The 288358-nt window shown below is 40.0% G+C and overlaps 6 protein-coding genes across 20 annotated transcripts; 3 read left to right on the plus strand and 3 right to left on the minus strand.

Annotated features, from left to right (window-relative positions):
- Positions 1-14383: 14383 nt before the first annotated feature.
- On the plus strand, positions 14384-70825 carry KIAA0319 (KIAA0319 ortholog). 7 transcript variants are annotated; one of them, XM_051799491.1, is made up of 21 exons: positions 14384-14604; positions 26792-26949; positions 35375-36147; positions 44082-44265; positions 46426-46530; positions 47197-47294; positions 47691-47778; positions 48326-48418; positions 49010-49142; positions 50934-51162; positions 53460-53583; positions 56193-56325; positions 57188-57336; positions 59271-59422; positions 60546-60684; positions 61850-62009; positions 63307-63449; positions 64044-64166; positions 65563-65653; positions 67154-67245; positions 68102-70825. In XM_051799491.1, exons 2-21 carry the CDS (start codon positions 26865-26867, stop codon positions 68278-68280), a joined length of 3273 nt encoding a protein of 1090 aa, XP_051655451.1. In that variant the 5' UTR covers positions 14384-14604; positions 26792-26864; the 3' UTR covers positions 68281-70825. The 7 variants fall into 7 exon arrangements, 4 of the variants coding, with proteins under 4 accessions (XP_051655451.1, XP_051655452.1, XP_051655454.1 ...); XM_051799492.1 differs by having other exon boundaries at positions 67157-67245; XR_007906648.1 differs by lacking the exon at positions 65563-65653 and having other exon boundaries at positions 68102-68219.
- Positions 70826-73462: 2637 nt separating this feature from the next.
- On the minus strand, positions 73463-83704 carry ALDH5A1 (aldehyde dehydrogenase 5 family member A1). Its single transcript, XM_051799503.1, has 10 exons — positions 83387-83704; positions 83168-83251; positions 82055-82225; positions 81668-81784; positions 81093-81236; positions 80093-80236; positions 78691-78849; positions 77202-77371; positions 76395-76453; positions 73463-76239 (listed from the first exon to the last, which is right to left on the minus strand). The coding sequence occupies exons 1-10, from the start codon at positions 83684-83686 to the stop codon at positions 76034-76036; spliced, it is 1554 nt and encodes a 517-aa protein (XP_051655463.1). The 5' UTR covers positions 83687-83704; the 3' UTR covers positions 73463-76033.
- A 196-nt stretch (positions 83705-83900) lies between these two features.
- Positions 83901-105685, plus strand: GPLD1 (glycosylphosphatidylinositol specific phospholipase D1). Of its 7 annotated transcripts, none has more exons than XM_051799497.1 (25): positions 84582-85038; positions 87883-87938; positions 88434-88512; positions 89640-89737; positions 90545-90655; positions 90921-90969; positions 91470-91524; positions 92467-92574; positions 93296-93323; positions 93411-93550; positions 94488-94553; positions 94796-94919; positions 95447-95586; positions 96605-96791; positions 97787-97897; positions 98856-98930; positions 99368-99524; positions 101204-101345; positions 101928-102027; positions 102113-102206; positions 102791-102967; positions 103281-103441; positions 103685-103711; positions 103810-103860; positions 105049-105685. In XM_051799497.1, the coding sequence occupies exons 1-25, from the start codon at positions 84942-84944 to the stop codon at positions 105124-105126; spliced, it is 2511 nt and encodes an 836-aa protein (XP_051655457.1). In that variant the 5' UTR covers positions 84582-84941; the 3' UTR covers positions 105127-105685. The 7 variants fall into 7 exon arrangements, 6 of the variants coding, with proteins under 6 accessions (XP_051655458.1, XP_051655461.1, XP_051655457.1 ...); XM_051799496.1 differs by having other exon boundaries at positions 84927-85038; positions 94799-94919; XM_051799498.1 differs by lacking the exons at positions 103685-103711; positions 103810-103860 and having other exon boundaries at positions 83902-85038.
- A 49-nt stretch (positions 105686-105734) lies between these two features.
- MRS2 (magnesium transporter MRS2) lies at positions 105735-118968 on the minus strand. Of its 3 annotated transcripts, none has more exons than XM_051799505.1 (11): positions 118545-118968; positions 118230-118303; positions 117090-117126; positions 116359-116471; positions 115758-115931; positions 114958-115088; positions 114146-114262; positions 111327-111479; positions 110173-110290; positions 109329-109442; positions 105735-108309 (listed from the first exon to the last, which is right to left on the minus strand). In XM_051799505.1, the coding sequence occupies exons 1-11, from the start codon at positions 118951-118953 to the stop codon at positions 108202-108204; spliced, it is 1548 nt and encodes a 515-aa protein (XP_051655465.1). In that variant the 5' UTR covers positions 118954-118968; the 3' UTR covers positions 105735-108201. The 3 variants fall into 3 exon arrangements, 2 of the variants coding, with proteins under 2 accessions (XP_051655465.1, XP_051655466.1); XR_007906652.1 differs by lacking the exon at positions 105735-108309 and adding an exon at positions 109965-110083 and having other exon boundaries at positions 109330-109442; XM_051799506.1 differs by lacking the exon at positions 105735-108309 and having other exon boundaries at positions 109329-109445.
- Positions 118969-123084: 4116 nt separating this feature from the next.
- DCDC2 (doublecortin domain containing 2) lies at positions 123085-185226 on the plus strand. The gene is made up of 10 exons (XM_051799502.1): positions 123085-123595; positions 128144-128195; positions 143386-143462; positions 143579-143710; positions 151080-151226; positions 152268-152322; positions 155047-155242; positions 169612-169712; positions 180468-180809; positions 182063-185226. The coding sequence occupies exons 1-10, from the start codon at positions 123171-123173 to the stop codon at positions 182168-182170; spliced, it is 1635 nt and encodes a 544-aa protein (XP_051655462.1). The 5' UTR covers positions 123085-123170; the 3' UTR covers positions 182171-185226.
- Positions 185227-196459: 11233 nt separating this feature from the next.
- Positions 196460-205913, minus strand: NRSN1 (neurensin 1). Its single transcript, XM_051799507.1, has 3 exons — positions 205699-205913; positions 199047-199244; positions 196460-198048 (listed from the first exon to the last, which is right to left on the minus strand). Exons 2-3 carry the CDS (start codon positions 199233-199235, stop codon positions 197650-197652), a joined length of 588 nt encoding a protein of 195 aa, XP_051655467.1. The 5' UTR covers positions 199236-199244; positions 205699-205913; the 3' UTR covers positions 196460-197649.
- Positions 205914-288358: the final 82445 nt, after the last annotated feature.

Below are 288358 nucleotides of genomic sequence, written 5' to 3' on the forward strand. Positions count from 1 at the left end.
GCTAGGAGGGTTTCAGAGATGTCCTAGAGGAGCTAGGATGATGGTGGTGTTTTGATCACTCAGGGAGGCCTTTTCTCCTTTCTGAACAGCTCTAGGAAACCAAGTTCCTCATCCAGGCCTGGGCTGTCCTTTAGCTTGTTTTAATTCAGCATAAACAATACCAAAGTCTAATATATAAAGTTCCACTACCTCATTTCATTGCAGGGTATAATGTGCCCTAAGAGGTATGATTAGTAGCAAACAGGTTTTAAACCAAAAAAAAAGCATCTTTTTGTTTAAAAACAAAGAGCAGCCATTTACAATTGCACTTTTCCAAAAATAGTTTGGTTATCTGCTATACTCTTACTTACATTATCTTCAGTAAATATCTCCTCATTGACTTAGCAGCTCAGTTTTCAATCTTTTATTGAATTAGTAATTCCATTAGTTATCCATCCTAGCACTATTTTCTCAGTTCCTTCTGCTGACATGAATTGTTTCTCCAGCTAGCAAATCTCATTTTCAAGAGCCATCCTTTCGTATGGCTGTGCTTTGGGAGCTTTCAAATGTCATTGTAAGTTCCTAGTAAGAAAGAGTAGCCAAAAAACAAACCCCTCACCTTTGTCCCAGGAATAATTAAACTATTATTTCTCTGCTGTTAGACAAACTAACCAGATTTCTCTGTGGTGGTGCATCACCCACCACCAACCCTCAGGCTACTCTACTGTCTCAGGAATGGTTGTTAGGCCCGAGCCTTGATTAATGCCTCCTGCGAAGTTAAGCTCCCCTTGAGCTAATTGGAAACACTATCTGCTCCCAGGAACTTCTGTATTCTAATGAGCTCCTGTTTTCTAACAAATAGCCTTAAAACCTTCTTTTCGTCTGAATAGCTTGAGTAGAATAATATTATTGCTATTGGGATTTTTGAGGAAAATTCCTGTAAATACAGGCCCAGATTGTGGCCAGGATGGAAATTTACTGATAACTAAAGTCAATCATCTTGTGGTCCTAAGTGAGACCCTTTGAGCTCTTCTGGTCTGCAGCAGGCTACAGCCAGCATCTCCCTCCATGAGGGACAGCTCTCAGAGCTTTCAAATATCTGAGGACTGCCACCAATAGCTGGTAATGGGGCCTGGGCTAATATCCTTACTCCTCAAGGCTCAACCCTTTGCCCAATGAGAAATGCAAAGGCATCTCATGTGAGTATTCCAGTGAACTCGAGGGGAATCTTTCCCTGTTACTTTCGTACGTACTTCTTTGTGTCCATGCACGTGTGAATTGATTTAAATAACCTACAGCAAATGTACTGTGAATGTTGGCATCTGATATTCATAATTAAGTTAGATTCATAATTGAGTTCCTGTTGTGCTTATAGCAAATCCTATTGAATCATTTTGTAAATGTTAGATTAGTCAATGATTAAATGATGTTAAACTCCTTAGACCCAAACCATTGATCAAGTCTGAGGCAAAGTTTGGCAAGGGGATCCACTAAACAGGACTAAACAGGTCACCCTTACCCCTTTTGCACTCTTACCCCTTTTGCATCCCTACTGTTCACGTAAATGATTCTAGATTGATTCTAATCTGATTTTGCTTTGTATGCTTTATGTATATAGTAAGTAATAGAATTAACCTTGACATCAAACTTTATTGTGCTCTTGTAAATTTATATAGAACCTGCTTTTGTTGATACCTTTGTCAGTGTTTCTTTAAGGGACCTAAACAACTCATTCACAATACTCTCACTTTTTAGACATTTCTTTCAATTAGCTAATGACCTTCACTGCTGCTTTCCCATTGTCACCTATTTCATTAAAACTCTTTTTTAGCAGTTAATTTGACTTTGGATATCTCAGTATCTGACTTTGTGTTGTAAAAGTCCCTGTCTGTAATTACCTTTCTATCCTCTGACTTAAAGCAGTTTTGTACCCTAAATCAGGGCTGGTGACTTTTCCTGCAATAAGCTTGATGACATCATGTATAATTGTCATTTATTCCAAGACCTTCTCCTCTCCTTGCAATCACTTTCCAAGGTTCTCCCACTGAATATCTTCCATCTGCATTCTTTCTTTTTCCCTGATTTAATAAATTGTCAGATATCCTCTCTGGGCTGCTTCACAACACCCCGAGGTGAGCCCGGGGCAGTAAGCTGGCATGGGTACACCTCTTATTGCCCTTATACTTCCTTTTTGGATGCAATAGGTGGCCACCGTGAGCCAAAGGCAGTTTCATGTATATAAAACTTACCAGCTGTAAGTCTAATTATCTCACTTCAGTACCCTTGGTGCCCTCTGCTTTGACCCTGCCATGCCTCCTACCAGGCTCAGCAGTAAGGACTCCAGACCCATACAAAAGATGTAGCATGAGAATTCAAGAGGAAGAAAGAAAGGATCAAGCCTCCTGCACCGAGCCTTAGATCTCCACTCCTCCATACCAGTTTCTTCTCAAAGAATGTTGTCCCCGGATAAAAGTACACTGTAGAAACAAGGTAAATGGCTTACTGACTTGCTTCCCACAGCAGTTCCCTGAGAACAGCTGAAGCCAGTTGCAGTTTTCTACTGCAGCTCTAGAGGGCAGTCGAGGCCAGACAGAGGAGAGGATTTTCACAATCCTTTCAAACTGTCTTTCCCCATTTCTCAGGCAAAAGTCCTCATCTGAGCATCTTACTCTAAACAGCAACGTATACTATTTTTCATCATGCAAGTACTTCACACAATTTGGCTACTCTTACTCCTTTAGAAACTTATTTCTTGAATGACATGGGAGAATAAATGGTTTATTTTGAAGACAAATGAAGGCTAGATCAGAATTCAGCAATTCCTTGAATGACATCTGTAGCAGAAAATGACTAAATAATATCCTCACAATGCAAGGATATTTTATTCCTTCAGATATATACTCCTGGGGAACATTTGCTATGGTATTTGTATGATGCTAATCTGTGTGGGAGCTATAGGAATGTACATGTTTGGTGCAGTGAAATGGTAATGTCAGCTATTGCACAGGAACACACTGATGCTCTGCTATTAGTGGATATGGATACAGAACAACACAACTTGGGTACTTGATCTAAGTGTGATCAGAAAGGAAAAGGCTACAGAGAGATCTCATTTTTCTTTACCATGTGTTTTGTATGTAGCTTTTTCCTTCATGTTTTATAGTCACAGAATCATAGAATGGCTTGGGTAAGAGGCACCTTACCGATCATCTAGTTCCAACCCCCAGTGATAATGACTATGGTGATAAGACATAAAATGATAATAATTATAATTATTTTATAATGATAAGACATAACTGATTCCAAATGATTAATTTCAAGCTAGTGTCTCCAGGTATTAAATATCAATTATTTCATATTTCGTGTAGGTTGGTTAGATTAGCCAATTACCCGTAAACATTGTTTTGGTTTCCGTGGTTACTCAGGTGATTCTGGCACTTTTCTTCCTCACCATTGGTTGCCAAGGATACAAGTTGTTATAAAATACAGCAGCTACAAGTCAAGATTGCAGGGGTATAGTCCTTCTCTGTGGTGCAGTTATATGTAATGAATTTTGTTTACCACAGCATTTGAATCCTGAAGACATAATCAGTGGAGTTCTTTGAGTTAACCAATAACTAAAATGTATTACTAATACATTAGTTATAAAAGGAGAGGGTGCTCACCAAAGCTATGAAATGTAAAATGGATATGGCATAACTACATTGCCTGAAATAAAGCAGTTGAGTACCTTCTGGCAAATGATAGGAATATCCTTATCTTAACCATATTGTAGAATTCCAACCCAGACCATGGGTTCCAGAGATGGAAAGAGAATCAGAGTAGAGTGCTTTCTGCAGTCAAGGTCAATATTACCTTACCAACAGGGAAAATCTCCTGCACTGTACAATAGCTACTTGTTAAAAAGAATCAAAAGTACTTGCAAATCTCTGCTGCGATATGTAAGCTGAGAAAATGAGACAAAACTGCCTAGAAATGTAAAAAGGGACAGAATAGGAAGTGCACTTAGCTAGGTTTAATTTCTCTGCCCACAAAATTGTGAAGAGAGCTTTATGTCGACATTCATATGTTTAAATATCTGAACTGCATGGAAAATACACAGTTGAAAAAATTAAACTGTATTCAGAAACTGAACTCTTAATGATCTACATCAGATTGTATGTAAAAAATAGATGCTATTTGTAATTTTGAAGTTCATATATATTAAAAATTCCCTGTATTTTCATTACAACACAATTCTCTAAGATCTTAGCTTTTAAGTTCTTTCAAACTGAAAAAAATAAAAATACCTACTCTTCAGACATCACAATCTGCTGCAAATTAATCATTTTTTATCTTGTAAAAACTCAAAAATTGCTACAGTGAGATAAAGCACATTATATCATTCTAGTCACAATAATATTTATTTTTTAAAAGACAAAGGAAACCCCTTCTGAGTATGGTTGCTGTCTGAAATGACAGATCACATTCCTCAAGCAGAATGGGACTGAAAAAAACCCACCTTTCCTCCCACGAAAGAGAAAACTTTAATTTTTTTGTGGATGTTCATCTTCTGCTGTAAATTCTAGAAATCCTGAGAATGAAGTATCTAAATAAAATCTTGAATTGTTTCTGTTCTGTCTTGAAAACTGTTCTTGTAAAGGGACATATCTTTATTTCCTTTTCTATGACACTTTGTTTCAATCACAGATACTTTTTTCATATCCATACAGGATATTTTTAGTAATTTCTAGCTATTATTAAGCACATATTCTTGATAATAACTTTTTAAATGTACAAAATGTATGCAATAAATAGAAATGGCTTTCATTTCTGAAACATACACTATCCTTCTAAAGGGGGATAAAGTTAATGGATAGTCTTACCATCTGCTTAGGAATATAATAAATTCCAGAGACCCAGAGTTTGCTGTTCAAAATATTATATTGCAATTTTAAATGGTTGACCATTCTTATAGTAGGATATTACAAAATCTATGAGGGGAGTCTGATTAGCTGCAGAAGAAGTAAGCTTGTTTGGGTTTTTTAGTACAATTAGGTATTTCTTTTGTCAAATTTCCTTCTTTTTTCTTCTTTAAACAGATTTTACCAACTTACCTCAAAGTCTGAGTTTTGAGTTTGTTAGCTGATTAAAAATGCTAGTAGCAGGTGAGTAAACATATCCATGAAGAGATTTGCAAATTTATAATCATCATACATTATTTAGGACCTGATTAAATAATATTAACTGTAGTTGAGGAATGACTTCTTAAGCTACCAGTGTTATAAACCTACGGCATTAAAATTACATCTGGAATTTATTAGAATGTTGCAAGTTTTATGTGAAAGCTAGTCCCCAAAACACTCTGAATCAAGCAGAAAACATTCCAGTAACACTGTCAAAAGTGTTGATAGAAAGCATAGAGCTAAAGCTTTAGGCTTGACCTGAACACAAAAATAAATTCTGGATGTTTAGCTCTAACATTAGGGAGTTTTTGAGTCCAGGATTTTCATGTGACTTTCAAGAGCTGGCTGAAACCACCTTTCTAGAAGAGTTACACTCTAGTCTGTGGAACATGCTTCTGTGCATTGGGAAACACCTGCATAGAATATCTATGCAGAATTTCAGCAATACTGAAGAAAAGCAAGAATATGCTGCACAGTGCCTGCCTGTTCAGGATATCAAATGTTTCCGATACCTCTTCTGAGTCACTGCTTTGAAAATTCAACCTCCCTATGCTTTCTTTGTGTTTGTTTGAGGCTACCAAGTTGTGGGGGTTTGAAGCCTTAGAGCTTTGTAACTTTTTCTCAACAGATGACATGGAAACTAAGAGCAAACACAGGTTCAAAGGGAACTTGGGTACTCATAGACTAGAAATACACAGAAATATCACAATCAGCTTACAAACAGTGAGACAAAACCAGCTAGATGCTGGGCAAACGTATAAGCTACGTTGTATACTTTCCCTAGTTGCCTGCTTTTGGCAAGAAAAAGGGACAGAGTACTACACTAGGTGAATCTTTGGTTTGACTGTGCTTATGTAAGAAATATTTGACATATAATTTTAACAGTCAGCTCACTCACATAAAGGAGAGTAAGAATGAGTGTTACATGAAAGATTCTGCTCAAGATAAAATTATACTGTGAGATACAAAAATACTGGAACTTCAGTGTGACTAACTGGAAATAACTTGGATTTTCTATTCTGAGCCCCACATCACTCCCTGTAATTATAAACAGTACAGTGATAGGGTTATAAAAATGGACCGTGATGACACCATTTCTTTTTTCAAAAACCTCTATCTGCTTTAATATCTCTATTCCAGTCAGCTATTTTTTTAGGAAAAGTGGTCTTGCAGGACAATTTCTGGTTGAGTACCTTTGCCAACATGGGCCAGAGGTCATGGAGCCAGCTGACAAACCAGAAATGCAGTAGGGACAGTCATTTTATTATAATGAAATGTGCAGAAACCATGACTGTGTTTAATTCCTCTGTTTCCACAGCTGACTTGCTCAAAAGGACTGATTAATACCACCAACTGCTGCAAGCGACAGTGACAAACTTTCAAAACATGAGGGAAAGACTTCAGGGATCAGAAAGGCAAGAGCCCCTGTCTCACCTTCTGTCGGTACCACATACCCTTCCACCCCTCCTGCCACCTTGGGGCCTGAATGCCTGTCCTGGGCTTTTTGGGCAGTGCACTGTGCCCTTGGGGTACAGTCAGCTAGGGCACGGGGATTATCACAGAATCACAGAATATTCTGAGTTGGAAGGGACACATCAAGATCATTGAGTCCAACTCCTGGCCCTATGCAGGACACCCCAAGAATCACACCATGTGCCTGAGAGTGTTGTCCAAATTCTTCTTGAAGTCAGACAGGCTTGGTACTGTGACCACTTCCCCAGAGAGCCTGTTCCAGTGCCCAACCACTCTCTGGGTGAAAAACCATTTCGTCATATCTAACCTAAACCTCCTTTTAGTCAGCTTCATGACATTTCCTGGAATTCTGTCACTGGTCACAAGAGTGAAGAGATTGGTACTTGCCCCTCTGCTTTCCCTTGTGAGGATGTTGAAGACCACAACAAGGTCTCCCCTCAGTCTCCTCTTCTCCAGGCTGAAGAAACCAAGTGATCTCAGCTGCTGCTCAAAAGGTTTCTCCTCCAGATCCTTCATCATCCTTATGGTCCTCCTTTGGACGTTCTCTAATACCTATATGTCTTTTTTTCTATTGCAGTGCCCAAAACTGCACACAATATTCAAGGTGAGGCCGCACCAGTGCAGATGAGAGTGGGACAATCCCCTCCCTTGACTGGCAGGTGATGCTTTGCCTGATGCCCCCCAAGACATGGTTGGCCCTCCTGGCAGCCAGGGCACTGCTGACTCATATTCAGCTTGCCATTGACCAGGACCCCCAGTGCTTTCCACAGCACTTCTCTCCAGCCTCTCATTCCCTAATCTATACACACAACCTGGATTGCCCCATCACAGGTGCAGAATCTGGCACTTGCCCTTGTTAAACTTCATATTGTTGGTGATTGCCCATCTCTCTCATTTGTCAAGGTCTCTCTGAAGAGTCTCTCTGCCTTCAAGGGAGTCAACAACTCCTTCCAATTTAGTGTCATCAGCAAATTTACTTAGTATTCCTTTGAGTCTTGTGTCCAAGTCATTAATGGAGGTGTTGAAGAGAACTGGAATGAGGACAGAGCTCTGTGGAACCCCACTAGTGACTCATGCAATAGGTTGCTCATGCCCTACAGCCATGGGCCTCTCTGCTGCAGTAAGTCATGGCATGTAAGTACAAATGTAAGATCACAGGGACATTTGGATTGAGGATAGGGTTACTCAGTCTGAAATAACCCTTCCTCTTAGATCAGGAGCCCTGGTCACCTCCTGGCCTCAACGAGCTGCCCAGGTGTAAAGAAAAGTCACATCTAGACACAGCTCTTCATAATTTTTGGCTTTTTGAAGGGCAACTATGATATGACAATTGAAATAACATTTTAAAGGAACTATTCTTAACATATACAAAAAGCTTCTCAGCACTAACAGTCAGCTTAGAAACATCATTGTAAAGTCTCATGACAGCTAAGACAGAAAATTCAGTATTTGATTTATTCACTTATGTTCCCAAAAACTAAAAGCTCATAAAATCCTAAGATATATACTGCTTTTTATGGAACAGCTCTCAAACATACCAGCAATAGAGAGGACTTGAGGTCCTCTTTTTTTTTCCTTTCATTTTGAAAAGATTTTTGTTTGCTTAGACTTTCAAGGAAGTTATGATAGAGAATAGTGGGATTTAACCTTGGTTGTGGTTTCCCACATTGCCAAACTGTGTCTTTTATACTTGTCTTTCCTACCCTTTTGTCCTATGTGATTTTTTTTACAAGGAACGAGTCTGATGTTAAATTAAATTTCTTCCTCCAGTGTAAGTGACTGGGGACATTTCAGTGCTGAGATGTGGGACTGTGATTTAAATTATACCAGTGGTATGAAATTTGGAAATGTAATCATTAGTGCCATATGATGCAAAAAACCCAGTCTAGTTAAGACTCACAATGTCAGTTCATATGTACTGGCATTTTTAAGGAGTTACTTCTGTACTAGTTACCTCTCTGTATCAGTAACTTTGCTGGAGCAAGTGTTCCCTGTTCTCCTACAGCTGGTTGTGAGTGACAATGCCGGCACAAGTGCTCACACCTTTTGATTTGGTATATGTTCTCTTCTTCCCTGCTAAGAGGAAAGAAAAGCCATGAGGTTTGTTTTCATTGCTTACAGCTCCCATGCCTCCCTGGTAGTTGCAGACAAAGGATTCATGGGGAAGGTGAAGATGGGCTGGAAATTTAACACCCAAGGATCCCAGAGAAAGGGAAAGCACAATAAACTCATCCTTTGTCTAAGAAACACCAGTTTACATGGACTCCTACATTATGGCTACTTTTGTTTATCTGTGTACCTTCTGGGCTATTTTGAAAGAAAGGGAAAATGCTAATAATGGCTGGTGTTGTAGGACAGGTTTTTAATTTGGAGAAGAAAGAAAAGAAAAAAGAGGGTTCAGACCTGTGTGTGACTTGACATAATGCTTAAACTTCAGATCCATTTCTAGCATTGACTAACTGATCCCTCCTTTGATTGGCAGTGTTTCTTAACCTTTGAAATAGTTAGTGGGGGTGTAATATTTTTATTAGTTACGAGCAAAGTCATAACACTTTGTAAGAGACAATTCATTTTTCTAATTACAAAGACAGGCAAGAAGAAGATTATATTTGGTGTAATTAGAGGTTAGTCACTCTTCCAGAATGAGGAAATCATGTATACAGCTTTTAGAACTCTACTTGAACTACAATAAAAGCAATTATATTAAAAAAAAATTAGGAGGGCATAAAAGCTAAATGTTTTATTGACTATTGAATACTAAGCAAGCATTACATCTTTAATTAAATACACTTTAAACCACTTAATAAGTACTCAAATTGCTGACAGTCAAGTGTCAGAGACCTTATATCAATTTGCCTCTTACACTGGTATATAGCTGCTAAATACGGCAACTAAAACTGGTAAAACCCCACCATAAAAATTTAAAGAGATAAAACCAGAAAAGTAAAACCAAACAAAGTATTTATTAGGCTACAACTTGGAATTTGAATTCCTTTCCCGATTCAGTGATACATTATGGAAACTATACATCCCAAAGCACTTACACAAACACAGGAATATAAGAAAATGTGGCAATCCTCTCCTATTGATAATCAATGACAACAATGGACCTTGAAAAAAATCCTGTACTATCAGAAGCATTATTTTATTAAGGATCCAGGCAAAGTTTTAAACACTTGTACATCAAAATAGCTTGAAATTACTGAAACAGAACAGATATAACAAAATAAGGAAATGTTAAACATCTGTGGAAGTAAATAATAATGAGATTGATTTAAGAAAAAGAAGCAAACCACAGTAAAAAAAGAAAATCATGTTATCATGATTAAAAGTATACATCTAAAGAACATTTATGTCCTTAAGTATAGAAAAAGTTCTGAATTTGTTTTACAACGAGGAAGCACATGGACAATTTAAACTATAAATCTCACACATCTTATAAAGGCTTGAATGTCAATTGTATACAAGTACAAAGAAGACATATCCAAAATTTCTGGATCTAAATACAGACACAATTGCCTGTATAGATCTTAACTGAGCAGTTAAAACAATGTAATAAGTGGAAATCATCAACAAGAAGAGAAAAAAGATGGGAATAATTACACAGAAACATATGGGTGGGTTTTGATCAGTAATTGGCATGATTTTCTGTATCAGCTCAATGTGATTTGAAAATCTTGATAAGGTTCCTGATATCACGTTTGTGTTTTGGTGTGTTTTTACCCAGCAGGAGGCAATCCAATACTGAAGACATGGTGAATGCAAATGCTACCATAAAATGCCCAGTGCAGGTAAACCCCAAGCAGGGGTTACAGAGTGACTCTGCCTAACTTCACTAAGAGTACAAACAAAGACTAACTAATAAAGTTTCAAAAATAGTAGGTTTTTATTTCTCAGAAATCTGGCTTGTTGTGGAACATCAGCCCAGTGAAAACCAAACCCCAGAGACAGAGAAGCTGTCGGTGTAACGCTGTCATTTCAGTAAGGCTGAGAAATCAGGACATTTAAACAGAAGATGCAGTGGGCAGGAATGTCGCCACATTATAGCTGAAATGAAAATAATATCGTATCTGCAACAACTCAAGGTAAAATCACTACTGTATCATTATTTATGGATATATGCTAACATGACAAGAAATGGACCTACTAACATACAGAAATGTTGTAGAACTACAGTTTAGATTAAGAAAAAGGGTAAAAGTACGTCTGCCTCAATGAAAGATAACATACTTCAACAACAGAAAAGAAGAAAGGATTACACCATGTCACTCTAACCTTTTGCACTCTTACTACATTTCCTGATACTGTCCCTGATGAGACAAATAGATAATAAAAACCTACTTAGACATCATTTGTCAAGGCAGAAGCTTTACCTGGGCTGGCAGTAGAAAAAACATGTGATTTTTTTTCTGACAAAAAACCTGACATGCTGGAGAGTTGTGGCCAAGAAGGAGAACTCACCTAATTCTAGCTTTCAAAAATTCTTAAAATTATTGAGGAATCAAAAAAAAAAATCTGTCTCAGATGCCTTGAAGGTGAATACTACTCTCTTTTTCAGTGTTGGCAGACACTCCTTTGAACAGAAACAGATCAAGTTGTTTTACCTGTTTAAGATGGAAGGTAGGAAAAGGGTATTTTCAGAAAAGCACAATACAATCTAATAAGGATTAAGTAATGTCACCAAAGTAGCATATGTCCCAGTAGCATATTCTTTTGAAATAGATGTTACATGGAGAACTTCATAGCAGCTGCTTTAGCAAACAAGGCAAGAGAGGGAAGGAGAACAGGGTGCAAGGGGATTGGGAGGGCCGTGCCAGCCACCTGCTACAGGATAAACCTCCCTGTATGCCACAGTAATGTTATGTTGTGCCTCAGGCCAGGGCTTCCCTGTCACAGCAAGAAACTGCTCATATGGTCCACTTGGCCGTGGTGGGGGATACGTGTCAGAGGCAGTCTCCAAAATGACCCTGGATATCTGGCAGTGAGTTAGTTGTCCAGGGTGATGACAGCTTCACGAGGCTTTTGTCTGATCAAATGAATGCACTTAGTGTGGGAAGGCAGCTGGAGGTAACCAGATCAACATTTACCTAGAAGGCTACATTTTGAACTTTTAATGATTTTCAGATACCATTACAGCACGCTGAGCCTATTACTTTGTGAGGGTTAAGCGTATTAATCTATCAATGATATGAAAGGCAAGAACTGGCTCAGCAAGAAAATACCATCTTATCGTCAGCCATCTGCAGCGAACCCGCCTTCACGGTCTGTTTCACCATTCCATAGCATTTCTGAAGTTTGCAGACTGTGAACAGGCACCAGGTGCTGCTGCTGGTTTATTAAATGGGAGCTGTTTGCTCTGATGCCTTTGCCCTTGTGTAGGACTAGCTGCATCCTGTGCATTCAACAGAGAAGACAATCTGGAAAGTCAAGGGACTGGATCAGCTACTCCTGTGCAGAGAAAGCAGAGGGACAGTTACTGCTTTCATCCTTTTCACCCTGTTTTCATTAAGGTGGTGGTAGATATCTCCTAAGGGGACATGCAGAGGAGTTGTGTCTATGCTGTGCTAAGAAGTCTTTTGCATACCTGCACAGATCTTTCAAAAAGCACTAACATTGAGCGTACAAGTGAAAAATATTTCCTGCAGAAAAAATAATTACAAAAAAATTGTGCCACTATATCTGGTGCTTCTACAGTCAGTGAAATTAGGATCATACAACCACATGAAGCATTGGAGGACAATCCTCTTCCCCCACCAGGTGAGTAAATCAACCCCCAGTGCTCACAGGAAGGCTGCAAGACATGAGAAATGGGACTGCCACAAAGGAAAGATAGGCAGGCTTCCTCTCTCCACATACATGTCCTCTTCCGAGTCAAGTAGCAGTGGTCAACAATGGCAAAAATATAGCAGTCTTCTCATTGATACTTTTGTGTCATTATTAGAATAATTTTTAGGAATTCTCACAATCCTTTTTCACTTGAAATGAGCAGACTTCAGTCTCTATAAGCTGGCCAAAACAGCCAACACACGGAAATCACAGAAACTGAGGAATCAAAATTGGCATAACAATATAGCAAAAAATATATTTAAAACAATGTCAACACACAGTTCCTTTATGCTTTTCCATATATATTCAAAAGCAATCCACTATTACAGTTCAGAGATTTCATTCCTTGCTTTATAGAGCAAAAACCTGAGTTATGAGCTCCCTACACTGAGGAAGATTTAAGTAGGCTCAGGAAATGTCATATAGACCATTGTTAAAAACAGATAGTAAAGTGGGAATCAGATGAGGCAGTAAAAGCTGTTGTATGCCCAAGAGATAACATTTTTACCTCTTTAGAACAATTTGTTTTCATCATCCGGTACTACCTGCAAAATACTATTTACCCCGAGTTGAGCATTGGCAATTCATTAAAGACTAAACAGAACTGGCAATACGGTACCATCGCTAACAGGTTGAACAGAGGATATGGGACCTTGACAGGCTGGTGCAAATCAGCATGAAACCTTTGCATGTAAAGTTTGAAATTCACTGCTCTTTGCATCTTATTTCACTTAGAAATGAAATTGCTTGTTCTAAAACGTTGCTGAGATGGACAAAATCCATTTCTCAATGGCACATGGACTTTAGTGTTAAGTAGAAAAATGCCTCTTTCCAAATGTAAATTGGTCTATTATTTTGGAGTGGAGCTGTAAAAATCAAAGAAACAATCAACAAACCATTTCTGCATGTTCTGATCACAACATGGTTCTCAGCAGAAAATGTGAATGAGGCAAGAACTAGGATAGAGAAAAATCAAAGACATAGAAATGCTGACTATTTTATTAAAAAGCTGTGCTGAATAAGCTATGGGTGCTCTTATAGAGGCTTCAAACTGAGATATTTGTCATTAGGATGTAGGACTTTGCCAGATGAGCAGCACTGGATCCCAGGCCCAATGTTTTTCAGAAATCTGGAAAGGTAAGGAGCAGAAGGACGGTAGAATGAGGATGCGTGGACTAGGGGCTTGCCCCAGCACAACTCATACCAGACAGCTGCGAGCCTCCTGCAGCCAGTGCCCGTGCACCCAGTCACTGTGGAAAATCCCTACCAGGAGTGACGGCGTCGCCAAAACACTGCACGTGGAAACAGAGCAGCCAAAAGCCGTGCAGGTGGCAAAGGTATGGGGACCTGCACGAAACACAACAGTACAGACGCTGTGGGATCCCACTTTCGAGGCCCCTTGGCAGACCAACCGGACACCACGGTACACAGAGTGGAGTGGCGCAGAGGGCTCGGCTGCCTTCCCGCTACACCTTGTTGGCTCGACACCTTCAGACCCTGTGCTTAAAGTCTTCAGACCTGGGAGACGTCCTGCTTGCTCATCTCCAGCAGCAGCACCGAGGTCAGGTCTGTGGAGAGTAAAACCTCTCGGTGTAGCACTGTGGGCGGTAACACGGCCCCACAGCAGCCGGGTCGCGGGTGGATCGGGACACCCGCGCCGCGGCCGCCGAGGGGGCTGCGCCTCTCGCTCTGCCCCGCGCCCCCTCCTCAAGATGGAGGCGCGGCACCTCCTCGCCTTACTGCCGGCAGGAAAACACCCCCCAGTCCCTCTTGGGATGGAGCTGGACCAACCCTTCGGTGGCAGGGGAGCCGCCTCCCACCCCTCCTCTGCCATTCCCGGGGGTGCTGCTACTGCTGCCCACAGGTGTGGCTCCCTCCCGGGGCGGGGACTCGGAGCCGGGGCAGCGGCGGCGGGCGGTGCGTGCTCGGGGGGTGTCTGTGGGCAGTGATCCTGCGCGGAACGCGGCGGCCGTCCCCCGGGAGCGGTGTGGAGGGACGGCGCCTGCTCCTGAGTCAGCAGCGGGAGGAGGCGGGCGGCACTTCGCCGCCCTGCCCGGCCCCGCCGAGCGCCCCCGCCCCGGCCCCGCTCCCAGCTGCCGGCGCCGAGCGCCCGCGGGAGGAAGGGGGCTCCGTGCCGGCTCCTGCCCTCCTTCGCCTCCAGGTAGGATCGCTGCCGCGGCCTGGGCGGAGGTGGGGAAGGGGCGGAAAACGGAGCCGGTGCTCCCCGAGCTGGGCGCTTGGGCAGCCGCTCCCGGCGATGCGCAGACTGGGCTCCGGGGGAAAGAGAGCCCTGCCACGGCTGTGAGCGCCGGGATGGAATGCTACGGGACAGCGGTAGCGATGAGCCATCCGGTCTTCCAGGGAGCTCTCCCTCCCTGCCTCCTGCACTCCACCGTCTGCGTGTGGCAAAGTGTGTATCCTGTGCGACCTGTTAGGCCGGGAGCGTGGGGAGATACAACAGTCGGCTGCATTGGGGGAAAGTGTGTGTGTGTTTTGGTGTTTAATTTGCAGATATATTTATGTATGTATAGAAAAATAAGTGTTTTAGTATGAAGGATCAGTTTCGATAGGATGGTTCCTAATACGTGTGCATTTAGCTGTGTCTGATCTGAGCTCAGAAATCATAGCTTTATGTTGTTCTCCACGTCTCTCTCTCTCTCTCTCTCTCTCTACATATCTTCAAGGAATGTAAGAATATTACTCTTGCTAAGCTGCTCTCCAGTCTTCTGTCAAAGTGTGTGTTTGTTACAGCCCAGATGGGTCTGCTGAGCATGGTGCTTACGTGTAGTATGTGAAATGCTTTGTCAGGTTGCATTCTGAACAGTAGAGCAGAGCTTAAGCAGAAGAAAGTACTAAGTGTGATTTTTGTATATCGCTACAGTTTGGGGTGTTACCTGCATTGATGTTGCTATACAAAACCAGGAGACAGTTCCATCCTCCTGACCTGCTTCAGGAGCCTATTGCAGAAAGCCTATGAGTAGTCAGACAGCTGAGGGAACAATATGAAGCCCAAACTCTTTTGCCCTCTGTTCCTCCCTATCTGTTTATACTGTAGGAACACTCTCATGTTCCTCACATTGGCTGCATGACAAATTAGTGGAGTTGATATATTAAACTCTTTGGGGTAGGTTCTGTATCTGTCTTTGCCTTTGCAATATCTTGTAGTAGAAGACTGGTTCTCAACCACACAACTCTAATAGATATTTGTTTTGTTTAATTATCCATTCCTTGTGTGGCAAGATTGACTGTTTTGGTTGATGTTTCCCAATTAGGCATTGTACTGAGTTAAATTTAAATCTTTAAAAACCTGGCATAATACAGAGTTAATAAGTGATACTGTCCATACTCATTTTAGTGGCTTAGATGATGGGAGGTAAGCTGCTCAAAATGTTGTACATCAGACTGTGTGTCTGAGTGGTGCAAGTAAGGTTAGAGTGTACATGTACAAGCTTTGTAGGCTGATGCTTTTCCCTTAAGCACAAGGCAGTGGAGAATGCAGTATAACCTGGTTTTTACCTTATTTCAGATAATAGAGTTATGGTCGTGGTCTGTGGTTTCTTGCCCAGTTTAGTCTTTTGCCCACTATTTCCTCTGCGGAGTACTGTGATGCAGGGCTGGAGGAGCACTTCTGTAACACTTCTGAAAACTTTAAGTTCCACAGAAAACACATTCAAATGTGAATCTGTTTCATCTTCATTAGTTCCATATCAACTAGTTGCAATTCTGTCAATTCTAATGAGCTGCATGAAGTCAAGAAGTTTTGGTGACCTGGAGATGCCGTAGTTTAATTCAGCTTTGTGTACAGATGATCTCTCAGCGTGTTGGTTTGGATGCTCTCTGAGCGGGCTGCTGATTTCAACAGTGTGGAGAGGGAGGAGTTACCATGGACAGGTTTCTGAACCTGTTTGTGAAGTCTCCATCAGAATTGCTTTAAAAACAGTTGATTCCTTCTGGTCCCCATGTGCACAGACACGGGATCTGTTTCAGGTGGAGCCCTTCAGACTCCTTCCAGCTCTACCTTCTGTGATGTTAAAGAAGGTTTACTATGGGCTTCTGGACATACCAGTTGTATGGACTTTGCTTAAAAATCTTTCCTTTAAGAAAGCATGTGGGAAAGGTTTATGCATGCTAGTTTTGATAGGGGTACTAAAATGTATATCCTTCAAGGGAAATTGGTGATTAAAGGTGGAGTTGTGATCAAGTGTTGTATATCCAGCAGTCTCCAATTTCAACACTGTAGAGAAAGCAGAGAACCATTGTAATGGATATTGTACCCATGGGGAGAAATCCTTCCTACTGTCAGGCAGTTAGCTTTCAATTTCTGTCACAGAGTGTCTTTCTGTACAAATTTATAATCTAATTTAATAGCAGATATAGTTACTTTTCCATTTCAGCACCTAATCTCTTCCTGAATGGTGCCACAGTATGATCTTTGAGTATTTTTCAGGATGATGTGACTTTATACTGAGCAGATTGGAATTGAGTCAGTCCAGTTGGAGAAAATATGAATGTGGTTAATGTAATGCCAGTTTTCAGCTAGTTAGCCTTGGTGAAGGGGCAGTTTAGAGGTTGTTTCCTGCCCTACTGCATTTTCTTTGATAAATCTGTCCTCTATACAGTTTGTTAACTGTTCTGCATGTTTCAAGGAGTTCCCCTGGTTAAATATAGATGGGTTTTAGAGAAATAAAATGTGCTCAGTTATCTGAGATTGGGCTCCAGAAGTTTACATTTTAGGGGAGTGTGTTTACACACTTGTACTTTAGCTGTTTATAACAAACAGGTAGGCTTCTGAACAGCAGATAAGGAAGATTTCTATGAATTTATATCTTGAGGTCAAATGAGGATTTTTCCATTGTCTTTCCATGTGCCTCTACATTTTTGCCACATAGTCCCCTCTTTCCACAGATTGCACTGATGGCATGACACATGGGCTACCATTTTCAATTACGGAAACTGGATGGCACGTTTTTTGAGGGTGGGCCTGTAGACATTCAAAATGCAGTTTTGTCTTCTCTGGCTTGGCTTATTTTACAGAAGTCATGAGAACTCAATTACCTGCTGGTAATCTGTTCTTCTCTGGTTGAAATCAGTCAGTGAATGGCTTAAAGAGTAGGTAAGTGGAAAAAAAAAAAAAGGAAAATCTCTCAAGTAAGCTTTATGGGAGAGCAGGCTAACAATGAACATAAAAGTTGACATGGTCATGTGGGTGAAAGGACTTACCCCTTCATCCCCCACTTTCTTAGCGAAGAAAATGTGCTAATTTTTCTACTCTTACGTCAACACACAAGATTTAGATCTAGAAATGGATGTACAGCATCCAACTGCATTAAAAATCTTTTCCAGAAGGTGATAAAATACCAAGACACAAATAGAGATAGTGTTTATGTACTTGACTTGGAAGATTTGGGCTTTTCTGGCTATCTGCTGTTGTACCCACGCCCTTTATGCAAGCTCTTTTTCCTGCAGTGTGTGCGATTGTATCTCAGGCAGTCACTGGGTATTCAATACTCTAATCTCAGAAATGGTCAATTAGCTTTGTTGACATTAGTACTTACATTGCTTGATCCAGTCTCTGCCAGTCAATCTGTGAACAGCCCTTGAAAGCTATCATAAATTAGATGTATTTCTAAGTCCGGGTTTATAACACCATAGCGTAATACAAAAATATTATCTAAAATCCTAGAACGTCCATTTGAGTTCAACTGTCAGACTATTGCTGCTTCTACATGAGTGAACCTTGCTTTTCATGTAAGGGGAGTGAGTTCAGAGAACTTCTACAGTAAAACTTAAATTTTAATGTAGTAGTTTTTAATTGTCTTCCTCCACAATGTTTGCATCATGAGTACTATTACTGCTATAACGCCAAAGTAAAATCTAGTAGTTAATTAAATACAAGAATTCAAATTGCACTGGACAATAACATAAAAGCTTTTACAACCCTTTCTGTAGATGGTATTGCTTTGACTGAAGTTATAAACTTGTTTTTTTCAAGACAACTTCATGTTTTATGTGACAGCTGGCCCCTACATTTCGGTAGCAAGTGCCTGCAATTTCCTTTGAACTGTGATCATTTCTCTGTTTGGCGCTTCTGAGACCACTGTCCAGGGTTCCTACATAGTGTGTTTGCAAACTTGGATCTCCAGTCTGCAAATGTTAGCTTTGATGCTTAGATAGAGATCACTCGAAAAGAGTAAATTTTAATTTATTTTATTTTAAGCATTAGATATTAAGTAGCAGTATTAACAATTGCAACAGTTCAATTATCCTAGATGAAATCTTTTAAATCCTAACAGTGACTTAAATGGGGTCAAGAGTTTGTCAGTATTTGAAGTCTTGACCAATCTATGAAAAACTGTGGATCTTGTGGTTTTAAATGGTGTGGCTTTCCCTGCAGTAGAGAGAGATTTATTTTTTTTCTACTGAAAATTGATACTTTTTCAATAATTACTGTAGTTCAGGGAATGGCACTTAAGGAAAAATTGTCAGAATCACAAGAACTGCAGTTCAAAATGATGGTTTGAATCAATTAATACTTCCTTTTAATTTGAGGACTTATATTCTAAGTGGAAAAAAATGCTGTTAGTTTCAGCCCAGCATTACAGTCAAGTGGGTTTTTTGTGTAGTTTTAGTATAGTCATTTTTGACCTTGAACAAGTGCAAAATAAATACATTTTTCTGTCCTGTGCACTTATATGATCCAGATTAAACTATGTGATTAACTTTCTTCCAGCTCTCCTTATAATTTACTCAAGTTTCTCCAGAAGCATCAACCTACACCTGCAAATTGTACCTCTGCTGCATAAGGATGCCTCGGTAGTATCTAGTTGGAGCTCACTGTGAGGTGCAGCGTGCTGTGTGTAATAGCATTCTGTCATAATGGCACTTGAACTAGGCAGTCGGTTGAGACCACAAGACTTTGTCACAGGCCTTCAGTCAGCTGTTGGGCAGTAGAAACTTTGAGTTCTGCAAGCTGACAAAAATTTCAACCACCTTTTATGCATTTTCTTCTGTGATCTGTATTCCTGTTGAAAAAAAACTAATTATATAGCGGAAGAAGCTAGATAGAGAAATTCTGAAATACCCTTCATAGGAGGCTTAGGACAGGCTAAATAAAAATCCAGAGGATGATGTAAGGATGCTTTGTCTTTCCTCTGTGGTGTGGAAGGGTCAAGATACCATCTTGTTCCTTCAATCTCTTCCTTTCCAGGTCTCACTTAATTTTCATTGCGGAGTACATACTCGATATTGCCTCACTTATCAGTTCTCTCTGCTATGTCCTTGTGAAAATAGAAAACATGGGGACGAAAGTATGATGGTTTGGAGAAATTGCTCAGTAGTTTGACTGCCTTCTGAAGGGACATATTTTGATTAGTGGGGAGTGCGGGGCTCTCAAGTATCTGACAATCTCATTCTGTGCTACTGACTTTTCCTGAGAGTTAGCTTTTGGTTAGTTCCCCTTTCTTGCTGGGCTGGCTGACCTCAGGGTTATACAAATGTTTGTATTGCAAATTAAGTAATAACAATCCTGAAATATTCTGACCTTTTACACTTAATATGTATGCCATAATACGATGTAAATCCGGAGTCTGATAATAGTATTTTTATTTCTCAGCAGAGTAGTTCCACCATTCATTGGTGGGTTTAAAATATTCTGTCCTTCCTTGTAAATAGCTCTCGACACCATATACCCCTGCTAACTCTCTCACCTTTAGGATTTCCACTACTGTTTGCTCTTTCCACAGCAATTGTAATAAAAGCTACTTAAATCTTGTAGAATAAAATTGCTCTTTCTGTGAAACACTGCAGCTCTGTCTTTATTTGTCCAGTTGGTGTCACTTAGCAGTTTACAGAGCTGTGAATACCAGTGGAGCTAGTGGAGCAGGTAGCCTATCCGGCTTAACATGGCAGGGTATTTTCAGCTATTCAGTTTGGGTTTTTATCATGGTTAACTTGTTGTTCGTGTGCTGGACTTGACCAAGGAAATTGATGTAGAGTTGGGATGTAATGCCAGTCTAATGTAAACCTTCACCAAGGGCTCCCTGTGAAGCCCCTCTGAATAAAGCAGAGAGACATTTGCAATTATTGCTGTATCCTGAGGCTGCAATAACTTTCCATCAGTAGTCATGGTGGTTTTTTTCAAGTATGGGTACCTATTGTTAGAAAATAGTGTGAGAGGAAGGTGACTTTGCACAGGTCACAAGCATTGATGACTCTGCAATATCTTCCACATCTGCTGAAGGGCTTGAAAATTATCTCCTTTATTTAGATACCTAACCTGTGGCTGTTTTGATAATGTGTGTTCATACAGTGTGTGTTATTGTTAGAACTCCTAGTGTCTGCACATGTCCTGAATTATTCTCTGTATTATTAGGGAAAAATGCTACTGGCCTGAAGTTTTATTTTTCTTTCTTCTGCAGTGTTTATACAATGTTAATGCTCAGCTCTTAAGTAACTGTCTTGGGTGTTAGTGCAGGTACAATAACTGATGAAATAACTGATGAAACTTAAATTCTTCGTGAGAGGTGGGTTTCCCAAAGGATTGTCTTGTATTATGTTTAATAGAAATGCTGGCATATATGCATGTGTGTATACATATATATATATATATGTATAGAGACACTTTCATTAAGTGAACATTACCATGTGTTCATTTACTCAGCCAGCCTGCTTTATATAAGAGATACTGTCAGTTCAAATATGTGGGGCTTGTTTTACCTCTGGGTTGAGTTTTTGGATGCTGTTTCAGTATTTATTTTGGCATGTTGCCTGGCTGTGCTAATGACCAGAAGGACAAGAAGGCAAGAAGCCCCTGCCTGCCTTTACCCCCAGTGACAGTGTGGCTGGGCCCAGCGTTCAGGTCCCTCGCTCTCCTCGAGGTTTCTGCTGCCCGGCATTGCTCTCTGACTGCCTTCATGACACCACTTGTTCTTGTCTCTGATTTTGTAAGAGTGCAGGCATTCTGCTACACCTTTTGTAGGGCACCAGCATACTGCCTTATGCTCTATTTGCCATTTCAGAGCTGCAGGATACAAATGTATTCCCAGACACAGGTAATTCAGTCCATACAAATTCTTATGGTTATAGCCCTGGCCTAATTAGGTGTAGGAAGTGGCAATATAGTTCTGCTTGGCTGACTCCTTTCTGTCTCTAAGGGAGAAAGTTACTTCATTCTGCATTAAAGCTAAGATGAAGCAACATGTAGAGTGAGATTTAGGGTGGAGAAGGGGGGGGAAATAATGGCAGTTCCTTTTCCTTGGAAAGCTGTTGTTCTTCATTGTGTTATATACGAGAAGATGTTGTGGTCCTGATCAGGAACTGCATATGTTTAAAAGATGGTGAAGTTAAAATGTTTGTATAGAGGGATCAGTTCAGAATTCCCTCTTATTCTCTTGGCTAGAGCACTACCAAAACCTGCCAGCTGGACCAGAAAAACATAGCTTTCAGAGTAAGGCAACATATGGATAATACGTGTCTATTTTTACCATACCTGCTTCTCAAAGCTGCCATCCCTCTTCTAGCTAAGAGTTCAAGTCAGACTTGAACTCCTAAGAGCCAAGAAATGCCAAAGTAATTACCAGCAATGCTGGCTGCTTGTGTTGTTATAAAAATCACAGGCTTTGTGATATCAGTGAAGGATAGAGATTCAGCTAGCAAATTAATCTTGCAGCCTGAGTTATTTTTAACTACTGGAATCTCATGGCTTGCTACCTTCTTTAAAATTTAATGTCTTTTGTGTTTGTGTGATGAAACTTGCAGTTTTGGGGAACAGAACAGTGTCATGAGGATGATAAGGGCAGCATTGGATGCATACACTGCAGCAGTGTTTATTGTTTTAACAGTTCAAGAAGGCATGCTGTGTCTGGTGGCTTTGTTCTCATCTGTGGGTCAGAAGCTGTGCACTGAATTGTGACTTTGTGTACTTTGTGTCTGAGCTTGATCCTAATATTAGGAAACACAAGCTAGTCTTGCAGTGAATGCAAACTCTTTTATTATGTGGAAATTAAACATCAATTGATGTGGAGCCACAAAGAAGCGCGGGAGGACACAGTGCTGCTTTTGTGCATTCACTGTATCCTCATGTGTGTGTCCCGTAAGGATTCAGCGGAGATTCTACATGCGGTCCAAAATCTGGCATTTTGTAGCTTTGGCAGGTTGTATTTTCTTAATGTAAATTAAATTAAAAAAAAAAAGAAACTAAACCCACAACCATCTGCTACAAGAACTTGTGTTTCTGAACTCTGGACAAGTAATGCTGAAAAAATCTGGATCACTTGCACAACTTCTCAATGTTTTTCTTAGTGTTGCTAGAAGTAATCATGTGGACTCCTCAGTCAACTGTTCACTAGGAAATAGAAGCTGCTATTAGTCTCATCTTAGTGAGATAGTTAAGTTGCCCTTGCAGAGGAAAAAGGCCTATAAATAAACAAATTATTTTTCTTCCTCTGATCTGGGCTAATTCTGACCTCGTGATGTTCTGATACTGAGCCTGATGCATTTTTCCTTAGGCTAAAGGATTAAAAGTCTCTCTTAGGCATCTGATCCATTTGGCTGCTTCTGGGAATGAGTGAAGGTTGCAGCAAATGCACAATATCTCAGAAACCTTAAGCTGCAGTGATAAGCTCTTCTGCAGATCACAGGTTTTGGTGGCTAGCAACTTTTCCAAGTCTAGACAGATTTCCATAGAAACAGGAAAAAATCTGTATGTGAAATTCTGATCTTACCGTAATAATAATTTTTCTACCCTTCATATATGAAGTATTTGGGGTTTGTGGTAATAAGTTGGAAATACTTATTAGGAACATAGCTTATCTCAGCTCCTCTGTTCTCTCTCTCAAAAGCAACAGGAACATTTCAAAAACTGTTGAAAGGTGGAGTTTATAAAAATCGTACACTCTGTACATCTCTCTAATTTAGTTTGAATGTTCTGAAATAAAACACTAAATAAAAGCAATAACTTTGAGTAATGTGTTAGAATAAATGTACATGGGCAAGTGTAAGCTGATGGCTTCAGCTGGAAAGGCTTAAGAAATCATCTCTTTTCAGCTGGAGATCGCTGCCTGCCTAACCGAGAGCCAGGATAGATTCATCAAGGCAAAATCATGCTTGACCAACCTCTTAGTGATGTCATTGTAGCAGTCTGACTTGGTAGATAAGGGGAAAACAGTGGATATTGCCTGTTTTGACCTCAGTAAGGCTTTTGACGTTGTCTCCTGTAATATCCTTGTAGAGAATCTATTAACTAGGGGCTGGATAAGTAGAGCTTGAGGTGGATTGAAAACTGGCTGAATGGCTCCACCCAGAGTGAGGTGGTCAGTGGCACAAAGCCCAGTTGGAGGCCAGTAACTGGAGATGTAACCCAAGGGGCAGTACTGGGTCCAGTCCTGTTTAACATCTTCATTACTTATCTGGATGGTAGTCCAGAGTATATCCTCAGCAAGTTTGCTGATGACACAAAAGTTGGAGGAGTGCCTGATAGGCCAGATGGTCACAGTGCTGTCCAGAGGGACATGGACAGGCTGGAAAAATGGGCTGACAGGAACCTCATAAAGTTTAGCAAGTGGAAGTGCACATGAGGAAGAACAACTCCATGGGGACATCCCAGCTGTAAAATACATTTGTAGAAAGGGACCTAGGGGTCCTGATGGACACCAGGTTGACTATAAGCCAGCACTGTGCCCTTGCTGCAAAGAAGGCAATTCTTGGAGATACTGGCTCTGTCTGGACATGGTCTTTTGGGAGCCAGGTCCAGGTTGCCCCATTTGAGCTGGGGGTAGACAAGGTGACAAGGTAGACGAAGTCCCTTCCAACCTCAGCCATTCTGTAGATTGATTGTCCATTGTGCATTTCAGTGCGAAATTAAACAATTTCATTTGTATCACCTTTACAGTGAAATCAAAAGGTGAGGTCCCATGTTGTGGGGCCTTCAGGACTGACTCTTCCCCTCCTGTACATAAATGCTCATTTCTGTTCAGTTGCCGATGATACTATTCCTGGACACTGCCAAGGGCTCAGCCATTTCAATGGCCACATTCAGAATGGGATATTTAGAATGTCTTGACTTAAAAAAAAAAGAAAAAAACTTGTGGTCTTTTTTTTTCTGTTACAGAAACAGATAACTTTATAGTTGGTGGAAGGACAGAATAACAATTGGGGAATATAAGAGAGCAAAATATGTCCCCACTGCTGAAGATTTTGTATCATAGAAGTAGTACCTGGAAGTGTCCAGACAACCTTTTGCTCTTTCTAAGGTGAAGCCTTACTAAATTAGTTCAAATCGCTACAGAGAAGCACAGCTATGGGTATTCTATCAGGAACTGCTTCCTGAGGGAGCATCTAATTGCATATATTAAAATACTGTCATACAAGGAACAGTATAGTGTTATGTATTTCTTTTGTTTTTCTTTTGGTGACAGTTATTTTTTGTGATCAGAAATAATTTTTCTCATTGTGCAGCATAGGAATAAACTGGCAGACCAACATACTCTGCAGTAAGGCATCTGCCTTGGGAAGGGGACTTTTGATGATGTTCGATAGAACAAAGGTCCCAGAAATCAAGTTATATTTTAAATCAAGAAAAGTTAGGCTTTTGAAAAGTTAGTAATAGTCTCTCCTGGTTTTGCAGGGAGCTTGCCCAAAGCCTTATCTTTTTGTACTTGGGATTTATTTTTAAATCTAATTTTTTTTTTCATGGTTTTAGTGATGTTCTGTACTCATTTTGCTTGACTTGAGCAGAGTTAGTGTTTGTACCACAAGCTTGAGAAAAAGCTGTCAGAGTCCAGTATGCTCTGACCAGTTCCTTTTAGATATTCCATGTGTAGAGGGTGAAATGTTTAATATCATATTTACTGATTTGGAGATACTTGTTGTGACACAGGATTTCTGATTTTGTGGAGCAGCACAAAGCATATGGAAATCACAATGCAAATGTACTTTATGCTTGGCAAAACACAGCAATGGCAGTATACAGTTCTATCATAATACTAATGTGATTCCCATTACTAGTCTCTATATTAAGCTCACCATTGCAACACTGGGAAGGAACATGTGGGTTGAAGCTAGCTCAAGCCCATTACTCTCTTCAGAATTCTTTTGCTAGTTGTTCAGTTTTTATGCTCTGTATTGGGTTGAGCCACCTATTCGCTGTGTGCATGCTGGTCTGGCTAGCTCTGGGAGACGTTCACACTCTTTAATGAATAAGTGGGAGAAACATTTACACATCAGTGGATCCACTCAGCTGTTGATAGAACAACACCTATCATTCTAAAACACTGCCAACCTCTGGTCCCCTTTGTATTGAGATAAATACAGGGCTTGCTTTGGAAAAGCTGCGGTCAGTCACAGAAGTTGCAAACCAAGGTCCAGATGCTCATGTGCTTTACAGACATGCCATCTAGAAAAGATCCCTTCTCAAAGAGCAAAAGTCCAAATGCTGAGCTGCTAGGGTTTCTAGTCTAGTTCAGTCAGCCTTAGCACATCTAAGTAACTTCTTTTGCAAGGGAAAAAGAACAAGATGATCTTTCATCGTATAAAATTATGTGTGGTAAGGAACCTTCCAAGAGCATCCAGTTAGCAGCATTTCCATCGTATGTAGATACAGGCAGTTGAAAGATGAAAGTCACATAATGAACATCAAAGGGAGTTGACTGAGATACTCTGCCTTGAGAAGGGCTGTTCACTGAAAAAATCACTACCTGTGTTTTCATTTACAGAAATATTTTTTGGTCAAGCATCCATCTAAGATCCTTGGGGCAGCAGGGGCGGGAGTGGTGAGTTTGGCTAAACTAGCTTTTTTTCTTGCATGAATAATGTTGCTTTGAGCTATTCATTCCTTACCTCTATTTGTTGCTTAGTCTACCTTGTTTGTAGAATTTAGTGTCATGGCAAGGAATGTCTCCCTAGAAATTCTGGAGAAGTGTCTGTTTTCATTTACCTTGGTAGCTGAGGGAGAACAGCTTGAGGGTTGCCTCAAGAGCTACCTTAACACTGCATGGATTTTAGCACAAACAATACTGTCTATGATTCCTCATTTAAGGGTACATGCTAGTTTCTGTTTCAAGTCAGAGGAAAACCAGGGACTGGATAGATAACTGCAAACAGAATTTGTGTGAGTTTTGAGGTAGAGTAGCCCAAGCACGCAAATCTTTCTGGGACGTTTCTGCATCTTCTGAAAAGAGAAAGAGATTTCCAGGTAGGTAATTTGTTCTGTGTCTTCAGCTTGCCTGATCTACTGTGTCATCCATCCAGAAGTCAGGAAGTAATGATAAAGCCTGCATGTCAACTGTCTGTTACTGTGACATTCTAATTAATGCTCACATCTGACCTATTTTTTCCTGGGCTGTCTGTTGCAGTGCTTGATGGACACAGGAGGGAACTAAACAGTGTAAGAGGAAACCGACGTTAAGACCCAGAATTTCGACACACATGAAAAAGCGGTTGTCACTGCCTTCGTGGTGCAGTATGGCATTCGGACCTGGTGTTCTCTGCCTGCTCCTATGGGCAATAACAGGTAGGAGTTTACTTCTTGTGTGTCTGAGTCACCCAGAGAGGAGAAGCATATGCTCCTGGAGTGTGCATACAGCTGTGAAGGAAATACAAATAAGGCAAGAACTGGAGAATCTTGTGACTTCTCAATCCAAAAATCTTTGAGAAGGTACAGCTTCATAACTGGCAGTTGACTGCAATGGAAGAAGGCAATTGCGAGTAGCTGTGTGGAGCCAGTTTCAGCAGGCTGTTTCATGGGAGATGCATGGTACAAGAAAGGGTAGTGGGAAAGTTTAAAGCATTTTCCTTTTATTTCTCTTCAGGACAGCAATTTAAGAATGATGTATTGATTGTATTCTAAGCTACTTCTTTGTTCCAAAGTGTCATAGGATGGTTGATACATGAGAAGCATAAATGCGTTTGTTCACATCTGTCACCTCATCATCCTCCCTACAAACATATATTTCCTTCCAAGGACCACAGGGTAGTCCTGTAAATTTCTACTTCAGCCACAGGAATAGGTAAATTATTTCCACAATCAGACAGATGCAGAATGATAGTAGTTCTTAATACTGCCACTGTATCATAGAGAGATTTAATCTGGGGCAGGCAGTTGTGATATGGCAAGTGCAGAAAAGTATTTGCAGAAGTGGGGTTTATTTTCTTTAAAGATAGTGTTTGAATTCTGGCTTTGGAGATACTGGCAGCATCCATATTAGCAGGAATTGAGAAAATAACAGTTATCTGACTTTCTTCTCTTAGATGGGCTGTTTCATGAGGGAGAGCCTTGCTTAATGTGCTAAGGCTTAAACTGACTACTGAATTTGGAAAAGTTGGGTGAAGGGGGGTAGGTATTAACCTACAGCTGAGGAGAGATAGGCATTAACTATAGCTGTGCTCACATCTGGTTCAAAGTAGACATCAAGATCACCCTGAGGATCTTATAGTGCCAATTTCTTTGAGAAGAACATGGAGCTGAAGTGTTTGTTGCTGTAGTAAACAAGTATGCCTTTTAGAAATAAAATGCTCTCCTATGAGATACTGAGTACCTGCTGTAGGGTCCATACTAGTGTCTTTGGAAAAAAATTCACAGCAACTTCAACAGAAGACAGTAATGTGCAGTAAATACTGGATTTTGCCTGTAGAGAATGTCACAGTTTCATGCTTTTAATAATACTGTTAATTGTTAGCAGACTAGAATATCTTCCACATGCATATAGAAAGTTATCAGTCTTTAGCTCCAAATTTGCTATGCTTTCTTGGTTTATCTGAGAATAAGACCATTGCTCTCAGACTGTTGGCTGTATTTCAAGCCTCTCCTTGTATCTTAGGTACCAGCGCACGGTGTTCAGAGGATAATATAATCTAATATCTCATATTATTTTAATAAAAATGTAAGAATTTATTTCCATCTTGATAATTTGCAGTATTTTTTAATCCAATTAATATTTACTGTAATTAAACTGGAAGGTTCTTGCTGATTTCCAGGATATGTTTGCTGAAATACATCAGTAGATGCTCAGCTTTTTTAAGTCAAAAGGACTTCTTTTTAGTGCAGGCTTTAAGGTGAATTTACTCAGGCTCAGGAATTTGCTGGATGTTCATTCTGCAATTTTTTTCTGCACACGAACTTGTGCTTTTAAGCACCACTTTTTCTTAAAAAAACCCAAGTCATCTTATGTTTTAATTTAAGATAATGAGAAGACTGACTTTATACAGGAAAGGAAGGCTTGACATTTCATTGCTGAGAGAATGGAGAAACAGACTCACTGGTGAATATTGTTGGAAAGATATTGAAGAATATGCTCTGGTCAAAAGAAATATAGATGGGCTACTCTGTCCTGTTTAGGTGACATTTATTTGGTTTTATTCTGTGCATGGTGGCTTTTGACTAAGTGTTTGACTGCTTTTCATGAATGTGGTAGGTTGATCTTTGCTGGCTGTCAGGTGCTCAGCAAATCACTTTATCATTTCCCCTTCTCAGCAAGATGGGAGAGAAAAATATGACTAAAAACTCATGGATGGAGATCAGGACAGAGAGGTCCTGTACTAATTACAGTCAATAGCAAACAAGACGACATAGGGAAGTAGTTTAATTTATTGTTGATTAATCAGAGTAGGATAATGAGAAATAAGAATATCATAGGTTTACTTGTTCTAAAAATCCAAGCAGAAATTTTCCTTTCCTTTCCCCTGTCCCACTGTAAGAGAAGGAGGTTGAATGAGGAGGGGGAAGGGGTAATTGACTGTACAAAAGAACTAGCTGGCAGACCTGCATTCCAGGTTGATGGCCCTTCCAAAACTGCAGGGAGGGGGGAGGAGTTTTTCTCCTCCTCTCCTTGCAAATGGGGGACACTTCATGTTTTGCCTTAACGGGGGCAAGGTGTGTGCTGGAAAAGCTCTGAGGCCATTTTTGCTCTCGACCTGGTCATCTGTCTGTTCTCCGGCCTCTTGCCTGCGGTCTGCTCTGTCGCCAGCTGGGCCTGCTCAGAGTTTATCAGAGAGTTTGTGCTCGGCAAGGAAAGGGGGGAGTCCTGACCACAGCCAGCTGCAGACATCGTGAGTTTTGTGGGAGAGAACCTGCCCTCCTTTTCCCCTTTTTTCCCCTTCACCTCCTCAGTGGGGGGGGGAAGTCTCCATTGCCGGCTTCTCCCATGCACCGGGGCCTGAAGTGGTGACTGCCAGAGCCCAGCAGTGCCCTCTGCTGACCAACACTGAGCACTGCAGGCTCTGCTCCTCCAGTGGTCCAACAGCCCCCAGTGCCCACCGTGATGAGTCAAGCTAGAGGACAGAGAAGTATCAAACTGTTTCCTTTCTGAAGGGGACTTTTGGGTACAGGATTATTGTTTAGTTGTTTTTGTGTTCTTTTGCTGTTTTTGCCAATATACATATATTCTTTAATAAAGGGTTGTTATTTCTTCCTTTTTCCATACTTCTTCAATTGGAGCCTCTTAATTTCGGATTTACAATTGCTGAGAGAGAGGAGTTTGGTCTACCTCATAACTCATCCTCCTTAACAAAAAACTTCAGTCTCCTTAAACTGAGACAAAGAACTAATGTAAAGGCACCTTCCCCTCACCTCTTCCTTCTTCCTAGACTCAACTTCACTTTCAGTTCTTCTGTCTTCTTCCCCTTAGAGGCTCAGGGCATGAGGAATGAGGGTTGCAGTCTGTTCATAGTGCTTCATCTCTTTTGCTCCTTTCTCCTCATGCTCTTTCCCTGCTCCAGCATACAGCCTTTCCCATGGGCTCAAATTCTTGAAGAAGTGCTCAACATGGGTCCTTTCCACAGGAAAATCCTTCGGGAACAGGTTGCTCCAGTGTGGATCCCCTTTTGGGCCACAGATCCTGCTGGAAAATGTGTTTCTGTGTGGGGTCCTCTTCATGGGGTTGCATTTCAGGCCAGGATCCTATTCCAGTCTGGATTCTCTGTGGGTTCACAAGTTCCTTCAGAGCTTATCCAGCTGCTCTGAGGTTGAGTCCTTCACAGGCTGAAGGGTAGATACCTGCTTCATTGTGGATGTCCATGGACTGCGGGAGGACAACGTGCTTGGTCTTCACCGCAGGCTGCAGGGGAATCCCTGCACTGGTACCTGGAGCACCTCCTCCCCCTTCTTCACTGACCTTTGTGTATACAGGATGTTTTTTCTCATGTTTTCTTACTCTTCTCTCCTGCCTGCTGCTGTTGTGCCAGGTGTTTTGTCCCTTACTAAATACATTATCACAGAGAAGCTGTCGCCATCCCTAAATGAGTCAGCCTTGGCCAGTTGTGGGTCTGTTTTGTAACTGGCTCTGTCCTGACATGGGGCAGCTTCTGGTGTCTTCTCGCAGAAGCCATCCCTGCAGTCTGTTTCCCCCCCCCAACTCCCAAAACCTTGCACATAAAACAATGAAAAACAAAGCTAGAACAGTAGTCAGATCACCTAATGGATGCAGATATCTATCACTGACTAATGTTTGTGCCTCTCGGGATGCTTGAGCTGGATGTGGCGATAGGTATTAGTGTGTATCATGCCTCTGTCACTTACCATCTTATGCATTTTGAAAGATTTGCTTCCAAAACCTGTGGATGCAGCTCCTAATTTAGCCATATAGACATTCTTCATAATGCTTATAATCTCATTTCACTGTCTTGTATCCATTCATTTGTGAAATCAGCTTATATTGAAATACATTTAAATTATTCTGGCCATTAATTATTATTTTTATGCTAATGTATAAAAGAAAATAACTTTTTTTCCTTATGAGAGATAGAAGACATTGCTATAGAAGACGTTGCTTTCCAGCACAGAACCAACAGTTTACTTTGCAACTGGGAATCCAATACCTCAGAATCAATTCAGTCTAGCTCTCATCTTGAGCAGGCATGTTCTAATTTGGTATTTGAGGCAGACCTTGCAAATACTGCTATTGAAATGCATTTCTGCAAATATAAGAGTTCTTATGTCTCACTCTCAGTTTTCTTATGTGCTCACTTTATGTGTGCACATTGTGTGCTTTGTTCTGAGATTATCTACTCCAACAAAAATTCGAAGAGGGATTGGCAGGTAATTTCACTCGCAGGTGTTGTGCAGTTTAGTCTCCTGCTTCTAACTCCATGCAGTCCAGCTGTAAGATGTATGACCTCCCTCTCAGTGCTGTGCTGCCAGCAAGAAGGTAATGGGAAGTGATTCTGATCAGATGTCACTTTTCTTGGTGCAAAGTCTGAATCTGAGCTCTTCTCTATTGCACGTTCCCTCTTGCCCCTTCTTTCTGCTTCTTGTTGGACTGCTTGCTGCTGGGGAAAACAAATAGAGCAGTTCTGTCTTTGCAGGGTTTCAATACTGGGGTGATTAGCCGTGATGAACCTGGTGTTAGTACAGTGTCACAATTTGCTACTTACTGACTAAAGAATATTTGCTGCCAAATCATTCAAGTGCTCATGGTTGTGTGAGCATGGGGGAGAGCATCTGTTAGGTTTGGCAGTTAGTTTCCATGCCCACTTGAGGAAAGGTCTCCAGCCAGCTGTGACAGAGGAACAGCGGTGTTCCTGTTGGACTCTTGACATCAACAGACTCATATACACCAAGGTGTGAAGGAGTGGTAGCATGCAGCTCAAAGGGTGTGGACGTTCCCTCATTAAAGGAAGGAATCTCTGTAGAGTGAAACTATATTCTACCATGTGGCTGTTTAACAGGGTTTTAGTGGAGGGTATGGGTTGGCTTTTTAAGGGTAATTGACTTGCCTGACTAGGTCTTTGGGTATGTCAGCGTTGTCCTACTGCAGACATAACGGTACAGCTAAAAGGAAGGAGAACACTTTCAGAACTTCTGGGCTTTTGGCTCATGCTCCAGAGGGTTTTCAGGGCTTGTAATAAAGGGAAACAGTCTTTCTATTGGTAACTTGAGTGAGTACTTCAGAAGCAAACAGTATTGCATGATGCTAGTTTTTTTGCTCTTACTGGTCAGAGTAGAACAGTGTTTTAATGTCTTGAGTTCAGTTAACAAGGAAAATAGCTGTTCTATGACCTCTCACAGCAGGTAATAGTGTAGCAGACACAAATTTTACTATGTGACCTTTCACATGGCACACTTTCAGTAATTTTTATGTAAAAATAGACTTCCCTACCCCTATTTGAGCCCATTGCAGACTGGAGATTGGATGGGATGAAGGGGAATATGAAATTAGAGATCAGATTAAGTTCACTCTAAGTAGATATATTTTCCATGTGAAGACAACTAATGTACACACACCTAGTGTGAGGTTGAAATAGCCTGCTAAATTCATCCTTTCTTGAGTACCTGTTGCTACATTCCAACTCAGGTATAAGACTAGCTGAAGCAAGAGATGAAACTTTCATTACTTTGAGATTTGGATTGCACTGTTAGATTTAATTTAGAGTTGTCAGGGAAATAATTTTCTCACTGTACAGAAATTCAGAAGTTTAATGTTTTTTCCATTCTTTATTGGGATGAAACCAAGGCCTTCTGAATTTGAAAAAGCAGGTAGCTAAGACCTGTGATTAGGTTGCTTGCTTGTGAGATTTAGGTTCCAAGTGTTTAATTATTTTAGGAATGTACTGGCCTTGTTTCTCACAATGGCTAATGGAGCACCATTAATTTTGAGGAGGTCCACTCTGCAGTGTGGTAACTAATGTATCAAACTGAAAGTGGCAGAGAGATTTGAACCTCATTGAGGACTTGAAGTGTGTCCTGAGGTTAGAGCTGTGGAGTATCCCACTTGCATAAGCCTGTCTCTAAGACAAGAATTGTTGGTCATTCTTTTCTGAACAAATAAATAATGAACTTTCAAATTTGTTTGAACAGGTTGGTCACTTTCTCCTTCAGGGTTGAAGTAGAGAAGGGGAGGGGATGAAAACAGTCCTCAAAGGAGTTTTTCTAGCCCATATTAATAGTCCTGTTCCTGAAGTATTAATTGTTACTGATTTAATATTGCACATTTGCACGGAATTACGTTCCTGTTTTACCCTTTTAAAGGCCTGTTTCTCATCCCTCCACTGACTTACAGGATTAACTAAATTGATATGGTTGCAAAAGGACAGAATGGTTGAATGGGCTGCCTGACTCCTATACTCCATTTTAATCCAGAGCTCTTCTGGCTCCCCTGTTGTGCAGGCAACTTAAAGGAAAGACTTGTGATGACAATTCATATTCTCTGCCAGGGTCTTACATTGTTGGAGGTAAGAGGGAATGTAGAGAAAAAGTTTATATGCAATGTGAAAGAAAAAACTGCACAAATCTTGGGCAGCACCCGGGTACACATAAAGGTACTACATATCTAGGCTGTTAGAGCAGGATAGGTTTCAAGTGCATGTTGCCCTGGATAGATTTTTTCACTGGAAGTGTAAAGTGGAAGAGGAGACAGCATCCCAGTTCTGTGTGAAGGAGCAACTAGAGTCAAAAAATGGTACTTGAAACTCTTTATCCTTTTTGTCATCTTCCTATTCGACTATATCTATTTGCAAGTCATCAAGCTTTTTTAAAATTTGGTTTTGTTTCATGTTTTTCCTCACTCTCCACAGCCAGCTCTGCAAACCAACATAACGTTTTGTCCACTCTATCCCTCTGTATGCAATACAATTTTTTTGATTGTTGGTTTTTTTGGTTTTGTTATTTTTTTGTGCTGAACTTAACTTACTTTGCAAGCTTCCATTCATCCCAGGCAACATGATACCGCACAGGTATTTCAGTAGCTGTGTTAATGACTTGTGAAGGATGGTGCTCCAGTTTAGCCCAGAAGATGTGGTGGGAACTGTAGTGTGGTGCTGGACACAGCACATGTGTAGGAGAATCCCTGCATCTCCAAGGCTCATGGAGACCTAGCCCCTATGGCCAACCTACTCCTACTCCTTGATTTCATTTTCCTGCCCCTCAACTCATTAGTCAAGCTGCCTTTTTCTTTTTCTACTGCCCTATAGTATTGTGAATAATGAGGTTGCTGCTGCCAGAACTCAATTGTCAATGACATTAACAGAAATGCAAAGCAGACAGAGTCAACTTTGTCTTTCGTTACTGTTAGCTCCACAGTGGTGACATGTTTGTTTTAATTTGTTGAGTTAGCAAGTCTAGTTGAAAACCAGAAGAAGAATGTCCTGGTTTTACTCAGCTATTTCTTGAAGTATGATCAGGTTTTTCAAGTTGCATTTTAGAGAGAGAATTTCTGAAGAGCAATTATAACCAGGGGAAAAAATCCACCTAGAAAAGATGTTAAAAAATTGACTGAGATATACAGGATGTCGGTTCATACTTGTTTTGAACACTTCACACTCAGTCTGTGATGTGCTATGAAATTAATTCTGATGTCATTCTAAAAGATTTCAACTTCACTACGAATGAAGGAAAGATGCTCCATACTGAAGCAAGCTGTTGGGATTTCACATGAACTGTTGGATAAAGCAGCAAAAGTTTGAGAATTTATCCAGATTTTGTATGAAGCCCAGCAATTATGTTGGAGTGAGGAACTCTTCATGAAGTTCAGATGAGATGACAAATCTTTCTCCTTTGTAGATTTTTGCTACCTTCTACCTCAAATGAAACAATGACATTCTACAGCATCTTATTTAAGTTTTTTTTTTAAATGTATTTTGCTTACTATGCTGTAGGGGTAATGAAGGTACCCCGTGATTTATATTTTTTCTGTGTGTTCCCTGCTTTGTTCTTGTTTTTAAGTGTTGGCAACTCATTTTCCTCTCTATGTATTTGTATTTGTGACACAGGAGTAAAAGGTACGTTTGCAAAACATATCAAGATCCTATGCTGAAAAATCCTCCAAAGTACAAAGGGATATGATGAAAAAAAGGGAGCGGTGATGTTAGTGAAAGAAAATGAGCTTTTTTAACCAGGGTACCACCTGTCTTTATCTTGTTTTCTGTGATAAGCCATTTATAGTCACAGTAAACTATATTGTGGCTTGGTTGTAGTGCTGTGCCTTATGTTCGTGGTGTTGTTTCAGGTTCCAGTTGTGAGCAGTGCAGAGAAGGAGCCGCGTACTCAGGTGCAGTAATATCTCCCAACTTAGAAACCACTAAAATTATGCGAGTTCCTCATGCCATGTCAGTGTCCGACTGCATCGCAGCTTGTTGTGACCTCTCTGGTTGTGACTTGTCCTGGATGTTTGAACAACGTTGTTACATCGTGAACTGCCAACACGAAGAGAATTGTAAACCTAAAAAAATTGAAACTGTAAAGTCCTATCTTACTTTTGTGCTGAGGCCTTCTCAGAGGCGAGCCTCGCTGCTAGGACTTGGGCAAGTGATCCCAAGCATGGTCCACTCTCTGGGACACCAGAATGAGCCATCTGAGGAAGTGAGTAGCCTGAAGAAGCTGTCTCTGCTTGGCAAAGATCCCAACCTTGAGGAGATACCTGAATACATTGATGATTATAAAGAGTTGGAGGAGGACCCATTTCAGATGGGCATCAAACATGAGCAGAAGGAGAGCACAGATTATGCTGACTGGGGCCTGATGATGGCAGGTGAAAATGGCTTCAATGCTTCCACAAGTGATGACGGAGATAACCAGGAAGACTTTGCTGAAAAGAAAGGGGAGGCTGTGAAGGTGGAAAGCCTTTCAAATAAAAACGTCTCTGAATTGAACTCTGTCGCTGAACACTCCATAGACAAGTTGTCATCCCTCCTGGAGATTACACCATTCCCTGGGAAGACATTTGAAAGGGAAGCAGCTGTTCAACTTCTTGCACAACCTGATGATGCTTTGCAAAAAGAGGTATGTTTGCCCCTCAGCAGGCAGAGTATAGTGAGGCTACTTGGCAACTGTTTTGTTTTTCAAATCTTTGAAAATCTGAGATAATTGCTTTGTAATATTACAACACTCAAATGACTTAACAGTCCTGTTACAGTGTAGAAAAGGCTGAAGGGAAGAGGATTGTCTTAATAGGCAGATAAATCACCAAAGGATTTTTTTTTAAATCAGATGGTAAGGAGCAGAGCTCCTTTTGGGGCACTGCGGGGTTTCCTTGGAAGTGTACAAATGAGTGAGCTTGGAACCTGGTGTAATAGTGTTACAGTCGTCTTCACTTCTGACCCATGGTGACTCATTGGAAGTTAGCAGAGCAATACTAGTGGATCCTCTAGTATTCAAAGGCCAAGACCAGTAAACATAAGTTCAATAAGAACTTATATGTGACAATAAGAAAAGTAAATTACACACTTAAAATCTAGTATATATATACTTAAGTAAGATGGACCTGTTCTCTATTTATACCAACCAGTTTGATCAGTTGAGTCTAAAGGGGCCCTGGTTTCTTAAGATTAGTTGAAAAGTTGAAACAGGCTACAAATTCAACATTCCCTGGGTTTGACACTCTTGCCAGAAAGAGGAAATTAAGCAGTATTAGCTGACTTGCTCTAAATTCCACCAGATTTTGTAACCAGCACCTACTTGTCACTTGCTGTAAAAATTGTAATTTATTGACATTACTGTAGGGAAGAAAAATACAAGTTAATAAGAAAGTTGCATGAAATCTGTGGCAACTGAGATTCTTGGATGGAATGACTGAAATGGCAAAAGTATGTGAGGAGAACAGCAAGTCTATATGTACTGTCTAACTTGGATACCATTGCAGCCTAAGGGTGCGGCAGTTTCTGGGTTCTGCTTTGAGATCTTATAGATGTTTTAAGAACTGGTTTTGAGGGTTATCTGGGAGTGTTATGAGGAAAATGGGTGGTTGTTGTAGCTGGGAGGGGAAAGCTAGCAGAGGCTGGAGCCTCTAGCAGCTTCTCACAAGCTCTGTCCGCTGTTCTCAATCAAAGGGTGCCTTGGGTTTTTGCCCTAGTCTGCTCACGATCACAGAGGGGTGATGCACCCCTCCAGCATGTGCTCGGGAGAGGACCTCTCTCCAAGACCTCTGCCTAGAGGTGGCAATGAACTAGTCAGGAGTTTATATGGGTCAGGGCTGGCAGGCCAACTGCTGTGGGCAACATGAGGGTGCATGTCTGCCCCAGACCGCCTGGTCAGGAAGAAGAAAATAAAGACTTAAGGCAACTGGGAGGAGCCTCATATTAACAGCCCTGGTCCTCAGGGAAGATTTAAGCCATCCAAATGCCTACTGGGAGGGCAAGAGAGCAGGGCACAAGCAATGAAGGAGGTTTCTGGAGGATGTTGATGATAACTTCAAGAAGTTATCAGAGGTCATTGAGGAACTGAGGAGAGAGACTCTGCTGGACCTCACCCTTGCAGGCAAGGAGGGATTTGTTAGGGATATGACTGTGAGGTGGAGGCTCTTAAGAGGAGCAGGAATAAGTTAGAAAGCAGGGTCACAACCATGGGCTTTAGTAGAGCAGTCTTTGACCTGTTGTGGGATCTGCTTGGAAGACTCCCAAGGGAGATTGTCCATGAGAGCAGGTTGCTTTTTGAGGATCACTTCCTCTAGGCTCAAGATAGCCTGTGACTTTTATGATTGTCTAAGTTGGTCTGAAGTGTATTGGCATGAGTGAAAAGAGATTAGAACTCATCTTCATTTGTATGGAAGAACATTTGATAGCAGATCAAGTGCTATCGCAAGCAGAGTTGATGATGGGAGATTTGTTTTAAAAAGTTTCTACCACACATGCCTTGAAATGAGCATAATTAACATGGGGGTTTAGAAGAGAGGGCTGGATCCTAATAGTTTTTTCTTAGCATGCATATGTGTATATATGAAGAGTGTAATACCAAAGTATGCTGTCCCTACTGATAAAGTTTGGAGTGACATTCTGTCATGCACTAGTGTTGCAGTTAGTTCTAACAAAGGGCGATAGCTGAACTGCTTTTACAAAGTTAAAATTTAGGACATCCCACCACTACTGTACTGTAGTTTACAAGCATTTTTCAGTTATTGCCTGTGCTATGTGCTGGAAATTAAGCCACAGCAAGAACCTGTGGTAGCTCCGTGCACCACCATGTTTGTGCACTTTGGGCATGCAGTAACACTTGAAACTTGCCTCCATTGCATTTTGCTGTCAAATGGAAGACCATGAGCACTGTGCTAATCTTTAGACACTTGTCAGGATCTATACTGACTGTGCCTTCTGCCTTACGGAAGCCATGAAACTTTGAGTTCATCTAAACTATGTGGCAGAGCTGAGCAAGTTTGTTCCCTGTCTCTAAGGGATCATGTGATTACCATTTTATGAAAGTTGAGATTTCACATCCTGCAGCAGTAATAATATATATGGTCAAGCCTACTTTGTAAATCTCTACTTTGATTTTGCTACCCCAGCCAGAATAGAAAGATTTTTCTTTCTCTTTGTGCACTGACTATGTAGATGGATGTTTATTGTAAAGTGAAATTGAAAAAACCCTATTTCTTATTGGGACACAAAGAAGTCATTCTTGTGTGATCTTTATATTAAGCTAACGTTATGCTAGTACAGCCACTGAAATTCCAGTAGAAAGGCTGAGGAATGAGCTTACTTCTTTCAGTGCAGAAGGGATAAAACTCCAAACCTAGGTCAGTCTTTATCCCCAGCTGGTAGTGATGCTGAGGAGCCGGTAAGACAACTGTAGTTAGATGATCAGGAAGTGCTCTGTGAGCAGAGCTGCAGAAGATGGTTGATGGGATAGCACTGAAAACTGGTCATGACATGTATGGAGAAATTACTCTAAAGATGCTCTATTAATGTAAAGAAAGAATCTGGAGAAGCAGAAGGTGCAAAGGTGCAGCCTTTGTTTCCCAAGTGGGAATCGTTTGAATTTAGACATTTGTAGAGAAAAGATGATGAGCAGGCCTTTCCCTGGCCTTCTCCAGAATCAACTTCAGGCATGTTTTCTTCCCTTCCTAGTCTCCACTCCCCTTCTTTTCACTGTAGTTTATATTCAGTCCCTTTGGTGAGATGACAGGTGGCATGGGAGAGTGGAGTCAGAGCATGGCAGTTTCCTTTTTGCCACTTGTTGCTTATTTCTCTTTTCTGTTGCTGTTCCTTCCTTCTTACTTGTTTCATCTGTCTGGTATGGGCTTCTCTGTGTGCCTCAGTTCTCTGGGAGGTGCCATGAAGTGCCTGTTTCCAAGAGGGTGTCTCAAGCCCTATGCTCAATAGTGTTCATTTCCAGATGTTCCCTCTCATGTCTCCTGTTGTGCATCTTCCCACCTTCTCCTCTATCCCCTGCCCCCAGTGACCCTTTTTTAACTATGTTTGAGTGGCTGCAGTGTTGATGCATGGTGGTTTGCTTCCATCCGTTTCCAAACTGTCTGGAACCACAGGGGTGACCCGTGCAGCCAGTCCTCTGCCATCCAAACCCTGCCAGTATGGCTAACACAAATTTCCAGGTTTTGACTTCAGGTTTTTCTGGTTTGGGAACTTTACTTGTGACCCTGGTGAAAAAGGCCTGTGACAAATTCTGGTGATAGAATTTCCCTCTTACGTGTCTCTTTCTCCAGCAAGCAGACATTTTTATCAAATCTCATATGGATTGTTCAGCACATTTTTGTGTTTCCTTCTGACGAACTTTTTTTGGAAACCAAATTTTGTTATTAAGGAAATCTTAAATTTTTACACTGGATTAAAAATGCTGAGATGTCCCCAAATAGTTTTATCATTGGCATATAATCCAAACAACCTCTCAACCTGTGGTCTTTTTGTATGCACTATGAAAACGTGAAGGTCTTAAAATCATATTTGCTAATAACTTTAATGAATTGCCCTGTTTATTACATGTTATACAATGTATTCCTATGATCCTCTTAATTCTGCCACTGCAATTCTTTATCTCCTAGATCTGTGCTGACACACTCCCTTCTGCAGCTTCCAGACAAAGCTGTTTTGACAAGTCAGACAGAGCAGGGTGGCAAAAATGCAATTCCCTCCCTCCACAGTAGTCAGCAGGATGCAGTGTCCTCAGGTGCTGTGTTCTTTGAGCGAGGACCTGGAGACAGATTTTAAACTGAGAGACCAACAAGCACAGACCTCCAGAGTCTGTGCCCTTGGAGCATCCTTGCCATAAATGCAGTCAGGTGCAAAGGATTTCTGTATGTGACTTGGATAGAGAATTTTTGTCATTTAACTGAATAACCTGACTGTTGGGTTTACGTCGGACTTCAGAGTGATCTTATGGACTGTTACCGTCTAGCAGCTCAATAACATGAATACATTTAGAAATCTGTACAGAGTATATGCTGCCAAGCTGCCCAGAACAGAAACCTGCAGTGCTGCCCATCCCTGAAGTGTAAAGTATTAATTGTCTTTTTAAAATTACCAGTTAGCTGCTGATCTGCTAAGGTCTGTAAGATTTTTCAGGTCTTCATTTCTAGCAGCTGCTGTGTTGATGCTGCAGTGTTTCAAATGTTCAGTAGGTTAGGCCTGACTTGCTTCTTGAGCTTATTGTATTTGCAGGAATAATGGTGCAGTCAAAATGCATAAAGCTCTACCTAAGAAACCTTAAGATGACTGACAGACTTTATATGATGGTGAGCCTTTTAATGTCTAATTGGCTTGCCTTCAGAATTGATATTTAAGACCTAGAACGAAGTTGAATATCAGAGATGTTCATATATTATTTTGGTTCTGTTTGGTTAAAAATGCATTGATTTGATCTCTAGGATATGTATAAAACCTCTGAAAGATGTTTAAATATTTAGATTTACCTGCCAAAAAGGTAAATTTCTTTCTCGAAATCTGCACTTCCTGTCATACTTTATGGTGGTTTGCTCTTTTTGCAGCGCCCCAACTACACAATTAGTAGGGATCTTACTTGCTTGAAATCATTAGACACGTGACTGAATGCAGAGAGCAGGGACAAGCAGACCAGCAAAGTTTCACTGCTGACAGAGCTACTTTCCACAAAGTTTTGCAGATAAATGAGGAAGAGGAAATGGTACTGCAGTTAAGTAGTAGTCTTATGTGCAGAGGGACATGGAGGAATCACTGCTGGGGAAGCAGTCATATGAAGTGCAACACTAGCAGCCCTTGACTCTCCAGAGTCCTGATCACTTGTCTTTAGGAGTACTTGAGGAAGATGTTTCCTTGAGGGGGAATGTTGGGTTGCCTCCAGGATCAGGATGGAGTAAGGAAACATGGTAGGGTTTATCTTTCACATTCATGGGGTGGGGGAGGGGAGGGGGAAAGACTACCCAATCTATGGGGTCAGCCAGGGACCAGAAGTGGGAAGGGATCCCTCTTGGCATGATACTGTTGCCTGCAGTGCAACTTTGAACTTCCCCAGGAAACTGCATGGCATTTTTCCCATTTTGGATTATGGGGGCGTTCTCAACTTCTGTTGGAATTCTCAAGAGATGGGCACTCAAGTCAAACCTGAGAACTGAAGGATGTGGGCCCTCACCGTTGGTGTGTTTGTTGCAAGCAGTAGTGGCTGTACAAATGGGTAAAAGCAAACAACCCACAAAGCCCATATCAACAGAACTATCTACCCTGCTCACTCCCAGAAAGAATCCTTCTTTTCTTTCTTTCACTTCCCAAGCTGGAATTTAGGTTAATCTTGCCTTCTGCATCTGCTCCAGCAAATTTCTCAGTAATAGGTTCTGCCTGAGAACTCAGTTTCTGATATTGTCCCTGCCCCAGTTGTCTGCTGCCTGCTAATGTTTTTAGTTTAAGCCGTCTTTTTGGCTGTGACGCAGCTTCAGATGTGACGGTGCCACAGGGCACCTTTTCTGACTGCAGCATCTTGCCTAGGTTTGCTGACTGAAGTGATGTTTGGTGCCACTGCAGAATAGAGTGTCCCTGGAAAAGTTTGACTTTGTCTCCATCTGTCCTATAAAGCCAAGATGGCTGCTTTTCAGCTGATGGATTGCCAAAGGTTCAGGAGAGGAAAAAAGCCAGAGGAAGCTCAGAAAAGTAGATTTCCCTTAAATTTGAAAGGCAAGGAAACACTTTGGTTTGCTCAGGTGGGGTAAAGATCTTTCTGGAAGATGTGGAATGAAGTGATTATGTAAAGGAGAGCTGTCTGGAGGGAAGACCTTTTGTCAAGATAGGAGGCAGGATGTGCTTGAGGCTCTCACTGTGCATGATAATGTTGTCAAGGGTGAGATTCCTGATGAGGGTCTGGGGTTGGTCTGCTGAAGGCACTACTTCAGGGGAGCTACAGTCCCTGATGCTGCTGTCAGTGTCCCACCTGCTCAGAGAGATCTTACTGTCTGCATATCGAGCAGGGCTGAAGGTGTGACCAGAGAGGTGCTTCCTTTGTCTGCATTATGGATTCACCTGAAGGTGCAACTCTTGATGTGGTCCTCAGCATCCTCACACGGTAGTCAGCCACAATTGCTGACACTGCTCTCACTCTCCCTGCTGGGATCTTTTCTCTCTGTCCATTGTTCAAGGCAGAGATGGAGTTGCAGATGATTTCCATGTTCTCTATTTCCTCACAGGTTGGGAAACAACAGTCCCTGGCATTGTTTTCACATTCCTAGCTGAACAGGGAGCTTTTCCTCCTGTCCACAAGGCTGAACTGCTCTTATTTCCTGGGGAGGCAAACTGCAGAGTGAAAGTAGAACACCTGAAATACAAAGAGAAATGGAGTCCTGGGACTGTTCAACCTTGAACTGAGATGGTTCAGGGGCACCTTACAAATGTGTATAAATAACTATGACAGGTGTGAAGCAGATGGAGCTAGGCTCTTCTCAGCACTGTCCAGTGGAGACAATGGACACAAATTGAAATACAAAGGAATTACGTTTAAACATTAAAACCCATCTTTTTTCCTGTGAGGATGGTCAAACACAGGAACAGATTTTTCAAAGAGGTTGTGTATTCTCTGTGCTTGGAGATACTCATAACCTAACTGGACTTGGTCCTGAGCAGCCTGCTGTAGCTAACCCTGCTTTAAGGAAGGGGGTTAAACTAGGCTATCTAGAGGTCCCTTTCCACCTCAGCTATTTGTGATACAAGTGTACATTTTACCAACCTTCACAATCCTATTCTTCGGTAAATAGATTATGTGCAAATAATAGCACTATGTTATGTCTTCATGTGCCCCACACAGCCATAATTGGAAAAATGCTTTTCCCTAGTTGTGAGATCAGAAATAAGTCTCGAGTATATTAAGGAAAAACTGTTACCCCATTGAGGCTTATGTGTCATTGGGAGGCAAGGCTCACACAGTGCTGAGTTATTTGTGCCAAACTTGCTGTGTAATTTGCTGCAGTTCTGATTTCCTAACAAGGTGGAGCAGTGAGAACAGCACTACTGCTTGGTGACTGAAGGAGAGAGGTGTAGGGTGTTTTATTACTGGTGAGGAGATAAAAAGGCTGAGCAAGTTTGTTCTGAGCAGATGTAGTAAGAGGCAAGGATTCTGTTATGTTTGTGTGTGTGCAGCATGAAGACAATAATACCACTTGGACTTTCTGTCATTGACTTTTAAAGGTTTATGACTGTATTTAGACATGTCCTACTATTTTTTTTTTATTTCATTTTGAGAACTAATAGCCTTAGTTGTATTTCAGGTTACCTCATTACTATAGCCTACACCGTTCAGCATTTGAAACTTGGAAAATTATTAGCATTTCTTAAAAGATCGATTGGAAAAAACAAACAAACAAACAAAAAACCAGTCCTCATTCAAGAAATATTTTGTACAGGAATAAAATGTCCTAGTAATATAAATCACTAGGGTTATCCTATATGCTATTGAAAAACAGCATACTTCTAAATCTAGAAATGTGAAAAATGTCTCACTTATGACAACTCTTTCCTTATAATTCATTTTTTCAGGCTGCTACACCTTCCTCTTCTTCAGATAAATTGGATTTCTTCCCAGGCGTGTCAGAGAAAACCCAGACTCCCACAGTGTCCCCAGAGAACGTCACTGAAGGTGGGATCATGTTACTTCCCACTAATACCGTGCCATCTGAGCCCATGCAGCAGTTCACGCCACCTGCTACTGCTGCTAAAGCAGGTAATGTTTTGGCATAGCTGGAGATCTGAGGGGTACCTGCAGGTTGGACTGCGAGTGGGAGTGGCTTTACTGCTGTTAGGTTTCCACCCCGTTGTTAGTATGAGCTTGTTCTTTATCCAAATGGTACATAATCCCAATTTAAGCCTGTAGACCTGTGGTAACACTGCAAACCCCAGATCTTTAGCCAGTTACTTCTGTGGCAAAACTCTAACCAAGTCCATCATTAATGGGAAATTACAACTCAAGCAAATAAAGCAAAGTAAAAAGCAGAGATTAAGACCCTCGTTTTAATGGGTTAATTTGTATAGTTGGTGAGCAATACCTGAGACTTTCTGAAGTTTCAGAATAGTCTCTTCTAGCCATACAGTTATTTTTGTGTGACTTCAGAACATTGATCCCTCTCAGAAGCTCTCCAGTAGGCTTCCCACTATCTATAGTTGTCAGATAACATGCAGCAGCATAGGTGGGACCTGAGGAAGCTCAGCCCTTAGTAGAGGAGAAGCCTAGCCCTTAGCAGGGGAGAATATGGCCTCCTCATCCTGGGAAAAGAAAGTTTTGCTGCAGTTTCAGAACTGCAAGGAGGCTTATCACACTTCCAGCTGCAGAGCAAAAGTTTCTATTTTGAAAAGGATGTTTAAACACTACGTGCCCTGTAGCTGTGTTAAATTCTGTGTGTATGTTAGTGTCTCCTCTCTCCTGCTGAGTTTTCCCTGGGCACCCTGACAAAGGGTTAGAAGGGCCACAAGAGGCAGAAAAGCACAGATGTGTGTTTTTCTGCACTCCCGATGCACTGAGGGATATGGAGAGCTAAGCCCTTTGCTTCCTGGTAGAGCAAGTCTGGTTTGGGACATTCTTGGCACTCTCTGCCAAATTGCAAACTGCCAGGCAGGATAGCAGTAGAAGGTAACAGGAAAAGAGATCCCTCTCCAAGACAGTGGATCATCATTACCATTGACTATTGACTAGGCAGCTCCTCCTCCTCCTTCACAAGAGGAGATTGAAGAGGACTCAAAAAGGAGCTTGGAAGAAGAAGCTGAAGGGAAGGTTGTGATGAGTCTCACCATAGCTACTGCTTTATACAGGGATTGCCTCAAGTTTGTGTGTTCTCAGCCAATGACAGTGCCTCCTTCTCTCCTTTGGTCATCACCCTCTTCTAGCCATTTTATTCTCCTCTCATGTGGAGTTCCAAGTGCAAACTTCCACTCCACTGATGTCTAGGGCAACTCCCATGATCAGTTGTGGAGCCTTGGGTGCATTTAACTAGCAGTGACAGAAAGTGTGCTGCCAGGGTGGCCTCTTCACCTCATCCATTTTTAAGCTCATCAGCTGCCACTGCTGAGTAGCCTTTTGCTCATCTGTTCCAAGTTTGTAAGTTGGATGTTTATACACTCGTGAATGTTGCCTTTTGGAGAACCTCTGTTCTGTGGTTTCCCAATATTGAAAGGAAGACATTTAAAATGTCTATGGGAACTTTACTGAAGTTGTGCTTTAGTATGTTTCTGTTGGGGACTGTGTTTGTGTACTTAGGCATTTTTTGGAAGAGGAAAGAGTTTTCACAGATGAGAACTGGATAGCAAAGGGATTGAGTGTGCAGTTCATTTGCCCTGCTATACAAGTGGAGTTTTTAAAAGGGACACTGAGATGGACATTGGAGCATGACATACAAGTGCCACACAAACATAGAAGCAGTGCTTCTTGGTGAAAGAAAGTGTGATATTTAGTTCTAGTATGAGCTATGTTACTTTATTTAATGATATTTGTTCTAGTGCAAATAGCCTTTTTGTCTTCTCTGTGTATTTTTTAAATTCCTGCATTTCTATCCAGTTACTGATAAAAATATGTCATTCTTTATGTAGGGCAATGTTACCTGTGATGTACTGGAATAATCAGAATACTTTTCTCTAAAACAGAAGTAGGGAAAATGACACTTCCTAGATGGGAAAGAAGAAAAACTTTGGTTTGGTGGAAGATGAGGGAACCACAGTTATGAGTATAATAGATTATTATTTTACTATGTATGAGGAATTTTTTTAATTATTCTTGCTTGTTCCCTATAGAGTGTTTGTCAAATTTTAATTAATCCATTGGAAATAATATTTGAAGATACTAAATTTATATCAATTCCATCTGTTATAACATAGTGTACTTGTTCTGTCTTAGATACAGTAAAAGAACTTATTGTGTCTGCTGGAGATAACATACAAGTGACGCTACCCAAAAATGAGGTTGAACTGAATGCCTTTGCCGTCCCACCACCATCTACAGGTGAGTTGAATAGCCTGGGTATACAAGGAGATGCACACACTACCAACCTGTAAATGCAGACAAGTTCTGAGTTATGTGAACATCTACTCCTTAGGATAAAACAATTTTCCTCATTTGCTACTACTACCTCTTTTGTGGCTCCAACTGCAGAGAGGATTTTCTCCTTTGGATTTTAAGGATGAATTTTTTTAAGTGACTTTTATTTTCAGAACCTAAACTCATTAGCAAGAGGGTTCAATAAAAAGCCTGTAGTTTCTGCTAAAAGATGATGTGGCCCAGTTTATAGCATCTTGCTGTAAAATGGGAGGGAAGTGGGGAAAGTAAGTTTTGAATGCAACATTTACCTTAAAACTGCCAGCTTTTGAATTACAGCAGCAATTAATACATATTTCATAGGCAGCTGTGTAAAACACGTTTACTTCATGTGAAGCTCGTTTTTGTGAAGAAGATTATTTGTGAAGTCCATTACATCCTTGCTGCTTTACCAAGTTGCAAGACACTGGATATTCAACATGGATTCATACTGCTTCATTTTGAAGGCTTAAAGAGCAGCAGTCATGATTTCCTACTTTAGCATTTCATCTGATGGATGGTGAACTTGATTTCTTTTGTTTTCTTATCTTGAAGGCAGAACTGATTACTCTTACACTGTGTTGTTGCTCTTAGAAACAGCTTACACCTATGAGTGGAGCCTTATCAGCCACCCTGCTGACTACGGTGGTGAAATGGAGCACAGGCACAACCAGACTTTGAAGCTCTCTCATGTAAGTGAGCTGTAAGCTCAGGCTCGTTGTATCTGTGTGGTCCTTTCACAGAATTGTAACCTGTGGGGAAAGGCACCTTGATTCAAGGAGTTCAAATGACCTCGAGTCATCTGGAATGTCTTCACCCGTGTGTGTCACCAAATATATGCAAGATTAGAAGTGTCTTTTTTAGAGTGCTCTAATAATTTTCTAAATAGAGAAAAAATTCCTAAGTGTTTGGTTTATATTCCCCACTTCCAGGCAGTGACTAGTGGTCTTTTGTGTATGTGTTTATAAAAGTAGCTTGAAGATTCAGATATCCAGATTTTTCTCTGTTTACAATATGATTGTCAGATTTATGCATACTGCTTTTGGATAATTCAATATGTAACCCAATTTGTTTTGTGTTTGTCTCAGTTATCAGTGGGACTTTACGCCTTCAAAGTGACAGTTTCTGGTGTAAATGCCTTTGGTGAAGGTTTTGTAAATGTCACAGTCAAACCAGGTAAGTCAGTTGGCTGAAATAATTAATTTTTTCAACACAGGTAGATGTACAGCATGCTTATCTCCTCATACATATCTGTTACTGTTTGTCAAGGACATCTGGCAGTCCAGTCATGCTGACATGTTTCGTGTCTTGATGTCTATAAAGGGTTCTAAGGAAGTAGAGCTAAGGAGCTTGCTCACTGTGTTTAAGTGCTTTCTGGTCTTTCACCCTCCTCAGGCAAAGCCTGAGATAGCATCATGTCACCTTTTATGATTCCTTCTCCAGTACAGCAATTAGGCACTGATCTGGCTCTATCTACAAATTACAGTGCATGGGTCTGATCTGAATTATACCAGTTAGAAGCAGCTGCAGTGGAAGACTGCTGTGTCAGCACACTGCTATTCAGTAACCTTTTCTCTCCCTTGTCCAAAAAGGACAGCAGATGCTGCTGCAAAGCTGTCTGATCTGGATTTAATCACTGGGGACTATTGATCTGTAGACTTAACATTAGTTTTGCCTGGGCTCTCACTCATTTTTTTTTTTCTTCCCCCCGTCTTTCTCACAGCCCTCAGAGTTAACCAGCCGCCTGTCGCTGTTGCTTCCCCCAAAGTGCAAGAAGTTTCTTTGCCTACAACTTCCACCTTCATCGATGGCAGTCGTACGTACTGGACCCTCCTGTGTTTATATCCTGTATTTTTAATATACAGTTATGACATTACTGTTTGTCAGTTATAAGTGGAATTGCTTCTTCTCACTCTTCTCAGAAGTTCCCTGATAATTCATTATTTATTTTGGAGATTTGGGTCCAGTTATAAATTATTTTAATAAATTTAAAAAATTATGAAATGCAACCTTCCACTTGGAGATTGAGGTGCAATGTGTCAGGGGCTACTGCATCCAAACAGCAGCTGCTCTTACAGCTTCTTCTGTGCCAGTACAGCTGGGGCCTTGGTAGAGAGCTGTCACATAGGGTGTGATAGATGTTGTAATTATATTCATAGTTACTGAGAGTAGACAAGTTGGAATGTGCAGTCTGAGACTGAATTTTTTTTTTTATCCATGTGTATGAAAAATTGTTTCAAAAAATTATACCAAAGGTAACTTGGAATCTGTGGTTTATGAAGCCTTTTCAAATGTACTTGAAGAGACAGGTGTAGAAAACCAGTAAGAGATGAGTGCATGAAAGACTTTAGCATTCATTTCAGCAATTGCTACAAGAAACTGATATGTTTTTCTTTAATGAATGTAGAAAGTATAGATGATATGAAGATAGTGAGTTACCACTGGGAAGAAATTAAAGGTCCCTTGCGAGAGCAGAAGGCATCTGCTGACACACCTGTCTTGCACTTGTCTAACCTTGTTCCTGGAAACTACACTTTCAGGTACCTGCACAGATGCTTTCCTTTGGGGCTTTAATTATTTCTGTGATGTCAACTAAATGTTTGTTTCCCTTTGTGCTCACATCTACCTCCTCAAACAGAAAACTTCATTTTTCTTCTGCATGCTGTTACCCTTCATTTTGCACAGAGGAGAGACTTAGGGAGCAGTTTTATTAAAAAGTGCTTGGCAGTGGTTTTGTGATACCAGCATAGTGATACTTTTTAGCACAAAGTTATGTAAATTAAATACCTTCCACTTTCAGCAATAACAACTGTGACAAAACTCTTTTTATTACTTTTTTCCCCAGCTTAGAAGATAGCTAGTGCCCTGAGATGAAATTATGCAGTCAGGGTGTCAAAGTCATCCCCTGAAGGGTGGTGGCAGACAGAATAATATTGGCAGACTGATCCTCACAAGACATTGTTATGTGCTGATTTTACTGAGACTCATTCTATTCTTCATAAAAGCCTTTGCTCTGCTACTGGTTTCCTCTATTTATGCACTGCTGAAGCTGGGTTTTGTCCAGACAATGGAAGCAATGTTTGTGGTTTGGGGTGCTTAATGAAAATCAAAGTCCTTTTTCTGAACTTTTTAACTTAAAGCCTAGTCTTCACAGAGGCAGGCAGACTTCCCACTTACCCAGCTTGTGTTCTTTGGCTACCAGTCAATATATTGTATATCAGTGAGGCATCAGCAGAATGTCGAAGCCATCATACGTATACATTAAATGTGGTGGTTTGCATAAGCTTCACCAAAAGCTTCTACTTTCATTCTGTGTTCTTTACTGGAATTATTCCATATTGTACAGTAGCAGAAATTAGTGTGAATTTTTTTCCATATTAAAAAAGAGCTTTCTTGCAAGTAATACTTTTAAGTGTGTTCCAAACCTAAGAAATTAAGAAATTAATTGTTATATCTCTGCACCCTTGAAGGGAGGCTGACTAGAGCAGTATGTTCTAGTTGACAAGAAATTAGCTGGTCAATAAAATCCAGCTCTCTTGATATGCATGGATGTGCACCCATTGCAAAAAGTTTGAGTTCCCTAATGACAGAACTAATGAGCACTAGTTTTGTTCCCACCCAGGTTCCCTTCCATGTGGTCAGCTGTCTGCAGTTTTCACAACAGAGGAGGATTAGTCAGTTACCGCACTGTGGAGGGCAGGTTTCATCCCCTTCAAGTGTCGGCAACAGTCTCATTTTAAGATGATTTGGTTTTGTGTTTCTGAGAGGCAGTAATGTCTGTATTTTTTTAAACCCTGTACTTTTTTAGTTTTGTGACTTGACACTGATATTAAGCTCTATTAAAGTTAGTAATAGTGTGCCACGAAGAAATAAGAAGTTAGGATCTACTGCTGTGCTGTAAGTATAGCTTTTGAAAATCCAAAGCAGTTCTAGTTATAGATGTTGACAGGGACTCTTTCACTATGGCTGATGAATGAAATCCCTGGTTTTTACTGAGTACATTTTTAAATTGCAGTGAAGTACATTGCAGTGAAATCTGTTTGAAATTGGTGAAGCTGCCATTGACTGCAGGCAGAGGGTTTCATCTGGGATCCAGAATAGCTAGGCTTTTTTTTTTTTTTCCCCAAATGTCGAAAGCTTTGTTTGTAAACAGTTTTCTGAATTTCTTTCCTATCTTAGTTGAGGAATGACTATGTCTGAAGGAGAAGTTTGTATCATCTAATCAGTGTCTCTGGTTTATGTAGTGTTTGAAAAACTACCAGAAAAAATAAGTCTTTGAATTTAGATCTTGGCAGAAGTCCATCTTAACAGATACTGATTTTCTATTATAGACTCACAGTGATTGATTCAGATGGAGCAGCCAACTCCACCATTGCTTTTCTGACTGTCAACAAACCAGTGGATTACCCACCTATTGCTAATGCAGGACCTAATCAGGCAGTCACCTTGCCCCAGAACTTCATCACGCTAAATGGAAACCAAAGCAGTGACGACCATGAAATTGTCAGCTATGAGTGGTCCCTCAGTCCCAAAAGCAAAGGCAAGGTTGTAGCAATGCAGGTATGTCAATTTCTCCTTGCATAGGATTAGAAAGCTCTTTTATCTTTGCCTCTGACATGAGCAAACACATACCTGAGTAACTGCTCAGAAGCACTGAAATATCTAGAATGACGTTACTCTTTTTTTTGTTGTTGTTGTCCTCTTAGATGTATTCAGCTCTTATTTTAGATACTACTTTTAATTCCTGATCATAATTGTTTTCATTCTGTAGGTCCAACCAAACACTGTTATTTGTTCCCTGGTGGTTTGAAAATACATGAAGTTCACATTGTCTGTTCTTGAACCTGCTTCACAGGTTCCCATCTTCTGAGGTGCTGGGCATACTGAAAACTGGTTAGGAGAGAATGTGGGGGTAGTCAGAGTTTTCTTGCAATGATTTCTCCTGGAGAGAGTAGAACTCAAATGGAAACCTGATCTTCTGAATTGACATGAAAGATGACAAGACCTTTTGGCAGTGTTATGTAACCATGCTCTGTGATGGGTTTTTATGCTCACTAAAACTTGGATTTCCATTGAGGATTTATGGAATTTATTCCCTTATTTTTGTGGCTGGGGTTTTTCTGGTTTTTTTTTTTTTTTTTGGTCTGGTTTGTTGTGGGTTTTTTTAATCTGAGAAAAGCTAATAAATTTTTTAATGGACTTGCACTCAGTAAGTTGGAGATTCTTACAGCTCTGTAGACAGTTGAGATAATTAATATAATGCAATGAAGCCAACTGAAACTGAGAAACCATTTTTTATGAGAGACATGATTTCTGCTATGTTGGCAAATGCTTTAGGCCTTCAGAACTGGGAAGAGATTACTTTTTAGATCTGTTTAGAAAAGGAATAATATTGATGCAAGCCTATACTGTAGAGACAATTACAGAATTAAGGAAGGACTTGCAGCATTATGGCTTATTTCTGTTCATTCACCAAGAAAAAAAACTTTCCTAAAGCATCTATGGAAGCTGAACTTACAGTTTTTGAGAGCTGTTCAACCTTAAAACGACCTTCCTGAAAGAAGGGAATGACTGCTTCAGATATCCAGTGGATTCATTGGGTATTTAATGTGGAAATGCAAGTGCATGTTACAGTTTCTTTTCAACAGACTAGTAATCTTTTTCATGTGCCTAAAGCTGAGGATCATAGAGTCGTAGAATGGTTTGGGTTGGAAGGGACCTTGAAGATCATCTAGTTCCAAACTTGCTGCCATGGACAGGGATACCTTCCACTAGATCAGGTTGCTCAAAGCCCCATCCAACCTGGCCTTGAACACTTCCCAGGGATGGGACATCCACAGCTTCTCTGGGCAACCTGTTCCAGTGCTTCACCACACTGAGTAAATAATTTCTTCAAATATCTAAGCTAAACCTGCCTTCTTTCAGTTTGAAGCCATTCCCTCTTGTCCTGTCACTATCTGCCTATATAAAAAGTCCCTCTCACTCCTTTTTTTAAACCCCCTTTAAGTACTGGAAGGTGCTATAAGGTCTCTTCTCCAGGCTGAACAACCCCAACTCTTCCAGCCTGTTTTCATAGGAGAGGTGCTCCAGCCCCCTGATCTATCTTCATGGCTCTTCTCTGGACCTGTTCCAGAGGATGCTGGTCTCTGATGTGGTGTCCATTGTTAAAATGCTGATTAGTTAATCAAGTCCCTTAGTTCTCATTATCATCTTTGTCCAAAAAACCCCCCAAATGTAATTGCATTGTGATTTGTTATTCCCCATGTGAGAGATGCCACGAATGTTCATTTTATTAGAAAAAAGACCTATAGCTGGGCCCAGTCATTTTATGAGCTTATATAGATATCAGCTAATACTTCTCAAAGAGTAAACTCAGGACAGATTTATCTTGTTTGATATGTTTTTTTCCTCATAAGCCTGTCTTTCTGGGTTCAATTCTGATTTTGCGTTTAACAGTCTTTATAAATATTAACAGATGTCATGATGTTTGTTTTCAAAATATCCCTAAGGAAATGTAATGAGCTATAGGAATTTTCATCAGTGTTTAATTTCCTGATTGAGAATTATTGTTGTTCAGAAATAATGCAATAATTATACCAGCAGGAGAAAGTAGGATTTATTGTCTGTAGTTATTTCTCTGGGTTTGGTAGGGACAGTTGCAATCATGAACACATTACATCCATCTGTGCACCAAATTTTAAGCCTCCTCTTTGTCTGCAAGGTGCTCAAAGTGTTGCTCAAACACCGTATTTATGAATTAAAACATTTTTTTCCCTCACATTTGCTCTGTAAGACCTTTCATTATCCATGAACACTCCTGTTTTATCTCATGCTCTGTCTTCACAAATGCTGTGAAGGGAGTGCGGACGCCGTACCTCCAGTTATCTGCAATGCAGGAAGGAGATTACACGTTTCAGCTGACTGTCACAGACTCTGCGAGGCAGCGGTCCACGGCTGAGGTCACACTCATCGTGCAGCCTGGTAAGTCACCTGCAGGCACCTCTGGGGTGGGCCAGCCCAATGCCTTAGCACTATTTTCCAGCGCCTTATGTCCCCACACTGCAGGGATGTCTGCTATCCCTGCATCAAGGACTCTTCCACCTCTGTTTTCTGTCAAAGCAGACAGTTAAAACAAGTGCAGAATTATAAAAGTCCAGGTGGTGATCCTGAGGGCTCACACCAGCCTGACTGTGTAAGGCTACCTGCACAGAGATCTGTTTAAATGCTTCTAAAAGCTAAGTTGTAGGTCTTCAGTTTAATGTCCTACGAAATCTGTTTTGAAAGCTGTTGTGGAGGTTTGACCTCAAAAATATCCAATTTCCAAGCTCCCCCACAATTTGCCTCAATGCGAGAGAGAGAAGGTTTCAGAGAGGCACAACTCAGCATGGGGAAATTATATCAAAATTTATTACTAACACAATAAATATTATAGAAACTAAAAAGCAAATAAATACACAGTACTAATACAATCTCTACCACCCCTGGGGGTCCTCCCACATCAGTTTAGAAGAAAAACCTTCAGGGCAATAGCTAAAGTCTCTCTCATTGGGGTATTGGAGAAGGGGTCTTTTGCACCCCACCAGCTCCTCGGCTTCTGCTGAGGTCTCTTCCTGGACTGCAAAGGAACATTTGCTTTACCAGGTCTTCATCACGAGGTCCAGGGAATCAGCTTTGAGTCCTTTCTCCCTGGTTCGTGAAAGTTTCTCCCAGAGAGTAAGATGTTCACTCTTTCCTCTCCAGGTTGCAGGGTTTCTGGGTCTTGCTCAGTTTTTTATACCCCAAATAGTTTTCACTGAAAGTCCTTACCCAGAAAAAGCCTGCTTGGTTTGGCTTCTCGCTGTTCCAGCTGCTGCATCAGCTCAGCTTCCACATGTCACAGGGAGGCATTCCTCCCTCCCGCATTCCTCCTCTGGTTTTCGGCTGCCCCCACCCAAACTTCTTGTAGAGCCTCCTCCGAGCCCCTCAGCCTGTCTCTCATTGCTTCAGTCTCAGCTCAAGGTCACTACCTCCCCCGTCATTATGGGGAGGGAGAAGGTAGCAGCGAGACTGCGTCAGTCTCTCTCCTCTGCCTGGAATTTTTCCATCTCTGTATGATCGCAGCTGCTTCTCTGGCTCCAAACCACCCCTCGGCCCATCTCCGGCTCAGCTCTAATGCCTCACCTGCCTGCTGGGGTCTGGAGGGCTAGCTCCAACCCCCTGGCTGGCCTCTCAAGTCCACGCCACCACCTCTCCTGGGCAGTGGGGGAAAAGCCCCCTAGCCTTTGGCCACAGCACCTGGTTCAGTTTCAATACTGTCCTGGGCTCCCCACAGCCCGGCCGGGGGAGGGAGAGGGCCTGACCCCCTGCGAGGGGCCCGCAGGCCTCTCTCCTCTCACCTCATGGCTCTGAATCTCTCTCACACTGCCAAGAACTTCCTCCGGCTGTTGTAATATCGTAATTTCACAGGGGCGAAAAACAGCTCCGATTGGTCCCACATCAGAAACTCACCTGGGACCAACCACTTCCAGCCCCCCTCCCCAGGGGGAGGCTCAAACCACCGCAACTGTTCAGAGTATCGATCAGTGCTTTGCTCAGTTTTCTTATTGTTGTGCAGTTCTTGTGCAAAAGTCCTTGTGTGATTTGAATTCTCACCAGAATTACATTGTGTTTTCTAAGGAAAAGTGTCAAGCAAGGAGTTTTCAAAAGCTGTATCTTTCAAATGCTTGTTTAGTTTTGGGAGCCAAGAGATGAATGAGCCCAAATGGTCCAGGCCTCATGAAATTTATTTTTTTTTAATACCTTTTCTTTTTGTAACATGTTTACCTACTACATCCAAAGTGTTCTTTTCTGCCAATGTGAAGGTTTCACATTCCACCACGGGGCAATGTTTTATCTTCCTGTTGTTGCTTAATAAATATCTTTTTTGTAGATGATCCCTTCTGGCACAGCTTTACAGTGGGCATTTACTGCAGAAATCAAGAACGTAAATTGGAAGTACAGTGTGTGGTGGTGCCTTTAAGACCTGCTATAGTGTGGAAGCTAGAAAGATGCTATTGCTGAAGTCAGGCCTAAGGGCAGATAAATACCCAGGAAAGTGGCAGCATTGCCAGTTTTACCATGCCACAAAAACAGAGGCTGAAAACAGAATAACAGGTTACACGTTTTTGCACTAAATCCTCAAAGGGTCTGAACTGGCATTAAGTTGGTGGTGTCGTGCTGACCTTGAGCAGCAGAAAACACAGGTCAGTATCTTCTTTGAGGGCAGAGAACCAAGTGAGAGGTTTTGAAAGAAATGGAGCAGTAGGACCACGAGAATGCCCCACCACTCCTGTTATGTAGCATTTCATATAATGCATTGAGCATGCAGCAAAATTTTTGGGAGTGTGACTGTGCCTGCAGTGCAAAGGGGAAGTATTTGCTGTGGTATTTGGCTTGTTGCAGAGCTGATCTCTCCTACCTGCTGGCTCGTGTGTGTTATACTTGTGATTTGTGCCTTTAGAGCCAATATATCAATTCTTTAATAAAATATTCTGTGTAAAATCTTCCCTCTGATTGGAAAGGCTTGCCAGTGACTACATAGCAAATGTCATACACTAAATATTATTTTGCAGAAAATAACAGTCCTCCAGTAGCAGTGGCTGGCCCTGACAAAGAATTGACCTTCCCAGTAGAAAGTGCTACACTGGATGGAAGCAAAAGCCAAGATGACCAAGGCATTGTCTTCTATCATTGGGAAAATATCAGGTATCTAGAGATTTTACTAATCTCCAATAAAATAGAGAACAAAGTGAAAGTGTTTAGAGTCTCTTGTGCAATTGTGTTGGGTGATGCACTGTTTGGGAATTGCTTTCAGGACCTTCCCACTTGGGTGGTAATAGGGTAAGAAATAGTAATTTTAAGTTCAACTTGAAAAGCTTAGGCAAGCTCTGTGTATGTTTTGCATTGTGTCATTTTGAGGCCTACTTTTATAAAATTAAGAAAAAATGACAGGAATTTCTGTGTCTCCTGTTTAAAAAGAAAGTAGCAGGCTTGGGTACCCTCCTGTAATATACGAAGTTTTCCCATTAGTGCTTAGATGAACAAGAGTTTCTCAGTTTCTTGTTTATTGAATAATAAAGTAAATTGACAGTCACTTTATCCTGAACTTTCAGTAATGATTGACTAAAGCAGTCTTGAGTGATGATTGAAAATGTTCTACAAAAGTTTGTATGTTTATGTGCAAATCTAACCGATCCTTAATAAAAGGACAAGCTATTAGCTCATGCAAGCATCATACCTCATACAGGAAGAGGTCTGCTGGCAGCCAGTACATATTGTGAGTGGCTCTTAGAGCAATATCATCTGCATGCTCCCATGGAATAGTATAGTGGTGAGATTGAACTTTTGGGGTGCATTTTCTACTCTTTTTATAACTGGGTATGTGGTGCTTGCGTGCTTTGAATGCCTCAAAAAAATGCATTTATGCATTCTCTGAACTAAACTAGTGTCTCATGTAGTTCTTTAGCCATCAGTGCTATAAAATAAAAGCAAATGGCATGAGCAGTGCTGCTGAACAAATGGTTTGGCTGGCTATGCAGGATTATTTTTCTGACATGTTTTGTTTCAGTGGACCAAGCTCTGTACAGATGGAAAATGATGACAAAGCGATAGCAACTGTGACTGGTCTTCAAGTTGGTACCTATCGCTTCAGGCTGACTGTGAAAGACCAACAGGGCTTAAGCAGTGCATCTGTGCTGTCTATAACTGTGAAGGAAGGTAAGCCTCGAAGGCAGGGAAGCCTTGTTGCTGTGTCTTAGGATATGGTGGGCAGCTTGCCAGGTAATGCAATTGCTGACAGAATGTAAAGGAAATCAGAACAGAAAGTTATAATATATTTGTTGTCGTATTTCAAGGGTGTTCAGTAAGACTTGTCTGCTGTTCTGTAATACAGTAGTATTGTAAGTGACTGGCAGAATTAATTTTGTTTGCTGCAAGATATTTTAAAGTTCAATATATGCAAAATTATTTGTAATAAAAATGTTCCAAATTAATATTGTTGACAGTGCTATGTTTACATCACTAAGAAGGTACATTTTTATTTTATTTTTGAAGTTAAGCTTTGAGCAGAAAAGCAGTTTTACTGTGGATTTTCAGTAACCTCCAAGAAGCGACATCTCAGTGAACCTATCTCCACTTAAAAATTTAGTATTAAGAGACCTGTTTTTTTGGTTTGTTTTTTTGTTGGTTTTTTTTGGTTTGTTTTTTGTTTCTTGTTTTTTTTTAGAGAGGAAAACAGCTGCTGTGGTGTGGGGTTTCGGTGATTTGGGGTCTTTGTTTGTTTTGTGTTTTTTTTCCCAACATGCATGCGGTGGAAGAGGCTTTAGGATAATGATAGAATCATAGACTATTTTGGGTTGGAGGGGACCATAAAGATCATCTAGTCCCAACCACCTTGCTGTGGGCTGAGATACCTTCCATGAGACCAGGTTGCTCAAAGCCCTGTTCAGCCTGGCCTTGAACACTTCCAGGGTTGTGCTCACTTCAGCAGTAGCCCCGGATATGGTTGGCTTTCTTGGCTGCAAGTGGACATTGCTGGATCATTTTGAACTTCTTGTCAGCCAACACCCCCAAGTCTTTCTCCTCAGAGCTGCTCTCAGTCCATTCTCTGCCCAACTTGCACTTGAGCTTGGGATTGCCCTGACCTTTGTGCCTCTTCAAGAAGAAGCTGGACTTTGTTTTACCCATATGGATCATTGCTTGAACCATTTCAGAGTTTCAGTTAGGTGTTTAATTAGAAATACGTGGCAACAGCTCTACCCAAATGTGTTTTATGGTCTCATTTGTGGTGTGAAGTGTAGCCACAGTATGTTTTGTCTACAGTCACAGGTTCAGTATTAAAAAGACTTAGTTTTCCAATAACCAAGTTTAGTCAACTGCTTTTATTTGAAAGAGACAAATCCCTTGTATCACAGAAAACTCTCTGCTGTTCTAAAGAATAGAGTTATAGCCAAGGCCCTTGAGATGTGCCCCATATTGAATTATTTATCTCCAACTAATTATGTCCAGTGAGGTATTTCACTCAGCCCCACAGGTTGCTGGATCTCTCTCTTATCAGTTGTGTTCTAAAGAAAAGTCAGTGATGTCTGGTTTCTGGAAAGAGAGCATGTTTCTGTTTCTCTGGCTTTTTTTTTTGCCATGTGCCCAATGTGAGCCTTAATCTCACTGCTAGTGGTAAGCAGTGAGAACTAGATTTACCCTTAAATTTCCTGATTGCCTAAATACAGGCATTATGAAGATATAAGTTCTTACACAAGCTTCTACTGGGTAATAAGTGATTCTCCAGATGGAAATTTCCCAGCATGGTGACCTCATGCTGGGCCTTGTTTCTAAGTAGGTAGAAAATTTTTTTGTTTGACTGAGAAGATCTGGTGCTTAAGTTATTGTGAGACTCTAAATAGAATATCCCACAATTCTTTTTGAAAAAGATCTTTCTCCTCATGGTGCAACTCTGCTTTTGTTAGACTGTAATAATTCTGAAGCCAAATTTTGTATACCCACTCATCCTTTCCCTGTAGCTTTAACATGAGGTTGTGTTGTTATTGTCTGTAATTATCAGGTGAAGAATTGGAATGTGGGTGTATTGGCAATGACAGGTCACATTTCTCATGTTTTGAAAGCAAATCCTTATCCTCCACTATTTTTGTGGCTAGAAAACAACAGTCCACCTCGGGCGCACGCTGGTGGGAAACATGTTCTCGTGCTTCCAAATAACTCTGTTACCTTGGATGGCTCAAGATCTGCTGATGACCAGGGGATTGTGTCATATTTGTGGATTCGGGACGGTCAAAGCCCAGCAGCTGGGGTGAGTTTTCTGAGGGTTGTAATGAGTCAAATTCTGCTTTTGTTATTCATGTAATGTCATTGCAGCCAGGAGAGCAGGTGTGACTCATAAGCTGCTGTGATGTATAGAGTTCTGGTTTGTCTCCCCTGCTCTCTCTAATGCTGTAGTTCAAGGGGGTTGTGATATTTTCAGTACAGCTAGAGAATATGATAGCTAAGGAAGAGCACTGCAGCAATGTGGACTTAGGTGGGAAAGACTTGAGACAGAAGAATAAAGCTGTGTCTCAGAGTAATTGCTGATAGTATCAAGTTAATGTGTTAGAGAGAAAAATCATCTGAAATCCAACTGTTCCAGAGGAGTAAGGATCTGAGAGAACAAGAAGTACTGATAAAGACTAAGGGATCATGTCTGATACCAGATGAGGTAAAACTTGCAGTTTAAGATAAAAATGGTATTTGATGCTAGATGTGTAGATACCTTGCTTGGCAGACCATGGTGAGTAGCCTGGGTCATTAGGGCAGAGGAGTCTGCTCTCTGAGAGAGGCAGAAAGCAGAAATACCTCATGATAAACTGAAATTTATATATCCTACTAAACCTGGGATAACTTGTTTTCCCTATCTCACAAAGTGTTGTGGACAGTTCTTTGCACTCAGGAAGATACTGAAAAATCAGCAAGTGCTGAGAGAGGAGAAATAGCAAAATCCAAACAAAGCTTCTAGAGGCAATTCACATGAGTGTGTAAGAATTGAAGAGGCTTAGCTTAAATACAGCTGGCAGAGTTGATAGTTGAAAATACATGAACTCGGAGGAAAGGAAATTAAGAGTTAAGAAAGCAGAACTAAGGATAGTGGTATAAAACAGAGAAATAATAATGTAACTGTCTCGAATTTTCAAGCAAATGAGTTCTTCAGATTGTCAGCTGTTCTTTCTGGGGTATTTTTAATGAAAATATCCATACTGTGCAGACATCCTCATTAACTTTCACTTCCAAACTGTCCTTACTCTGCTATAGACTATGGGTAGGTCACATTTGTCCCGAAAGTCAAAGCAAGAACTCACACTGTCGTTCCGGATAGCCGACTTGATAGTCAAACCTGCAGCTTTCCCTGAGGGTGTAATTATTCCAGTACCTTTTTTCTGCAGGATGTGATCCATGGCTCGGACCACGAGGCAGTACTGCAGCTAACTAATCTGGTGGAAGGAACCTATACTTTCCACTTGAAAGTGACGGATGCTAAAGGAGACTCAGATGTTGATTCAGCAACTGTTGAAGTGCGGCCTGGTATGAGAATTAAAAGGTCATCGATACGTTGTGAATACCACATCTTTGTTCTCCTTTTCACTTATTTATTTAGATGTTGACAAGATTCTCTCAAAGCAAACAGGTCTTTCTCTTCCTACCTTATTGTTCTCTGAATAGGCCTGAGTGTGTTAGAAGTTGGCATGTCAGGATTCTTAACTGCTACAGTCACCTTAGTGGGAGCATCAATAAATGAAAATTATACTTTCTAGTTAATATTTTCATTAGGCTTTTATTCCTCTTCATTCATTGTAGGTTTTTGTTTCTTTTTTTCTGACTGTAATCTGTTTGGCCAGTAGAAAGAGATGGGAGCTAAACATTAAGTCTAGGTACAAATACTGCAGATGTGTGTTTGATGATTGAAAGTGTGGCTTTATGTCTGTTTTTCTTCTTTCCTCCTGAAGGAAAAAAGCAATCCTCAGAGAATGTTAGGGAGACGTAAACTGTCTTTTCATGGTTTGATATTGCTTGTTTTATAGACTTGTTTTCAAATGCAGGATGAATAGCTATATGATGGAAGTTGAAGCTTCAGTTTTCTTGCTTGTCTGACTCCTGGGCAGTGATTTTCTGTTCCTCACTTTATTGTTGAATGTAGTCATAATAATTGGGTCATGATTCTCACTGGATAACTGTGAAGTTTCTCTTCTTTACAAGGCACTCTAGAAGTCCAAGTACTATTTAACAGAACCCTCAGTTTGTAAGGGTAAACATATCTGATATTTCTCAAATTTGCCATTCTCAGACATACAAGTTCATCTTTGGCTCTCTTTTCCTGAGTGATAACCAGTAGTAAATAAGTAGCAGGGAACTCAGTAATTAGAGTCACCTAATGCTTACCTCTGACTTTAAGATGGCAGCATTTAGGGGAGCAGAAGTTGCTATTCTGCACAGAAATATGTAAATGCTGAACTGAAGTGCACCCTGAAGTACTCTTATTTCAATTGATGACATTGGTTTGTTTCAGAGGGAATGTGACAATATAGGCTAAGTACTTTGTTAAGAACATGAAAGAGTTGGCTTTTCAGTGATACAGGTCTTATACAGGAAAATACAGTATTAATAAATACTTTCAAGTACTGCATGTTGTCTTCAGTTGGTACTGAAATTTGCCAGGCTCTGAAAGAATAGTATGTTCTTCTTCTGTCAGATCCCAAAAGGAATGGTCTGGTGGAGCTGATTCTGCAGGTTGGAGTGGGACAGCTGAGTGAACAGCAGAAGGACACTCTGGTGAGACAGCTGGCTGTATTGCTGAATGTTTTGGATTCAGATATCAAAGTTCAGAAGATACAAGCCTACTCAGATATAAGGTACAAAGATATCCTCCTGTACCCGAAAGATTTGTGATTTTCTTTGCCTCTTTCACAGCTCATAATTAGTTGCAAAATAATCTTTTGTAAGATGACAAAAAATGCTGTACTTCTCAACAGAATGTACTTTAAGAGGTGAATGTCTTCTGCGGTAGAAAATCGATGAAATAAGCTCTGTGGAGGTCTAGAACTGAAGTATTTTGTTTTAAAAAAAAATCAGACTTTTTCTCTATAGATTTTTTTATTTTTTCCTTTAGAGAAAGTTCATGGATATATATTTCAGTGTCTTTGTTCCCTAAAGTGCTGCTATTTTTTCAAAATGCTGGACAGAGCAAAACAGAGAGACTTTCTCACAGTGAAGCAAGTATTGTATTTCAAAATAAGGTTCCAACTCTATTTGATCAAACCGTTTTGTTTCTACTTCTTCTCTAAGGTTTTGATATTGTTAATATTTTATAAACATTTTCCCAGGTAACTGGCAATGAAAACCCATTTTTTGCAGAGGAAACTCCACAGTGGGTACTCCTACATGTGGCATTTTACTTTGAAGTAGAAATACCCTCTCTGCCTGCTGTAGAGAGCTAGAGATGGCTGTGCATGCCCACAGAACCCAGCTCATGTTGACATGAGTTACCTTTAAATTCCTTCCTGTTAACTACTTGGTAATTTAAAGCCCATTTTGGTGTTTATTTAGCTCTTGGGGAACCTCTTAAAATTTAAAAACACAGTTTGGAAAATCTACCATTTATGGCTGTGATATTTTTAATAACAGCGTTTTAAATTAAAATGTTCCCTGAAGTGTCTGATACAGGATGAGATCAACACCACCCAACTTGTAAGCTGTGGATGATGGGGGAAGAGGCCTTCCATATGAAATCTCTGTATCCCTTGCTTCTGAGCTTTTTCTCCTATTTAATTCGGTTTCCTAAAGTTAGTGAAATTGCTTCAGAGCACTTTATGACAGGTTCTGCATGAGGGTGGAGAAAGCAAATGTATATGTACTTCTTAAAGCAGAAGTCAGGAGGACCAAGAAGGGAATTACATTTGCTGTTGTCCTCACATTTCTTCTGTGAAACTGAGAAGCCAAAGAACTGCTGGTGCTCCAAACTCAGAATGAAGTCTGTGTCATTTGAATGGAGTTGACTGATCCATGGACAGAATTCCCAAATCTTTATCAGTGGTGACATTTGCTTTCCAGAAACAAACAAAACTAAAGGCTATATATGCCTTTATACTTTTATTACTGAATGCCTGACAAAAGTGATCTTTGACAGCAGTCATGACCTTCTTTCTGCAGCACCGCAGTTGTGTTCTACGTGCAGAACGGGCATCCTTCCACGGTGATCAAGGCATCAGATGTCTCAAGAACTCTGCACCTGCAGCTCTTGAAACAGAAGGCTGACTTCCTGCTCTTTAAAGTCCTGCGAGTTGACACGGCTGGTGTGTTTTGTACCGTGCTTGCTCATCTTGGAACTCTGCATGCATTTGGCTAACACAGTGCCTGGAAACAGTGCATGAAGGCCTTCTGTCTGCCATTTGGTGTCTGGGCTTGGGTGTAGCTTTCCAAAAGATAATATTGAAGACAATACTTAAAATGTTTCATGATTTGTGGAAAACTGGTGCCAATTACTTGTATTCTTTTAAAAGACATCATCTGTGACAGCAGGCAAAAGTACATCTTAATCTGGTCTGCATCAGGAAGGCCTGGAGAATGAGGATAAGGATACCTTACATAACATCTTTTCTTGGAAGATGGGCAAAATTCAATATAGCCATAATATAGATATGTTTCATGTCTCTGGTTCCTTCAGAGCTTATAGTGTTCAGTAAATAGGCTGGTAACCTAACTTGTTCTTGTCTGCAAGTATCAGGCAGAATGATCGGGTGACTGCTGTGTTATAACCTAGTCTTCTAATATTTTCAATATAGATAGGCCACTAGGGTTTCTTATAATGAATTGCTGCTTTTGCCCAAAAAGGATGCGTGACAAGTTGTCCGTTTGCACAAGTGACCCACGTTTGGTTTTGTTTGTAGCCTGTCTTTTGAAATGCTCTGGACACGGGCACTGTGACCCCATAACAAAGCGCTGCATTTGCTACCAGCTGTGGATGGAAAACTTGATACATCGTTATCTAAATGATGGAGAGAGTAATTGTGGTGAGTTTGGTGTTGTGGAATGTATTTTAAGAGTAACTCGTAGTCTTGCGACTGTTGATTATTTGCTCTCAGAATGGGGAATACTTAGGAGGTAGATGTTGAGGGAGGACTAAAACGGTCTCTGTTTTCCAGCCCAGCAGTACATTTCTGTAGAAAGGTATTTGAATAATTTCCTGAAATTACAATGTCTTGGCAGTAGTAACCTGTATTTAAAATATTTTAAAAGTTTAAATTTTAAAAAGAATCACTATCTGATGAAAAATATGTGAAAATTTTCTCACGGGAGAGAAATTTTGCAACAATTTGGGGCCAGTTGGAGGGATTGTTTAATAACATGGGCAGTGGAAAGCTTTTGAGTAGGAGTGTTGCAAAACTGTAAAAGAGACAGCAACTTAGATTCTCTGAGTGGGTGGTTGATGCTTCTGTGCCAGAAGTGTGATCTGATCTAAGCAAAGAAGACATCAGTGTTCTGGACTGACCAATACTGTCACCTTTAGAACCTCAGTTTCTTAGCATGATTAATTCCACTGTTTCTTTCAGTTTACCTGTTGCATCTAGGAGATGCAATTTAGGTTCACCAGCATCATCCTGTCCATATTCTATGGCACATCTAATTTATCAGCCTAAATTCTCTATTTCAAAAAACTAATACTTAAATTGAAATTTAATTTGTCTTCTACTTAAGTTGAAATAAAGCTCAACTCTCTAAGTACTGTGCAGGCTTGGAGACATTTGCTGAGCAATGCACTAGTCTTCAAGTAAATCTATAAATGCTTATAAGGAGCTTAGTACAAGCCATTAAGTAACCATGGGCTATGTAGTAAACAAAGACTAATGACAACCCAAAGAGGGTGGTAGGTTTTAAGCCTGAGGCTAGGACCTCCTGTAGCCCTGCTGTGCTATTCCATAGTATAATAATAACACTGAAAATAGTGAACATGTTGGAGTTCACATTATTGCACATCTCTCTGTATCCTTCTCTTTTCCTGGATTTATAAATGTAAGTGTGCAGGTAGAAAGATCTATCTCTATTCAGCTGCTCTTTTAAAGCACTACTGCTCTTTTAAAGCCAGACCTAGAGTACACCTATGTTTATTTCAGTTAGAGAATGATAACTGAGGTGGTAACCATGCCCCTTTGCAGGACTTTCAGTTCTCACATAGACTTCAGAAATCTTGGGACGGTAAAAGGTATTAGAGTGGAAGAAAATTTTCTAACGTGCACTTTCAGTCTTAAAGCTTAAGAGTTTTTAGGAATTCTTCTGAGAATATGAATGTGCTGAGTTTTCCTAACTTCCTGTTGGCACTCCCCATTTCTCAGAATTGGTTATTTTAATAGGGTTTGTATTAGAAATTATTCATCACTTTACAAAGCACTGTTGTGTTTCTTTTTTCAGAGTGGAGTATACTCTATGTGACTGTATCTGTTTTTATTTTGATTGTGGTCATGGTAGGGCTTGCCTGGTTCTGCATCTGCTGCTGCAAGAGGTACATGATTTGTGTTTCTTTTTGATGGGGTATATGCAAAAACTGCCATATTTTAGTCCAGTCCTTAGCACTAAACCACTGAATTCTTTTCAGACATGTGAGGAGCTTCCTGTAGCTGTTTCTGTAGAGACACACTTTTGTTGAAAAAAAGAGTATCCATTTGTGTCTCTGTGCTTCTCTACATTAAAAAACCCAAAAAGCTAATGTTGCAGTATCATTTGTATGAAGTGATAATTATTGTCAAAATGCTGAGAGTATACTACAGATCTTCACAGTCTCCAAGTCCTCCAGGTATTCTATGCAAACAAAAAAGAGGCACACCCTGAAGGTCACTCAGTGATAATGGAATGTTCTAGGCCATGGGAAAGGATCTGCTCCCAGTCTTGTGTTTCCCCTGGACAGGAAGGGTGGGTAGGTGGGCTGCATGTGGCTAACAGGCAAGGAGTACTTCAGCGATCTCAGTTATGCAGACTTCTTGCTTCCTCTTTCCTTAAACAGTTCTATCTACTACTCTGTGTTGTTTCCCTTTCTGTCCTCCCTCCAGTCTTTCGTGGTGAGCTGATAAGAAATTCTCTTTCAAGTGACAGGCCCCTGCAAGTTCTGTCACTAGAGCAAGTGTTTCTGCTGCAGCCCAAACGGCTCAGCAAATAGATAGCTTGTTCAGGTGTTAGTAAAAATGAAATGCTGTCAAAATCTTTCCATATTTTCAACTTTTTGTAGTATATAAAGGATGTGTGGGAGTTGATGCCGATTTGCTTTTTGTGGTTGAAGGAACAGTGCTGTTAGTAGAAAACTTTAGATAGTAAAGTTTGTCCCACTCCACTCCCACAGTGTGGAGCCTCACAGGCTTGTATAGATTTGATGATAAAGGGATTCTTTATTAGTTCAGCTGCTTTTGTCCTTTGTCCTCATGTTGCTTATGCCAGAGAGTGAGGGCTGGTTGATACAGATCCATGTGAAAAAGGGGAAAGAAATGCTGCACAGGACAGAATGGCAAGAGATTCCCTTTGCTTTGGGGAAACTACAGGGGAAAGTACACTGTAGTCCTAAGATTTGACTGGAGTTTTGGAGGTTTTAAAGACTTTGAGTTGCCAAATGAATTCTATTTTTTTTTTTAGAAGACCATAGAGGCCAAGTGGGTGGCTGTTGTTGTAATGTTGGCTGAGCAGTAAAGTGGCTTCACTGTGAACTGTGAGGGCAAATGAATATATGTCTGCCTTGTCTGTAGTAACTATGTTGAAGTTGAACAAACTGAACCCCTGTGGCAAATAAATCTTACTTTCTTCATCTTTGTATATCAGAGAGAAAATAAACTATGCTGTCTTGTCCAGATTGTACAGTTGCTTTATGCAGGTATAAACTGGAACAACTATTTTAAAGTGGAGGTGAGAAAGTACAATGACACTGTGTATATCAGGGTATATAGCTATGTGTATGAAAAGGACCAGATTTATGTGTGTACATGAGAATGACATGTCTTTGTGGTAACTTCCTTTCTAGCAGAAAGAGGACAAAGATAAGAAGGAAAACAAAATATACCATCCTAGATAACATAGATGAGCAGGAGAGAATGGAGCTACGACCCAAATACGGTAAGTGCTATATGGTAAGCTGTGAACTCATCCACCGAGCGTACAGTCAATGTGTCTGAATTGACAGCTGTAGTCAGGAGGAGCCCAGAAGCTGGCCTAAAAGTTTGGAAATGGTAGAGTCAGACAATGGAGTGGCTAGAGGGGAATTGCTTCATTTCTTGTATGAAGCCTTGGGCTCAGCCACTGCTCTGAGCTTCTTAGTTAATCTTAATTTAGAACATTTTATTGTCCCACAGACATTCTCTATGTAACCTTTTCTCCTCTGCACATGCTTTAATTTGGAGCTGTTTTTATTGCTGCCCAGCAGTTCCTTCCTGACCTATAAGTGCCCTGTTAAACCTCAGTAGACTTCAGCTGCTGTTTACATATATTTTGATTTCCTTAAATTCCAGTTTTTAGCAGGGGAAGTGTTGGAATCCAAGAAATTAGAATCATCCTGAGAAATTGCTTTCCTAGAAAGACAGAGATAACATTTCTGTAGAAACCATGACCTTTCATTCCCACTTGTGTTAATAAGACACTTGAGTAGACAGACTAATTTCCAGATTTAAGCTATTAAAAGTACATTAGGTATGTACTAAGATAATCTAATTGTTTCAAATTTAAATGCATATATTCAGATTTCAGAGCCATAAACTGATAGGCCTGTAGTGAAGTCGGAAGAGTATCTGCCCGACAGTATGTGATAGTTCTTAGGCCAGTTTTTATACTGGTAGTGGCAGTGGTGCATGCTGTTACATTACACTGCAGAGAAGGTTTTCACTTACTTTTCATATCACAGCAGGGACAGTGGTGGTTAGTTATTACTAAAAAGTCAAATCTTTCTAATGAGTTTGTTTTGCTTTTTTATTGTCAGGTATAAAACACAGAAGTACAGAGCACAACTCCAGTCTGATGGTCTCTGAGTCAGAGTTTGACAGTGATCAGGACACTATCTTCAGCAGAGAAAAGATTGAAAGAGAGAATCCTAGAACACTTATGAATGGATCCATCAGAAATGGAGTTTCCTTCAACTACAGCTCCAAAGACAGATAACTGAATGAGGGTAAAAGCACAGAACATGCTGGTGCGACACATCTGAAACATGTTGGCTCACCTCTGTTTTTTCTAGAACCAAAAGCTTCCTAAATTATCAATTAATTGCAGATGAAAGGGTAAATTTTTAACACAGGTAGAGGAAGGAAGAATGAAGGAAGAAAGATTAGATGGTCCACTAACTCCTCTTGTCACCATTATAGGAACAAGGAAAAGCACATCTTATTTCTTCCATGTTCCATACTGAATGTTTGTCTGAACTTCTGAAGACCCTTTTTTCTATGTCACTGCTACAAAATTAGCCAGGGCTGTTGTGCTACAGACTGTGATAACTAACAATGGCATATAGATTCGTGTCCTGTGCTCCTAGCACTCTCTTGGAGAAGCAGTGTGGTTTATAACAGCAAAAACCGATATAGATAAATTCCATTACAACTATAGAGAGTAATATGTGGCCACAGACTCCATCTTAATTTTCAGTTCAGGATGGAAACACAGAGCATTTTTAGTGCATTGTGTTTATCTTACTGCGCTTTGTGAATTCTTTTTCTAGGGTGGAAATTCTTTTCTAGGGAATTCTTTTTCATGAGGTGGAAATGTCTTTGTTTTGTTTTCAGAGAAAGTTTTCCCCTGTATTTTCATAGGAGGTATGATGTCTACAGGAAAGTCCAGCCTTAGGTTGATTCTGTAATGATGAAAGTGCTTTATCTATGCCATGTCCATCCAGGAAACTGTAGCGCCTTCAGAAGCATTTTAAGCATCTCAAGCAACCTTTTGCTTAGACATCACTTTTGAGGAGCTCTGAACCTTCTAAGACTAAACACTCAGCCGAGACGAGTTTTCATCTGTCAGCCTTAGTGCTCAGTTAAAGAACGTGCCAGGCACTTGTGTAGTGAAATGCTTGTGGCAAATACCGTGTGTGAAACAGGAGGTTCAACACTTACCTTCATTGTCATGGGAATTGGTACTGAACAAGGTTTTAGCTTGAACATTGAACTGTTTTACTTCTTCCTCTGTGGCTGTTCAGTGACTGGATGTGTTGACCTAAAAAGATCCTTTCAGGTTTTTTGCAAGGGTAGGTGTATTGAAGTTCTTAAAATCCTGTTCACAGTCTGGATAATTTCTTCACAGCCTGCTTGTTAGGCTTTAAAATCATGCCCCCACAATACTGTCCTTGAAATCCCAAACTGAAGACCTGGCTTTTATACATAAGCCTCACTTGGTGGGGACATCTGTGTCCGTGGTACTATTTAGCCATGACGTCAGCTTTTCCTGGGGGTACTCTACTGATGTGCTGGAGTCTTGGGCTGAGATGGAGGAATGATGTGTTTTGATGGAGAAAACATTCCTCTGGGAGCATTTTGGAGAGTTTTTTTGGTTTTAGTCCAGAAGTAGAGAACCCAATATTGGAGAAGGATGGAGCAGTATAGAGATCAAGGGGAGCAGCATAGAAGGCTCAGGGAGGGTATATAGCTCATCTCCATCATGAAGAATAATTTAGTGGAGAATTTCAGGGCTTTCTCCATCTCTTCTTAGAAGTCTGAGAGACCAGAGTGGCTGAGTTGAACACTGGGGCTTCTGTGCTTCTCTTGTTAATGGAGTTGGGCAACTAGGTTGGAAGGAATCAGTAGTCAAAAGTTGCAGCAACACGGCATGCTCATAACTTGTTTCATACCTTTGATTCTCAAATGCAGCCAGCAAGAGTCCATAAGGCTACTGATACAGCACTGAGGAATATTTATCCTGTGCCCAGCCCTGCATTTCTCTGAAGAGCTTTGTGTGGCTGCAGGAGTCATCGTGGAGGGAGAGGCTGTGAAGAGCTAAAAAGGGCTAGTGCAGGTGTTGTCTATGTTTTTCCCATACCCACCAGCAAGGTGCAGTATAAATGGTATGATTTGCTTTCTTCAGAAACCAAGTTTCAACTCTGTGTATGGGGAGTTTAGCATATTTATTGAAACAAATCTACTTTATCACACTCTCCCCCTTCTTGAGAGTGTGTGTGTATATGTATATATATTTTTAAATAACTTGTTCAATAAAAGCAAGGTCAGCTTCTGATGTCTTTCAGTTTCTGCTCCAGATGTGTTAACGTTAATAATGCAGTGTTTACTTTAAAGTATTCCTGAATAAAGTTAAGGCCCACTCAAAATACTGATTTTTTTTTTTTCATTTGAAATTCAAATGTTGGGCTTAATCCATTCTGCACAACTTCCCAGAATGGTCCAGCAGGAATCATGCTCATGGACACATGCATTTTTAAACAAGCAAACAAGTTGCTTAAGCAATTTCAACTTTGTATTTGCCATGCTGCCATTAATGCTTCTGCTAAATACTCTCTCCAGTGTGCCTTTATCTATAAACTTACCTTTTAGGACATGGTGGTGCAGTCAGCAGCATCCATCAGTTTTGTAAGATCAGTCACTTTATATGTTTTGGGTTTATTTTATGTTTAAAGCCAGTGCAAAAGGCTAGGAGGTTGTTCTTTCAAGGAATTAAAATTCGGACATCTTTTTATGAAAAATAAAAACCAAAACAAAACAAAAAACCAACCAAACAAAAAAACCTGAAACCCAACCAAACAAACAAAAAAAACCAACCAAACAAAAACCCCAAAACAAAAACCCAAACAAAACCCCAAAACTGAAGGTTGATTCTCTAGTAAAACAAGTACAGGAATCAGGTTTTTCTTGTTCTGTGTGTAAGCATACATTGTCAACTCTGTCCTTTTAGGTAAACAGTCTTCTCTCCCTCTGTCAGATGCATCACATATAAGTAGTGTTCAGGCATCTGTTTTGTGCTGACAGCTGTTTGCTTATAGGGTATCAATTTTGCTTTTCTTGGTCTCTGTGGGCAAACAGAAGTGTGCACACATACAAGGAACTTAACAGTGTGTGAACTTAACAGAGAGAGAGTGAGTGGGTGCATGTGTTCTCTGTGCTGGATGCACACTTTCCTTAAATATTCTGATGTTCTTGAAATAATTGAGTTTAGGCAAATGTCCTGTTTCTGCTTTTAGCCTTAAGTGAAACTAGTTTTCCCCCCCAGTATACTGATAATGGGCAGTAGTCAGATGGAGCTTTGGGATGGTGGTAATAAAATGACATTTAGTGTAGTCTTCTGCCATTTATTTGAGGTTTGAGAGAGGTAAACATTCCTCTAGAAGAAGGAAAATGGGATAGAGAGGTGAATTCATTTCTTAATATCAGTTATTGCTTATCATTGATCCTATCTAGAATATTAATCCCATATTTCTGCATCAAAGAAAAACCCATTTCACGTTCCTTTTATATCCTGAACTCCCCAAGGCAAAGGAGAGAAATAAAAAGTTTAGAATTAAATTTTAAAAAGGAGGCAGCAAAGGCAAATAATTCTTGCACAGGCTATGAATCAAGTGCAGATGAGCTGCAAATCTGTAGTTTGTATCTGTATGGAAGCACTTCTCCCTGTGGGTGGATGGGTGAGTTATTACAGAACTTATATTAGGAACCTGTTTCTAGAAAATGTTATTTATTGCTATTGTATTGTAACTGGAACTGTTTTCGAGCTGAAATTGCTACATTTATGTAACTAATAAATTTTTGTCTTTCCTTTTAGGAACTTGTCAGGTACTCTTTTAGGCATGGTGTACTGTATTGGACTCAACACTCAGGTCAGGCTAATAGACATACGTTGTATACCATAGCTTATGTCTGTACTCAAACATAAAAGCAGTGCAATAGCTGATCCCTTCCTTTCCTACTGACAGAAGCATCTTCTTCGACAGAGGTGACATAATTCAGTACTTCAGAGAGCAGGAAAAAAAATAATTTACTGCAGTTCACAGTAGGTTTTCTTGTGGTGCTTGTCCTTACTTGGTTTAATTGGCTGTGTGTAAATAATCACCAGCTGTCATACCGAGTGTGGTAATTTCACAAGTTTTGTGGCTTACTCTATAACAAATCCAGTATCTGAGAGTGTTTGTCAGTACAATGGCTGCTTTGCAGTAATCAGTGTGCAATATAAACCAAAATACTGTGTTAGATAGAGGCAGGTTTTGCTGCCTGTTTCTGAACTTCAAAAGAAAAAGTCCTTGCATCAGTGTGTGTGAAGTTTGTGCTAATTTGTGATAATAAAAGGTACTATGAGATACAAGTGTCTTTCTCTAAGGAAAAATCATACCCCATAAAAGCTACACTTTTAAGTGTATTTGGATACATAGTGCCGCAGTCTACATGGCACCTCATACATTCATACTGGACTCCTGCAAGGGCATACTGGCTGCTGAATGAGCTGATGAGATACATAAATGTCCTGTACTGAGGAATGGAATCTGCCCCTTTGTTATTGCACTGTACATTTGCTAACAGCAGTAGCCTGCCTCCATCCCTTTGAGTAGCCTGGTGCAACAGAATATCAGCAGCAGTGATTCCTAAACAACTTCAGCCAGTTGTGCAAAGTAGCTTGAGCACTCACTGATAAAAGCGAATATGCCACCAACTTCTTGTAGTTGTTCCTGGAAGGTCCTAAGCAGGGAGTCTTGACACAGAAAAACTTTAAACAAGTGCTAAAATGTAACATAGAGCTTCTGAACACACTACCTAAATCTTCTTTAAGTGAGCTAAGTTGCTAATATCTAGCAGAACAGGTAAGCACAGCTTCTGGAGAGTTTATAACACAGAGAAGACAGGCAGCGGGGGTGGGATGGGGGTGTCAAACAACAGCTATTTAAAGAATAACATAAGAAAATAAAATGGAAATTGGCCATGACTAAATCAGGTTGGAAATTAAGACAGTTTCTGAGGCTTCAAAACTGTATTAACTTATTGAAAATAAAAGAGCTTCTAAAACTCTGTTTTAAGTCTTAATAAATGAGGTAAAGAATTATGCAATTAATCACATCATGAAAGCAGGGAAGACACTGATATACAAAACCTCTGTGTTGTGATAAAATGTTTGATTCAGCATAAAAGACTTGCATACAAAATGACTGACAGCATATGACTATGTCAAAGTAGTCTCACCTATTTGATTTAGATTGGGGGTACACGTTATGGACATGTGGAAGCAAAGAAGTGTCATCTTTTCCAGTGATGAAGCTGGCAGAACAAAATATTCTGTGGAAATCTGAGAGACTGACGTTTATGTGGCTGCTGTCAGATTGTCAATTCAACATTGAATGAAGTGAAGTAAGTCAAAAATCCAGTGCTTTCACAGAAGTTATTTATTAACTAAAAACATTTTTAATCACAGTTTTAATATCCAGAAATTGCTAAACTATCACAAGTGCAATCGACATAACTGAGGTGTGAGAATTCAAGTAAGTCTTTTGTTGAAGAATCACAGTTTTTGTTATGAAGACAACTTTGATTATTCTGTGCTTAACTGATGTAGACCTTACTGACACAAGGATACTATGCTGGAATCCAACCACAATCCAATCTAGACAAAGGTATTTTTAAAGTTTATTACATACCTTAACTTTATTTATGGTTTGTGCTTGCTATCAGGCATAGTAAAAGGTATTATTTGCTAGAAAAAAAGGTAAACATTTACTCATTAAAAGTGCTATTCTCAGAAAAGACATTAAGATTTCAAATGTATCAACACATCAGATCAGTAATTTTGCAGTGAAGAGAGCAGGGGGTTAAAGAATTTATCCTCCAACTGCACTGTCCCAGGAAGTACACTCACATTCAAGACTTCACTGTCATACAGCTGTAAATGAGATGATTAATTTTGACCTTATACTGCAATCCACAGGCAGACATAATTTAAGTCAGCAATTCAGTGGCAGATATTCTACCTGTGTACAACAGCTGTACCTGTGCCTGCATCACTGTGTTGTGGTACCCAGGCACCAAGTTATGACCTTCTTCTACCTAGTTACCCTCTCAGTTAGAAATAAACACACATTGGCAGCCAAGGCTGGCAAACAGTTTCCTCTTCCACAACATTGTATTCCCCAAATTCAGGCACGATATGTGCTCAATAGTGTAAGGTTAGAAGCTGGATATAAGAAAGTTTCTTGCAACTAGTGTAGAAATAGGCCATCCTTTTTTTGTACTTATCAACAAGCACAGGTAACAGTACTAAGTCCTCACTACCATAAATGTGTTGGGAATTACTGGAAGGGCAGTAAGTGTCCTTTAACTGCCCTTTGCTTGGCACGATGCACACACACTACTGACAGGTAATGTGCTCCAGACCTATCTGGTCTCAAGTGTTACACAAATATAACCATAAAAAATATTTAAAAATAAGAAGTAGCAGTCAATGCTACTTTATGTTCGCTTTAAAAAAAAACCAAACCAAAACAGTGAAACTCTTTTGGCTTCCTTCCCCAGGGCTTGTGTTACCTTTGCTTGATGGGATAAAATATCTTAAAATATCCTATTTCATGGGGTACATTCATTAGTTAACAGTAAGAAGACCTCCATTGCAGTCTTTTATTTATTTTTAACAATGAACACAAGAAACGAAATTTATTCCACTTAGCCTCTGCAGTGCTGATTTATTTGCCAAATTAACACTGCACATTTTTAAAAGTGCTTTGTTTGACTGCCATTAAAATAATGTTTAAACAACATTGTTTATTTCATATTAAGGAAGCCTTGCATCATCTTTTGAAGATGACAGAATAGTGAGGTGATGTGTCAAAGTCTCATCTCTAATCACTATTATTTAAATCTTTATTAGGTCATACAGTTAGCCATGTTCAAAGGTTTTTAAGTCTTCCTCCCTAATGGACATTCACCTGCATAACCAAAAATCCAGTTCAAGGCATGAAGCCCAGAGGGATGGAACCATTTATCTGCTCCTATGGAGTAATGTTCCTTTAGACACTGTGTAACTTCTACCCAAGGAGAGTCATGGTCTTCTCATGGAAGGGAGGGAGTTTTATCTATATCATCACGTCACCACTTGTGCTTTCTTCACACAGCCCTTATATTGTCCCCTTACAATTCTGCAAGTTATTCCTGTAAGTATCCCATCTTCCTCCTGCTACTCACTAAGCCAGCAATTCTTTGTCCTGGACTGTCCCGTTCCTAGGACTGGAACTAAGAGCTGGGGCTAAGACACATCAAACAAGAGCCATATTTGATCCTAGGCGTGCAAGCTGTTAGGCATAAATCACAGCTCTTTGCTCAGAGACCAAAAGCTGAATAGGGCTTCTGCAGTCAGCATTTACAGCACTGAAAAAGCTGTCTGTTTGCCTACGTGGATGCCTAGCTGTACCTAAAAGCAGTTCTTCACGTTTTGTAACCATCAGATTCACCCATAATTTAAAAAAAAGACACACTTGCTTCTAAAGGATGTCATATAAGCACATTAGAAAATGTGAGTATTTACACAATTTTAAAGGGAGACCGCCATCCCAAAGCCTCCCACATCCACACTGAAACACGAAAGGTACTAGAAAATGGTGGTCTAGTTTCCCCTTGACACAGGTTATAGTCTATTTTCATTATGCACCAGCCTTCAAGTTCTCCCAGTTACACAGGGATAATCCAAGAATAATAAATGTGCATCCCTACTCTTTTCTAAAAAGGATGGACATTTTGACCACATTGCTGAAAAACTGAAGGTATAAACAAAGACCATGTAAAAACATATGGCAGCACAGAATACTGTAAATATCTTTACACACACAGAACGGGGTTACTTAGTTTTAAAGAAGGTAGAAGTTGCATTCATACTTATTTCTGCTTCAAGAAGCTTATTAAAACCAGAGCACTCTTTTCCAAGCTGTTGGGATTGTGCTTTTTGAAGATTTTTATAAGCCTCCCAGGCAGACATATTTTATTTCTAAGTATTCATCGATGCCATACTTTGAACCTTCTCGCCCTAAGCCAGACTCTTTTACCCCACCAAAAGGACATTCCACTGATGAGATTATGCCTTCATTAACGCCAACCATTCCAACTTCCAGCTGTTCCGCGACTCTCCAGATTTGAGCTGGATCTTGGGAGTAGAAATATCCTGCCGTGCAGACACAGAGATACAGGAATGAAAATCAGTAAGAACAATTGCAGAATACTGTGAAAAAGAGACTTTACTGACATTCAAAATCATCCCCCCATCACACTACAGCTCTTAAAACCACAGAAATACACTTATGTGACAAAGAGGCATACCTGCTAAACCCACATTAGCTGCATTTGCTATAGCAACAGCTTCTGCTTCAGTCTCAAATCTGTCAATAGAAAAGAAAAAATAAAAATGAGGCTTGCAGTTCACCTACTGTATTGCTGAATTACTGACAAGAAGCAGTTTTATCAGAAATAAAAATTATTTTTTCCCAAAAGTGTACTTTAAATAGGTAATTTAACTTTCCCTTTGAAACAATGGAAGAGTGTCTACCTCTTCTCTTAAATCATACTAACAGTTTAAATTAAGATTGCCTTTATCCTCCCTAGATACTGGTAGATAAAACATTTACTTCACATTGGTTAGCCCACCTATTTCCCCAACTACACAAGCACTCTCAACTCTGAGAGGTAACTGGATGTTCTTCCATCACATCCAATTGCTCTGCAGAGAGGCAGGGAAGGTTTTAAGAACAGACAGCTCTAAGTCATCCTCTGTCAGAAAAATTTAGGACTAGTAAATCACATGACAAACTCAAAAGTCGTGTCTCCTATTTCACACCACAGATATGAAGCTGATGAAGGTTTTTCTGTTATCTACCCTTGCTTAACTATTAATACACTTTAAAACAAAGTGATTTGCAAAAAGTTGCAGAGATGCTAAAATCGGGCCAAGAGAGAAACAAACGACATAACCAAAGTATGTTTTCACATGTGCACCCCAGTCTTATTACAAGACTTGTGTGCTCATACAAATTTTTTTTTAAAAACTGCCTTTCAAATCTTGTTTATTCAAAATAATCTTTCATTGGTTTTGTAATTGTTATTTTTGATCTGGAGAATTAATAATCTTACTTGATAACTGGTGCTAAAGGGCCAAACGTCTCCTCTTGGGTGCAAAGCATTTTTGTTGTAACGTTACTAAGTAATGTTGGCTCAAAGAAATTCTTCCCCAAGCTGTGTCGTTTCCCTCCAGTCACAATAGATGCTCCTTGAGAAACTGCATCCTTGATGTGTTTCTCTACCTGAGGTATGCATAACAAAAATCTCAAAAGTTGGCATTTAAGAATGAAAAAGAGTACATTTCTCACTGAAGAAATAATAGTCTCCAATATTAAAAAAGAAAATCCTGAAGAGAGGTTTATAGTTTTCAGATGATCACATACAATATAATCTAATTTCTCTTGAATTTTTATTTCTCTCAGTCTGATATAATTTCAGAGGGATAAATTTTGAGTATGGCCCCAGTCTCATCAATATTAAAGAGTCACCTTTTCTGTTGAAATTAAAAGACTACATTTAATATGAGAAAAAGTCTTTGCAGGACTAGAAATTATATCTTATACCAGTGATAAGGCACTATGAAAACAGAAATACATGATGGCCATTTGAAAAGAAACAGACAGCTTTCAAGATGGTACTGGCAAGAACATTTTCCACCCCCTACATCTACATTCATCTAAAGACAACAAATTAATAAGAAAACTAAAGCAGCATTCTCCACCTAGAATACTGTCCTTTGAAATTATAGAAAGGCTCTTAAGTGACTACATACAGTGTTTGCTTATTTGTATATACAGTTGTATGTGATATGCACACTACACTTTTGTGATGCACAAAGGGAAGGCATGAAGGAAAGAAAACAAGTCCTTTGTCTCCCAAATAACTAATTTTTTTCATATTCTATTGTTTTAAAGACAGAGAGAATCTGGCAGCATTCAAGTAGAATGGATTCAAACCAAGCCTGCATATAACTGAGCCATAATATCTTACAAAGTATGAGCCACATAATTTAGTAATCTTTAATCTTAGGAAGAAAATGTGTCTTATTAGGATTTAAAAAAAAAAAAAATCCTGGAGTCACGAGTCATCCAAAACAGAAAACCTGAACCATGGACGTAAAGTTTCAAGTGATTGCAACATCCTGAGTTCTGGTATTTTTAACCCTGATGAATTATTCTGCTGAGGTTTTGCCAAACAGAGGCACTGTTCTTCAAAATAAGTTTTCAATCATAGCATTTCAGAATTGCAGGATCACCACACAGCTCTCACAGTGTATCAAATTTCAGTAAATGGTCTTGAGAACAGCTAGGAAGTAATCAGGAGGAATCAGCTTCTCCTAAAGGAGGCCTCTCCTTCCCTTAATGGAAATAGGGGAATGATACATGACCTGTCCACATCTGTTTGTCTATGTGTACATGAGGACTTGGAGGACAAAACACACTTCCAGCCACATTGCAAATACATTCTAATAAAACAAAACTGGTGAAATATAAATTTAAAGTTACTTTATGGATCATAAAAAGAAAACTAAAATGTCAAAAATAAAATATTTTATTTATACCTTCTCCACTGCCTTTTCATTTATCAGTGGTCCTTGGGTAGTTTTTGCATCAAATCCATTTCCAACATGTAGTTCTTTCTCTATAGCTTTAGCAAACTTTTCCACAAATTCGTCATGAATTCCCTTTTGCACCAGGAAACGGTTTGTGCAGACACAAGTCTGAAAACAAACATGAAAAGGAAAAAACCAGTAGTTTATATTGTATTTAATCTATCCATTAATTCTTTCTGGCCTTCATGCCACAGAATCAGTTTACAACACTGATGTCCTCTGCCTCTTGTCCCTCACCTTAAGCTGTTACCTTGCTATGCCATTTCTTTTGACACCCATTTCACTCTAGAAATACAACAAGCTGTCAGTATGTGTGTGAAATACGTCACATTGCTGAAGTTGCTTACACTGGGTAAAGGTTTTCTGAGTTTTGTAGGCTAACATACATGGACCAAACAAGGTCCAGAAGCTGCACAAAATATCTTCTAATTAGACTGCAGAATGCTGGAGTGAGCAGCAGAAACTCAAATCCCATTTGGTGGTGTAGGGTCTCTTTTGCTTTCTTCCTGGAATTTGTTTCTAAGTACTTTCAATGGCCTATGTATTTGTGCTTCCCCTTTGCTCTGATGGCTATGGTATCTCAGAAGGAACAGCTAATTTATCCTTCTGTACAGCAAGAACAGTGTAGTGGTGCCTTTTATGTTAGATCTTGTCCACTGTGGGTCAGATCCCTCAGTGGTCCTTGTCTACTTTTGTTTCCTTTCTTTCTTCCCAAGATTAGTGTTATGTCTTCTTCTGTTATTCAAGCAACATGTTCCACACAAAACAACCTCCCAGTCCCACTGAAAACTTGCTGCTTATCTAAAGCTGGAGTTCATCAACTTCATGTTCACATGTGCAGGTAATACCCAAAAGGCTGGAACAGCCCGTCTCAGCTGACTGTTCTGGAATTTTATTTGATTCTAATTAAAATACATTTGAAGCAACGTACACTCAAATCCTGTCTTCCACTTTTTTTAAGCTACTCACTGTGGAAAAAACTATCTGTCAGTGTCTTTTAATAGACTGAAGCAGGATGGCGTCTTTCACAGTTCTAGTTCTCCAAGGAATGTAATGTTAACAAAGAATATGACAAAATGCCTTATCACTTCTCAAGCTCTTGTGAGGGGTCCTAGTGAACATCTTTCTTCTCAGTGACTGCCACATATGTTGTGAAAATATTTGGGATTTTAGTGTTGCTATTCGGACTTGCTGATGACTGGCTTGAGTGCCCACAGCCATGTGTGAATCCAGCATCTTCACAATGAAGTGCTCTATGCTTTCCTTTTACATAAAATATCTTATTTATAGCTTTAACTGCATGTACAACTCTTCACTTTCTAGAAACAAGGACAAAAAAGTTAATTCTCACCTGCCCCGAGTTTCTATACTTAGAAGCAAGGGCTCCTGCAACAGCACGGTCCACATTGGCGCTGTCAAACACTATAAAAGGAGCATGTCCTCCAAGCTCCATGGAAACTCGCTTCACAGTGCCAGCTGCATGTTTCAGCAATATCTGTAGGCAACAAAAAAGACAGAGAAATCTGTACCTCTGCCAGATGTGAACTGTGGAATCATGGATATGAGGCAGTGAAAAATTAACTGGCAAGGAAATAATCTGCATTTCTCTATAATGTTAGATTATTTCCTATAACAAAAACAAAAATAAATTTCCTTCACTGAAATCTTTAAATTCTGGCCAAGAACTAATGAAGAGAAGGATTTTGATCAACTTAAGGTCAGGTCAAGCTTTTACACATTAATATTGTTACTTCTGTTTGCTTGTTCGATCCTTTCTCAATAATAAAATCTTGACTACTCTTAGAAAAGTTTTCCAAGATCTGACAGAATTTGGGATCAAGATTTCTCTTGATACTAGACCTTTTTTTAATTCTGCATACAGCCATCCCATAGAATTCTATCATTTTCTAGCCACACTCTGCAGTTTTAGTGATTTCATTAGATGGCAACAAGATTGCTTCCTGACTACAGCTGACAGCAGAGATTCCTGAGCCTTACTTCTCTAACACTTTCTCTCAACTGCAGGAGCCATTCCTGAATAGTACCTTTGAAACTCAGTTTCAGTGTTCTTATTAGTATGTTGTCACCTTATCGATATAGAACATCTTATGTAAAACTGTTCACATTATAATTTAATAAAGGGCAGTTATCAAGAAGTTGCAGACAGGCATCCTTCTGTGAAGTACTGATACTAAACAAATAGGCAGTATCTCAAGAAGTACACAATTATTTGGGCAGTCTGTGTACAGCAGCCAAAAAAGAAGGCTCCGTATAAAGGCACACACTTTCCCCCTACCTTTCCAGTATAACCACAGTAATAATCTTCATGGATATTCTGTCCACTTATGTACCTTTCCCGTTGCTGTAGAGCCAGTAAAAGATATTTTGGATACCAGTGGATCAGTGCACAGCACTTCCCCTACAGCTGCTGTCTGTTGTCTGGAACAAGGAACAACGTTATACACTCCTGCTGGAATTCCAGCCTGGTTTGCAAGCTGCAACAAAAGAAAAACAGAATTTCCATTATCAGTGCATTTTGCATTAGGAATAGTCACAATGTTTGTTAATTGTTTTGAAGAAGCTAGTCTGTAAGTCAAGAGAAGCCAAAAGGGCTCAGCACAACTAGTAATAGATGCCACAGTATCAAGAGAGCAGCTTGCTCTGGTTTAAGCTGTCTGTTCAAAGTAACCAAATGAAAGATATAAGAATGTTTTGTGTGGCTAAAAAGCCCAATCCTCTTTGAGGATCTAGACCATATTAGAGGCAATTTCCAAAGGTTCTCACTAAAATAAAACCCCTGGATCAAGTCAGCCAGTTTGCCCTTTCTTCAAGTATGAAGGGGGCCAGAGTTACCTTCAAAGCACATCTGACTCCCCATTTACAGCTTCAGTCAACTGCTAAGATAAAGCTTAAAATGAACGCTCACCTCCCCAAGAGCTAATGCTGATAAAGGTGTGTCCTCTGCAGGTTTTACTACCACTGTACAGCCAGCTGCCAGAGCTGCACCAACCTTCCGGGTAATCATAGCGCTGGGAAAATTCCACTAGGGTGAGAGAAAAAAGTACAGTCCAAGTTGGGAAAATTCTGCCACCTGTTTTTGCAGAAATAACTGGCATTTTCTGTGATTAGTTGTGCATGATGTACTTTGTCCTAAGTGAATATTAAAAAGAAGCACTGCCGATCAAGGAAGAAGGTAGAAATTAAAATTTTCAGGGGTGTTTTCCAGGGCTGGGGGAGCAGTAAGGCCACGGCCCCATGCTGTGGGCTGAGCTGAAAACATCCAGGTGATTCAAAAAAGTTCAGCAATGCTTACTGGGGTTATAACGGCTGCCACTCCTACTGGCTGCTTCAGCACCAGCACTCTTCTGTCTTTTGCAGACGCTGGAATAACATCACCATAAATCCGGCGAGCCTCCTCCGCAAACCACTCCAGAAATGAGGCAGAATACACGATTTCACCCTGTGCTTCTTTCAGAGGCTTTCCCTTTGATTAAATCAAATTGAAGATACATTGTAAGCAGCAAACTAAAGCACTAAAACCAAATTCAAGTAATTTTGCAGTTTCTGTTTTTTTCAGAGTACTCTATGGTCCCCTCCCTATCAGGTACACTCCAAGGTCTCCAAAACCGATTGTATGATTGCAGCAGCAATAGTTGTGCAGCTTCAATATACTATCATTGACTGTACAGTCAACATTTTGTATGCCGTGCCTGGATTCATATCGGCTCAAGACAACGAGCAATAGCAAATGTATGTATTTATTTACAAACTCTGCAGTTAGCTGCTATTGCCTTTCTGAAGAAAGAACCAAAACATGGCAAAACAGTTACAAGTTCATGCCAGAGACATCTGTTTTGGGAGTATTACTCTGAACTGTCTCCAGGGCTGACCCCGTGGACTAAATGACCATTAGCAGCTATGACACTACAGAAGAGCCGCTTGAAGTATCTTCCAACAAGGTTCCATCTGAAAGGACACCCGTCTGTGAGCTCCCAGACTACTCTGTGGTACAAACTAAAGCAGACTATGTGAATCCAACCTGGTGACTTGCTTTAATAGTATTGCAGGTTTTTTCCCGGTCAATGACACTGATAAAACAAACATTCTTGCCATGAAGACTGCAGTTTAGGTGGACAGCACGGCTCACCATGAAGAACAACGTGGGTTCTGGCTTTTGCGGGTTAGGTACTACTGCCATCAAACCAATGCGCTAGTAGAGCAATGGGAACGCACAGTGCGCCTTTTTTAAGTTCTCAAAAAAGCTAGGGTGGCTAACTGGTGAGATACACACAGGGTGTTTTGTCAGCGGTCAGTTTTACTTTATTTCGCTGCTCGCATCTCTGTGTCGGGTCTCCCAGTCCGAGTGCTGGCACAGGGCAGTGCCCGTGCCCACGGGGGCAGAGGCGGCCCCGTCCCCCCTACTCACGTTTTCGGCCGTGATGATCCGCGCCAGCTCCTCCTTGTTCTCCATCATCAGCTCGTACCATCTGCGGAGCCGCAAGCTCCTCTCCTGGCAGGGAGAGACAAGGCTGCCGCGGCCGCCTCATGCAGGACGGGGCAGCGGAGCCCCGGGAGCCCCGCTCGGTGCCGCCCGGAGCTCCCCGCCCGCGGGGCCCCCTCGCCGCCCCCTCCCGCGGCCGCTCACCTTGGCGGGCAGGCGGCCCCAGGCGGCGCCGGCTTCGTGCGCGGCCCGCACGGCCGCCCGCGCCTCGGCCGCGCCACAGTCCGACACCCGGCCCAGCTCCTCGCCGCTGGCCGGGTCCTGCACGGCGAAAGCGGCGGCCGTCTCCACCCAGCGGCCGCCCACCAGGCCGCCCCGGCGCACCAGGGCGGCGGGCAGCGCCCGGCTGGCGCCCCGCGCCGGCCCCGCGCAGAGCGGCGGCGGGAGCCGCAGGAGGAGGCGGCGGCGGGCGGCGGCGGCGCCCCGCGGAAGGACGGTCGCCATGGCCGCACTCGGCGACAGGCGGCGGGGCCCCGGCACGGCCCGCCCGCGCCGCCCCGGAGGAGGAGCCGCGCAGGGGCCGGGCACGAAGCAGCGTCTCGGCGGGGAACGGCGGCGGTCCCGGCTGGGGAGCTTTGTCGTCCCTGGCAGGGATTGGAGCGTACGGGGTTGGGGGGGGGGGGGGGGGAATTGGCTTCTGCTTCCCGAAGTCCCGTTACTCCTGCACCATCGAGGTGCCCCTCCCCGGAGGGAGTGGGGAGGGTTATAGTTATAGGATTATGGAATGTCCTGAGTTGGAAGGGACCCACGAGATCATCAAAGTCCGATTCTTGGCTTTGTGAACACCCCACGAGTCACACCATGTGCCTGAGAGTGTTGTCCAAACCCTTCTTGAACTCAGTCAGGCTTAGTGCTGTGACCACTTCCCTGGGGAGCCTGTTCCACTGCCCGACCACCCTCTGGGTGAAGAACCTTTTTCTCATATCCAGCCTAAACCTCCCCTGAACCAGCTTCATGCCGTTCCCTCAGGTCACTAGAGAGATCAGTGCCTGTCCCCACGCTTCCCCTTGTGAGGAGGTTGTAGGCTGCTCCGAGGTCTCCTCTCAGTCTCCTCTCCTCCAGGCTGACTTGAGCTTGATGGCTTAGCTGTGGGAGCACCAGCCCCTGGGGGCCTGTGGGCACACTGGCCAGTGACTCTCGTTTCTGACCGCCGGGTCCCATGGCAGCTGTGGTCAGTCTGGCACAAGGGCCATGTGAAGCCCCTGCCTGGTGCCACCATCTCACTGGGAACCAATGTGGCTGTGCCCGCAGGCTGAGCAGTGTCAGGAGCTACTGTCTTTTTATTAATACTGCTTTGACAATTGGCTTTAATTTTGGGTTTTTTTGTGAAATGTGATGTAGCTGTTGTAAGGTAAGTGCAGCATGAGCTGGGCAAACAGTGGTAGGATGCTCTTTGCTTTGCTATTGTATAGAGAAATCTCACTGCTGCTGTGCAGTGATGGCATTTACACTGCTCAAACCCCAGAGATATGACAGAATTCAAGAGGGGAGAACACCCATAGATCATTTCTTTTTTTATAAATTACTTTATTTGAGGTAAAAAAAAGCATTGGTATAAAATAGCCTTTCAAATATGGCAATTGTTTACTTGCTGTGTCAGCAGTATGTATGAAAGAAAAGACATGCTCCGTAACCTACATTGCAAAGGTCACAGCGCTACTGCTCCAGGCTTCTGAAAACCACAGTTGGAGCCAGCATCATGGCTGGTCTGAAGATTTGGTCTGTTCTCCTGATTGTACTGTACCATTTCTGTCAAAGATGTATCCCATGTGGAATTTCAACACATATTGAAATAGGTAAGACATGTTCAGAATGAATTTTCTTGTGTTTTGAGTTGCTTGTAAAGATAAGTAAATTCAAGTTCAGCTGGAAAGCAAAGAGAGGAAATAATATTAGAGCAGCGAGCAGACTACATCATTAAAAAATGTGAATAACACACAGGATAGATGAGTAGTTTGATTTTGGAGTTTGAAACTTTACTGTTTTTATAAGCAAAATGCTTGAATTGATGTGAGTATTTTTCCATCTTCTAAAGCACCGGCATTATGTAACTGGAATGTTTTTGTCTGTGAGTCTTACGCAGACAGAGTTTGATTTGGAGAAAGAAGAGGAATACTTTAGACAATTCATGGGATTGTTATATTTAAACTAAAGGATAACACAGGTCATTCGTGGTAGATCTGTTTTCAAATCACTATGTATTAAAATAAAATGCATAAAATAGTAAAATGCTGTAATGTGTTTGTGTCATAATGAAAATTTTGTTCTCTGTCTCTTTCTGGTAGGTTGCTCTCTGTAGCCTGAACAGCCTAGATTTGTAGAGAATGAAGGAGAGAACTGAGTGAACATGAAAATGGAGAATATTTCTGGTTTTAATTTCTTGTTTGCCTATGTTATTTTTAAAATCTGGCTTCTGTTGTAGTTATTGCAAGTACAGACACGAGTAGTCTGAGGTTATTTTGAAACATTTACTCATAATAATTGACAGTTTTAATTGTTTGTTCTGGTTTAGTTTCTAAATCTATTGCTCAAACAGATGGTAAAACGTAGGGTGTTGCCTCTGTTCAGGTGATCTTCTCAGATGCATGCAACTTTGAACAAGTTAAGGGCTGGGATTACTCATGGCATTCGAGACTGAGAGTATGTTCCCTTACTGAGTGTTGTTCCCTCAGTCAGCACGCTGGAACCATTTGCTTTGCCTGAGGGTGTGTCAAGAAACCCATAGTAATCGGTAGAAGTTATATGCCTGAGGTTAGGCAAGTGCATACATCTTTGCCAGCTCGAGGCTCTAATTGCCGAGTATGAGCTTCTGAAGACTTGAAATAACAGATTTGCTAGAATGGAGTGTATTTGCAAAAAGATCTACTAAGAGAAATGAGCTTACAGATCTGTCCCCAAGCAGTCATTTTTTTCTAAACAAGGAAACATATAGCAAAAAACCTGTGTTTATATAATTTAAAGATCTTGGTTGTCTGGGGAGTATTGTGTACACTGAACTATTGGGGTCTATTGTTTAATTTAAACCATTTGTTTACAACAAATTTTGTCCATTCGTTTGAAAATGACCTTAAACTATGATCAGCTCTTCTGCTGCTAAAGTGAGTGCTTTTATTGTGCACATAAAAGTCTATGATGATTAGATGAAAGTATTCCTGAAACGCAAACACTGAGTATTCCAGGAAAAAAAAGGCCCAACAAAACAAAAAACAAACAAACAAAACACCAAACAACAAATTGCAGAAAGAAACTCCTCTGACTCAAAACCAGCACCAAAGTCTACCCTGGACAGTTTTCTGAAAGTGCTTTTAAAATGGTGAAAAGCTCTGCCTGTTCAGAATGTTAATCGTGTTCAGTGTGCTCCGCAGAGCTGTGCTTTGTCCTACTTGCCACAGCCTTTTTGCTGAAGGCAGGTCTGAGTGGGGAGGCTTTTTCACCCAGGGACTTCTGTCAGACTTGTGGGGCTCTGTGGAACTGTGGGGACATGTCATAAAATTCCGTGTAAAAGTGGAGTTGTGGGACCTGGGCCCACTTGAGTAATGAGAAAAGTGAAAGGAAGATGGAAGGCACAAAAAGCAAACTGGCAAACTGAGACTCTCCCACACTGGAAACAGAGATGTGTGTTGAAATGTCTGAGCCATAACATTATAGATGATTTAGTAGTAGTAGTAGTAGTAGTAGTAATAGTAGTAGTAGTAGTAGTAGTAGTATGTTGTTGTTGTTGTTGTTCCTATTTTGGTGCAAGACTGGTCCTTAAGGTATCTTAACATATTTGAATAAAGGGTTGTTTAGATCAGTGGGTAAAATTCAAAGTGAAAGATCACTCAAACCCACACAGTTTGTCTGTATCTTATTCCAGAACACTAGTGGTGGGATATTTTTGTTGTGTTTTGTTTTGGGGTTTGTGATGGGATTTATTTGATAAGGAACAAATTAAATTTAGTCTTACTTTATAAATATCTTTAATGGCAATGTTGGGTATTTTTAGAATAGCATTAATGGATCATTCCTAACACTAATTAATAGGAGACTTTATTAAAGGAAAGTAGTGTCAATTTTTTTCATTCTCTCGTTACACTTAATAAAGATTTTGACAGTAAGAATGCCTGCCTATTCAGTGAATAAACAGTGTTATTTACCTTGCTGACTTTGGATTTTTGTTGCTTTTCATACATGTTAAAAATTAATCAAACTGTTAAACATCCACCTTGATTCCCAAGGTACCTTTTTCAAAGTTAAGGGCAAGAGTGAAACATAAGTACAGCTACAGCTTTATGGTCCATGCTCTGTATGTGCTGCGTGTGATCCTTTCAGTTCACTGCTGTAGCTCAGTTCTGGACATGGGGAATTCACTTCCCTGTGATTTTAACTTAGTTGGTCAGCTTGGGACCTGGGGATTAGACAGACTGATGAGACCTCAGTGCCTAAGTCTGCCACAGAAGCAGCACTTCCTCATTAGCTCCCTAGGTGAGAAAACACACCCTCTCACAGGTACATAATTCTGTGAGAAATCATGTTTCATGCATGTGCCACTTGGTTTAGGTATGAAAATGTGGTGTTTTCTGGTTTTGCTAATGCTTCTAACAAAACATGGACGTGGACACAATACCTATAAATCAATACTTCAATATGTTGTTTTTCAGCACATAGAGCTCTGGAATTTTTCATTAAGAATGAAGGGAGTGTTAATTATAGACAGGTACGAAGCACATTATTGCTTAACTATGTACACCTTTCTTCTCGATGTTTTTCTGTCCATCTTCTTGCCTTTTGTTATTATTCTCAGTAATGTGTGTCAACATTGTGCCAAGACTGTATTTTTTTCTCTTGAAAATCATTTGACTCCGTCTGAATACTTTTACAAATGCGTAACAATTATACCAATGTGTGTATATATATTTTGTGTAGTTTCTCACGTGTTTTTCCATCTTTTTTAGTCGTACTCTACATGAGTATTTGTATTAGAAGAATTACTGTATTAGGAGTTGTATTAGAAGACTTTTGGAAAGGAGATTTAATAAACATAAGGACAGCAAAATGACAGCAAGGTTTTTTGCACCACATGGTGTATTTTACCAAGATAATAGTTGTATCTTGCTGGATATTTAAATTTTATCTTTGATATAGGCAGTAAAATGTGTTTTCATGCTGTGCAATAGCATTCTGATTCCTTTTTCCCACATTCTTTCCCCAGTTATTACTAAACCACCAAGATGCATTTCAAGCTGGGAGCATTTATCCTGATGCCTTTTATTCACCAGTCTGCAAAGCAGGTAAGAAAAGCTATATGAGTCTAAGGTATTAACAACTGTATTTTTATGTGGAAATCCTAGAGAATTTAGTAGGGCTGAAAATAGTTATGTTGTAAGAAATAAAGTATGGCCAAAAACGCCTTCCTGCAAAAAATATCCGCCATTTTTGTTAGTATTTTAAGCCTTTTCGTAAAACTTAGCAGGAAAACAACACATTTGAAAATGGTTTTAGAGTGTAACTTTGGGATAAATGTAATTTAATGGGTATTTAATGGGTCAGATTACTAAATACTGTCTTGGGGAAAAACTGAGAGGACAAAATGATCTTTTTTTCTAAGTCCTATGGAAAGCCTAGTGCTAATTTCTATATTATGGCTGTATTGAATTTTGCCCATCTTCCAAGAAAAGATATTATGTGAGGTATCCTTATGTTCATTCCCCAGGCCTTCCTGATGCAGACCAGATTAATTACTAAATACTGTCTTGGGGAAAAACTGAGAGGACAAAATTATCTTTTTTTTTAAGTCTTATGGAAAGCCTAGTGCTAATTTCTGTATTAAGAAGTATTAGTTTCCATCAGATCAGTCACAAAGAGGATAGGAGCATATAAAACCCCAACAATAACAAAATAGTGTAAGACTAGCTTTCCTTTGCCCTTTTTCTACTCCTACACTAACTGTATCTTGGCAAGTTTGCCTTTCTGTTGAAAAAGATGATGATGATGATGATGACATAGCCCTTCTCTGCCCTGTGGAAACTGACACCTGTCCCAAAACATGATATTTTGAGTTGGCTGCCATGCCCATCAGCTTTTCTGCCATACAAGTGAATGTATCAATTTAGTCAACAAGTTCTCTGTCAACTCTCTTTATCTTCTCTGCTTGTGAGGCAGCTTTTCATCATCCTGTACCTACTCATAGGCACAGAAAAAGAGAGCAGGCACAAAATTTTCAGATGCTTCAAACCAAAATCATTGAAGGTAAATGTAGTATTTGTTTTGATAGTATAAATCATATAAAATAAGTCTCTTCTCATTAAATGGATTCCAGTTGTATCATCTGTGTGATATGAAATTGAACAAAAGTCTGTGGCTTTTTTCATTTTTCCTAAAGAACAAATGAAATACTGATATAGTTTTATTGCAATAGGAATATTCCATGATGTCTCCGAAGACACTCACTGGTCACCATTTCTCAAAGCAAGTATTCAGTACATCAGAAGGAATTATCCTCAGCCTTGGGAAGAGGTAAGAAAATTTCATCGGCTTTTGACTTTGCTTTCAACTGCTTTCTTCACCTTCACTTGTTGCAATTTCATCCTTTGTGAAGTGTAGAAAAAACCCCCACATTTTACATTAAAGTCTCTCCTGACATAGGAACATTTGAAATCCTGTTTTCATCTTTACCAGACAAAAAGTTACAGTTTCCATGTAAAGTCTGTCAGTTATCTCCACTGTGGTCTGGTGCTTATGATACATTTCATAGATCCAAACTTTCAAATGCGATTGGTGATCTTGCATTCCTGGCAGATCTGGTTGAGCATTTGCCATTTGAAAACGAGACATCTTTTATAATTCTCACTTGTGTATTCTTTGACTTAGTCCTGATTTGCTCTTGTTTGTGGTCTATGAACTATGTAGGAGGAGAGGAAAAACAATTTGTCAAAAGTGAGAGTGCACAGGAATGTCCTTCTCTCCTCTGTGTGCCTGCACAACACCCATGGTGGCAGAGGGGGCTCACTCCTTGAATGTGGAAATGTTTATCCTCAGTCCAGAAAAACACTTCAGTACACATTTAACTTTAAGTACACAAATTATCCTGGCATCAGCCACATAATTCTATGGCCTTGGACCTATGAAGAGCTTAAAGCTAGTCACAAAAAGTGACTCCAGCATCAAGGAATGAGTGATCAACACTTTGTTTTGCTACGTTCTTGGATTCTAAGAGTTTCTCACCTATACCCTTGTATAATGCACTTACATAAAATGCTCACCTCTTCTTAAAGACAGGAGTAAAATTACTGATACTGCTTCAAACGGATTGTTGTTGTGTAGGCTACAGAGAAACTGGTGGCTTTCCTGTTTGGAATTGCCTCACATATGGTGGCAGATGTTAGCTGGCATAGCCTGGGCATCGACCAAGGATTTCTAAAGGCCATGGGAGAAGTAAGCCTGTATTATTTTATTTATTAATACAACTGGATTTATTGGAATGGATAGCCTAGCTTTTGACTGTGGGGGGCAGGGTGGTGGAGAAGAGAAAAGCTGGAGACCTGTTTCAGGAAGATTTTTGGAAAGACGCAATGTCACGAATTTCATAGGAATGAAGTTGATCAGGTTTGGAACCTGTAAACATTAGGGCTGCTTGGATAGTTTGTTTCTGCTCATCTTGAAAGAAACAGGCAGTTGTCTTGTTTTTCTCTTTCTCCAGATTGATTTTCATGGTTCATACTCAGAAGCTCACAGTGCTGGCGATTTTGGTAATGTTTCTGTTTGCCAATCATAGATCCTTCTGTTGGAATAACTAGTCCTCTTCAAAACCACAGTGGGTGATTCTGGCTCTTAGCCTATGCAAGGCAGGAGCCAAGAATAGGTCATATGGACACTGTATTCCTGTCCTACCCCATAGCTTGCAAAGTCCTGCTATACCTGTCCTCATGCTCCATGTTTCAGGAGATATAATAGGGCATATGAACACTTGGATTAAAGCCAAAATGCAGATGAAAAGATGCTAGTGTTTAAATGGAGTCACTACTGTGATTTTAAATGGTAAATCATTTTTATTCTCTGGAGGTATAAAATGTGCAGCATACTTTCAGGTGAACCATTTATGTATTCTAAATGTATAACCGGAAGATCTGCCATATAAATACAGACAGCACAGCCATACATGGCTTCATGGGTGATGTTATCCATGACAGATACTTAACAGGTTTAGTTTGTTGGACTATGCAGGTTTTTTGCATTCTTCCATCCTCAGGAGGAGATGTAGTGAGTCATTTTGAGCTGGACTTCAGTTATCTGGCATCAAAGTGGTAAGATAATGAGGTTACCTTCTTTAATATTTATTTCTACTTATTCTGTATAATCACTGTGTTTTAACAAAATGCTGTCCTTCTTTATTTTTCTTTCAAAAGGAACCCTTGCAGCTATTTAAATTATTCTGGGTTTGGTGTTCCTTATGTGCATGTGTACTGTTCCCTGACATGAAAAACTGGAAGGATACAAAAAAGCGTTTTATGTATAGGAACAAAACAAGAAAGATTAAATTATTTATCTCTGAAAGGAATTATAAGGTTTTATGTATAAAATAACCAGTGAAAACATTTTGCTGGAATGTCCTAGAAATTAGTTAAATAACGTAGTTAAGTGGAAATATGAGATTTATTTAAAGTTTGGATGTTGAAGATGTTGAATCCAGACAGGTTTCAAAAGCATAAAAATGAGCAGAAGATTTAGATATACACATTTTTTTTTCTCACGGTTTTTAACTGAAATAAAAAACTCATAAAAACATTTTTTTCTGCTACTAAAGTAGGTAATTTGAGTCGATTTTGTTAAGTAGAATGTAGTTTACGTAGGTGTAGAAGACATGGTTCACCAATAAATCTCTGACACAACTGTGTGAAATGTCTGTTTGTCTAGGAGTAGATTTGGCACAGCAGAGAGTTGGAGGACATCCGCCAAGAGGATGTGATCAAGCCAGGAAACCAGTGTGGGCAGTGGGGAAACACTATTAGCAGTAGCCATAGGGGAAAGGTTCTACAGATTTTGAATCTAAACAAACAGAGAGTGTTGTGCACGGAGTAACTGCATGTGCAGTCCTGGTCTTTCTGCTATTTTTAAATCTTCATACCTTATGCAGCCTTTTGAAATTTAGAATATTTTATAGCAGGCTATTTTTATTACAGAAACTGTAATCTTTTGTCAGGTGATGTGGAAAATCTGTTATAATAATACCTTCTTCTCTTTTTTAGGTATGTGCCTGTCAAAGACCTAGCAGCTATCTATAAGGAATTTTATGGAAAGGAGATCATAACTGAAAGCACAATTACTGACTGTACTTTCCTGCTGTATCTTGAACTGTAAGTTGAATAGCTTTTTCTGGGTTTTCGTAAGTGAAACATATGTAGGAAGATTATGATAGCTGTTTTGAAATGCCTTATGCATGCAGGTCAGAAATATAGACCCCCCCTACTAGATCCCAAAGTCATAAAACACCTGAGTTTTTTTAATGACTAGAATTCAAATTTGAACTGCTTAATGACTGGTAAATTAATTATTATACCACAGATGCTGAATCTTGGCTATTTAATGCATTTATACCTTTAACACATTTTTGCCTATTTATTTGAGAACAACTGTGTCTTCAAGTACTACTGTATTGCGGCAAGTTAGCAATATAATTTTCACATATGAAGGAGTAGTGCACATTGCTAAATAGGTGGGTTATCTACATTTTATGTGGATCCTTTCAAGTCTAGGAATAATTTAAAAGAGACTTTGGATATCTGGCAGTGTATGCTTTTGAATACCCTAAACAGCCCAGCTGTATTCTCTGGTTCAGTTAATTACCAATAGTTACACAGCATTTACAAAAACTGTGAATCCCTCCAAATTAAAGGCAAAAACAGAGCTTGTATCATTACTTTTTACGTTACAACTTTAAAAAATATTTTAACAACCAACAGGGAAATATAATGACTTGCATAGTTTTTACTATACAGGAACCTTGAAAAGAACTGTTTACATATTTAAATACTAAGTGAAGCAAGTTTTATTTCTGAAGATTTTTTTTGTTTTTAGGCATGGAGAAAGGCTTGCTGTTGCCAAGGTTGGTCTTCTGTTTCCTTAATAAAAATGAACAGATAGCATGGAGACAATGTAGTCCATCTTACTAAATATGTGGCCTGTCTCTCAGCTTTTTCCAAGATATGCTAGTAAATCTCCATTTCTGGTGGAGAAGTTCCATGAATATTTCCTTGGAGGAGTGGATGACATGGCGTTCTGGACAAACAACATTTTTGAGATGACCAGCCACATGCTAGAGAATGGAACCAGGTATAGTGTGTGTCCTGGAATATGAAACGCAGTAGTCAAGTTTTAACACTCATTTAATTGCCCTTCTAAAGGCGGGTTCTTTCCTAGAAGAGGTGCTAAGCTTTAAATCCTCTCTTGGACAAAGGGATTTCTATGTATGTCTTTTACCTGGGTGTACAGGATTACCTTGAGTTCGCATTTCTTATGCGTTCACACTCCTTTGCCCAGGCAAGCCTCTGGCATCCCCAGCTGATACTCAGCAGGGAAAATTTGGAGCACTCTTTAAGACATACTCAAGGACCTGCTTAAAAGTTGCATAGCCATGCCCTAAAGTTCTGCCTGGCCTGGCTATCTGAGACTGCACCTTCTGGCTGCTGTCATCAGTCAGCAAAGATGTCCCTTCTGAGGGGATGTCAGATATTACCTTCAGACACTTTAAGCAAATAGGATTACAAAGAGTAGTAGTATATATTCTAGTGTTGAAGCTCAGGCCTCTACTCACAAATTCATATTTTATACAACTAGCTTTGTACAGCTCTCTTACAAATGTAGCTTTACTGTAAATAACTTTATAAGACCAACAGTGGCAATTAATCCATCCATTTATATGGAAAATATCACTGTGGCTATTTCAAGAAATTATGTTTGAAATACATTCTGTTCTGTTCTTTGCTCCAGAATGGCACTTTCATTAAAAGTGCTTTAGATTCATAGAAATAACAGGGCATGTTACATTAAGTTTCCTTCAAGAAACATGAGATTCATATAGAACCTAATCAAGGTCATTAAAATAAATATCAGCGGGGTTTCTAGGGATTATGATGATGCTCTGATTTTGAGTTTCTTGAGAAAACTGATGACTTCTAGCAGAGGAATCAGTAAGGATAAAACTTGTATTTTTAGTTTCACTTGCATTGTAGGAAAATCTTTAAACTGGATTCTGCATATTTTTCTTTAGTGGCTGTTACCTGCCTGAGAACCCTCTGTTTATAAATTGCACAAAGGAGCACAGGGACAACCACATGTAAGTACAGCTCTGGAGGTTCAAAGGTTTAGTGGTGAAAGGAGAGTCTTCTGCTAATGTGGACAGTGAGCTGTTGAAAATTAGAGATGTTTTTATTTATCTTTTTGTGTGTGAATTTGAGATTCTTGTAGCATGAATAAGTAAACTTTGTATAGGGGAACTGTGTAGAACCTAAGAGAGCCTTTTACCTCAAGTCATTAATTCAGTTATATTAATTCTTATTACTGCCCTCTTTATTCTAGCAGAAACAAACAATCAAAACATGAACGTCACAAGAATACAACTTCTTTGCTTACAGAATCACTTGAGAAGAATATAAACTATACAGAAAGAGGAGTTCACTTCAACATGCAGTCTTGGGCAACAGTAAGTGAGAAGTGACAGACATGTCAGGTAAAATTCAGCTCTATATAAAATTGTTTTCATTTCTGTCTGAAATGCTGCACGATGGAGCAGGGTCTCAGGACATTAACAATAGCCTCTGACTTCACTTCAAGGAGATTACAGTATCATTGTTAATCTATATATGTACATCATAAATACTCAACTTTTACACTTTGTTCATTATATAGTGAAGTTAGAACACATCTTGCAGTGGCAAAAAGGACAAAATATATCTCTAGTATTTCCATTTTACAGAATTAGTTGATCACTTTTTTGGGGGGGTTAAGAACTCCCAGCAAAGCATCGCAGTGAACAGTTAACACTGCTCCATTTAGTGCATACAGATTTTTGTCTCTTTCTAAAATGGTGCTTATGACCTGATTCAGAGTCTTCTTAGATCCATGTGGTGATTTCCACTGTTGGTGACTTGGTTTTTGAGGTGTCGCAAAATGTTCCAGAGTTTCAGTCTGTGTTTTAACCATTCTTGTGTCTCCTTATTTTTATTTCAGAATTCCCTCCGCTTGATGAACCGTGCTTTTACAACCAATATCTGGAGAGCATTAGCAGCTACACAGCAGAAATCTTCTAAGCACATCTCCAAGCCAGTAGCTTCATATTTTCTGACCTCACCCTATGCTAGACTTGGATGGTTTGTAATTTTTTTTCTCCCGCCTCCCACTTAATTTCTGAAAATTTTGAGTATCCACCAAAATATTATTGTTTATTCTTCGGATACTCTTACATGTGAAAGTCCAAATCAATTAGTTGTACAAATCTGGCAGAATGGCTTATGTTGTCTGTTCAGAACAGCAAGTTAGCCCATAAGACTTTTCTTTCAGATGTTGATCAAGCTCAGAATGGAAGGAGCCAAAATTAGAACCAACATTGGCTCTAGTTATGAACAGTATGAGAACTATGTTACGCTTTTTTTAGTCGTTGGTTGATGTTTGTGCAAAATTAATTGACTGTCGTGAGTTGATTACTGATGATGCGAGTGTTCTTGGAAATGCTCAAGACTAGTAGGGAATTCAAACATTGATTCAGGACAGAGAGAAGCATATTCTCTCTTCTTTCCAGAGAGGTTCTAGCTTGACCTGCAACAGGGGAGAGTACTAAAATAAATTTGCATTGCTGCTCATCTTGCTTCACTTATTATGACTCAAAATTTGGATTTAATGTTTACGTTTACTTCATACCAGCTAAATTAGCAGTAGTTAGTTCTTTTCTCTCCGCATTCCCTCACTTAACTCCAACATGTTACTGAAACCTCTAATCCCTTTGCTTATCTCCTTTTAAATCCATCAATTAAATCAGAGGCTCAGTTTAAAAGATACTTAATTTCATCTTTTGTATTCTGTGTCATATGCAAGCAGCCCTTTTTCATGCTCCTTGCTATGAAGGCTCTCAGGTGCCTTTTGTCAGTAAAAAGCAGTTCCTACAGATCTCAGATGTGCATTAATGGAAGATGAATCTTGAAAGATCTAGTTTTATTTAATCCAAGAAAACACAAATCAAATATATAATATGAAAAATGCTGCATAGGTTTTTACAAAACTATATCGGGAAACACAGGTCTTGGTTTACCTGAATTAAAATTATTTATTTTCCACTAATGTTGTGGTAGTCTGGAAGCTAATGCTGATTTTGTTGACTCCCTTGCTGTACAGGGCAATGATCTCAGCTGACCTAAACCAAGATGGATATGAAGATTTGGTGGTTGGAGCACCAGGGTACAGCACCATGGGCCATGTTCAGATAGGACGGGTGTATGTAGTCTACTGTAACCAGTCAGGTTTGCCACGAGAGGACATGGATTTGGATGGGAAAGCTGACCAAGTACTACAAGGTCATCAGGTGAGGGGTCAAGTCAGATATTTGTCACTTAAATTTTTTGGACTGAAAATGTGGTAAATTTTGACTGAGAAACGGTATTGTTAATGTGTATGAATATTATTCCTGAAATTCTCCTCCTGATTAAAGGATGTCATATGCTTTTCAAGAAAAATAACCATTACTAAAGTCACAGGAACAATTGAAGCAATAGTGATCTGTAGGTTCACTTTCATTACTGTGCCAGATAAGCAGGTATTAAAACATAATTTGCCCTTGAGTATAAGTGAGGTAATATCTCTGTACGTCCCAATATCTCTCGTTCAGGTCCCTGCATTTAAAAAATATTGTGATTTTCCCTTCTTTTTTAATATAATAATATTAATTCAATATGTTTCAATTCCTTTAAAGCTACTTTTTTAATTAATTGGTTAATTCTCACAAAATAATTGTTTGTCTTTAGTAAGAGTGCAATGTGTTTAAAAAAAATAAAAGAGGAAGCTGGGATTTGACGTGCTGGTGGCTGGCTTGTAACTAAGCAGGATCAAATGACCTTTTTGAGTAATAAATAAGATCCTCTGTAGAAAATATCTTTACTCACAAAGAATAGAATAGAGAGAAATGAGATACATTTCCTTTTAATCTGTTTCTGTGGTTATAAACTGTGGATTAACAGCTGCTGTCTTCTTATGTAATATTTTAGTGGTTTACAGCTATTGCATCAACAGGAAAGATCATAAGCTTAATATCCATGGTGCACTGGGCTCAGAAGAGGAAATAGCAAAGTGGCACCATGTTGTGTTATCTTGTATTTTAACACCTCCACATCCACAAATAGAACAGTTGATTCTGAGTTAGTGTATTGGTATGATGGTTATTACTTGGGAGAACAAAAATTCTTTGGATAGATTTTTGTCATCTTGTTTCGAGTTCTTCCTTGTGCAAATATGCATTAGGTTTTTATGGTTTTGTCTTGAAAACATTTGTTATTTTCCTGAGATCAATCCCTTTTCTTTTAGCCTTCAGGAAGATTTGGTTCTGCCTTGGCAGTCCTGGACTTTAATGAGGATGGAGTGCCAGACCTGGCAATTGGAGCACCTTCTGTGGGATCCCAGTTTCTTACTTACAAAGTAAGTTTGTTGTTTGGTTTTATTTGAACAGTGAAATGAGAGTGAGAATTTCTGTTGTTGCTCAAGGTGACATTGTAATTTAAACACAAAAGTTTATAATCTTTGTGCATACTTTGACTAGAGCAATGAGAGCTATCCATATTTCCCTTTCAGTGGCCTTTTTTGCACATTAAAAATCCAAATCAGATTGTGACTTTGCAGCACTGATGTGCTGGAAATTTAAGGGGCCGTTCATGAAATACAAGTGTACTCTTTTTGATTAGGAACTGACAGGCTGGAATGGACCTCATGGATCAGTGAGCTTTGTCATATGCTGTCACAGGCCGACAGATGATAGCTAAAATGTGATATGAACACAGACACACTTGCTAAAATAATCAATTTACAGAGGCTTAATGACTTGCAGTTTACCATTTAAGCCCATGTAATGGTCCCTGAGTATTATCAGCTCAAGCAAACTGAAAGGTAAAATGTTTTGATTTAAACCACATCCATTAAGCTTAAAACTCTTCAGAATTTCAGCTACTAACTTATCTGTCTAAAAAAGAAATTAGATAATTTAGATTTTATGTTGACTCACTACCTTGAAAAATTGTGTGCATTATTAATGGCATATTAATGCCATTGCATTAAATAATAGTTATCAAAATTTGAGCCACCTGAGTGGATGTGTAACAAATACAAATATGCACTACACTGTCCTTGCATCTTACCCACAGTACGATGAAAATGTACTTCTCTAGTTTGTTGCTTGGTTACAGCCTTACCCATTACAACATGAATATTCTTAGGTTTGGGGTAGAAAAGACAGAATTGTGAGAAGGCTGTGATAAGAAAAATGCAGTTGTATTAATAGTCCCTGCAGAACTGTTCCACTTCTTGTGATTTGCCTTGGATTTTGTACCTGGTACTGACATGCAGGTGCTCTCATGCTCTATTTTATTTTCCTGCTGTTTAGGGTGCTGTGTATGTCTACTTCGGCTCTGAGGGAAGAGGCTTGGCATCTCAGCCAAATGTTACCATAACCTGTCAGGTATATTGATAGCATATAATATCCTGTATATGTTATGCTGTTAGCCAGGCCAACACAAGTCTACACAAGTGGGAGCTGAGATAAAGGGGAAAGGGGCTTCTGGGCTTGAAAAAAGAACATTAAAATCAAATTGCAAGGGAATTTAGACTGATGGGGATGGAGCAAGCAGTTGCTTGCCTAGGTTAGTTTTATGTGGAAAGACATTTGTACCTCAGTGCAGGGGAGGCAGCAGGGTGAACAGAAAGATGCATAGCCAAAAAAAAAAAAAAAGGCAAAACTCCCCAACTAACCAATCCAAAAACCCTCTAAGAAAACAAAACTGAAGCCAAGGAGTGGGAGGGTAATTTAGTTAGCTCTTTAGATGTGAGTTGCCCTATTTTGTTAAAAAATTGATAGTTTCAGTTCTATTTCAGGCTTAAAGTAACTGTTTATTGCAGGATTCCTACTGTAATCTTGGTTGGTCCCTCCTGGCAGCTGATGTTGATGGGGATGGAAATGCTGATCTGGTTGTGGGCTCTCCATATGCACCTGGTGGTGGGCAGCAGAGAGGATTTGTGGTTGCATTTTACTCTTATTTCAACAGGAGTGACCAAGGTAATATTTATTGAATAAATTAGCCCTCCCATATTTTATGTGACTGTTCATTTGTTCCTAATTAATCATGGGATAATTCAGGTTCAAAGGGATCTCAGGGAGTGTCTGGTCCGGCCTCCTGCTCAATAAGAGAGATCTGTGAAGCCAGACCAAATTGCTCAGGGCTTTGTCCATTTGGGTCTTAAAAATCTCTAATGACAGAGATTGCACAGCCACTCTGGGCAGCTGTTCCACTTCTTAGCAGTCCTCATAGGGAAAAAATGTCTTGTTACAGCCAGTATGAACCTTCTTTGTTCCAGTTTATGCTCATTGTCTATTGTCCTCCCACCATGCACAGTGAACTCACAGGCACAGAAGGCATGGAATACCCCTACTAAATTTGCTCCAGTTAATCGACATCTTTCCTGTTACTGAACCATGTATTATAGGCGTGGTCTAGGGAAGATTAAAGTGGGAACAATCATCTCTTTGCCATGCTCCTGGTTATATAGCCTGGTACACTGTCAGCTGTTTGCTGTCAGAGCCTCACATGCCCACCATTATCTCTAGGGCCTTTTCCACACAGCTTCTCACAGCCTATTATCACTGCAAGGGCATCTCCTTTCCTAGGGTCAGGCTTTGCATTTGTCCTCACTGGATTTTGTGAGGTTCCTGCCAGTCTGTTCCTCTAGCCTGCCTGGATCCCTCTGAATGGTGGCTCCCCACAATCTCCTTTCATCTGCCAACTGCACGAAAGGCCATGTTGTTGCCTTCTCCAAATCAATTATTATAAAGTGTTTAACGGGATGAGTCCAAAGATAGATCCCTGAAGGCATTCCACTTGTTGCAGGCATTCACAGTACAACCCACTGTCTGCTGGCCTGTGATGGCGATTGTCTCAACCAGTATTTTCCCATCTGGTTCTCCACCCATCCAGATGCAATGTTCCAGCTTGGATAAAAGAACATTGTGGGACACTGTGTTGAAAGCCTTGCTAAAGGAATGGATTCAGCTGTGTGTTGGGCAGGCTCACTGCTCTTCCTTGGAAAATTGTAAATGTACCTTAGGAGATGAATCTTTATCATTCTGTACACTCCTTCATATGGCTAAAGAGGAACACTACAAGTGAACACAGTTAATGAGTAAAGGTGATAAGGAGTGTTGTGAATGAGGGAGAAAATGTCACACTTGGAGCTAAATAAAGTTAGTAAAGGTTGGGCAGCTTTGTCGTAACCATGTAAGTGAGATTTCCAATAATGCTTATTTTTTGTAGCTTATTAGAACCCATAAGGGTTCTAGAACCCACTGCTGACTGACATTTTTGTAAAACCAAGGCACAGAATGAGTTATTTAAATTATAGACAGAATTATTTGAAGCTCCCACACCCACCACCTTTGAAGAATTACAAGTTCTGATAAATGGTAACTAGTTTAGGGCAGGCTTGACTGGTAGCTTCCATGTGCTTTGTGTAGGCTATTGGAAGGACTGAGAAACAGGCTGTGTCAAATAAAGGCTTTCACCAGCCAACACAGCTACAGGGTGAGGAAGTGAAGTCAGCAATTACTGGTGCCATATCATGGACAGTGTAATTTTACTTACAGAAACTTGTTGTCATAGGATGAATCAGTAGAGGATTGCTAACGGATTTTTCTATGCCAGGGTATGCCAAGATTTAATTAATATTTTTCTGGTCTCTCAGAATTTCTGTCAGTACAGGATGCCAACTGGATGGTGCAGGGGGAAGAAAATTATGCTTGGTTTGGATTTTCACTTGACAGATGCCAGCTGGAAAACACAACATTACTACTGATTGGTAGCCCTACATGGAAGAGTTGTGCTAGGTGTGTTGTATGTGAGAGCTTGATCTCTCCTCCATTCTGCTCTATTTCCACAAGGTTTAATATTTGTAATAGATTAGAGTTCCAGCTTTTCAGGAAGTTTCCTCTGTCCTGCTTAGATTATATTTATTAAATTAATATTTCTATTAAATTCATATTTTATACCGTCACACTTCCTTATGAAGATGGGGGCTTTAGACCCTTTGTAGAGCAGGTCTTTGTTGTTTAGAGACACTGAAGAATTTCTTGAGTTTCCTTGGGGAGAGGGGCCACAAAAATGCTGACAGGTAAGCATGCCTTAAGTAATTGTATAGATAACTGTTACTTTGAGAGAGCATTTTTAAAAGCAAACCAAAGACAAAAATGTATCGGATGATAAAGGATTGGGCAGACAGGCCAAGTCTGTGCTCTAAATGTTGTGTAACTAGTTAGGACACATATGGGAATTACTAAAATAGATTTCTAGAATTTGGCAGGCACTATTATTCCAAAGTAAAAGGGGACAATCTTTTAAGAGTAGCATTCCTAGGTGAGTGTACAAAAATATGTTGTTACAAACCACTATATTTTGCTTTGTAATTCAAGATGCAATCCCTTCTCATCGGATGCCAGACAGAGCGTTGGGAAGGTGTACGGGTACAACCCACCGAGCACAGAGCGCTGGTTTGCGGTAACTGGAGACAAGGTAGGGCTCCTTCTTCACTATGGGACCTTGTGAATAATTTGAAGTGACAATCTGTAGAAATTACACAGGTGTTTTAATCTAACAGGAGATGAGCCGAATGGGTTTGTCTCTGGCCAGTGGTGTGATGTCTGTAGCTGGGAACACAAGGAGAGTTTTGGTGGTGGGTGCACCTACTGCAGGTATGTCCTGAACACTGGAAGCCATTTCTACCTTAGCATGTTTGTTTCTGTATGACCAGAGGACGAATACAACTTTTAATTTAGAAAAAGGACCTTTAAATTGCCATGTAATTAAAAAAAAAAAAATTAGAAATAATCACTGTAATTACCTGTAAGTGCCTCACTGTAGAGTCTCTCTACTATGCCTCTGTTTCAATGTGGTTTTTTCCATCCTTAAAACTGTTTTAATAGTATTACTATCTTACATTGTTTATGTAGCAGTGATTTGCTAGTAGACTGCATATTTCTTGGAATTAAAATAACACAGTATTTTGTCCTCATTCTGGCAGCAGACAGTAAGGAGTTGGGAAGGTGAAAATGCAGAAATCTATCTTTAACTTGAATGCGTTTCTCCCCATGTCCTATGGCTAAGAGATTTTTCCCTGAGCTAATTAGTGTTAATGTCATATAACATTTGATATTATTTGATAAATTATAGTTTGTCCATTTTATGTAATGCCAGTATTACCTGCTCTTAATGTATTGTAGGTATTAAACCTGACTTCCTATGTCAGATGCTCAACTTCTGTTACTTTTTTTTCCAGACAGCCTGTATAGGATTTCATTTATGTCCTCAGTGCTGCATCAAGCTGGACTGGCTCTGGTATATGACCTGACAGACAGCACCAAGCCTTCTTTGCTTAGCACACTGAGTGGGGACAGGAGGTTTTCTCGTTTCGGAGGAGACATATACTTAAGTGATCTGGATAACGATGGACTAGGTAATGCTTGATGAATCTAGATCAGAGCTGAAGTGTTTAACTTTTAGCAAAAGGAGGACCGCTCACCTACATGTTCATAGAAGTGCTAAACACAGTCTGCTTCCCCAATTGACTTGTACTAGTATTCCATCATGCCTTACGGAGAGGCCTCTCTAAAATCCCAAGCAACTCAGTCAGAAATTGAAACATTTTACTTGCCATCATTAATAGGAATTGTGACATCTGGAGGTACGTAAATGCCAGCTCTCTCTCGTGTTTTGGTTTAGCATTCATTTCCTTCTGATGTGTTATGTCATCTTTGTAATACCTGCAGATGAAATGATTGTGACATCCCCACTGAGAACTAATAGCATCTCCTCAATACTGTTTGGTGGGGCAGCTGGCCGTGTTTATATTTACAACGGAAAGCAGGCATCCTCAGGGAATGTGACAGGTCACTGCAGATCATGGATATCTCCCTGTCCTGAGGACTGGGTAAGAATACACGAAAGGTAAAATCAGGACATGAGTACATCCAGTACAAACATGCAGTGCATTCTGACTTGGGTTCACAAAACAAAAGGTTTACTCATGTTTCTGAATCTCTGCAAATTGGCTCCTCCTGTTCATTCTTAACTGACTTTGTCATTTAGGAGCCAGGATTATTGTACTGGTCTTCTATTCCCCTAGCATGGTTCTCTCAATTGAATTTTTATTTTGTCGTTTTTTCTTCTTCAGGCACAGTATGTCCTTATTTCTCCTGAGGTAAGTAAACAGAAAACAAACTACTGAAACTAAAATGTCCTATTTAAAAAAAAAAAACAACAAACTAGCAGCATTATAACAAGCAATGTTATTTACAGGAACTATCAAGATTTGGGAGTTCTGTTATTTCTGTGAAATCTGAAAGCAAGGTGAGAAAAATTACTGTTGTCGGTTGCTTTGTAACATCTTCCTACCTCACTTGCAAGTACTAGCTAATACCTCACATGCATCTTAGTTGTAGAAACCTTAAGTGCTTCTTAAGCATATAACATAGTTAATTAAGTAATTCTCTGAACCAATAATTAAAACCATTTTATAGGTGGATGAGCTATGGAGTTGCCAAAATTTTGGAACATGAATTGAAAGAAATCACTTTTAAATGGCCTGAAATCTAAACTGCTTAGGAGTTTGCTGAAAGGTAGCATGGTAAATGGAGTGTAGGTGCCAGCTGGCTTTACTGTTCATGCCAGCCTGTATGCAAAGTGGATACTCAGCTATGAATGGCACCCTACCATCCCTCTCATTTAGTCTTTACAGGCTTGCTGTACTGGCTATCTCTAGCAGAAAACACCATTTATGTCAAGTGTTGCCAAGCATAGGAAGGTCCAGTTACCGGAACGATTTTGGATTTGTCTGTGTACCTGCTTCTCTTTGTTTCCCTCAGATGCCCATTATTTTTACCAAACGTCAATCCCTAGGTTTGTATGATGCACTGAGGAACCTTTTTTTCAGCTTGAAGGTTACTTAGTGTTTGTTCAGCTGTTCTCCTTACTCTGACATCACCTCTGTGAGCAATGGGGTTCTCTGTGTGAGTACTGAGGAAGCCTCAGAAGTAGGCAGAGGAGGTACACAACAGGTCTTCAATAAATGGTGTTTAACTAACTTCTTGCTGTTAAAACATGCAATGGAGAAACACCTGGAAATGTAAATTCTTCTCAGCTAGGCTAGGGTGGATAATCCAACACCTGAAACACAGGCATTGCTCAGTGCAAATGAGACCGTTTTTCAAGCTGTTGTGTTCCATTGCTATGGCACCAATCCAGTACCCACTCCAGCTTCATCTGTATTGAGCTTAGCCCTGAGAAACAGTTTATATTTCCAACAGACTTATTTCATTGGTTCCAGCTTGCTCCAGTTCCCCAAATGAAATAAAACCTGTTTGCCAAATTGCTTTGTTAACTGCTATTCTGAGGAGGTGGGTTGCTCTCTTATTTCTCCTCATCACATTTCTGTATGACACTGATGAGATGGACTAAATCTGCTTTCCATTATGGAAGCTTAAGGCAGCCACACACCTGCAGCTGCATTTTGCTAACCCTTGCTCTGTATCTCTGCAGAAAGAAGTTGTAGTGGCAGCAGAGAGAAGTTCTGCGAAAGCTCGACTTGGTGGAAGGCTTTTTGTCTACTCGCTCTGAAAGTTCATGGCAGCCTTTAAGACCAGGGCATAGCTGGTCTTTTAGTGAAGAATCTCTGTAGTATCTATGACACCTTCCTGAACCCACGCAAACCAACAGACCCCATGTCAGCAAGCTTTTGATGAATTCTGTTGTAGGCAGCAACATCACTTAACCTAGAACAAGTCAGCTGGTCTGAAAACCTTTTAGAGGCTGAAATGAGCAGGCAGCTAGATTTTTTGGTAGTAGTATTTGGCTATATAAGGGATGTTCAGTGGTCACCTTCTTTACTGGTCAGATCTGAGTATTTTCTTGGCAAAACCAGGAAATAGCAGCATATTTTACAATTCCTTGTATACTGTGATAAAGACAGTTATGGAAAGTTACCGTCAAAATAACAAGCACGAAGGAGGGGCAGCTTTAATCCTGACAGAAAAGTGTGTGCCAATGAAAAGGACTGTCTCTGTCTCTAGCAAGTATTGATCTCTGCATTGAGGGTGTAGAGCAGCTGGGATCTCATAGGAAGAAAAGAACAAGCAAGTTTTAGGAAATACTTTCTCTTTTGCAATTGTGGCTGACTACTCTGATACGCTTTGTGTTTTCATGTAAAATTCCATGACCATGGTAACTCAGAATTGTTAACTGCTTTTATTGTTAACAGTATTGTCTTCAACTATTAACACTAGTTTTGTATGTTGCAGGTTTAACAAGAGCATGCATTATCTATTAAACAACTTGAACAGCAAAATGTGATGATACTGTTATTACCAACCCTAGTCCATAGTCACATATGTGTATGTACTTTCTCTCTCTTGCCTCCCTCACAAATGCAAAGCATTATTTTTATTATAAATAACACAAGTTGGTGGAATAGCACAGAATTCTAAAGGTCGTAATCCAAAATGAAACAACCTACCTTTCTTAGGAATTCTTTCTCAGGGATGTTGCTTTAAGCAAATCAAAAAAGGCAAGGTGAACATCAGCTTGATGTATAATGCATTCTGACATCTATTTTGTGGATTTGCCCAAACAGCAAAACACTTCAAAAAAATTAAACTTTGAACTTCATGAAAGAAGTTAATGGATAGGACTGGGAGCTCAGTACTTACCTTATAAATCTGTGAAATGTGGTGTGAGGCAAAACAAGCAGTGCACTTGTAAGGGTGGCAGAATAGAGTTTTCCTTTTTAAATGAAAACTGATGAAACCGGTATGTTCTGTAGCAATTCCATTCTGAACATACACCTTCCACTGGCTTTTGTTTTTGCTGTGTATGATCTCAAAGTAATTTTACTGCATCTGACTGCATTTTGATTACTTGAATTATAAGAAAAACATTAAACATTTGCATATGTCTGTAGAGAGAAAAGGCAGTCTTGTGAAAGACCTGTCTTTCTCTCTGTGCTTTTATTGTGCTTTAAGTCAGTTATGTACAGGAAAAGGAGTCAAAAGGAGTTCACAGAAACCTCTCTGCACAAAAGCTTATGTGAAAGCTTCTCAAACAGCTGCACCCACATATTTCAGTTCTGGCCTCATGCAACTACAACTTGGTTGAAAACATCAGCATCCATGCCTTTTCACACACTGAGCTGTCAGCCAAGGTATATGAGCCCTTGGTTCTTCTACTGGATTGTTCAGTTTAGAGCGTTTTTACAGCTTCACTCGCTAAGCCAAAAGACTGCAAAAAAATTCAGCTAAAAAACTCAAAAACATTACAAACCCCATTAACTTTCTCACCTTCTTGTGCCTTTTGTATCTGTAGTTGAAAGTCACATACAGAGAAAGAACTGTTTGAAAATAATTACATACAACCGATTTTAATCAAACTAGCATCACAGGCTTGCACAACTTTATGTACCTTTTTATTTTCATCTTTGACTCATTAGTCCCAAGTAAAAATGTTCACAGCTACAGTTATTTTTTTTCCAACTCCTGCCAGTACAGTGACTTATCTGGTGACACCTAAGGAGCTGCTCACTGTTACAGCAAGGTTAAAAAAACCTAAACAAGAAATGGGCAGTTTATTACTTCCTTTAAAAGGATTTCATGCTCCCTCTATGGACTGAGAGAAACCAGTGGAGAAATATGCCCTCAGAGAGAAGTGCTAAGAAAAAACACAAACAGTGGGCATAAGGCTTCTATTCCATCCTTCAGTCCATCACAGGATAGCAGGCTTCCGCACCCTTTACTAACCTGGCTACTTACTGTGATGCAGGCTAGTCCATCATTTGTCTTGGAGAGAAGAGAGAGAGCATAGCCCAGTTAGCAGAAACTAACAACCCATCTGTTGATTTTTAGCAGAATTTGAATCAGTCCTCGTGACAACAGGAGGAGTTGTTAAACTGCAGCTGTATCAGTGCATGGTTGAAATATTATCAGGTGGCAAACACAAGTGGGCATTATCCATAAGTCTGCTTTCCCTGTTCCTAAAACTGCATGTTTTGGGCCTAAATTAATTGTTAGGGAATAACCAAGATATGTAGCTACATTTCAAAGCCTGTTATTGCTCATGTAAAATAAGGGAAACTATTATTTCTGGTTGCTGCCAATTCAGTAGTCATGCTTCCCAAAAGATGCAGGTATGCTTTTTGCTTTGGAAAATCTGTTCTCTGCTATTAAATAGGGCCTTAAAAATCCATTTAAAAATCCACTCTTGGGGTGGATTTTTCTTTGACATTTGAAGTCTGATTCCTTAATCTGCAGCTCAGAACCCAGAATACTTGATGAATGCTGAATGCTGTCATCCTTTAAGCAAAAAATTCTGTTCTCTGTAAGAAGGGCCATTAAGCAAAGAAGTATTTGACAGAAACACATAAAATGAGAATGCCCCAAAAATATGTATGTGATACAGAAAACTAGTGGAACACACATGGAGTGGAGATTAGACTACTGTGTAAAGCATGTTGCTGTTTTCCCTGGTGTTCCTCTCCTTTCGCGTGTAAGAATTAAAAATCTCACTGTACTTTTTTTGGCACAAAATATATTTTAAATTAGTAAGTTTAGAAATTCTTGTAGTTTTCAGTAAGGAAGAACAAGTGCAAGGAAAGTGTCCAAAGTCCACCCTGTAACAACAGAAGTCTCTTAATTCCTTATGTTCCTATTGGTTTGGTAATGTTCTGCTCAGCCCAAATGGTTCTGCTTTAAGGCTGTTCTTTATCTCCACTCTTCCAGCTGATGGTTGGGATTTTTTCAAAACTGCAGAAACCTAAGCAAGAACAAAATAGCCTGTGACTACATGAGAAGCTGCTCTATATGCAGCAGAAGAAAATAAAGCTTCACAGAGGCCCAAACTCTGATTTTTCCCCCCCCTTATTTTCGGAACAGTGTCTCTGGCTTCTCCCTTCCTAACCCCTTCCAGCACATTTCTCCAACCCAAAGTCAGAATGTGCTGGACTTGGTTTTGAACAACACATATGGATAATCCAGTTAATTGCAGCCATAGTCAACAATCCACAACAAACTATTTCCATTTGCCTCTTAGTGGCAAAGGAGGGGAGGTAAGAACGGAAGTTTATCCAAGTCTCCCTTTTTTTGTCAGTTGTAGCAACTCACCTTCTGAATCCATTAATACTTCCACTAATTAGAGTGCACACCAGAGGCAGACAATACAATTCCAGGAGTCCATGAAAGGGTAGTCAACAGGGAAATCAACTCATCCATGCTAATCTAAAGACGGATCTCCTTGGAAATCTTTGTACAGCTTGCTACCATCAGCATCGATGACAAAGACAGCTGGCATGCATGTAAGGAGCTATTACAAACCTCAGACTGAGTCTGGCGTTGCTCTTGAGAGCGATGTTACAGCTAGCACTTGTCCTCATCCTCCTTTAGTCTTTTACATGGCAGGGACTATAGATCCATAATTAGCATGTGGGTGGGAGGACAAGGGCAGCATTTGTTATGTGCCTTCCTGTGAACAGACTGGGGTGGCAGCTGAGAAGGCAAATGAGGGCTGCTTCTACCATGAGCCTCAGCTTTCCTTGGGCTGCCAGGTGAAAGTAAATATAGCATGTCTCAAGGAACAGCCTGCAGCTTCACTTCTGGCCACTGCTGGGGCTTCCCACCTTGTTCAATCCAGCTAGGAGCACTTTCTCTGTCAAAGACCAAGCCCTGAGTTGAATTCATCCATGCTTTGTGGCCTACTCCTCTAGAACTTATTTCCTCCTTTAGAAACGGACTGTACATGCAGAGTATGAGACAGAAACCCTGGCCAGCCATACATACGTGAGGAGGTAGTGGAGGTTCTAGGTGCCGCCCAAGGAAGGAAAGTAAGCGTCGCCATATCAGACCACTTCCCAGAAACATAATCCCCGTCACCAGCCAAAATATCCTGGGGTCCTACTGACAGAATGGTCCCATTAGTCATGCAGCCATCTCTTCACAAAAGGGATGATCCAATGATAATCTCTACTCCCCACCAGTGTTCTCCTCCTTTATAGGAGGAAGCGGTAAACTCCCTACCACCAACAGCCAAGCCTCACCTTGGGAAAACAGCTGTTTAGGAATCACTGTACTGTATTCTGTTACTGTCCCATGCAGTTTTCCTTCCTTCATCAGAAAGTTTGAAAATTCAACTCTTATATTTAATTGATTTGAAAAGGAAGAAGTCTTTGCTTCGTTTGTTTTAAAGCTGGCACATGCAGTTTTGAAATTGTACCCCGCAGTTTGTACCCCCTCCTCCCTAATTTAGGTATAAACGTATTGAGAGTAGAGTATTTCCTCTGGTCTGCTGAAAATGCCCTGGCTGCTTGCCAGATACCCTTGGATCTGGAAGACAAAGCTGGTCTTTTCAGAATAGTTGATCATTAAAGAAACCTTAATACTACTTTATAGTCAATCCTCATACAATCAAAAATTTACCTTCCCATTACTTTTCCATGGATGTGGAAAAAAGGCTACAATAGTGTGCAGTTAGCCATGCAGTCATTTGCTTACAAAAAAAAGTGACTTCATGAACACATGAATCACTGGAGCTTTGTCTGTGGAAAGAACGAAGGTGTACCAAATTTAAAATGCACTATAAGAGCAGGGCCCACATTTCATGCTCAAAACAGCACTCGTTCCTTACCTCTTCAAGAGACGACTCCAGGTTCATACCAAACGCAACTCCTATGAGGCCAAAGAGAGAGACGGAGAAAGTCCCCATAGTCAGCTGCAAGTTCAGCCTCATCATCACATTACGGTGGCTAAAGAAGGGAGAAACATCTGTAAGGGGAACCCATAAATTGATCTGCTGCCTAAATTCTCAAATTCCATACAGCATGCACTAAAATAAAACAGTGAAAGAGAAGTCATGCTGGAATTAGGCAACCCAATGACAAAGATCATGAAACAACAGTACAAAGAGGCTACTGTTTTGACATTGCTACATCAGGATACCTCTAAGGCAGCAGGTTCTACCTAATCATCATTAGACTTGCCAGTATCTCTCACTTCTCAGAGGTGTATATACACAGAGCAACAGTAAATTTCTGCTGAAGTTTGTGTCCTCTCACCACTAAATTTATATGCCCATATTCACAAGAAACAAAAATTTATTGTTAACTTGCAAATTAATACACTTTACAAAAAAGTAGTTGGTAAATGCTGCAGGCTATAAACCTGAGCCTCTTCGGGAGAATTCCATATTCAAATCTCCACAAAAAAGATTTCTGTTGTTTCCTGATACAGCATCCACTAATTGCTTCTACAGATAACTGCTCAGTAAAGAGGAGAAAGAATATTAAACATCAACCTCAAAGACAGAGTCCTCGCAAATGCAAGCTACAATTATTTTTCAATAAGAAATCTGACTAGTAGTGAAAAATGTAGCATACAGAGAGAAAGAAAATACTTGATCACAGGTTATTAATTCTTGTATCACTCCACAGAGTAATAATGCAGCTTTCAATGAACACCTGAGTGGCCTAGCCAGACTCCAGCTAGTAATCTTTTCTGAACAGAATTTTAATATGCCTCTAAATCTGCAGACACTTCCTGTATTGAACAGCTCCCCAGAAGGATCTAAGAGAAGCTGAGTTTCTACTGCTAGGGAAAACTGATGCTTAGTTTGCTTTATCCAGTTCATTGGTAAGAGACGTGCAGCACAGCTGTGACTGCAAGTCCATTCAAATCCTCATGAAGGCAAAATTCTCCAAGTTCCCTTGTAAGCAGATTTGAGAAAGTCTAGGTAGCATTAAATTCTGCTCAGCTTTTGGCAATCCAACAGGTCAGGTACCTAACCTGTCCAGGTTGATAAAGATGATGCTTTCTGAGTCGTCAATCAGTACTCTGAGTTCACGAGCTTCATTTGCAAGATCTTCTGCTTGTCTGTAGTAATTCTCCAACAGTAGCTCCATTTCCTCTGCATGGTCAATCCCAGACATACTCTCCTCACTGTGAGCAACAATTTATATTTTTCTGGTTAGCTACATATTGTATACAAGTGTATTATGGATGTGTTAAGGCACATAAGAGTTGTGGGGAACAAGAGTGCTGTTAGACACTAGACCTCAAAATCCAATCTTTCTGTGAGAAAATTCCATCAATTCCAACAGCATAAAATAAAAGGGATATTTTTTTATTTATCAGCAGCTCAGCATAGGCAGTCAATTATTCTGAGTAGAGCAGATAGCATCTGATATGCATCAAGGCATGCACACTGCCACAAATCTTAGTTTTTCAGATATTACAAAGTTAGAAAGTTATGTAAATTTTATGTTATTTATAAAGTTTATGTTACTATAAATGTTTATGTTATTAAGTTACAAAGTGCTAACAATTTTGACAGGAGATGCTTAACTTCTTGGTGCCCTCAGGTGGTGGGAGCTTGTAACAGTGCAGTCAAAAACTCCAAGAACAGAACATAACCAAGAGTCAATACACAAAGAATTACACAGTGATGGAGATGGTTTAGGTGTGTATTAAAATAGTTTAGTTGTAAGGCATTTGAGCTATACACAGCAATTACTGCAAAGCGTTTTGGGAGCATGAAGCAGCCAAAGAGTGACCATCAAATGAAAGATCCTCCTCTCCTGAGAGAAATCTGTCCAAGGGACTTTCATCTTACTTCATAGTGCTACTGCTGCTGCAGCAGCCTTCCTCTGAAACAGGAATGTATGTTTCTGGCATTGTGTAGATGAAACCTGAGGCACCTGAGATCCACAGAAGCTTGGAAATCAGAAGCAAAGCCAGGAAGATTCTTCATAATTTTCTCTTCTGTGGTATGATCTAATTTCTCTAGAGACTGAAGTTTTTTAAGAATATCCTCAAGGCATTACTGACTGTTAAAGGAACCTCTCTGAAATGGTTTTACAAGAAAATAAACAGTATGGCTTACGAATCAACCCACCTAAGCTCCCTGAGGACCTTTAGCAGAGCCCATTGTTTCTCTCTAATGGGGCTAAGCTGATCTGAAAGCCCTCCAGACCTTGAGGTTTTCACTGCATAGAAATGAGAGGAGCTGCAGACTTGAAAGCCTTAGAGCACTATCTGCTGTATTACAGATTCAGCTCAAGGTCTTATTTGATGAGTATCTTTACATTTATATCAGCTCCTCTGATACACAAAGGAGGCAAAAAGCCATAAAGATGCAAAAGTAACTGCCACTGGATGTGCTTTCATTAACTAGCCTCCATCTGCCTCATGAGTTTTCCACAGTCTGCTGTTCCTTCCCAAAAAGATATGAGGTCTGCCTCATCCTATCTTTCTGGGCTCAGCTCACCATTCCTCCTGCAAAAGATCTCTGATGACACCTCTATGGCTAACTGGGCATATGTGCCAACTAACTTCTGCTTGGGCTTCCCAAGTCCATCAAATACCACATATCCTTTGCATCAATCCTGGAACAAAAAGCTGTCCACACACTGCCAGCCTGCCTGCAAACATGCTGTCAGGGCTGGTGCTTCCTAGTGTGCCTTGTGTACAGACTGCCTCACTGCATCCTGCAGCACAGCTCCAACACTCCTCACACAACCTCACACCACCTCTCCTACCCTTGTGCAACAGCGTCTGAAAGAAGGGATGACTGCAGGTTTCTCCTGACACAAGAGTATAAGGTGACACTGGGATCTTTCCTAGATATCCCCTACACACTGTCTACCATGAGGCAACGAGACTTGCCAGCAGACTGCATTAAGTCCAAAGAAAGGCTGTGAGCAAAACCAGGACAAAGACTAGTTGCTGGCTCAGGAGCAGCTGGAATTCAGAACGCCCACAACACTGCTCCAGCAGATGCATTAGAAATGCAAACCATGTCCCACTTCTGGAATTCTGAGTTTCTGCTGCACATTTAGACTAAGCTCTACAGGGCAAGAAACTATCTCCTGATTTCAAAGCCATGGTAATGTGTGAACAGTATTAACACCCACATGCAATGAAGTTAGGCAAAAATATTATTCAGCAATTTCACAAAGGACCTGAAAGGTAGTTTCTGTTACCTGCTTAAACATAAAACATGTCTGTATGCCCCAGATTTAAATCCAATTAAGCCCCAAATATATTTGGATTTGATGTATATCTTTCTGATTTTTAGTTTTTATTAAGTGACTAGTGCTGCTGCTGCTGGTGTATGCCATCTTTCACCAAAACCTGAGAGTGTAGGGCCTTTTTCCTTCAGGTTCTGCTAGTGAGCAAAAAGCTACAAGCAAGGTGTTCAGAACACTTTCAGTAAAGGAAGTGTGATGTCTGATGTATTCAAGACAAGCTTTCAGAGCCCCTTTCATTTTTCTTTTGGTGAAATTGAGGAAATGCCCACAGAAAGTGTTGATTCATATTGAAAAATAACAACATTTGCTTTTTCTGCCATCCTGCTCCCATACCAATACATACCTGATGAGCTGGCCTGTTATGCCAAGAACTATTTGTAACTGCATAATACGACAAGTAATAATGAAGTTCCTCTCCAAAATGTCAAATACAACGATTTCTGAAGTAGCAAGTATTGGGGCTTTAAAAAACTAGAGCATCTTTTTCTTCTTTTTAGCAGGGAACACACAGTTTAGTGTTCAAGTTACCCTTAAACAAAATTCACCATTAAAAAAGTGGTTTCAAAATATACATACAATACTTGTGGATCAGTCCATTTAGATAGACAGAGCTCTTCTATTAATTCTTCTTCATCTAAGATCTCCAGAATTGTTTCTTTGAAAACTTTAAGATCTGTTTCCAGTTCTGACAAGCTGAAGAAAGAACAGGCAAAAGGTCAAGTAATCCCCACCTGCACCAGTGCACGAAGGTAATCCCTAAGTGAGTTTGCCAGCCAGCACCCTCACCAGATGCAGTGGCCAGGGAAGACTTTCCTGCAGGGTTCTAAAAGCTCCTTCAAAAGATTCTCTACAGACCATACACTTAGCAGTGCAAGTGATCTGTCTGGGGATCAGTGAGGTGCAGACATACACTAAAAGGGATCCAGATGTGTTTTCTGGGTATATTTGTAAGTCAGAAAAAACAAGCACTTTGTGAGCATGTAGCAAGTGCATATTTGCACTGTCTTTTTAGAGAGGCTAATACATGAAGGACCAGTGTACTAGTAATCTTAAAGCATACTATACATACAATAGTTAAAAAGCATAGTTGCAAACGTTTACGTTATGGGGAATGTTTTCACGTTATTTTGTTCTCTTAGGCATTACTTTGTTCTGTCAGATGCTATTTGAGAAGCACAGCTGTACTTCTGACAACTCAGAATATATTTCCTGTTTCCCTTATATCAACAGGTATTTCATATACAAATTCTTACACTTACAAACAAGATGCACAACCCAGCATTACAGTAACCTGGGAAATTATTATGAGATACCATTTTTCTAACATTTCAATGCATGTCATTTTCTATTGTCATCTTCTAGACTCTTCACAGCTTAATCTTATTTACCTCTTGCCATTCTGCAGGAGAATGTGTAGTTTACTCCTATCCACAGATAAAAGCTTGGGGTCCACTAGAGCTTCCAGTGTCTCAAGGATCTGAGGCTGCAAAGTGTTAAGTCTCCCCTGCAGTTTGCTGATCTAGATAACAACATGATCCTTCATAAGAATTAAAACAATTCATTTAGAATGACTTGGGCAACTGACTCCTGTCTTTCAACACAGAATTTACAGTAACAGGTAGTTAATACAACCTGCTTTCCAATACCTGGGAAATACTTGCTATATGGATACCACTTTATAAGACAAAGCCAGTGTAAAATACAGTATTTAATAAAAAGTGAACTGAAACCCAGTGACAACCACACCAATAAAGCTGATAAAGCTAATACACTATTGTCTAGAAATGTCATATTAGCATTAGCAAGCACAGATTTTTCATGATAGCTAGGAATCATCATCTGACTCGTGCTCAAGAGGCCAAAAACCTCAGCACTTTTGTGTGACTTCCATTTCAGCTACAGCACGTCTCTAGAATGGAACTCTGACTTGTTTTTTAATTGTCCAAATCATGGTGAAGCCATCATATCCAATTAGCACTTTACTGTGAAGGGAATGAAAACACACATACACACAAAACCGTAAGAACTAAAGCAACAAAAGTCAAAACCAAAAAAGAGCTCATACGGGAAGTGCAGAATACATATACAAATGTGTATGTGTAAATATTAACCCAAGAATAAAATCACACTGTCCCTTCTATGAAACAATAACTTCCGAAACAATTTAAATAAAAATGACATAGCTCACCCAGTACTGCAGGATTGCTTCTATGGCTCGGAATTCAAAGGGCAGAGAATATGTAACTAGTTGACCTTCCCCAGCCAGCTGAGATGCTAGTTGACTGAGGAGCCAGTGTTCCAGACTCAAATTACGATAATCTAGTATCAGCAGAAACTCTGGTGTTATGACAGCCTTCAAGAACTGAAAAAGAAAGCACATGTAAGGAATCTGAAAAAAAACACTCTGAAAATTTCTCATAACTCTGTAGCACATTTTATATTTGGGCTTTGATAAAACCATTCTTCTGATGTCTTTTCAGGCACAAAAATAACAGAATCTCATGCTAACAGCAAATGGGCTCAGACAGAGCATTGTGCCAGTGATTAAGAAGGGCTCCTCATAAGCCTTTACTTCTGTGACAATGTTAGTGATGATTCTCCTGTGCTCAACCAGGAAAGTGGTCATTAATATGTACTGTGGGTAAACTCGTACTCTTGACTGCAACACAGAGCTCCAAAGACACATTTACTGCTGGACTGCTTGTCACAGGAAGCTGGTATTAAAAGAACTGTGCAAGAAAATGAAAATGCAAGACAGGGTTTACACTCAGCTAGAGGAAAACCATTACCTCCATTCTCATGATGATTCTGTTGTTCCTAGTTGCAATGCTCATTACGTGCTGAAATCTTAGATCTCGTGCTTGAAGACCCAATTCTTGGTACAATTCTGTCTTCTTCTTTTCTATCATAAAAGTATTTTTAGAAGAAGACATTTAGAGGACAAGCATATATGTTCTGAAATTATATTTTAGTGTGTTACTAAGTCCCACCAAAAACAAACAAACAAAAAAAGCTGTGCTATCTCTAAAACATTCCTTCCATTGACTCCTCAACCTAAGTTATTTTCTACAAAGTTTAGAAGTCTGCATCTTGAGTGGAAAAAGAAAAATTCTAGATATAAGTGAAAACGTTGGCTGCAACAATTAATTTCATGACAGAAATTAGTGACTCTTTTGAGAAAGCACGTGTAATTCTACAGGAAGGAAAATATAAGGCCAAGAAAGTAGCATGCTGGTCAAAAAGGGAAAAGACAAAGCAAAAATTACCTTCCTGTGAGAGATGGTAATACATTATTTTTAAAATATTATTTAAAAGTACACAAAAATTTTAACAGTAAAGATGCTATGAAGACCCAATAGGAGGCAGCAAAACAGAGGAAATGTTGCAACATCCCAAATGAACACAGTGAAGTATCCAAAACATAATTTTTTACTCCATGTAGATTCCCAAGTGGGCTTTTCTGTATTGGACAAGGAAAAAAGGCAAACAAAACTCAAGCAAAACTACAATGAAAACTTACCAAAATAGGTAGTATTTCCCTCTTTGTCAAACTTCATCTGAAGGAATGAAAAAAAAAATATTTTTTTCACAGACTCACTATAAACAAGAAATCGATTTCTAAAGTTATTTGCACTTCCCTAGAAGGCCAATGGATAACACATTATTAAGAGAAAGCAACTTTTTATGCCCTCTATTCACAGTTCATCCCAATTAAGCAAAATATTGCACCAAATGGCCATATATTTCACTGTGTTTGTCACCAGTGTCACCTGCATTACCATGTTCCTACATAAACCTTGTTAAGGAGGTGATTTACAGAGGATCAGTCTTAGAATAGCATAGACTTTCTGCTGGAAGAGATCTACAGCAATCACAGAGTCCAACTACCTGACCACTTCAGGGTTGACCAAAAGTAAAAGCATGGTATAAAGGGGCAAACAGCTTTCAGTTTCATTTAAAAAAAAAACAGAGAGAGAGCTTGTTTTTCATCAAATCCTACGTTTAGTTAGAATTGCAGCTATCAAGACACAGGACTAATATTTCTAAAAGGCACTAGCAAGCCTTAACAATCTTTAACAAGCCAACTTCTGGTTGCAGCAGTTCCAAGAGCTGACCTGCCTTCACAATCAAGAACCGGATGCTGGATCTTAGAAAAGCATCTGGATTGATACTGTGAGTACCTCAAACCAGCAATTTAGAACTCGGGGTGTTCTCCGAGACACAACTTCATCTGCTTTTATGACGCTTTAAGAGTTAAAAAGAAAAAAGGAAAAAAAAAAGAAGAAAAAAAAGAAGAAAAAAAAGAAGAAAAAAAAGAAGAAAAAAAAGAAGAAAAAAAAGAAGAAAAAAAAGAAGAAAAAAAAGAAGAAAAAAAAGAAGAAAAAAAAGAAGAAAAAAAAGAAGAAAAAAAAGAAGAAAAAAAAGAAGAAAAAAAAGAAGAAAAAAAAGAAGAAAAAAAAGAAGAAAAAAAAGAAGAAAAAAAAGAAGAAAAAAAAGAAGAAAAAAAAGAAGAAAAAAAAGAAGAAAAAAAAGAAGAAAAAAAAGAAGAAAAAAAAGAAGAAAAAAAGAAGAAAAAAAGAAGGAAGGGAAAGAGCACCATCATCTTGTAATCTTGCACAAAGTGTCCTTGCAGGTGGAAATGCCTGCAGGAAGTACTTACCACTGCAAAAACAGGAGATACGCTGGCTAGGGTGGCCTGGGAGGTCTCTGTGGGGGCATGCTGGCATAGTTTACCTGGAGGAAGACAAGACAGCTCTACCCCCAGCACACCGCACTTCCCCCTTCGCGGCGCGGTGCCCTGCCCTCAGCCGCCGGCACCGCGCACGGGCACACGAGTCGAGCAGCGCCGGCCACGACGAGGCCCCGACGAACCCGACATCCCCCCGCAGCGGGCGGGCATGGCCCGGCACCGCACCCAGCGCGGCCACTCCCGCTCTGCCTCCCCAGTGCCCGACCCGACCCACTGCCCGCTCACCGGCCCAGCGCAGCCCGCGGGCGCCCGGCGGCACCGCCGCCACCGCCGCGGGCCGGTCCCTGTCCCAGGCGCGGCCCGGCGGCAGCCCCGGGGCGGCCCGCGGGAGGGACCCGCCGCCCGCCGCGCCCGCCCAGCCGCGGGTCCCGCAGCAGCAGCCGCCGCCCAGGGCGCGGGGCAGCAGCGCGGCCCCCCGCAGCATCGGCCCCGCTCCGCTCCGCTCCCAGCGCGCAGCGCGGCGAGGGCGGAGCCCGCAGGGTGACGGGTCAGCGCTGCGCCGCCGGGAGGAGCGGGGCCGGCTCCGGGATCGCCCGCTGGGGGCGGAGCCGGTGACGGGCGCCGAGCACCGCCGACCCGCTGCTGCATTCACCTGAAGTATCCTGTTCCGCCCGTTGGCGCGCTGGAAGTTCATAGCCGTTGTTTAATGTGTGCACAAACCCATGATCTGTGAAATCTGGGAAACCACCTCCTCACTCAGCCTGTGCTCAACCCCACTGAAATTAACTGGATTTTGTACATGATGATTTGTGAAAAAAGGGGGGGGGGGGGGGGGGAAGTCCAAGAACCCCGTGAAGCTCGCCTGAGCTCCTCTAATAAGGCAGGTCCAAACTGAAGATTCAGTTAAATGGATAACTCCTTTCCAAGACATAAGGGTCCTTAAAATCCCACCTCCAGCAGCCCTCGATAACGCGAGCACACCTCGCTGTACCCGGGATTTTCCTTCCCGCGGCTGGGATTGTCCCTGCCGCATTCAGCCACTTCCTGAAGATTTTACTCGTAAAATGCGGTGGGTTTTTTTTTCCAAATGCAGAACATTTTCTTTTTCAAGTGCAGAACAATTCTGTCCCCAGCAACGGTCTTGCAATTAAATTTCCTTGCCCTGCTTCTGTATCTAAAATAGAGACAAGCTAGTTGGTTGAGATCTAGAAGTTTAATTAGTAGCACACTAATAGCTTCCGCTGTTATATGTTCCTTTTAAACTGCAGCAAAAGGGTAATGCAGGTAGCAGGAATATCCTTCCTTTGGCTGGTTCTGCTGAACCGTGTAAATTGACATGGAGGCAAAGCCTGTATCCAAAGCCCTGCAGCGGGACACGTTATCAGAATGTACTTACAGCACTCATTAATCCTTAGCAGGGAAATAAAAAAGGAAGTGATTACGCTGCTAATGAAATGATCCGTACAGTGTGGCTGCTCCAAGAGGAGGGTGCAAGTCTAAACGCTGCCTGCAACACAGGTCAGAGTTTTGAAGACAAGGGTGTCAGGGCCAAATACTGTTCTCAGCTGGGCTGTAAGTTAAAGTTAAGTCAACCAAGGGCCAGCACTGTCCTCTCTGTTCCTGTACTACATCACCTGTGCATTTGTCTTATTGTTTGCACATACATACCTTAACATACATAGATGAGCCTTTGTCCAAAGTGGACTGACATGTACAGAATCAGAAGGGTGGTTTACGCACACCTTGCACAAAGATGAATGACCTCACAAGGAATTAATTAAATAAAGAAGTTCTTCAGTAGTTATACATATCCTGTATGTGTTGACTGAAGCCATCAGAAGTTTTCAGTTTCAGGGTAACCATGCCTGTCTGCAAATGTTGGCTGAAAAGGCTGAAATCCACTTAGAATATTCTAGCTCTAGTTTTGGTTAATCTCAGCAGGTGGCAGTATGTGCAACACTAACGTAAGACTCTTGGATGTCAGAGATACTTAAAATTTGGAAATACCAGACAGCACAGAAAATACCTCAGGAGGGCAGGAAACCAATGCATACCATTGCTGGCAACTCATTGCAGCCTATGTTGGTTCTTCATGTTAGAATGAAAAAGCTAGAGAAGCATCTGAAGGATATCTGCCAGAAATTTACATTTAATGAATGTGCAGGAATGTGCTCACACAGCTGACATGTCATACCCCTCAATAAAAAAGGGAGAAGCTACTGGATCTATTTGTTTTCCTTTGCTCATCTGTTGTTCTGGCTTGCTAAGTGTTGGAAATAAGATGATGTAACTTCACACCGAATATATATTGATACAAACTCTGGTATGTATGATACAATAGGCCAGTGTACCAGGAGGCATTGGTGTTGTATCTCATTATAGCTGCATTATCAGTCACTATTGCAATGATCTGGAAGGGCAGACAATAACCAAGTATCACCTCTGTCTTCAGAGGTGAAGGCAGCACATGGTGTGAACTGGCAGCCAGGGACAAGTTATGAAGCACAGACAGAATGTCTGATTTTATACTACTGCTGACAAAAGATAACTGGAGATCTAGAACTGCCATCTAGTTATTGCAGCTCTAAATACCAACAAGCAGCTTGTTGCTTCTGCTGTAGGCACATGTCAGGTATCCAGTCTGTCCTGCAGTGCCAACCTTTGGGAGTGGTTTGCTGTATTTCATAAAAAAAAAAAAAAAACAAAAAACAACAACAAAAAAAACCCCCAACAAACCAAAAAAAACTGGGTCAAGCTCATGTACTCTTTGTTGAAGAAGCTCACTGACACAAACTGGCATGATGGCTGTTCTTTATTTAGCCAAAATGCAAGGACAGCTCCAGCACAGATGGGCTTAGTCATGGAACTGCCATCCAAAACACATCCCCCAACATGTGCTTGTTATGTGACCTCAGGGGATCCCGACACACGACCTGACAGACGTGGTGTCATGCACCAACCTCATGTAAGATGAGAGGCCTGACATCACTCCATCATAAAAAGATCATGTGTCTCTGCATTCAGCAGCTCTCCTTACTGTTGAGAATGTGATAGGAGATTGCTTAGAAACTGAAACAATATAGCAGGAATAAAAGGTCAGACCCTGGAAAGTCTAGGACAAGCAGATTGTCATGGATCAAGGCACTGCTATCATGGGCTGAAGTATCTGACCTTTTCTTAGCTTTCGGGCAGTGGGTGTACTTAGGTGAGATGGAAAACATGCTGACTTTGTACTGTATTGGAAACACTCTGTTTTGATTTGGTTTGTTCCTATTACTGAAGAAAATAATATGTTTCATTCTGAAAAGCCTGGTGTGAAATAGTGGGCACTGTCCAGCGGTGGGCTGGACAGTCACGTTGCCTTTCAGGGGCTGGATCTGAAGGTGTTGCCTTAAGGGTAAGAAAATGATGAGATTCCACTGCAGCACGAGTAAAGGGGTAGAGAGCAGAAATGCAAGCAGCTGGATTTGAAAGATGAGGTCTTTAGAGGTACAGCTCTTAACTATGTAAAAGTTAAACTATGGGCAAAATTCTGCATTGCAGTTTTTCAAGGGATTCATAATATTCCCCCAGTTTTAGACGAAGATTTTGTCCACCAGTTCTAGGCTGTTTTAAGGCTAGCAGTGCTCTGGTACCACTTCAGGGATATTTTATTGCAATCCATAAAGTGACTGTAACTAGTGTGGCCATAGGTAAAGACCAACAGTATTTTGGAGTAGCACAAGTGTGGGTGCACGAGCAAAATATTCAGTGTCTTACACTTATGTCAAAAATGTTGAGTGATTGCAAATTAGGCCTAAGATCACCAAATGTGGTAGAATCTGGCACAAAATAGCAGATAGTTGACATATCACTGCTTCAATGCAGTATGAAGGTCATGAGCATTTTTCTTTTTTACACGGAAGCATATATTTAATAACAAAAATTTAATTTCAGGTAGCAATAGATCAATGTTAAACAGTATTAATTCGAGGATAGTAAATGTTTGGTTCTTCCCTTTATCAGTTAGAAGGAAATCAGCAGCAAGCAGAGAAATTTCACTGTTAACCAATAATAGTAGCATATTTGACTTCCCTCACCCTGAAATTGCTCTTTTTGTAATGGTTAACTGCTCTGTTGTAACTCACAGCAGGGGGGGTAATTTTCCCATTAAAGGAGGCAAGATAAAAGGAAAGAAAATTCCTTCCATCACACGTGTTAGAACCCATTTGGAAGAACAATCATTACAGTACACTAAACAATTCCAGGTAGGAAGGCCTAGTCCGGTTTTAGAACTTCGGACTATCATCGGAGGAAAGAGGTTGTTAAAGCAATTATGTTTGAATATAAGGCATTTTCTGTTTTAGTGTCTCTCAGGTTTTACGGCTTCTTGCACCCACGGTGCGCCAAAATCCAATGGAAGCGGTGGGCCGGCTCGGCGTTTCCCCGCTGCCGCCGGTTCCCCGCTCAGGGCGGCGGCTCGGCCGCCGGCCCTTCCCTTGTAGGGGACGGGCGGCGGTCGGGGAGAAGGAGGCAGAGCCGGTATTGCCCTCCCTCCCTCGATTTCGTGGTCCCGTTCCCTCTGCCCCCGTCGCACCGCGCCCCTCTCTGCCCGTCTCTGGGCACGCCGCCTCCTCGCCCTTTTTCCCCCGGTGGCCCCGGGTCACACGCGGGATAAAGTTTCCCGTGGAAACTAGAGTGGTAGCGCTTTCCGTGACGGCAGCACCGGAGGATAAAGACCCTGGGAGGCCGCGGGTCCCCGGCAGTCCGTGTACCTGCTGCGCCGGGTGGGTTTCCACGCCGTGTTTTCCGCCTGGGTTGGTGTTCTCCGCGTTCACCTCCTGGGAGGAGCCGCTTTGGCAGGCTGAGCAGAGCTGTGCCCGGGCCCCGGGGGTGCTGTGAGCCCTCCTCTGCTTCCCGGGAGGTGTGCCCATGTGCCTGGGCCCCGGCTGGGAGTTGTCAGGGCGAGGGGGGCGCCCGGGCAGGAACCCTCACCTGAACAAACAGGTGCAGGCAGCTCGTCCGTGTGGCTTGGGCTGCGCAGGAGATCTGAAGCCACCGAGCATGACTAGTCCCGGCACAAAGGGCTCCTGGCTCTCGCAGCCGACGGTGAAGAGCGTGCTGGTGTATCGCAACGGGGACCCTTTCTTCCCGGGGCGCCGTATTGTCATCCACGAGAAGAAAGTGTCCAACTTTGATGTATTCCTGAAAGAGGTGACAGGCGGGGTGAAGGCACCCTTTGGAGCTGTGCGGAACATCTATACCCCCCGGGGTGGGCATCGTGTCCGGCAGCTGGAGGAGCTCCAGAGTGGAGAGCAGTATGTGGCTGGTGGCAGGGAAGCCTTCAAGAAACTCAAGTAAGTGACTAAAAAGTAACGTAACATTTATACGGAACTTGAATATCAGCATTTGGGGCTTGGCACCGTGGCAATACTTCAGAGGACCCCCCATCACATCCCTTTTATTAGGCATTGCAGAAAGAGAACATGAAGGCTATGACCCAAGGCAAAAGGAAAAGAGCTTTAGAGGTGAGCCACAGAAAGGCTGCTGATACCATCAGTCGCATATGCCATCTCCTTGACATGACAGTACAAAAGGAGAAACAGCTCTTCAACCTGCAGGACATGCAGCAATCGCACGTTGTTGTGATGCCTGTGCTTAACTGAAGGGCTGAGTATCAGTATTTGTGCTCAGGAGTAACAGGGGGAAAGCTGTAAAAAGGTGGAGTGTTGACAGTCCTGCCACGAAGTTGATGAGCCTGGGAATCTAATTCCCCATGGTTCCTTTCTAGTTTATTTTTTTAAAAGTCTAAAGTATTCTACCCAGTTATCCACCTCTCCATCACTTCTGTTCATTTTGCATAGGCATGTAGCTTTTTTTGACCAGAACAGCTGAGTCCCTCCTGCTATTTAAAAGATGACCACTTGCTTTCTTTTTCCTACCTGGACACCAAGAATTAAGCTGACAGTTTCTCTGTTTTTAGTGAGTCACTGGAAGAATAATGTGGAGGAGGTCTGGGCTTTTAGGTGTTCTCTGCAAGGGGCTCTGCATGTGAACAGTAATGGTTCTTAATTCTGGCAGTGAATTTTACGGTCTCAACTGCATATTATATGTTGTCTTCAGTCTTTGTGGGCATTCTTCCTGCAATTGAATTAAAAAATATAAATCTCAAAATTAACAATTCCTTTCTGGAGGTGGTTGAGAATTTATATGCTAAACTATCAGCTTTACAGGGTCTTCCTCATCTTGGTTCTGTAGAGTTGCAGACACTGCATTTTTCAGGAAAGCTCATTATGAGCTCATGTTTCATGACAACACTCTCTGTGTAATTAACAGGATCTCTATCAGCACCCTTACCATTTCTGTCACTAGCTGCTTCTGAAGATTTATTGAAGGTTCCTGTGAATCAGTGGCAAAGCTAGAGAGAAAGATGTATGACTACATCTGTAAGGCTAAATGTAAGTCCCTTTCCCACAGTACTCTCTTCTGTGTCAAATGCAGCGCTCAACTCTCAAGAAAGATCTACTGTATCTTTTTGGTATTAAATCCCGTGAGTCTGTGGATGGCTTAAAGTTGTTAGTTGTCAGCACATCATGTTATGCCTCCCTAAACGTGTTTTGTATTTGACAGGCTAAAAGTAACTGAGTGTCTGGCATTAGGATGCACTCTTTAGAGAATTTAACACTCTGGATGGTTTTTTGGGTGGGAAAAAGCATTTCTTTTCATCAGTTCACACTTTATGGTCAGAGTTTTATGGGGAAAGACCTTTCCAGACTGTTATGGTTGCAACATGCAACAAGGTACCTAATTTTTAAGGCAAACAAAGAGAATACTTTAAGAAAAACTAACCTAAAGGACTTGGTAAAAGCAGCTGTTTTATATAACCCTTGATAAAATGTCATAGTCCCGTGATGTATGGAGGAAAAGTGAGTTGACTTCAAATCTTTTCCATTTCTGCATTCAGAGTTGGAGTTCTTCATTATTAGTATTTGTTTATATTATGCTGGGACAATTTTTTGAAAGGAATTGAGGAAATCAAAGGAAAGAGTGTATACTTATTTAATGTGACACAGGCAAACATAAAGCAGTTGCAGCTATAAGACACCAAGCTTCTGCCCTGAAGGATCTGAGTCGGTGTGATGGCAGCGAGAAGTTGGAATAATTTTACTTACTTTTTTTTTTTTCCCCAGTGAGGCTTATTGGACATATTCATTGCTATGATAGACTATGCAGGGCTGGACTTTGAAATGGAGGTTAGTGGCACTGATGTGTGGGAGCTGTGGGAGTATAAGGGAGAGAGTATCCAAGAAGAAGCAGAAGTTGAAAGTGTCATTGTTCCTCTTCGAGCAGTGCATTTGTTTCTTCTCAGGTGCCTTACACTGAGAACTGAATCTTTTTCTTTCCTGTTTGCAGTGAATTCTAGACTAAACTACACTTACTTTTAGCGTGTGAGCCCCTTATCATTTCAAGCCCTGAATCTTAGCATCTTGGGATAGATAGCTCTGAGGATATATATTCTACATAACTGCTGATATGTTTAATTTTTTAAATAAATATAAAACAGTCAGCATGTAGAAATTCTGCGTTTAGAAAAAATACATAGACGTTTTCTTTAAAGGTGGAATTATTACTCAATGTTGGGATGTTTTGTAGCATATAACAAGTTTTGCAGCTTGTTTTGTCATTTACAGATGTACCAGGTGAACACACGCTTTTTGGTCTATATGTGGTGAGGTGTATTGGTAGTTGTTGTGATGATGAGTAATAATACATATATATACCTGCACCCCTCTGAGTTCATCCCCAGCTCTGAGCTTTCTGAAAGAAAGCTGCCTATGCTGAAGCGGATTTTGATTTTTAGCTTTTTTTCAGCATACTACTTTACCTTCCTCCTTCCTTTGCCCATTTACTTGTATTTGTGCTTATTAATTAATGGTAGGTTGTCCTTTCTCCAGCAGTGTCGCTTTAAACAACACTAATCTCATCATTGGTTTGACTAGTCATCCAGTGGAAGTATTTCTGGTTTCTTAGCAAGTGAGAGTATTTTTGTAAAGTTTTTGGTCTGTGATTTTTTTGAGTGCTATCATCCAAAGAAAAGCCTTTGGCCCTATTTAGAACTTTTCAGATTTGCAGATCCCTGAAATGCCTGGACCTCTGCATAGTGAATTTAAGCCTTTGACTGTGTATTTACTTTTCTTTGTCACTTTTATTAGTTCTTCTCAAAGTAATTTACAGATGCCCATAAAACAAATCAGTAGCTGTTCTTATAGGCTGTTGGAACCATTTTGCCTGAGGCATTTATTTCTTTTCAGTCTTGCAGGCCGCAAGACCTCTTGGTTTTGGTCTCAGGAGAATTTGTTCCTTTTTACACTGGAAGCTTGGAAGAGTTGTTTTTGTTTGTTTTTAAACATGGGGCTTTAACAAATATTATCTTACCTTACTACATTTATCTTTTCCAAAGCGTTGGCATGCACTTTTAAGCATGGCCTGAAAGCCTTGCTGGATCTTCCTGTCCCCTCACCCTGAAGCCTTGGAATCCTTGTGACCATACCTTGTGGTACCTTGATATATGATTCAAAGAATGAATGGTGCTTTTTCTTTCTTTCTATGTTTCTTTTTTTTTTTTTCCTTGGTTCTACACCTTCATTCCGTTCTAATGAATTCTCAACTTTAGCCAGGCAGGAAAGTTTCTTCTTGCAAACAAATGTTATCCCAGTCATTAACTACAGAACATGACATTACTGGAGGACTGCAGATGCATTGAGAGCTCTCAGGTCTTTTGATGAGGCTGCACTGATGCTTGGCACTAGGTATACCTATTTCTCAAATAAGGTCTTCTACTCCTAAAAGCCCGGTAAAGCACCTGTGGTTTTCCCCTGGAAGTGGGAGCAGAGATGACAAATGCCCGTTACCTAATGTTGGGTTAGATGCTCCCAGCACAAAATAGATGCCCCAGCCATTGTTGTTCCCATGTTTAGCTTTTGGCAGAAGGTGTGGCTGTACTGAGTTACATCTTATCTCTTCTACAGCCTTGAGAACTTGAAACATCTTGCAGTACCAGGAGCTACTGAGAGCTGTGTTCCAAGGAGCACTGCTCTCATGGCTCTCAGAGTGCTGATAAGGGAAAGGAGTGAGCATGGTCCGGGTACCTGGGTAGTTGCCTATTTGCCAGTCTATGGGTTACTCATACCTGGAGACTTATTTAATTCCCTTTCTTTGGGAAGGCAACGTACAGCTAATCCATCACTATGTGTTTCAACTACCACTTTCGTGTTAATGCAATGTTTTTAGTGGGAATGTGCACTCTGACGGAGAGCAGTGTCGTTCAAATAGGTGTACTTTGTTTGCTTGTCCAGTTGAGGCTTGTATTTTGTCTATTTAAAAATCAGTCATGAAGATGCTATTGGTTCATCCAGCCACAAGAAACCAGTGTTCAGATGTGGCCACATTCTGTTGAAACTCAAGTGGTGTAAATCCTTTTACACTTTAGCTGATACCCTGAGTTAAACTCAGGTGTGGAGGAAAACTTTAGATCTAGCGGAGATTTACTGTGAGAAACTAGGAGGCAAGATGATGACTTTTGAAAACTCGGGTAAATTGATGCTGTGCTGAGATTTATTGATCCACCTCACAGTAGTATATGAACTTCTTTCTGATGAAGGGTTTATTGATGGTCTGTTCTAATCACCGGTGTTTGGTTCTCCCCATCTTTTGTATTAGCCCAGAGAGATAGCCTTCAGATTTATTTTAACAGTCCCTTATTAAAACCTTGAATTACTTACTTTTCTGTTATTGTGAGGCATGACAACTTTTAAAACTTTCATTGTATGAAAAAAGTGAAGAAATATTTGTATTGTGTAAGTTAGATGCTTCTGTAAATGATCAAACCTGTTTTCTTTCCACAGCTATTTGGACATTGGAGAAACAAAGAAAAAACCTGCTGAAGTCAATAATGAGGTAGGATGAAATATTTAAGAAGTAAGCCTGCAGTTAATGCTAGTGCTATGCCTGCATTTATGCCTGATTTTTTAATATATGCTAATTTTATTTAATAATAATACAATTATCTACCATTCTGAACACATTTTTTCAGTGATTATTACTCTGGTTGCTCTGAGCACAATGCACTCTCTTCTGCTCAGCTTTCCGAATTGTGCATTCAGTTAAAAACTCAGTGAGGAAAAAATCCCCTGTTGCCTTCATTGGATCTGGTCATAAATCTGAGGGAGATTTTTACATGCAGAAAAGATGGTGGGAATGAGAATTTTGGGAGTTTTGGAACAGCAATTTTTCTTCAAAACTTGATATTTTCTCTGAAGAAGAAACAGTTTTGTTTGAAAAAAATCACATTTAGTTGAAATGCTTTTCCCAGTCACTGCCATTGTCCATTGTAAACTTATAACTGCATGACTCTGTGTTATTTTTACTGTTTTGCCGTGTATGGAGATGGCAGTGATTCCCAATAAACATTTGAATTACAGCTTCTGCCTGAAAAGAAGCATCAGCTCGCTTGTTTTTCACTTTTTTTTGCCTTTTGCTGTCATGCCACATTTCCAGCAATTTAACGATTTCCATGGCGGGTGTCTTCAGGCAGTAGGACACCTTGTACTAGATGAACCCTCAAAATTGCCCTAATGACATTTACTGTGATACTCACATACTTCTTATTCAGAGGCTATGAAATACAACACCTGCATTTTATAACTGAGCATAACTTTGTAACCTCTATTTTTTTAAATGGGCACACTCAACTGGAAGATCAAATTCAAGCTGGAGATTTAATATGCTACTACAGTATGCTGATGGATTTTTTTTTCCAGTTTGTTTATTTACACGATTGGGCAGAACATTGTAGTGATGGTTTTGTTGGTTTTGTGTAGCCATGAATGTCTCTGTGTTGTTTTGGGTCTTTTTTACAAAGGAAAGAGACGAATTTTTAAAAATAGAAAAAGTTATTTAAACACTGGTGAGGCAGCAGGGTTATACTCTGTTGCTGATGTGCATACAAAACTGAGCAACACACTTTCACATATGCATTATCTAAGCTTTCGGGTTTTGACCTCCAGAATTTTTTCTTATTCCAGTCCTGAGCCTCCTCTGGTCAAGTTTTCTGAATTTTGCTGAAAATAGTTACTTGCTGGGTACACAGACAGCAAAACAAGTAGTGATTTAAGTAAGGGATTATAATTGGGGGTGGGCAGGGAGGGAAGAGTTAAAATGTTTGTAGCAGTATTGCACTTACTTGAATCTTCAACACGTAAAACATAGTTCTGAACCAAAAAAACCCTCTCTTAGGATGAATGACCAGTCTTTACTCTTTTTTTTCTGAATAACTGAATATTTGCATAGCTGAAAAAGAACTTGAGGAAATTGCTTCTAATTATATCTGAAAATGCAGTGGTTTGCCCTGACTATTATGTGAGACTTCCCTTAATAGTGTATGGTGTGACTAATTTCATGTACCCTTTGCCGAGAAGGTAGTTGTCTTTGTGGTAGACTCTTGACAAAATCTCCTGATACTGCTAGTTATGTGTACAACTACTTTAAGGCTAGTTTTAAGGCTAATTATTTTGCTGAAAAACCTTAGAAGATTCTTGATGTAACAGAAAGTCTGTTGGAGAAGTAGTTGTAGAAGTTGTGAGGTTTTTTTACTTAAAGCTGCATGTTTGGTAAAAGAGGCTTCTATTATTTCTTTTGGAATCAGTGCTTATCGTATATTATCTTAGCACTTTCAGCCATCTCTCAGGGCTTTGAAGTAACACAGTAGAAACCATCCATTATCTCAGCTTTCTTCTTCCTATTTGACTTATGTTTGTAATCTCCACTGTCTCCCTGTGGAGAACTTAGCTCCCTGTGTTGAGTTTAACTTTGTGATTGATTTATTTGGGGAGAAGAGTCCATAAAAATGAGATGAAAATAGTAATAGTCTACAGATTTTTATGTGAGCTTATATATAACTTACGAATTGTTTTCATGTCCTAATAATTTAGTCCTAGGAATGAAATTCCAAGGGGCTAGTAACAGAATTTTGAATGCCTAAATATATTATGTTAAAATTATATGAGGCTGCAAGTTCTGTCTTAATTTTTTTTTTCAGGCATTCACTTAGAAATCAAAAACCTAGATCTGTTTTAGCACCAGGAGGGGTAGCAGTATTCTCTTTGATTCTGCTGGATTTGCATCAGCAAACAACAACAAAAAAATCATAGTTTTCTGTGGAGTCTTGTAGCATTCTTGTATACAAGCCCTCAAAAGTATTTTGCTTTTATAAGGCGTTATTTTAAATTGATTTTCAAAAATAAAATCCTCCCTGTTTGTTTCATTAGAAGAACAATAAAATCAGTGTATGTGTGAATGACAACATGGCTGAAGAAAGAAATGTACGTCTTAGTCCTGCAAACTCAGCAAGAGCAGCTTAGCTATATGCTTAGATACAAGGGTATCAGTCCTGGTTGTATGAAGCACATTTAATTTGGCACTTCCTGTCTGATGAGTGTTTCTCAGTACAGGTTTTTCTCCACTAAAACGATTACAAATATCTACTTCCAATTCTGGTTAGTGTAAAGGGAGTCAGAAGGAAGAAAACTTCATGCAGCAGCTGTAAATTGTGTATTTGTATGCAGCTGTGTGTTTTCTTTTCTGTTAGTTAAACTGCCAAATGCTTGACATCTGTTTTTGGGAGCACTTTAATGTTGTTCTTTGAAGGCAGCATCTCAATTACTTTAAATTTGCATATAACTACAAAATATCTGTCAAACTAAAATTAAACAAGAGAAAATTGCTATTCAAAATATGGTGTAAATCCTCTGACAGAGCCATGATGCTGTAATAATAGATCTCAAAATTTTAACAGTTATGTTACTGGTAGAAAAAACAGTAAGATTTCATCCTGACCCAAGCTAAAGCTTTCTAACAAACTATTTCTCAGGTGTCTTTCCATCCATCACTTCTTTTGGAAACTGAGCTACTTTTTTTGCAAGAGAGATCCCTTTTGTATCAAAGATGATCTGCAAGTACAAATACACGTTATGTGTGCTAGTGAGATGATGTGCTTGAGGAATCTAACAATTAATCTCTTGAGGAAATATGGACCAACAGAATTACCATTTATTTATTATAAGCTTAGTTGTTTTTAAAAGATACTGCATGTTATTTTCCGATTTTAATGTGTAAAATATGGACATTTATATTTCTCTAGGAACTCTCTGATCTAGACGATCTCTCCCTGTGCACTCAAAAAGCTGAATTTTACTTGCCATTGGGGCTGGATAAGCTGCTGAAGAATTGATTGAGCTTTTGTATTTGCAAATCCTGTAGGCAGCTATTTGTTTTAAACTCTCTTTGCTTCACAAAAATGTGTTCAGCTGAAACCTCCTTTCTTCTTTGGCTTCTTATGACCAGCAGTTTTTTGAACACTGTATTAAATGAACTTGGGCATGTCTTATTGTAAAAGCAGGAATTACAGGTGCCTAACAAAAGCAGATGTATTTTAATATTGCAAAACCAGTCTCTTGCAACTGAGAGAAAAAAGGAAGTGTCTGTATGAAACGGCATCTGTTATCAAAAGTCTACAGCAGGCCTGCAGTAAGCTGCTCTATTGACTGTGAACATAGATTTGCCCTTGGTTGATAGCAGATGGATCTTCTTTGGTACTAAAAACATTGATTTTTTTTTGTCTGCACTTCACTTTTTCTCCTGGACTTCTGGGACAAAGTGATTGTTTGGCAATCTCTGACACAAGTATTTTTTGTATTGCTCAAGATTCAGTCATTTGTGTTGCACTTGGATTTTTTAACCAACTTTTTTACTAGAAAAGCGTTTATAAAGTTATTTAAGAAAACTTTACTTACATGTTTTACTCTGTGTAAGCCACATCAAGAATTAGCCCTAAACTATACAAGAAGTAAGGATGATGTAAACTCCTTTCCTTAGGTTTACCACTGTTTTCTGTGATGTTTAAGCCATGAAAACATCTTGGTCCACAATTTTATTACCTTTGCCTACTTACAGTGTGTTTATAACATTATTACCCATCAACTGGGGACACTGTAGAGCAGTAGGCATGAAAACTGGTGTCAGAGCTGTCTGATTGCAGGCCAAGTGACTGGTTGAAGCAAGGGTCACTTTACCCCATTCTTTGAGTGGTGGGTTCATTCCAGAGTGCTGTCATTTAGCATGACAAATGGCTGTGTGTGGCTCTTGGACTGTCAGATGGAGTGATGCATGCCAGGGGCCCTGGTGTGAGGGATGCAGTAGAGACTCTCTGCCCACTACCCACCAGGTCTTGTTCTACATTTCCAGCTCCAGGTTCTACCAATGTTCAGCCTGGGTACCCTTCTGCAGTTCTGTTGCCTCACATGTAGTAGTTGTGTGTCACATTAATATGTAACATTTTTCCAGTGATTAATCAGTTTTTTCACTGTTTTACATAAACTTCTTTTATTGTTCCATAACTCTTTTTCAGTTGCAGCTTCTTCTTTTATCATGTGGTTTACGCGTGGTCACATTTGTAGAAGGATTTGAAGAATGGAATAATCAGTATTTTTACTAATGATTCTTCAGAGGATTAGTAAAGATTCCTCAAAACACTTAATAATTACACGGATTTGAATGAATGTTTGAACATTTTGAAAATTTTAAATTTCTTTTTCTGATGCAGTACCTGTCAGTCCTCACATTGGTTGCATTCTGGATGACAGACTTGGGCTAGGACATGGAGTGTTCACTTTTGCTGGCTAGGGAGCTTCACGGAATGTGTCTGTTCCTGTGATGAAGTGTGACTGCGGAGTGAAACTGCGACTGGCACAATGTGTCTTCTACTGGTGGTCTCCAGCTACACTTAGTAGCACTCCTGGTGCAGGGTCTGGTGGACCAGACACGGTTAATAAGCAGATCACAGTACAGGTCAGTTGGCCACTGTGTTCTTGGTGAGATCCTGGGCCAGGAAAGGTGCCCTAGTTGTCCAGTGCTGACAGAAGAGGCAAGCACCATGACAGGGGAGCGTGAGGTGTAAAATACAATGTTTGAAACTTGGTAGGTGTGAACTCAGCGTCAGAATTTTCCACAAAAGCATCTAAGATGTTGCTATAAAAGTATTTTGAGGAGCTGCAATTCCTGTGTTTTCCTCTGTTCTTCCATATTTCAAAATTAAATTATTCTAGTACCATTTGTGGCAACTGTTTTTCTGCATCCTTTTTTGCTAGACAGTGGAGTCACCACTCATCTGTCAGAAGTAATATGATTGGACTTACCTGTAAAAATAGAATTTTGGAAGTTTATAATGTTTCTTGATTTCACAAATTATTTTGGTATATTTATACTGGATATACCTTGTCTCTAACCTGTTTGTTTTTTTTTTCCTCCAGTACATTCTCATGAAAAATGACAGCATTTATAATTATTTTTTATTTCAATACTGACATTTATCATATCTGACAACATGCATGTCTAGTCATAATAAAAATCTTATCATTTTTCAATGAGTAGACTCTTGATTCACTTTAATATTTAACTGTCAATTAGAAATCAATATTTTCTCTGTACAGGAGATAGTTTTATAAAAGTGACTGAATAGATAATTAGAGATTATCCCAGCATGTGCAGATTACAGCTTTACAACATATTCTTTCCATCTTCTTTCCTCAGAATTAAAAAGAAACAAACATGATTTGTGCTATCCTAAATTGCTAAATACAAAATTCTGTATGTCTGGAGACAAATTGTGTATGGAGGTTCCTCTTCATATTCCTTTGCCAGTATGGAAAACTAAACCCTCTTGCTACTTCATTGCCAATATGCAGAAGTAAACCCTGTTGCTACTCCATATCTGACTAGTTTGATTTCTCTATTGCTGTTGTCACAGACTAAGTAAAAATTTTCTCATTTTCTGATGCTAAATTATTTAATGATTTTACTGTAAGTGTATTTTAGGGAATGAGTCTATCAAAATGCAAAGATTAAAGATTAAAGAATGTGATATACATCTTCAATCTCCTGAGCAACATCTTTAATAGTTAAATTTTCTGTGTCATTGTTTTGTGTTTAGTATCCTGGTAACATAATTAGCACAACAAGACATGCAAAACAAATACTCTTCCTGAGCGTTCAGGAGGAATTGGAGAAGAACTGACCAGACATGCAGTTAGAAGATAAGATGTGTCCTTTTTTCCTAATTGGACCCATGAATGCATAAAATTTCTCTTTATTCCATTCTGTATACCTGAACTGTGCAATTTTGAGTATTTTGATTAGCAACATGCTTACAGATGGATTTAGTGGATTTTTGGGTAGCAGAAAGACTTGTAGAGGCTTTGGTTCATACCACTGGAGAATTTAATGGTCTGGATCGAGTTTGATCTGAAGCATGAAAGTTGGTCTCTTCCTTGATTGTTGTCTGCCTTGTTCTGTAGGGTAACTGCTCTTTCTGACCTGTGAGGAGACTGGGAGGAAGGGAAGAGGTGCCAGTGCTGAAGCTTTTAATGATGAGCCATGAAGGCCAGAGACTTCTTATTGCTTTAAATGGGTCTGAGGAATTTGGGGAAAATACACAAATCATGAGAGGCAAGACTGGTCAGAATTGGCAGTATAATGTCAGTATCAGAAATGAGTATCAGGATCTATTTTGCTTAAATAAAATCTGCGTTATTGATGCCATCATTGTGTGTTGTAAGCAGTTTAGGTATAGCATCATGCAACTCAGAGAAAAAATAGGAGCTATTCGTGGGATCCAGAAGCAACACAAGCGTGATCTATTTGGGAGCACTGCACAGTGCCTGCTGGGCAGAGAAAGCCATGCCACTGTCTGCCAGCTGAAGATCTGGCTCCTAGTCCAATGCCCAAAAATTATGGCAGATTCCGGGGCTTAACCAGATGAGGTAGACTTACTGCCAGGTGCACAGGGAATATGAACTCCATTTCACTTGCCATGGCTGGAAAAGAGGGTGATTTACCTCGGTGGTGAACAGGTTGGCTTTAAACACTTTGTGAATTTTTTAGGAGCTTTGCAGTCTAGAAGGCTTCTGAATCAGTACATGACTGTTTCTTCTGGCATAGTTCATTATCAGCTCATCTCTGCTTTATGTGGGCTGAGAAGTTTGTGTGCAGCTGTAGTGTTGTGGCCTATTTATGTAAGCCTGGGAATACACTCAGGTAATAGCAGTTGGAGTGGTGCTTTATATCCTCAACCGGTAGAAAGGCCTAGTAGTCTCTTACTCAAGGCTGTTTTGTACTATCCAGTGTACCATCTAGGAGTGCAAAGTAGCCAGGAAAATGTAGATTATCCAGGTTAATTACTGTGTGGGATAACGGAAATGGTTTTGTACTGACCAAACACCTCAGTGAGTTTGACTTCTCAACTTTAGTCAATGTGTATAAAATGTTCATTTAAAAAAAGTCATGTTTCTATGAAACAGATAAGGTGTTTCCTGTGTTGTAATAGCTTTAGAAAACTTATTGTTCTAATTTTGTTTTGATCACTGAACCTTGAACATTCCTTTCTTTCACATCACAGGATGGTGATGGTGTGTATCGATGGGGTTTTGGTTCTTTTGACCCCGGTTCTACCCTGGGGAAATGCAAATATTTGTTCTCAATTTTCTTGGGCACATTGATTAACAAACAGGCCATTGTAACAAACTGGCAAGGCCATGGCTCATTGCGTGAGCTGATAAATTTGGAATGTGACATTGTGTTGAAATATTTAAAGCTTCAAAAGGTTAGTTATAAAGTGACGTGAGTAATGAGTGAGGTGTTCATCGCACCCAGGACTATATTAATGGCAATAAGAAAGACCAACTCTTAAACCTTACAAATCAAACCAGCACAGAGCATCGGACTCAGACACATTATGGTTTTTGACTGTTTTGGGTTTTTTTTGCTGCTGTCCAGTATGACACTGCAAATACATGTAAACCTGTAAATCGTGCTGTTGTTTGGTTTCCCACTTTGATGGGGGGGGCACTTTTGGTAAGGAAAGGAAATAAATCAGATAGTCACTCCATTTCTTAGCTGTGGGTAACTGACCTGTGTCTTCATGGCAGCCTGTGGAAGTGCTGCCAGACCTTTGTATTTATCATGTATCTAATTGTTCAATATGAACTGGAAGGAAAAGAAAAGCTAACAATGGCACATTTCTATTTGAACCTACTCTCAAGTGCATAAAATTCAGCTTTTTAGAAACTAAATATGCAGCCTGGCATGTTCAGAGAACAGTTAAAATGCTAATTCATGAACTGTATACTTTTCTTATATATAAGAATTGACTCTCTGAAGTGTTACATGCCTCTTGCAAGTCCCAAGAAGCCAACAGGAGGTTGGGAGTTTTCTGAGTCTGTCCCACTTTCCACTCTGTATTTGAATAGTAAGAGTGAAAAGTATAATGTAGCAAAAACTTTATGCATGGGGATTGGCAAATAGGTTCACACCAACCAAAACAAACACACATCATTTTGATACATCTCCACCTTAGGAGTTATGGTTTTGACCTTTTACTGGTTAACACATTTCTGAAGAAAGAAGTGAAGTGCATTATTTTTTATCTGTGTATTTCAAACCAGTTCAAACCAGCGTTCAAACCAGTTCAAAACAGCCGTTCTCAATGATGATTTCCCTTTAATGGCATATATGTAATGTTCTCTTCCAAATGTAAAACTTCTTGAAGTTAGAAGTAGTGCATAAGCAAGGCCATCCATAGAGCTCTAAAAAGGAGTAGCATGTTTTTAGTTATTTAATGAGTTTGACTCCAAATCTTTTGTCAATGTGTATAAAAATGCCCATTTTAAAAAAAAAGTTCTGTTTCTTTGAAAGAGATGTTTCCTGTGCTGTAATAGCTTTAAAAAACTTATTGTCCTAATTTGTTTTCAAGTGGTCAGCTGAACATAAACATAACAGAATTTTTTTAAATGAAAATTTTATTAAATTGTTGTACATATGTATGAATACACATATTATATACATGTGTGGATATGCAAAGACTAATTCAAAATTGTTTTCTTACAAAAACTGTTTTTCATATGTGTACGTATGACAGTGTACCTGAGGTAATGGTTTGGCTGCTGATCATTTAGTTTTGTGGGGGTTTGTTGCCAACAGTCAACAGTGGAAGATGTAAGTACCTAAAGTAGGTAATGCAGTGTGTTGTATGTGTTTGCTAAGTGTTTTGTCTGCGTTTGTTACATTTTGTATATATTTAGCATATAGTATAAGGGAAAAATATATAGCATGTTGCTAAAAAGCAGCTGTGAAGGTGTGGATTTTTTTACCATGTCTCAGTTAGATGCTGATGTGTATCTTTTATTTGTATTTTCAGAGATGTTAGGAGATACCCAGAGCTAACATTCAGTGACACAAATTGAACACCAGTGTATTATGACTGAAGATGAAATTTGGGTTCTAAGAGACTCTGTAGAACGTATTTTGAAGTTCAAGTGTTTACGGCGTTGTCAAACACTACAGATTGATGCCCACTCCCAGAACTCAACCTGTGTTGAGTTTAGCTATTTTGTTTTTCTCAGACTCTGCAAGGTGCTTTGCAAAGTCATTTCAAAGATCGTAACTCCTCTCTGAAGCAAGGAAAATCCACACTGCTGTTAGTGTAAGAGGCACTGTGGGAAATAACAAATTATTATAGAATAGAATAGAAAAATAAAAATGATGGTGGTTTTGAGTCTGTGATCCCCTGGTGTATTTCCAACAGTGTTTAGCTCTTGTTGCCTTGCAAATTCTCATTTGATTAATTGCCTCCAGCTTACTGAAAGTTTCCTATGAGTTTCAACAGACACAGTGCTTTCTCCTTCCTCCTCTGAATACCTTGTGTTGCTGCTGTATGTTGTCATGTAATACCTCAGATAAGTATCTCATCACAAATTAGAAATTGTTGGCAACATTTGTCAGTAGGAAATGGAAGCTGCCCTTGAATGAGTCTTTTCAAACAAACTGAAAATGTACAAAATTTAAAGATAAAATCACAGTGGGGCCAGACCATTGATTAATGTAAATGTGCTTACAGTTGCTGACGTAAATGGGAAAGTGCTGATTTACATCAGCTGAGAACATGGCTGGTGAAATTAAAAGAAAATAAAGGGTCTAGGGGGCTAGTGGTGCTGGTCTCTTAATGTCAGCACAAACTTTGACCCAAGACCACTTTGTTGTTAATATGTAACTCTGCAGTGCCCGAGGGGTCAGGCTATTCCAGACACTGCAACACTATGGTACTCCTACAAACAAAATAAGGAGCAGAATGATGTATTCTTTAATTAAACCCTGGACTGGGTCTTCCACTGGGATGGTTGTTTGTAACTTCATATACTTCAAAGGAACTAGATTGATTTACAGTGGCTGAGCAATTGGTCTTTTCTTAAGGTATGCTTCTGTATATTGAAGTTATGTGCCTTACTTTTCATGACCATAACCATAACATTGGTGAGACAGAAGTTATTCTAAACTCCATGAACAGGACAGTCAGGTTAAGTAGAGGAAAGGTGTATAGTATGGAGATGGTGTTTTCCCCTTCCTCCCCCCCTTTTTATTTTTTTAATCATGGTGCAGTGTGATTTTTATTAAACATGGCTTCAGAGCGGGATAGAGTTGCTTGTGCTGAATTTTTTCATTGTTGTACCCTGAAAGCTTAATATACTATACTGTAGCCAGAACATACATTGGACATCTGTAAGATTTATCTCTTGTGCATTGTGGTACACCATATTGTAGTTGCTTGCATGTCTGCGTGCTTGCCAGCTTCAAAATTAAAGGTGTTGTACACACCTCATTTGCAGCACCCCAGATGCAGGCACTTCCCTCTGTCTGTTTGGTTTTGTTGTGTTTTTAACTTTCATTAAAAATATATATTTATTTTCTCCTTTTTTCTCACTCATTTGCAGCACCAGCATGTCCCTGTGTACTGCACGAACATAAAGAGTTCATATCTTTCTTTTGGCCCCTGAAGCAGAGCAGGTGTAAAACATGCCTTTGAGAGGCAAGCTGTCCCAAAGACGTTAGGTCTCTCTCCTCTTCCAGAGAAACAGTGATAACCTAAGCCTGTGTCTAAGAGCATGTAGTAGTAGAAAAGAAGTAGTATGCTTGCCCCTGCTGTTCATGTCAGGTATGGCAAAAGAGTTGTCAGAGTTTTTGCCACCAAGGTCCAGCATCTGCTTAATTTAGTCTGGACTACTCTATTCCAACCACCCAGAAACAGATCTTGTTAATGCACTGTGCAAAATACTTCTTAGAATAGTAGAATGGTGTGGGTTGAAAAGGACTGTAAAGATCTTGTAGTTCCAGCCCCGCTTTCTCTAGGCCAGGTTGCTCAAACCTCTGTCCAACTTGGTCTTGAACACTTCCAGGGATAGAGCATCTAGGCAATCTGCAACTTCTCTGGACATTGTTCCAGTGCCTCACCACCCTCACAGTAAAGAATTTCTTCCTAATGTCTGATCTAAACCTACTCTCAGTTTGAAGCCATTTCCCCTTGTCCTGTCACTACATGCTCTTGTAAAGTCTCCCTCCATCTTTCTTGTAGGCTCCCATCAGTTACTGAAAGGCCACAGTTAGGTCACCCTGAAACCTTTTCTTCTCCATGCTGAACAATCCCAAATGGTCATAGTCATCTTAGTGTTTCAATACATTGATTTTAGTGGTGTTACTTTAACAAATCTAATATTACAGTAACATATTCTTTTCATGATTGATTTAAACAGACTTAGAGAAACAATGCAAGTTTATATTTTGTTCTGGTTTAGGCCATGTTTGGGTAGAAAAGACAAATAGTCTCTGCCCAAGCTGGTCCCATCTTAACAATCCCCTGCTGTTTGCTTGTTTAAGAACAGACCTTACTTTAAGAAATAATAACTCAGAGAGAGCAACCCAAATGATAAACTTGCAATCTGATGCCATAATATCTACTATTGGCAGAAATACAATTCTTTGAATAATGAATGAGCTCTTAACATCTCTCAGGTTGTTTGTTTTCTCAGGGGCCTGGTGATGGGGTTGCATGCAATAACATGCTGGCCTTCTGAGGAGCCTAGCTAAAATGGTTTCATCAGCTTGCAGGAACAACTAAGTAATTGGGCACACTTGGGGCTATCCTAAAGGGCTCCCTTGTGGTTAACAAATGCTTTCTAGCTAGTTCCAGTAAAATGTGGAGCATTGAAACCTGAGTATTGTACATTGCATCAGGGAACTTAGTTTGATAGACTTTTTGGAGAGACTGTGGGAGAGTTTGAGCATAGGTATCACCAGTACGAGTTAGCATCAGGAATGGATGGGGAATCAACTTTTAGAAAAAGAGATATAAATCTTTACTATTTATATATTGAATACCTTATAGGGGATTACCTTGGCAACCTGCCAGCTACACAGGAAGGTGTAAAGGTATGCAAAATTAACTAACTCCCCTTTTGGATGCAACCTGCATTTGGAACCTAAATATTAGGATGGGATGCTATGGTAGTAAACCAATATTGCCTCAACCTTCAGTAGCATACCCTTTAGAAAGTTACCTTTCTTTTTTTCTGTATTCTGAAGCTCTCTATTGTATGCTTACATTGAGAAAATAACCCTTAATGGCTTACAGCAGCAATAGAAATGTTTTCAGATGATGCAGTTTAAGCTCTATTTTCCTTTTCTTCAATAAATTTTTATTTCAAATTTTGGTGACATAAATGACCAGTTACATTTTGAAGAATGTGCTTCAAATGTTTCTACTCTGGCTGAGCGCATAAGTTATTTGGCAGTCTCAAAAAATGTCTTTGCCTTCCCCAAGGAGCTGTATAATAACAACCTCTTACTCTCTTTCCAAGCCAGTAGTATTCCAGAGTGAATCTTCCACCTGCTTCGGAGCACACTGGAATTAACAGCAAGACTGTGAGTTGCAATTATGTTAGGCATTAATGCATAGCTTATGTACATTCCAGTACAAAATTTCTTTGTACCAAGACAAAATACATCTTAAGAAGTAAATACACTGCCTGGTAAATTGCTTGCATAAAGGGAAGGTCCCCAGCCATTCTTGCAGTCTTCTTCCTAGTCTGGTCTACTGCTGGCACAATGCAGCAGTAACATCTTTCTTGCTGTCTCTCCTCTTGTAGAAACCTCTGGCCAAAATATCCCTTTGCATTGAGTTTCAAATCATCATACCACCCTGCTGCTGATTGCTTCTGTTTAGTCACTTTGCTGTGCAAAGGCTAATTCTCCCTGCCTTCATCATGACCGGTGTAGGCTTTCACATCACAGAATCACAGAGTATGCTGAGTTGGAAGGGACCCACAGGGATCATCGAGTCCAACCCCTAGCCCTGCACAGGATCATCTCCAAGAGTCACACCATGCACCCAAAAGTATCACCCAAATGCTTCTTGAACTCTGCTGTGACCACTTCCCTGGGGAGCCTCTTCCAGTGCCCAACCACCCTCTGGGTGAAGAACCTCTTTCTAATATCCAACCTAAACCTCCCCTGACACAACTTCAAGCATTCCCCCAGGTCCTGTCAGTGGTCACCACAGGGAAGAGATCAGTGTCTGCTCCTTCTCTTCCCCTCGTGAGGAAATTGTAACTGCAATGAGGTCTTCCCTCAGACTCCTTTTCTTCAGACTGAACAGACCAAGTGACCTCAGCTGCTCCTCATACGTCTTCCCCTCAAGGCCCTTCACCATTTTCACCCTCCTTTGGACACTCTCTAATAGCTTCATGTCTTTCTTATATTGTGGTGACCAAACATCCTCTGAGTCAAACAGAGGTTTGAGAGGGCTACATGGCTTACAAGGGCCTTTGAGAAAGGTAAGAAGCTGAAGAGAGTTGAATTCAGAATGAACGCACTTCTTAGCAGACGCTGAGAACAGATTTTTTTCAACGGATTTACCTGTTGCTGTGTTTTACTTGAAGTGATTATACACCAAGGAATGCCAGTATTGTTTTTGTTTTGTTGTTCCTTTTCTCCTAAGAGAGCTATTCTAGCTCCATAATTTATGTGCTTGGTGCAGAATTTGCTGTGTGAGGTTTTTGGGTTATGTGGGAAGTCAGATTTGATTATTTTAATAATAATTTTTAGCCAGTTTGGAATATCCAGTGGGTTGAGCACCCCTTGCTTTTTCCAGTGTATACAAGAGAAAGATCTGGAAAGCAATCTTGTCAGTACTAAATGAATTTGTGTGACTTAAAGCACTGGAGTTCAGACCATTTCCCATAAATTAAATGAGAAGTATTGGTTAATTTAGCACAGAGTGTGATAAAACTGCAACATATCATGTCATTAGACTGCTTGACACAGTGACTGGAACATTGCCAGTTTAAATAAACTTTGTACGTCTATTTGAAAGGATGTCTCTGTGCATGCTGGCTATTTAGTCCTTTAAACTTTTATGGTATTTTTTTATAAGTGTAGCCAACTTGTTAACGCATGTACTATAACTTCCAAATGTTTGTTTGGGTTCAACACCTTATTTTGATCTGATAAAGAATTAAAAAAATCTTCCTAATGATTTGGTTATTTTATTTTTTTTAAACTTTCTGTTCTGACATTAATGTTGATCTCAATGCAGTGTCTGTTCAAAAGAATACAGGGAATAATGCTTGGGAATTAAGTAGCCTATGTTTTGTTCTGACGGCTAAAATTCTGCGGTTCACCTCACTTTTGAGTCATTGCCGTAAAATGAGCAGTGTTCAGCAACCTTTATAAATTACCGATGGATTTGGATGTAAAGACCTGTACAAGAGCAAAAGTACTTATTATAATAGCAGAGAGATCTAGAGGTGGCATTTACTGTTAAAAAGAGAAGATAGTTTAATTGCCTGCACCACGGTTATAAGCAGTAAGGACTAAGAGAGCAAGAACAGTGTTTTGGAGTATTTCTTGGGGTCTCTAGGACAACAGCTGAGAAGTCACCAAAGATGTCCATTCAATTCTGACCTCTCAGTGAAAAATACGTTATGCCATGGCGCACTGTGGTGTGCTGTGCTGTGGTTGTTATTCATCATGTACATAAACCTGCAGCAGTAATTATGTATGCTCTGTAGAAGGTGAAGCTGCACTAGAATAAAATGCATGTTTTAAAGACAGGAACTTTTTTCTGCAGACATGCTGTCCCACTTGGTGATGATGGTCAGGGCAAACATTTTATGACTGAGTAATTTCTAATTCTCTTTTGTTCTTGCAGGTCAAGCCAGTTACTCACAGTAGAATCACTGTGTCAGCACGGTTTCGAAAGCCACTCCAGGAGCCCTACACTATTTTGTAAGTAGCATTTTCAGTTAGTGAACTGCCATTTCAGAGGTGGTGGTGGTGTGTTCATTTCAGGTGAGTTTTGTTTAAAATACTCCTCCACTTTATTTTACTTTGCTTTGTTTCAGCCTGGTTGCTAACGGAGACCTTATTAGCCCTGCAGTGCGCCTCCTCATTCCCAGGAAAACACTGAATCACTGGGATCATATTCTTGAAATGGTTACAGGAAAAGTTACCCTCAGAAGTGGAGCTGTTCACAGGTATCAGGAAGCTGAATATTTGCAAATTACATTTAATACACCTAGATATGTTTTTAAGACTCCAAGGGTAGATATAATGGATTATTCCTACTTCATGGGAAGTTCCACTATAAGAAAATTAAAATACATCAAAAAGCCACAAGGTTGAAGTAGATTAACTCCAAGTAACCTTCAGGTTTCATTTCAACTGCTATTTAAAAAAAGAATAACCTGAATTTGTTTCAACTGTTATTTCTTATTAATATTTATTAATTAAATATTTAGTTAGCAAGACTGTAATAATACAATAATAATGCAATATATTTAGTACTAATAATTAAGCTACATATTATAATAAAATAAATGAGCATGGTAAAGTTGGTGAAGATGTTTGGAATGCGAGATACATGCACTCTGTGTTACCTTTTAATTTTGATAGTTCTTTAAATTAATTGGATTAAACAATTTCAAGAAAAATATTATGGATTCCTTGGGTTTTGTGTACCTGGGCTAAGACTAGGATGTGCTTTATACTCAGTCTGCTCAGCCCCCTAATAAAAGCCAAGGCTGAAGTTGTAGTTGGGAGTTTACCAGTTCCAGTATCTCATCTGTTCTGAGTTGTTGTGGTACCTCAGGAATAGGAGGTGACCTGTTGGATAGAGAAGTCCCTTAAGGCTTTTACAATGTAAAATAAGTTATCTAAAATGGTAGTAGGTGACTGTTACAAGTTTTAGAGCAAAATGATATATGTGATGTCCATGAGAAACATTGCAGTGTAAGTGGGCTGCCAAAGTGTATACAAGCAAATTGCTGACATTCCAGTGCTGCCCCATGCAGAGCACATTACAGAAATCTGTTCCTCAGGTGGGAAAGGGTCTTTTGTGGAAAATCATTCTTCAAAGCTTATGCAACGTCTGAGGGAGGCTAAGTTTGCAAAAGCTTTCTCAAATCAGTGAAGATAAGGTAGTCTTTCAGTTCTTCTGATTGCTTTCCCAGAGCTGATACAGGTGAGAAAAGATAAAGGTAATGCTATCAGTGGGCTATTAGCTCTTATCTAGTTCTTTCTCTTAGCCCTGCATTTCTTTGCTCCAATTAGCACTTTTACTTGCAGTAAAGTAAACCTACACCTGTTGCAGCTTTCTGGGTCTGATTCTCAGCTGGTGTAACTCAGAAGTGAACAAAGCAACAACAGCCCTTTACATGATATCAATTCTTTCTGCACTCAGGTTGTTTACAATTTAAAACTCATTTTATTATTGTTCGTTGGTGTCACTCTTTGGTGAAACTCATGTACATGAAAGCATTCAATATATAACTAGGATTTCTTTTGAGAAGTTCCCTTCATTGCTCAGTTTTAACCCTTTAAAAATAAGATAATCTACATGACATTTTGAATTATTTAATGTTTTCCCTTTGCTGGTTTTCTATTAACTCAGTTTTCATTTTCTTTTCCTTAAAATACTAGAAATACATATTAAATACGTTATTTAAGTAATCGTTGTTCTCTAAGAAGTTACACATTAGTTGTTGAGGCTTACTGAAACTATGTTAGTGTTAGGGGAGGTCTGGTAAGACCACTGATGCTGGGAAGATATGATTTCTCTTTAAAGAAGGACAAGTGGGCTTATGAGAACCTGCATTATGTATATGGAAGTTTTTCTTTTCCATGTTATTAAAAGGCTTGCAAAACTGCCAAGTCTTGGGCAGTTTCACATGTGGCTTTTTAAAAAAGAAATTATTGATCACCCCCATCTGAATAGGGATGTAAGGAAGAACTATGAGAGAGGAGACAATGAGAAAGCAGCTTTTCTGCTTGCCGGATCATGCATGGGGATGAGGTACAGCAACCTGATGGGCAGGCCCAAGATGGTGTTTTGAGCAGTGGCCTGGTTTACAGGATATGTTTCCAGCCAGCCGGTTGTTGCTTCCACCATGGTGAGTATGTAGCTCTTGCCTTGGCATGTTCATGGCACTGGTCCAATGTAGTCAGTTTGCCAGGCCTCACGATATTGGAAGCCCAGCCACCGCCTCTATTCCAGGGAGATTCTACTCGCATGGCTCGCTTAATTGCCGCACACATTTCAGATTCATGAATAACCTGTGTGACGGCCTCCATGGTCAGATCCACCCCGTGATCATGAGCCCATCTGTATGTTGCATCTCTTCCTAGATGTCCTGGTGTTTCATGGGCCCATCGGGCTGTAAATAGCTTGCCCTTCTGCTCCCAGTCCAAGTCTACCTAGGCTATTCCAACCTTGGCAGCCTTATCCACCTGCTTATTGTTCTGGTGTTCTTCAGTCGCACAACTTTTGAACATGTGAACATCGACATGACGCACCTTCAGCATCACGTGTTCCACTCATGCAGCGATGTCCTGCCACAATGCAGCAGCCCAGATGGCTTTACCCCTGCGTTGCCAACTGCCCTTCTTCCATTACTCTAGCCACCCCCACAGGGTGTTAGCCACCATCCGGGAGTCACTATGGAGGTATAGCACAGGCCACTTTTCTCATTTGGGTATCTCTAGGGCTAGTTGGATGGCTTTCACTTCTGCAAACTGGCTTGACTCGCCCTCTCCTTCAGCAGCTTCAACGACCCATCGTGTGGGACTCCACACAGCACCTTTCCACCTCCGATGGTTTCCTACCACATGGCAAGATCCATCAGTAAGTAGGGCATTGCCTCTTTTATTTTCTGGTAACTCATTATATGGTATTGCTTCTTGGGCATGAGTTACCTCTTCAGGTAATGCTCCAAAATCTCTGCCTTCTGGCCAGTAGATAATCTCCTCCAGGATTCCCGGGAAATTGAGTTTTCCCATTCAGGCTCACTGTGTGATCACAACTACCCACTTACTCCATGTAGCACTGATTACATGATGTGTTGGGGGGATGTCCTCTTTGAACATCCAGTGCAGCACGGGCAAACGCGGTGCCAACAGGAGACATGCTTCTGTCACAACAACTTCTGAGACGACTCGAAGCCCCTCATAGGCTGCTAATATCTCCTTTTCAGTTGGTGTGTAGTGGGCTTCTGATCCTTGATAACCCCAGCTCCAAAACCCTAATGGTCGACCTCAGGTTTCTGCTGGTGTTCTCTGCCAGTGGCTCCAGGTGAGACCATGCTCCCCAGCTGCCGTGTAGAGGATATTTCGCACAGCTGGTCCTGTTCGAACAGGCCCCAGAGCTACTGCACGGGCTATCTCCCGTTTGATCTGCTCGAAGGCCTGTTGTTGCTCAAGGCCCCACTCAAAATGGTTCTTCTTCCAGGTTACTCGACAGAGGGGGCTCACAAGCTGACTATAACCTGGAATGTGCATTTGCCAGAAACCCACAAGGCCTAGGAAAGCTTGTGTTTCCTTCTTGTTAGCCAGTGGAGACATAGATGCTGTTTTGTTCACTACATCCTTGGGCACATGATGGCGTCCATCCTGCCATTTTATTCCCAAGAACTGGATCTCCTGTTCAGGTCCCTTTACCTTACTTTGTTTTATGGCAAGACCAGCTTTGAGAAGAATTTAGATTATTTTCCTCCCTTTCTCAAAAACTTCTTCTGCTGTCTTGCCCGCCCCACACAATGATATCATCAATATATTTCAGGTGCTCTGGAGCTCCCCTCTGTTCCAGTGCAGTCTGGATCAGTCCATGGCAGATGGTTGGACTGTGTTTCCACCCTTGGGGCAGTCAATTCCAGGTATACTGGACACGCCTCCAGCTGAAGGCAAACTGTGGCCTGCACTCTGTTGCCAGAGGAATGGAAAAAAATGCATTGGCGATATCAATAGTGGTGTACCATTCGGCCGCCTTTGACTCCAGCTCATACTGACCTTCCAACGGGTCTGGCACAGCAGCTCTCAGAGGTGGCGTGACTTCATTCAGGCCATGATAGTTCACTGTCAACCTTCACTCCCCATTAGACTTCTGCACTGGCCATATGGGGCTGTTAAAGTGTGAGCAGGTCCTGCTGATCATTCCTTGTTTCTCCAGTCGAGGAATGAGCTCATGGATGGGAATTATGGAGTCTCGGTGCAATATTACTGTTGGTGCACTGTTCTGGTGGAAATTGGCACTTGTTGGTCTTCAGCTTGCAGCAATCCCATGATGAAAGGATCTTTTGAGAGGCCAGGCAGGGTAGATAATTGTTTGATCTTCTCTGTAGTCGTGGTAGCTACACCAAAAGCCCATCGATACCCTTTTGGATCTTTGAAGAATCTCCTCCTGAGGTAATTGATTCCAAGGATACAAGGGGCCTCTGGGCCAGTCACAATGGTGTGTTTTTCCCACTTGTCCCCTGTTAAACTCACTTCAGCCTCTAACAGAAAAGTCCTGTCATTCCCCTGTCACTTCAGAGATCCAGACGGTTCTGCACTTCTGTGCCTCGATGACATCAGTGTGCGCTGTGCACCAGTATCCACCAAAGCTATTACCTCTGTGGATCCAGTGTACCAGGCCATCGAATCCACACAGTCCACTAGGCCCAATCATCCCTTTCCTTCTCCTGGCCAAAGGCAGGGACCTCCTATTTCTGTTCCTGGTCAGAGTATTCACTGTCTGACCTTTGTGATGCCAGACCAGAGGTCCCCTCACCAGGATCAAAGGAGTTGATCTCAGTCCTTTGATGTCTGAGAGGTTACTGATTTATTTCTTGGGTCCCTGCAGCAACTACATGGACAGCTTCTTAACAGTTCTCTTCCCTCTTAATTCATGTACTCAGGCTTCCAGCTTAGAGGTGGGTTCACCATCCCACTTCTTCATGTCTTCCCCCTGGTCATGCAGAAAGAACCAGAGTTCACCACATGGCCTGTGCTTGGGGCTTCCGTTCCCTCTGACTGGGGCAGGAGGGGACTGATCTCTTGGTCTGCCCCTGAGAGATGAGGTGCTGGCCTGTGGGAATGAGGAAGTGCCCAGAGTTTCTTCTACATTTCAGAGCCAGGAGGACATCACCTTTACAGGTGGATCCATCTTTGAGTAATATATTGTTACCAGGCTGGTGGAATATGATGCAGGGGTGCTTTGAACCACCTTCGTCCACATGGCGATTGTGCAAGGAACATCCTCTGGATCTTTGGGGTAATTACCCCTTCTTAGGTTACTATAGATGATTTCCAGCACTGCTAATTCTGTCAAGTACTGGATACCTTCATCTACAGTGGCCCACTTTCTTGGGGAGCTCATTAGATCTTCCTTGAATGGATACCTCTCCCTCACGCTTGAGAGGAACCATCTCCAAAGACTGCAAATTGTTCTCTCCTTTCCAATTCCTCTTTCAATTTTGTGATCTCTAGCAAGGAATCCCAGCTGTTGGGCTTCATGACCTTCCAGTTGCTGACTATCAAAAACCCACAGTTGTGTTTGTATATACCCCTATATACCTGCAGATGTATAAGCAATTCTTAAACTGTAGTATACTGATTTGCTGCTTTTTCCCCTGAGTTCTCCAAAGCAAAATGCAATCTAGCAGAACACTGTGTGACTAATTCAGAAGTAGGCTTCTTGCTGGTTTTCAGATTGCTTATTCTATTTTCATTGTTTGTGTGTAACTGATGTTGACTGTGTGGTAGTGAAACATAAATTGCTCTTTGAATTGCTGGCATGCCTGTGAAACATTTACACTATAAAGTAAATTTGAGTGATACAAATGGGGTGCTTCAGAGTTAGCATACCTCTTCAGAAGGAAGAAGCAATGTGATCAAGATTTTTAAAAGCTGCAGTTTCACCATCCAGAACTTCCAGTCTTTGTGTTTAGAAACTCTAGGTGCTTCCGTACCTCTCTGTGGCAGGAGAAACATATCATTAGGATACTTTCATGAAGTTAATATAAAAAAGACATGGACACACTGGAGCAAGTGCAGCAAAGGGCCATGAAGATGAAGGGGTTGAAGATACTTGTCATATGAGGAGAGCTGGCACTCTGCATCCTGAGGTAAAGTCTCAGGGAAATCTTTTAAATGTGTATAAATGCCTGGTGGGAATGAGTGAAGAAGTTGGAGCCAGGCTCTTCTCAGTGGTGCTCAGTGACAGGACAAGAGGCAATAGGCACAAACTCAAGTACAGGGAATTCCTGCACAGAAAAAAAAAAAATATATTTGCTGTAAGGGTCATCAAATACTGGAAAATGTTACCCAGAGAGGCTGTAGAGTCTTTATCCTTGCAGGTATTCAAAAAACATCTGGACACAGTCCAGAGCAACCTACTTTAGTTGCTCTTGCTCTGCATGGAGTGGGCGGACTTGGTGGTATCCAGAGCTCTTGTTCAACCTCAGATATTGTGTGATTCCTAATTCTATAAATTGCATGGGTTTTTTCTGTGTTTATTCAAGGTTATGCCACCATATGTATCAACTGAAACAGTTTTTTATCTATTAAACATAAATGTTTTGCACGTTATAGGTCAGGGGTGTACTCAAGGTAGGCTCTTGCTATTCTTCCCAAAATGTTTATTATATAGGTGTATATATCATTTTACGTCTCCTTGCACTGTGTTGAAATTTATGACTAACACATACAGTAGCTCCTGTAGAAGGCTTCTAGAAAGGCATCTAAGACAGCCATTCAATATTCCTGCATGTAAGACTTAAATGAAAGCTGTTATTGTTGGCTTTTAAATTGAATATAAATATTGAGTTTCGGAATATGCTTCATAGGAAAGAGCTAATTTATTATTGAATGTTCCCTCTTTACTTATTGTTTTGACCATCCTTAAATCAAATCACAAACTCCACAATGAAGTAAATAATGTGTTACCACCTGCCCCCACCCATCTCTCCCTACCAATCTTTTTTCTTCTCAAACAGAAATCATTGTGGTAAAAATCTACCTGGCATAATAGACATATTATTATTGGTATTATTGGTAGGTGCCTAAGAGACACAGCTTCTTGTTATAATGTAGTGCTGTATTGCCTGCTACTTCCAGCCTTACCCCACCAGGTACAGCCATTTTCCAACCTTCTGATCAATAAAATATAAGGGCAATATTATCTCTTTGTTCTGTATTAGGTGAACAGGTCCTTGGTTTTCAGATGTGAATGCTCTGTTCTTCCTAGGGTGCCCAGAGCAAAGATGGAGGGTGGAACTTGGTATGAGGGGTGGTCAGGAACTCATGGAATAGATGCATTCCAAGGTATCAGGGGAAAGGCATTGAAGACCTTATAAGTACAAGGTCATTTATTTAATTTTAGAAATTCTGAGAGTATTTCATCTATCATACCACTTCATACGTCATTAGTTTTATATAAACTGTGATTAAATAATTATTTTGCTCTATTTTTCCTTGGTTTTGGGGGTGCTTTTTTTTTTTTTTTTTGTAGCTACTGACCATTGCATGGCATGCACCGTACTTTATTGGGTTTCATAGCTGGAAATTCAAATTAAGCATTTTCATATTTTTCAGACTTTACACTTCAGATGGAAAACTTGTTCAGAATGGGTCAGAGCTGGAGAATGGGCAAATTTATGTTGCAGTGGGTAGGGAAAAGTTTAAGAAGTTGCCATATGGTGATCTACTGTTTAGCAAATCTACAATGAGAAGACCACAGGGGTAAGTTCTAAAAGTGTGTGATATACTTCTCGTGTGTTTGTGTGTGTCAATTTGTTTACGAAGTGCAGCAAAGTACAAAAGATGGGTGAGTTAGTATGGATGCAAAACCTTATTGGCAACTTCTGGGAAAGTTGAGATAACAAAAACAAAAGCAAAAATGGAAATTCAGAGGACTAATTCATCTCATAAATGTTACGTGATCATGTATCACAAAATTGGTGTCAGAGAAAGGATTATTTTGACTTGGCTTAAATTATTTTTTTCCTGAAAAAAAAAAAAAAAAGAGCGCAGCTGAAAGAGACTAGGTGCCGCTAAAGCAGTTTATATATACTTTTGCTTAGTAATGTTTTGTGGAATATGTACTCCCTTGAGATTGCTTTATGTTTGGGTCTATTTTTTGTAGGCTAGAACAGTGACTTTGTAATAGAGTTGTAAACTATGTGTCTGTTAGGAGAAACTTATGCTTTTCATATCTTTGAAAAACACGAAAATTGGGAGCCATTTCTTTGAAATAAATGTAAAGAATGGAATTTTGTCCCATAAACTGGGGTAGTTCAGAAAATTTACCCAAATTCTGCAGATGAACTAGAGTATAATGTATATTTCTTTTTTTTTTTAGTGAGCAACTAGTCGACAGTGTGAATAACTCAAAAGTACTTTGGGAAACAGCATTTGAATTTAGGATAGTGAAAAGTTATATTCATCAATTATGTAAACAGTTTTGTTGAAATTGCTGGAACTTTTCATTGCAATCATTGTAGGGAGCATTCACATAGTAATTCACTGAATACTGCTCTATAAATTCATGGTATATAAAATATGCATTGTGGGGAAGCGTAATGCACTTTGTGTGAATAAGTTAATGGTTATGCATAATAGTCTAGTGAACAAGAATGAGTGATTCTTAGTAAAAACATGCAATGAAAAAAACAATTAGTTTTGTTGCATAGCCATCTTGGTGTTACCTGACTTGATTATCGATACATAGTGTCTATGATGGTGATAGTGTACACAGTTCTAAGATATGGCTTATTTCTGCAGTTCCAAAGCCTCTGTACTGCCTCCAATTGTGGGAACTCGAAAGTCTAAAGGCAGCGTAAGTATCAAGTGTCTAATTTTGCTGAATTCTGGAAAATGGAAAATCCCTGTCCTTTGAGTTTTAATTAAATCTGTACAGAAAAAGATCCGGAGCCACCTGGTGGTGTGCTTATTAAAGCTCGATGAATCTGTAGCTATATGCAGTGTCAATTACACTAAAGAAATCAGAGAAAATATTATTGCAATAATGGCTGCTTTTTTTTTTTTTAATAAAACCTTGAATAGCAAAGATCAGCTACTGCCTTGAGGTCTTTCCTATAAACATGATCAGACATATTCGTGTATTTATTTATTTATTTATTCAAGTTATACACCTAGAGGAAAAACACAGAACCTTTTACAAAACATCTTGCAGAAAATCTTGTTATTGCATTCTGAGTCTGAATAAGGCCCTAAACCGGCCTCCAATATGCCGTGTTTTTTCCTAGGTAACCATTAAATACAGAGCTTCATCCTCCACTGCTTTGTATCCTGTATAGCTATTTTTGTTTGTGCAGAATGAGTCATAGAATCAATAAGGGTTGGAAAAGACCTCCAAGATCATCAAGTCCAACCTTTGACCGATCAGCACCACATCAACTAAACCATAGCACGAAGTGCCACATCCAGTTCTTTCTTGAACGCTTCCAGGAATGGTGACTCCACCACTTCCTTGGGAAGCCTGTTCCAGTGCTTAATCATCCTTTCAGTAAAGAAATATTTCCTTATGTCCAACCTGAACCTCTCCTGGTGCAGCTTGAGGCAATTTCCTTTTGTCCTGTTGCTAGTTCATTAGGAGAAGAGGCTGACCCTCACCTTACTACAACAAGGGTCCTCTGTGAATTTAAAACAGAGCCAAAAGACAATATAAGTATCTGTTTCCACCAATTCTGTGCAAGTGTAATTTACTGTACAAGTACAGGACAGCAGGGAGTCAGACTTACAGTCTCTCATTAAAATCATGGTAGTTGATCATGTCCATTCATTGTTACAAAACAAACAAACAAAAATCCCTGGAGCCACTAAAAAGAAATAAGCAATAAAATATATAAGTGTCTGTTCCATTCTGTTGGAATTCAGTAGAAGATAAAACTTCAGTAAAAAACATACTTTCAAGTGTTGTTTGGTTTTACAATGTGAGCTTTGAATTTGTAAAAACAACTTATTAACAGTTCTAGCTTCTTGCCTCTTCTCCTATTGCTTAACAACAGGTACAGAAATTTATTTAATATTCAATTCTATTGCATTGGGATTGACACTTGATAAAAAGTGTCAAAACTTAAGGAAACAGGAATATGTACTACTGCTCTTAAATATCTAATGCAGCACTTGAACTGGTATGAATCATGCAATTGTTTGCTTCAATTTGATGTCTACACTTCTTTAATATTATTGCTTGGCAGTAGCAGTCTCCACTTTGAATCTGAAGAGATTTGAATGTTGCCATGTACTCGTTTCTCTTTATAGAGAAAGGATAAGTGGTAGATTTAGGTGGTATTGGTAGATAAATGGTAGATTAGATGGTAAAAGCAAGATGGTATTTAAGGAAGATATTTTTGATAGAACTGATTTCTACTGATTATGTGAAAACTAGAAGAATCACATAAACATGTAGTAATGTATGCAGAACTTTTAAAGAAATGTGGGATTTTGTTCAGGACTTATTTTTCTGAAAGATTTTAATTCTATATACTGTCACCTCTAAACTTTAGCACTGAGATGAAAGGAATTGTCCATGACCATTGCAGAATGAAAGTCCTTTCTGGTGTGCAGTTTCTAAAATGGTATGAATTGCTCATGCAGCTGCACTAAGTGAAACAATGAAGTAGAATATACTGATCTTTTGTCATTCAGATAAGTCTGTGATAAGGTGAACTGTTCCAGATATCAACAAGGTTTTCTGCCTGACCTGCTTGAGTGTTTTGTTGTTATATGGAGTGTTTTGACAGAGCTGGATTAGAAAGAAACTTCTGAGGGGCAATGATGAGGGTATTCAGTTGGTAAAGTCTTTACACAGCCTAGAACAATACAAACAGCACCCTAAAGGGCTGCTATAGACAGTTCAGTTTTTCCTGATGTTGATTGTGAGCAGATCTAGACTGATGAAAAAATGTGCATAAATAATAAAATCCCTGGCTAGAACACCCAGGATCATACGTGCATCAAAGCTGTAAAAATAAGGACCAGGTTTCTGGTTCTGTTTCTAGAAGAGCACAGTGGAAGCAGGGGAACTGGCTGATGTCCTTGAAGATGATTCAGAGGTGAGGTGTGCACAAACCGCTTTCTTAGTGTCTACTTGGCAGTCAGTGTTATTGCCACAAAAAGACTGTGATTCTCCTCCAACTTCTCTTGACACTTAAAATAATGCCCATGTCTCATTTAAACAGACAGTGACTTATTAACAACTTGGATACGTTATATCTTGTGACTTTCCACACATGTGGAGGACATATAGCTGTATATAGTATGCATGCATGCATATATTAATTCCTTTCATTAAATGAAGCATTATTTTCTTCTAATAAATATTTTCTCCTGGGAGTTGTTGAGAAGAATTTAATCAGTCCAATCATACAGTAAATTGATACGGTTATTATACTTTTCTGAATAATTTAAGATATAACTTGAATGTACTGCTTGTAAATTAATATGCTTCTTTAATACCTCATGTCAGTCCTTATTTAATTTAAAAAAATAAACTTTGTAATTTGCATCAGTGATAGTTATGTACAGTTCTTTTCAGGGAAATGATCTGCAATCTAAATCTACTGCTGGGTCCAGTGACCGGGGAGAAAACTGTTCCTCACCTCATCTTCCCAAAGGGAAAGACAAAAAAAGCCAGAATCCAGAGAATTCTGTGTCCAGACGACACTTTCCTAACAACTCTACAGAAGTAAAACAGACAGAAACAGCCTCCGCAGGAGTCCTTCAATATAATGGTCAGTATTGAGATATCTTCAGTTAAAACAGTGAAATAGTAGAATAATATGTTACATAGGTCTTGAATTGTCTATTTACTCTGGTCAACTGAAATTGCAAAAGTTCTTTCTGCTTAGGAAATGCACCTGTGATTAACTGCTACGTTTCTGGCTTCATTTACATACCATAGGAGGCTGTGTGTGATTTTTAGTATACCTTGGAAGTTAAGCTGATATGGTTCTATCTTTATGCTTTTGGCAAACCAAAATAAAAACCATATTTTGGTTGGTTTTCCACTGTTCTGCCCTGCAAGAAGGAGAAGAAAAGGAGCTGGTCTTCTCCAAGGACACCTTACTGTCCCTGATAATCCCTAGTTAGCTGTCTTGTTCTGTGTAATGAAATGACTGGACCCTGGGGGAATAACACAAACACAAACTCCAGTTAGTGAATAGCTACTGACACCAGTCATACAGCAGAGCTGCTACTGACCCTTTCAGAATTTGCCCCCCACTGTGCTGTGACAGCAGTGACAGCAAAGTACAAATTTAGTTTCGTACATTGTTTTTCTTATCTTTTGGTGTGATATTCCCCTTCACCCCCATTTTTTTTTTAAGGGCTAGAAGTCTGACCCCTCACTGTTGCCATGCTGGGATGGCTATTCTTCCTCATTAGTAATACTTCTAGACATCTGTAATACAGACCAGTTAGTATCTGTCAGAAGAAATAAATTATACTTTCCATAACATTTGAAATTTCTTCTCACTGCTGTCTCAATGTTAATAATCAAGTGTACAATAACAATTTGTGGTCTAAAACTTCAGTGTATGTCATTCAACAGCATGGTTTTGTACCTTTATCTAGAATCACAAGTTGTAAAATTTGAGTCAGGAGCACTTTGGTAAATTTGAGTTTTAAAAGATCAGTGAAATATAGTCTTTTGTAATATAACTGTGTTCTCAGGAGTTAGCTTGTAGAATTTCAGGTTTAGTCTTGATTCAACTACTGTTCAGTCTGGTACAATCAAATACTATTCTAGCTGGTTAGAAATTTTAGCCAATTTTTTTCAGTCAAGTTTTTTTCTTACAAGAACAATGATTATATTATAACTAAAGTGACTGAAAACATTTGTCTTCTATAGCTTGTGAAACGTGTGAATATATTCTTCTCCTTGAAATTGTCATGACATGTTCCCAGTTCTTACAGATTGAGTGGTGCACGCTAAAAACGTAGGAGGAAGAGACTACCAGAGCTGACCTCTCAGGGAGGGTTTTGCATGCTTGGCTTACAATTTTTAAAGGCTCAGAATCATTACCTAAGATGCAAAGGAAAAGGCTTTTATATTTAGGCTATTGTCCACCCTCAACTGTTGTTTTCTTTTTTTTTTCTTTTTTTTTTTTTTTTTTTAAGACAGGTGAATTGACTGCTGTTGGGGAATATACACGAGTTTAAAATCCGTATGTTCTGATCTAGTCTCCTGTTCAGAGTACTGAACTGCTCTGAATCTCTATGTGTGACTAGAAAGATCTAAGTCAGACCTCTCACCTTAAGAATAGCCAAGGCACATAACTTTTTCTGATAGGTATAGTGCCATTATGGTGATCTTCTATATGCTATTTTTTCAGGCCTAAGGGTATTTTTAAGTAAAGTTTCTACAGATGTTTTCTGGAAGTGAACAGCCCCCTCTTGCTGAGGTGAGAGAAATTCATTCTTTGCCTTTGCCAGACTTACATTGTTATCAGATGTTTCCCATTGCCTTCTTTCATTTCCCAGTGGAGGGAAAAGTCCTAGTAGGAGCAATCGTTTTTCTGTCCTTTCAGCAGGCAGTGACTAAGAGTCAAATCTTACTTTGGTAGATAGCAGACAAGTAGAGGGAAATATTTACCTCTTTCTATTCAATGCTACTGCTGCTCCACCTGCTGACAAAAATGGTGACTTGGAAAGTCACCAAGTTTGTTGAAGAAGAGACTGATTCCTTCTCACTTCAGCTTTTCCATGCTTTGTGAGTCTTGTATAACTAGGAGAAGCTCTTCAAGGCAGCAGATTCTCTAGTTTGAGCTCAAGTGCGTGTTGGGAGAAGCTCCTTGATTTTCTGTGATCCTCTATTTTTCCTCCATATGTAAAGACCAGTAAGTAAAAGTAGAAATGGGCAGCAGTAGCCTGTAGGGTATCAGTCTTTTCTGCCAGGTAACAAGTAACAGGACAAGAGGAAATAGCCTCAAGTTGGGTCAGGGGAGGTTTAGATTGGATATGAGGAAAAATTTCTTCACAGAGGGGTTTGTAAAGCATTGGAACAGGCTACCTAGGGAGGTGGTTGACTCACTATCCCTGGAAGTGTTCAAAAAAGTGTGGATATGGCACTCGAGGATGTGGTTTAATAGTGAACATGGTGGTGGTGCTAGGTTGACAGTGGACTTGATGATCTTAAAGGTCTTTTCCAACCTTAAGAATTCTATGATCCTAACTCTTGAGAAATTAAAGGAAAAGATCTTTTCACTTCTGACCCTGTGTGGGAGCTCCACTGTAGTTAGAACTTAGGTAGCTTGTAGTGAAGTAGTTAAAAGCAAATGCACTACACTGACCACAAATGGTCATCTCCCACAAAGTTGTTGTCTTCTGTGCATTCTCTTCTGGTCACACCTCAATATGGAGTGACCTGAAGCACAGGCCAGGCAGGCTGTAAGAGCTGTGAGCTGCCTCTTTCCTAGCCAACCCTCAATGTCAAAGATTGTTCTATATTTCTGTCCTTTATTATTTGAAGGAACTGACCTGCTGTGTGATTCGTGACAATGTTAAACTTACTGCCAAAGACCTACTATTTTGTGATTTGATAGCCTGTTTTGCTATCAAGTTTGGTTCTTTAATTCTCGTTAGCTGAATATTTTTTGCCCATGGGACTATTTGTTGAGTTACATATAGTGCAGGAGCTTGATTAAGTATTTTCTAAATTATAAATTATCTATCTGCAGGTGGGAAGTGGAAGTTCTTAGCTGGTTGATGTACATTTTAGAATGGAGGTAGGCAGTGGAGTAGTCCCCTTCAAAAGCTTTCCCTAGAGAACCTCTTCAGTCAAATCAGCTTTATGAGCCCACTGACTACAACTCCGTCAGTGGGGGATCTGAGAAACAAGTAGATGTGTTGAAGTAAGCAAAGTCTGAAACATTCTGCCCTCATCAGCACTGGCATAGAATTTATGGTGCATCATAGAAGAGTCAGCTCAGCAGCCTTTAGCTCAGCAGCTTTAGATATATTATCAATACTATCACTTGTTGGTTTCTTTATGAGGAACTTTGTCTGCCACATCCTCACCAGTGCCAGTTTTTTTCAGGAAGCATTGTTCTTCACATCCTCAGAATGTTTAGCTTTGGGATTTGAGACCAATCAGGCTTGTCTCAGCAGTCTCCAACACCAAAAGCAATGTGACTCCCCTTCTAGTGTTTAACCCCCACTTTGGCAGAGCATCCTGCTACCTCTTGTACGTAGCTTTCTTTTCCAGTTATTTGATGATGCCTTTCCTTGAGTCCATGTGGCCCTTTATTCATTTTATCTGACTTCATCTGTTTACTTTCCATCCCATCTGTTGGTCTTTTCTCAAGTAATCCTTTCTGCCTGTTTCTGATTCACCAGGTTCTGGAGGTCTGGGTTCAACCTCTGTTTCTTAGTCTTCCTGGTTGACTTCGGGCAGTTCCTTGGGCCTAGATACCTTCTGCAGTCAGTGAAACATCTACACAAAGAGAATTGCATGTAACAGGAGAGAGTTCAGCCCTCCTAAGCTGTTCCCACCTCTCTGAAACTTCCTCCATGTGCCTAAAGGGTATGTCAGAGAGCAGCTGTGGAAATACTTGGTTTGCCAAGGCTCTTGCGGAGTCACTGCGTAGGGTCAGAGATAGTGAGTGGGAAGATGAAAGCTCTCCTAGCTTAATTCTCTACCTGGTTATCACAAGCCTTTTGCTTTAATCAGCTTGGGAGCAGGGTGGAGGTAGCATTTTTGTTTGTCTATTTTTCTCTTCCTTTTGTACTCAGCCATGTGTAACTTTGCAACAGGTATTAAGACATGCTGTGGTTTTGAAGAAAAAATTGTCAAGAGACTGCATCAGCTGTATAACAGGCATCTCTATAAAGTAACTTCATAGCTTGAAACGTTTTCTTTAGACTTTCTTTAGATGGTAAATCACCATCTAAATCACCAACCATATGAAGTTCAACTAGGGGAAGTGTCAGATTCTGCACCTGAGACAGGATAACTTTGATTATGTGTGTAGACTAGGAAACAAGAGCCTGGAGAGCAGCCCTGCGGAAAGGGACCTGGGGGTCCTGGTCGACGGCAAGTTGAATATGAGTCAGTAGTGCCCTGGCAGCCAGGAGGGACACCCCTGTCCTGGGGGGCATCAGGCAAAGCATCGCCAGCCAGTTTAGGGAGGGGATTGTCCTGCTTTGCTCTGCACTTGAATATTGTGTGCAGTTTTGAGCACCACAATATAAGAAAGACATGAAGTTATTAGAGAGTGTCCAAAGTAGGGCAATGAAGATGGTGAAGGGCCTTGAGGGGAAGCCGTGTGAGGAGCGGCTGAGATCACTTGATCTGTTCAGTCTGAAGAAGAGGAGTCGTCTAAGGGAAGACGTCATTGCAGTCTACAGCTTCCTCATGAGGAAAAGTGGAGGGGCAGGTACCAATTTCTTCACTCTCATGACCAGTGTCAGGACCCGAGGAAACAGCATGAATCTGAGTCAGGAAATGTTTAGGTTAGATGTCAGGAAAAGGTTTTTCATCCAGAGGGTGGTTGAGCACTGGAAGAGGCTCCTGGGGAAGTGGTCACAGCACCAAGCCTGAGTTTAAGAAGTGTTTGGACAATGCTCTCAGGCATGGGGTGTGATTCTTGGGGTGTCCTGCGCAGGGTCAGGAGTTGGATTTGATGACCCTGATGGGTCCCTTCCAGCTCAACATATTCGGTGATTCTATTACTTTATTCAAGTCATAATTCATAAGCGTGTAGCTTTCTTTTGGAGTGCTTTTATTACTCTAAGTCATTATGTGAGTGTGAAATACAATTTTTTTCTGACTAATACAAAGTTATTCTTTTGAATGTATCCATTAAATATATGTCTTGATACTCTTAAAAAAAAAGTTTCTGATGTATTTTTGATGGTTGATTTAAGGGCTATGACTTTTTAAAACAAAAGTATTTTACTGCACAATTGTAGTGTACTTTGTATTAAAATAATGGAAGTGTGATGAGAACTCAACAGAGCAAAGAATGTTGTTTTTTTACCTTTTAAGCATTTTAAGTATTCCTTACGAGTTAATATGAATGATGTGCTGCAACTGTGGAACAAGAATCTTTAATTCAGTTAAAAGGAAAGAAAGCCAACAGGCAAACTTGTTAAAAACTAAAGAACTGTTGTTTAATTCTTAACAAAAAATGCTTAATTGAAGTTAATGCTTAAAGATACTGAGCCTTTGGGTTTCAGAACACAAATAAGTGTCCATGGCTTACACTGGCAGGCAGACATGCTGTGTGCATATTTGTACTTATCCTGTGCTTATATGCTTTATTTACATGTATGCTGAGGACCCATCATGCTCCCCTTTGGGCATGAAAGGAGCTTATACCACTAGGACAATATGTTAGGATCCAAAGGGCAGATGAAGGGTAGTTCTCTGAGTGTACTGCTTCACCTGTTGTCTTCATATGCTGAAGACCTGCGTTAACATCCAGTCCAGCTTGAAAGGGCAGAATATAGGCTATACAAGCTCTTCCCCTTCTTGTGTGTGCTTTTAGTGCCCTGAAATGTCTCCCTGTCAACAGGGTATCTCCCTTGCTCTGTCCTGGTTTGTCACCTTGTCTTTTGGTGAGACACAGTGGTTGTGTGACTAGTGGGACTTAAGCGGATGATGAAAATAGCTTAAAAGCTGGTAATGGGGTGTTTTATTTTGAATTAAGACCCTTTTGTTTCACCTGGAGGTGCAGCTTCCCACTTAGGCAGGCAACTAGTACCATACAGTTTTAGGTGTAGTATTTTAGCTAGATTCAGTTAGCGGAAAGGAGCATTCAGCTTTCTTCCTAGTTTGCTTGTGCCCTTTGAAGACCGCTTCAGACACACGTTTGAAGAACAGAAATTGAGAGGGAACTGTGCAAGTGGTGCTTTTGTTCTCTTACTTCCTTTGCTCAGAAATGCCAAGATGTAGCTTTGCCCTTGCAGGGTGAAGAGGAAAAGCAGGAGCAGGCACAAGCACTTTTCGTCTGTCTGTATTACTGGATGTTAGCCAAAGTGCTCCTCAGGCTGATAGCATTCAAACTCTACATAGCAATGTCTACAAGATGCATATTTGCAAAGACTCCAGCTGTAGTGTACTTGACCTCACCTTTGCCATGTCCATTCAGAAGGCATGAACAGACATTCAGAGAAGGCTGTTTATTTGGAGAGGCTGTTTCAATCTGTTTCCCTGTGGCAACAAGAAAGATGCAGTAAATGCTAAAAGTTTCTTGACTGTGGTACACATTCAGATCCCACCTGATACTGTAAACTTGTTGAGGATGAGATGCATCTTGTCTACCTCCCTCCGTATGAGGCTTAGAGGATTAATTCAAGCTGGGCTTCTGGGCTCCAGCTGTCAAGGAGAGACAAGTGTGTCTGGAGATGCCTATTCTCTCAGTTGACAGTGAAATTAGAAATGTGGTTTAGACCAGATGCTGAAGTATTGGATGTATCATGCATATAATTGCTGCCTTGAATTATGACATTTTCAGGTTCATTTTAGAGTGAGGAGTCTTATTCTGAAATGGAAAACTAGAAGCCAACTCCAGTAACACAGTGATAATGATGGCTCCCAAGTACTGTTTTGATTAATACAACTCCACTTTCTATTCTGAAGGCTCGTTGCAGTTCCTCAGTTTGATTTGCAGATTTATTCCAAACAACTCCTTCAAATTTGAAGACTTTGGATTGGGTAAGGGAAGCACTTATCACCGTCTCAGGAATTTTTTTTTTTAATTATTATTTTATTTTTTACTGATGGACAGTGAAAAAGACTTTTGACATTTTAGTTGGCTGCATTTGGCTGTCACTGATAAGGGATTAATTTCTTTTAATCTGAAGCCAATAAACCGCACAGGGAGTTTACAAATGCACATTTTGTGATGTATGAAAATAGATAAAGAGAAAATATTCATAATAAAGAATGTATCCTGTATTCTTTGCTGTCCTTTTCCCTACCAATTTAGCAGTTATGTGGAATCTTCTCTCTTTTGAGTGCTAGACTGTTTGAAAGTGATTGTTTCCTGGGTATTAACATCTGAAGAATTATGCATATAGTGTATTTAAAGCTTAACTTAATCTTCCAACTGAGTTTAGTTGGGCTAACTGTGTATGTAGTTTGAATTTACTTTTTTTATGCACTGAGAAGTTCACCAGCATGCCATTCATATTACAACCGATCTGTGTCATAATCCTCTTAAATCAAGATGATTAAAGAAATTCTTAGAGTTGAAAGCTCTTTGTGCAAGATTTAAATTCACCATTTCTTAGTGCAAATCCAGTAGACTGTGAGCTGATGCTTTGGGTTTTGTAACATATAAGACATACTATTAATGTTACGATTGGGTTCTCATTGCACTGGTAGAAACCTTAATAACATGGAATAGATTGTATTTAATAGTAATTGCAACTAAAAATATGAGGTTTAGAGCTTAGACTAGTGCAGCTGGTTCAGCAGAAATTGTGTGTATGAAAGTGACATCAAAGGTACATCTAATTATCAGCAGCTTGGTTTAAGCTTTAAAAAACCCCAAACAAACCACCATAAAACCTCAAACCTATTAATTTTTTTGCTTGAGTAGCATCCTGTAAAGAGTATAGCTAGGAAGTTGAATAGGAAATTCAGGAGTGTAGCAGAAAATTCTTGGAGTGTAGTACCCTCTTTTAAAGCCTATTCCATTCAAATACAATGGTTTAGCTGTGGTCTCATGGCTTGCGAAGTAACTCCCCACACAAAGCATAGAACAAGTTCTAGAGATCATAGGCTGTGAAGTTTGTGTTTTCGCTGTGATTTGGAAGTCATAACTGGACATAAGCTGAGTCACTCCACAGTTTTAAAGATCTATTTTTGGGTATTATGAGGTCTTAGAAGTTAGCAGTCATTTCAATTTCCTGGTTTTGTTATTACCTAAAAAAAAAAGAAGAAAAATGCCAACCCATATTTAAAGGTAAAGCTGCACAGAACATCAGATACGGCAACACTCTTGCTCTGAATTGCTTTCAGTAAAATTATGAACTTGCCTGAGTGCAAACCCGGGCCACCAAATGTGAACTGTGCATTGTGAGCTAAAACTTTTATTGTTCGTGTTTTCCTGCTGACAACTTCTAGGATTAAAAAACCTCTCTCTAGTTAAAACATAGACCATATTAATGCTGTGTTGTCAAAGCAGACAAAAAAAAGGTGCTGAAGAAATCTCTTGTTTGCAGAGATTTTACAGGACCTGTGTAGTAGGAGACAAAATGGCAAGAAATGAGAACCCTTATTGCTGTTAGTGTGTATTGTTGCAGTGCTGAATTATAGTAGCCAGAGTTTACTTACTCCAGTGGGGAGCTAGGGTGATGGTAAACCTTGCAGCCTTTTTCTTTTAGCACATGGTGAATTTCTTTGGGTTTGCTTTTAGTGAAGTGAATACTTTGTAAAATGGGCAAATATATACTTGCCAGCAGGAAAGCCATGTTGCTTAACTCCCTGAAGGAGGGTGTGTAAGTGTAGTGAGGCTTGGTTTGGAATGACGACCAGGGCAGACATTTCAGGGCTTGTGCATTTGTTTTGTGATGGTTTAGCCCTCAGGACCCAGCTGTACCCAAGAGAAGGCTGTGTTATGGAATAGGCATGGAATTTAAAAAGATGTGGCTGAACAAGGACTGCTTTGTTAATTTCAAAATGCAAGTGGTCTTAATGGTCTGTAATTTAAATAAATTAATAAATTAGATGCTTAGGAACATGCAGAATAAATGAGATGAATGACCAAAGTAGGGAGAAGGAATTAAAAAACCATTGTATTATGACACTCAGTCCTTTATTTTTGTAGGTGTTGATGTGAAAAGATGACTTAATTTTTGCAGCTTTTCCTTTGCTCGAGATTGCTGCATACAAGGGCAACTCCTAGAAGCACCTTTTGCAGTTTCTGTTGAGGTAGTCATATGTCAGTGTTCTATAATGGTGTGAAATTGTATTAGGAATTCAATATTTTCTGAAGAGAGTATTTAATTGCTTAGAAGCTTGAGGCCACAGTAGTATCAGGTGAAGAAAAACATGTATTTTTCAATATTCTCAACAATCTCTTATGTGTATTGCTACTAGTTGCTTTTCAATTCCATTGCTTTTTGGTGATAGAAGTCACATGCAAAGCTACTATGAAGGCACTGGATTTTTGTTGGAAATGGGCCTTGTACAAAAGTGATACTTTTGAATTAAAAAAACCCCCAAACAAACAAAAAACACACACAAAAAACCAGAATATAAGATTATGTTGTACACAGGCATAAACACACATCTTACCTATTCCTCATAGCAAACTATTCAATTTAATGAGTGACTTTTTTCTTTTTTACATTTTGTTTTTAATTTGCCTTACTATTTTTATAAGGCAGCCTCTGTTGTAAGTCACATTATTTTTTTTATAGTAACATTAACTTCCCTACTTACAGACAGGGCTTGCAGTTAGTAAATGCCTCAGATTTCTACAAAATATTCAGGGCAGACTATTATTACAATGATTTTTTTATTTCTATTACTGAACTTCAATCAATTTAAAATTTGAAATGCTTTAATATCTGTATAATGTTGTAATTTGTACTGGAGTAAATGTTTTACAGTTAATGTCATTTAGACAAGAAGCTTATATAAAAGCCATTAATTGCTATGCTTAATTATTTTAAAAATACATATTTCTTATGAGTTAGTTTAATGTATAAATCAATCAGTATTTAATAAAGTCATATAACCTTCTTGTTTATCAAAGTGTAGAAAAAAGATTCCAGCTAAATTACTGAATGGCATCAGACGGAAAATGATCTTTGTACTTTAGCCAAGATTTGATAAGTTATACATGCTCCAATTCATGGCTTCGTTCTGTACATGCTGAATTGATTGACTGCACAATCCACTGAAGGTCTGTGTATTGAGATAACCAGTAACATGTAACAGGTGAAATGTTTCTAATCAAAATCTTTTGGGCATTTCCCTCTTGTGATCTGTTATTTGCCCTTCTACAGGTTTTTTTCCCCTTTTTTTCCCAAATTACTGAACATGAAACCTGTTTTAAAACCCTGTTTTAAAATAATTAGAAATAATGGGAAATTTTTCTTTAGGTTGCCTAAGTTCTCTCTGTGCAGGATATAAAAAATAGTGCTGATTTTTGGATCAAGACAGTTTGTTTTCACACAGTGACTGGGAAAACCTAAAAAAACCCAGTATCTCCCGGTTGTCTGGACACCATGGAAAAATATTCCCCCAGAAGATCAGGAGACTTTCAATAATATTTTGCTTGGCCTCCTGACAGAAGCAGCACTTGCTGTGGCATGCAGAACTGAGAAGCTAACCAAAATAAATCCTCTGATTTATACTTGTCAGCAAAGCTGTGGGGAGACATTTTGGAGCTCAAAGTACCCTTGAATCCCTTGCTACCATCATACTCTACTCAACTTGAAGCAAAAGGGTAGAGTGTGTCATGGCTTGAATGTAAGGCTTGGATGCACCTTCCTTTCTTACCCCTTTCAGAGCTCTTCTGCCCCAGTGTTGCCATACCCCGTCTGTGGTCAATTCTCAGGTAGTAGGAGGCACAAGAAAGTCAGAGCTAGCTCATACAAAAGGAGCATGTTTAATCTACAATATTGTATGAACTGTTTGGAGAAGTAGTAAATGTTCCTTCTAATGGAAGTGCTGGGAATTTTCAGTAAGATACACCACTTATTTCTGCTACAATAGAGATTGCAATATAAGCCCATAACAATACAGAATGAAGACTCACAAAAATATTCCTTCATGTAATTTATAGCATTTTCTAAAATACCATCTTGTTTTTTTCCTCCCTTAGAGACGTGTGTAGAAACTGACTAATGATTCGGAGACAGAGATGTGAAATATTGCATCAATAAGACTTTTTCATCCTTGTTGTTTTCCTAAACCAAAAAGCATTTCTGAAGTATTACCTATAAAATATGAGGCAAAGTTACCCAAACGAACACATTTCCTTGGGAATAACTCAGAGCAGTGATAATAGTGATTAATGCGGCCTGCAAACTCCTGCTGACAAGATCTTGACACAGAATCACATAAACAAGTAATGTGTTGGCCTTTCACTCAGCTGCCCTCCTCCAGATACTTGTAGCTTCACATGCATAAAGTGTAAATACTTCTGGCTGAAGTAGAGTAGCAACACAAACGATGTTTACATTTTAAGCTATTTTCTTAATGATCCATTTAATCGAGTTAATTTGATATAAATTATTTTGCAATTTTTGTATTTCTTTTCACTTTTCATAACAAGACTAGAGTGTTTGTCCTATCCTTACCATTTTCTTTAGAATTTTTTTATTTGTTCAAGTGTTACAATTTCAGTTAATGTAATTTTTTATTTCACTTGTTTTAGCACATTTCAGACCTAAGTGTTTTTCTTCCTTCCCTGACTGTTAATGATACATTTATTTTGGACATTTGCTTTCCATTCTCTTATGTTTGTGAAGAGGTAAATAATTAATTTCCCTTTTGTTGTAAATTTTTTATTTTCCTTAAATAATATTTTTACTCTGTGAAAGAACAGGAATACTGTTTCACTTTAGAGCGCTTTCTGTGCAAGACAATGAACAGCAGTATCCGTGAGAGATGCTGCAATGTTGTTCAGGGTTATTTTCAACTAATTTCTTTTCATTTATGACCAGCTTTCTGAGCAAGCACCTATTAGAAAGTGCTTGGAGGAAATTCCATGGAGATTTCAGTTTTTGCTTGTTGAAATCCCCCTGCTATTACCTTTCTCGGCACTCTCTTTTAAATGGGAAATATAGTTCCTTACTGAAACTTACAGTCTTCTTCCCTCTCTCTTGCTCCATCCTGGTTTCATGATTAAGTTTTTTGAAAATACTGTATGTCTGTCTGCTTGGGTTGTTCAGCATAGCCCTGAGGCTTATCTATTCTTCTAAGAAGAAGTGCTTTAAAATTGAGAATCCTCAGCTCTTGAGTACATTTGGCCTCCGGGCCAACACTTGTTCATCTCCCTTGTACTTCTTCTTGTGCCCTGCTGGAGTAAAACCTGACGAGAATTGCCTCTGCACTAAAATAATTTTACCTCTAGAGGCCAAACAATCTCCATTTTGGTTGAAAGACTTGGGGACATTGAAGGCAAAAGTGTTATTACAAGTCTAAATGGAATGATGGTGATATTAAATGCAGTTCTTTCAGAGACCGAGTTAACTTTTTGTAGTTCAGTGAGCCCAAGGAATCTAGGACAAGGTTTTTTTCTTTGGTCTTAAGGGAAAGTCTTGAATTAGGAGAATCATCATGGTGGCTTTTAAGAAACTCATTACATTTTCCTCTCAGGATATAGTGGAGATCTATAACTCAATCAAATGTCTATGATGTGAGGCAACAATGATAATATCAGGTAAGGGAAACAGAACATTCTGTCCCTTAGAGAGCTCAGAAAAATGGAAATGTGAAGTGCATTGATTATTTGAAAAAGTACAGGTAGCACCCATTCAGATGTATTTTGTTGTTGCTCTCAACCATGCTGTATTTTTATTGGTGATTTTTTCAAAAAAAACCCCCAAACAAGTCTTGTCAATCTGTAATGAGATATGTGCAGGTAGATTGTCCAAGATATATCATGCTGCTAGTAAATATTGGATGTCCTTGGTTTCAACAGAACATGCTAGAACAATAGAATAGATCTTTGAGTGGGGTGAGAAGGCTTCAGCAGGACTCATGCTCAGGAACTCAAGCTGCTATGTCCATCAGAAAAATCTCTCTCCTAAGATGCAGCCAGCAATAACACTTTGGAATATCACTGCAATGTTCCATAGACTCCCTCATTTCTGCCTCTTTATTTCAGGCTGTGAGAATGACCTTCATTTCTGGTGCTCTGGTCAGTGGCCTGTCAGTAGACTTTTATGTATATGTTGGCACCTCCCCTCCAGTTAGCCCTTTGCAGTGGTTTGCCTCAGAATTTTGTTCCCAGGGTAAACTCTTTCCTCGGTTCTCATAATGTTGAGAAAGTAACTGGAAAACTAACTTCCAGAGTAGTCGGTGCTGATTTTTATGCAGATGAACTCTGGATTTTTCTAAGATTTGGGGTTATGTCTATTATTTTTTCTCTTCAGTTGTTCTGTGAATGGTTCAGTTCTACACTGGAGCTGTTTATTTAAGTGTCCAGCAATGTAGATCAATTTGCATGGTTAGTTGATATTATCAAGTTCACATCTTTTTATGAAGAACTAAGAGGTAATCAAAACCAGCAGAAATATTTTTTCCTCATTCTTATTGTAGTTACATATTTTGTTGGATATGGACACATTAGCTTAGGACCATCCATCTTTCCTAGGTAGATGGAGAGAGATGATTTGAAGTAACATATGCTTTTAGTTTCTGGGCTGTTTTCAGTTCAAGGGAAGGGAGAGAAGAACATGTGTCACTTGGAAATTGTTTTCTGTACATACCAATCTTTGCTTTCCTAGTTAGCTGATAACGTAAGACCTGTATTGGAAACTTCTAAGACCCTTAGTTACTACTTACTCTTAAGGGAAAGAAATTACTTAAACTAAATTGAATATAGTTGTAACCATTAAACCTTGTTACCTAGGAGTAGTTGTTTTTATAATGTGGATGTGGAGTTTCAACCATAGTTCTACTTGCATGTATGCAAGGGTGGGGAGTAGCACTAGTAGCACTAATCCCAGCTGTTTCTGTTAATTTTAACCTTTTAATCCTGTCCTGGTTCAGCATGTTTGTTACTGATTCAGAGCCTGAAATTTTTGATAGATGTATGTTATAAGGCTAATTACTACAGGGTACTATAATTGACTGTAGAAACAGAAGTAATATGTTGTTGTTGTAATGTGTTATGATCAGATTCACTCTAAACCTTTGCCAGAAGTGAAAGAACTTCAGATCCAGGGCTTTGTTCAGTCCCTGTTCCCTTTCCCTTTCCCTTTTACCTTTCCTTCTTTGTATTTATTTATTGTTAAAAGGAAAAAAAACGAATTGTAAATGATGGGCGATTGAAGTCTTCCTTAAAAGAACTGTATAATGGGTCAGCTCAGAAACATGTTCTCAGAAGCAAAATTGAATATGCAGTTCAGTAGTTGAGCCACACAGTGTCACCATTGGACTTCTTTCTAATCTGTATCCTTCCCATTGTAGGTGAAGATATTTACAAAGCCAGAGAAGAGGGGTCTGAAACCTGGGGGGCAGTTGAAGTGCAGGAAGATGAAGATACTCTTGTAGAAGTTCCACTGGACCAGGTATTGATTGAGCTTTAAATAAGTGTCTTTTTTATTTTTATTTTTTTTTAGGATTACAGATTGTGTGTTGTTTTGCTTTCCTCAATTTCTTTCAAGTGTACAGCATAATTCTGTGGGGATGACTGTAAGCTCAGTGATACATCTTTTATGGAAGCTTTAGCAAATCTTCCTTTCTCTGTTAATATGTCAAATGTCAGTTACCTTTTCATCAGCTTCAGAACTGCTCTGAGTGCCCTTATAGAGCCTTAGAGAATCCCTGCTGTTACAATCTACCAAATAGATTCACCTGAACTGCAGTCTCTTTAAACTGGTAGAGTGGTATTCCTCCAGTCCTGAACCACAAACAGGCATGCATTTATCTGATTTTTGTTAAAGCTGACAACACTTTCTTTTGTTGGAGCAATATGGTACTTAGTTGGCCAGTTTTTTAATCTTAAGACTTATGTGCAATGAACAGGTCTTGATAACTAGAAATAAGATTATATCCCCTTTGTTTTACTTGAATTTGTTTTTAAAAGAAACTCCTGTGAACTGAAATAATACAGGAAATAGGTAAGTTGAAGCTTATTCCAATGAAGTGGAGAGTAGAACTGCTCAAGTTATTTACTGAAAAACTACCTTTTTTTTTATGCTAATGAATTGCTCACAAGACAGCCATCTTTTTCATCTTATGTGTTTTTAGGAATTTGCCAACTTGTTCAACTTTTTTTCCAGTCCACAAGTTGTTGCATTCTGACTTTCTGGGGGTCAGCTCAGTACTGAGGAATGGTTGTTAATCTGAGACTGTAAACAAATGGGAGGGAGTTAAAGATAATAGTTTGTAAATATACTTTGATTACTCAGGGCAATCTGATGGAGCATAAACAATCCAGGAGATTTCTGGAGCGTGTCGGAGACAGTTTTTTGATGTAGGTAATAAAAGACGTGATTAGGAGAGGTATTCTGCTGCATTTGCTACTCATGAATAAGTAGAAACTGGTTGGAGATGTGATAGTGGCAGCCTAAGTTGCACTGGCCAGGAGATGATAAAGGCCCTGAAGAAAGTGGGGATGGAAAATAACGAAATAAAAATCCTAGACTTCAGGAGAGTTGACTTTGGCTTGACTGGGAAACTGGCAGGCAGGATCCTGTGTGAGGCTGCCCTGAAGTGCAGAGGAGTATGGGAAGTCTGGGTGATTTCCAGGGGAATCTTCCTCAGAGCACAAGAACTATCCCCATTGTGCAAGGAAACAAGCAGGCATAACAGGAGGTCAATTTGAACAGAGACTTCTGACTTCATACTAAAAGAGAGAGAAGAGGGGATGGACTGTTAAAGAGCATTATAGAGACATTGCCTGGATATGCAGGCCAAAGCCTGTTGATGAATGGAAACTAATGCATGTGATTGGGAATAATCAACTTGGATTTACTATGGAGAAATCATACTTTACCAACCTCATTGCCTTAGTGATGAAATGACTGTCTCTGTGGGTGAAGGGAGTGCAGTTATTGTCATTTATCTTGCCTTCAGTGTAGACTTCCATATTTGTAGGAGAAATTGGAAGAAGCATGGTAGATTTGGTGAGGAAGATATGCTTAAGGGATGTAGGGGCTGGATTTATGGGCTACAAGGTGGATGAGAAACTGGCTGGTTTGGTGAGACTTAAAACGTTAGCTGGTTGAGATTTAACTGGCACCTTTTTATGGATGGTGGTCCTCAAGGTTTGTTACTGGATCTGAGACTTCTAACATGTTCATCAGTAACACAGATGATGTCATGGAAGGAGACAGATCAAACTGCTCTCTGAAGCTACAGATGGAGCAGCAGAGAAAATGGAGCCAGGCTTTTCTCTGTGTTGCACAACAAAAGGATGAGGCAATGGTCAAAACTTACAGCAAGGCAAATTCTAATTGGATGTGTTTCCAACAGAGAGAACTGTAAGCACTTTCCTGTTCAAAGAGAGTGGAGAATCTTTGTCTTGAATGATATTAAAATCTAAACCAGATAGTTTAGTTTTAGTAACAATAAGCAATTTTTTTTTGCTTTGAAGCCAATGCAATAGACACTGGTGTAGATGATCTCTAGAGCAGTATTCTTCAAAGTGGAGTGTGCACAGCCCAGAGGTGTGCAAGACACTCCACTGGGATACAGAAAGAAATGTTAGAACTTCAGCTGTACGCAATTTATAAATCTATAAATTTATATATTTATAAATAAATAAACAAACATTCATACTCAAAAAGATTTTACTGATATGGGTATGGTATCTAAACTTTTTGGAGACCACTGCCCTCTATTTGTACTGGGTAAAAGAATACTAGACATATATACATTTAGCTTGTCTTCTGCTTTTCTAAAAAATGCCTGAGGGGAAATTAGATATTTTATGACCTTTCTAGACATTTTGAAGAATGACAGCATACCATCTAAAAAAAAAGGAATGGATCCCTCCATTTTATTTTAGGCTCCTGTTTCTAAAATGGATCTTTCTCAGGATTTAGTCACTTTAATGGGAAGAAGTGTTGCTCAGCTATTTTATAGACGTTATTCTTGAAGACACATGAATCAGGTGATAGAAAGAGGCAACAAGAGCATGACTGTCCTGGTCCCTGAGATAAGAAATGCTACAGCTGTGTCTTTTTACAGCAAATACCAGCCCCAGCCTCAAAGACTTATATGCTAAACACCATTGGGCTCATCAGCCCTGTAAATTGAAGTTGTCCTTGTGAGGTGTTGTGATAATTAGGATGTGTACTGTTGCACTGATAGTACTGACATTGGGGAAGAATGTGCTGCCTCTTGTCTTAATCTTTGTTTCTTATGACATCCTGAAGCATATCCTGCCCTGATCTTGGCAGTGTAATAATCAAATTGAGAAGTGATTAGCCTGTTTATTGGCCTCTGAAGGTGCGTAAAGAATTCCTCTGGGTAGACTAAAACATTTGACAGTGTAATTTTGGTTGTCAGGCCTTAGTTTTTAGGTTGACTGCAATTCTTATGAAATCCAACCCTGGAGACAGCTGCCTTACTTCTCCACGGAGATCCTACAGCACAGGCAATAGCTCTGCCCATTCTGCCATGTGTCTGACCAGGTTGCCTCGGTCAGCGCATGCTGACCATCCCTAGGGAGGGGGGAATAGTTAACTCTCTGCTACCACTTCTGTGTTTGGCAGTGGAACTGTTGATACAGTTGCCAGTAAGCATCAGATGTGCTGGCAAGCTTGCAGTGCTCAGACCTTGCTCGATACATCTAAGCTCATGTACCAGGGTCCATTCATCATCCTAAAATGGAAATATTTTTCAACTGCTTCCAACAGATTTTGCTACTGGACAAGGAACTGGTAGCAGGTGTGTTTGAGGGAAAAAAAAACAAAATTAAATATCAGTCATGCACAATGAATAATCTAATTTTCATATTTTCATAAAAGCCAAACAAAGCACCAAAATTTATTGCAATTCAAACCATGGTTTAGTTATAACATTAAAACTTCATGTACAGTTTCCTAGGTAATCTGGCAAGAAGCTGTGTCCTTCTGAGCAGCATGGAGTACTTTTTATTCCCTGATAACTGAGGTCACTCAAACCTTGGAAGCATTTAGCATTGTACATGTTCAGGTTCTTATTAATGACCATTTTAAATTGTTTTAAATTCCGTGTTGTAAAGCTTTTACAGCTTTTTCTTATCTGCACCACAGTTTCTGTTATTGCTAGAAATATGGAAAAGGACAGCCAGTCAGGGCTTGACTATCTTGCATAATGCATAAATATTTACATGCCAGCTTTCACTAGAATGCTGACACTTCTAATAGGCTATCATTTCCATCAGGCACATAAATGAGGTGGTGAAGATAGAGCTTCGTCTTTTTTTCTTTTTATGCACCTTCTCTGTCTTGCTGTTTGAAGTACACAGTTGAACAAATGCCAGATTAGCCATTAACTAAGCTTAGTGTAATACTGGCTAGACATTCGCTTATGTCCTGCTCTATAAAATGCTGTCTGCCAGCTGAAAACACATTAAAAGGACAGGATTTGCTTTACTCTAGACTAACTGACAGTTGTAATTGAACATCAAGGAGGAAAAAATCACTATTTTGCCTTAAACCAAACCAGACCCTTCTGTTCTATATTCTGTACCGAGACTTCAGCTTCCAAATACAAAATGGATAGTTTCTTCTTTTGACATGCAGACTTACTCCAGGTTGGTTGTTTACATCACTGTGTCAACATTTGTGGGAACTGATGACAGACTATGAAATCAATTGTGCAAATAACAAGGGAACAAGGTGGGTTTATTGCTATTCTTGATAGTGAGGCAGCAAAACAATACAAGTTTCTTACTGGAGATGGTAATTAAGTGTGTTATTTGAGTTTTCTGTTAATAATATAAATATATCCAAAGTAACTCTGAGATAGAAACTTTTATAACTTGTAAGGCTTTCAGAAAAAAACTACTACTTTTTCTTCAGTTCTATATAAGTTGTGAAATACAAAAGCAGCAGTTTGTAGTAATAATATTGAAATAACACTGCAAGTTTGCACTGGTTTATCCTTTTCCATAAGCATGGTTGTTCTTCTCCCATGCTGAGCTGTTGGGAGGTGGAGTAAGCATGAGTGTTATAAGATATGAAGTTATCCAGTACATGACCTCTATAAGGAATTCAGGCATGTTGTTGTGCCAGCCTGCTTTGCCATGGGGTATATGATATTGGCTATTATGATGTAAGTTGTGTAGAAAGAGTCTGTTTCTGTTTTGGTTTTGTTTTGCTCTTTGGGGTTTTTTCCCTCCAGATTCATCATCCCCATCTCCTTCTCTCTTTCTGTGTTTGTTTGTAAAAATCATTGGATGATAAATTTGTCTAACAGGCACTTTTTTAGGGTTTTTTTGTAGGTGTTCACACTCTGGGTTCTTTCCTTAGCCATTTGCTTACACTATTACAGACATGTCCACTGATTAATGGAGTCCTCCACTCATTATTCCCTATTTCCTGTGGTGTGATGTGAGATTGTGTATCTCCCCTAGGTGAGCTGGGGCTGGAGTGTATCATCAGTAGCAGAAAACTTGCACCTTTCATTTGCAGTTTTCATTACATGGTATACATTTTGCTTTAGAGACCCAAGATTCACCTCAGTGAGCAGAATGTTTATCTTCTCTCTTGCCAAAGGCAAAATATTAAAGTTTATGTTGATTCAACATTAAAACAGACTGTCTGCTTGAAGATACATTCTTTCATTAAAAGGGCTACAACTTTTCATGAGGAAACATTTCGCACTACATTAGTAAGGACTTCAAAATGACATTTGGAAAGAACACATGCAGAAAGAACATTTTATGCTCAAATTTTGCTACAAATGATGCAGCTGTAATTTAAACCTTATGAATTTTGAGTGCTGACAAGCCAGCAGATAAGATTTTCCACTGCATGTTCTTCTTTCAGCTCCACTGATTTACACTTAATGTTGTTATTGTTTGTCTGTGTGAGATAGGGAAACTTAGTCTGATTGGTTCCTTCCAGTTCAGAATGAGAAGAGGGATCTTCCCTCTGTTTCTGCACTGAGTGACTGATTTCTAAGCTATAGCAGCAAGGTCTGATCTTGTCTTAAGAGGCCTCTCTGGCCAACAGTGGGGGAGGGCCTTCGCTTCTTCTGAATGAAGCCTGTAAACCCAGTTCTGTTGTAAAACTAGTGTTGATACCATTTAAAAAAAAAAAGTTTCCTCTCTCTGTATACCTCTGTCTTCAAAAAAATCCAGCAATCCTAGTGGAGACAGTTTCTCAAATTGCTTAACTTATAGGGCATTTTTAATTCATTATGGAAGAATCTGTTTCTGGAAAAAAAATTATTTCTGTATTTTTGCAGCCTCAGTAGGACTTCTTTTTAAATGCTTAACAGTCTTATTATCTAAAGAGATGCTCAGCAGATCATACTGTATTTTAGGAAGTGAAATTTGAATGTACACATGCAAAATGTTATGGGAAAAAATAAACATAAGTGTCAGTGAAATAGGTGGAGATGAATATTCTTGACATAGGTACATATTAGAAAATTAAAGATCTGATTGCATGGTCAGATCATAAAATCAAAGAATGGTTTGGATTGGAAGGGACTTTAAAGATCATCTCATTTCAACTTCCCCATCACAGGCAGGGACACCTTTCATTCACTAGACAAGGTTGTTCAGAGTCCCCACCTGGCCTTGAACACTTCCAGGGATGGGGCATCCACAGCTTCTCTAGGCAACCTCTTCCAGTGCTTCACCACCATCACAGTAAAGAATTTCTTCCTAATATCCAATCTAACCCTGCCCTCTTTCAGTTTGTGGCCATTCTCCCTTGTTCTCTTCACAACAGGCTCTTGTAAAAAGATCCTCTCCAGATTTCATGTAGGCCTCCTTAGAAACTGGAAGATGCTATAAGGTCTCCCTGGAACCTTCTCCGGGTTGAACAACCCCAACTCTCTGAGCCTGTCTTAATAGGAGAGGTGCTCCAGTCCTGTGATTGTTTTTGTGGTCCTCTGGACTTGATCCAGCAGGTCTGTATCCCTCTTACGTTTGGGGTCCCAGAAGGCAGTACTCAAAGATGTTGTCTTCTCTGTCATGGATGTCTTGTGATTAAGGAATTATGTATGCTTCCAGTTAACACACAATGACACTAATGAAGGGAGTTTCGAAAGAACACTTTCTACACTTTCAAGTTCTTTAGTTTCCATTTATTCTAGTTGGACTTTTGGGTGCTATGCTATTATGAAAAATTAGACTCTATGGACTCAGGTGCTGCATTTGTTGTAAAAAAAAAAAAAAAGAAAAAGATGCATCCATCTCATAAAAATGTTGGACTTTAAATGTTTTGCTTTCAGGAACAACAGTGCATTTTGTGGGGATATGGGAACTATGTGGGAAGCATAAGACGATTGAACCCTTTAAGTATTCATTTGCTTGTTTTTAAGAGCCGGGGTTTTATAAATGATGTGGAAGAGAAGAGGGCTGCTGTCACTTAGCAACCCTATCTGATTCAGGAACAAAATGTTTCGCTGTTGGAATCTGTGCAGTGCTGCTACAAAACATTCCTGACTGAGTAGGAGAAGGGGCAGCTCTGTTCTGGAGAGGTTTGGTGCAATCAAAGTTAAGTGTTCCTATTGCTGCATTTGTGAGATGTATTCATGCTGGTATTTGTGACCATTAAGATTTTTGTTGTCTACCTGGTTGTTTGTCTGCTGTGACCATTAGCCAAGTAAACTTTTCCAAATTATTTCAATAAAGCAAAATTACATTTTACATTAATGGTACAAAATAATTTCTACCTTAAATGATTTGTGATACTGTACTTTTGAGTATCAGTCATATATAAACCTTCTGAGAGGTCACATTAGCATCCCTAGAGGAAAAGCCAAACACTTCCATGTCTGAAGATTTCCTGACTTACTGCTTTTGAATGATGATGGCATTTGGTAATGTAGCTCTTAATGAATGATGGCATGATGAGTGTAATTAGAATGTATCTTTCTTTTTAAAACGCACTGGTTTTGCTGAGATTAAAAATACTGTTGAGCAATCATACTTCTTGAATGCAAAATGAAATTGGCTCTGCTCCTTATCAACCTGTTAGTTGTCAGGAGGTTTCTGGAAGGCAAGCTGGGTTCATGTTTCCAGTGTAAAGTTGAGAATTACTTCAGTTTTTCTATGTACCTTTGGTTGAATATGCTTTTCAATATACATATACAAGTCTTTTGTCAGTGAGTCTTTTTACTGCTAGTCCATGATAAGCAAAGAATTGTTCTTATATTCCTAAAGGTTTGGTTTGAAAACTAGTTATTTTAACTAACATGTATTCAACTGTGAAACTGCACAAGCATCACCTTCACTTAAAAGATGCAGCCAGGAATGCAAAAAAGGTTATGTCCTATTTTCTTTCAACCATACAAAAGGCAAAATTAGAAACCTTATTATGAGTAGTTCTGGCTATAGGAGGAATGATAATAATCCAAGGTGTACTTAAAATAGAAAATTATGATTTATGCATAGCTAGTAGATCAATAAGATCTCAGTAGAAAGTGTGAAACTTTTTTTTAATGTGAAGAGAAATGTATGATTTGGTGGGTGATTTTGGCCTTCAGTTCCTTCCGTACAGTCCTGTCTTAGGTCTGCTGAGCATTCTGATATGCATAGTCTGTGGTCATATTCACATTTCAAAGTCTACATATGACTCTGCATGCAGTGGGAACCATACTGCATTTTAGATTACCTTGTGAAAGGTCTTTACCTCTGGATCAGTATTGATTTTTAACTTGTTTGAAATGTCCAGTCTTTTGTAGTGCATCTTAAAAGAAGATTAAATGAAGAATGCATTTCGCTTTTCAATTATTAGCTGAAAACATTATTTTTGTCTGTAGTAGTAATAACCATTGTAGTAATATGTTCAGCTACCTTGAAATTTTCAGTTACTGTAAAAGCATTATACTTGCACGGATGGGATTTGTTTTACTGATCCTGTTTTGTACTATAATTTTTTCAGGCAATCCAGCTTGACTGGTAAAGTTAAATTAGTTGAAGTTTGAATGTTATTTCATGGCAGTTCCCTGTGAGCTTCCAATGAGTTTCTGGGTACGATTCAATAATGCTTTGTTTGTCTTCTATGTTGCTCAGATTTAACTCTTAAAAAATTTGCATCCACACCTATTTTAGACACATAAGGTCAAATGAGTCTAGCTAGTGCAGCACTTTAGGAAGTTACTGCCCCTCAAACATCCATTGTGCTTCCATGCTAAAGACTACTTCCATGGCAGTGAAACCAGTTAAAGCGTATCAATCAGTATACATATGCTGATTTTACCCCATGGCATAGAGTCTATGCAATTTCTTCTGCAGTCCAGAAGGAGCCACCATACTAAAACAGTGCAGGCAAGGGCATATGTACTCTTCAGTTTGTATCCACTATCAGGCAGCAAAAAAAAGCTGGAAATTAGAATATCTTGGATAGACTACAACGGTTAACTGAGACAGTCTGTATTGACTTTTCTTCTTTTCATATCCTCTCTTCATTTAGTGTTTGTAATGTCATAGCAAGCAGGTGTCACTAAGTAAAAGCAATCACACTTTTAACTAGGGGTATCTGATGTGTTTAATTTGTACCACTCTCCCCTATTTCTAGTCAGAATCCAGAGCTCCTAATTTCCTTAGCAGACTGAAAACGAATTAGTAGATAATGTCTAACTTCTGAGAATTTATAGATCTACAGATTCTTTGCTGCTTTATGTGCTGCTGGTTACCAAGGTTGTCTCATGTTTGCTTTGGATGGTGCCTTCTTTGAAGGTTTCTGTAAAGACTTGGCATGTTAAATTTTTATTTTACTGGTAATAAGGCCGGTTTGATGTTACCAGATGAAAGTGAGTCAGGAAAGCTGCAATAAAAAACACACAGAAACTACTGTACTTCAAAAATCACTTATGGAACCATTATTTACCTGGTCAGGTAACCATGTAGTATTTCTAGTAATTTGTCATTCTATGGATTATTACAACACAATAACTCGTGCTTTTTGAAGCTGTACCAATGTGGCATTGCACACTGGCATAATAATGTTCTTATGTTGCTACTCGGATATTAAAGCAAGAGCAAGATGTTTCATCAAGAGGCTTCAATCAATTCTTGGTCTTGCTGAACTGGCTTTTACTAATACATTGAAGGTGATGAGGGATTTCTTTTGAAATGTTAGTATTAGTGAGGAAAAGAAATTTTTAGAAGACATAACTTACATGTCTGTAGCAGATAGCTGCCTGCAGAAAGGAGCTACTAATGACAGTAAAATTCCAAACAGTTTTGATTAAGAGATAATCTATTAGTCTCAGCTTGTTTGCTTTAGATTTAGAGTCTGATGAGGCTGTGTGGGATGCAGACACCTTGTTTCTCCTGTGGGATTTTTTTCACTTTATTTTCATTCATACCTTAGCACAAGTACATAAGTAGTCTTGGCAAGTGTGGACATTGGTTCACCAAATAGTCAGGTGGCTCTTCAAAGCTGAAACTGGAAGAACAATGACAAAAACTAGATGGTATGTGCATCAGTCTTCCAGGTTGCCATGAAATGATGCTGCTAGCAGCTTTATCTATAGTGAGTTTCTGATAACTCTTCTATAATATGAGACAAGATCTTGTTCCTCCTGTCTAGTTCCTCTGACTCTGTGTAGGAAAAAAACTGCTGCCAAATGTTAAACAAATCCTAATCATGCCATTCCACAGAGGAGTCTTTGGGAAGGGGAATGATGTTACGGAAGTGACCATTTGTAGGTCTGCCTCATCTCTCTAGGTACTTTTTCTGTGTATGCAAAGAAGACAGGTTGCACAACAGGACCAAATGACATGGCATGGCCTGGTCCATAGGTAAAATGCTTCTTGGGGAACAGTTTGTGGGCTAGCACTGTACGATATTTTATTGTAACAGGATTTTACAAACAAGTATGTAGTAAATGCTAGAAAGAGAACCTGGGATAACTGCAACAGAGTAAGCTGTTGAAGTATTGATAAAATCTAGCTCATTCCAGTTGTTTTGAGTGTGTTCAAATGGATTGATCCAATTTAAATCTCACCAACACATTTTTTAAATGTAGAATAAAAGTGTAAGTACAGGAACATATTTTTCTGTCCATGTAGACAGACCTCAAATTAGCACACTTACTCCCCAGTAAAGATGTAATTGTGAATTTGATGTCTGTCATATTTCAGAATTGCACGGAGCGTTCTGATTTAAAATACCTCTTAATGCTGCTCCTTTTCCTTTCACCAGAGACCAGCAGAAACTGTCGATGAAGAAGAAAATGTAGAAGAGGAAAATGACAAGGGAGAAGAGGCATATGAAGGAGAAGAATATCCAGAAGTGAACAGAGAGAAAAGTGGGGAAAGTGTTAAAGAAAGAAGTGAAGGGGAAAAAAATAAAAAGAAATTAAGTGAAAATTTTGAAGGTGAAGCAGAAGAAACAGAGAATGTTGACCAAGCGGAGGAAGAGGAACTTATCCATTTAAATGGCAAGAACAATGAAGAAGATGGTGAGGGAATGGAGCATTTGAACTACCAAGATGATCTTCAGCTGGAAGAAGAAATAAAAGAGGATTCTGGCAGTCAGAACCAGGTGAGTGTTTAGTCTTTCAAACTGTTGTTCTTACATTATTGCTCCTCATTCATCTCAGCCTCACACTTCTCAGCTGGTATCTAAGTAGTTCACCTCTGATAAAGTCCTGAGAGCATTTATGAGAACTTTGGGTTGCAGAAAAATTGATTTCCATCTGTATAGATCAGTTACATCAATAATTACATTATATGCCTTCCAACTGAGAAAGCAGATGTTTCTCAATATTTGATGAATCTGTATCTCCTGCTTTCCTTATAATGCTGAATTTTGAAAAAACTAATGAGAAAAATCCCTGCAATTTCCAGAAAAGCATAGTCATTATATATTTCCATACTAGTTTGTCTTTTAGGACAGAGCAGAAGGGTGTGTCCATGACACTACAGTGCCTCATTATTTTGATGAGTTGACTTTCACAGAAGTTGCATTTCATAAAGGGCTTTTGCCATTGCTTTGTGGAAGTTTCATCTCCTTTTCCTAGAAATTGGAAAATACAGTGGAGATGAACAAGATCTTTAAAGCAAGGGGCTTTAGTCAGTTTAAAAGCAAATATTCTGTTAATTTAAGATACATGGTAACATGCCATTGGCTTAAATGGAGGGATGCAGCCCAGAAGAATAAAGTGGACTGCCCTGACTGTCACATGAACTGACCAGCTAACAGAATGTGGGAAACAAAGTGTTTTGTTTGATGGGGAGAATCCAGATCTGGGAAGAGTGGGATTCTTGAGCATCAGAAGCAGAACAAATTGCCACATATTCCCTGCCTATAGGCTGCTGAAAAACAGTCTTCCTCTGCTTCTTGTGACACTTGGAATGGTTTCTCACACTTTGTAACTGTTTCTGTATGACACACGAGAACATTTTTCAATTAAGAGAGCTGAGTAACATGACATTTTCTTGGGCCCTGAACTTCTTCTGTGCTTGATATATTAATTTTTTTATTTATTTTTAGAAAAGCTGAAGTATTTATGGAAGTGGAGAAAGTAAGCGAGCATTCACTTGAAGTGGATATGTGGGTAACTGATGTTCACTGAAAGAACTGTAGGGGGGAAACCTCTAATTTGAGCACTTTCTCCTTTGGAAGGTATATACGTATAAAGTAAATAAAAATTTTAACACAATCACTCTTGGAAAACATTTTTTACATTAAGGATACCTTGTGGAAATTTTAATACGAAGTGCTAATACTGTATTGAAATGAAGGCAAATCTTTGATACCAAATGATATTAACAGTACGTGTCCTTTTTCTCTAGGTTGATTCCCATCGTGAAAAAACATCCACAACTCCAAGGGTGACAATCACCAGCCCACAGGAAAGTGAAAAGAATGACCAGAGCAATGACTATGCAGCAGTTGCATAGATAGGAAAAAAGTAATGAGCAGAAAATGAAAGATTATAATACTTTAAATATAAAGCAAGTTATATTTTGTGATTGATAACTAGTAATAGGAAGGCAGGTCGAGTACCTGCATAATGAGTATCGAGATGATAATGCTATATGGACTGATAGAAAACAAGCATTAGTAGCTACTAGAAGAACATAGAATTATTTTTACACGGTGAGATTTTCTGATAGGATTTAAGGGGGGAAATACAAGAGTACTGTATAGTAGTACTAGAAATAATGAACGAACTATTCTGTGATATGAGCTAGTTAGCAGTAATGGAATAACCACAAAAATTACACTGTTCCAGGGAAAGGCAGAAAACCTACCCAAATTCAATGTGAAAACTTCTTCACATATTTTTTCAGAAAAAAGAAACAATTTTTACATTTAATGAGGACATATGTAATTTTTCCTTTAAAATTCCACATAATATGTATGATTTCCAGGCATAACATTAAGATATAATTAGAATACGTTCCTCAATTAATGAACTTATGCCCACAGAAAATGGTGTACTATCATGAGGTGCCAGTTTTAATGTTACTAAATAGTGAATTTTCAATATATTAATGAGAATCGTTAGTTTTTGCATACATAAACAGTACTGATTTAGCACTGTGCCTTTATGCAGATAGCCTGCACTACTGCAAGTAGTTTCCATTTAAAGCACAAAGTTTTGTTGATTGTCCTGCACTGATTTACTAAACAGTGAGTTGTTATCATAGTGAACAAAAAAGTAGATTAGTTTAAAAAGTTGAATTTGGATGGATTTGTAATTCAGTCTATGTGAAATTTAATTTATTAGTGAAATAAAAAAAAAAAGAACAGGCCTGGATTCAGACTGAAATTCCCATGAAACCATTGCTGTCAATGGAGCCATTTTAATATGTGACACATTAGGATAAGCCGACCACTTTTCTGTGAAAGTCAGGAACAATTGCTGCATTTATGAACCCTTTATATGGCCTTAATGGTTGGAAGTGTCATCCTTTTGAGCAGGAGCTGTCGCCTGCTGGGCTGTGGCTTAGTACGCATTAGTCAATAAGGCATTGATCCACAGTATTGGTTCTCTTAGTGACCCCAATTCCATTACTCTTATCATTTCTCTGTTAGTAATGGGAATAATTTGTAGTTCATGGAAATACAGCCCTTAGCATAATTTCATTAATTATACAAAGAAATACTGGGTTTCTTGATCGCTAATACTAGTAAATTATTACTACGAGAAACTAAATCTCATTTTTGTTGATTTCATGCCATTAAGACAAGAATTAAATTTATGAACAAATTGAACTTGAAGCACTGTTTGAGGAATGTGAAGAACCACTTGTCGTGGCTGAAACTCATACAAACATCTTCACTTTCGGTACTACCTATTAAATATATTTTTCCAATGGGATATAAATATGTAGAGATCTGTCAGCATATTTCTGTGTATTGGCAATGTAAATATAAAAGACATAATGTTAAAAACTAAATGAACAGCATTAGAACAGTTTGCCCTGTGGTATCTCTGTGAGATGTCTGTGAAACCTGTGTCTTTTGTTGAGCCAACTGACAAAGATTGGAGGGAATATTATATTTGTGATCAGCTCCTAACTTAGCCAAGCTCTTGAGAAATGCTTCCTTTATGTATGCTTCCTTTATTTGAGACAGCAAATAAATATACTTGGTTTCACTGAGATTTAAAAAGACCTTTATAGTTAAACAGAAGTAAAAAAACAACCAACTCTCCTCCCCTCCAAAAACCAACCAAACAAGCATAAACTAGAATGAATAAAATAACTGGACATGATAGTGAGGAAAAATGACACAGATGCCTTTATAGTTAATTCAGCACTGGAATAATATATGCAGTAGCATTAAAAGCCCTTAAACAGTACTTAACCAACCAAAAAAGGTGGCACTGTCTCCTTGGGGAGCTTGGGGGAAACTTGCCCGCTGAACCTTCTGTGCAGAGCTGACCAAGGAAAGTGGTTGATGCTGCATCACTGCTCACTTGGAGCTGACCAGCTCATATGCTTCCCAGTAAGCTGGACTTCAATGTGTTGCTGAATCAAGACAAATTACAGTAATCTTGTTTTGACATTACTGTGAATGGGCTCTTCTCTAGAAGCTAGTGGGTATACCAAACACAGGACTCTACTTGCTGTCATACTATTGCAGATAAGGACTAACAGTCCTTCATCCTCAAAAGTCTGAAGTTAAATCAACACCCAAAAATATGCTATATATATGATATATATATATATACATGTATATTTTTATTTTTATATATATATGTATATATATGCTTCAAAATGTCGCACCTAGAAACCGTATTTAGAAAACCTGGATGGATTTGTGTGGTGATACTTTTCTCTCTCTTGTTTCTATTTATAGCTTCTGTCCACCAACAGTTTCTGTCATTTCTTCCCTTTACCCAAAAGTTTGGTGTTTTCCATGCTCAAAAGACTTACAGATATCAATAAGAAAAATTTAAAAGCTTAAACTAAATTCTAGTATGATCTAATGTTATAATTTTCTTTCACAGGAACACAAAATCCTATGAGGTGTTATTCATCTTTTAAAATGTTTTCCTCTCTGTTTTCTTGTAAGAAAGACAGGTTATATTTCTTCAGAAGAGCAAATCAGACTTTTTTGAAATGGAGATATAACCATTTTATCATTCACCTTACAACACTGACAAAATGAATTTTGTATCAGGTTCTTTTATTTAAAGAAACTAGTTTGTGCCTAACAAATAATTCTGATGTTAAAGTAGAAATTAAACAAGAAACATACAGGTGGTCTTGCTAATAGTTTTTCTGTCTGGATCTGCTGTGTGTGATGGCTTAGCTCAGTTTTACTTGAGAAATACATTATTTTGTTAAGCTTATATAATGTTATTTTATTAAGCTTATCTGCAACAATTCTGAGGCTTTTTTTAAGACTTGTTTTCTTGTTTTGGTTTTATTTTTAAAATAATTTGCTATTAAAGAGAACTATCATACAGCTATTCCTGTGTTTTCTCTTGTATCAAGGCCTATTTGATGTTAAATTTGTCTTTGGGTGACTGACTTTAACCTGGTGATTTTGCAGCTGGTAGGATTCTCCAATAACTAAAACTTAAGAAAATGCCAAACAGATTTGGTAGCTTTCATATTACATATGACTGTAAAAGAAAATACTCTGACTATTTAGCTGTTACATAGTTATAAATCTAAGACTTAACAGCAGAGTTAAACTTGCCATGGGTTTTTATGTCATCATTCAGGTTAGGACTGGATTCTTGGTATGTATGTACTGTTCAGGTGATACTCAGCAAATAACAGGAGTTTTATCTGTTCACTGGCAATTCTTGAGAAAACTACCAAACTTCTACGTCTCACCGCTGAAATTTCTAATTTCAGCAAAGCATTAAAGCATATGCTTAAATCCCACAGGACTGCAATTGTCATAACATTTTATCTAATGCTTTGGTGCCTTGACATATGAGAGCCAAAATAAGTTCATGGAAACAAAAGGGTGAAAATAAGGTAAATATAATCCCCACTCAGTCTGATCTAAAGTAAAGCAAAATAAACCTTCATGCAGAAGAATAGAAGAGTTAGTGTGAGTATTCTGATTACTTGGAAATATAGGGAAAGTATCGTTGCCTCAGTATTTTGATTGATTACACCAAATGTACATTTAAACAACCATTAGATAATGAATGTAAGTATGATATGAAGTATCTCAAGGAAGGGTGTATTTATTAAGTAGTTGCAATCAGAATGATTGAATAAGATGCATGCAAGGATGTTTTCTTTTGGGTGGCTGACATCCTTCAATCTAAGTTTTAATGAAAAGAAGTGTGGACGTGGCAATAGGCGTTGAAGCTGTCTGCTATCTATAGATTATTGTGCCTGTGCATATTTATATGCATAAACTTACAGACATGTGAATGCTGTAATTGAAGGCTTTTGCTGTGTCCTCACACATACTGCATACATAAATCATGTACATATTAATAATTTAATCTTCTTGTATAGTTAGTAATGGGAAAAAACATTATTGGTTGTAGCTGAAATTTGCTATAATTATAAAAGGAAATATATCTAAATCTAGTAATAACCTTATAAAAAGGGTGACATATCTTCTTACACTGCGTACACTTTGGTACTTCACTGAACTAAGCTCAGAATTCTTGAAGCCCTCAAATAAAATGGAAATAGTGACTTAAAAGTGACTAGGAGATACATGGGCCGTCAGTGGAGAAGATTTGGAAAATTTGAGAAAGTACAAGTCTTTACTACAACATATGGTACCAAAACATTGAAAGGTCTTTAGTGTTAACTACAGTGCGGGGAACATCTGATTTAAACAAAGGGGTATTTTGAAACATTAGGCAGACTTCCAGCGACCTCTGTGGTTACCAGGAATGCCCTTTAATGTTTGTATTTTTCTTGCAGTCACCTACACCTGTGATGATACTTAGCTCTAATGAATTCCCCATTCAATTCTACTTGAGTAGAGTGCGGACCCATCTGCCCGGCTCTAGAGACAGAGCCGAGGCCGGCAGCACCTGGAGCACTCAGCAGCTCTATTCTGCAGCACGATGGGCACCGACTTCCTTCAGGCAAAGGTCGGCAGCAGCAGCAGCAGAATCCTCAGTTGTGCAGATGTGCTGGCTCAGGAGAACAAAATGCTCTCCCTGCCTTTCTTTCCAAAACTCACCTGGTGCATAGCAAAGTCCCCCACCACTGGCAGATGTGGCTGTCGGAGGCCCTTGCTTGGGCCCATCCTGCAAGAACCAGGCTGTGCTGAGAGAGCAGTGCCACAGTAGAGAGGCACCGATGAGACTCCAACCAGCACCAGCAGCCTGAGCATGGCACAGTTGGGACCCTCTGCCCTCCCAGGCTCTCCAGCCCACAAGGTAGGTTTCCTCCCAGCACTGTGAACATGGACGTGCTGGTGTTCCTGGTGGCTCCTAACCTTTTCTGCTCCCCCAGTGGCACTGTGGGATCCTTCCTCCCTCCCTCACCCCCTCCTACACAGGCTCACCCCAGTGGACAAACATCCTGGGGGCACAGCCAGAGGCAGGTGAAAGGCAATGATTTTCATCTCTGCCAGACCCTCCACCAGCCTCTGTAGGCTCCTGGTGCTGAATGTTCTCCACTGGCAAGAGAGGAGTGGGAGAAGATGAGCAGCAACGCCTCTTCTGCTTGGCTGGAGGAGCAGTGCTCGGGGGCAGAGCCCAGACCACAGAGACACTCACAGAATAGCGGCAGCTCAGCTCCTTCTCCACGAGTTTGGTGAAGAGGGGGCGGGTCACCTGGGCTTTCTAAGATCCTTCTGGTGTCCCATGCAGCAGAAAGGGACAGGGACAGAGCTGGCTGAGCCCTAAGCCGCCTCTTCCTTCCGGTCGGGTGGCTCTGCCTGAGAGCTGTCCATAGTCCTCGGAGCACCTCTTTCTCACCCGTGGAGGAGCAGAGAGAGCTGTGCCTGGAGCATCCCCCCAGATGGCTTTCCCCAGCAGAGTTCCTACCCATAGTTCCTTCAGAGGCCGAGAGCTGCAGAAAGCAAGGAGAATCAGCACCAGGCCTCACTGCCCCCTCAGCCCGTGGGCAGACATGAGCACCTGCATAGCCCTGACCCATGGGGAAGGACACTGGTAGAATGAAGCCCTGGGGGTGCAGGGATCAGGACAGAGGTGCTGCCTCACAGCTGCCTGTGTCCCAGAATCTACGAGTTGAACTGCAGGAGGTTCCTGCCAGTCTCTTTCTCTTGGCAGCAAAGAGTACTTTGTACTCATTATTTGGAATAATGTGACATTTTCCCTGTAGTGGAGTGCTGGGTTGAGACATTGAACAAAAGATTTTATAAGGAGTCCAAGGAAAACTACTTTTCTTAAGACTCACTACATTTTCATTTTTTTTTAGTTTAGGGCCATTCTTTCTCTCTCCTTTCTCATCCTATCTCTATCAGAAACTAAAAAAAACCTGTTCAGATTTTCAGTTTTTAGATATGAATCTGTCTAGGTTTCCTCTTTCTTATAAAGCTGTTCCACTCTGTCAAATGAAAAAGCATTGCTAGAAATGCATATTCCAATTCAAATGCAACATCTGGTAGGACAAATCTTGTCAAAATACTGAAAAAAACCCCAATATTGCACAATTTATTTTTAAACAACTGTTTTTTTTCTTTAAAAAGAAATTATTCCTAAAGTTAATTGTCATTAAGAAATTCAGTCCCAACCCTCTTTTTCTCTCTGGCTGAGCAAGACTTTCCCACACTGTATCCCAGTGGCATGTTGGTGACTGATCCTGCAGACTGCCCTACTTCCCTCCCTTCCCTTCCAGGGGAGAAGCAGCCTCCTTCACTGTGCAGATTTTAGCCCTGCTGTAGCCATGACTTTTGTGGAGCTCTGCTGACTGGCTCTCCTCCTTACCCCCGACCTTGACTTACTTTCCTGGTGCAGAATAATTGTTTGAATGAGGCTCAGACCCTCTGTTTCTCACAGCTGGAGCCTGGGAACTGCATATGCTTGGCAGGAGATAAGCAGGTGGGAGTCTTTGGGACTGCTCCTTGAGAAGCTGAGAGCAGCCAGCACTGCGGGGGGACTAAATACTCCAGCCTTCAGCTGAAGCAGTTTTGTGAAAGAACCAGTTGAAGCAAGGAGCTAGGAATCAGGATAGCTCAAAATCAATGCTCGAGGCAGGAGGGAATTGCTATTTCATTAGCGAGTACTTAGGGGGTGGGTGCCATTACTTTAGGTTTGTGTTCACATGTGGGAGTGAATTCTCCTGCTCTTGAGAGAAGAAAATATATTCAGAATTCAGTAATATATAGACTTTTCTGCTTGTATTAGTTGGGTAGGACTTCTGATTTAATTAGAGATTTGACTGATTTAAACTCCTCTGTCTCAGTGATGAAGTGATGGCGTCAGAGATGCACAATCGTGCTGTCACTGCACTTTGGATGCCCAGCTCAGTATCCTTATGCAGACTTGCCCTGGCCCTTGTTTCCTCTGCTGCCATGAGTTGTGGTTTCATTACTACATACCATTTCCTCATCCTTCTGTTTCTTTGCTGTGTTTGCTTCTTCAAGTTTGGTTGTGAGAAAAGATATTTCTAAAAATAATGCCTATGCTCCATGTTATTTCTCCCTTAGAAACTGTTGATGCAAGGCTGGCATCATTAGAGTAATCTGAGCTTTACACCTTCCCCTACCATTCTCTTATTGCTCCCACTGACATCCCTGTCCCTCCACCACGTTAGCACCAAGCAGAAATGAACTTGATGAGCTAAAGGTTAGGACTTGCATTCACTTTTTAAAAGTAGTCTTCTTCTACAGAGAAAGAGATATGGATGAAGACTATTTCTCCTTTTTTATGCAGCACAAAGCTTAGTTCATGACCAAAGGGTTCATTGTTCAAAGTATCCTGGTTGTAGGTGGCTTATCCCAGGACAAGCAAGGCAGGCTAGCTAAACCTCTTGGGTGACTCTGGCTGGGGGCCTCACCCTCAAGGACATCTGTTGCTTGCAGATGGTCCTGTGTGTGTACAAAGGGAGGCAGACATCTGTTGTGGTAGCATTGTGCCTGCTCATGGGGATTAGAGCCTTTCCCTGGAAGAACCTTCTCAAGTGTGATTTTCTGTGAGGAAACTGAAGCAGAGGTTTTTTTGCATAAAAGGTGTGGGTTGGTTTTGATTTTCTTTTTTAGGGGGGTGGTGGTGGTTCATCTCAAAGGTTTTAGTATTGGTGACAGACTTTTTTCAATCACTAACACCTATCTACACTCAGATATTCCACTGCTGCTCCACAGCAGGGAGAGCCATGGTTCTGCAAAGGGCCCCTGAACTTGGCTGCGGGGGGTGGCCACGTGCCGGGCTGGTGCATGAGGGAAGCAGATTCTGGCGTGCTGACTGACCTAGTAGTGTTTGCTACTGCTTTCAGACAAATGCCTACTTCTCTGGAAGCCTCCAGCAAATGAAAGACTATGCACAACACTGCCCTAAAAGGGTTCCCATACCAAAAGGAGTGATGTATGTGCCAGGTGCTTAGCAGCATGTGGGTATTCGGCTTCATCCACTCATGGCTCATTTCCCTGGCACATGGTGCTCCCACCAGCTTTGCCCCCTTTACTGCTCAGCCCTTCTTACAAGCAACAAGCCAGTTATGCTAATTCCCTTGCACATGGGATTCAAACTGTAGTCCTTGACACCTCTGCTTCCTCCACTTTTCTGTGTGTGTTCCTCAGCACAGGTGTGACACGCACAAGAGACACAGCCAGCAGCCTCCTTACAGAGCAGATCTGGAGATACTTCAGTGTGTGCTTTGAGTTTCTTCTAGACTAACATCTGTGTAATCCACAGATGGGTATTTTAAAGATAAGGACTCAATGCCCTGGTCTACACTGCTCTTGGAGAGTGGTTTGGGAACTGCCTTCCATATGCCTGCCTGCTGGCTTGCTTGCTGACAACCTGGATGAGGAGACTTGGCAGCATACCAGACAACTGGAGGCCAGAGCCCTCACAACATGGATGTCATGAATGCATCTGCAGAGACAAAACAATCTGGCTATCAGGTCTGCAGCTGCTTTTGAGCTGAGGCCTTCAAGGTCTATGCCAGTGGTCCAGGCAGGTGACTTCTGTGTGATCTGGAAGATGCTTTTCTTTCATACCTCAGGCTAAGCATATGTGGTGCCTCAAGAGAGAGCAGTTTGGTTCAGAAAGCAATGCTGAGGCACTCCTCAGAGGGCAGTCCCTGATGCTGGAGGGATGGTGGAACGGCAGAGGACCCAGAGAACGTTCCAAGTCAGGGGCAAAGATCTGATGGCAGCTCATGTAGGCATATGGCTAAACACAAGACACATTTAAACCAACAAACTAAACCTATCACTTTCCACAGTTACATTATCACCTGGAGGTCAGCACAAAGCTATTTGCCAACCATTCTTTGTGATTTTGAGCTACACAGGGGATGGTTACCTGTGCTGCAAACATCTTTCTTTAACTGGTGTTCACTGCAGGGGACCAAGTTTCTACTATAGCCCATGTCATAAGGTGGTGGTATCTCACTCTGGGGAAATCTGAGACCTTGGCTCTCAGGGCTTATGGGAGTTCATGCACTACTATGGTGGTTTTCAGAAAAATGCTGGAACTGCCTCTGCCCTAAGAGCTGAGCTACAGGCCAGACCTAAAAGTAGCTGGCACTGGTTCCTGTGGCTGTCCTGGGTCTTAGTGATTGCCTCTAATTTGCTTTGAATTGATGGTGTGCCTTGCTCTGGGCCTGCTCAGTCACCTCTGATATACAAGGGGAAGTGCAGATGAGCCCACTTTTTTGTGGCTTTACAAAGCAGCGAGCCAGAGACCTGGTCAACCTGTATGTGACGGATACTGGGGGACTCTCCAATACATGCTTCCTGGAGACAGTGGCTGTGTTTGATAGTCTTTGAAGTGAGGGTTTTTGTCTTGGCACAAACTTGCGGCAGTTTCATGAGAAATCCCTTTGCAGGGGGTCAGTTGAGAGCTGAACCCAGTCTGAGCAAGAGCTTTCAGAAGAGATGTCTTTCTCACAGTATATTAAAGGAAAAAATGTGTCCTCACACTATAGATATTGCACTTGTCCAACAATAAGGTCCTCATGCTTGTCTAGCCATCTGTGGGGGACAGAATATTGATGTTAAAAGTTTTGTTTTCTTTAAATGTCTACTTCCATGAAGATTTTAGCCACTGTATTTATGTTGTTCTGGTCATAGGTTTTAGACCTGTAGCAAGTTTTTCTATGCTTTCAATATTCACTGACTCTGTCTTCTGATACTCATTGACAGATGACTGAACTGATGCTTGAAATGCTGCATTTTGCCACCTCTGCCCTAAGAATTCCTTCCTGTTCACCTCTCTCCCTCTTCATCTCCCTCCTGTCTATGCTGCTGACCTGCCTCCCCTGTGCTGCCATTTCAGACAGGCAGATTTTGCACCCCCTCCAAGATGTGCCTGGGGCAGGAGTCCCTCTCACCTCACCCCTGCTGTTCAGGAGGCTTAGGAAGGAATTGTCAGAGCTCGAGGTTCCTGAAGCAGGCAGGGAGGGAAAGGGCAGCAGATGCTGAAGTGATTAGGTGAGCAGAGGCAGGGAAATAATGGCATTCCAGAAAGGCCTCTCACCCACTGAGCAACACATCCTCCTACCCTCAGACTGAAGGTGTCTTTAGTTAGGAAATGGCCTGAAACCATGAGTTTTGAGACTAAAATTGCTGGAGCAGCATAACTAGTACCAGTTACTAACACTATAATAAGTGTTAAATTGACTAGCTTATTAGCAGTGTTTAAAACTGATCTGCCATCTTTATTTGCAAAAGTCGGTGAATGGTAAATTATGGAAAAAGGGGGCCTTCAAAAAACAGCTGCAAATGATTAGGAAAAAAACAGTAAAAGAAGTTATTTGATGCTGGCTCTTTTCTCTGAAGGGCTGTTAGAAGTATTTGCCTCACCTACTGTCAATATGCAGTGATTATTTTCACACCAATACCTCTGTAAATTATCTGACAGCAAAACTGAGCTTTGCCCTGCTTAATGTGCATCAAGTGAACTGATGCAGGAAACGCGCACTGTGTGGTCTGCCACACATCCAGATAAGAGCTGAAGAAAAATGAGGGCGTGGATGGATTGTTTGCCCAGAGACAAGAAAGCTCCAGAAGGATCACACCCGGTCTCTAAATATTGGAAATAGGAGGAGACTACATGTATCTTCCCATTTGCTGATGTTCTTCCCAGACAAACTGTGCCATGGGGATGAACTGGCAAAACTCAAACATCATTTCTCTAGGAGGTGCATGGGCATTAACTCCCAATGACTGGTGCAGGGTAATGCTCTGCAGCAGCGATGTTGCTGCTCTCAGCTGTGGAAGTGGTAGGATGAGGAAGGAATGAGGCTGTGCCTCCAAAGCCTGCTCTTGAAGCACTGTATTGTAGTATCTCTCTACCCCTGTCATGCAGTGAGCTGAAGGGGTAGCCTGCTGTGTAATGGCAGGACAACCAGTGAGTGCTGAATAAGGCCAACTGCTAATTCCTTTATTTTACCAAAATTGTTCTGTTTCCAGCCCTTTTGTAGAAAGCTGCTGGCAAAGCGCATCCAACTAAGGTACTTGCAGTCTTTTGCTTTCTTCTTTGCATTTCATGTCCTTGGGGGCTGAGCAGTCTCCCCAGGGTGCAGGTTCTGCTGCCACTCTCCCCCTGCCAAACCTCTCTCTCTGCTGGCCACTGCTCAGGATGCTGCAGACTCCCCACTCTGATGTTGCTGCCGTTGCTTTCATGAAGACCTGATGCTTGCACTTGCTCATGATTAAAAATCTCATACTTGTAAATGGCAGGCTGAGGCTGTAGCAGAAACTGGGAATTAAATCTCCTTACAGGCAGCTCAGGAGGAGGATCATTTCTCTGTCTCTGCCTTTTGCCTGTGATTCACTGTGCCTTGGGAAAAAAATGGAAAATAAAGGGATCAAGACAGCCTGGAGAGAGTAGGACAGAATAGATGCTAAAGAGAAGCCTTTTCTGCACAGTGTGCTGGAGAAGCAGAGCTAACTGTCAGGAGAGCCTGTATTAACCAAAACGAAGCCAGTGATTACCACTCAGATTGAAAAATGTTATTTCTTTCACAATTGCAGAGAAAATAGTGTTGGGCTAGGAGGTTTATTTTGTAGTTTTAAGCCAAATGAGGCTAGAAGAGGAGCAAGAAATAAGGTGAGCAGGAAGAAACTGAAAGAAGCCTCTGGAGTAGGGAGGCCAGAGGGCTGGAAAAATAATTTGGCTGCTTAAGCCATATTTTATTTGCATTAGGGTCTCCATAATGTGCCCTTTGGAAAGATGATGGCAGTCAGTGCTTGGAGGGGAATTCCGAGGCAGTCCTAGAGTGAAGTATGCACTGCAATTTGGTGGGGATGAGAAAAGTGAAAAAGATATATGGTAGGAAAATGATATGTTCAGGGATAGATTGCCCTCAGCCTTACTAGAAGTTTCCCAGGGAGCCTAGCTGCCACTCACTGCTCCCCAGCTGGAGGCCGTATCACAGGCATTTTCCATGAGAACAGCAGAAAGCACATTTCCACTGCTTTTTGCTGATGCTTCAGTTCCTGCACCAAAGGATGAAGGTGTTAAGACATTACATGAAAATGGATCTTGAAAATGTTTCTTATTAGCAACAGAGTAACTTTCTGCTCAGTATTTCTACAAAAGCCCTGTGTAGCACTGATTCTCTGCTGTGAAGGATTGCAGCCTCTGGAGGTCTCAATTCCAGAAAAGCTCTAAGCAACCGAAACAAGGGTTTAATGAGATGAAACGTGTGCAGCAACATTAGCCATGACAACATTATCAGCTTTGCTGCTGCTGATAAATCCCAAGTGCATTTCCTATCCTAGCAAGCTTCAGTAAAATCCTCAAGGGCAGTTCTTTTTCCATAACACCTGGGTAATGCCATTCCATGACTCATCCTCTGTTGTACTGTCAAAGCATGTTCAGTTCTGCCAGAGAAACGTGCAGTGTGACCCAGAGCCTGATGCTTGAATCAGGTTATCAATTTCCTGTTTGGTCAGTTGTCCTCTGGACAAAAATTTAGCAACACTTGCATGTCTGTATCTACATGAGGGATGTATTTTAAGGAGAACTATACACCCATACAGGTAGTTTGGGTAAACAAGCTTTCTTTTCCAGTTGGATTTTCAGTCAAACTTCCAGTACAGTGTTAACAAAAGGCAGGTGGAGATAAGGGATTTAGTAAGACCTACAGGAGCCCTCGCTCTCATCTCCTTTGGTGAACTTAATTTTGAAACTTAAATTGTCACGGTGCCTCTATGCACAAATTTTAATTAAAAACTCTACATTGAAAAGGTTAGGGTAGCTTGACTCTGCTGCCCACATACTGATAGCCTGACAGCAGTGAAAGCCAATGGCAGTAAACAAAATTCCTTGCAACCTGAACAGGAAGTGCTGAGGACTCTACCTGGAATAACTAACAAACAGCAGTAGTGACAGCCTGTCCCAGTCCTGCCACATGCCTTGTAAGTAATCACTACCCCTCACCACTGTTCTTGATGGCTTTCTTTATAAATAATACACAACTCCTCATTTTGCTACTCTTCTCATCTTCTCTTTAGCACTGCTTCATCTGTTTCTCCTGATGCCTTAAGCCCCTAATGGTTTTTTATTTTTCTAATAGTTATAAGACTTGTAAATTTTACAGGTAGGTTTTAAAAGCAGAAACCCCTCTGTCCCTTGTTCCTTTCCCTTGTTTATACATTCCCTAACCCTTTTACCCCATTCTATGCCTTCTATATCAACCTACCCCTGAATCCAGTAGCAGTGTTTAGTCTTTTGTCAAGGTAAAGGCCTAGACTGTTTGGAGAACAGCGTATCAGGGCCTAAACCACAGAGTACGGTCAAAAACTAGGTGACAATATACCCTTTGTACTCTGATGAAGCTGAAGATGATGAAGTAGGTGGTCCCAAAAAGACCCCAGACCCAATTCTCAGGGGGAGGGCCCGGGGCGGTCCAGAGGAAGGGCCAAAGGGTGGACACATCTGGGATTGGATGGATAATGCTATAAAATGTAACCTCTCGGGCACGGCCGGTGCGCGCGTCTATATCACCTATTGCCTTGGCAAATAAACCCTTTCTTATCTCACCCCTAATTAACTGCTCCGGAGATTTTTTTCAGAACCAAAATACACCGGCAACACTCCCCTGAGATTACAATCTTATTTTTAAGCACTGGGTGCAATGTGCATTTTCATTTCTAATATATGGGTGCCGGTGAATTGCCAGATGCCTTTAAACCTACTTTGTTTCATTGTCTCTGATCACATGCAAGTGATGAGCTCTCACCTGTCCATCTTTTCAGTGTTAGTGCTTGGACACTGCAGTTGCATTGCCAAGACAGGCACCTTCTTTGCAGAAGAAAATCTTACTTCCAATGCTGTTGTCAGCCATAGTAGTTATTGCAGCTTCAGCGGAAACTTCCAACCACATATGATCTGGTCTATTGAAGTTGTAAGTATAAAGTGAGTGTCACAGACCACAAAATGTCTTATCAGCAAGGGAAAGAGCACAGCTGTTAACACATACCTGCCATTATTGTGCCAGAGTCTGTTTTATTTAGCATCAAAGTGGCTTCCTCACCTCTGAAAGCTGAAAACACAGACTGCATTAAGAGACCAGTGAGTTTCAACTGCTGATTCTCCTTTCAAACTGAGTTATTAAATTTATAGAGAAACCTATTTGACTAGAAAGAGACTTTTCACAAAATCCATGGTTGGCTCACGCCTAGAATTTTATTCAATCCATTCAAAAAATAGACAGAACTATAAGGTGGCACATATTGTCAGAGAGTACAAATGTCACATCTTTCTTTATATAGTTTAATTTAAATCCATAGATTAAGACAGTGAAATAATTGCCCTGGGTGGGAAAATAATTAGGGGTCTTCCATGAAATGACAAGTCTTTAGGTAAGCATTTACACAAATGTATCTGATTAAGCATAAGTTTTTCTATCCTCTATAAAAATATAAACAGCATTTCAAAATGTCTTTAGACATGTAAGTTAAGGTCATCTAATATGACATCAACGTACTGACAGAATACAGGGCCTGGGCATTTATTACAAACCACATTTATTAACCCACACCCAGCCAAAACTAAAACATTTTGTATGAGCCTCAAACATAATACAATATGATGAAAGAAACAATATCAAGCCAAAGACATACAAGTATGATGTTCCTCCTCCCGTATGAACTCCTTCTCTTTATTTTGTAGTTTTTCTTAATACAGCAATGACTAAGACAAAAGTGGCACCTTAGCACAGGTTAATTGCAACTCAGGATCAAATACAACTTGCCTTTCCTAGAAAGTAACATTGCTGGGAAGTGACACGTGCCAGGATCAAATTAAGGGCACTCACTATGTGAGTATGTTTTACCTGTGCAGTATTACTTTGATACAGACTGTACGTAGCATGTGACAGGACGACAAGTGCAAATTACAAGGGCAGAATCTTGGCTTCCCAGACAGCAGAACCAGGCAGGAAAACTAAGATTAAACAGTATTTTAAAAGCAAGAAGAAAATTAAACAAAAAGTCAACTCATCTAAACTTCAGTAGTGGGATGTACGGTGTTCCTGGTACAGTTGTCGTAAATGCACCCTAGGTTTTCCAGGGAAGTAATCTGATAAGCCAAACACCTAATCATTGTTGCAAGAACTTACTGGTTCCACACAGACTAAAACATTCAAATATACTGATACATTGGTCACAGGTCTAATCATATAATTTTCTTTTTCCCAATCCTAAATTTTTACTGTAGCAGCTTCCCCATTAGCTGCACATTTTTATAGCAGAGCACTGGGTGTTGTCATTGACTAGCACTGATGCCAACAAGGCTGGTATTTTCCAGTTAAAGTGATCTACAAGTGAGAAACAAAACATAAGGAAAGGGTCAGGTTTCAGATAAAGGTTGGACATTTTGAACTCTGGACAAAGTGACAGGTATCTTTGATTCTCCTGGTGCTGGCGCTTTTGTGACTGGGTTTGCCTGGGCTTTTATATCAGCTATTCTCTCTTTAAATCTTTGCTGGAGGTACTTCTCTTCTTTGGAGTAACTTTTAGCAAAAGCAGACATCAGCAGACATGCTGCCACGGTGGACCCTCCAACACAAAACAAGATTGCTCCTGCCAACTTACATATATCAAGGGACCCATTAAACTGAATGGCATGGGTATCCACAACAACAAAATCATCTTTCCCAAGAGCTTCGATTTTCGGTGGCACAAGGAAACCCACTACAAGAACCGTTACACCTATCAGCATAAAAGCCGTCCCAGAGATGAGTCCGACCTGGAAAACAAAGAAACAAACAAAACCCCAGTTAATATGTCTTTCCAATTTTCACTTGGTAAGCGCTCCTAGGAGGCATTTAGCTTTCACTGTATCTTGCAGATTTAGTTCTCTCTTCTAGGAGAAGGCTGGTACTTTTCTCTTAGGTCATATGAGGCCCTACTAGAACTAGAATATATGAAAAACTGTCTTTTTACACTTTGTATTTATATAATTATTGACATTTCTGGAAACAATAGAATATATGTCTAATAGCACTTAATGTTGAAAGGCCCCATCACAGAGAGGATCACAATTTAACCACAGTTTTGTATAAGGGATTATTTCTTTAACTTTAGGTGGTGGTTAGCCCAACAGATGAGTACCCGCTGACAGTCTGTGTCATATCCACTACTTGCTTTTAGTTCATGAACTGTCACTCCTTTGCAGAGATTAGAAGGAAGTTGCTATGGCCATGAACAGATCACAGAGTAATTCTAGCATATTTCAAGTGTAAATGCAAAATTTGGTTTACACAGAATGTCCCTGGGGGAGGGTAGGGATTGGATGGCCTCACAGGTGCCTTCCAAACTCTGCTGTTCTTCAGCCCTGTCGAGTTCCCTGACCTTAATGGAGATCTTTTGGTTTTCTTGATCCCTTGGTCACACAGACCTCGAGTTACTGCTCTTAACCTACCAGTCCTATTCCCAATAATCTGGCAGGACTATTGTGGGTGCAGAGCAGAGGTAAACTACACTTTTAAGATATATGTGGGGTTCCAAGACAAGACACTGATGTTTCAATGACATCATGACAGATAAACTAGAGGATCCAAAGCCCCCAGAACTGCCTTGGAAGCTGATATATTTTGGTAAGAGTGCCCTGCTTTCAGACACAGTTATTTGGTTGCCTCGGGTAAACTGAGCAACAAAAGGCCTTTCTGGATGAATACCATTAGTTACACAGAGTAAGTCTGGAAATGGGAGTTTCTCTCTCCACTAAAAAGCAACAGGTAGTACCTTCCAGAATACAGAGCTCCACCTGCTAGGCGATCTCTGAATCTGAAAATCATCCTCATACTCCCAAATTGAAGCTGTGCAGTCCTCATAAAACTGATGCAGGTAGGACCGAACTCCATAGCGTTGGTATCCTCCCTCGGTGCTGCCCTGCGCATGCTTGGACCCGCAGATGTCAGCATAGGAGCTCATCCTTCCTACCTACAATGAGAGATGTCATGCAAAGCAGGTCATTATCAGTGTGGCAGGAGAGCAAAAATGGCTGCAAACTCTCCAGATGACATGAAAAAAAGCCAGCGCAGGAGAGACCTTTCCTTCAATTTTTTTCCAAATGAAGAAATGAGCTGTGTGGAGTTGCATGCAATGACTCAGCTTAAGCAAACGCAACGAACTCAGTGTCTTGGCACAGAAAGACTAAAGGTGCTGCAGGGAACATTCCCTCCCATATGCAGGGTGCTCACTCCCCATCTTTTGCACTAGTGTGCTATTGTGTTTCCATGGAGATAAAAAAAAGCAGAATATGCCAGGTAACAAAATCCAGCATCTCTCAAGGACTCGTGTTGTGTCTCATCCAGACTGCTTCTATTGTTTAAAGAGAGTTTGTAACCTTAGAAACTTTACAAACTGCTGGGTAACAGGATTTTTTTTCGCATTTCTTTTCCTGAGCTTCTGAAGTGCAGGACTAAGCATTGCCATACCATTCACAGCCATTGGAAACAGAGGCAAAATAATTCCTAGACAGATTAAAACAGTATAGAACTTGTACTTAAATATGGATAGTTAAAAATAAAAAAATGGAATGCCACAGCAGCACCAATCTGCTCAATGAAGAATGATATGGAAATATTAGGCCAAGTGCAGGGTCCTGCACTTTGGCCACAACAACCCCCTGCATCGCTACAGGCTGGGCACAGAGTGGCTGGAGAGCAGCCAGGCAGAAAGGGACCTGGGAGTTTGGATTGATAGGAAGCTGAACATGAGCCAGCAGTGTGCCCAGGTGGCCAAGAAGGCCAGTGGCATTCTGGCCTGGATCAGGAACAGTGTGGCAAACAGGTTCAGGGCAGTGATTCTTCCCCTGTACTCAGCACTGGTGAGGCCACACCTGGAGTACTGTGTCCAGTTCTGGGCCCCTCAGTTCAGGAAGGACATTGAGGTGCTGGAGCAGGTCCAGAGAAGAGCAACAAGGCTGGTGAAGGGACTTGAACACAAGTCCTATGAGGAGAGGCTGAGGGAGGTGGGGTTGTTCAGCCTGGAGAAGAGGAGGCTCAGGGGAGACCTCATCACTCTCTACAACTCCCTGAAAGGAGGTTGTAGCCAGGTGGGGGTTGGTCTCTTCTCCTAGGCAGCTATCAGTAAGACAAGAGGGTATGGTCTTAAGCTCTGCCAGGGGAGGTTTAGGTTAGATATAAGGAAGAAATTTTTTACAGAGAGGGTAATCAGGCATTGGAATGGGCTGCCCAGGGAAGTGGTGGATTCACGATCCCTGGAGGTTTTTAAGATGAGACTGGATGTGGCACTTAGTGCCATGGTCTAGTAACCACGGTGGTGTTGGATCAAGGGTTGGACTTGATGATCTCAGAGGTCCCTTCCAACCCGGCTGATTCTATGATTAAACTTATGGCAAAGTACTGCTTCCTTGAAGAAGTCAATGTCCAAGCTCCTGCTGACTTCAATAAAATCAGAATTCTGCCTGCTATAAAAACTACCAATGAAGTTCCCTGTTCTTTCCACTTCATGGAAGTTCTCCTTGCACAAAAAATCTGTATTTAACTATGCAAGTCTAAGGCCTGAACTTGCCTGCATGGGGGTGATGCTACTGAATTCAACGAAATAATACTAGCCTCTAAAAACAACTTGAGCAATAGGTCAGCGCTTCTTAAGCTGACTGACTTCTTTTCAAACAAGTTCAAAGAGCCTTAGTCCAAAGGGAACTGTTAATCAGAACTTGCATCTGAATGTCACAGCTGAATTTATATGAGCTTCAAGCAGTACATCAGCTTGCCACAGCAATTTCACTTAGAGGGAGGAAGCTTTGATGTGGTCATGGCAGCTAGGACCTCCCAACTTTGCAGCCCTTCAGATCTTTGCCCTTTGAGAATGGGTGATCTTGCTGGGCATGAAATACCTGGGTATGCAAAAAAACCAAACAGTGGTACATTCAAATTAAGGACAATCTAGAAAATATTGATGGGGACCCCAGGCCCTGAGCTCATCAAAGGGGTTTTATTTAAAAAATATACAAGGCTCCAAAAATTCACCAGAGCAGGGCACCACCTCACCTTTGTGAAACTTGACCTGTCCCTTCTTCCCCACCCCCACACACTTGAGTTGGTCTGAGCCAATAATTAATATAATAACCCAGTGTCTCGCAACAGCCTGAATGAAGCTCTTGGCTGGCTCTGAAACCACTGCTGGTATAAACAGTGAATTTCCAGCTTTTTGAAATCTGTTTGCATTCTTGGCTCAGGAATAAGAAGGGATTTGCTTTTTCCCCTTTATAGAAACCAGTTATCTTGGGGGTTTATTTATTTTTTATATCTAATATGAATTTAGTCTGGAATTTCATGATCTCAACATCTTATAATTGCAAATATCTCTCCTACAACTTGTGTTGAGGTTTGAAGGCTCCCACAGAAGTCATGACCCAGTGGAGAGAGGTAGACACATGTTCCCGGGGGACCTGCCAGGGGCCAGAGGGAACATTGCTGGTGACTGACCTTTGCAGAACAACAGAGGTAATGCCAGGCACACCTTCTGTCAAGAGTCCCTTTTTTGAACCCCAAACTGACTCTATATCCCCTGTAGGTTTCCCTTTTCCACCTCAGCCACTGTAAAGCCTTAGGGAATCAAAGAATCACTCTCCAACTCTGTGGATGGGCTTGCTCTCTGCTTACAGCGTCCTTCAGAGAGTGCTCAAGCTGCTGGCGTTCCCAAGCAAGGCAGAAAAACAGGAAGGGTGGACAGAGACCTTGAGACAGCAGGAAACTCCTGGGCGGCAAGAGCTGCTCACCAGGTGAGCAGGAAGAGCCTGGCCTCTGGGCCACCCTATGTCAAGTTGTACGTAGCTAACACTTATGTTTCCAACTACAGTTAATATACTGAAAAACATTAATTTCTGTCATGGCTTAAGCCCAGGTGGCAGTTCAGCACCTCACAGCCACTAGCTCACTTCCAGCCCCCACCCCCATCATGGTAAAACAGGGAATAGAATAAAAAGTAAAGCTTGCAGGTCGAGATAAGAACAGCTTAATAATTGAAACCAAGTAGAAATATAATAATAATAGTAAATAAAAAAGGAGAGATAAACCCCAAGAAAAACAAGTGATGTACGATACTGCTTCTCACCACCTGCTGACCAACGCCAAATCTCATCCCCAAACTGCCATTGTCCCCTTCCAGGTAACTCCCTCAGTGTCTATACTTGGCCAGCTCATGTCAGCTCTCCTGACAGAGCATGATACACTGAAAAAGTCCTTGGCTTACAGTAAGCCCTAAGCAACAACCAAAACATCAGTGTGTTATAATGCTATTCTCACACTGAGTCCAAAACACAGCACTGCACTGCTACTGAGAAAAAAAATGAACTCTATGCCAATTGAAACCAGGACAGTTGTGCTTTTTTACAATGCTATGAGGCTTTGAACACTTACTTTTTGAGGTACAAAAAAAATATTGTGATATTTATATAAGTATATAATCTGAACTCTCGTGGGGAAGAGCTGCAATATATTCTACTTTTGGAGCCTGTTTGTTCTTTTGTGAAAGAAGTCTTTTTGTTTCCCTCAGGAGTACCTCCTTCTGCTGTTTATCCCCTACCCAAAAAGAGAGCAAAACTAGTCCTCTTTTCTCACTGCCACCATTTCTTCAACAGCTAGCTGCCATCTTCCACAGCACAAGCACTGAAGAGTTGTCATAAAACCAGAGTTCTGCCCACCTCATAAAAATACCTTATGGGGAAAGGAGAAGAGGAAAAAGTGGTGTAGTTTACCATAGCTGCCCCAGCTCTCACACACAGGGTCACACCACCTATACCTCAAGGATAAAATCACTTTACATCCATATCCCTCCACCTGTCTTTTGGCTATAAGCAAGGAATCTATCTCCTGTCTTTTGGCTATAAGCAAGGAATCTATCTCCCACATCAGAAAGAGACTAAAGTAAAGAGGTCAACCAAAGCTCTGCAGAGACTCATTCTCTCGTGTCCTTACTTAGATCTTTATTCTCACATCAACTGTACCTCCTTAAATAAATTATGCTTAACTCCTTGCCAACTTGTCATTCAGGTAAACATATTTAGCAGCACATAATGAGCAGAATGAGAGATATTTTCCCCAGGTGTAAGTGACTCTGTAAGGTCAACACAGGGATGAACCAGAATTAACATGACCAGATAATGTGGCCTGCCAAATCTTGCTTGTATTACTCCAGCAGCATTCAGAAAGCAGGTGAAGCACATCACCGAGTCTGAACCAGCAACTTTAGCTATTGTAATTTATTTAAGAAAACTCAATGTGACGTGACAGAAAGCTGTATAAACATTATCTTGCATTCACTGCACTGTCTGTAGGTTTAGTCAAGCGATAAAAAGGAGGATGCAGTGTTTCAAACAGCTTGATAAAGAATTGCCTGTAAGGGCCACACAGCCTGGAATCACTTACATGACACATAGATTCTTTTTCTTTAGCAATCTAAAAGGCTAATAGGTGGTTTTGGTCAGCCATATGAGCAAAATGATAAATAAGAGCTGGGAGGTGGAATAGAAAACAAAAGAATTATCTTTTGCTTGAAAGAGTTGTGATAGCACAAGTAGTATGACCTTTTAAAATGGAAGGGGGAAAAAAAAAAGACTGCCAGCACCATTAATTCCTTTCAAGCACTGCATAATATTAGTCCTACTGAACATTTTCTTCATGTTGACTCTTTCACTTATAAGCAACCTCCTACCTTTTGCAAAATATCTTGTCCTTTAGAGAGAAGAGAAAGAAGAGGAAGAGGAGGAAGAGGAGGAAGAGGAAGAGTGCTCAGCCCTATATGAAGCATCCTAGTAATTTGGCCTAAGATGGTCTCCTCTTTCAGCTGCTATGTAAACATACTGTTGTTCTTGCTACTTATAGATTGGGCAATGGAACTGAAACAGTCAGAGTATGGTGGGAGAAAACAGTTCTCCACAAATAAGAAGGAAACTTTTGTCTCAGCCTCAATTTACATTGGACAAAAAAAATACTGCAGCAGCTATGATCTCTGGAGTGTTGATGTGTATTTGCATGTCTTGCCTTCATGGTTGAGAAACTAAAAGCTGAAATACTGGGTGGGAAACTTTTGCTGAAAAGAGCGTCACCGTTACCCCGTTACCCTCTGTTATGCATGAGCTGAGAACATGCATCCAGGCTGCAGGAAGTGGTTTGTTTAGTCGTTAAGTTTTTCAGTGCCTAAACCCAAGGTGCTTAGGAACGTGTGGGATGTAGGATCACAGCTTCAGAGCACTGCATAGTAGCAATCCATCCCCTAGCAACTTTTGTTTCCATGGCGAAAGCTGTCCTGTTTACTTTGAGATTTACTATTATCTGCTAATCTGGGGAGATGTGACTGGATTGGTGAACAGACAGATTAAAAGATGAGCTAGCCCTATGAAAAATTACCCAACAAATTTTCCAACTACTTTGCTTTCTTATGGAAGGGTTGAACACATTTTAAAAAATACAAATGTAAGGAACTGGCATTTGAAAAGCAGAACAAAAGGAAAAAAGGATGTGCCATTGCTCTGTGACACCACACAGCCACCGAATGCAAGCCACAAATGCTGATGGTTGCCATGGGTGAAACTCCCTTCCCCTTCCTTCAGATTTAGATACTTTGACCCTTCTGTTCGGAGGACCACGTTTGAAGTCCTTACCTACAGAAAGGGAGATCCCTGCGAAGGGTGAACACTGCAATAAATAACCCGTCTTTTACAGTAGTATCCGAGGTGGCCTTTCTGACGCCTTCTGAGCTCCTCATCACTCCATCTCCCGGCGCTTTCCCAGGCTGCTCCTGCCCTGGTGCCCTCCCGCCGCCGCGGCTCCCGCCCGGCGCCCTGCGCTCGCAGGGGGATGCGGCGCTGCCACGGGCATGCCATGGCCATGGGCACCTGCTGCCGCTCCTCTGAGCACGGACAGGGTGCCCGGCTGCCCTCCGGGGCGACTTCTGCACCCCTGCCATGCACGGCGGGGTGGGGGAGGCGGGCCAGCAGCGCCTTCTCCTGTTCCCCGGGGGGGCGGCACCGCCCGCTCCGCAGCCACCAGGGGCCGGAGCGGGATGCTCTCCTTCTCCCGCTTCTGGGTCGGAGCGGGAGAATTCCGCAGCGCCCGTATCCCAGAGAAGCTCTCGGCGCCCGCGGTCCTCCCGGCCGGCGGTGGCCCGGGGACAGAGGGAGGCCCGGTCAGGCTGACCCTGCCCCGCAGCGCCCGGGGCAGCGGGGCAGCAGCCTCCCCCGGGAGAGCCGCATCCCTCCGAGCCGGGAGGCAAAGCGGGGGCTCCGCTGTACCCCCCTGTCCCCCGCCGCACGCCCGCTGCCCTCCGCGGGATGCTCCGCGCCGGCAGTCACAGGAGCCCCCGCCGCGCCCGCCGAACTGCCGAGTCCCCAAGTTCGCCGAGCGGGCCGGCGCCGCGGTTTTACCTGTCCCTCCTGCCGCTGCCCTCGGCCGGCGAGCCCCCTTGACGGCGGCGCTAGCTGCGGCCCTCCCGCCCCGGTCCCATCTCCGCTCTGCGCCGCGGCGGCCCCAGACACCACGTATTATGTAGGGCCCGGAGCGCCGCTCGCTCCCGCGCCGTGCCTGCGCACTGAGCCGCCGCCGCCGCCGGGCGCGGACCGGCGCCGGGCCCCGCTCGCCCGCCGCCCCCGCCTCAGGCGCCTGCCCCGAGCGGCCCCGCCGCGCCCCGGCTGCCGGGATTCGGGTCCCTCCGGCCGGGGCCGCCCCCCGGGCCGGGCAGGCCCGCAGGTGCACGCCAAGGTCACCGGAGTGTCCCCCCTGCGTGTAGGGGGCAGAGGCGGCTGATCGCCCCCCGCCATCACCCCCTTTTAATCAGCATCCAAGACAGCAGGGACTCAACGCCATTTGTCCAGTCGAGTGGATCGGCACGACAGAAAGTGCCCTGCCAAGGGCAAGGCGCTGAGATCTGGGGGGTTGGGGAAATGGATCGCTTAGCAGGAGACCCAGGGAGGCTACACAGAGAAACAGAGTGAGGCTCAGAGCAGAGCGTCTGGGGTCTGTCCTGATAGCAACAGGCTGGTGGTTCAGTGGGAAAACATTTCAAGAAAGCAAGTTTGGGGCGTTAAGGAAGCATGACAAGGCACTAAGAGCTGGAGATGCTGCAGTGTATCCAATATGTAATTCCTCTGAAAAAATAATGAGAATGTGAAGGGCAAGAGTGCTAAAGAGTGGTATCCAAGTGGTGTACTGAAATAATGCACGAAAATAGAGTATTGCTGCATGCAGAAAAAGTTGAAGGGCATTAAAGCAAAGTGGGGTAGTATTAGCCAAAGGAAAAAACAAGATATTTTTAAAGTGCTTAAATCTCTATAGGATATGAAGAAGAAGGTGTGAGTAATGGTTTCATTAATAGCGTGAGCTCCTTTGAAAAGACCCTGCATTTGATGACAACAGTAAGTTTGGGTAATTGCAAACTAGGAATCATAAAAATAGCTATTAAAAAAAGAGCAAGTAAGGGATTACATTTGGAGGAAGAAGTGCTGGTTTCAGTGGATTTCATCCTGTCCATCCAAAACTGTTATGCCTTTCCTGTACCAGGCAATGAGTAATTCCAAAAGCGGTTCCCCTGACCTGAGCAGAGCTAGTTCCTCAGCAGTGTGCTATTCAGTGAGTAGCATTAGCATACCCCAGCCCACAGCAGCTAGCAAGTATTAAACTGACAATTATTTATGAAAAAACAGGAAAATATATCAAAGTGAGAAATGAGTGAAAGGCCAGATGGAGTATCAATTTTAAAAGAGATTCTGTGATTGATTGTCCAGTAAGATTAACACCAGATTTACCTAAAGTACTGGAGTTATGACTGAATGTGGCTTTATCACAGATCAGGAAGATGTCTTCTGTAGAAAAAGCAATTAATCTACGTGATCTGTCCTCCCTCTATTCACAAAGCTTCTTTTGGTTATTTACCTACTGACAAAAGCAATAAATAAAAGGAACATGAAATACCTGTGTTGGCCCAGTACAGTTTTGTTTCCTGACACAGAAACTATATACTCAGCTAACCAAGACAAATTAGTATTTTAGCAATGGGAACATTTGCAGTAATGCAAAAAATGATCTGTGAACTCCAAATTAAGAACCCTGAAGGTTAACCATTGATAATATGATAAGTTGCTTTTAGTGTGCTTTTAGTGCACTAAGAAAGCTGTAAACTCAACCTGAGATCAGAGCTGTTCTTGAATTGCAGCTGAGTTTGGTTACGAGAGGCATTGAACAGAAGAGTGTAAATGTCCTGTTTAGTCTTGAAATAGGTAACATCAATGCAAAGATGTTTTAGAATACCAGGACATATAGGTCATAGTGGGGCTCAGGATTTGATCTGCTCTTATATAAAGGAATTTCCAAATGTAAATCTTTCCTCAGTACTCAACTTTCACAAAACATGGACTGTGTTTATCCTTAGGGCTTTAACTGGTCATGGCATGGAGAGCAAGTTCAATATTGTACCTCAAGCTGTAGATGCTATTAACTTGTTTGGGGTTTTTTCCCCTGTGGAGAGGGAACCCGAGTCTAGTGCTTTCCTTATCTTCCACCTGCTATCCTACAGGTTTGCAATGGACAGTAATGAGCACGGTGAGGAAAAAATCCTGCCAAGAACTTCTGTAGGTGGTGGTTGCCATAGAGTTTACAGGCTTGTCTCTTAGTGAAAGTTGAAGTGATTTTATCAGCTGGTTTGATGAACACAGCTTATTTAGCTTCTGGGAACCTGCGCTGAATCAGAGAAATTGCAGCTTCCGTGAAACACATTTCTCTTATAGCAAAATACAGCAATTGGTATGAGTCTCTTGTTCACTGAGTTGCAGATATCTGTCCGTATTTGCTTAATGGTGATGGTAAGATTCCAGAGGCTGTTCTTCTGTTTCACGTGCTGTGGAAAACTGTGGCCTGAATAGTTCTACTGTAGTGACATAATTGACACAGTTGCCTGTCCTTACCTTCCTAATGACTGGCTCACCTTCATCTGGAGAGCAAGGCCCATAACGCTCCTACTTCTGGAAAATCTTCAATTGACACAGATCCACAGGGAGGACTAAAATCTAATAGCTATCTGCCCTTCTTCTGGCTTCGAGTTTTCTCAAGGAATTGTTTCTGCCATTCAGAAGGTACCTTTAAGTGGCCAGTTATACTGGAGAGGAATGGGGCAACAAGGCAGAGGTCAGTTCAGTTCTGTAGTGCTGTTCTAGGGCTAGGAGGGTATATTATAAAGAGTATTTTAGTTTTTCAAAACTTCTGACACAGAGCATGGTTTATGAATGAAAGTATCTGTCAGACTCTAGGCAGATAGTGCCAGCTGCTGCATTCCAGTTTTATCTGAGGTAATTTGTCTTTTGCTATTGTCCAGAAATCAGTGCTTGGCTACTTGTTTATCAGATATTGCTGTATTTCTCAATGCTTTGTTCAGAATGTTCTAGCTAGCAAAAATGATTAATTGTGGTAATTTGTCATATTCTGCCATCACCATCTTTGTATATAGATTTGTTCTTGTCCCTTGAGCCAGAAATACAGAAGATGCTTTCTTGACAATCAAGATCATAAATCTAGGTGCTTTTGTTCTATCTTACCCTGAAAATATATGGCCTAGGAATTGTTAGTTCTCTTTTTCATTCTTGATGATGCTGGTGAATTTGAATATCACTATACCAGGAATATTTGGGAGCTATGTAATCCGAAATGTGCATAGAGAAATGATTGAAGATGTGGCAACAACGGGGATCTTGTATGAGGCAGCAAACATTTGCCTGTGAGGGGATGCTAAGCAAAGAGGAATAGGCAAGAGGAATTAGAAATATTTCAGTGACCCATCTTCACTCAGAGACTGCCTCCATTCATCATGTTTGTGTTTCCAGTGTTCAGTAAAAAAATTGCTTGCTCTTTAGGCCTGGTTGTTTCTAAATAAACTTTGCAGATGCACTGTGTCTCCATGGTTTAGAGGCAAAAAACCTTAATTTAGACCCAAATGAAACAGCAAAATATCAAACCCACCCTTTTCTAGAAGTGTCAAGTGTTGGACAGCAAATGTTTGCAGCAGAGAGTATTTTATTTGCAGCAGCAGCTACTACTACCGCTAGACGGCTGTGTTGTTTTAAATTATACCACCTATGAAGATCAGTACCTAGGAGCTTGGGTTAATTTTTAAAATTTAGTTTCTCAAGGGAAGTGTAATTCAAAGTCAAGGGCAGGGGAGGGGAAACTGTTCAGAGTCATTCTAAGAAGTTCAGTTTTTTCAAGAGGAGATGTCATGCTGAGCACCCCTGTCAAGGGAAGACTTTCAAGAGTGCTCTGCTCCCAGTGGGACAGCCAGCCAGGGGCTGGGCTGAGCTGTGGCTGCCACGTGCTTGAGTTACTTGTGCTTTAGTGGGTTAGGCCATGTCAGATGAGTTTATTTCTCTGCTGTACCCTTGTCTCTGGTGCCTGTGAGGAAAAATGTTTGAACCAAGAGGTCTTTTGGTAACTCTTGCATGCCTATGCATTTTGTTCCCATAGGTGAGGTTGCTACAGTTGCTTCACTGTGCCATGTGCCGAGTTCTTCTGTGTTTTGGTGCCTGCATGGAAATGGGAGCAACTGAAAACTTGAGGTCTACTGTGAATGCTGAGTGTCATGAGGATTACATTGATAACTGCTCTCAAAATCCTCTGGAGTCTTAATATCTTATCTGTCTGATCTCTATTCCAGAAGTCATTATACTGCTTCCTATCAGCTTTTGTTAAACTGGTTGGCTTTTATAAAGCAACCATTGTAAGTGTGTAATGCAGTTACTCTGTGGCTGGTCTCTCATATACCTTTATGTGTAATATAAGTGTTAACAATAGGGCAGAGTGAAGGTAGTACACAAATATAGTGTAATAAACATGAGCAGAGTTTTAAAAGACATATTTTGACTATAATGGCAAAGATGGGAAGGACAACACCCTGATGTTGCTGTTGCCCGTGTATACTGGTAGTGTCTGAGAGTGGCTGTTATTAGGCAGGAACCACACCATCTCCAGGATGCTGTAAAAACCTCTGTGCAAAAGCATCCTCTGGTTCAAGAAGTTGTTTGTTTTTGTTGTCTGAAAAAGTGTCTTTGTAATGTAATCAACCACTATATCAAGCGTCAATTGCCAGGCTGTCATTGATTGTCTGTTAGTCTATAGTTCTTGTTCAGAAAGCACTGCTAGATTTTAGTGATGAAAGTCTCTCTCAAAACAATTACTTCCCAGAGAGCAGTGAGAAGGGTTAGATGAGTGCTGTCTCAACTTTTGTAACCAACTATATATTTACTTTCAAGAGAATCTCTATCAAATTGCAATCCAAAGACAACACCTGTGTTGCTCCAGAACTTTTAACCTCTATTTAGAAAGAAAAACTCCAAACTAAAGAGAGCATTCACTGATAATTCTTATGATTTATAGATGTTATGGCAAAATAAATATGTCAAATCTATCCAAGGTGTTGAATAGAGACACAAGGGAAATGTTATCTTCTTTTTAGCCAGTCCAATAAAAATTTGGTTCCACCTTTGACCTCGGTGCACTTTTGGAGGCCATGGGACTAGTGGGATTACAGGGATTATCCTCAAGAGAGCAGAATACTATTATTTCTGAACTAAAAAATAGTTGAAGTTCTGTGGTGACATTGTCTGCCTTAATTCACTGATGTTCAAAAGTAAATAGGCAACGATCACAGGCAGACCAGTTCCACTCTCATGAACACCTGAGAGTGAGAAGTATGTTCTCTTTGCTGTATGAGCCAGCAAGGTTTCAGTGTGAATATCATCCTTTTGACATCATCCTTGGACTTGCATGTGGGACATTTAAAACATCACTACATTTTTGAAGATGTCACAAGAAAAGACTGATTGATATAAATCTTCTGCTTGTGCCTGCAGAGTTTAAAAACCCTTTTGATTTCTATAACCATATTTCACTGGGGGCGTGGTGCTCTGCACTTGGTAGAGCTAGTTCAGCAGAGCACCTTTTCTCTCCAGAACTTTTAATCTCTATAATAGTTGTGTGCAGACTTCATGAGGAAATAGCACACGTTTCCTAACAAAATATGTTTCACTGTCTCCTTTCTGCTGTTTACTTGCTTGTTGTTATATGATATTATATTTTTTGAAGAATGAATTTTTAATGGAAAATTAAGTCACTTTTTCATGCTATTCCCTTGTTAATAGCATGCTCGTGACAGGTGCTCATTCTAGGTGTTTTGTACTGGAAAGATTGAAGTTTAAGCAACAGATCTTCAAAACATTAGGATCTAATTATTTGGGCAATGGTATCTCATTGAAGAAAGCTAAACTTTTTGAAATGAATGAGATGAAGTTGTCTAAATAATACATTTGACTGCCTTGTTTTTTTTATTGTGAGAAAATTAGTGTGGGTGGGATTCGATTTTTTTTTTTGGTTTTGTTTGTTTGTGTTGGGTGGTTGGTTGGTTGGTTGGTTCGGTTTTTAACCAATTCACACTCTACAGTGCAATATGTCCCAATCATTTTTTGCTTGGTGGTAACACGATCATGATGTTGCTGACATGGTTTGGTGGTTACTGACATAGCTTGGAACTTTCACTGGGTCACAAGCTATGTCTTTTTATTAGGTGTTTTGAGTGCAATTTGGGTGCTCTACAGCTAGAAATGGAAAAAGTAGGATCTTCTGTTCATGGTTGATATACCTAGCATTCAAAGAAATGTCTCCAATTCTTTTTGCCTATGTTATCAATTTCAAGGCTGAAAGATACCATTATGCTGTTCTATTCAACATCTCTTATAACCGAGGGCAATAATTCTGTTCTCCAATTTCTGGAATTATTTTTACCTGTTACATAAATTAATACATAATTTTATTTTGACAGATTGTAAATTCACTGAAAAAATGTTTCTGGAGGGTTGGAATAAGGGAATATCTTTTTATTGGTTCAGTGGAGTAAACAAAAAATGGAAGTAGAAGGGAAAGATTTTGAAAAAACCGTTTTGATAAAGCACTGCTCAAAATTAAATATTTCAAGTGACAATTGAAATGTCAAACTATTTCTACTTTGGAACTTAATCCTTTGATTCTTCTATTTAAAATAGTGGTTTAATTTTGTTTCATAAATGGACCGAGACAGAGAGAGAAAGGTAAGACAAAGAAATGTACTAATCTCAAATAAAATATAACTTTTCATTTTGTGTGAGTCCAAAATAAATGTTTGTGTTTTGTAATGAAACCAAAAAGCCCTTTGTTTCTCCAACTATAGTGGGGGTAATGACTTTCTTAGTTCCTTATTCCTGTGGTTAGATGGTTTTGTTGTTGTAAAGGTGCATCTTGGTCACAATCTGTTTAATTACATTGAATAGACTATGCCTTTTATAGGAGAGACTTTTTAGTTGATGTATAGCATTTTCGTTGCTGTAATCAACACTGTTGGTGTTATAATAGAGGCAATTTCTGGTAGTTAATGACTGTAATTTTAGAGAAAATAATGTATTGTGAAAAGTGCTCAGAATTAATGCAGTGCTAATGCAGGCTAGAAATGAGGAACACTGCTCTAACCCTAAGGCTAACTAATTGGTTTAGCAATTTGACTAGGAATTTTCTAGATTCTTCTCTATTACTTCTTAATCAAGATTGGTAGTCTTTTTGGAAGATACCTCAGTCCACAGGAAATAACAGGCTACATTCAGAAGTTGTCTGAAATTGTATAGCCTGAATTATGCAGAAGGCAAGAAAACACTTCTGTGCTTTTCAGTATTGTCTTAAAAGATGGTAACACCTCTTATTACCCCTTGGGCAATACTGCAGTTCCGTTGAAGTCAAAGGCAAAATTCTCCAGGGTCAATAGAGTTCACATTTCACTGCTGACTCAGCTCTAAGTGCTTCCTCACTTTAGGTGCCTGTGTGGAATAAAACCTGAGGCTCTCTTTGAACCTTAAGTGTATGGATGGGGGTGATAAAAGTGTTTTGCCAAGACGTTTGACTTCCTGCCTGACTGTTGCAGTAATGGCATCCAAATGTAATTTGTATTCAGTTTTTTGGAAGAATAGCCTTGTAACACTCAGACTCCTTCAAGCCTTAGGCCAGGGACGTTTTCAAATGCCTCTAGTACCTACTATACAGAGGCAGGTTATTATAACTCATTTAGAATTACTACACAGAGGTAAAGTTGTGTGAGGAGACCTTCCAGACTTTCTTTGGCGGAGAGGTTAGCTAGTTTCTTCAGACCTTTCATGTTGTCCAGAGCAGGGTTTTGGTGCCTGTGGAAGACTTTTTGGTTCATTTTGGGGTTTGGGTTTTTTTTTTGTTTTTAATGCTATGTAATAAATTAGTATTTCAAAACAAGACTAGTTTGTTTCTTCATTATAAATCACAAAAGAGGAATTCCCTCAACAAGAAAAAACAATTAGAACCTGCTGCCACCATGGCTCAAGGGCCTCCCCAATGCATGATTAATGCTCTTGTTCCCTTTGACTTCCAGTTAATAGGTATTTAATCTATTACCCTATTTAAACCCAACTTCAAGAATGCTTTATGAGGTTCACTGACATGCATTGCCTGGGCTATAAGGGAATGAGGAGCTCAACTTCTTTCTTTGTAAAGTCAATAGAAGGGCTGTAGACCTGCAAGCTGGTGAGTGTGAGACAGTTGGTAGAAGCTCTTTCTGTTCTTTGGTGTGTAATTAACTTCTCAAGCCTTGCCTTAAAGTTATTTACAAGAGCAAGCTTTGTCCCTGAGGGTGCTGGACGGAAGGAAGCTCATCCACGGGTCTTGTGAATTGAGTTGGCTATAAAGTACTGATACACTGAGTTTGTGCCTTGACAGTGACTCCTCTCAAGAGAATATACTTACAGTGTAAGTTGACCGTTATGTATGTATGTTTAACTCTGAATAAATATTTCTTCAGACATGCCAGAAGAGAGAATTGGGTTGTGCCAGCATCTTTAATGTTTACTACTGTCTCCATCTGCTGCTGCTGTAATTTCCTCTCTTGAGATCCAGTTTGTTTTGCCTCTTATTCCCCTTGTATGTTAATTACATTCATGCTGTGCTCTTATTGATGAGGAAAAAGTTGATATAGAAAGGTCAGCAAGAAACTTGTTCTTTGTTATGTGTATCTGCTTTAGTAATATGTGGACATTATTCTGTTATATTTTTTGCATGTTTTTCTGTTGTCCTGATCTTGGAAACTGTAAGGTAAACTAGGAAAAACCTGTACTGAATTCCATTAATGCCAAGCCAGATTGGAGTTTGCTGTTAGTTTTTGCTTAATTGCACCAGATATTTTACAGACTTCTGCTGTCTTCTCTCTAGAACATATTACCTGTCGGATCGTATGTTTTACTTAACAAGGCTTAGAGGCGTTTTGCAAGAGATACTGGATGCTGTGCTTTGTAACTGGAGAGAAAAAAGAAGCCATCATGCTTGATTTTGATGACTGTTTTGTTTGGTTAACTTATTAAGAGCACATTTTTGAGGTAAGGGGTTGTCATACCTACTGTTCTCGCATCTCAGAACATCCTGAACCCTGGGTCACTCTGAGGCAAAGTACTTCCCAAGAAGGAAGATGTATTGCTAACCATGTGTTCATACCTCACAGAAGATTTTTGGCTCAACAGATAGCTACAGATAATGTACTCTGTGATTTGGGTTTGCAAACTGGGAAAAGATGCAGCTCTGAGGTCTTATTTCTTAGCACATATCCTTCAAAAATCCATTCCAACCTTTAGCAGCACAGTCATTTGGCATATAAATATATACTCAGTGTCTGGTATATTTTGAGTGAGATAAGACTGGAAATGAATAAAGAGATAGAGATAGAAATAGGGAGAAGTGGTTTGATACCCATGGATTTGGAGGCCTGCACTGATCTATCATTTGTTAGATTATCTGGTTGTATACTATAGGGATTTCTCATTACATGTTAGTAACTGTACAGCTTTATGGAAATGTGTAAACTTTATCTTGGAGATATGATAAACAAAGGCCAAAATTGAAGGTTTGAATCCTTTTAAAATTCATGGAAATAACTCAAGATTTTTATGACCTTAGTCCAGGCAATGAATTAAGGAGTGGAAAATGGCTGGCAGTTCCATCAAGGTTATCTGAGGTGATAGTTACTGTAGACGGCATGATTTACATTCAGCATTATGCAGGCTTATTAAATTCTGTTCCTAAAATGTAGTTTTATTCTGCTTAATATCAACGCTGAATGTTATGGTAAATCCTGATAAACGACCCTTCCATTCAAAACTGTTGCTGCATTCCAATGAGACATAGAAGTTTACAAAGTATTTGGAATGTATTTAGAAATGAGGTTCACTTTACACTATAACTTACACAATTTGTCTGATATTTATGTTCAAAAAACAGTTCTACAATACGTGTTTTAGGGTCTCGTGGTTATATTTTTATATTCATAAGAACATTCCCTTTCCTGGTATGTAGATACCTTGTGAAAGAGGGAACTGCCTATGTTGTATAACTCCTTACAAAAAATTACTCTCAAATGCTAGTGAAGACAATTTCAGCTTAGTGTTTTTAATGAAAATTGTGTAAGAATACCAAACACGTTACAAATATAATGATGTCCAAAAACTCTAAGATGTGATTTCTTGGCATATGAAATAAACAGAAAATTTGATCCCTGAATCTTTGTAGCTAACTCTTAAACATAATTTTTTTTGAGGATGTTTGGATTCCTCCATCAGGGAACAGTCCAAGAGTACTCACTTATATTATATCCCTCTTTGGAGTAAATTGATATAGCTCTGCTTGAAGTTAGTAGAACTATGATGAATTTTGTCTTCTGGGACCTGTGACCATAAAGCAGAAATTCTCTGAAATTTGAATTGCAGAGCAATACCCATCATCTTGCAGAGAGGCTTTTGATTAGAGGTGACAGTATTTTCTGAGTATTGTTTCAGAAAAAGGTGGCAAGCCAGGGACTGGCTTGGACTGCTATAGGGTTGTTACATCTTACAGAACTAAAATACAGCCAACAATTAGAACAGACCTCTAGTTTAACAAAATTTTCAGCACACAGTGTTAATGTTGAGCAGCATATATTTTAAGTATCTTGTCTGAAATGTTTGCTAGGGGAAGCTCAAAATTATCCAGAGAATATGCTTTTGGTAAGAGACTACCTAAAATTGGGTAGAGTGTGACAATGCAGACAACTACTTACTTGGTCTCTTCATTCTTCTTCCATCTGGGTACCCCAAGTAGTCTTAACCACATCAGAAAGTTTGTGGAAGTCATCTCCTCGTCTCATATCAAGCGAAATACTGTTTTCTTTTTCTCGCTGTTGGAATACTCCAGGGACCTTAAAAGGAAGTGCTGGTGATGGGCAGTGGTGTTTGACTGATGTAGCTCATCACAAGCAATGTGATCTGTGTGAGGGAGGAAGCCTGATCAAATTTTCTTCTTGCTGTATCCTCTGGTGCAAGGCACTATATTTGGGAATTGCCTTTCCTATCTGCTGACTCATCCATGTAAAAAATAAAAGCAATGTTAGGCTTTCTTATACTAAGGAAACTGTTATAATTTTTATAGTACTTGGCATCTCTTAGAAGCAGAAGCCAACTGTCTCTGCAGTTCCGAGTACTTCTATAAGGTACTGTACCTAGATGATCTTTAAGGTCCCTTCTAACCCAAATCATTCTCAGGTATGTGTCCGTCAGTAAATGGAATGGTCCAGGTCTTTTACTGTGTGGTCTTGAGGCAACTTGACCTGGCTTCTGTCTTTAGAGTCACATGCATGTCTGTCCCTGTTTTTCCCCACTATCCATGTTGCATATGAGAGGCATGCTCTGTGACCATGGCCCTGCATTGTCGAAGTGCCATGAACCAAAATGGGATCAGGCAGCATGACATTAAGTATTGTCACGAGATGGTGATAATACCTCTGCCCTTGCTGGATCACTGTCGTGGACATGGCTATGCAGGAAGGTAATGAAGTTCTAGGTTCATGCTCCAGAGCCATTTGTTCAGTGAAGTCCCCCATGTTCACATCCTCATCTTCTGTCTGAAGGTTCCAAGAAGGAATTTGACTTTTTCTTAGCTCTGAGTGTAGAAGAGCTTATCAATCAGCTGTGGCTGAAGAAAATAGTGCTCATGGTCAGGATGTATTAGAAGAAACCATGAAGGGCTCCAGCCGAGTTTTGCGTTAGATGAAGTATTGGCTATACGTAGCAGGAGGATGATTTGTTACTTGAGGCTTTGCATATTTGATTTCTCTACCAGTTGTACAGAGGGAGCCCCCTTTCCCTCCTTAAGATGCTTGCAAATGGTCCTGGTCTGACTTATGAACGCTGAGCACAATTCACTATGTAAATTAAAAAAATAATGAACTCCTCAATTGTTTCACTTTTAAAAAGCCTACGCTTTCATATTTTCTGCTGTCTCATGTGTTTGTTAAATTCATTGATAAGTGAGAAATAAATTGCTTAATTGCACCAAGATTTTGCCTCAATCCTGGATGTATTGAAGTTGTAAATTATCTGTTCCAGGCTACTGTGAAGTTATAATTGCATTTTATGAGCTAACTGGTTTACCACAGAGATGTCTTTTGTTAGGCATTAACAACTTCCTCAGGTGATGAGGTCCACAACAGGACATTTCTTGTTGCTTTTCTCTGTCTTTGCTGTCTGCTCTTAGATTCTGCATGCTTGAATTTTGATGTGGGCTGATACATTTACAGGCATACCCCTTTATAAATCTTAGAATAACATGCAATAAATGTGGGTTTCTTTTGAAAACACCTATATTATGTTGTGTTAACGTGCATTAGTGCCCCTCTTATGTTTTGTTGTTCAGTCGTGATTACAGATCTCAGCTGGGCTAACCTGGAAGATCCCATTTCCAATGGTTTGGGAGGTATCTGCTAGAAAATCTTGGAGCTAAATATTGTACTCTTTGTACGTCAGGAGGAGCGCACGACCACAGTCACTTAGGACCTAGTTTCTGAGCCATGAGGCAAGTGCGAGTGAGCCATGGTAGGAACACAGTGGCTTGTCAAGAGCATGGAAACTGAGACAGATAACCAGGGTTACGTCTGGCTTGACCACATCTATATGAGTTACAGTCACATCTTGGGATTGCAATGGGGCATCTCCTATTGAATAACTCTGTTCTAAGCACTGTTTTTTCAAGTGTGTTTTTCAAAAGGCCAAATCAAGTTCCTTCAAATTGGCATATGTTCATTTGGGAGTGGTCAGAGTGAATCAAAGCAGGTCTGGTACCATTTGCAGCTGCCTCATAAGGACGATTAGAGGATGGGTGTCATCTCTGAGAACAGGGAAAGGGTAAGTGTGAGGCCTAATTTTTAAAATAGTTGAATAAATCTGAAGGGGTAATAGAAGTAGAAGACCTGGAAAAGAGATAACACAGACAAACCCATAACTAATCATCAGTATGATGCTCTTTCTTGGGGGAGATACCATTCCAAAGTTTCTAAGCAGGACAGTTATATACAAGGTAGTGTTCCTCTTGGCGATGTTGAGGCATTGCTGAATTCTTATGATTAGTCTGCAAATGTCCGGAGTGTGTTGGAGATTCAGAGGTGGTAAAACTAAAGCTTTAGTATGCCCTTTAAGGGAAACGTGTAGGAATTGTGCTCTGTTTAAAGCAGTAACTAAAGTTGGGGCATAAGATTTCAAGATTGCTACAAAATGGGGGAAAATCATCTGTCCGCTAACACTGCAGAGAACATGACATACTGCACAGCAAGAGTTTGTCTTGAGTAATAGGGACTATTTTTTAACTGTGAATTCAGCTACACAGTTAAATATAGTTGTTCTTAAAATTATTATTCCAAAGAAAATCCTTAAGATAGACCACCTCCATCAGGTTTTATTCTATAGTTAGTCCTATCCTTCATTTTTTTTTTGTGACTAACTCACACAGGAGCCACTGGGAGAAAGGCGTGCTTGAAAATCCCCTGAATTACATGCTGAGCTGCTGATCTGTGAAAGCTCATACATGATAATGGGATTTAAATACTTAAAATACTCCTGAGAAATCTGAGTATGAGGCCTTCCAAGGTTTTAGAACAATGACTGAAGAGCCCTGAATTTGAGCATAAATTGTTCCTTTGTTTTCTGAAAATGGGATTCATGAAGTGCTGAATATCTCAACAGGTAGTTCTAGCCCCTTGAGGTCCACCTCTGTCCCCTCAGACGCTGTCCTTCCTGTGGTACAGGAGCATAAATGTCTGATTGGAGGTTCTCAGCCCCATGTGCTAGAATAATTGATGTATGAACCATGATATGTATAAAAATTAACCTCTCTTGATACACCTCATAGGTGCCTTCTGAAAATACTTTCTTATTTGCTTCTCACAGTGGATATTAGCAGATCTGTCAAGGATGCTACAACTCCTGTTCAGAGTGGACTACTTTTGAAAATACCCAGTTTGCTATAAGATGATCATCCCACTCTTCTGGTTAGTCAGCTTTTGGAAACATGTTAATATTTAAAGCCTGTGACCTTTGCTTCTTCCTCTGTGCCCAACCTCCCCTCCTTCTCAACAAGGGCTATAATCAACATCACCAATGCCCTCTTAATAGCACATACCCACTGCATTTCAGTGAATGCATACAACTTGCTCAGCCCTTCTATGTGAAGCGTCCCAACCCTCCCAGCAGCTCTGCATCGGATTACTTATTTCCAACACAGAGTGAATGGTTTCCAGTTCTGCAAACTGTTTGCTATGAGGAGAGGTCTTGGGAGGAATCTGAATCTGGCTAGCAAGGTTTCTGTCCTTTTTCTCAGGTCTTCACGCATGAGGGGCTGTACTGATTTCTTACAAGTGCATATCCTGTTTGAGGAAAAGGATTACTTTCAAATGTCTCTGCTCTTCCCCCGCAACACCGGCAGTGTCTCTCTTTGTTCATCTCCTTTCAGGTTGGGTAGGCTTTGTGATACAGGAATGAAACTTGCACATCTGTAGGCCTTTGATTTTGAGCTCAGAAACCTCTAATGTAAGAAATTAAGTTGCACACGGCTTTACTGTGTAACCTGTGAGGCTTTTGGTGCTTACTGGACCTAGAAAAGGATGGATGATGTTCTGCCAGCACTCCATGACCTCTTTCACACTGAGCCCCTGTGAAGCAGGGAGCTGTACCTCATTCTGGTCCTTATCTGTGAGACATTCAGAACAACATGAATGAAATATGGAAGCAGACCTTGAACAAATCCACTGACTGAAGGCTATATGGATATGAGGGTATGTGGCATCAGTCCCCTCAAAAGCCTGGTTTCCTTTCCTGCTTTATGTGCTATAAGCAAATGGCTTCCCACTTCTCAAACAGATGATAGAAAAAGGATGGGAATTTTAGTAACTGCAAGTGGATACAGAACTATGCCCTTTTTAAAATTTAAGTACTGGAATCTGACAGTCTACTACCTTTATAACTGTGAAGAGAACTTTAAGGGACAAGCTTTAAAAGTGAAATGAGAATGCAGTTTTTGCCAGCAAAGAAAATGTAAGGCAGTGCTTTTTTTGGCCTTCAGGTGTTTACATCTAGGATGCCTTTGGGATAAAAGATGCCAAAAATCAAGGGATGGATGTTGCAGTGATGCTAAATGCTTTGGGTACTTTAGGTTAGAATGCTGATCCAAAGGTCATGGAAAATAGTAGCCACAGTTTAGTCTGAACTGCTTTGAGACTGGGTTTAAGCTTCTCATACAGCAATACTCTTGCTTTCTGTACCATAAACCCTGCTGTCTCTATCCTCAGCAGTTTGCGGCACAGCTCAATTGCACTGTGAGGAGCGTGCACATCCTCCCTCAAAGTGATTTGTGCTGGTAGCCTCTATATTCTTGGTGATTAATCAGTCTTATGTGTACCTGAGTCAGCCTCAACCCCTGACTCTTTCTATGAAAGATGCTTTTAATGGAAAAACTGCTAACAGGAAAGGGCAGAAATAGGAATGGTGTTAACTTGGAATTTTGCATTTTGAAAGTCAAAGGGACATATGCTCCTTCCGTATTCACTGGAAAGACAATTAAGAAAGTAACCAAAATCAATTATCCACATGATAGCTGCTCCTTAGGTTCAAGGTTGGGTGGACCACTTTCTAAAATTAAAAAAAAATGCATGTGGCCTAAGCCTAATGAAAATGTAGGTTGCAGGCTACACAATATATCAAGAACTTGTAATTTACTTGGTTTACATAAACTGATACATAAAATCCAAGTCTAGATGGTCCAAAAGGGTCACTGAGTTTGTGTTTGTTTTCTATATTTATTTATTGCTTTAGAATTGAATTGCTTGAATTGCTTGAATTGCTTGAATACCAAGGAGGAATCTTCTATAATCACCGTGTCTCATTCTAAGGATGCTGGTTTTACAGAAACACAGAAAGAACAGTGCTTTTTCTATATCTTTTTGAGATATTTAATTCACTAGAATAATTTAAAATTTCATTGCTAATTTTGAAAAATATAATCATAAGACCTTCTCCTTCAAGACCTACAATGATTTTCTCTTTCCCTTTATTGCTACTTTCTGTTTTCAGGGATGGTAGAATAGAGAATTAATTTCTGTCTTGATATTCCAGGTTTGTTACTTACTGAAAATCTCTCTCATCTGCCTGGCTATGTTTTGTTCTTCAAAATTCTAAGAGGCTAGTTTCTTGGAAAAGCATGAAAGTGAGATTTTAATTATATCCTTTAAATTGTACTTGGATACTAACCCCCCTTAAACTCCTAAAGAAGTATCACGTTCTTTGAGTCTTTAGGCTACATCAAGCAAATTGCCACAGTGAGATCAAGCTGTGTGAAAAGCTTCAGCTTCATTACCCAGACAGTAATTAGTGAAGTGCCAGATACTAGAGATATCACTTTTTGCAGTTCACTTGATAATACTGATTCTATAACTGTTTCTAGGATGGTGGTATCTGTATCATTGGGCATTTAGAGGAAACCAGTGTGGTTTATGTTAAGCTTGCAAGTTGAGGGGGTGGTATGGTTAGGACTCGTGCTCTGCCTCTGCTTGCTTTCCTCTCACAGTTGTAGTAGCAGTGAATGAAGCAGAAGTTATATTTAGTTCTCCTTAGTGAGTCAGAGGCCGTTAGGAATGACTCGGAGGAAAACATCTGAGAATACTGAATTGCCGACCAAGCACAAACTGGCAATAGTCCTGTGACTTTACAAGAGTATAAAGAACAACTGACTGTCACAGGACTAACTACAAGTGAAACCACTGTTCTGCAACTGCAGCCCTCTTTGGCAGTTCACTTTTATGCTAAACTCCACCTGTATATAGGTCTGTAAGGGAGCAGACTACCTTTCTGAGTGTGGTATATTGGAGCTTTTTATGCCCAAATAAGAAGTTATATGTGCTGCAAAAAACCGCAGTGAGATACCAAGTTTCACTTCTGAAGTGAGACGAGATGTCATGGATTGGATAAATGGTGGCACCACCTAGATTTTTGTGATGGAATGTCCCCTAATTTGCGCTGCAGACTGAGCGAGGACTTGATGCTTTTCACAACAACTCTTTAGGTAGCTTGAGCCCCACCTTTGCATGGTCATTCAGTTCTGCCTGTGGACGTTTTTTCTTGGCCACATGAACCTGAAGGAGGGATCAGGAGGCTGACATGACAAAATGCAGTTTGGACAAGGTGCAGACTATCCTAGCTTAGACAGGCTAAGGCTATAAGCCTCTTAACTGGCTATATGAGAGAAGGAAAAGGCAGCTTTGGGAGTTCAGAGTTGGACTTAAAAAGAAGTTAATATTTGTTTGGGATGTTGGAGGTGAAAGACCAAATTCCCCTCTAAAAGTAGTGCTGTTTCTCATATGGGCATCATGAAGACGTGGTGGGATTGTCCTGTGGCTAGTGCGTTGGAATGAAAGGATACAGGCTCTTTAGGAAGCACCTGCAGGGCAGAAAAGGGATGGGGATGTGGGTGGTGTCAATAACCAACTGGAGTGCATGAAGCTCTGCCTGCGCACAGATGAGCAGCTGACTGAGAGTTTATGGATCAAGATTAAAGGGAGGAAAGGTATAAGTGACACTGTAGTGGGGATCTAATACAGGCCACCTGAGAAGGGCCATGAAGATGATCAGAGAACTGGAGCACCTTTTCTATGAGCACAGGCTGTTCAGACCGGAAAAGAGAAGACTCTGGGGAGACCTTAGTGCAACTTTCCAGTACCTAAAGGGGGCCTACAAAAGAGTAGGAGGAGGACTTTATACGAGGACATGTAATAATAGAACAAAGGGTAATGGCTTTAAACTGAAAGAGGGTAGATTTATATGAGATATTGGGAAGAAATTCTTTACTGTGGACCAGGTTGCCCTGAGAGATTATGGATGTCCCATCCCTGGAAGTGTTCAAAGCCAGGCTGGATAGGGCTCTGAGCAACCTGGTCTAGTAGAAGGTGTCCCTGCCCATGGTAGGGAGGTTGGAACTAGATGATTTTTAAGGTCCTTTCCAACCAAAACCGTTCCATGAATAGTTACACAAATGTAGGTAGATTAGGTAGATCCATCTAGATCCATGTGATATTGATGAGAAAATATTGTCGTAAATGCATATGCAAGTTTTAAACTGCTACAGTATGCCAGTTTAAAATAATACCTTGGATTATACAAAATACATTTGATCTTTCATGTTTTGGGGAGCTGAAAATACAGCCTCATAATTATTAATGATATTATCATTTATGGTAATCACCTTCTTGTTCTGGTAAGCAGTCTTGAATGCAAAAATATTAAAATGCAACCATTAGCAATTCTCCATGATAAAAACTTTTGGACAAGACTTAATGCATCCACAGTCATATAACCTGTAAATCGGCAGGGATTTAGAAAGGAGAAGCATTTTCACAGGTGACCAAGCATTCCAGGTAATAGTAGAAAGCATTCAGATGAAAATACGTAACCTAAAGGGAAAGGTTGTTCAATGATGGTTGAAGATACTTGATTGTTAAATTAGGGATGTGAACCTCTGTGCTCAGGGGCAAAAGCCATCTTAAATTGATTGAAGGAGTTGAAAAACTGAGTAGTTGAGCATCATATAGCAGCCAGGAATGGACTTTCTTGTGCCTTTCTCTAAAGTGCATATAGATCTGGACTTGATTCCCATGCAGATCAAGGTGGATGACTACTCTGCTGCATGTTGAATGTTTCTCTGTCCCTGTGTGGAGCCTTCTAACAGCATGCATATCTGTGGTTTATTGCATTCAATGTCTTCTAGTCTAATTATAGTTTGATTGCTTCCCAAATAAGGCTGGCTCTGCTACCCATTCTGATTCACCACTGTAAATTTAATTATTTGATGTTCTCAGTAAACAAATATTCTGGGAAGCAACTGGTGATTGTTTTAAAAGAAATCACTGCAGGATTCCAAGCTACCATCACTAATTCTTTGGAATATGACTGTGTCACCTTTCATCCCAATTTCACAACAAATGTTGCTTTAAAAAAAAAAAACAACCAACCCCCCCATACGCAAAAGTCATATCCCCAGTTGTTGAAAATTTTAAATATTTGGCATGTGTCTTCAAAATATTCCAGTATAAAACAGTTTCTGTGTGTCTTTCATCAAGAGACTGACTGTCTGTTGTACATCTTTATCACAGTAATATCTTTGATAGCATGATGACTTGAGTATTATTTGATGGCTAATGTGAAGGTAACTGTTTAGTTGAATTTATAGTCCTAGAATCTTTGAACATGCCATTACGGTGCATCCGTGTAGTGGTTTGAACCAGATTTTCCCCCTGAAGCTAAGAAAGTGGTATGCTTATAAATGTAAAAAGGCCAGGCAAGCAGTTCACCATATTCACAAATTGGTCTGGCTACTACAATGTGTCAAGGATGTGCAACAGAGTATGAGAAATGCTGTTGTGCTTTTTACTTCTGTGTCACATCTTATATTTGTGATAAATGTTGGCAGGTTTCCATAGTTAGGGAGCTGTTCATGGCCACTGTCTAGCCTGTTGCTATTTCTATAGATGTTACCATGGGCACTGATGGAAGAAAATTTATATTGAATGAAAGACAAACATCGAAAAAAGGCAGGAGGCAGAGAGGGAGTGACAGTGATAATTGTTTTAGAGGTCAGGAAGGTCTTGTAACTGTGGAAGAGCTGTGAAGCTGTATTGGCATCATATAGTACAGAAATATTCAATGTATGTATGCTGCAACTATGGAAGGTGAGAGGAAATAATGCTCCCAGCCCAAGAGCAAATCTGCAGCTCTCATCCTAATCACCGACTTGCTGTGGCTCTTAAGCTCACAGTTCTAGAATGAGAAAAAACATGTTCTCTGTAGACAATACAGAGTGTGTGTCCCTAATTCTCTCCTTTAGGAGCATGATGGCTATATATAATCACTTTTATGTGAAACACAGAACACGTCCTCTCGGAAGTATTACAACACCCAGGCAGCTTCACTGGTGTGAGCAGCTGTCTTGGCTGGGATGAGGACAGCACCTTTGACAAAGAAGATTAAAATAAAACACTCCCTCCCTCTCCCTCCAACCATCCTCTCACCCCCCAAAAAAAACCCCCCAAAACCAAACAAACCCACCCCAACCAACCAACCCAAACCCAAACCAGCCATCTAAACAAAAAGAAAAAAAAACAACCCAAACCCAACCACATGGAAGAAAAATAATTCCGTATTCTTGCACATTTCTTTGATCCTGATGCTGCTGTACATTGTTGATTTCCCAATGTAATTTAGATCTCAGAGTTCTGCTAGTATTTGGGATATAAGATGCAGAATCCTTATGGCCATGGACGTTGGCAATTCCCTTGGGCACAAGTGATCATGATGAGGTTGGGTGTATTGAGAGGATCAAGGCCACTGACTATGATTTCTGATGTGCTCATTTTCAAGGGTAGAAATGCACATTACCAAGTTTCAGTTCCAAACTACCCCTGTCTTTCATCTCTTCTGCCTTCAGCTTTTCCACTGCTGTCATCTTTGTTTCCTGGCTCAAAAGCAATCAGTTTTCTTGTGAGGTGTCAGGAATGAAAGTTACTCTCAATGTTTTCTTCTTGAGCACCTATGAGTTGAGTTACTGTGAAGGACATGAGCTATCCAGTGGAGAATGCTGGAAGCACCTGTCAGCATGGGCGGTTAATGTGAGGAAAAGCTGGGATGAGATCCAGAGACTGTATACTGGAAGGATCTTGAAAACTATATTCTAGGGAGGAGAGGTGGCAGATGGTAATCCTTCCCCCTCCTGCGTTTTCACTCTTCAACCACCTACTTTTTGTTCACAATGAAGAAACCTGAGTGGTGCTCTGACTCCTGTTTTCCTTCTGGACAGTTTATAAACCTTGTTGTGTGAGCCAAGTGGACCTTGTTTGTAGTGATTATTTGAGCACTTGACTCTCTCTCCTGCCTTTTCATGAGTGGCAGTTGACCTACTGCCAAAGGCGTGATGAAAGTCTGGAGTGGGAAAATTATTAAAAGATTTGCAGTGGTCTAAAAAGTAATCTTGTGCATCTTTCCTAGAAAAACAATCACAAAAATGTGAAAGTAAGAAAGCAAATTCTGTGTCTCTTTGAAGATAAAGAAAAAAAATGTGTTTCAACGGAGATTTTTTTTTTTACTTTTTATTCAGTATTGCTATCCTTAAATTGCCTTAAGCATGCCACACACATGAGCTTCCTTCCTTCCTAAGTTAAACTCTCTTTTGTCCATGCTAGGGAATACCAAATCTGTTTGTCTTATCACTTATGCTCTACCTGGATCCTTGTGGATATACAAATTTTAGAATTTTAGATATACAAATTTTAGAATTATATATTAAGATTTTAGAATGGTGTTTAACATCCATCTTGCTCTTCTGTAACTTAATAAACAAACTGTAGCACAATGATGAATGGTTTTCAGAAACTTTAATAATAGTGCAACACTTCTGCTTTAAGAAATATTGTTTTAATTTGAAAGTTTAACGTTTTTAATGTGAAATCTCAACAATTTTTACACCCTTCTATGTAACATCTGTTTGTTTATTTTTTTCTCTCTTGACAAGGAGTATTTGTGACATATTACCCTTCTTATTAAAGTTTCCAATAACAGGAGCTAGTCAATGTGAGCAAATGCATTGTTTTCCTGATAAAATCAAGTCACAGCATTTACTCTAACTTATTCAGAGGAAAGGAAGGAGGAGAGAAGATAGTTCTTCTAGTTGGAAACTTTATAGTGGCATCTTAATAGGCCAAAGAAAATCAAAATACCATTTGTGTTTATTCTTCTTGTCTGTTTTTTTTTTTTTTTTTTTTTTTTAAGAAATAATATATCTTAGTGCTCTTCCCTGTGAAACATGTAAGTATCATTCTGTATGCACATTGGGGCAAAGAAGACATTTTCTGCTGCATTTGAGTCTAAGGGAAATTGGGGAAAGTGAACAATTTTGCCTTGAGAGGTATGAAGTGCCACTGTAGCAAGCCTCATACTTGCTGCTGTAAGATGGGGTAGTTACTCTCAAGATTGTTTTCAGGAGGACTACAGACTTTTCATGTGAAGTGTTTCTCTTTGGTTTGTTACCTTTATTTCACTTTTTCTTACTTTATTGCCTCTTGTTTTTGCTATCATATATGCTCATCATTCCTTGTATAAAAATGAGTCTTGATATCAAGTTGCAGTCCTCAATAGTAACAAAAATGTGTGGAACGAGAAAAGAGCCCAGGAGTGTGTGAGTGCATGTGCAAGGAGGGAGAAAGTGACATTTTTATGATTTCTTTTCAGACTAAGACACTTGTATCTGCAGCTCAGTAAGAGATAGGGCACTAAATATTTCCCTCCGTGTTGTAAAACCAGTAGATGGAGGCCCGGTGCTCAGTGTGGGCAAATGCACTGGGAGTCCATGATCCCTCAAGTCCCTGAAACACTTGCTCAAATTATCCTTTGTCACTATAGAAACAATGCTGTGGATGGAGCAAGAAAATAAAAGAAATTGGATGGAGAAAAAACACTTGGGGTTGGGAACAAATGAGTGTGGAAGAGGAAGAACTAGGGGTTGCATTGCTATGGTCACAAATGACCTGTCCAAAGGAAGGAAAACTCCTCCAGGGACAGCAGCAGGAGAAAAAGTAGGCTAGCTAATACTTCTTCCTTCCTGGCTGTGTCTCTCTGAATACCTCTTCTGCAATGTAAAGTGGCTCCCTCTTTGTTATGTGGGAGAGTAATGGGAACCTGTCTTACACCTTGGCCCTCAATGTTGGGCAATGTTCCACAAAGCAATTGTGCTGAGACTGTAAGGACTTTCTGATTCTTGGTTTCCCTATCCAGCCAAGACTGTAGAGTTTTGAAAATTACTCTCCCAAAACTTAACCCAGACTATGGCTGCTTTGAAATATTTTTTTTGTTCTCATTTATTTACTTATTTAAATGGGGCTTAAAATTTAACAACAGGTAGGACTCACTGACCCAAAGTACCTTCCAGACTTCCATTGCTAGAGATGTTAAATCTCTTATGTGGTTTTCTTGGTTTGTTGTGTGCTGGAATGTGGCCAAATATTTGCATAATGTTTAGTGACTAAAACAGTTCTTGGTATAGTAATCATGGTAGTGATTAACTAGGAAGCTGCATTCTAAATTATTCTTTTTTCTATTTGGATTTATAATGGCCATAATTGCTTTAACTACCAATGAGTCATGCATGTGGTCTGCCTCTGGGTCTGAGATTTCATTGTGTTCAACATCAAAATGAATGATACCTATATAAGATACTGTCTGTGCCTCTGGGAGAGGTGGTAAACACTTAGAAAATGTGTAGAGATGTTCTCTTACTAGTGGAAATACAAGCAAACATGGAGTTTTTTTCCTCTTTAATTCTGTAAGAGTAGAGCCATGTGTTAACCATTTTTTGCCTCCTATGAATTAATTAGAGCATGACAGTGTTTCCTGACTAATGAGGCAAACACTCTCATTTAGGTTCATATGTGGAAAGGTTTCTATCACTGTACAGATTTTTACATGGCAGCAATGGCAGTTGCTGTAGTGTGATCAATAGAAGTTACATTAGGATCAACAATAATGCATGGTGCTAAACAGACCTAATTGAGAATTAGAGGTTTTGTAAACACAAATGCACTTAGCTAGTGATGCATTTCTGTTGTTACTGGAATGAGTTGTCAGGTTTTTTGTTTGGTTGTTTTGATTTTTGTTTTATCCTTAATGAGAGATCTTAGTGTTTGTGTGTCTCTACTAATTTCAGGTAAGAATCTACTAAATATAGATTGCTCTGAGGAGCAACCCTGATGATGAACCCACAGTCTTAAACTTGTGAATTCAGAATGTGAGTTAAAAGGATTGTAGAAATATTCACTTCCTTTACTACCTCTCTTTTGCAATCTTGAGCTTGGGAAGGGATGCTTTTGTCTTATTTTCAGAATTAGAGGTCAGCTGCTGCAGCCCTGGAGCTGGTAGGATGGGGATGTTCTTAATTGTGATAGACTAATGTTATTTGGTTTGCAAAGGCCACACTGCAGAAACTCTGCTTCGTGTTATCCATGTTATGGTGTATTTTGGTGTTTGTTTTTTTTTTTCTTTTTTCCTTTCTTTCTTTCCCCACCCTCCCCTCACCCAGTAGTTCTGTATGGGATGATAACCTTGGGAAAATACTTTAGTTTTTCTTTTAAATCAATAAAATTTTCTTTTTAAAATGTCTCTGTGAAATATTTCATTTGTGACTGTATGGCTGTACCTATGGGACAGTGCACTATTGCTTTCTGTGTTGTAGGCCAGCATAGGTGCTAATAGCTTCCAGTTCCAAAGCATGCTGTCACATGGAAATGGCTTCAAGTTGCACCACATTGTACACTCTCTGAATTATGGGGGGGTCCAAGAGAGTTGGTTAATACTCAAGCATCAGTTCCTTCAAGCTCAAGATTGATGCATCCTTATGAGTAAGAAATCAAAAAAGGGGGCAGAAGACCTGCATGGATCAGAGAGGGGATCCTGACAAAGGAAGTACACAAAATGTGGAAAAAGAGGCAGATCACTTGGGAGAAATACAGGAATGTTGTCAGGGTAAGCAGGGATGTGACGAGGAAGCCATATCTAACACAACAGACTAGGTGAAATGAGAGCCTCCTGCTGAATGAGGTGGGTGCCCTGGTGGCAAAGGATATGGCAAAGGCAGAGTTACTGGTTGCCTTCTTTGCCTCAGTCTTTACTGCTGTGGCCAGCCCTCGGAAATCCTAGACCATAGACGCAAGGACAAAAGTCTGGAGAAAGGAAGATGTTCCCTTGATTGAGGAAGATGGGGATAGAGATCATTTAGGCAGACCTGACACCCACAAATCTATGTGCTCCAATGGGATACACTCACGAGTGCCGATGGAATTGGCAGATGTTATTGCTAAGCCACTCTTAATCATTTTTGAAAGGTCATGGAGAAGAGAAGAGATACCTGAGGACTGGAGGAAAACCTATGTCACTCCAGTCTTCAAAAAGAGCAAGAAGGAGGACCCAGGAGACTACAGGCCTATCAGCCTCACCTGTGTTCCTGGAAAGGTGATGGAACAACACATCCTGGATGCCATCTCTAAGCATGTAGAGCAAAAGAGAGTAGTCAACAAGGATGCATCAAGGGGAAATCATGCTTGACCAATCTGATAGCCTTCCATGATGGAATAACTGGCTTCGTAGATGAGGGGAGAGCAGTGGATGTTGTCTCCCTTGGACTTCTGGCAAGGCTTTTGACTCTGTCTCCTGTAACATTCTCATAGGTAAGATCAGGAAGTGTGGGTTGGGTTAGTGGACAGTGAGGTGGATTGAGAACTGGATACACAGCAGAGCTCTGAAGGTTGTGATCACAGGTGTTGATGATACAAAAGTGGGAGGAACAACTGACACACAGAATGTTGCGCTGCCATTCAGAGAGACCTGGAGAGGCTAGAAAGCTGGGCAGAGAGAAACCTAATAAGTTCAACAAAGGCCAGTTCCTCCTGCACCTGAGGAGGAACAACCCCAGGCACTAGTACAGGGGACTGACCTGCTGGAAAGCAGCTCTGTGGAGAGGGACTTGAGGTCCTGGTGGACAACAAGCTGTCTGTGAGCCAGAAGTGTGCCCTTGTGGCCAAGAGGACCAATGGTATCCTGGGCTGCATTAGGCAGAGCATTACCAACATGTTGAGGGAGGTGATCCTACCCCTGTGCTCTGCCCTGGTGAGGCTACAGCTGTAGTGCTGTGTCCAGTTCTGGGCTTCTCAGTTTAGGAAAGGGAAGAAACACCTGGAGTGGGTCCAGTGAAGGGCTATAAAGATGACTAGGGGACTGGAGAATCTCTCTTTTGAGGAAAGGCTGAGGGAGCTGGTCCAGTTCTTCTGGAGAAGACACAGCCAAAAAGGGATCTTATTAGTGCTTACAGATATCTTAAGGGTCTATGTCAAGAAGATGGGATCAAGCTCTTTTTAGTGGTGCCCAATGACAGGACAAGGGGCAATGGGCACAAATTGAAACACAGGAAGTTCCATCTGAATACAAGGAAAAACTTCTTTACTTTGAGAGTGACAGAGCACTGGAACAGACTGCCCAGAGAGGTTGTGAAGTCCCCTTCTCTGGAGATATTAAAAACCTGCCTGGATGCAAACCTGGTCAAACTGCTCTAGGTGAAGCTGCTTTAGGGGGGTTGGACTAGATGATCTGCGGAGGTCTCTTACAATCTCAACCATGATTCTGTGATCACACTTGGTTAGACAACATGGTGTTTCAGCTGACTGTGTTTTTACAGTGTGTTAGGTGGTACCCTTGCTTGCCTCATCCAGTTTAGGATGATAGCATCTGTCTTTCAAAAAAGGCAGTGAACACTTCATATATTCTGTTCTTTTTTTTTTCCATGCTCTTTTCTTGTATTGCTCACTGTTTGTGACTTTTTTCAGATGTCTCTTTTATATCTCTTATTTAGCTGTTCTTTTCAGCTACCCTCTCAACATATCAGAAGGAAATAAACCCATCTATACAACAGAAAGAAAAGTTACATTTAATGCTGCTGAAAGGTGTACTTATGGTAGTTTTTGCCTCCAACCTACCTCATCTGGCACCACCAATCACCACTGCATGACACTGCCTCTTAGAACAAACCCTGACTTTGTTCCCTGAAAGCTTTGATTGGTAAAAGCATAATCCATGGAGAAGTGTGCAAAGTGCTCCTGTGGGAGAGTCATGTCGTGCTGTGTTTCTAGTGATGCTGACAGAGTTTCCTTACAGATAATGAGAAATGTGTCACAGAGGCTATTGGTTGACTGAAAACCTTTTTACTTGGCAGCAAAGAAGAGTATCTGGGCTTTGAGGTGCCATTTGGCTCAGATCTGTCAAATAAAAATATAGTCAGTGAGCGTGTCTCTATGCCCTTCCACTACAAGAAGTGGAAAGCAGCTTCCACAGAGGTCTCATCCTTTCCTGCACCCCATGAAAGATTAGGATTGTCAAATTGAACAGAAGACTCATAAACTAGCAAAGAATACACTTAATTGGGAAGATTTATAGGCTTGTTAGCTGGAACGTTTCTTAATTTAAAATGTCAATGTATTCCCTGAAGGAAGACATTACTTCTTGTTGAAGCCTTAATTGGAAGGGGCTAATTTTCAGTGCTGGGACTACTACTACTACTAATAAAAACCCCCTTCAATCTCAAACAGAAAGAGAGCTATTTAAATTTCACAAGCTGTAAAAGTGTCAGTAACACTGTTTTTAGCTTTCTCTCTTGAGAGAGAGGAGGAGGCTAAAAGGTGAACAGCAGCACTGGGCAGTAGTGAGAGGGTGTTTTCTTCAAATGTTTTTGCCTAGAGATGATTTAGAAATGTCATAACTATTTTTTTTTCTTAAATTACACTGTGATACTAATGGTCTCATACTGAAATTGCTTCAAATAGGTATGTCCTGATAGGATGCAGTTCTAATGCTTACAGGCTGGGTAAAGTCGAGACATCTTTCTGGAAATGTAATTGTGTATTTGTATGAAGAATAATGACTAGGATTATTTTTTTTAAATGTTTTCAAATATCACCAGAGGTCAATGTCTGCAACTGGGTCACGTTAATGGAAGTGCTTTTAATGCCCTGTATCTCTTTGGATGGTATAATGGACTACTGTTCCATATTTTTTCCAATAAGCTTTCTGAATACTGTATTTTCTAACTTATTTTAGGCCCTTGTTTCTATCTTCTGTATTAGGAAAGAGCTATATTACTCATTATGCAGAGATTTGCAACTGCAGAGATGATGTAAAAAACATCTAAAGTTCTTCTGTTGCTTTGGACTGGGACAGCACATAGGAAGCAGCCAGCCAGCCAGCCAACAGTGATGGTGTATAGAACAGCCCTCTGGATAGAAAGCATGAGGCTGCTCTGTGCTACTTCAGTCTGACTGGTGGGACTGTTGCTGGTGCAGAGCTTCCTGGTGAACATGTTCAGGTTCTGCAGACTGTGGCCACCAGTGGAGATTGAAAGAGCTCTCCACAATTCCCAATATCAGGAGAATGGGAATCTGGAAACCATCCTTCCTATTGGGTTCACACTGGCCCAAATGAGAAGTGAGCGCATGGGAACCTCATGAGGTTCAACAAGGCCAAGTGCAAAGTGCTGGACCAGGGTCAAGGCACTCCTCAGTATCAGTAGAGTCTGAAGACCAGCGCTGTGGAGAGGGACTTGGGGTTACTGGCAGATGAAGTGCTAGACATGAACCATCAATGTGCTCTCGCAGCCCAGAAAGCCAACCATATCCTGGACTGCACCAAAAGAAGTGTGTACAGCAGGTCTAGGGTGGTGATTCTGCCTCTCTACTCCATTCTGGTGAGATCCGACCTTGAGTCCTTATCACAGGAAAGACATATTAGAGTGGGTCCAGAGGAGGGCTATGAAGATGATCAGGGGGATGGGAATCAGGGCAATGGAACAAATCTCCTATAAGGAAAGGCTGAGAGAATTGAGGTTGTTCAGCATTGAGAAAAGAAGGCTCCAGGGAGACATTCTTTTGGTTTTCAATAATTAAAGTGGTCTTATAAGAAAGATGGGAACAAACTTTTTAGTAGGGCCTGTAACAATAGGACAAGATGTAATTGTTGTAAACTACAAGAGAGTAGAATTAGACTGGTTATAAGGAAGAAATGTATTTTACACTGAGGGTGGTGAAACACTGGAACAGGTTGCCCAGAGAGGTGGTAGGTGGGCTCTGGGCAACCCAGTCTAACAGAAAAAGGTCCCTGCTCATTTCAGGGGGGTTGTACTAGGTTACCTCATTGGTGACTAGTACAGGCTTCTCAGGGAAGTGGTCATGGCACCAAGCCTGTCAGAATTCAAGGAGTGATAATTCTCTTGCCTACATGGTTTAGTTTTAGGTAGTCCTGCAAGGAACAGGGAGTTGGACTCTCATCCTTACGGGTCCCTTCAAACTCAAGAGATTTTATGACTCTGTGCTCATGTGCAGTGTGTGCTTCCCTCTATCTTTCAAATTTTTGGGGGATTGGTGTGTGTGGTTTTTTTTGGTTTTATGTTGCTTTTATGTTGTTGTTTTGGATGTGCCTTATGACCTCTGTCACTGAATTGCCTCAGTGAATGACTTTCCCATAAGAAGGAGCAGACATAGGATATTGTTTCTCTTTCCTTTCTCTAGAAACAAATTCTTGTTAATTGTCTAGGACTTCCTACTATCTCAGTAGCACAGACGGGCACTAGTTTCTGTAACTTCTTTGTAACACTAATTAAGCAATAAGACACAACTTTAGAGGTCTCTCTGTGCATGAGAATGTAAGGTGGCAAAAGATGTTCAGTAAAGTATCATATGTCTAAAGATTCACTTTCTGGACCTTCCTATGACTGGAAGTGGCAGATAGGGTTAAATGTGCTCCAATCCTGCCAGCAGCTGCTGCCTGCCCAAGCTGAGGGGCACATGGGAGCTGTGGCAGTCAGGGATCACCAGGGATGCAAAGGAGGATCTTGAATGGGAACAAGGCAGAGAGTGATAGTGAGAGATTTCCATGGCAACAAGGTGTCTGACTATGGGTCATCTGTGACTCCAGAGCAGAAATAACTCCTTGAGCATTCTGTAAATAAATACATGCCTGGAGCTTGATCCTTCACTTATTCAGACTTGTGTGGTTGCTTTTGATATGACTCATGCTGTGAACATGTAGCTTGTGGAGAAAGAAAAAATAATTTGCAGTTCCCTGGTGGTTTTTAATGTTTTTAGAAAATCTGTCTCTTTTTAATGGACATTGCCTTTTTTTTTTTTTACTATATAAACCATCTTGTCCGGGAGCTACTCTATGCTAATGATGCCTCCTTTGTTGCCCACACAGAAGCAGTTCTGCAGTGTTTAACATCCTGCTTTGCTGATGCTGCTGAGCTCTTTGGACTGGAAGTCAGCTTGAAGAAGACAGAGGTTCTCCATCAACCTGCCCCTCAGGAAGTCTTCCATCATCCCCATATCACCACTGGCCAATCAGAGCTCAAATCAGTCCAGCAGTTTAATTACCTTGGCAGCCTCATCTCCTTGGACAGTAAGATTGACGGAGAGATAGACAACAGGTTAGCAAAGGCATACAGTGCCTTCGGAAACTCCATAAAAGAGTTTGGCGAAATAAACACCTGAAGAAAAGTACCAAGATCAGTGTTTACAGAGCCATAGTGCTGTCTACTCTCTTATACAGATCTGAATCATGGGTCATCTACCGCCACCACCTGCGTCTCCTAGAACGCTTCCATCAACGCTGTCTCTGTACAATCCTAAACATCCACTGGTCAGATTATGTGACCAATACGTCTGTTCTAGAACAAGCAGCAATCACAAGTATTGAGGCCATGTTGCTGAGAACACAGCTGTGTTGGGCAGGACACGTCTCCAGGATGAAGGACCACCGCCTCCCTAAGATCCTGCTTTATGGTGAACTTACCACCGGCTGCCACAAGAGAGGAGCCCCAAAGAGAAGATACAAGGACTCCCTGAAAAAACATCTCAACCTTGGCCATATTGATCACCATAACTGGTCTACTCTGGCCTCCAATCGGGAGGTCTGGAGACACACCATCTATAACGCTGCTGCTTCCTTTGAGAATGCACGCAGGATCACTCTTGAGGAGAAAAGACAACGCAGAAAGAATCATGTCTTTCAGAATATAACACCTAAGGAGTCTTTCTGCTGTGCCTTTTGCAACCGGACGTGTCTATCTCGTATTGGCCTTTTTAGCCACCAACACGTTTGCAACAAGCGTGGGTAGTGCCCTTCCCAAATCTTCGTTGGCAAAGCCCAACCATGATGATGATGATGATGATATAAACCCAAGTTCCTGAAAATATAATTTGTCACATAGAGGTTTATTTTATGAGGTCTGCCATATCTATTATGAAAATCTTCCATAACTTGCAGTTCATAAGGGCAAAGGTGGAAGAATCTCAAATCAAATGCCTTTGATTCAAAAATTCAGTCTTCTGGTCAGCATTCCCAAAGTAGAATTCTATTTTGCACATTGTGTGATGCTTTTAAAAAAATCCTAGGCTTGACTACTTAGAATTAGAATGACTCTGTGTTTGAGCTAACTTCAGTGTTTTGAAATAAAGGTAGAAAAATTACTATGAAGTGATGCTGAAAGGTCAAACCAGCTGGAGTGCATAAAGCCATAAGTGTCTGATTAAAAAAAAGTGTCAGAGGGAAAAAAGGAAAAAATCCCACCTAATTCTCTTTTCCGTGCTTATACTCAAGGTAGCTTTTAACTAACTTGTGACATCATCTTTTCATGGCAAACATTTTCTAAGCTTTTTGTTGTCATAAATAGTATCCATTAGCATCATCCTTTTGGTTTCCTTAGCAACTGAGACAATCAATTCAATGACAGTTTCATCAGCACAGCAAAGCACCAGCTTCCAGAATTATGGACAGAAGTACAAAAATCAGGTAGGCTGGAATCTATTTGTCTGCAGACCAGCTTTATTTCTTTCTCTCTTCCTTTCTATTTTATGAGTTGCAAGCCTTCAATCACAAATTTAGCACAAATCTCTTCAAATAGTGCTGTGTTTGTGCATCAGTGATGCTTGATGCTGACTCTAAAGGATTCTCAGATCCACTCAGCCTGGTTGTGAGTAGCTTGATATTTGAGCTTTACAGCTGGAAACCTTCTTAATTTTCATATATTGCACTGGGTGTGTATATATAACTTGCTTTTTTGAGTATTAATTAGAGACTTGCAACATCAAGGTCATGCCTTATTTCAGTCGGTAGAAAAAGGGGCCGTGGTTGCTGCTGCTTTCAAAGGGATCACGTGCAGTTTGTGTCTTTTGACAGTCACAGCCTGTCTGAAGAAGAAATTCAGAAAGCCAATAGGAGTGGCAAATGGCTAGTGTCCATAAATTATCCTGCAGTCTCCACTTGTGAAGGAAGGTGATATGTCTGGGAGATATATTCCTTTTAAATGTCTATTATAGTTATATATATTTTTTATTTTCTAGAGGAACTTCTTTATTGTCCTGCTGAGGCTTCAGTCCAACTCTGTAAGTATGCTTCCATCTGCAGAAAGGCTTACTTCTCTTAATTTGCACTGCATTGTCAGTACCAAAATATCACTAAGGAGGGAAGTAGTGCTATGGCAGTGAGTTATAGGTGAAGCCCTATACTATTAACAGGAAAAGGTTGTTTTTTTTTCTTCATCTGACTTTTCTTCATTTTTTCAAAATCTGACAACTAGATGTATTCTGAAGAAATACAGCATAAGAGATGAAAACATAGCTGTGTCATACATAACTGCTACTCCTGAAGCACAAAGAGAAGTAGTGTTTTGTTGCTTCTGTTAATTTAGATACTTAAAAAAATATTTTATTAAAAATAAAATTAATATCTTGTCTCTTGAAGTAGATGCAGAAGGTTTCCTATGGAGAAATCCCTCAGTTTCCTGTGGGGACTGACTCAAGCTAACCAGAGAACATGAAAATTTATTAAACAATAAATTCATTACATGCTTCCCTTAGTTCTGATGACCACTGCTGCTAAACTCCAACAGTTTCTGTATCAGTTCTACCAATCTCTAAGCCCACAAGCATGAGTAAGATTTCTTACAAGTTTCTGAGTTCAGTGTTGGAAAAAATCATATTGACAAATCAGACTTGCTCACTGTCATGAGTGCTGGTAATAGTGTTCGCCCCCTGAAGTAACAGGACACTCTAGAATGAATCACAGGCTTTTTTGGGATTCTGCTTTCCCCCAGATGCTTCGTGATTTAGTTGCTATAGTTGCCCTGAAGTAGCTGTGACAGAAGTTCAGACTGATGGCCACAGAGAACTTTAATATTCCAACATAACTGAGGCCATGAACTTTTTAAAAATGTAAGAATGTCTTCATACTTTTGCTAATCTAGGTGTTGGAAGCTGTTCAACAGTCTTCTAGCACCATTACCTTAGTTCTAGTCAAACTCAAATATGGCACTTGCCTGTCAGGATTCATGTAAGGATGTAAACTCATTTGATCTGAGATAGAGGAGGGAAAAGGTGTGGTCTCAGGCATTTTAGAGTTGTTGCTCAACATCTCATGTGGCTGCTGACATTTGTCAACAGTTTTGGTTTGACCCTGGCATAAGATAGAAGTATTCAATGTGTCTGCAGAATTTTCTTTTCTCTCTGAGTGTAACAGACCAACTAATTTGCATCTAATTGAATGCATAAAGATCACCTCTCATGACCCTATGTCTCTCTTGTGGCTGTGTAAGCATTTTCCCCCTGCCCTTTTTTTTTTCCCTCTTCCTCCATGTTTTTTTACCCATTGTGGTGTTTTTGGCAGAACTCAGAACAACAGATTTCAGTGCAGACTCTTTCGTTTTGTCACTCCTTTCTATTGGTCATTACTGGGATGAGCAGCAGTTACAGGAAACTGCTTGTTATGGATTTGATATTTGTATGCTCAATGAGCAAGTTAAGTGCAACTGTAAGCAGACTAATAGAGAGCATGAATGCTTGGCTGACAAATGCAGGTGTCTCTCTACTAATTATCATGCCCAGAATTAGATTTTTGCTTTTGCAAAATCTCAAGAGGCATTTGCAAATTCAAAACTTAAAACTGTTGTTTCTCTACTCAACACCTGTACTGTTCACAGGGTTTGATGAGGGGACATGGAGGGGAATGCAATTTTAACACTAAACAAATTGGGCTATGAACACAACCATTTTAGATATGTGGGAGCATTTGGAAATTTCTTCATGGACAACTTCTATATACTTGAAAAAGCCCAAATGTTATTTGGCTGAGTCTCTTTGTGAACGATCTCTCAAAATTCAGGGAAACTTCCAAAACCTAATAATTATTTTGAGACAAAGTGTTTTTATCTCCACGTGCCTTAAACAAAGCATAGTAGCCATCACTGACACTTCTGTTTTCTGCACTGTTCTTCTTCCTTGTTGACAGGAAAGTGCAGTTTACTGACAGTTGGTACAACAATGTAATATTGGCAAAAACAATTGATGTTCCTTTTACACAAGACATAGATACCATAGTGATGGTACAGTTCGATGGTTGCTCCTAACAAATATCTAGGTATCAGTTAAAATGAGTCTTGACCTTCAGTGCAATCCATACGTTCAATTAATTCTTTTTAATTGCTTATGCAAGTTTAGAGGGTGAAAGTGTGAGCAGCATAACCACGGGTGACTCGTTCTCTATTGACCAAGTGACATGGGATTGTGTGTGTATATCTTTGTGAAAATAAAGGCTGCAGAAAGAACTTAAAACCAAATTAATTGAGCTAATATTTTTCTCATTCTGTTAAAGATGTGGTTCATGAATCAACCATCACAATCCTCATGACTTCTGATAATTAGGACAAATCATACATAATAGGTGTTCTGTTACATTTAGATGCCTAATGACCTGGAAAAGGATTCAATGGGTCAAAGTAGTAGTGAAGTTTAAAGGACTTCTGTGGCAGGAGAGAGAGGAGATTTTCAGTCGAGGCCATGGAAACAGCCAGGATGCGTTCAAAAGCTGAGTCAAAAGCACTTTTGGAAAACAGGAGGAAAAGTTTAACTCTCTTTGACTTTCATCATTAATGCTTGAAAATATTTTTTCTGTAGTAGATTTGTATAATATTTAATTTCCTTACATTATAAATATTTATTATGTAAACAATTACATACCACATAAAATCAGGACATATGCACTGAACTGGTGATAAATGATTTGTCTTCCTCCTTTTGGGTGATTTCCCTGCAAAGAAATAAAGTGCAATAATCTTATACCACATAAATGTCAGTGGGAATGTGTTAGGTGTGTAAGGACTACAAAAATTGAAAGAATACTTTCAGAGTGAAATCTTTACCCAACAAATTAATCTGCAAATATAGTTACATTTGCTGTAACTAAAATGTGTGAAGGCATCTTATTTGAAAAATACCCACAGCATCAAGAGGCTTCATTGAACTTTCAGAAACAGAGGAATGCTGATATTAGGTTTCATGTCTTGTTCTGCTCCACTAGCCTTAGTAAGCTACCTTGTATGGCACTACTTGTGTCAACCACTTCAGTATAGATTTGATATTAAAACAACAACACCCTAAGTGCTTTGAGCAGTCATCCTTATCATGAGAAGATCTGTTAACTATCCTGTGAAATGAACTTGTTGGAATAAAAAGCCTGGAATAGGGAATGAATTAGTTGCCTGCCATCAGCCCTCCTTTGACAGTGTGCTCAGATTGAATTCTACTCTAGCAAAGTGTGATAGAAATATGCAGCTTGCTTGTGTAAAAGTGTTCACAGCTCCTCTCCTCTGCAAGCAACTCTGCTGGGGATGAACAGAGCAACGATCCTTCAAACATCTTTTTTCTTCTAAGGTATCTCCTATGTTCATCTCTAAAACATTTTAATTAAAAAATAAAAAAGTGTAGTGAAATTAAAAATAACAAGAAACAAACCCTTTTTTTTTTTCTTCATATTAGGAAGTCATTACCAGGCAAAAATGGGGTTGTTGCATTCCTACTGTTAAGACCTTTAAAAATGTTTTACTGCTAGATGAAAGAGCTGGGCCAGGTACCAGCAGATACATCCTGTCATTTCTATGCTCTCCAGGAGTGGCTATCTTGCAGTAAGAGAGCCATTTGCTGTGACATGTCTGCTTTTAGCTTTCATGGCTTCCTTTCTATTCATCCTGTGGCTGGGTAAAGATTTCCATATACCACCCTGATCTGCCTGGGGAAGGAGCAACTTGTCAGCTCCGCTGCTTCCCACCTCACTGTGGAGTGCACTGTCTGGCATTTTTATAAACACAGAAAACAGAGCTAGGACACTCCCTTGTTCCAACTTGTCTTGCTGTCAGGCTGTCAAAGGGAGTTTTAAAATATCCTGTCAGTTAATCTCATTGAAACTCCTAGTGAAGGTTCAGCTAACTCTGTCCTTGAAGCTCTGTTAGTTCATTCATTCACTTCTGATTTGAAGATAGATTAGTAGAAGTGGCAGTGGCAAATTGCCATCCTCTCACTGTAACACAAAAGGCAAAATTGGACGAAGGCCCATATACTGCAAGCTAGATAACCTTTTGCTGAAGAAAAAAACAGGATACTTTAAATTAATATTTTGACCCTTAAAATCTATGTACCATATGAGTAAGGTGATTTCATTGCTACCTATCTCCCATCAGCCTGGTCTGAAGCTGATTACTCGGCACCTATTTGACAAGCAGGAACTGAACAGGGAGACTTTCCATATATAATACTGGCAAGAAAGATGAAACTGGTGAAGCATTCAGGCTGCTAATCCAATACTTACTCATTGCAAGATTCATCTGTTTTGGTTTCAGAGACCCTGGTTTCCTGTGGACAGTGTTAAATTTAGCATTCAGCTCAATTCCATTTCCATTCACCTTCAGACCCCAGTGAAATATCAATGCCTGCCTACAGGTTCATTTGACAGCATGAAAGAGCAAACTGATCCATTTTCAGAGTAAGTATTTTAATTTTGGATTGCTAATAATCATAGCACAATCATGACATGGTGATGTGAAAGTGCTGGTGGTCTCAGCAAGCCACAGAACCCATCAGTGTTTTATGCGTTTACCAGAGTGCTAACCTGTAATTTCCGCACAAATTTCCTGCTCCCTTCTTAGAATAGGATTTCAAAGAAGACAGGTACTCATAGTTAGAAACAATCTTGGCAGTGATTAAGGGAGGGCAGTTAGGCAGGGAAGGCTATTTCAGTCTGAGTCTTAGACCAAAGAGGATTGTTGCAAGTCCATTATTGCTACCTTTCAGCCAGCTTGAGAATGCAATGCTCTCGCTTGGACTATATCAGGGTTCATTCATGCTTGTGAGCAACAGGGACTTGGTTTGCAGAGTAACTTGAATGAAATGAGGCATTTTACAACAGAGATTCGTGACAGTCCTTTCTGAAATGAATAGAATGGCTGATGACTCTCAGAGCTGCAATTGGTGAGACACAGTGTGTTTTAGCTAATGTAATGGTGGGTTATGCCTTTGTTTTCTGGTACAAAATCTCATCACACTGAAATATTTCGTCAAGAAGTACTTAACAAGTATCACAAACACTGTTTAATCTCCCCAGCCTCCCAAAGAAACTTGTATTTTTTATGGCTGTAGAGACTGGCAACTGAGCTGGCTGATATACATAGATGGTTTTTGGCTAACAGGAGAAAATTGCTTATTGACTATTCTTCAGTAGCTTTTCCCCAGCAGAAGCCAAGACTTTGACACTTTCTGTGAGTGTAATATGTATTTACAAAAGAAAAAATTGTTAGCTAGTCCTCAGCAATTGGCTTTTATAGTGTTTAATACATTCTCTAACCCCAAGCCAATATCAAAGCATTTCTCAAGAGCGTTAAATCTTGTTATGTTGCAAGCAATTGCATAAGTGCACCCTTCAAATCATGGCATCTGTTGCCATTTGTTTATATGTGCCTGTGCATCTGTGGTAACCAAGAGGCAAAAGTGTCTCCTGAGGGCTATCTGGCAATGCACTGTCATGGACATGTACAAACACAGTGCCCTCTCTGTGCATTTCCTCATGGCATTAGACACAACCCCCAAGTAGGAAGAGTGAAGACACTTCTGCCAGGAAAAAATCAGTTTTGTTTTCTTTTGTTTTGTTTTTGACATCATGTGTACTCTTCTGTTAGTACAGAACTACTTCTGCTAGTATTGTCTTCATAGGTAACTTTATACTACTTCTGTAAAACTTAGTAAGCTTGGTTTCTAAAGACTCCAAATTCCGCTGTGCCACAAGTCTGAGTTACAGTTTACTTCCATATAATTCCTGCATGTAGCATCTCTGTTCATGCATTTGATATCATGTTTGTAGCCAGTAAAGCAAAGCAAGAATGAATACAATGTGGTAGGTTGTATAGGGACTGCCTTGATGTATGGAGAGGCCAAACCATATCCTGTTGGAGAAAACTGTATTTCAGTGAGAACCTCTTTCTCCACCTGGAACTTGAGATTAATAGTACTGATCTCTTTTGTGAAGTCCTTTAAAACCTACTAATGAAAGAAATGGGAAAATACGTAGGCTGCTATAAAACTTGGGAGTGAAATTATGCCTCAAATTGAAGTGTTTCTTTTGCCTTACTTTCCTGACTATAAAAGTTCTGTTGAGGCATAAGCATCTTTAAAGGAAGAGATATGATAGATCATTAATTGCAAAATTAAATTTCACTGTTCCAAACTTATTTTTCCATTTTCTCAAGCACCTAGTAAACACACAAAATGTGTTCTTGAACAAATGAGTTCTTGGAAATTTTCACGTTGCGGCCAATGTACTTGTACTTTATTTCAGAATGGAACAGCAAATTGCATCTCCCCAGGCCAAAAAACAGCAGGAAAAAACCTTCAATTGTTTGGGGTTTTTTTTCATGATGTAATACCCCTAAATATTTTTAACATTTTTATGTTGTTTCAGAATAAAGATACTTGATCTGTCTGTATATTTGTGGGGTTTTTTTCTTGTTGTGGGTTTTCTGCTTGTGTTTTTTTTTTGTTGTTGTTGTTGTTTTTGGTTTTTTGGTGTTTTTTTCTAAGCATAGGTGAATTGAAGTAAAATAATTATATATCAGTACAGAGTAATTGGAGTTTTAAATACTGTGGAGTCACAAATGAGTGATATGAAAGGGAAGTCATCCTGTTTCCATCAGAAATTCTGGCTGACCTAAGCCCTTATTTTTTTAGTGATGTTAAAAATGAAGTCTGCTCTTAGTGTTATTTGTGCAAATTGTGTCTGATGAAATCATATGCCATTGAACAGTGTTTTAGCAAGTATAGCTGCAGAGGAATTTAGCTAGATAGTTGGGAGTTGAGAATCTTGTCTACTAGAACATGTTTATAATAAGTCTTTCATCAGTGCTTTTATAAAGCCATAGCAAACAAGGTAAGTGTGACATAGAAAATCACAGCCACTTCAGATTGTTGATGATGTCAGATGTAGGAGCTCTGAACAAGAGTAAACCTGAAGTGCCTGTGAATGTTTAAGAAACCAACAAATTGACCTGAAAGTGTTGCTTCTAAGTAGCATTTAAATACATTAGACTTAAATTTATTGTGTTGCAAATAAAAACATTCAAGTAGATTTTGCAGTTGCTCAGGTAGGATCTATGGTATGAAACATTCAGTTATTCAAAGGAAGACCAGAACTTGGACGAGGAGGGTGACACTGCCTATGGGAAAGGCAGCAAAATGGAAATCTACTGTCGATATGTATTCGGGGCTAATTAAAGGTTAATTCATGTTAAGATAGATGGATGACTTGGTTTACTTTTGTAAAAGTAAAGCTGTACAAATGCTTACTTAGACCTTATTGCAACATTAGGGTTTTGGGTAGTGTTGCTGATCTGTTTTTCCTTGTCTAGGTAATTATTATGCTAAGAATAAGTCTTAATCCCTTTGCTAGGAAAATTTGATCTACAAGTTATATTTGGAAGATATGTAAATTCCGATCACCTTAATGAAACTTGTTTAGCTCAGTTCAGTCTTTCTGCATTCTACCAGGCTCCATTCTAGTACAGTATTTTGATACATAGTGGCTAAAACCCCCTACCTCTGATAAATCAGGTCCAAAAGATTGCCTCAGCTAACCACGGTCTGAAGTGAACTTTAATCACCCAATACCTGATAAAACTTCACAGTATGCTGGAAAGTTTTTCTTTGAATTTTCATGTTATTACTTAGTAAAGTGCTCAATTCTCTTTACTGCTAAGCACTGGTAATAGTACAAGACTCGAAGCTAAGAAATTGGTCCAATTATTTTTGGAGCATTCTGAGTCCATTATAAATAGAGGATATAAGATTGTTAGATTCATTATAGCATAATATCTTTTCCCATCAGAAGCACTGGAAAATGGGATAGTTCTGGCAGTGCGCATCTTGTACTGAGGAACTGTCAGGATATAGAAAAAGATTGTTTGGGAGATGGTACCTAATTTTAAAAAATGCAATATTTTTCCCCTAGGCACTTGTGATAGTATCTTCCTGATCCAGACTCTTTTTTTTCTTAACCGTTTTAGTTCCCTTTTTCCTTCTCTGCTTTGGTGTTTTCTTAATGTGCTGCTTTAGATAGAGTACACAGTCATAAACAAGTTGCTGTTTTTAAAGTGCTTTTACTATATAAGTTTCCAAAAGTGATGAAATTTTTGACACTACCCCAAATCCTCTCCCTACCTCACAGGTCTTGCATGCTAGATTTTTTCTTTGTTTTGCTTTTGTTTGTTTGTTTTCATTTTGTATTGTTTGGAGCTTTAGGGGAGGTTGGAAAAGGGGTGGAATTTCATTAAGCACACTCTTCAGATGAGACAGGGAAAGAGAGAGAATCATACAACATTGTTCATTCAGTAAAATGGGATCTGGATGTTCTAATGCATTTTGAATCATTAATTAGCAGTAATTTGATGAGGACTAGTTACCATAAAGAGACTTTAGGATTTTCTTATTTATCTTTTCTTTGGGAGGTATCTTTTTAAGCATATTAGCAAACACTGAATTCTAGTAGACATACCTAATTGTCCCAATTATTTGGTCCCATACTAGCCTATGACCATCATTACATTAACAAAAGCATAATCAATTTTGATCAGTAGCTCTGTAGGACAACTCTATAAGATAACATATTCTCATGCCCATTCAGTCAATAGCAGCATAAAGACAGTGGTGTAAAGATAATGGCATCATAAAGATAGTGATAACTGTGTTGTGTGGGAGACCCTGCAGAGGTATATCTTGTCTTAAACTAGGTTTCTACATGTTTAGTTCATGATGTCATGACTCTTGGGTTAGTTGTCTGGATTTTGGTTGTCTTATTAGGTGGAACTTTCTATTCAAATGTGAACAGCTAGGTTGGGCTACAATGCTACTCTTAATAATTATTCTTAAGTTTCTGTCATGGAAACAGTTAATTATTCAAAAACGAAATTTCACTGAAGAAATTCAGATATCGTATTTTATTTACTAACCTTAATTTTCATAACTCTGGGTTTTTTTGTGTTTAAATAGTAAATAGGAAAAAATGAGAAACCAGAGTTTGAGAACCAACAATGATAATGCAAGATCATCTTTGCTACCTTATTTTTACTCTGTTGGGAGTAATCTGTTCAGTTATCAACATTAGGGTGTCTGTGACCTGCCATGAAAGTAAAATTGATACTGCTGATAGGACACTGTGCTTCAGAGATAGAGACAAGCACAGCTGGGTGCTGAGCAGCTATTGGTCTGCTTTTGTGACCTGAGCTAAAAATTCTGCTCCTTGCTGTGCTGTGTCCTATAGACATACTAACTTGCTCCCAGGGTACCCCTGAAGACAAGGTTTTGTGGTGCAGCAAAATTAATCCAGCGTCTAACTAACTGCAATTAAAAAAAAAGAAAAAAGGTAGTTTCTTGTTTCTCAGATTTGTTTACACCAAACTGGCTGCAGTAAACCTGCTAAATCAGAGAAAACTGATGCATGAGCAGTGACTGCCATTTACCTTCCAGCCTGTGGCAAGGAGATAATAAGATTCTGTGGCCAGGGATAGAGGATGGAAGAGCAGGGCCCCTTTTCATGGCTCCTTGCTGCTAGACTATCAAGTAGAGGTAGAATTGCTCTTGAAAGGCTTAGCTCAGAGTGCTTGCTTGCTTTGCAAGCTGTAGAAGTTGCAACTAACAGCTTGACTTCTTATCTTAGTGTTTTCTCCATCCTCTGTCTCTTAGTGGTTCCAGCACATGGTGCTCCAAGAAGATCACAAACTGAAGAACTAGCCTTGGAGGTGAAGGCAGTTTTTTTGTTTTGTTTTGGTTTTTTTTGTTGTTTGGTTGGTTGGTTGGTTTTGGTTTTTGGTTTTGTTTTGTTTGTTTTCTTTTTTTGTTGTTTGTTGGTTTTTGTTTGTTTGTCTTTGTTTGGTTTGGTTTGGTTTGGTTTTTTTTTGATAGAGTCAGTTCTATCCTCATAAAATTCTTACAATGAGGGCTGATTAAGGGGTCTGTGTATCCAGAATAGTCTGATAAACTACAGGCGTAAGTATAGGCTTAAGTCAATGGCCTATACAGGGATCAAACCCACAACTTGGTATTATTAGCACCATGTTCTAATTAACTGAGCTATTCTCAGGGTCACCTTTTTCTCTTCTAACCCAAACTATTACATGATTCTATTATTCTATAGCACAACTTGGATTCATGAAACTCTGGGCTTTTCTGTGCTTCTTAATGTCTTAATGTCTTGAAAAATCTTTTGATATGTATATTATGAGGGTAAAGTCTACTCTTAAATGTAAGTAGCAAGGCTATGGTATTTATGCTCAGAAACATGGAAAGCAACTCTGTTAGCTATAATGCCATGTAATTGTACTATATCCTTGAGAGTATCCCAGAAACAATGCTATTGATTTTATGGTCCTAATCTGGGAGCGTGCCTCTCTTGTTGTAACAGCTATTTGTTTTCCTCGCCTGCATGAGAGCTGTAGGTGTGCAGAGAAAGTTGTGACTAGAGCTGTGCAAACTAGGGAAGGAAAAAGGAAAAGAAAGGAAAAGGAAAAGGCAGGGAGGGGAGAATGCAAGCCCCCCTCCCTGCATTCCCCTCAGATTTTTCTTAATTTTTTTTTATTTTCTCATTTTCTTTAGTTTGAGAGGAAAAAAGGCTTCAGTTGCAGGAAGAACTGGGGATTTCTAGGCATTTTATACCAGCTGAGCTCATGATGCTGCTTTAATAGGCTATCGGAGATGATTCAGCCAGCTCAGGCTGTGTAAAACCATCAATTATTTATTTCTAAGTTTTGTGCTTTCTGATCTGTGGAGATCATTAAGTCTGGATGAAAAATTACTGGGGAGAGGTGGTGCCTTGCTTCTCTTGCAACGTCATTAAAATTTTCAAGTAAAGGTTGTAAACAAAGATGGTTCTCTAGAGCAATTGCAATCTGAGCATTTAAGGAAGTAATTCTAATTTGGTATTCTGTGTTTGTTCTTTCTCTCTGCTTACCTAGCCTGTGCTTGCTGTTGCAGTTAAAAAGACCTAAATTCATCCACATGTAAATTTTTGTGTTGCGTATTATGGTGACTTGATTTCCTTAATAATTCTTCCCTGCTGTTGCACAAAATCATGTTACTCAGCTATGACTCACTGGATTTCTGTTCACATGTCATTTTGCAATTGGAAATTAATTGAGATCAAAGGGGGAATTCTCTCTTCTATCCTCTAGTCTAGGTACTGTTGTGATTTGCAATTCTTAATAGGGGATGTTTTTGTTTCTTTGTTTGTTTTTCTCTTTTGGTAGAGATTTTGCAATTACAGCCATGATGTGTTTGAGTAGAGGTTTATGAAAGTGTTACCCTTTTATTCAGCTAACTGATGCACTTACAAAAACCAGTACTCTGTTTTCTGGGTGCAGTGAGTCTTACAGCATCCACAAAAGCCACAAAGTTGATATTAGTAGCTGCAGAGAGTGTGTCTTTTTGCCAAGAAAATTCATGCAAGCCTAGCTCCCCTGAAGTGGAATCTGTATATGCAGGAAGTGTGTGTGATATCTTTCCTTTTGTTCTTTATCTTCAGCTCTTTTTCTATGTACTTTCACTATTAACAGAGCATCTCATGTGTAAAACAGGTGGAAGTTTAATACTGCTCTGACAAAATGGGGAGCAATCTGCTTAAATTATGATACCTAGTCTGTGTCAGATTTGGCATTACAGCTAGGTCTTCAGAAACATCATCTACTGTCCACCACAGGACTGTTTTAACTTGCACCTCTGTCAAATATTTTAATCTGCCATCTGTTAATAAGACTTATATTGTAACAGGCAAAAATACAACAGTACTTGAAAATTATTCACTTGGTTTCAGGATGGCACACAGTCTAAAGCTGAACTTCAGTAAAATTACCGCATGGAACTAAAGGTAAAAAAAATTTAAAAAGTCCTAAACCGGGGATCTGGTTTATTTTCTTCTATATCCAAGATGACTTGTAGGTAACTCAGTCATCAGGCTGTATTTTCTTAATTTTGACACTGCATTTGGGACCAAATTCAGCTCCCATTACGTAGCATTAAAATGATACTTTGCATATGCTGCCTGTGGGTGTTTGCAGAAAAGAAACCGTCTAGAGGATTTGATAGTATCCTGGGATTGAGAGATGTCTAAATAGTGATATGTGACTGATAGATTTGAAATATGAAGATATCTGAATCGTAAATTGGTAATGCTAATGCCTTGAGAGACTTCTCATGTACTCTTACAGTCTGCTCCTGAAGGGAGAAGGCTTTGTGCCCTCCAGCAACTTCACATCTTCAGTCAGGCTTTGCCAGGGATGCATCTTGGTATTGTGTTATGTTAGTGAATGCTGTAAGGGATTTCAACTTTATCTCTGGGTTTTGACACTGGGAGCTTGACTTTCCAAATCCGATGTTGAATTAATACTGTGAGGCTTTTTCATATAGAGTAAATCTTACTGTCCACTACCCTTCCCTTCACCTTCCCCCCATGATTTACACTAGTGAACCTAAAAGCAGTTCACGTTTGGGAGAAGCTGAAAAACAGTAATCAAAACTGATCCAAAAATAAATAGAGGGACTTGGGAAAGTTAGGACAATAATGTCAAAGGGCAATTGGAGGTATTTACTTTCTATGTGTGTACTTATTTCCCAACCCTGCACAGTGACAACAGTTCATCAAAATGTACATAATCAAGTACTACCAATGAATCATCAAATGCCATGAAATGCTGTAGCAAAAAATTGTTCCTGGGACACTTGCTGAAAACATTATGCCTACTGATTTCCATTGCTAGGCTTGGGTCAAGATAGAAACATGAAGTGGAGGTGTGGAAAATGGAATCCCATCTTGTAGGACTTTTGCTTCCCCTCACTTAAATCTTCCAAAGCATTGCTTTATACCATGAAGAAGGTTGTCTTGTCAAACTGACTAGTTCTTTCAGTCTGAAAATCACTGACCATCCAGGAAGGCAGAGAAAGATCCCAGAAATGGTCTTCTTAAATTGATTTCATTTGTAGGGAGAAGTTGACTAGTAATACTTTTGTAGTGATGTAAGCTTTATGTTTCATGTCATGGTTCAGATGCATAAGTTTTTGCCGAAAAGCCAAACAAGGATGACTTATTAGCAAAGCAAAATGTTTCTACTGTGATTTACAAAATGCTAACTATCATTGCTTGCATAACACTCTCAATGACATTTAAAATCTGTGTAATTTCTGCTGAATTTACCATGTATGTGATTTCAAGGACTCTCCATTTAAGTCACATTTTGCTTGATCATTAGTGAGACTTACCGCATTGCACAATTCATTATTTGTTTTTCTTTTGTAAGAAAAACAAAACCTCAACCCTTTTCTCTGTGAACAATTTACTCTAATGCTTTTGATTGTTCCCACTTCAGAGTCTTTCCAGTCCGTTGCTACTGAGCACCTTTTGGAGGCAGCTGCTTTTTGCATATGTGTACACATGCTGTTGCTCTTGTTCTCATTTCATTAGCTCACTGTGTTGCAGGACTGCTACAGGGCAGCTTGCTCCTTTAATTGCCTTCATTTGCTAGTCAGGCCCAGGATTTGTGTCCTAGCGGGAGAGGAGATCAAAGAGGCTGCCTCCAAGAGAAAAAGAAGGCTGGCAGAGGTTATAGGGTCTCCTAGAGGCCCTCTGGGTATGGGGGCTGAGAAGGTCTCCATCAGTATGTTGACCTACTGATAAGGATGGTGGCTTTCAAGACAGGCTCTTGCAGGGCTTGGGAGTCTTTTGCACTATTTGAGAGTGTAAGTGTAACCCAGCTAGAAGGTCAAGGATCAGAAACACCAAGGAAGAAGCCAGAGGGGACAAACTATTTTGATGGTCTGTTGGTCCAACCTGTGCAAAATTGACGTATTTCCCTTGGCTTTGCTGCTGGAATTCCTCATCTTGTTTTCTTTGTGCTTAAACTGGTCCTCAGACACCTGGGTACTTGCGCAGCAGCACATTTGCCATGATCTCCAATGTTGTCAAGCTTTTTGCAGTGCTATGTGTTTAAAGAATGCAGTTTTTCATCAGTGCTGTTGTGTGGCACCAAAACAGGGTTGTGAAAGGAGAGTGGAAAGCAGCAGAGTGACATTTTTCAGTTTCATCATCTTTGACAGCTGTGTCATACTGAGAGCAAATAATTGTACCAATGAGGATATTTCTAGCTGAATCCAAATGTGGCAGCTGCTTTGGGGGAAATTCTGCATCACAGTTGTTGTTCTCTAAGTTTTCCCGCCTCAGAGGATCAGTAAACAAGTGATACACCAGTCAGTGGGAGGATGAAGGTAACTTACACCTTTCTAAATATGACACCCTCATGAATGTAAAGCAACACCTGTGTGTTCAAAGAAACTATAAGCAACCTCCAGATGTTTCTGAAAACCAAACCATATATATAAATACCCAGGTAAAATGGCTTTGCCTTCAGATAGTGTCCAAATCTCCCTACATCTATGACCTCTCCAATCATTAATGTGCCTCACCCTTCCTGCCCGAGGCAGATGCTGTCAGAGGAGCTGCTTGGGCAGCCTGATGCCTGGCAGAGAGCAGTTGCATTTTATCTTTTCTGTGTTGCCTCTTGCTTCAGCTACTGCAGCATTTTGAAAGGGCAGGCTTAATGAGCTGTAAGGGAGGTGATATTCAGACAAATCTTGATAATATAGTTTGATTCATTCAAGAGCTGAATGTAGCTGAAAAACCTTTTTTTTCTGAAATCGACGTTATCATTGTATTTCCACGCATTGCCTTTAATGGCATAGTGTATGTAAACACCTTTCAATAGCGCATAAAGGAAAATGATTAACAAGGATTACATTTTTCCACTAACCTTCATATAAAATCTGGTTTTCCTTCCCTCAGAGTGGGTGTCAAAACAAACAAGCAAAAACCCTGGCACAAGCCATTCAATTTTCCATTATAATCAATTTGGGAATTGGGTGCGTTCCTGAGGTTTACAAGCTCAAAGTGAATTCCGTTATGCCAAGTATTTTTTTCCATGTAATGTTAAAAAGTACATTAACTGCCCTCACCAAAACCCAGTAGGAAGTGAACTCTCACTTTTCATTTTATATTTCCTACTCCATCTTCCATTATTATTTTTTGCTTATTTTTCAGAAGTGCTGAGGTATACTTTTCTCTCCTCTCAGTAGGATAAATCCAAAGAGAAGGGAAAATGAGCCCAACTTTCTTTTTGAAATGATATTAATTTTTTCCCCCTGGGATGACTTCTCTTCAAAATTGGTCAGACACCAAAGTGCTCTTACTCCTCTTGTACTGTATGAGTGGATCCAAATGTTTCTGTACCTGTGTGTCCAAGCCTTTTTCATGGGGCCAAAATTTTTAGTTTTGTGTGGTGTTTTTTTGTTTGGGGGTGGGTAGGTGTTTTTTGCTCGAGTGGTGGGCAGTACCCCTTCATTTCTAGTTTTAATAGTAAAGAAGAAGATACCTCCTGCGACCTGAATGTCACCAAAGTGACCCTCATCTGTTTTCCTCTTGCTCATTTTTTCCCTCACTTCTGTTGTTTTGTTGTTGTTTTTTTTTTTCTCTTTAACCTGCTGGCCTTTATGGTGCTGCTTCAGTCAACAGCTTTTTATAATCTGAGTAAGCCTTCCTTTTTTTACTCCTTCATTTACTTAATATTATGCAGATTAAAAAGAAAGCTGCAAAGGTCTCTCTTAATGTGCTTATGTACTAGCTATGGAGCTGTGTGATGTCAGCTTGCACGTGCTGTCCAATTGGCAAGCTGCTGATTTTGGTCTCTAAGCAGTTGTTGCCTTCTAAGGCATTATTTCTAATATAAATGCTGACACTTACTGCTCTCATTCTGCATGACTGTATATAATTCTTCTTTTGCTTTGAAAGCTCTGCTGGAGAGAGGCTGGGATATGTGAACATAGAAATTGCATTAAAGGCTAAGATTAAATTGTTTCTGATAATGCTTGATTCTTTAGTGGAATTAAATGTAGCCAATCATGAGGCAGATAATCTGCACTTTTTCTAGATTTTTTTTCCAGAGGTTCATTTATGCCCTGAATAATATGAACCTTTCTGTACTTTTTTCCCCTATTGAACGTATTTTGTATGTTCCTATTAGGATTAGATAGTTGTATAACTTATCTGACATGGTCTAACTCTTGACCTTACTGGTCTATTTTGTCACCAGTTTTTGTAGAAATATTACACAATTTTCCACCTTCAAAAAAATCAGGGTTACACAATTGTTATGTTTCAGCAAGCTATGCTTCATGCTTGCTTGAGTCCCGTAATGCTAGTTTTCTTGTACTTTATCGTATCTGTTTTCTACCAGTATTTAGTAAGCCATATTTTTCTCCTTTATGTGTTTGTGGAGCTTGTGGTTTTCCAGTGCTGAACTCTATACTCTGAAGAGGAATTGTATAGAAACAACTTCAATTATAAGGGATAAACAACGTGTTTCTAGCCAATTGCCAGGCTAGGCACAAGATGTTGCATTCACCTTTAGTCAGAAGCTTAATGTGTGTCCTGGCAATGTCTCAATCTGTCTATACCCTAATAACACAAGCATCTTTAATGCATGTTTATATCTCAGTCCTTTTGGAGGAGAGCTTTAAAATGAGTATTTTGGTTAACGAAGAAGTGTATGTGTTATAAGGGTCCTGTGGAAGGGTGACTTGACTCTTGAACCCAAAGGAAAAATTAGATCAGAAGAACAGGCGGGTCCCAAATTGACATCTCTGGGATTGAATCTCAACAAAAAATGCTGAATTGGGTCTGCAAACTGACTCTGGCAGTCCATTCTCCAGTTGGTGGCAATACTTATCGGAAAGTGTAAGCCCTTCAAACTGCTGTAAGAATTTGAAGATATGAAGATACTGTTAGAGTTTAGCTAAGCTACATTGGCTGTTTTCAGAGCTGATAATATTTCAAGAGGAGAATAATTGAATGGAGTATCCATAAAAGAGGTTGTATCAACATGCAGCTAAAAAAACAGGAGTTGTATAGAGGGAGGGATACATCCGTCAGTTCTAATTGTCTCCTCAGATTTGCAGTTACCTTTGCTATGGGGATGTCTTTTGCTTCATAATAAAGTAGTATGCCAGAACTAAATGTAATGACTCTTTTTAGTTCACTGCAACACTTAATAGCTACTGTCTTCACTTGGAGTACTTGCAGGTATAGCGAGAGACTCTGTATACCCTATTTTGTGTAGCTGCAAGAAAACAGAAAAATGCATGGTGGATGCCTGTCAAGTTTCTCATCTATATTTATTTAAAGATCATAAACCAATGCAACTTCATCTAACAAGAATTTCAGAGCATTAATTAACTCAGGTTATGGTTTTCAAATAAATGTTTACAGATGAATCGTCGGATGGTTTTATCTTATGCCTTTGGGGGGTAATGTAGTTCTCCAGGCTTCTTGATTTCTGTACTAGTGCCATCTGGTGACTAAATGTTATTATGGAGGCCTTCCTCCTGCTGCTGGAAGGATGCAGGAGGGGTTTGGCCAATGACTGAATTTGAGGATCAGGAGAAATCCCTCAAAAAGGTGCCTTGGATCTTTGCAGAGGGATTAAGTTAATGGTCCACTTCTGGTAAAAGCAGTGCTGAAACTGATGCTTTAGAGAGGCAGTGAATTAATTTTAATGCTGGAATGATCAGATGAAATACTGAACTACTACAGTGCATAACCTGTCAGAGCTGAATAAACTGCCTTCAAGGTAATTTGGGCTGAGGCAGCAATACAGTTTTGGAATCAGTGGTCATCACCTTGAATTTCAGCTTTTTGCTGTCAGGCAGCAGATTCAAAGGATGGACTCCTTGCTACACATTTGCGGTATGTTTTTGCTGAGGCCTCCCTCGTACTCCTACACCCCTAATGGCTTTTTCCACTCTTAGCTTTTGGACTGTGGAGACTCCAAATTCATGAGATTAATTAAATGCAAGGTGTTAGAGAGAGGCTGGGCTGTCTAAATTTGGGCTTTTGTGCATCTGCGCCTGTTCCCTCCAAAAAATATAGGAATGTCTTATCTGATGACCAGAATTGAAGGCAAAGGATACCATGATGCAACAGTTACTACATTTTTGATTCAACTGTGAGAGATTCACCTGCAAGCCTTTGGACTGGCATCAGTAGAAATGCTACCAAAGTCACAGCTACTCCATTTCTTTATCCTTTGCAGCTGGACCATGGTGTTCCTGAGTGTAAGTAACTACCTGTTTGTACAAATAACAGATCTCTAATATAGTGTTGTAAGTGGTCATGAGCAAGACTCTCCTGTGTGTTTTGGAAGAAGAGTGGTCAAAATCTTCAGGCTGTTTGGACCCTACTGGTGGAGAACAAACAAACAAGTAATGAAAAAAGGCAGCTTCTGAGGCATGGTTAACTTTTAAAAATGTCTTTGTCAGGCTAACAAATACCTATGACTACCATAAGTCTGAACACAAAGATGTGACTCATTAGACTCCAACATCTTGTGGGTCAGAGTAGATGAGTTGTATACTTTCAGAGCATTGTCTTAGACATGCGTTTTTTTCCTAATTCAGGCGTATCTAAAAGTAGAAAACTCAGACATGGAGTCATAGAATTCCATCGTTTGGGTTTGAAAGGACCTTAAAGATCACCTAGAAAGTTTTGTGTACTTATTTAGGGCTTAATGATATCTTTATTCAGGCATGCTTGAACTTTACTTGTGTGTTGTACATCATGTGGATGGAGCCGCTGAAGATGACAGTCAGGAACAAGAGTGCAACTATGAACTTTTCTTGACTTGCAGATCTAATGAAGGGGAAATTCTTTTCTAGGAGTTTGCCCAGCAGCTTGTAACTCATTTTCCATGGCCCTTATATGAAGTAGGAACTTATGTTGTTGAAACCTTTGTGTGAATGCCAAATTGATCCTGAGATTGGCTCAGTTGGTTAGAACATGGTGCTAATAACACTAAGGTTGTGGGTTTGATCCCCATATTGGCCATTCACTTAAGAGCTGGACTCAATGATCCTTGTGGGTCCCTTCCAACTCAGAATATTCTGTGATTCTGTGAATATTTCATTTGAATGGGCCACATACCTACTGTTTGCAAAGGTTCTTTGTGAGGAGAGGAAGGTGCTTATAGATGCAGTAATACATATGTGGACTCAAGACGCATATTTTAATTTAGTGCTGCAGCAAACTAGCAGGTAGGATGTAATTTCAAATCACATATAGATAGGATGTGGCATATTTGAATGACCATTCTCCTGACAGTCATCTTATACAAAGGAAACAATTTTCCTCTTGTGCAGAACGAAGAATATGGTTTTTACATTGGGTTTCTGCTTGCTGTGCATCACCTTGTTCCCATCTGCAACTACCTAAAAATAGATAGAACGCAGAACTGTTTACTTTAAAAATAAGTAGCTTGTGAAAGGAAGTGGACTGAGGATATAGAGAAAGCTGCACCTGATTACTGGTAGAGGCTAATTATGCATAGATCTTTTCTCCCTTTCCCCCCTCCAACCCCTTCCCACTGCAGAGTTTACAGTCATTCTAATATTATGTCTTCTGACTGACCATGGATGAGTGCAGAGGATGCCCTTTTCGTTGTGCATCTCTCAGTCACTACACTCAACTGCCTGCTTTTATTAGGCCATATTGGCTGCGGCAATGTGGGACACAGCCTGCGTCTGTCAGATGAATTTCCTTCACAGTTCCCTGAGGAATCATCAGGTCACAGCGAGCCTCTGTAACGCTGCCATCCCTGCTGCACTGACTCACCCCCACTGCTTTTCAATGGAGAGATTCAATGACACTTAGAGGGGCATGGGGAGCTGTTGCTATTTTTAAAATATTTGCACTGTAAGTGAAATGTATGAATAAATCAGTATTTATACAAAGAAAGAATGAGAGCAAGAGGTTTAACCCCAGTATGGTATGTCCCATTCCAGCTTTATTCTTTCTTTTATCCGTGCATAAACAAATAAAAAGGGGAGGAGCTCCAACAGACAAGAATGAAAGACACATACTTTCTGCCTGACTCTGGGCAGATTAGGGGAACAGCTTTCTATGGTGGAAATGCTCAAGTTTAATCCTGTTGTCTTTATCTTTCAGGCCAAAGGGTTTGAACTTCCCTCTGTGACAAATGCCTCTATCACCAATACTATAGTTGTTTCTTCTGTCTTATTAGCTGTGGGGTTACCTCTCATACCTGGTACGATATTTTGACCCAAAACTCCTTTAAACCAAAGAGACCTTTTTTTTTTTGGGTGTCTGAAGTCTTCAGTGGGTTTCAGCAAAATGTATAGCTGGATAAAATCCTCTAGCCTTTCTGGGTGGATAACTGGGTATCTAAGTCAGGAAGTCTACAGACAAATTCTTCCTTCTCATAAAAGAACAAGGTTCAGCTTAAATTCAGAAATATGTTGCTTGAAAAAGCTGTACTTCATCAGTCTAAAAAATACAGTTTTATGATAATTAACTCTTGGGTCTACTTCAGAGCAATTTTAAAAGAGGCAGAATGTGGACAGGTACCAATTATCTGTTACAATTAGCATGCATCTTATTGTACATATTTAAGAAATTAGTGACAGTAGGCAGTTAAAACTGTCTCATTACTAATAATTAATATGATAAGTCTTCTGTAGGCCATTGGCAAAATAAGAATACGAATTAAATGTGATGTCAATAGCATTTTTAATTATAAGAGAACAGATATACTTGAAGTCCAGTAACAATAGAGGGAAACTTTTTTTCAAAGCTATTTCAGTGCATCTCCTACTTGAAAAGCAAGCCTATATTTTATCTTAAATATTTATGTAATGGAAATCATGCCTAAGAAGTGCATTCAGTTGTTCTTAAATACTAGAAAATGAAATTTTAGGAGTGCTCAATAACTTTCTAATCCTTCTTCCTGTATTTGCACCTCTTTAAATGTTTTTACCAGAAGGATGGAATAATATATTTCGAGAGGCTATATACATAAGGGTCTAGTTCATATAAACTCAAGATATGTTTCTCAATGTGTCTTCAGTTATGATCTCCTCTTTCTAGTATTTATCTCTTCCTTCTCTACAGTAACAGCTACTCAGGGTGGAAGGAACAGACGTATCCCTTCATTGGACTTCTGGGAGAAGTATACCTACAGGTTATATAAATAGACCAAATATGGCAAAATTACTACAGATGTAATAAAAATCAGAGTAAGACCAAGATTGCCAGAAAAAAATATCTACCTGCTGTGCCTGATGTTTACCGTTGACGCTAATTTGCACCTGCTTAACCAAACGTGGTGGTTTGACTCTGCTTGACAACACGGGACTCAGCACCTACAGAAGTGGAGTGTCACAGGGCATGATCTCCAGCATTTGCCTTTGAACTATAACACCACATAGGATTAATCTCTTCTGCATAATTTTTCTGCAATTGTTTTCTTATGAGTCTGCGATGATAACTCCTTCTGGTGTTCCTCAATTCACCCTTCCTCCTTTTATTCCTCACAGCCCAGTGCATTTTCTAATCCTACTAGTCATTTAGGTAGACAACAATGTACTGGGGACAAAAGGGCATTTTTGTCTCAAGACTGTCAAATGCATCCTTGATGCCAGCATAATATGTTTCTGTGCAGTATTTTGGATGGGCAGCTACCTGCTGGTCTCATTTTTTCTGTTTACCATGTGCTTGCTTTCAGCCACTTCCAGGGCACACTGAGTTCTCTCTAGAAAGGTAACAATACCAACTCCATTTATTGTTGCTTGAACATCAAAGAGAGTTTGGTACTTCAATATAAAATGAATTTTGACCTACAGGGTTATTTGGTAGTATTTTTCAGTTCCTTCCTTCCCTCCCTCCCCTCCCCCTTAAAGGAACAAACACTAATACTTGTATTAAGGTTTATGGACTAAAAATGAAAATATGCCTATAAATTCAGGTTGTATATATTCCCTCAAGTTTGTAAATATTTATTGCAAAAGTGTAGACTCAGTTTGGGTTGCTTATAGCTTTCTCTGGTTTATAGACAGGATTTCTGGCATGTTCATTTACATTTACTGGATTTCTTTTATTATTTTCTCTTCTCCTCCTCCTGCCCTACAAGATATAAATTTTCTTACTTAAAAATCTTTCTAAAGTCAGTGAGTGATAAACCTTTCAAAGTAACCAACAAAAATCTGTTATTGAAAAATTTTATTTAGAGTAATTCAGTAGCATATTATAGCTGACGTGGGGGCCCTGGATGAGAGTGGAAAGGAGATCCTCTCCTCTGTTTCAGCTGCTAGCACTCATCCTCCCTGTTGCTTTTATTTTAATCTCTCTGCTTTTATTTTAATCTCCCTGTTCTGTGAACTCTTCTAAAATTCATTAGCTGTAAAGATGTGCTCCATTGTGTTGGTATGCACTTTAGTAGAGACTGGAAAAGATTCCCTGAAAAACAGACATTTCCCCATAAAAAGGACAATTTGAGTAGCTAGTATTGTTCAGAGAGAAAAATATCTGGTACATTGGTACCTTAACTGTCACACAATTTTCTGTCTTCGGTCAGGAATTCCATTAATCTTTTGTACCAAGTTAGTACACAGGAGATAAAGGAAGTTTTGTCTTGGTGTGATTTCAGAGGATGCATATAGTAGCCTGCAATTCTGATAGAGACTAGTGTAGGTCCAGAGAACAGCCTGTGGTAGGTTGGTCTATGGCAGGGGACCAAAACTCTTCCTGTCCTTTTAGATAGGCTCTGGATTTAAGGTCATAGCACTGTCATGAGCAATGATACTGGAAGGGCTGAAGGCATAACTCTGCAATAGACACACCACTGCCTTTGCAGATACTTATAGATGGGAAAGTGGAGTTTTGAATGAGACAATTGAGTCAGAAGAGGAACATCTCCCCTGGGCTTGAAGGGAGCCAAAATCTGCAGATGTTAGCAGTCAATGTCTACCAAGCATATTGGCAGAGGGGCTGTCAGGTTTGTGTGTCCTTTTCCCTGGCCAGGGAAAAACTAGAAAAGCTTTTAGTGAAGCCAAAGAGGGGAGAGAGGGTTGGTGGGTGACATGAGAGCTTGTATTACTACAGATATGGAGACACCACTGTATTATTACTGTGTAGAGCTAGTTGAAATAAGTAGGATTTATTTTCTGGAGGGGAAAGGGAGAAACATTTTCAGGAAATGATTTCTTGTCTGTGAAGAATGTGTGAGAAGCGTGTCTGGGCGAGTTACAGGACATACTTTCCCCATGGAGAAGGGAGAGAGATGTTTAATGATGGGGCAAGCTAGGGAAACCTCTTCTTTCCTGCTCAGGGAGAGAGAAGAGGATGACCTCCTGGCAATTGGCAAGCTTGAGATCTTGAACAATGATGAGGAGTCTGGTATAGAAGAAGGTGTTCCTGAAAAATGAGAACTGCATACTGATATCCTTCACAATTGCATCCCAATTCACTGCAGGTGGTTTTGATTTGAAACTTGGTTTTATATTTTCCATCTTCCCTGTAGTTTGACAGTCACCCGGGCTGACTTTTTAAGGTAGTTACTTTAAGTAGAACTGTTTCTTCCCTGTTTTCAGCTCAGAGTGGGAGGTCTGCCATTCTGTTGTATGAATGCTACTGCAGCCTCTAAAAAGTGTTTGTCATGCTGTAGGAAAACTGCACCAGAACAACCTTGGTGCCAGCAAGTGCTCTGAGAAACTCTGCTTTGTGCTGCTCTTGTCACTCTGCTCTATTTGTCCCTCTGCTCCATAGATGCATGTTGGCTTTATCTCCCTACATTTTTTCCTGCCTTTCAGCTTTCACTGTACCTACTTGAGCTACAAAGACTGTGGACCCAGCAGTACTACAGGTTAGTCAGTTCTTCCTGTTGGCTGGAGCACCATAATTTCCCCCTCTTGGTTTTAAAAGCGAAATTACATGTGCGTATGTCCAACGTACACATGCATTGTCCAATGCTGGCACATTCACCGATGGCTTTCAGCTCTTGAGCCCATGTCAAGACATCTATGTGCACAATCTCTGGATCTGTTGTGAGCCTCTCCTAGAAAGATCCTTCTAAGCTGACTTAGTTATAAGTGAGGATTTTAAGCTTCTATTATGTGACTTTAATGCAACTTTTTCTAGTATTACACAGCATTTTTCCCTCATTCATTAATCAAATACTTGCTGCCATCTACCTTTCATTACTGGATTTCTTAATTCCCTGGTATTTGCTTACATAAGTCAGCCTATATACTGTTCTGCTGTATGAATTATCTTAAAATTATTTTAAAGCCTTCCCCTTTAAAGTCTGCATTATTTTCTCCTTTCTCAGAAGGTTCTTCTGTTTATAAGCTGAGTTCTTAGAAGTTGCTAATGCTCACTGTGACCTGAGCTTTCAGTGTTTTGATTCTTAATAAAGTCAAACCTATGCTAAATATCTAGCTAACTGGTCCAGTGATGCATTATGGTGTCCACCTGATATTGTAATCCAGAAGCCTTTAATCTGTTTAGCTGTTTGTACTGACAGCCAGTAAAAGATATCCCTGCTTTACCTTTTTCTCAATCTTTGCTTCCTTACATGTTCTCATTGCTTTTACTAAATTGCAACGCTGAGACTGTGAATGCTTTTGATCCTTCCATCCTATTATTTTGTTCTTGCATGAAGCTGTTTATGTAAAATATAGAATTATTTATAATATGGAAGTGGAAAACCAAATCTTGGGCATCTTGTAAACACAACAGTTGTTATATAAATGAATCGATTTAAAGGTGGTCTCCCAGGTCATCTAGGGAAGTTTTTTTCTCTAGGTCTGTATCACATCTATCCAACCCATACTTGATGCTTCTGTCTGTTCAGGCTGGGGCAGCCTCATTGGCACAGAGTGCTGTGTGACACAAGCCTTTAACAGGTGGGTCTGACCTGGTTTCTTCCCTTGCTTGGTATTTGCTCACTGGGCCAAACAAGAATGGTTGCAAGGCAGCCTGCTCTGTGCTGAGCTCAGGGAGAGCTATCAGAGACTGTAACCACATCTTTGAAGGGATACCATGAGAATTTTTTATTCTCCTTGCCATGCACGTAGTGTGGCTCCTGACCTTTTTGGTTTGGCAGGTTTTCCTCCTCTAAAATGAAAGACTCTCTTGAGTTTTCTTTTTCTTCTCCTCATCAACCAGAAAAAAAAAAATCCCAAGAAGGTAGAATACTATTATCTAATATCCTCCTCTAATGGAGTAAATTTACTAAATAGTCTAGAGTGGCATGGTAGTTTATTTAATTTCTACCTCCAACATCATACTGTTAATCATTTGACTGACGGACAAAAAAAGCTTAATAAATTCTCTCTAATGTTCTTTCTTCTATAAGGGTGATTTTTTTTTAATAAAAATATGTTCTCTTGTTGCAACCATTTTTCTCCAGGTGATTAAGAGATAACATTAGGCTAGCATAAAAATGGGAAAATTACAATAATGTTAGCAATGAAAAATCAGTTTTTAAACAGCTTTAAGATATCTAGTGACTTTGACTGCAGGAAAGTTTGTGATGTTATTGGCTAAAACTTGAAAACTTCAAGTACCTGAGCTTTGGCTTGCACATCTAGTGCTAGCCTGGAATTCCTGGGTACCTGATATGACATAAGAAACTGAATCAACTATAGTCCCTCTTCTACAGAGCTGTACTCCAAGCCTTGGAATAATATTGAAGATTAATCTAAAAAGCAGTTAATATTCTGCATAATATTAGCTAGTGAATGTTGCTATCAGATCCTTCCGTTTCTGTTCATGGTCTGTTCTTTTGGCACTGTTTTATCTCCAGAAGCTCTTTTAAACTCTCCTAAATCAAAAAGTTCTGTGAAGGGCAAAAATGCCTGTATCCTAGGCTCAACACTCCCCTTGGCAATTATTCACTGAGTAACTTGTAATGGGGCCCTAGGTTAAAAAAGCACTTAAGCATTATTCATATGCTTGAATACTTTCCAAAACAAAAATGCTCATCATGAGCATCTGAACTGAGAAAATAATCTTTGGCTTGCTCACGAGCTGTCAGCACTTCATCAGCGCCCTGGATGTGAGGGGTGTAGCTGGATGCACGGGGTACGTGTTGCTGAGGAAGGTGCAGCCTGGCAACTGCCTTGTTTCACTCACTAATCTCACAAATATTCTTTGGTGTTAACTTGAGGGATGGCAGACATGGTAGCTTGGCCTTCTGCTTGCTATTGGGAATTCACCAAGGCAAAACTCAGTTTGGTGGTGACTGATTTGCCCAGCTGATCCTGCTGAGTTGGAGGGGATAGGAAGGGTTGTTATCTCTATGGTGACAACACTGGAGCATGAACCTATTGTATATAATGTTATTGGATTCATATGGGTGCTGAATACAATGCTTAACAAGATTAAAATGTTCTATTACTGGAAGGCAGCTGCTCTTAGGGCAGCTGTAAAAAAGCCCATTTAACCTTTTCTTAGGGAGTAATGCCTGCAAACATGGACAAATCAACTAGGAACACACTTAACAGGTGATTACATATGTCATTGTGAATCATTGGTCTTTGTAGCTTATTGAAATTATATGATACTTCTATAGGAAGAAGTATGAAGTTCCCAGAAAAGCGGAATGAGATCTGGGATAGGGTAAATTAACTTCAGTCTTTTAATCAGTGTATGACATTCACTTCTGGATAATGTTATCTCTCTTTTTAATGCCAAGTGATTAGTAAATGCTAAAATTTTCTTGACTACCCTAACTTTCCTTGGTGCACACTGTTTCTAGACTACAAACAAATAACAGGCAAAGAACACATTCTACATGCACATAATTGACCTCTGTTTGGTATTAATTAAAAGTGGTGACTGAGCTATTGAAATACTGTAGTGTATAGAATTCACATTAATCTGTTTACACTAATAGCTTTGACTTCTATGCCCATAAGAGGGCAGAGACAATTCAATCTCTGCATAAATAGTAACAATTTTTGCATGAGTACATATAAAATTATATAGTAGAAATTGCGTTAATTCTGTGTGCTTTAAAAAATTCCTTAACCTTAGAAACTTTGCACAAGAGAGCAGGTGAGTCATGACCGAATGGGTTTCTACCTCTGCTATAGCATCCACAGATACCTATTCCACATCATAATAAACCATGTTTCTTGTACAATGTGCCTGATATATATTCAAATGTATTAAAGGAAAAATGATTCATTGGTGACCTTGGCAACACTAAGCCATTATTAGGAGGAAAAAAAAAAAAAGGAGAGGTGAAAAAACACAACAGTAAAATGTCTGGTTGAAGGTAGATGGAAACATGATCTGCTTTCACAATAGAAATTAGAGAGCAGATAACCTTTCCAAATGAAATTATGTTCCTTGGTCTGGTATATCACACCCAAGTTGACTCACAAATGAATATGAAAAAACATTCTGTCTGACAAACATTTGCAAAATGCTTTCAAGGGAACTTTTAGCTCTGCCTTTGCAGTTCTCTTCCTTTGTTTCCTACTGAATGCACAGAGAGGAGGAGAGGTGGCCAGAAGGCTGCAAGCATTCAGGTGGAGGCTCCTTCGGCTCACCCTCCTGCAGAGGACATCGGTGTTTGGAAGTGCTGCAGCCTGTTTGTGACTTTCATTGAAGACTTTGAGCAATCCAAAACACAGCTTTCTGATGTTTGAAGAACTGCAGAAAACTGTTTAAAGCACACTTTTATATCCAGAAAATGTTATTCTGCCAGGTCATACAGTCCTTTGTTTGATCTCTATTTGTAAGTGATTTAAGACATTTCTTTTTACTAAGGACATCCAGAACATGCATTATTTTAAGAAGCATCTGCTCCTGTAACAGGAATTCCCCTGTGTGCTGTGTAACTTTTCTTTAGGTGGTGGAAAGATTGTAATGGCTACCATGGCAAAGAAAGCCCAGCCTTTCCTTTTTTCATTAATAGTGTGCTCATTGTTCAGGTGTTGCTGCTTGGGATGGATCTGTGTTTTATGGCTGCCTTCCACATTCTTTTTCTGAAAATGCTGTTTCCCTTGTGTGGTGAGGATGGGAACTAAAATTTCAGTTGTTTGGTGTTTACCAGTTTTTGAAAAATTATCAAATCCATGTGCTATTTCACTGAGTACCGAACTCCTCTGGAGGCCAAGCTTGACAAAACAGCAACTTGAACTCTTGCATAAATCTGATCTGAGAACTAGTTTTGTTCTCATGCCTCACTGTACTTGTTTTTGACTTTTTTTTTTTTTTGTAATTTCACCTTTTCTTATATTTTGCTGCTTCTATTCTGAAGTTATCCATTTTGTTCTTTTTTGTGGCCTCACACCTCTTTCTTACTCATACTATCTATCTCGCACTTTAATATTAGAAAGAGGCTGTATACTGTTTTAGTATATTTGAGCACGGAGACACTGTTTCATATGAACTGCCATGCAATTATATGCACTTCCAGAGACAACATTGACTGTCATATGTGAGAACTTCTCAGTGCATCACACTTGACCACCAGCTTTTGTTGCCCAACCATGTCTTCCCTTTCAGTGCCAATGTTACTACTGATGGCAACTGTCCGTGCAGCTATGATTAACTGAAACTTTATGTTCTATTTTAAGATTTTGCCACAAGCTACTTCCATTGTACCAGTGTAAGGTTTCTTTAATCTTGCATATTCTCTGAGCACTCCGTGTGTGCTGATGGAGCTAGCTAAGGCTTCATCCTCTGTTCTCTTTCTTGTATTTGATATCATGTAAGCTTGTTTGACTTGCCTTGTTATGGCCAGGTCTGGATGGATGCCAGTTTGGAGCCCTCCTTCAACTTCAGTGGAGACTCTGTGGCTTCTGCTACTCGAATTCCAGTTGTGTGGTCGTGTATTAAAGTTAGAGCTTGGAAGTGATCTGCATGCCAGGTCTGCCATGATGGGGTTTCCCCCAGGCATGCTCATACCTTTTCCTCACTCTCTTTTGTGTTTGTGAGATATGCGCATAAGCTCCATAATACTTTGTGTCTGTTTTGCTCTTATGTGCTCTTTGTTTCCTCTAAAATGATTTGTTTTCCGGTAGCATGCAGTAGTCCTCAAATTCCTGTAGTTCTGCTGCATAGTTTTTCCTCTTGCCTGACTTAAAAAGCTATTAATATATACAAGACAGAGCAAGCTTTATGCACCAGCTAGTATAAGAAAATAATTTATCTTGGGTTTGTTTTTCTTCCTGCCTAAGGACACAGCACTGTTCTCAATATGTTTCTGTTGTCCTGTATGCTTTCAGAGACCCTCAACTCTCATGAAGCTTTTTACTGCTCAGTTACTCTAATGTTTCCTTGGCTGTGTCCGTGCAGCAGAGAGATGCCTCAGTCTGCCTCTGAAAGTGAGATTGGTGACATGGCATGCACCACGTCCCTTGCTTGACGTAGGAACAGGAGGTTTTCCCATCTTTGAAAATAAAGAAGTGGGGGAACAATGATAAGGGGAGGATGTTATAATCTACCCCTGAAGGTGAGGGTAACTGAGGTGGTTGTTAATAGCTCCCTTGGGGTGGATTAGAGTGAGCAATGTACACATTGCTTCCCTTCTAGCGGTTACCTTCTCAGCAGTGTCTCTGATGCACTGTTTATCTCTGAGCAGGTACTGTAAGAAGTCAATGCTAGTGCCAGACTACAATCATTAGTGAAGAGATTCTCACAAGGATTTTCCTTCTCTTTCACCCAGAAACCTATTCTCCCACACCTGCTGCTACTTTCCTCCCTCCTCAGATTAACAGCCTGCTCTTGCTGCTAGTTAATGAGGATAAATCTTGTTGTATAGCACTGCACGTGCGATGTGCCAACTCTGTTGATGACTAATGGTCAAAATGAGGTTTTGGTTGGTTTTTGTTGTGGTTTTTTTTTTTATTTACCTTATTAGACTATAGTTCTTCTTAAGGCTGAGAGCACAGAGCAGCTCGCTGATGCTGAAAAGAGGAGGTCTAACTTTTTCTGGATGTGCAATTTATCCTCATCCTTCCTGCAGCAGCTATGGTGCTCCCTGGATTCTTTGATGACCTAATTTAACTCACTGAAAGGGCAGAAAAATATCTCTTTTTCCTCTTCCTCACAGATCAATTGTAATTAAACCATTTCCTTAATGGGAAAAGGATGAGTAATGCCCTAACACCGTACCTCATGCACTCTACAGAAGGTTTCATTTCCAAAGAAGCAAAGAACAGTGGGAAAGCATATGCATATAGCAAAGGAAATTTTTTTAGGTTATGAAACCAGTTTTCCAAGACTTATGGTATTTAAAGTAGTTTAGTCCTAATTTCAAAACTTTTCTTGCTTGTGTATATGCAGTGAGAAAATTATGTGGTCATATACTCTGTATGCTGAGGCCTACTATGTCATTCAGCACATGGAACAGGCTAGGTGAAATACAACCACGGTACTGGTGAACTATCTTTCCTACTACAGCAACTGTTTTCTGACAGGAAATCTATCACTTAAAGTGCACACTGTCTGTTGTGGCCCCCAAAATCTGAGCTTGCTCAAAAATTGTGCTAACCCTTATGACATTGTTTACCAAATGAAAGTGGGTAAAGGCATTATGTTACTGACTGCTTAATGTGTTATTTTATATCTTTCATAGATAGAAGGAAACTACTGCTTAAATGTAAAAATTGCTTTTCTTCCAATGGATCATAAACAGCACTTTTGGGGAAATGTCAACTATAAACCAAGTTCATAGCTCACCTGCAAGTGATTCATGTTATATTTTTACAGATTAAAGTTAGATTCAGTGCATTATGCACACATAGAATATATCACCAATTCTCCTTACCTGCACATAATTTGCTTATGTGTAATTGTTTTAATAAATAAATCATGTATTAGAAATCATCAGAAGCAGACTTGATATTTGTGATAAATATCTCTTAAAGGTGTTTTACATTTCTTATTTTTCTTAAGAAGAGCATTTTGATATGAAAGTTATATATATAAATATTTCAAAATTCATGAGTCAGGTTCATTCAATGGCTCTGATGTTTTTAATGTTTATGCAGTTTTCCAAAAGCAATGAATACCTTTGGTGTTGTGGTGTATTCAGGCTTGATTCTTCTGCTATTTGTTGTTTGGCTTTTAGGAAACATGACACAATGCCATGTATCTGTTTTGGTTCCTTCCATACTGCTCCTGTGGACCCTTTTGCTGGCAGTGGCAAAATCAGCCAGAGAGATTGCTTCACATCTGCCCTATGGGTCAGTAATCTCCACTTTTCTGTAGATATTTCCTGCTTGAGTGCTTCTCTAATCCATATGTTACATTGATGCTTAGAGTAACTCTACGAGAGCAAACCTTTGAAATTTGGGTGTAAAAGTCCCCTGGATGAAGAAGACAGGTAAGAGACAAATCCTCTCTCTCTTCCCAACCCTCTGACCTGGTGCTGTTGTTCCCCACTCCCCAACAGACTTATTCTGGCCTGGTTCTTCCTATCACCCAGACAACTGGTCAGGTCTTGATATCCTATGAGCACATCTGGGCTTTCTCCTGCACAACCTCCCAAAAAAATGATGTTGCTGTGCCTGAATCACCAGCAGTAACACAATCTGCTGTTTTAATTGAGTCAGGATTGGTGTGTAGAAGATTGTTAGTGGCTGCTTCAGAACTGAAGGGGAACGCTGTGGGGTTTATTGCTTCCTTATGCTATGCAGAAGCTCCTGGTACCAGAGACTCCATGTCTGTTCTGCAGTGTTGCATGGATGTTGCATACTGCTATTAGAATTGGGCAGCAGGTGGTGAGTTAGAGAATTCATCTGCCAAGAAGAGAATAAATGCTTTTTTTATTTCCTTTCCCCATTGCTTTGTGGCTAGTGAGGAAAGAAGATACAGCAGGTGCTGAAGCCACTACTGCTGCCTTGGGGGCTCTTGTCCTGCTTCTGTTACTGCCTCTCTTGCTGTTGCTTTGTTCCTGCTGCTTGTACAGCAGAGCCTTGTGCTCTGCTAGGAAATGGTACTAACACATTTTTGGGGGTGGAAAGCTGACAGTATTTTGGAGCTGACTGAAAGGCAAGAAGGGTAGTAACCTTCTCCTCTTGTTTCTGTTTGGATTTTTTTTGTCTTTCTTTTCCCCCATATGTCTCCACTTGTTGTTTTTGTTGTCACTAGACTGTCTCACACTGTCCCCAGCCAAATTCATGTTCTCTTAAGATTTATCCATCCAGACACAGTAATGCAATGAAGAAAGACTTCTTTATAATTTTGCTTTCCCTCTGAACTAATTTTGAAACAGTAATATCAATGCTCATGCTAAGCTAGCAAATAAATTCTATATTTTCACTCATTCTTCAATGTATGTTTCTGAAATGTTTCCCAATATTCTAAGCAAATGCTGTCTCTCCTTCACTTTTTCCTCTCTGTTTAGGCTAATGGTTAAATTTCTGAATTCCATCCTATCAAAGTATGTCCAGTCAAGTAAGAAGATTTTTTTTTTTTAAGGAGCAACTGTCAAATTATTTTGGCTGGCAATAGCTATAATTATATTTTATGATCACAGTTACAAGCAAGTGTAATTAGATTTCCAGTTTCATGGTATAAGTTCATCACCATAGAAATGAGGAAAGACTTCTTATGTGTAGGATGCTGGGACATTGATTAGAGTAGTATTTTATTAAATATCCAAATGTGGTGATTCCTGTCCTGTTGTTATAGCTGGTGCACACATTTATCTTACAGAGTCAGATGCTATACATGTTTGTGGTGGCATATTCTCTGGCACACTTCTGGAACCTGTTTAATTGCTAGTGATAATTTTGGATTGGGATTTTAGGCCTTGCATGAATTGATGTCTTTCTAACATCATTTTCCACAGGAAATTATCTCTGATTAGTAACTGGTTCAAATCCATAGAGAATAAAAATAGATATCTGTGGGGATGGGGTAAAGGGGTGGAAAATGACAGGAACTGACATTTCCTTTGTACTGTACAAGTGTAACTTTTCCCTTGTGCAAAACAAGTCTGGACTTGACAGAGCCTTGTAGGCATCAAGAGTATAATGCAGAATTAAATCAAATCTTCCTATAATCCAGCAGTTCTGGAATTGAACTAGATTTGTGTATCAAAACTGCACTGATGTTCAGATGAAGGACTCATCCCTTTCTGTCTATGGACAGCAATCAAAAGCACTTTGTCAAGTTCTTTTTGAAATTAAGAAGTAATAAATTTGTGAGAACACCTATTTTTTCAATAACTCTGTTCTAAACATGCAATTTCACAACACACCTTTGCTTTATTTCTGATATTCCACTAACTTAACCTGAGATTAAAATATCCCTTGAAACATCAGAGGAACTTTTCTGGTCTTCATTCAATGAAAAGACAGAGAAAATATTTCAGAGACCTCTGACTTAAACACAAAGCAGTCTGAAAAGAGGTAATGCATACACAGTATATAGTTTAATGTAGATTTGTTCATGTTTTAGTGATCGAAGTTTTCAGATTTTTATGAGAGTGAAAAATGAGCCCTGAGAAAGATAAGACCTCTGGTGGGATGAAATTTCATGCCTTTTTTGGCATTGGTTTTGCTAATGTGAAAGCAAAATAAGGAACCTGAAGCCCTGTCTCCAGAGCTGCTCCAAGCTGGTGTGTCTGGGGGTTTCATCCTGTTGCAGTGATATTGTTTCCTATCTATACCTGGTATAATTCTTCAGAGTTTTAGCGTGCTGATGGTAGTGAAATTAATGGTTAATGACAAATTGTATACATGAAGGACTTGTAAAGCCCTAGAGCATAATTGGCCAGACTGTTAGTTTAAGAATACAAAGTGATCTCTTGACATAAACATACCTTCCAGTGACAGTATCAATGAAAGTAAAATCTCTTTGGGCTTAACTGTAACCTGTTACACCCTGAGGAAATTGAAAAAAAAAATAATAAATTAAAGTCCCTGTGAATCTATGCCTGAGTACTTGCGCCTGCTTCAGCACTGCTACCTTGCTTTGTGAACATGAAAGTTGCCAAGATGTAGGGACAATGTCAGGAACTGTTCCTCCTTTCCCTCGCTCCAAAACACCATGTCCAGCTTTGCTTTAGTGGACTGCAGGGAGCAAGTCACCTGTGAATGAAAGTTGGTGTCTGGTTAGTGAGGGTACAGGGAAAGGAGGCCTAAGTTTGGTTTAGCATATCTGCTCTTCAGCTGATGAGTAGGTATGCACTTGTAGTTCCTAGTGGACAGGTGGAAATGTCCGTCCCCATCTTCCCTCCCAATGTTTGCAATTTCACAAGTGATGCAGTGCCACTAATGGCTGGAGATGTGTTTCCATGGGCACTGCCTGGGATAAAAGTCATCTTGAGGGAACTTTTCCTGTGCACAGAGGGAGCACAGAACTCTACAGTACTGTAAACAACAACAAAGAAATAATTTGATTAGAAAATGGCATTTTGATTCAAGAGTTTTCAATGGTCTGCAAAACCCACCAACACTAATGAGCTCACCCGCATGTGGTGAGGATGGCATTTATCCTCAAGGATCAAAAGTTTTCATAGAACCTAAAAAGTATGTGAGTCATGGCAGTCCAAGGAATGGGGATCTATGGCAAGTTTTTGGGAAAAATATGCTGTAGGCCTAATAATTTTAAATTTTCTGGGAAGATTTTTTTTTTTTATTTTAGTTTACTATTGAGAGTGGAAAGAGAAAGGTCTTTTAGGCTCCTCAGCTGCAGACCTGTGACTAGGAGATATCAAGAAAAGCTCACTGATTCAAATATGATGGTGATGTGGGATGAATAAACAAAAGAATTATCCCACTGCAGAAAGACTAAATTGGTTTTGTAGTAAATATTCAGTACTTTGTCCTGATTAAATATGTTATTCTTCCTGGTGTCATTTTACATAAAAACAAAAAGCTAGATTCAGTCCTATTTTAAACAAACTCCACTACAGGGTCAAAGTGAAACAAAAGTTTGTGTAGTATTTTTATCAAATGTAAAAAGGTAGAAAAAGGATGAAGCCACTTCTCAGTAAAGGTAAGATTATCATCAAGGAATATAACTCCTTGAGAAGTCACTTTTGATTGATTAAGACACTTTCAATTTAATGTGCTGGTGTATCAAAATTTAAGAGCGCAATAGACTGTAAAGAACAGATTGCTGTTCAGTTTGTTGGCAGTTCTGAAAAAAACAGAAAAAACATTTAGAAATGGACATTTTAAGTGCATTTCAATTTATTTCAGGTCCATCACCTCTTCTTTGGAGCTGATAGGACTTTTTTGATTCTGATTTTTCTCTTGAGTACTTTTAAAAACAAAAAGTGAGTTACTTGATGTGAAGTAACTGTTATTTTTGACTGCTTTTTTTTATGTGGATCATTGAACAGTATGCTTGAACTGTTCAGTTTGCTCTGTTAAAATTTATAAATGTATTCTCTGTTCATTTGCTTTTGTGAACAAAAAAGGATTAAGTTTTTCTGTGCTGGCTGTGTTAAAAAAAAAAAAAGATAAACAAATAAAAAAAAATCTTCTTGTTAGATTTTTTTTTTTTTACCTGTATGAAGGTTGTTAAACAGTGCTATGTTAGAATATATTGAAAGGATCAAAGGGAGAAAGATGACTACTGAAAGAAGTGAAGGGCTTTAAGAATGCCAGAGGGAATCCTCTCACTAGGGTCATTAGTGTTAGATTTGCAGGTCCACTCAATGTTTGGGAACTGGGGAGTTTGGTGTTTGCTCCTAAAAAGGTTTGGAACAGCAGCATTTTATGAGTGAATGGAATGGCAATGACCATATGTGTGTATGTGTAGCAAATCAGTTTATTTATACTGCTTCAGTTTTGTTTCTGCTGGGAAAAAAAAATGAAACAAACCCTTTATTTTCTTAGTTTAAAACCTCTTAAGGATGTCCTAATTCTCAGCTAGGCTGCCCAGGTTAACTGTTCCATAGGTGCGAATGTCATGTACATACTTGTAGCAAATGTACTTTAGAGCTATAAGGGTACACAATATAATGTCAGTAACATTTATTCACGAAGTATCTATAACCACTTGGAAACAAATATTTTATACCTTGTAAGACACAGAATGCATTAATACATGGTGCTGTGAGAAGAGCATGATGACAACCATTTTGTGTGATTTGCCTGTTTTGCTCATACCTGTACCACTTGTGACTTATTAAGAGGTGTTGAGTCATCCAGTTCCACATGGCCATTAATTACCTCTTTGGATAAACTGAAATATCACCTGTAGCTTTCCCTATATCTCTGCACATTGCTCTGGCTGTTCAAGGTTTTCTGGCGAGAGGAGAACCTCAGCTCCCAGGATGTCTGCTCAGTAAACGAGGAGAAGCTGGTGGGTTTGTAGGGGTCCTGTCCCAGAAAGGTACTCATACTGCATGAACAAGCCTGAATATACATATTTATGTGTACACACACACGCGCACACACACTCTCCCTATATATATTTAAAAACATACTTCAATTTATTTATTCCAGTTAAAAATAAACCATTTCTGATAACATAATTTCAAACAGGTGAATTAGAATTATGGGCGTACTTCACAGTACTCAGTGTCAAATGGAAAGTAATGAAAGTCTTCTGATATGTCAGCGTTACCAATGGCACATAATTTTTTCAAAGGATTTGTGATTTCAGAAGCAGGGGCTGGGAAGAGGGGTATCTTTTACTGGGGTTCTAACGCCAAACTCTTTTAGGAAAGGGGGGGAAAAGGGCCATTCCACTGAGTTTCCTCCACTATCCTTTCTTTAAATGTACCTGTAGTTAATCATTGTTGTGTATTGTTTTAAAATGATATGTAATTCATGTACTGAAAGCTGTTTTTTCTCAACTATATTCTGTGACATTTAATTTAAAAACAATTTCGTTATAATTATTACAGATGTTTTAAAGTATATCCCTTGTAAAATTGAGAACAGATACAAGAAAATGAAGTTAAGTGCTGCTATTGCGTTTTCCATTTGGTTGTAACTTTGCTGTGTGCATTACTCCTGTGGGAGCACACTAAATGGAGTGGAATTTTCATTTCATTTGTTATGATAGACAGTCAGTTCCTCAGATACTTCTCAGTCTACAGTATCTTTTGTTTTACCAGTTGGAATTACTTCATTGCTAGAAATAGTGTATTTCATTTGCACTGTGCAATACAGACATCATACTTGAGGTCAAACATGCTACTGCTGAAATGATTTTTCTCTTAAAATCCACTGTCAGTAATGAATCCTCTCTCTCTCACATGGTCTTAAACAAAGTCTCAAAAACCTTTGTGCCCTGAAAGCTGAGGAATTCCCTCTCTGGCTTCTGTAGCGATGACCTCAATTCCAAATATGACTCTGTCTTAACAGGATGAGCATTTGTTTGTCCTCCTTGGTTGGCTACCGGGAAAATCATCCAATTATGTGGTTTCGGATAGGTTTTAAGTTTAAGTTGTGAAGTTAAATGAGTATCTTGTTGCATTTGGAAGGAATGCTGGTAGTCACAGCATTTATTACCTTCATTCTTCTGAAGTGGTGCATAGCCTCCATAAAATAGACTCCCTCTCTACCTACCTTTGTGTGCCCTAATAGCTCAGATGAAGTGGAATTGTATAGATGGTGTGCCATTGCATGAACAAAGCACTTTCCAGAGACAATATTATCATTCTGTACTAATGGAAAAGTTCTCAAAAATTCAATAGGAAACCTTTATGAAAGGTTATTTTGTAACCAATTCTTTTAACTAAGCAGAGGATTTTATCTCTTTTGTGGAATGGCTCCAAGTATCTTGTGACAGGAATGAATTTTGCAAAAAATTCTTAATCCTTTATTAATGCTTTTATCCCAGTGGAACTTCGTTGTCTTAGTGGAGTTATTCACTCTCATGTTGTGATAGGGGTAACCTCCTCAGAAAACTTTCATTTCTGTGGAAGGTGATGAGTTACCTTCTTGTTAAATTCTACAGGGCTTCTCCCTAAGGTGTGGGGGAAAGGGGGAGGAGAGGACATTAGTAATTCTATTTCAGACTTGCGGTATTAAGATATAATGCTCTGGAGAATACAAAAGAAACATATTCTGCATGTCTTCTCTACCTCAGAATACAGTAACTTCCCCTGTCTGGCTGATCGTGACCTGTGAGGTATCTGCTTGGGTCCACAATAACAAGAAAGGATGGATGGACCTGGATAGACAGGCAGACAAACTGCTGTGATGCTAGCACTTTTACTGCCTCAAAATATAGACATTTTATTTCCAGTCTGTGTAGAAATATACCTCTTTGATGTACTGGCCCATCAGTGGTCTTAGTTTTTAATGTGAGAGAGGAATACTGAGCATAGGAAATGAAAGACTGTCTCAGCTTGATGCAGTTCCACACTGTCCATCTGACAAACAGTGCAGGAGAGTCTGCTGTCTTACAATGTGCTTTTCTGAGTCAAATTTGGTTCTGATCAGTCTCTGACATCTCCCATCATTTTCCATGTAAAGCATTATTTAGTGAGCAGAAATCAGTGGAAGCAAGGGGAGGAAATAGGCTGGAAGGCTGGTGGCATCTCAGTAACTCCTTCATAGGACTACTGAATGAAAAACTCCTTGCAAAATGTGTGCTGTGAAAGCATTTCTCACATTTTTAGTTTACTCTCTTCATTATACCTTAACCTCTTTGAAGTCACTGCAAACTGGGTAAAATAGTAAATCTTTATAGCATAGAGTGGTGTTATTCTGTGTTGTGATAGAAGATGATGATGTTGTGCACTCCCTTAGTATCCTGGAAGCTGCCTGCTGTCTGATATTTTGAAATAGTTAAGTGATGAAGATCTCTCCTTTTTCCTCCAGCTTTTCTTTTATTCTTGCATATTAGAAAAGAACCTTCATGGACATTGCTTTGTGTTCTGCTGACTGCTAACAACCAAGTACACTGTGGGGGTGGGGTAGGGAAAAGAGTGAGCTTAAAAGGACATTGTCCTGGGACATTTGCACCCACAAGTGAAGAAGCAAAAGGAAGGACAAATGACAGAACTATAGTGGACTAGGTGTGGCAGTTATTCTCAATGTTGGTGAATATGCTTCTGTTGGGAATCCATAGATTAACACGCTTATCACAGAGAAACAGCACTAGTGATGGAGGCAATTTAGTAGGGAAGCATTGCTTAATATAGGTGCCTTGGGCAAGATGCCTTTTAAAGAGGGACTTCTGAAGTCTTAACCCAGACTCCTGATACTGTAATCATCTTCCAGTGCTTTATTGCAAGGACTAATCACAGAATAATAACCTGATGTGAATGTAAATCTTCATAAAATCACTAAAAAATGTTTTATTCTAATGAGGGAACTGAGAAAAAACTAATAGGAATAATAAGGTGTTCAGAAACCATGGCCTGATAGGAAAGATGAAGAGAATGGGGTTTGTTAGCTAATAGATCCTTAGCTATTTCTGATATACACTATACAGAGGATATCAGGATACCATGCTCTTTCTTACTGCTTATAAGAGGGAGAAATTAAGTTAATTTGTGTTTATATAGTAGAAAATAATATGCTTTCATTTAGTTCTGATATTAGGGAAAAAAACCTTTCTACCTGTTAGCCTGATGAAACACTTGGACTACTTCGAGAGTATTTGGTAGATGCTAAAAGAAATTCAGAATCAGATCAGACAGATATTTTCTGTGTGCTGGATGCTCCCTCGGAGCAGGTAGTGGCTTGGTTCATGCTTTAACACTTTTCCATTTCTCTGAATCTTTATTTGCTATCTTCTGCACTAGCTTGATGTGGTTAAATTTACTTATTTGACAGCTGGGGCTTTTACCTTCCATAATAATTTGGCTGAAGGCAGAAAGGGCTGTGTAGAAAGTCTTTTAAAGAAGTTGCCAAAAAACCTGAATAATCAACCAGAGATTCAAGATCAAACTTCTCCATCTGAACTGCTGTTTTGTTTGGGATGCACTACTGCTAGATAAAACATAATTTGTGACATTTTTCTCATGAAGTTAAATAAAAAAACAGAGTGTCTGTAATGGTTTTTTTCCCTCCAACAAAATTTAAACAAAATTTGGATTAGTCTTTGTTTCTAGAATCTTTCTCTTCATTCAGCTAATTGGGCTATCTGACTCGTTTGCCAGATGGTGAAAAAGAGGCAGATTGTGTGCTTAAACTCATTCACTAGAAAAAAAAAAAAAAAAGCTACTTTCCTATTAGTTTTGAAAGGTGAGTGTCTCACACATTCCTGGCAGATAAAGTTTGAGAATGAGTTGCATCTAAGGTGCCTCTGGCAAGGCTTGCTTGGGAAGATTATCACCATGTATCAGATGCTCTGCACATTCAGTATTGCACAGTTCTCTGGAGCATAGAATCGGACACCTGGGAAGGCATGTCAGTGTGTGGATTGCTAATGGTGGCGGAAGAAGCGATGACAAAGAGGGGATACAGGGAAGAATGACACAAAAAAGGACACCAAAAGTCTGTAAAGAGGCTTCAGGTAACTCAGCAGAGTTTGGATAAAAACCGAAGGAGGAAAATTGCCAGTTCTCTGGAAGCGAAATAACATTTTGAAGAGGCAGACTGTCTGCTGTTGGGATACAGCCTGACATGAGTAAATTGCAAGCTGAGATAAATATGCCTAGAACTATCAAATAGAGAGCTGTACAATATGCACAAGGTATGATTAGCCATCCATTACAATTCATGACAGTCATGCTGGTGTAAGTACTGGAACAGTGAGAAGGGCATGCTGCTTTTGCAGTCAGTCTTGTTATGGGAAGCAAAACACTAGCAAACACTTAGTAATTTTAGCCTCTGTATCTATGTTAAAAAATACAAGAGTTTCCTACAGTGATAGCAGTAAGGCAATACTTATTCAGGAAAATGCAAGTGGCTTTTGTCCACGGTATTGGTAACAGCAAGAGAAAATAGCTTATACCTTAATTCAAAATGCCCTGACAGGGCCAGATCAAACAGATGAACTTTTAGAGCAGCACATAATGCTTGTGCTGTTTACATAAATTATGGCAACTTATTATAGAAAAAGTCATGTAGGTGTAAGTATCTGGGAAATTATTTGGAATTGAGTGATGACTTCCACAGGTTTGTAATCAGAAGCAAATTGACTCATGAAAAATCCTGCAGGAAAAGAGAAGTCTTTTGCTTTAAACTTATATGCCTGGAAAGGATCATAGCCCACTCTTCCCTGCAATGTGGATTGTGGTAGAAGAAAAATCTTGGGAATTGTTACTGCAAAAATGATTGCTGTAAAAAGTTAATGGAGTAGAAAAGGTGTCAACTGTCGTCTTAAGTGAAGCTAAACAATTTTTCAACCTGAAATACATTTTTGCCCAGACAGCATGCCAACTAGACTGAGCGAACCATGGCCAATTGTAGTGTTTTATTTACATAACAGTCCCTCTAATTCATTTCAGTACAAAAAGACCCAAATTCCACAGCACAGCAAAGCTAGGAGCAGGTCTTGCAAACCCTTGGCAGGGGAGCAAGCAGAAAGTTGAATTCCATTGCTCTACAAAAGTCTCTCTTATTTACTACCTCTTTTAAGGACCCAAATCTGTGCATCAAACAGGAACTTCAGTTACTGTGCACAGTCAGATTAAATAATTTTCTTTCCTAAGAATACCAGCAGTTCTGATAATGAACAGCAGGGCAAATCCAAGGTGAGGATCAAAGGTGATAGACTAGGAATCATATGACTTCTGGAAAATGGAGCAGAATAAAGAGTGGGGTGCAGATTGCTAAGTTGTTACTGAAAGCACTACATAGAAATTCAAATGTTTGGCAAATAAATCACTGTCTAAAAAATCTAATTGTTGTGTAACCTTGCTTGTAGAGAATGAAAGGAATCTGAAATAATCTAGACCCAGTGTCTTACATAGGTTATAAATCTACTGCTGCCAGTGAAAGAAAGGCTTCTCATGTTCCCTCCAGTACAGTAATCAGATGCTTTGGGTCTAGACAGAACAACTCAATTTTTATACTAACAACTTGAAGATGTGTATTTTTCCATTGGATGTAGTAGTTAGAGCTGAATAAAAACAAGGATTATAATTTGTGGGGAAAAACACTGTAGTAAATTATTTTTCTCTTAATTTATGGCAAAACAGGTTATCTTCATCTTTTATCATCCTGATTTTGCCTACAAATCTCAGGTTATGTATTGCTTTCGGAGTGGTCTTTTTCTTTTGCTTGACCCTCTGTGGTTTGGAAAGTATTGCCCGGAGCAAACATTAAGAATTTAAACTTCTTTTGTACGAGAAGAATGGTATCTTGGCAGCAGTGGATAAAAAAGCACCCAGTTTCCAGAGGCTTAATGGATTCTCAGGGGTTTGGAATTACTCCAGTATTGGTACAGTTAAGCATCAGTGAAGTAGTAATCACTTCATTTTATGAAGGTGCAGATGAGATCTATGTACTTGCCACTCAGTAGCTGATATAGAGAGCTATGAACTCTGACAGAAATAATTTTACTTTATCCGAGTAGCTGAGTTTCTTACCATGTTAAATGTCTTACCATGTTTAAATGTCTAATTCCCAAGTCTCCTTCAGTCTAGTTCATGAGCTAAAATTGGAATAGCAGGATAACTGAAGTACAAATATAGTCTCTTATTGACCTTTCCAGTACGTTTACATGTAGTACTGGAAAAAGCAATCAGGACTGACACAGTTTTCTTTCTTTGTCATATGCCTGTCCTGAGTCATGTTAGCAGTCAGGCACTGTAGGTGCTACTGTAACCTGTTTTAACATTCTAATCCTGAAATAAAAATTGCCATATGTTGCCTTTCCTTTAAATAGACACCATTCATAAATGTGAGGCGTATTTTTCTCAGCTTGTTAATGCTCACAAAATGCGGTGCTGGCTGAGATGATATTCATATCTATGGACCTTCTGAGAACTGTTGTCTTTATTTTAAGCAAAACTGCCTTTATTATAAGCAAAATTTTGCAGCGTGAGCAAAATGCTGTTTACTGACTAGAGAAGGATACTGATTTTTCTTCAGTACCCTATGCCCTGTTTGGTATAACTTAATATTTAAGACAGTTGAACTCTAAAGAAATTAATATGGTAACTTCACCATGAACTGTAACCCATCAAGCTGTGAGAGCAAGTTTTTGAAATGCAGGGTCCTGCTTCCTCTTCTGTAAAATGATGTTTCAAGCGTTTGAGATGCAGAATTTGTGGGCAAGCCCCATGGTGGTCTCTAGGTTAGGGGACTAATTCTCTGGAAAGCAGGGACTTCCAAGAGCATCCATGTAACAAGTAACAGTAGCTGTCTGTTTTGTTTGTGATTGTTTTGCTGTGAGGGCTATGGCATTCAAGTTATAAATAAAAAAATCAAGTTTGTTGTGTTATAATCATAGCCAAGGATGTACCTGCATGCACACCTGCACTTCAGTCTTTAACAGCCTGGGTGGTCCAGGAACTTCTTCATTAGTCATCTGCACTGAGAAGATAAAGGACTCATCTAGGACACTGAGTGGATTTGAAACTCAGTCATTGACTGAACTACTAGATATCTTCACAGCAAAGTATTTGATTTATACTTGGAGTAATATTTGACAAAATATTTGGAGCTCTCCATGTGGAAATTTAGACAGCTGATTTTCCCTAGGCAACTATTCCTGTGTTCAGACCAGTTCCTCTACTTAAATAAAATTATTGGCATGCTGACTGGAGAAGCTGAGTGTGCCAGCAACACCCTGGCACACTGCAGATTCCTGCTGCAAAACAGACCAAACTGTGCATTGATAAAACACCTGTGAAGTCAGTTAAAACTGTTCCTACAGATGCAAAAGTGATCATGTAATAGGGTATTTTATATGTAGATAAGAAGGTTAGGGGGTGTTTTCTATGAAATTTGAGATAATAACAACGGATTCCAACATGTACTGGAGTGGTCAGCTAGGCCATGGGTCAGCTGGATAGAAGGAATCTGCAGAGCCACAGTTTGGGGTGTTTCACCTGACCCAGGTTAAGGCTTCACTTGCAACAGACTCCCATCACTGGGACTCCCATCCCTGCCCCAAGTGACTGACCAGCACCTTTGACAGACTTAAATCCCCAGGTGCACATCACCCTATGCCAGTAGTAAGTTGGTTTTTTTTCAACAAACACTCTATAAGTGTCTGAGTAACAGTTTTTATTTTTCTCAGTCTCCTTGAATTTCTCAAATTCAGATCAAACCCACAGTTGACAGGTTTGGGATTATTTTTTTTTTCATCTTCTTTTCTTGGAGGGAATTATCAGTGTAGGTTCCAGAGAGGTTGCTCTGAATTTTCTTAGAGAAGGTAATATCCCGGTTTCCCCCAGCTTCAAAGCAGTAGTGAATTGTTTTAAGCTTCAGATGGTGAGTAATTAAGGAGCAATATTGTGCAGGTGTAAAAACAGGTCTCGGGCAAGAGAAGGTATAATAGTCACTGTTTGTCTATACAAATGCTTGCTTAAGTATTCAGATATACAGGTGGCTTAATGAAAAGCATGAAGAATATGAATTCACTCCATAAGCAGTGTTTGTTGTTGTGGAGATAGACATGACTGCCTGGAGAAAAAAGTGAAATTCTCATATCTCCAATGAATTTTGTGCCCAGAGTCTAAGATATGTGTTGCCCTATTTTCATGAAAGGCCTTCCCTATCTAATTTGTTGCAATATTGGCTTTGTACAATTGCTAAATACATCTCTGTCCACTTCTAAGATTTTCTATATCTTCCTTGTATTCAAGTCAGTGCACTTTCGTGTGTTCTTTTTTTTGGTTTAGACCTGGTTTCTATTTGTCCCATTTTAAAATTATAGATACTAAACATTAATTATTCCTAATGACTCTAAACGTGACAGAATTAGCCATCACAATGGAGCTTGGCAAAGTTTTTGTAAGCAACAATGTGGACAGTTAGTCACTCAAGTTTTAGATGGAGAAATCCTGGAGAATATACAGTCCCATGCCGCTGCTCTTCCCATATGATTCACTGTTCTTACAACAAAAAAGGGACCTTTATATTTTTGCCTTTTGCTAACCTCAGGTGAATACACGAGGACAGGAGGAGAGACTTTCAGACAAAGTTTGGATTTTGCTTTAATTCTCAAAGCTATAAGCTCCTCAAACTAGGAACAGTGTCTTCAGCCAGGATAGTCATGTGGGCGTAGGAGGTAAGGGCAGGACTGGGCTGGAAACTGTAAAACCTGTTTCTATGTCTTTTCTGATTGTCTTTCCTTCAAATAGTCAGTTGTTGAGACACTAACAGTAATGTTCTGATAACAATACTTGTTTCCAAATTGTACACTTATCCTATTCTGTTAACTAAAGTCTTGGTAACAAAGGCAGTTGAAATAAATTGCAAAGAGATTAAGGTATCTTTGGAATGTTTTTCTATGTGAATTGTTTGTAGACAGATTCCCAGCATTCCTACACAGCAATTGTAAAGCAGATGTGCACTAGAATGTATGGGGATAGGCTATAATTTTTTTCATCTTTTTTAGTACTTTTTTTTACCGTATCTAAACACTGCTTATGATTTAAACTGAATACCTATTTGCATAATTCTGTAAGGTAGGTTTTTCTCTCAATTTCTTGGGTAGGCATGTTGTTAACAAAGGACATGCACATTTCAAACCAGATCAACTTTTTGACAGGAAAACATTGCCTTCATACTAATAAAATGTTTTTATAGGTGTTATGGCTGCATCACTGTTGGTAACTACCTGAGACAAAATGTCTTTTCTTATCTGTTAAAAATGGCACCTTACCAAAGAAACCAGAAACATATCACCCTCTTTTCTTGCATTATCTTGTCATGGGGCTGGGGTCAAAAACCTACTGCAAGTGCAATGTTTTTCATTGGAAGGGGTTTCCTTTCTCTCGTCAGTCCTGCTGAACAATTTACTGGTAGTGCAAGTGTTCAGACTAGTCAGGCATTGACTTAGGGGTGAGCTAAAAATGATCAAATCTCTTGAGCTGATGTCTCACGTGGGACATATTAGTTGCAGTTTTTCAAATACAGGAATTTTTATTGAGTCCTATCTCTTTTGAATAATTTCTCAGAGATTCTCATCCTTTAGTATAACCTTGTCAGCATGCAGTGAAATTGTTTAACTGTGTATAAAACACAAGGGCAAGGAAAAAGAAATATTGCAGTTCTTACATGTAGTTTTGCCTCTTCTAAAATATTTTTATTTTTCTAGTGTGGAATCTCAAATCTCTTCTTTTTTAACCATCTGCAAAGAGCTTATAAGTGAAAAGGAATTTAGAATAGGAAAACAACAGTATTGCTTAGACTGAATGATCTCTTTTCAATAGAAATTAATACTGGATGCCTTGGAAATAGTCTATGAACTGGACCAGCATGTGATAACAACTCATTGGTGTATTGTCCCAGTCTCACTTTAGCTCCAGTTTCGGATTTATTTCTATTCATTATATACTCTATTATTTCCACTCTGATATCTGATATCTTGAGAAGGAATGCATCCCCAATCCAATAAGGCTGTTCAGCATAGTCCATTAGGACTTCAAGTTCAAGGTTTTTTAATCTTTTTCCTTCAGCTGAAGTGGTTTTGCTTATTTATATATATATATATTAATTTCTGTATTTAAGTATATCTGTTTCCTTTACTCCCTAACAATTTATCTCATAAATTCTGCTTGTTGGAGTGTGTTTGATGTGAAGTAGTGTGACTTAGTGTACACTTTTAATATAGTCTTCCCTATTATGTTAAGCTCAAGAGGCTCTCTGTCTAAAAGATGCTCAAAGGGAAAAGGCAGCCAATGACTGGTGTGTGTGTGTGTGTGTGAGAGAGAGAGAGAAATTTTGCACTGTCTTGATGTTTGACACAGTTGACATAGGTAATAAAATGAAAGGGGGCCTGAAGAGAGAGACTAAATCCAGTCCCTTATTTACCATGGTGAGTCTTTAAGTGAATAAAGGACCAATATGAGTGTGTCAACACAACAGTCTGACAGTTTAGAAGAGAACTTTTGGGTTATTAATGAGTATTTCGAAATAAAGATCCAGGATTGAAGTGCCCTTAAATATAATGGAGTTCTGTTGGTGGATTTACTGTGTTACTTCTGTGGTACCATCCTAGATGTGAGGTGTTTTTTGAACCTTCAGTTTGACTATATGTTTATCTTGTAGTACATTGATTTATTGCCTGCAGCCCTGGGCAAAACAGTCTGCTAGACTTGGTCTTCATTGTATTATGACAGTTCTATTTACTTATTTATTTTAAAATCAGTAACGTCTGCAAAGTGCTTGGGAGGATGAAGTGCTATCAACTGAAAGTGAGAGGCAAGCAAGAGCATTGTTGAAGGTGTGTAAATGCACTGCTACATGTGACAGGAGTCCTACTTCATTGTGAAATGATGTGACTTAGTGATGGCAGTATTAGTTTAACAGTTCCGTGATGATTTATTTTTGCATGTTTTCGTGTAGCTCAAAAAAAGCATCCTGGGAAGGTGGGAGTCCACACCTTTCTTACTCCATCAGATAGAAAGACTGCACAATGCTGAATCTACTGTTTTTGTCTTTGTCCAAAAAGTGCAATTTCCACTGCTGGCAATGCAATTCCCACAGACAGGCTATCCCAGGGGAGGTGACGTGCATACTTTCTCATTAATGGTAACTTTGTCGTTCCTTGGGTTTTGATGGCAGCTGAAAACATCATAGCATATGTTTTGCATTTTGCCTTGATGTATTGTCTAGTTACCACCTAGGGCTGTGGAAGTGTCATTTTCCAATTATGTTGACTGTAGAAGCTGTTGCTGTCAGATATGTACCCTGCTTGTTTTCCATATGCCACCTCCCTCTGATTTGTTGATTTGGTGGCTGTGCTTAGCCCTGACTAAACTCACTGTAGTCCAAATGAGACAGGTTAGCAGAAACTTGAGTTTGAAACAGTCTTGGTAAACCTGGGTTATTTGACTGAAACAAGGTTAAGAAGCAGATGAAAAAAGTAAGGATCTCTTTATTGGTTCTCTTTCCTTTCTATCTTTCTCTTTCTTCCATATTTTTTTGGTCATGATTAATGAAGATCAAGACGAATCTACTCTTTCTTTGAAAGCTTATTTATTTACTCTCAATAGAAAATGCTTACAGGACCAGAGAAGGTTTTGATCTTTTGAAAGAAAGAAACAGATACTTTTTCTCCCTGGTAATTTTTTATGCCCAGGTCAAAGGTTTTGTAAGCAATATTGCAGCTGTTGAAATGCATCAGTGGTGGGAGTGTCTTTTTCTGGTTACTTGATGCAACAGTTGCTTTTCCTTCATTACTTTTTCAACAGATTTTGGTAAATAACAATTATAAAGTCATTAGTCTCATTATTCTAAATGGAGCAGATAAATGGATATTTCTTCTGATAAGGATGCATGTAGTAAATGACTGATAGATGGAGTTTAGGAAAGGTTTTGGTTGAGATATTTCATAGTAATTAGTCTACTCAAGAAAATAATTTACTCAGTCGTATTGATGGGAAATTGGAAGCTTCCATTCTACTAATCTATTATGTAATACACTTAGACATGTTGATTGTGATATTTTGCTTTGAGTGTTTTCTCTAAGCATCTATGATTAAATTGTGCAGTAATGGGCTTAATGACAATCATTGAAAGAGATGACCCTTTGCAGGCCAGTAAGCAGAATGTTTTAACAATCTGGGTCTTTTGACTCCTGTAAAATTAGCAGAAACTGGCTCATGCAACTAGTATGAATAAAGGGATGTGTGTAAAACATAGGAGGGAAAAGGTATCTTGTGGAATGTGAGTCTGTCTTTCCTTGAACTTTACTGGATTTTAATGGCTTTAAAGAGGCCCAAAGGACAGTATTTTCATATTTTGATAATTCTTCATTGTTTTAAAACATACCATAGCAACACTTCTGGGAAGTGTAAAGTCATGTCTGGTCGAAGAGTAGACACACATTAAACAGGAGTGATAAAGGATTTCACAAAATATCTAGCTAGGGTAGCCAACTGTTGACAAGGATGGAAAACATTTTTTGAGGGAAAAAGAGTGGAGAGACAATTTGGATAAACAGGCATAGGAAATGATCAGCAATAGATTTAACCAAGGTGGCTAACAGGGACTGCAGCCTTCCATTATCACTGTAATGTGTGGAATATACATTCCTTTACCACATATTGTGAACATGTCCCTGTATGTCCTGTATACAGGTGTCTTGACCTTGCCTATAAGGCTGAGCCTTTTGATTGATGATTTGGTTGATTTAAAATTGAACTATCTTTATTGGCTTTGCATGAACGGAAAACTTAAGCTTCAGAAATAAAAAAATAGTCTTTCTTGAATTTACATGCAGGCCTGCAGTTTCTGGGCTTCAAAGAGCTACTACATGTAAAAAGATTGCCATAAATTGGTGGGGTTACTGAAAGTGGTTTATACGGGGAATAAAGTACATGAAACTGAAACCAAGCTGCATATTTACTCTGAGGCAATGAGTTTTCTATCTTAACTTTCTTTCATGGGTACATGTGGAGGTAGATGTCATGATATGGAAGGTGGAATCTGGACATGAGCTGGAAATCTACAGACTTGGTGTTTTGCCCCACAGCTGACAGTCCAACTGAAACCCAGCCAGCCCTCAGTCTGACTCTAACCACTCCCATGGGAGAACTGTGTGAATGATCCAGTCACCACTTTTGCTTCCTTTGGTGAGGCTTTTGTTCATTAGTGTAGGACTTAGTGTAGGACTGTGCAATGGGCATTCAGTCTGTAAAGAGATTGAAAGGTTGAAAATGTGAGTAGATTTTTAAACTGGGGAAAATGAACATAAATTATTGATTGTATTCAAAATAAAGGACCGGTTTTGTCCCTGCGAGATTGCTGTGTCTTGAAGGAGAAAGAGAGGAGAGGGTCCTCAGTTCCTTGGGAGGTGACCCAGGGCAGGATGGTGGGTACTGGATATCAGGGAGTGCTAGCCTTGGCAGTCAGCCACCTGGGAGTGAGCACCATGGAAAGCATTCAAAATTCACCCCTTGGGGGCAGAGGGCAGAGAGGGAGCTGCATGCCTATTTCTGGAAGCAGATAAATTCATGTCAAGCTGAGCATTTCTGGTCACTGAGATGCATGGAGCAAGAAGGCAGCATAAACTCAAGCAACAGACACAACCTGAATGCAATATACTAACACATACTGCTAAAGTAGCAGGCAAAAGAAAGGTCCACAAACATGCTAATTTTTCATAAAAACCTTGGTGGATTAGTCTTGCACATATGTGTTTTTAAGTGATGGTGTTATACAAGATCCCTTTACCCTAAAATACTTAAGTAATGACACTTTTTTTTTTTAATTTGACCATTGTTGACCTTCTCTGCAAGTGTGTGTGCTTGTTTAAGAGGATTGTTTTTGCTCTAGTCCTTCCTGACTTTCCTTTCCAGATACAGCAACATTAACTACGAAACTATGTGTTTATAAGTACAATTTCTTAGTCCAGAACAGATATTTTCAAGCTTTTACCAAAGTGATGAAGAGATCTCCACAGCCTTAATGGATTCCGAAAACTTGTATGTATGTGTGTATGTATGTATGACTTCAAACTCTAACTTACAGGCTATGGACATTTCTCCCCAAGTAAGTTACTGAATAATGTTCAATGCTCTTAAGGGGAGAAAAAAAAAGTGTTCTATAACATGGAAGCAGGCTGCATTTTTTCAGCCTGAGAAATTCCAAATTTTTGGTGCTGAATGAGGAAAAAGGAAGTATTTTTCATTCAAAATTACAGATTTTATCTTTCTAATTGCATTTTTAGAATTAGATATTTGACCTTTCAGTAAATTTTTGTGCAGTTTTGTTTAAATAGTACTAGGGAAAAAAATCAGGATTTTTTTTCTGTTTGCCTGTAATTAAACCAG

The sequence above is a fragment of the Manacus candei genome, unplaced genomic scaffold (assembly GCF_025592945.1).
Source record: "Manacus candei isolate 608988 ecotype Guabito, Panama unplaced genomic scaffold, ASM2559294v1 h1tg000049l, whole genome shotgun sequence".
NCBI lineage: Eukaryota > Metazoa > Chordata > Aves > Passeriformes > Pipridae > Manacus > Manacus candei.

What these genes read in the sequence shown, in the direction of transcription:
- GPLD1 (XM_051799497.1), top strand. Translation starts at nt 84,942, where the DNA reads ATGGCTGGTCTGAAGATTTGGTCTGTTCTCCTGATTGTACTGTACCAT. An exon ending in TTCAACACATATTGAAATAG is followed by an intron (nt 85,039 to 87,882) that starts GTAAGACATGTT and finishes GTTGTTTTTCAG; the next exon opens with CACATAGAGCTCTGGAATTT. An exon ending in GGTGGGTGCACCTACTGCAG is followed by an intron (nt 102,207 to 102,790) that starts GTATGTCCTGAA and finishes TTTTTTTTCCAG; the next exon opens with ACAGCCTGTATAGGATTTCA.
- DCDC2 (XM_051799502.1), top strand. Translation starts at nt 123,171, where the DNA reads ATGTGCCTGGGCCCCGGCTGGGAGTTGTCAGGGCGAGGGGGGCGCCCG. An exon ending in CTCGAAAGTCTAAAGGCAGC is followed by an intron (nt 152,323 to 155,046) that starts GTAAGTATCAAG and finishes AGTTCTTTTCAG; the next exon opens with GGAAATGATCTGCAATCTAA. An exon ending in AGGAGTCCTTCAATATAATG is followed by an intron (nt 155,243 to 169,611) that starts GTCAGTATTGAG and finishes TTCCCATTGTAG; the next exon opens with GTGAAGATATTTACAAAGCC.
- KIAA0319 (XM_051799491.1), top strand. Translation starts at nt 26,865, where the DNA reads ATGAAAAAGCGGTTGTCACTGCCTTCGTGGTGCAGTATGGCATTCGGA. An exon ending in ATGATGCTTTGCAAAAAGAG is followed by an intron (nt 36,148 to 44,081) that starts GTATGTTTGCCC and finishes TCATTTTTTCAG; the next exon opens with GCTGCTACACCTTCCTCTTC. An exon ending in TGCTACTGCTGCTAAAGCAG is followed by an intron (nt 44,266 to 46,425) that starts GTAATGTTTTGG and finishes GTTCTGTCTTAG; the next exon opens with ATACAGTAAAAGAACTTATT.
- MRS2 (XM_051799505.1), bottom strand. Translation starts at nt 118,953, where the DNA reads ATGAACTTCCAGCGCGCCAACGGGCGGAACAGGATACTTCAGGTGAAT. An exon ending in GAATCATCATGAGAATGGAG is followed by an intron (nt 115,932 to 116,358) that starts GTAATGGTTTTC and finishes TTTCTTTTTCAG; the next exon opens with TTCTTGAAGGCTGTCATAAC. An exon ending in ATCTTTATCAACCTGGACAG is followed by an intron (nt 110,291 to 111,326) that starts GTTAGGTACCTG and finishes TCCCTTCTTTAG; the next exon opens with CCACCGTAATGTGATGATGA.
- ALDH5A1 (XM_051799503.1), bottom strand. Translation starts at nt 83,686, where the DNA reads ATGGCGACCGTCCTTCCGCGGGGCGCCGCCGCCGCCCGCCGCCGCCTC. An exon ending in GGATCATCACGGCCGAAAAC is followed by an intron (nt 82,226 to 83,167) that starts GTGAGTAGGGGG and finishes ATTTAATCAAAG; the next exon opens with GGAAAGCCTCTGAAAGAAGC. An exon ending in AGTATAGAAACTCGGGGCAG is followed by an intron (nt 78,850 to 80,092) that starts GTGAGAATTAAC and finishes GTTTGTTTTCAG; the next exon opens with ACTTGTGTCTGCACAAACCG.
- NRSN1 (XM_051799507.1), bottom strand. Translation starts at nt 199,235, where the DNA reads ATGAGCTCCTATGCTGACATCTGCGGGTCCAAGCATGCGCAGGGCAGC. An exon ending in GGAGCTCTGTATTCTGGAAG is followed by an intron (nt 198,049 to 199,046) that starts GTACTACCTGTT and finishes TTTGTTTTCCAG; the next exon opens with GTCGGACTCATCTCTGGGAC.